The following is a 228,922-nucleotide window of genomic DNA, read 5'->3' on the forward strand; positions in this document are numbered from 1 at the left end:
AAAGAATGCCAAAATATAAAAAGAAATTGCTTAATCATGTATCAAACTGGACTTGAATACTTAAATCATTGGACTGTTTAACTTTTACAATCCTAAGTTTTTAATTGGATGTCACTTACAAAAATCCTTGTCTGGGAGGATGATATGGAAAGTATTGAATATCTAAATGAAAGGAATATTGCAGTTGACGATTCGAAGTGTGTAAATCAATATAGTTCTTTGAAAAATTATTTAAAGGCAAATTCTAATTTAAATGAAAAATCAGTAAGTAAAAAAACAGCTTGTTTTTTCAGGCAACAGACAATCCGGAATTACATTCTGAATTGCTTAAAATTTGCCAATACGTTTTCAACTCCCGCACACAATGCCACCACTGAAAAAGTATAAGTCTGGTGGAATCTCAGTGGACAGATGAACGAAACAGAATGGCAATTGAAACAGAAAAAGTCTGTTTATGGTAAAATTCAACTTTAACAATCGTAATTGTTTAGGATTTTATGATGAAATCTGAAGAAACAACTGCTTAACAGAGTCAGCACACCAGAAAAATATGATTTCGTGCAGCAACCTTAATTAAAATGTGAACAACTAAGTTTGTGTTTCAAAAGTACTTCTGAAAAAATGTTAGTATTCGTAAGGGTTTATATTTGAAAAGCATTCGTATTTGTAAAGGTTCAATAAAAAATCCTTTTTTTACAAAATTTTTTATCCTCCTATAGGTCCTATTGTTTACTTTTTCCTACAGGAATTGCATCTGGTTATTTGGTAACCCTAAATTACAACAGCGAATAAAATTAACTGTACTTTTTATTTTTTTAATCTTGCTATTTTACTTTAAGTTTTAAAGACATTAAAATTCAAGATCTTGTGAATCAAATAGGTTCATAAAATTCATAAATAAGAGATTTAATTTACAAAAGCACATTATATAAATTGTTATTTACTGTAAATAAATAATTAAATATTATAATAAAATTGAAATTTGTAAAATAACTTAAAAATGAGATAGGGACTAAAAGTAGTTAAGCATTAATAAAAATGTCTGGAGAGTTTTACAAGCATTAACAAAACTAAAGTTAGAATGTAGGCCTGTATCGGGCATTGCACCACTATTTTCTTTTCTCAATTTTACGCTTCGTAAAATATTAAGAAAAGCATTACATTATTATACGAACAATATCCGTATTTCTCGCTACTAAACCAACTGAATTTCAAAATATCAGAAAGGAAAACATGGTCTTTAAGTACATCCATACGCGTTAATTAAATCAAAGTCAAATTTATTATTTTATCATTAGAATAGAAACAAAAAAAACATTACTGTAAAAGTTATTATAATGTGAATATTTAAAAACATAACCTATGTAAACTTCTGTTATGGTGCATAAAGAAGTCTACGGGATTAATTTGACAGGTATAAGAAAACAGAATTAACAATAGATCTATATCGTAGCAAAAGATCCTTATAACACTCGAAAAATATTTATTTTAATGAGATTTTGCTATTTATAAATAATAATTAATTTATATAAACATTAATATTAAAATTAAATTACGATATATCCAGTGGCGCATTTAGAAACAAGGCGCACCCAGGCCCACGATATGTAGATGCTCCAAACTATGCAAACTATGTAAATTGCATTTTTACAGATTTTGAAATATTGAAAGGACAAAGGGCACTGCTATTGAAAATCCGTCATTAAAGCAAGAAAGTTTTACTTTTTTACGATGACTATTAAAATACTACGTATATTTAAATTTAAAACCATAGATTAAACAGAAAATAAAAGTTAATTTTCACAAACGAGTTTGATGTTATTGAAAACGAAACTGGAAGGTAGCATCACCTCATGATAGCTCGACATTTTTGTTGACCGGATGAAATGTAAGAAGGGCCATCGAAAAGTCTATATCGGTAGAGTGGACCCTTTTGCCCCCTTTTTGAACAAATTAAACACGTAGAGAATATTTCTTTATTAATAAATAACAATCTTAACATTAATTGAAGGGGATAGGAACCACTACCAGCCTCTGCCCAGGAAAAAATCCTCAGCCTCCCCCTTGATGGCCCAGTTTGAAGTTTGAACATTAAGTAACTAGATTTCACACACACAAAAAAAGAAGAAAAAAGAAAACAAAAAGTAATCTAGTTAATGCACTTCTTTACTAGAATTGTTTCTAATTAACCTACTAATGATGGGATTTCTAAGAGTAATAATAATATAATGTTTTCTTTTATTAAATATATTGAAGATTTTTAAAAATTAAACAATGTTAATGAATTATAAATATATATTTTTTCATCTTCTTTTATTCTCATCTTCTTATATTTTCTTATTAATTAAATATAGCCTATATATATTTGTATTTTTAAATACAATTAGCGATATTGCTGTAATTTAATAAAAAAAAGTATTTTAGAATATCATCTATAAAAATAAAATATTCATTATTATCCTACTACGTGAAATATTCAGACCAATGCTGATTGAGACAATGACGACTTAGTTAAGGAAGTTAATGTAGCTTCATTTAATTCATTATTTTCTATATAAATAATTATTTAAATATAGATTTATTAATTCTTTACTGGATTTCAAATAATTAATAAACGAAATAAATCTTTTAAATGAATATAAAATTTTTAATATATAACACAGTATTACATCTAAAAGAAGATAATTAACATCTTTGTCGTTTACATGAAGGCTATTCTTATATCTTACAGTCTTTTGATATAGAAAGTGAGTCATAGTCTCCTGAATATAATGCTCAGTCACTGGAATTAAGCATCGCAATCTGCTACTTCGTCAGCAGTTTTGTTTCTGCATCATCTATGATCACAAATATTAAGAGGAAAAAGGAGAAAAACAAACCAACCGTAGCCTGTTGCGTGCAAATAATTTACTTACGAAGACGTTTAATATGATTGTAAAGATTAGTTTGATACAATTGGAATTAATATAATAAAATTTATGATAAGTACTGTACTTATACGAATGTTATAATACCTTGCATTTGAAAATTTGTTTAAGCTAGTGTTATGTTTTTATCAGCAATGTTAATAGTATTGGAAAGATTTAAAGATACATTTATTTTAATATGCCATAAAACGCTTTTTCTCTTTAATTAAAAGACTTTTTTAAAGATGACCGAATGATTGGCATGAAAAAGGCCTTGCTTCCACTCTTCCAGGAGTTAAGAGGCCTTTTTCACGCGTATCATAAATTCGATCAAGCCCACAATGGGTCAGCTGAAAGTGAGGTATGGAGACCAGGATATTTAGATCAAATTTCCCACGAAAATTTTAAAAAATCCCACTCAGACTCGAACTTTTTAGAAGGTTTTTTTTTAACATATTTAGTAATCAAGTTAGTTTTGTATTATGTGTAAGATTTATTTGTAAGATTTTTCTTAAGCTTTTAATTCTGAGAATTATATAATATTTATTTAATTTGAATAAACCTTGTACGCTTGTTTTCTTGGTACGTAATTAACGCGAAAAGCGCAGTTGTTGTAAATAATTATTGGAATTTATAGAGAAGACAGATTGATTATAATATATTTAATAATCACATATACTTTTTATATCACTATCTACAAAATGAAAATCAAATTTAATCTGCAAGTATTCAAAAGTTCTCATTTTAATTATAAATTAATAAGGAGATGATTGAGAATAAATTTCTGAAAAATGGACCATTTTTAAATGCTACTAAATAATGTATAAAATTTATTAAAAATTAAATATTAATATTAATTTATTATTCATTTTGAAATTTCGTTTTTCTTCATATTCAATTAAATTAGGTTTTATGGTTAACGATTCATAGGATTTTACGTCTGGGATTCATTCTCCTTAATGATATATACGCTATAATTTTTAATTAATCCAAATTTAGTTTCAATTAAATCCAGAAATATAAATGGATTTAATAACAAATTAACTTATATGTGGCCTAGGGGAAAATCTCGAGTTCCCCCTCTCGAAGACCCTCGTTCTATTAAAAACTGAGTTGTTTGTTTTTTATTGTAACTAGTTCATAAAATTTAATTTAATCTGTTTTATCTTTATTAAAAAAAGATACAACAGGCTTACAAATTTATAAACAAGCTATTGTTTTAAAAATACTTCCTGATTTCAACTGGTTGCATCTTATTTCCTGAAACATTTCGCTTATTACAGACGTTATAATTTCCTGTGTGCATCCAGTTCTAAATTATAGCTTGGCCAACGAGTGTGAAATTTGTTTAAAATAAACTATAACCAAACTTTCAGTCACAAGAGAAGAATGGAATGTGTGGGGCGAAGTTTAAAGCGGTGCTAAGTACCATAAATCATTGAGAATTGGATCCGAGGCGTTTTCTTACTTTCTCAATCTATGCATTTCGTCATTCTATGACAAGTTAAGATAATGCTGAACGTGTTTACAAACTAAATCATATATTATCATTTTTTAAAAAAAAAAAAAAAAAAAAATAAGGAAGAAAGTAAATGTAACTTTGAAAATGAATCGCATTTTCTAACGTTAATATTCAAATATACAGAAATTATTATCCAAGAGACAGATATTTTAAGAATAAAATATAAAGTTTTTCGTATGTTTTTCGTGTAATCTCTCGAATTTCCTAAGAATTCAACGGAGCGTATAAAATTCAAGTTCAAGCACAAACACCAAGGTCGTTGGAAGGAAGGAAAAAGCGCGCGAACTGTAGCGAAAAAAATCACTCCATTTACGTGATATCAGGACATTTAGTTTTCTTCTAACGTGTAGTTTGTAAGGAACATATGCCAGAGCCACGGATAATAAGTGGGATTTAAGTATGGTTCACGAAGAAAACATGGAACCATCTTTTCAACGCAGACGTATAACAACTGCTATGTTAAATAGTTTACCCGAATCTCTCGTAGATCCAATATCTGAATTCAGCACGAATCAGCATCACTCGAATGATTTAAATATGTTTCCTTCAGAATTTTCTACTAAAACGAGCATTAACATGTTAAGTTTTCAAAACGGAGGTGAGTTAGAATTGTAATTATTTACACATTCCTTTTAACAGATTAAAAAATATATTGATTATATGTATTTGATTATTATCAGTATACATAAGTTTAAAAATTAATTTTAATTATTAAAAATTGTCATATCTTGAGGTGAACAGTAGCAAGAACGTGTATATATATATTTTTTTTAAATTACAAATTAAATTATAAAAATAAAACATTCAACAGTTAATTTAAATCAAATGAAATATTGTATTTCTGAAATGTAATTTCTCCATTTAATATATAAAATTTTAGTCCATTTTTATTTACAGAAATGCACTTAATTTGGACTTAAATTGATACAGATTAAACACGCACCAGTTTAATTCAGAAACCATTTTTGATAATTTTTATTAAACATAATATGGGTCAGTCTTTTACAAATGTTTTTATAGCTTCTGAGTATAGTATGTAAATTCATACAGAATTTTAAAATGCATAACAAAAAGTACACACGGTTAGATAGATTTATATTGTGTTATAAATTTTAATTTAATCTAGATTTACATTTGTTTAAATTCTTATAATTCTGGTTCACATTTTCTATTCGATCATCAGATTTTTATTAATTTTTGTAGTTTAAATTTATGAACTCTATTTTATTTACGGATGCGCTCTGATTCTCTCAGGACAGCATCAAAAAGAGAGAGAGAGAGAGAGAGAGAGAGAGAGAGAGAGAGAAAAAAAAAGGATTTTAGAACATCGAATATTTAACAACAATATTTGAATATTAAATTAACATTTTGCTGTCAAATTTTCACATTTTCAGTTCTTATAGTTGATTCTTTATCAGTTTTGTTCATCGATGAGATAAAATGTCGTAAGAATTAGAAACACGCGGAAGAGTAATGGAGTTACTGTGCTTTTTTTTCTGTGTTACTCACCTGTATATTTCTTTTGTGAAATGGGTGGCGATAGTCCACCTTTCATTTATCGTGTTGGTTGATATAACCGTTATACATAACCCCGACCCAACTAATTGAACCGAGAAGTTCGTCAGTGCGTACATGCAGCTGCAAAATTTCTATCATAAAGTGATAAACCTATGTATTTTAGCTCTTACTATGTTTCTTTGAAAATATTGGGACATTTATCTATCAGCAACAGACATGTATGCTACAGACAGTGGTAAGTTATATAATTTAAGAATTAATTCAAAATGTATAGGCCTATATTATTAGTAATTTAAAAAAAAATCTTTATAAAATTATATATTTTATGATTAAAATGCAGCCTAGTTCTATGCTATAGTTGTATGAAAGCAGCCCATAAAAGCATAATCACACGTTAAAATTATCATGCTGCATATTAATTTAGTCAGAGTTTCACCGAGTTAAGGAAAACTTATAACTTAAATAAGAACAGAATATTTAATTTTCTCCATAATGGTGACTTACAACGAAATTTCTTGTTCTGGATTTATGATGCGATACATAATTGAGGGCGTTATCTGTTACTGAACTTAAATTTAACACTTGAATTGAACAATGAGGGTTTTGCACGTTAACAATGCTTTTAAATGACAAGATATTAAATTCTATTTATATCATGATTCACTTATTTCCTCGTGAAAGACATTAGAAAATCTTCAAATTAAAGTTGATATTTAAAAGAATAATGCTTACAAGATTAATATTTCTAAATTTTTAAAATATTTTTATTAAATAATTTAAACACTAAAATTTCCAATTTATAAATATATTTATCCTAAATCACTGGTATTAGGGCTTAAGAAAACATATTTATCTAAATGAAGCTGTGGTATTGGCAGTATTTACACTGCCGAACCTTGAAAACTGACAGCGCGACTGGACAACATCGTTTCTCCACTTAGAATCTGCAAGGTGTCATGAGGATCCCTCGTGACATCTGCTGACAGTTGGTGGAAACTTTCACTGGTGGTCGTAATTTACAGTATTCATTAAGGGGTTCAGCCCTTCAACCTTTCTGAATTTTAGGAGCAGTGAGAGTTCAGATCGTATTACACAGATTGTGTGGTATCAGGTGGTGTTCTTCGAGGTTCTATTACTTTCTTTCTCGATCGGGCTCTAGTAAGGTAAGGTTTTTGCATTCCGTATCTTTCAAATCTAAATTATTTTTATCCTAATTAAAAACATAAGAGTATTATCAGTATTGTTTATCTTTCTTCTCTTTCTTTTATATTTAATATTTGCGAATTAACAGCTCGTTAACAGCGGATATATTTTTGTACGTACTGTACTGTACTTTAATTTAAAGATTAAGTACATTTAACATTTTAAATTTTTGTAAAAACAAATTGGCATAATTTTTTTTAATGATTTTAAAATATTTTATCTTAAACATTTTACTATAAATGGAATTTTGATAATAGAATATCTAAGTTACATAGTTTTTTATGCGCTAATACGCCCACTGTCAATAAAACACCTGCTGTATAATATTGTTACATATATCAACTTTAACCTAAAAATAGTTGATGTAATGAAGTTTATATTATTATTAGAAATTGAAAGTATTTAATTTCAGTTAAACTGAATTAGAATAAAGTAAAACTTGAGCAAATGCTAATTTTCTTTCCTTTCTTTTTATCACTAATAGAAATGATAACAAATTTCTCTGGGTAAAAGAGCTGTTAGAAAATTCCTAAAGTGAGCTGACATGAGTAAACAGGAAGGAACAATAAATGAGTTCCTGAACTTTCTTCTTAAATTACTAAATACTGTATATCTATATCTCTGTACATGTTTGTTTATTTTGTCATCTCTGTTGAAGAACATTCCTTTATGTTATTAAAACAGTTTCAAAACTTTACATAAAAGTTATTTAATAAGTTTTTTAAAAAATAATTTAATTATTTTTTCAGTAGGAGGAAAATTCTGTCAATTGGATCATTCGTTGCCAAACGAAAGCTGTGTCAAAAACCAAGCCATTTCCCAGTTTAATTTGTTTCCGAATAAACAATTTTTAAAGGAAAATACCGACGGAAGGTATTTATAATTAAAAATAAACAAATTTATAATGTTAAATATTAAATAAGCATTAAAATTACGTTATTCAATGTTTAGAATAATGTAATTTTCTAATTTCTAATAACGTATATACATACTTTTAAGTTAGATATATGCTTAATTTACATTTTCAATATAGAAAACATATCATATTTATTATAATTTATCAAAAATATACAAAATTTTAAACGTTAATTGTTTATTAAACTTTAGTATTTGTAAAAGTCATCAATTTTCGAAAGTTTTTAAATTAATTGGTGTTATTTTGAAATTGTTGTATCTATCGAAACTCTTAAAATAACATCAGCTGATTTCGGTAATATGGTTCATATCGGTACTTACGTTTATTGTTTTCTTATTACTTTAAGCTTATAACTTCGCAATATAGTTTAATTTTTGGACTGAAATTTGAAAAAAACTGTAGACTTATAAATTCCCACTGTCGTCCGTCTGCCTGTCTGTCTTTCCTTAATACCGAGAACGGAGTTAGATAGATAAAAGACGAGACCATGTATGAAAACCTGTAAAGTAGGAGACCCCGATTAACTATATATAAACTTCCGATGTAAACCGGAAGTCACGTTACTTCAATTCAAAATGTGTTAGATAGATGACCGGCACGACTCTATATTAAAGGAAAAGTATGAAATACAGGGGTAAGCCACTACTAATTTAAAAATGGAGAGCATATATTTTAAATTAAATAAATTAAAAATATGATTAAAAATTGAATTGCAGCTCGGCATTGTGACGATGTTACAATAAATAATTGCGCATTATTATCGTTTTGCCGTTGAATAGTACATTTCGAAAACAAATATAAGTCTATACAGAATGAAATATGCAAAAATAAAACAGTAATAATAATACATCTAATTAATATTGTAATAGTTTTTCAATTTGTTATTGTTCAATTTATTAACAGAGATGAACTAGCCACTGTAGTTACTCAGCTGAATTAATCAATGTCTCTTTAACAGTGGGTTTAGCGTTAAACTTCACCCACTGTTAAAGATGCCCATTGATTAGTTCATAATTAACTAATTTTCTATTACTTTAAAAAAAAATTATACATGTTAATACTACACTGTTAAATTTTATCTAAATTTGTTCACATACAAGAATATTGGGCAATCGAATATTGTGCGCTTCATGTAAATTTTGCATTTTAAAAATACATTTACTTATATAAGTTACTAGAAACAAATTTTCAACACATACTATGTATAGACCTATACACAAACAGTATTAATTCGAATTTAAAGGACATTTTTCTCACTTGTCTAAGAAGACTTGGGATGCGTTTTAAATGCGTTTCTTAAAGTTATTCGTTATCACTCATTAAAAGTCCAGATATAATATTATATTTCATTTATTCTTTAATAAATTCGTTTAAATTATATTTATTTCTAAATAAAAATATTCAAGATATTGAATAGTTACAAGATATATTTTCGGGTAATAGATTTTAATTAATACGATTCGTTTCGAGATAAGATTAAGTCAGTAAATAATACTTCAAAATTTAAACCTTATTTGTTTGTTTAATGATAGATATATTTTCCTACATCCACTATCGTAACTAGAACCGATATTAGGAGGGCTAATCAGAACGTGCAAAAACCTACATTCACTCTGTATCACTGTGGATGAATAACTTAATATTGTATAGTCTAAGTGAGTTAGTCACATTCAAATCTAATTTGAGTTTTTCTTGATTTATTTTACTTACAACGGTAATGGAGCCCAGCCCCTGAACTCCTCCTTGGTTACGCTCTGTATTATACGATATACGGATTTACTATACAGTTGACTTCGTTTTTACGATCTAATTAGGCCTAGTTCTTGGAGAGCTGTCCTATTTCTGATAAGCCTAGTGCCGTAAATTGGGATTACGTTCTAGAAAGTTTAGTTTTTAACGTATAATGCCATAAAAAGTTGCCGACAAAAAATACGGCACATAAATAAAGACATTTCGTACAATAATAATGTCAGTAGTAAAAGTGGGCGGTCCTAAAGCGGAATCTACAGTACATCCCGACATGTAGCAATGTGCGCGGCCGCACCCCGATTTCCTCTTAGAATCTTTAACGCACCACGTGTCCAAACATATTCCGATTCGTGGAATGCCAGCATGCGGTATTATCGAATAATTCTGAATTATTCACTCATTTTTTAAGTTTGCTTGATCACCAATCATTCTGGATGATCGATACCGGATTAACGAATTTCTACTGTATCTACATTGTATTAATAAGCATATATCACACAAAAATGCGATATTAGCAATTAGGCGTATTTTCCCTAACACTAATAAATGAACAAGATAGATAAAGGAAAGTGACACGTAAATAAAGTCACTTTTTGTTTCTGTCTCTCCGTCCTATGGACTTTACTCCTTCTAAATCAGTGGTTCTCAACCGACGTCCATGTAAGATTACTGGGGGTCTACAGAAAAAAAAATACCGAATTGGGGGTTCACGGTGATATTTTAGTGGTCTATAGGGTAATTCTACTTCAGAACAATTGTTTTACTGAGAATTAAATTTCTACAGTATAGGCTATATATTGTCAATTTCGTTATTACTCATTTCTTGCATAAGGGTTAAAATATAAATTATTTAAAATATTGAATACGTATACGATATATATAGCTCATTGACAAAGGTCAAAGAGAGATTATAAAGCCGGGGTTTGTTAGGAGAATCTTGTACCATCAGCGTTGAGACTTGACAGTGATATTTCTGAACGTTTTCCTTCCTTTTCTTTTTATTAGTGAAAAATATAAGGTTTTTTTTCTAGGCAAAGTCTATGGGAGGTCCACAAAAAAATAAGAGGAAAAGAGGTCCATGGATAAAAAAAAGGTTGAGAACCACTGTTTTAAATCATACTCACCGGCCAGCTGAATCGGATATATAGGGCCCCGTTCCTTACCACCCAGGACATCCCATTGTGGCTTTACTGAACCTGCGATGGGCCTGAAAAAGGCTCTCTTACTGCCCACAGTACGGAAACAGGCAAAATTGAAAAAAAAAAAAAACTATAAGAAAAGGATCATACTAAAATCCATACTAATTTTATTTTTAAAAATGCAATGATAAATGGTTGTGTTTATGATCATAGCTTATGATTATGTCAATGAAAAAATACAGTATATAATTAATATTTATCACTCATGTTTTCAAACTTTATTTCTTTTTAAGTACATACATATCAACAGCAAAAATTTAAGTGACGGTATTAGTTTCCATTTCTTGATAATCTAAAAGTATAACTTTAGAGAAAACAGAAAAGGAAAATTAAATAAAAAATTCACCAACATTTATTATGAAAAATATTAAATTATGATTATTTTTGAAATTAGTTTATGTTTAATTAAAAATGAAATAAACAAAATAATTTATTTTATATTTAAAAGATAGTTACTCATTAATTAAATATTATCAATTTAGGTACCAGTATCCCTGGCAAAGAGAATATAGTATTTTAAGGAAAAACATAAGTGGCTCTCGCTTTCGGTCATTTTGTAAATCAATGTTGTCTGAAACTGAAACACAAACTTCAATAGAATTTCCGAGAAAAGCAGATTCAGAGCCTACTCAAGCATTAAAGAGTCCTCCATTAGTCAAAGAAATGATGAAGAAGATGGCCAGTTATCCTAGTGGAAGTAATATGATTGAGAATGAAACGTATAATCAAAGTAACAAAAGTATTAAGAAACAGATTCCTGTGACTAGTGAAAACGTAAATCGCAACCAAAGATTTTTGTGGTATAATCAAAAACAATTTTCTCAATCTCCCCCTAAACCTCCAAGATGTCTTCAAGCAGGAAAATCTGGTAAAGAGACTAGAGATTTAGGTATTCAGAATGATAATCTAATTGAAGAAGTCCAGGAAGATAAAAGTGATCATAATTCTTCGATTTTGGATGGAGCCGTGGTTGCGGGAATTGGAAATGGTTCGGTTGATTCTGGTACCTCATCTCCACATCAGTCTTATTTAGTAGTGGTTGCTATAGATTTTGGTACCACATACAGTGGCTATGCGTTTAGTTTTACACATGATCCAGATAATATCCATATGATGAGAAAATGGGAAGGTAAAGAAATTATATTAATATTTTATCATTTTTAATTTAAAACAAAACTATATTTAGAACTATTTATGAATGCATAGAAATTAGACTTGATAAACTTTTTTAAAATATTTGAGTAGATCATAATGACTATAGCTTGTACTTCAAGGTAATTTTATATATATACAAAAATTTTCAAAATATTCCACATTTTTTATAGGAGGGGATCCAGGAATTATTACTCAAAAAACTCCTACTATTTTGCTTATGACTTCGGAAGGAGATTTTCATTCATTTGGATATACAGCTAGAGATTTTTATCATGACATGGACCCTCAAGAAGCTAGGAAGTGGCTTTATTTCGAAAAATTTAAGATGACTCTCCATAATATAGAGGTCTGAACATTTATTTTTAATGATCCAATTCATATAATTAAACAAGGTAAATGGTAATATTTTAAAATTTAGAATTTAAGCAGAGAAACTAGAATAACAGCAACAAATGGTAAATCGATGTCAGCTCTAACGATTTTCGCCCACGCTCTACGATACTTCAAAGAACATGCTTTACAAGAGCTATCTGATCAAGCGGCCACTCGACTCCTCGACGATGATATTCGTTGGGTTGTGACTGTTCCAGCAATATGGAGGCAACCAGCTAAACAATTCATGAGGGCAGCTGCTTATCAAGTAATTTCAAGTGCCATCCTTTCAATGACACACAATCAAAAGTTGTAAATCATTCAATTTTTTTCAGGCGGGAATAGCATCTCCGGATTTTCCAGAGCAATTACTAATTGCTCTAGAACCCGAAGCAGCATCTATCTATTGCCGAAAACTTCGTGTTTATCAGTTAGTCCCTAATGAACCTTCACCTCAAAAATTGATTCAAAAACCCAATAATGGAGCTATGGATCCTGTGGTAATAGAAACTAATGGTAATATTTTAAAATGTTTTTCCGTTATTGATATTTAATAAAATAAACTGTTAATACATCATCTATAAAAATCATTTATTTTTAAAGGTATACGCTATTCTGTTGTGGATTGTGGAGGAGGTACTGTAGATATAACTGTTCACGAATTACTTGATCAGCAAGGTACTTTAAAAGAATTGCACAAAGCCACTGGAGGTCCATTTGGATCCGTTGGGATAGATAAAGAGTTTTTAAAGCTTCTTGATAATATTTTTGGTGAAGAAATCATGCTTCAATATCGCACAAAGCGCCCAGCTGGTTTTGTCGATTTAATGATAGCTTTCGAAGCTAGAAAACGAAACGCAAGTCCTTATAAAAACAATCCACTAAACATTTCTTTGCCATTTTCGTTTATCGACTTTTACAAGAAAACTAAAGGCTATTCTGTACGTTTAAACAGTTAATTTTTCATTACGGACACAATATTTCTATTCTACAATTAAAAATCACTAACGTAAGATAATCTTCTTTTTAGGTTGAAGCAGCAATTCGCAAATTTAACGATCCTAATATCAAGTGGTCATCTCAAGGAATGCTCCGGTTAAGTCAAGAAGCCATGCTTGGATTATTCGAACCAACTATTAACGCCATCAAAGATCAAATTACAAAAGTATTGGAACGTATACCAAAAATAGCTTACTTATTTTTAGTTGGAGGATTTGCTGAATCTCAAGTTCTACAATATGCAATTCGTGGTGCGTTTTCTCATAAATTGAAAGTTGTTATTCCTCAAGGCGTAAGTTTAGCTATCCTTAGGGGTGCTGTGTTATTTGGTTTGGATCCAGGAATCGTCAACATACGCAGATCACGAATGACTTATGGCGTTGGAGTACTCAACAGATTTGTTCATGGTTATCACTTACCAGAAAAAATGATAGTGAAAGATGGTGTAGAATGGTGCACGGATGTTTTTGATAGATTTGTAGTTGCAGATCAATCGGTTGCCCAAGGTGACGTTGTTGTTAGAAGTTACGCTCCAGCTCGTTCTTCTCAGTCTAAAAGTGTTATTCACATATTTTCTAGTAGTTCTCATAACGTTCGTTATGTTACGGATGAAGGAGTGAAAAAATGTGGTACTTTAGTGTTAGATTTACCGCGTTCCACTGCAGAAATTCGAGGAGCAAAGAGAGAAATTCTAACAAGGATGATGTTTGGAGAAACGGAAATTAAAGTTACCGCTCTTGATGTTGCTACAGGAAAATGCGTTCGCGCCGAAATTGATTTCTTAAGTTGACTTTTTAAATAAGTTTATCAAATATATCTGTATTATAAAATATTTTAAATGCCAATAAACATTTTATCAATAACTGAAGTTAATACCAAATCGTAACAAATTTAAATAACATCAACTTGAAGATTCATTATAAAATGATTCCACAATAAAATAATTTAGGTTCCTTCTTTTTTCAAGGCTCAATAAATCAGTTAAAAGAAAAATGTAATATGAAAAATAACTAGATAAGAATCACAACTACAAACATGAGTTGGGAGTGACGGTGACGTATACAATACAAAACTAATGAGGTTTGTTCTTTTCCAATGCTCAATGAATCTCCAGGAAATAGAAATAAATTTTAAATATATTAAGTTAGATTTAAATATAACTGAATTTAATTCCATTTGCACACTATACACTCTATACCAAGGTAAAGGTGGATTTAGGGGATATGCAGGGTGCAGCCATTATGGTTTTTCCAAGTAAAGCAGGTTATGTCAGTTAGTAAAAACTTTTAAGTCATATTGTTTCCTTTCTTCATCCCCTCTAAAGACTTTTTGACCCACTAACTTTCATATAAAGGACTAGCCTTTATATGAAAGCTGCTTTTTTTTTATATGGCCATTACTATCTATCAATCAAGGAAAAATACAAAATTAAAATCTGATATAGTCAGGATTATAGAACGAGAGATAATCTCATTTCTTAAACGTTGATCAAGGTGTTCATCACTCAAAGCATTTCTTATTTTTGATTTTAAAATGATATCGGAAAATGCGAATTTGTAAAGCCCAAACAAGGTATTTTTTGTACCGTTTTGGTCAGAATCGGGTATTCTTTCGATTTCAAATACGAAAAAGTAAAGATAAAAATTCTTTTTCCAATCTAATCCAATCACGAACCACTGTGAACCACTGTGAAAATGTTTGAATGTTATTAACATATTTTAATTTTAACGAATAATTTTAATAATTCACTTTCTACGACTTTTTTACCTGGCTATACCTCTAGATTAATTTTTAAAATGTTTTTAGCAATATTATAGCGATGTTTATAAATTCCGATTTTAAAATTTCTATTACAGAAATAAATTAAAATCGATATTGATATTTTTGATATAATAAACAGCAACTTTTAAATTATATTATAATTTGACAAGATTTTTGATTCCCTGCTTCACTAATATGATGATTTTCAATTATATTCACGTTTATTGTTTTCAGTGCTTGCCTTGCTATTTTAGGGGTTTTATTTATTTATCGTTTTTATTTTATATCTTCTTTTAAGCCTTTTGCTATTGCACATTTAATAAATGATAATATAAATATCTTTTTAGACCTTTACATGGATTAAAAAGTGAAAAAAGGTTGTATTTTGTTTTAACGCCTATAATATTCATTTTACAGCTGTGGTCTAACCTAACCTGCCTTATTAGCAAGGCTATAATCAACACTTAATCTCAGTAGTGGCTGGTAGGAATTTGTAGTGATGGGGCTTCAGTAAGACAAAAATCAATATGGATTGAAAAAATTATATCATTAATGAAACTATTAATAAAATATATATACTATGTATGTAATTTACATATGATAAATAAATTAATAAAAATTTAAGAATGGCAATAATATAACAAACAGGAAATTTTATTTTATACAGAGAGGCTGCAAGCCCTTATAGACAAGCCACCACCGTCTCATTTGTGAAGTTAATCAAATTATGAGCAGATTAAATTAATATTTCAAATCAAATTCTTATACCTTAATTGATTTATTTACTTACATAATCAAAAATTTGACTGATTACATCCATTATTTCTGACTAAGCAAGTATTCTAATAAATGTGATAGGTTGAATATCTATTTGGAATATTTAATTATCTTAGTTAAATTTATTCATAATTAAATAATATTGAGATAAAAAATGTTTGCGTGATTCAATATTAAATAAAATACATCAATTAAAGCATTTTATTTACAATAAATAATATATACAACTGTTGTGATTATAAAGAATATGTTCTAAAATGATTTATTTGAAGAGTAATCAGTTATAAAGCATAAATTATAATTATTAAAGAATATATAATAGTAATAGATATAAATCTTTATGAAAATTAACTTCACACTATTTTTCAAAGTTCTCATTAGCTTCATCTTCAACAATGAAGGTAATGAAGTTGTTCTGTAACTTGTTCTATCATTTGTACACTGGAATTATTATTAAGAAAATATGAAATGTTAAATTTAAAAAGACTATAATATACAATACAATTATTATTACATTAATTATTAGATTAAAAGCAAAGACAATTAATTGTATAAGTAAATTTATATGATTTGAAAAACAAATTTATGTATTAAAAAAGAATTTAATCTTGAATGTTTCATAATCACATAAAAAACTAAGTCCAAATTATACTAATACAGTAATCAAATGATAGAGCCAGATAACCATCTGTATAAATAATAAGCCAAGTTATAGCCAGATAATTAATTTGACTCTATCATTTGATTATTACATAATCATTATCTCTGTTAAAATTATACATAAAACCAACAAAATAGAATCTAATACACAGATATACTCACATTATAAATTATATTAAGATTTAAAATTGTTACAGCAGATAACTTCTTATTTTAATAATTAGTCAAACATTAAGTAAAAATAAATTTGAAAAATCTTAAATTACATTATAAAAATTATTGGGATTATGACATCAAATTATCTTATCTTTTCTATTCCTTCCTACATTTAGAAATTACTTCTGAAACTTTTAGAAAATGACATTTATGAATGTTTTTGAACATATTTTATCTTCACATTCATATTGTTACTAATCAATTACTGTGTGTTGATACGTTGTATCATGAAAATTATATAGTTGGAAGGAAAATTAACATTTTAAAGAGGAAATTTCCTATATTGGTTTTGTTTACAATTTTCATCATGTTGGCATGCAAAACATAGATTATTAACACAATCCTAACATGAAAATGAAAAAGTTGTCTTTGTTTATTGTACTATATTTTTAATAACTTCAAAAAATAAATATTTAAATGAGTAAAGTCATTTAAAATTAAGTAGCTGAAATTTTATAATATATAACTAAAATAATTTGTAAAAAATCAAATATTTTATGGTAATGATAATGTAATGCTAATGCCAAGAATTTCATCTATTCTTAATATTTAAGGACAGATAAAATCATTGGTATTGATGTAAGTATAAATATAAAAGTCACAATAATTTAATTTTCACTCTCTTACATTCTACTCTTTAATAAGAATTAATAAAAATTATTTAGCTAAATTGTTGTTTTTTATTACTGGTATATTAAAAACTTATCACTTAAATTTAAAAAATGTATTTTAAATAAGTCAAATTCTAATTAAAAGATACAGTCTTTCAAACCTAATAATTTAAAGCAAAGTTATTTAACTGATTTTACTTAATGTTTTCTATACATTTTCTTTGTTATGAATTTTAAAAGTTTGGATTTTAAATTTCAAATTTTAAATCTATCATTAGGAGCTATAATTGTAGCATTTAATTTTTAAATATACTGCAGTTTTATGTCCCAAATAATATCAAAGTAGGCCCACCAGTGGCCAAGTGGTCTTTGTACCCTGAACACTGAGAATTTGGTCATGGGTTTGCACCTCACTCGGACGAGCTGGCCATGTGGAGTTTTCCGGTTTTCTCCATGTCTGTAACACCTAAATAGGAGCCAGTTTCCCTTAAAAAACTTCCCAAAAGGCATCCAGGCAGATTGCCCAAGTGTTGCATTGCCATAACTTAACAAACAAACAATATCAAAGCACGTATAAAAATTTTTAGTCTGTGTATGCATTTCAGGAAACTAAATACAAATCTCATAAATGATAAATTAGTTTGTCCAAATATAGTGCCAAAATATTTTTAAATTTTTCTTTGGAATTTTTGGTTTATTTTGTTAAAGCATAAAATGGTATCAACACTAACATAACAGAAATTGTTTTTTCTGAAAAACAAATATTGGAAATACAAAAACATTTGCTAAAATTCATTAACATCAAAACTGAAAATTGATTTAAAAGCCTTAAACTTGAAAATTGTAATAATTTTCCAAGATTTTAACTCAAATGTCATTTTTTCATTATCATCACTTAATCATTTTTAAAAATTGAAGAGCAATATGTATTTTTTTTGGAAAAATGGATATGACCTCATTACTACATAAAGTAAATACCACGTATTAGGTTGTTGAAAATGAAATGGCCATTTTTACTTCTGACTTTAAATGTTTATTAATTTAATTTAAAACTTACATATTCAATTGAAATTGTCTCAACCAACATTAATACACTTTTCCCAATGCATTAAAGTTGCAAAAGTTCATTTATTAAGATGTGAACCAATGATCTTATAAGTATGAGTAAGGCATGCTGCTGCTGAACCATGCTATCTTCAACAAAAAGACTTATGAGTTCTTAAAAAAAAATAAAATAAAATAAAAGTCTGAAGAAACTAAATAGTCTTCCTTCTGTCATGCCCAATCATCAGAAAACAATAACAGTGTTTCTTCACAGAGATTACCTTTTATTATAGGCTAAGCTTCTGCTGAATTATGCAAAACAGTTAAAAAACATTAACTGATGATAAGCCAATTACAAGATACACATTTTCAGTCATTTTAATTAAAATTCAATTTTCTTGAAAACATTTTCAAAACATACTTTCTCTCTTTGCTCAATAAAGGTTTATATCAAAGCTTATCCACATAAACTGTAATATTCAAATCCCCAAGGATCACATCATAACCTTAACCTTGTTAAACATTGTCTTTTTGCTATGTACAGTACATGTAATTCTTAGTCATAAAATGATATTTGACATTAAAATGATCAAGAAATACCAAACTAAATCTCCAAAACATATTTTGAAATTCTTAGTATTTCGTGAATTATAAATAATTTCTTATAAAAAAACTTATCTTGTAAAAGAAATATCAATACATAGCACATTCAATACATTATTTTATGTTAAGATATCAAGCAAATAAAAATATTTACTTAAAGAAAATCAGTGTAGTAAAATTTAAAATAAAATTCATAACATACCTCTTTTGAATTGAATCCAATCTGAAATATAAAATATTTAAAATGAGTACAATATAAATTAAATTTTAAAGTTTAAAGTATATTTAACATAATGCTTAGTAAGACACACTAAATAAGTTATAACCAATCTGAAACAAAGATTTCAGATGAATAACACTTATGAACAAGTAAAAACGGTTGTTTTAAATCTTGCTTATAAGATGAAAGGTTATGATGTAACTTGTAATAATTTTTACATTTTACAAACTGGGACAGATCTCTTGAAAAGAAATATGACAATGTTAAGTACAAAAAAAAAAAAAAAAAAAAAAAAAAGAAGCTAGAATTAGCAAAAGATCAAACCTACAAGAAAGACTTTTTGTGCATTTCTTCTGGAACCTGTTACCAGTGTACTTTGTGAAAATACAGACTTATCACATATGTGCATGCCCATTGCAACAGATTTCATAAAACAGGCATTCCATTGGATTTCACCTGAAGAAGAACTGTTCAAAAGTTTGAAAACGTTTTGTGATAAGTCTGTATTTTCATGCAGCACACCAGTAACAGGTTCCAGAAGTGCTGATTTCACACTGGTGTTTAGGTGATGTTGTTGAACTTTGTATTGAAGTTTTATTCTGTAAGTAATTCAACTATAGTTTCACATGTTCCAAAGAATAAAATTAATACTCATAAGCACATGCACTATGATGCTACAATAAGTAACAGTAATGACAACAACATTACCATAATCTTGGATTATAATAAATGCTTATAATATCTTTATGTTACGGCAAGAAATAAACCCAGAATTGCATAAAACAAAAATTACAAAAAAGAATAATTCTTGAAAACCTGGGTGAATCCTTGATTAAACTGCTTATACAAAAAAGTCAACATATGCTTCAATTCAAAAATGCTGCAAGAATTGTCAAGATATTACAAGAGACAAACAAAACAGAAGAAAAGGATACTACTGAAATATTAGAAAACAAAAAAATGTAGCTTCTATATCTGTTATCTAAAGATAACAAAGTAAATATTTGTAGTAAATACTCAAACATTTTTGTAAAACATGTCTTACTACTGTTAAGACTGTAAAAATAATTTTATTAAGAAAAGATATTGTCCAATATTCTTTAAAAAAATATTTTCTTTACATTTTAATATCTTTAAAGGAATCAAAATTACAAAATGATAATTTACTAATTGTTATTGTATTATATTGATCCAAACATAATAACTGCAACACAGAACAAAATGGAAAGATTAATAACAAAATATTATTATTATATATATTTGAAACTTATTTTATTGTTGAATTTTAACAGATAACAACATATTGATAATACTTAAATTATTATTTTTCTATTATCATAATAACAAGAGCAAAGTTTCAAAAAATGTACAGAAAATAAGAATCTGTGAAACTTCAAATTAGCTTAATTTAGATAATAAAAAATTTTTATTTTAAACATTTTCAGCAATGTATGATCATCTTCAAATTCATATTATTCTGTTATTTGTAAGCTCTGCAAGCCGAAAATGGCCAGATCATCATCAAAAACATGTATTAAAATTTTCTTTGATTGCCTGAATTAATCTATCAGCAAATTAATTGAAATACACATAATAAATTTTTGTGAATTATTAAAAATAGCATTTAACACTTACTGCAATTGAAGATGAGTTGTCATTAGTTGCATCCTTTTTAAATTCTGTCACAAAAAAAAAAAAAGAACATAGTGTTATCCATAAATAATAATAATAGTCATAAAAAGAAGATTGAAGAAAGCAAGCACTTACAGCTTCCGAATTTTCAATAGCATATTCTTGTAATGCAAAATTACGAGCTGTATGCATTAATGTCTAATAAAATGATATAATTTAATAATAAAATCATACAATAAATAATGTATAAAAAATGATTATAAGTTGAGAATTCTGTAAATTGAAAATCTGACTTCCCCTTTGGCTCACATCTTCTATTGTTTATGCCAAATGTAGACAATAATGTTGTGAGAGTTTAATCCACCATTCTTGAGTTTTGCAACATATATGCAACAGATAAGATGATAACAGGCTTGGGACATAACCTAGCCTATGTATATATACTATATACATATATACAGTTGTGGCTGCCAGGAGCAGCAACACTAAACAATGAAATAAACAAAATAACATGAGAGACTGGCAACATTCGCTGAACTCTGATGGGAAAGTAAATCCTTTTGTGTTGACTCTCCTAGTGAGCATGTGCATGTACAACACATTGCAAAAGTTTCTTTGTGTATCATGATCATTGTATATATTGTGCTTGGAGATTAAATGTATATATTTTGAATCAAACTCTGTGATCATTTGACTGATCAACTGTGCCAGAGAGAACAAGCAACATGCCTGACCAAGACTGTTGATAGTAAGGGTACAGTGTAATCTCTTTGTCGAGCCCACTACACAGTCAACTCTATTTAAGACAACTTATTCAGACTTGGTTCCATAACTAGCTTTTCATGTGCCCTGTGCATGATTTTCCAAAAGAAGAGAAGCCAAAAGTTCCTCTTTGTTTGGAAAAAAAATATATAAAAACTAGCAGATAAGCCCGGCATTGCTCGGACAAAAAGTAATGATAGTGAAGATTAAGATTATTACATTATAGCCAATCTTACCTGTTTTCATAGAATGCAAGAATTAGGTCCCCCTGATTCCAGACTAATTAGAGAATTTTTAGATGGGTCTAAAAATATGTTAGATTTCCCACAAAAATGCAAAAAACTGCATCTGCGTCTGTAAATCTTGCACATCGCTACCTTATCTAAAGTAACAAGAACACCCAAGGAAGTGTTAATGGTATTTGATTCTGTCCTTTGTACACATGTCTTAGGAATGCTGTACAACTTACAATACACATGGAAATGTTAAAATTCATCACATAATCTTTCCAATCATTTATTCAATTGTGTAAAATGCATTATAGTTGGCAAAATTTTTTTCTAGACATTTTCTAGTATGCTTAAATGAAACTGCATCTTTATGAAAAACAGATTTACTTGATTCACAAACAATTTTTGCCTCATATTTTTCCACTCGTTTTCTTTTAATCGTATTACTTATTTTAACAAATCTCAATAAAAACTGTAGTAGAACCCTGAACTGAGAATCCTGGGTGATGATGTACCTTATGATTAAAGATATATCCCTATAAATTTTCCTTAGAATAGTGCTACCTTAAATGGACTGCTGCTCTAAAAGAATCACTAACAGTGTATGCATTTAAATGGATTACTCTACCAATCAATGTTCTATTAACAGGAGTTCCACTATATGTAAAACCTACAGGAGAGAATTAGAAGTGTAGAAGAGCGATCTCTTAAGTCAGGGGTTCCCAACCTATATTTGTATTGACCCCTTTTAAGATAAGTTTTTTCCATTGACCCCTTCAATATTATATTATTGGTATATATAAGTAGGTTTATGAGACGTCTCGTTTAGACCGGGATTGTCCCGGTTATTTGGTAAAATTTTAAAGGTGCTGAATATACAAGAAGTAAAAATAGTGCAACCTTGAGTAAAATGGCGATTTGGCAATTACCCCTCTGTTACACTCACTGTCGCCAATCTAAATATTTCATATCTAGATGTAAGTACAGTCAAACCTGTTTTTATGCGGTGGATAGGGACCGCATAAAAAAAGTCTCACATAGAAAATAACTCAAAACCGTACGAAATAGAATTTATTGACAACAGATGTCAGCACTTGACTGCATCGTCTTGTCTATCGTCTGTTTTACATATTTTTGTCCAGGTGGTGTTTTGTTGACTTAAAAAATAAATTATTTCATTTTTCGCATATTCATGCAATAATATTACTATAATAAGTTTATTTATGCTATAATAAGTTTATTTAGCTATAATAAGTCAACGTGAGACATGACAAATCGCACGAGACAAGTCGCCAACTATACTGCACAAAAAAAAAAATCACATAAAAAAAATCGCACAAAAAAAGACCGCATAAAAACAGGTTTGACTGTACTTTTAATGTTGTCTAGATGTTTTCCCCAAAATTTATAGCATATGGCTTAATGAATTTAGATGTTTTATTTTTCACAGAATTTATAATAGCATGTAGCCTATGAGATCCAGATATTTTTATTTTATTTTTTTAGATATTTTGTTTCAATTAGAGTTGGCAATACTGAAACTTATACTGGCCACGTCATTGCTGAGCATGTCATATCTTAGTCAAGTTCAAATTTCTGGTCGGCATTTGCAATTATTTTGTACTGTACATTAAATTCATTTAATCTCTAAAATGCCAAAAAGAAACCATGTTTTTTACTGATGATTGAAAAAAAGGCTGTGATCATATTGACCAAGTGAAATATGAACTGTGCTTTTCAGAATTTTCAGTAACTCATGGTGGGCATTCAAACATTAAAAATCACTTGAAATATGCAAAACATAAGGCAAGCAATAGGAACTTCCTCAATGTATTGTCATATTTTAAATGTACCAATTTAAGTGACAAAAAATTTTTAAAAAAGTTCACACTAGTGATAAATATTAATAACTTATCATAGGTACTTATCCTAGTAGGCTTACTTTTCTGTTGCAAGTACAGTAGACCCCCGATAAAACGTGCATGTCGGGCGGGAAACAACACCCACGTTATACCGAGCGGCGCAGTATAATACGGTTCACCTCTTTACTTTAGCAATAATGTCGAGCTTTTCTTTCACACTGCAAGCTTTTCTTTTACTCATCATGCATACAATAATTAAACACTATTCAAAATACATGCTGGAACTCAATACATACACAATTACTCAATATGTAGTAACAATAAAATGCGCTACTCACTAACGCCGCACAAACCTGTATAAACGTGTTTGAGCTTATTGCCTGCGCTATAACCGAGTGTGCAGTATAGTGAGCAGCGCTATAACAAAGGTCCACTGTATTTTCTCAAAATTGTCCCGGTTTGAGAAAACAATATTATGGTAAGCCTATATATAAATATATACACCATAGCCTCTTACATAATTTTTAAAATCATCATCTTACACTTATTTAAAAACAAAAAAAAATGTGTAAAATTTTTAAATTTTTAAATAATTTTTTTAAAGTTGCAAAGTTGTATTGACCCTCAAACTTTCATCAATCCCATTTTGAAACCATCTTAAGTAAACTGTTCTCTTATCTGATGCTCTGTTAAGTGTGTTATATTGTTATAAAGGATAAATTAATTAGATCATAATCACGTGTCATCATCTCAAGTTGTGATTGTGCCAAATTGCAGTAAATATTAGATTCGGGTAGTGCTGGCAGACTGTAAAAGGGGAGACACAGCTATAAAAAAAGGGCAAGAAGGCACAAACTCCAAGATTTAATGTCAGATTGGCACTCCCACAAGGCGGCACCAGTCATACTCGAGGCTAATTCGGCTTTGAAAACAAAAAAACATGGTTTTGTTCAATATGCGACGAACATATTACATAAAAATAGCTGCACGAACAGGCAAATATTGTTCATTAGTTTCTTTATATTTGCAGAATATGCTAGAAGTCTTGAATTTTCTGTTGGCAAGCACCAAATCCGACAGAGGGCGCTCACAATGGCTGCCGAAACAGGTAAGGACGACAGAATTGTCTTGTAGAAGGTGGAACCGTTTTAGATGCTGGACACATCGTATTTTGTGGATTAAACTCTAACAACACCACTGAACATAGTTTTATTTATCATAATAGTTATGTTTTTATATTGGAACATGGTGTATACTGCTTAAAATATTTAAACACTGCTCACCTGTTAACATGTAACAGGTGAGAAGTGTTTTAATTGTGCAGACGATAATCTTTTATTTTATTTTTAAATAATAATTCTTATGTAGTCATGACGTAGCGGTAATATTCTAATTCAAGTTTGAAAATTATTCTTTTGAAAATCTGAAGCCGTTCACATAAAAAGAAAAAAAAATGTCTAATTTTTTTTGTAAATGGACATGCTTGTCGAAAAATTGTTTTTGTACGCAAATCAGAAAGAAAATAGGTAAATTTTCTATCTTCATATACATATGTCGAGATAACTTTCCAGTCAAATTTTTAAAAATATTCTTAATTGAAAATATAAGTTAATTTACATTTTTTGTTTTCATTTTAGTATTATGCTCGGCTATCACATGTTTACGAAAACCAGACAGCCCCGCTTTGCAAGTGCATTCTCCCCGTAATTGAGATGTATTAAAACGACAATATCTGAGATTGCAACACTAAAGCAACAACATGAACTTTCAGTGTTGTTGTTAGAGTTTAATCCACAAAATACGATGTGTCCAGCATCCAAAACAGCTTCACCTTCTACAAGACAATGTTTCCTGTCGCCGATACAGTCTAGAATTTGACATAAATTCAATGATTTGTTCTCCATTTGGTTATCGCAGTAGTCATCACCGAAGGAAATCTGAATCGGCTGAGGCATTGAACAAACACATGGTCGGTTCCTTACCTGTTTCGGCAGCCATCTTGAGCGCCCTCTGTTGGATTTGGTGCTTGCCAGTTGTTTGTTGATGATGAAGTGAGCATATCAAGCCCCCCTTGGGATTAGGAAAAGAGCAACCCAGACAAAAAAGTGATGGGGATACTATAGATTACCACTTATGGAATTTTGGGTCTTTGGGTATATATCTGAACTCAGGAGTCCGAGACGAGTTCAACGATAACCTACTTTTGGACTGGAGACGAAAAATAAAAAAGTTATTATACTTTTTTCCAGTGATCGCGCGATGATAGGGAGTCGTGTCGCTCTCTCCGCTAAGTTGGCCTCGCTATCGTGATCGAGAGTTGCGTTGCTTGCCGTTAAAATTGCCTTTAGTAGACGTTTCCCCCCTTTTTTTACTTTGTTCAAGAACTACCGTGAATCAATAACTAGTGACGTTTAGCACATGGCGGCCTGCCGGCGGCTCCCCTCCAGGAGGTCAGTCGGGAGCACGAACAGTGGGAACGGCCGCCACATTCGCTGCCATAAGTAACATTAACTGAAATGGCAATCGCACGATGATCGAAAGTCGTGTCGCTCTCTCCGCTCTCGTATCGCGTGTTTAACCCTCCTGGAGATGACCGTAGTCTGACATCATGGTTTGCAGACTTTACCGCAAGATGGCAGTACTAGCAACTATGGTGCCGTCTTCATGAGAGCATTAAAAATGTATGATAACTTAAAATATAATCAAAGTCCTGAAATTCCATAGGTGGTAATCTATAGTACACCCAAAGTGGTAACACGTGCCCCAATGTACGAACTCCAGATTAATGTTGCAGATATTCCTCCTAAAACGGGGGTTCAACCCTCTTGTGACGTGATAAATCTAAGTTGTGAGTGAAAGGGACGACAAACTCAATTTACAGACTTCTCCAACGTCACCCGTGTCACAACTTCGAATTAGAAGAACACCACTGTTCCCCTAATTCGAAGTGGTGTTGACACCACGTGTCGTGCTCTAATTCGAGAACGGGAGTCAGTCCACCTTGCAATATTGTTGTCTACATTTGGCATGAACAATAGAAGGGACGAATCGAAAGTTCAATTTACAGAATTCTCCATTCTTACCAAAAAAAAAAAATAATTAAATATGCTCACTTCATTAGTTTTAGATCCTCGAATGACTTGCCTCGTAAGGGATCCCGCGCTATTTACGTTAACTTGAATTCTTTCAGATAAACGTTGCTTAGATTCCGTAAATAAACCTCTAGCACTCGAAACTGTACTTCCCGTGGCCATAATTAAGTATAAAGAAGCTTATAACACTATTTTCTTCCTCTACTCTTCCATTCCTGTTTACATCTCTTCTCTTACGATTCCCGAGCGAGGAATAAAACGAAATGGTTAAAAATAAATCAATCAAAAAATATATAAATTTAATACAATTTTTAGATACAGAATTTGAAGAATAATTAATTTAAATGCGATTAATTAATTTAATATTACGTAATCATATTTTTTTTTATTTAAGAAATTCGTTTATATCGTATCTCATGTTAGTGATGTCGAGTGTTTGTAAACAGCTTAATCAATTTGTTTTTGATTTTTAATCATGAAAGGCATTTTAGTATTTGATGAGTTGAATGATGTAATTTTTATGAAAATGGACGAGAGTTTACAGCAGCATTTTTATTCGATTGGAGTTCAGAATGGCTTAATTAATCCTAAAGTAAATATTAATCATTTTATAATGCTTCTTCACTATATATATTTACAGCTCAAACATCTCAAGCTATATATAAGCTACATATAGTGGTGTGTTATCCTATGGGCAAAATGGACAATTGCCTGGGGCCTTCACCAATATGGGGCCCAAACCAATCTTTTAAAATTCATTACTGTAGTAAGAATGTAGAAATTTGAATTTGGCTATATCTAGGAATCTTAGATTGAATGTGTTCGGCAGACTCGACAGTTCCAGAGCCATCCAGTATTTTTCTGCTGAACGCCCTCTACAGTAGTGCTCTTTCAGAATGTGTTTGGTATTTTGACATCACATTTGATAGCATCTTTCGTTTATGCTACCTATCGCTACTGAAACTGACCAATGAGGCTTTTTGTTCCGACGCAACGTTGTTTGTTGTTTGGCAAATCCGGGTTGCTATGTAATGGCTACCGATTTGCTCAGTAGTGCAGGCGCAGGGTGCGCAGAACGTAACCTGCTGGAAATCACATTAAGAAAATGAACGAGGCAACCGGGAATTCTCCTCAAAAACTTCCCAAAAGAAGAAAGGCTGAAGTCAGAATTCTACATGGGGCCCTCTAACTCAAATTTACCTGAGTTTCGTCAAGCTATAATGCACCACTGGTTATTTAAGCTTATATATAGCTTACCTCGAGAAGTTATATGATGATTTAACAGTTTTGAGGGGCTTCTGCTTCTTCCATCAGTATCAACATGTAAATAAATAAAAAAAACTTCAGAAATCCTGTTGTCAAGGAGTTAACATTATTTTTTAATAATTTTTATATTCTTTTAGTTAACAAAAAATACTGGCTTGCCATACAAAGCTATAAAAAATAAAATAACGTTTGCATAAAAATATTAACTATCAATTACTACTATCTAATATTGTGTTTTCAGTTATAAAATAAATATTGAGTTTGATTGTTTGTATTTTAGATCATATTTCAGTAATATAACTTTGTGACAAGAATAAGTGTAAATTATGACAATATTTGTCATATTGTTATCATAGTTAAAGATTGTCACTGTCACCATCGCTGTTAGATAAGAATAAGTTTTTAAACTAAGAATTTTACAGTAATTTAAAATTTTGAATCTATAATTAGTTAATTTAATATTCCAGTATGCAAGTAAATCAAACAAAATCTTTATCATCCAATAAATAATTTTAATGTAAAATTTGACAAACATTTTTGATCTTACGCAATATCTGCATCAGGTCAAAAACATTATAAATTGGAATGTGCAAAACCAATTTCAAAATTTTTAATTGAAATAATGTTGACATGATGCAGATCTTGTGCAGATCTATATATAAATAAATAAATAAATATATATATAGAGTAGACTCTGCTTACTTTAATCACAGATAATGTTATCAATTGGTTAATGTTATTAAAATTAGCAGTATAATACAGCAGTACATTATGAAAACTTTGTTTAGTATAATTATAAATTGGTTATTGTTATCATTATTTTCAGATAAATATATTCTTTTATGCTTTCTTTTTATACAAGCAGTCACAACATATGGCTGATAACATGCAAACATTAACAGTTAGTTATTGGTCAGTTATTGGTATACTAGTGCTTTAAGTTAATTGTTTTAATTGTATTTGCTTGCAATACAATAATTTAAATCTCTAGCATTATTCTAGCTGCTGTTAAAGTTAGTAGCAGAGAAATAATAATGGCTGAATTATTTATTAATTATTTAATAATAATTATGATTATAATAAACTTTTCATATCATTTTTAAAATGTTTTCAGATGGCCATTTGATGTTAGAGTTGAGGAAACCAGTTTATTTTTTTAATAGTCTTATTACTTATTATGCTTAATGTTATCAATTTAGATGAGTCCTAAAGTGATTATAGTAAACAGAGCCTACTGTATATATGTAGATATTAATTGAAAAATGGAATTTATAAGTTATTTCACAGTCTGAAATATTCATTTGAAACCGTTCACTGTTAAATTTCACTTGACGATATTTTAAATGATAATGATTGAAATAATTTATCACCAATTCACATCATTTCAATCATCTCGATTGAGAACATTTAAATTTAAATGGTTCCAGCTGAGCTACTTTAAATGACATCAACTGATATTTTTACTAAGGAATTAATGGTAATGACATTTCTTTTGAATAATTTGATTTTAAATTTTGTCATCACTGAAATTTTTCTTCATTATATAAAAACTGGATAATTCTATTAAAAAGATTTGTTCAAAATTACATAAAGTTCATAAATTATATATTGTATCTAATTTATAAATTTTATCTGAATCAATCAAACTTTTTTTTTTCCAACAGTCTTAAAAACAGGAGTGATTATTATTTTTGTGATAACATTTTTATATTCATGAATATTTTAAAATTAATATATAATAATTCAATATTTTTGTTTAATATATTTTATTAATATAGGAAAATGATAAATTAACTAAACGTTCCATTAGTAAGGATGTAATAGTACAGTTATTTTCACCTCTTATTGCTTCTCAAAAAGTGATGCAAGCACAATTTTTTAATATGTATAGAACAGTGGAATGCAATGATGGAACTGTTATGGTTTTTACTGAGGTATGTGTGAAATTTAATATACATCTATTCCAGTATTTTTCTTTTTACTTTTTTAATTTTTGTTCTGTTTTCCACACATATTATGAGATTGGGCAAGCCCACAATAGGGTGCTGAACTCATGAGGGATGAGGCGTGATATATCTAGTACATTTCTTGAAGTTTCTGACTTGAACTCAAACCTGAGCTGCTCAGAGTAGCTGGTAACTCCTTTACCGTCTTGCTCATCTGTCATCCATTTATCTTAGTTTATGCAATGTTTGATTTATATAATTTTGATACAATATAAACTTTTATGTAATAATAATCATATCTTTAATAATATATTTTTTGACAATACTTATTTTATAGATTAAAAAGAATACAATAAATTTAATTTCTTTTAGTTTTTAAAATATTTATTTATTGGAATTGGTAATCTTGAAGAAGATACATTATGTTTGATTAAGCGAAGATTGGGTATTTTTCTATCCCTTGTGAAGATTCTTTATGGTCCAGCAATTCACTTGTGAGTAAAAGTTCTATTTCAATAGAAGGTATTCATAATAATTGATAATTAAGTTAAAGGTAATGGCACTGAAAGTTTTCATTGCACTTATCTTTTTATAACAGTTAGTTTTTATAAATATTAACTTTTTGATATGGGATCAATGTGACCTTGGGTATTTGCTTGGTGTAATCAGTTGCCAATTGCATAATCAATTATACTTTAATATCAATACAAATTTGAAAAAATTGTTTAAAAATATATTGAAAAACAGGAAGATATTTTTATTGCAATTTATAAAAACAATGAAGATAACTGTAAAAAGTGTTTATAAATTCATTATTAATTCATTTTTATAACCACTTAAAAGGGTTTTTTTTTTTTTAAATGATCTAATTGAAATGTACAGTACTTGATATCAAATTTTAATTTTCAATTGGTATCCTCCTCATTGTTTTCTGTCATGCAAATATCTGTGTGTTTAGAACACAGATATTCACATGCCAGAGAAACAATGAGGAGGATACCGATTGACAATTAAAATTTAATGTCAAGTATACAGTTTGAAAAAGACAAGGGTATGAGATAAAATCAATTGACAAAGGGTAATAATAGGCCTGAAATGTACATATTGGTCTAATAAATTCTCAGTGAACATTTCAATTGAAAACTGTGGGCTGATAAGTCATACAAATTGATAGCAGATTCAAGTGTAGCTATTAAGATTAATTTTTTTTTTATCAAACTTTAAATTTATAATAATGACATAATCATGTGACAATATGTTGCATAATCAGATTAGATAATATTAAGCCTTATTATTAAATTTAATTCAAATGAAATGATAATGATTGTGATAATGGAGGAAGGAGGAGCTGATAACTGATATGTCATATCAAATGAATGAGAGTGAAAAGGTTTTTGTTAAAACGTTTTGTTTTTTTTTTGATTTTGGCATAAAAATTTTTTTACAAGTTATTTTAAGTCTTTAGACTTTATAGTATACTATGTTTACAATTTTTTAATGTCTATGAATGGAAAAAAATTTATTGTAAGATGCTGCTCTGCAACTGTCATGAACTTAGAGAGTCTGAAATGCTTTTTGTAAACAAAAAGTACTCGGGCAAAACAATTTCTGTGTAATATATATTTTTTTATTTTTTTGAAGAAAATTTACTTCAGTGTAATAAATGAAATGATAATTGAAATTTAATTAGTTAAATAATTTTTAGCTTAACCACTCAGCAGTGAGGGACGTATATATACGTCGAGGGCGATCGTGTGGCAGTGGTGAGGGACGTATATATACGTTAAATTCTTTTGGGGGTATCACCAAAATCTAGCCAAAAACTTGGCCATGGTCTATAACAAAGTTTAGGGTATTTTACAAGGGTATTGTATATACCCTTGTAAAATACCCTAAACTTGATATTTTAAAAATATCTTGTAAAAATTTTTTTATGCTAGAATCAAAAAACAAAAAAGTTTTAACAAAAAACCTTTTCACTCTCATTCATTTGATATGACATATCAGTTATCAGCTCCTCCTTTCTCCATTATCACAATCATTATCAAATGATAATGATTGTGATATGAATCATTTGAATTAAATTTAATAATAAGGCTTAAGGTTATATTCATAAAATTCATCATGTGTGATTAACGGACAAAATGATGACTAATACATAAAAAAATCTAAGTATCTTAATGAACTGACTATACATGTGAAGGACACAGAGTTACCAGATATTATCAATTAGCTGTCACTAAAAGCACTTTGAAAGTAACCAAAAATTGCCAAATGTTTGTCAAAAATCACCAAAAATGTTCCCACATTTTTATTTTAAAACGTCTAACTGTATGAGATAAAGTTAAATATGCATATTCTGATCACATTTTGTTTCTCTGTGATATACTGGTTATAGTAATTTTAAAGCATTCCTGAAAATTGGCAAAAAAGACTATTAAAATGGTGTATAATTGATTCTTGTACATAATAAAGTGAGATTTATGTAAATAATGTTACTTCTGATGCTGTTCCTTTCCTATTGGTTTTATTCTGGAGTCATTCCCTAAAACTTGACTAAAGGCTGTAGTCTATGTATGAGAGTGTCTTATCCATGAAAAAGTTAACATTCCTTTACAGCTTTTTCTTTTGCAGCTTATACATAAAATTGGTAATAATTTTAATCCTCTAATCCTGATAATCCTTTTTTGTAGTTAGAAATAAGTATTAAAGAGTACACAGAATAATGTTTTTGAAATTGTGGCCATCTCTATTTTGCAACCAAATTTATGATTCCAAACTGTGACAATTTAAAAGTTTCAAATCAATATTTTATGTATTTTTATTCTCAAAAATGGAATGATAAATTGTGCTGAAAAATAAAATAGTTTTATTTTGATAAAGCAAGTGAAAACCTAAATTTAAGTTTTTGAACTCAAATATAGCAAATTTATTTATTGCAAATAATTTATTATCATTAATAATGTAACAACTGTTTAATCTACAATAGAAAATTAATAGTTATATTTAGTGGACTGACTTTTACATACAATATTAAACAATTCAATTTACAAATTAAAATTATGTGGAAAAATCTCATTTATCAAATAAAATTTTAGAAAACACTGAAAGATTGACAATGAAATTTTTATTTTAAGCTTATAAGAATTTTATTAAGGCATTATTGTTTGATGTATCCTCTAAACTAGTGGTTCTCAAAATATGGTTGGTGGACCACTGATGACCCATGAACATTCTCCAGATAGTCCACAAGATTGAAATAGTTATGTTCTAAATGCAATTTTGTGTTATTTAGCCAGAGGATTAAAATATCTTCACACAGTGGTTATTAAGTTATTAATCTGTGGATTAAATGGTCCACAGATTAATAACTTTAAGAACCATTGCCCTAAACAAAAAGTCCTTCATAGTGTCAGTTTCATATCAAAAATTGTTTTAAAATATTGTTACATTATTATTGTCAATACTTTGTAATCTAATCGTATCAAGTTTTATTTAAAAATGTATTTGCTCCAGTATATACTCAATCACACACAACCTTGAATAGCACCAAAAAGATTTATTCAACTTGAAAAACTAATAAAAACTCTTATTGTTTAAACTTAAATAGCATTTGATTTCTATTTACAATACTTACTATATTTACAATACTATTTCAATTAAGTCTTAGCAGCTTGTTTGTTAATTATATTTTGCCATTTACTTTTCTTCATTCTCAAACTAGAGCTTGCTTACTATTCACCAATAAAAGATAGATATTTCTATTCACTAAAAGATGTTTCATCAGTTAAATTTAATAAGGAGAGGAGCTATTAAGTTAGAATATTACTGTTAATTATATACTAATTATACTAGAATGAGATATCAAATATAACTTTCCAAATATGTGTGATATTCTATTCCATATTTTATTGCAAAAGTTATGTTTAAATATTTCATTTTTGTTTTTATTACTATTAATCGCTAAAAGTAAATTGTTAATTTTAAATCATTGAATTTTACAGAATGAAAGAAATTGAATTGTATGATAAAAGATGTCATTTCTTATCTAAACTTCTAGATACATGGGAATGTTTGAGAAAAAAAGAACAAACTTTTCTTGTTGAGGTACTGTACATATATACAATATTTTGTGTTCTTCAATGAAATGAAAATGCTATTATAAATTATAAGGAAATGTCTTTATTTGTAACATATAGAGCTAATCTTAAGTGAATGTAATAATTTTAGAGATTTTAGAATGGATAACTTAACCTTTCTACAGTGGGTTAGTCAGATATGGAGCTACCACGATGTAGTGGAGAATAAACGTGGGAAATTTTTTAAGAATTTTTCCATGCATTTCTCTCGTTTCCATTTCAAAAAAATTTTTTAAAACAGTTATGTCTAGTAAAGAAAAATCTTTTTTTATTGTCATATAATTCCTTTTTTATGTGAATTTTTTTCCTTGGTAATTTTCGGCTAGTTTTTGGCGATATCCACAAAATTTCTTTGCAGATATAGACGTTGTTCACCACTGCCATGTGATCGCCCTTGATGGATATATCCATCTATCACTGCAGAGTGGTTAAGATTATAATAATTTTATTACATGATTTTATCTTATAATACTTTACATAATCATGTTGAAACATTACATCACTCAACATTACAAAACATTGAACATAATTAAAATACTTTAGAATATTATGTTTAAGATAAACAGATTTTTATTAAATATTTTAGAATATTTTATAATGGAAATCAGAAATAATAGCAAAAATGCCAACTAAATGTTAGTCCATTGAGCTAATATTTAGTATGTAAATGATATTAGGACTGGAATGCATCTTATTTTGATAGCCACAAGTGATCTTTTTTAAAAATATAATGCTTACTCACCTCAAAAAGTCATGAGTTTTTTGAGGCTTTGCAACTGAAGAGAAAAATTAATATATATATTTTTTATGTACATAGTGTCCAAACTTTAATTGATATAAATTATCTAAAGATGCATTTAAAGGAAAATAGACCATATATATATTTTTTAAATGTATATTGTGATCAAGATGTCAGATAAGAAATTACAGATTTGGTAAATAAAGTCTTCTAGCAAAATATGTATTATTGAAGTCTCAGATTTATTTGAAATATGTTTATTTAGATAATAAAATTTTAAATAATAAAGAATAAAATTTGTGAGAAAAAATTTAAAATAGAGATTTTTGAAAAATCAAATGAGAATAGTTAATTTTAGTTTACTTTATTTTACATAACTGATATAAAGAAATTGTATGGTTTTTGCAATAAAATTTTTATTGATTTTCTTATAAATTGATTCTTTCTTGTAATATATAGTTAAAAAGTAGAATTCTCTTCTGTTTAACAAAAATCTTTCTTTAATTCAGGGCCAGATCATCGCATAGACAAATAAGACAAATGTCTAGGGCCCAGTTTTTTGAAGGGCCTGTTAAACTGTCTATTTTGAAAAGATTTGTAAATAAGATAGTTTACTTTTCTGAATTTTTAAATTAAGTTTATTCATTTTTATATACTTACTTTTTTAAAACTTCCTTGGGTTTTATTTAAATTAGCTTTTTCATTATTCAATTTACCTTTCATGGGTAAAATATTATATTAAATACTAATCAAAAAGGTTAAATTAAACAATTAATATTTTAAGGTAATATTGTTATTGTATAACAACTATTGTTAGACATTTAATAAAATAAACTTCAACTTTTTTAAATTTATAAACAAACTGTTCAAACTTTTCTAGAAAAACTAAAATTTATTGTTGTATATTAAATATTTTTATTAATAAAAATTTAAGATTTGTTTTAGTTTTCTTTTATTTATTGTTTTATATTTTTTGTGTACTCTATTTCTTGTGGGAGAGGGAGGAGGTCTGGTAAGAAGAAAATGTCTAGGACACCAAAGTGGGTTAATCTGGCCCTGTTTTAATTGCTAGTTTAGATATTTCCATGGTAATTCTATTTTTTAGAACAGTATTTCTGTTCATAAAAATTATGGTTTAAAGAAAACTTTATGGAAATTTTATTCCAGAAACTATCTAATATCATCGATAAATTAAATGATATATATTGCAAATTTTTCAATCATTTTGACAATCAAATCCTTCTTAGCATTGAAGAATGTGAATAATGTGAAGATATAGTTCTGATTGCTTAATTTTTAACTTAACTGTATCAGATTTTTAAAGTATATTTTTATTTTAATTTGCATATATTATTTATATAGAATTTTTGTTATATAAATTAAAATTAATTTGTTTTACATAATTTTTGTAATATTTTGTATTTTAAATTTATTCTAACAAGTTTTATTATGTTCTTTATATGTCTGAAGAAAGTTGAGTTGTTCAAGTAAAAATTTAGATTAATTATTAGTGAAATATTTATTTTCATTTTCTTGAAAAAGAATAAGGAACATAAAGCATTGACAATTTAGATTTAAGAAGCAATTTATAATGGATCTAGAATTCTGAAAATGATGAGCTAGTCTTATTCAAAATTCCAGATTCATGTAATAATAGCAGTCTTTAAAAACAGCTAAATAATAATTAATTATATTAACATTAATTTTGACAATAAATTAAAGTATTATAAATTTTTATACAGGCCATTGAAAGATTATTGGTAACAACTAGCTTGAGCACTGAATGCATAAATTTGTTGCAGAAGGTTTTAGAGAAAATGAGATCTGTTGATTCAAATCAAGACTCAATTTGTCACTCTTTTTTTTTGGTAGAAAGTAAATTATTAGCTTTTTATTCCAGGTATGAATAATATTAATACTGAAAATTAATGACAAATTAAAACTTAAGACAATAATTTTTAAAAAATTATATTCTTAAAAATAAATAACAACCATCACTAAATGATAAATAAGATAGATAGGATATGAATGAGTAGTCCTTTTATTTGTTTCACTTTACAAATTAAAAATACTTCATTTTCTTGATTCTAAGATGTACTTTTTACCAATTTTTTCTTCAGAAATGCTTCTTAAAATCAGTTTTTTATGTCCAAAATATTTCCAGTCCAAAACATTACCTCTCTTGTGACATTTGTTGTTTTTCTAACTTGTTACTTAAAACTAAATAAAATTGATTATTTAAAAATTTTTTTCCTTTGTAGAAAAAATCTTAAAATTCAATTTTAAACTCATGGCACATCTTAGAATTTATGGTGTCCTAGAATTAAGAAAATATGGTATTAGATTTTTTAGTTAAATCATTAATATTGTACTAAAAGAAATTATGCTTAGTGTAGGAAGTAGATAAATATGCTTATAGTGCATTTCTGATTATAATTTAATTAAAGCAATAAACTTACCAAACCAGAAATTGCTTTATATTCTCTTTTTTATTGCAGCTAAAAGTTTTCCAAACAATAATTTAATAGTGTTTCATATATTCAAAGAAAAGAATAAATGCAAAATATATATTATAACGCATTGTATTAATTATTTATTAGTTATAATTATTATACCATTAAATAATCAGTAATTATACAGTGAAGCATCAAAAATCCAGATCTAACTGATGCAAGAACTCCATCCAGATTTTCAAATATACTTTTAAATTAGCATTTTAAATACTGTAAATTCCAAATACACTTAATTCAAGACTAGGTGTTCTAAGTTCAAGTTATTATTTCACAAGGAATGTAGGAATACTTACAAAGATTCAGAATATAATTTACATAATACATAAAAGTAATCATAATTTCAAAAGTAAAAAATTCTGAATTCTGAATGAATGTTAGAACATCAACAATGCAAAGCCAAAAGAACATCAATAACCAAATTACCATTGAAGAGGTTACTTTCCATTTTTGGACAGTTGAATTCAGATTTTTGACATCCAGATTTTCAATGCTTCACTGTATTTAATAAATTATATGTTTTATTTTATAAATGCCTGTTTTTAGTAAACTTTTTGATATATTTTTTTTCTTTTTAAGTCGAAATGCTGTAGAACTTTCAAAATCGAGCTTACTAATGCTAATTTTATTAGCTTTGACTACCTGTTCTTCACTTGATGAATATAAAAATATTTTTAATAGTACAAAATTGAGTGATGGAGAATCTCTATCAAGTAAACAACAAAGTTCAAATTCTGAGGAAGTATGATTATTTCTGAAATTAAATATAAATGTTGTCATTGTTCTTAATTATATCGTAGTAGTTAAGTTTCAACTTTCTATATAATATGATATCTTATTTTATATATAAAAATCTAATTTTTGAAGATAATTTCATTCATTATAAAGTTACAAAAAATATATATAAGTGAAGAAAGACACACAAAAGAGTGTGTTTAACTTATTATTGAATTAAAGCTGTCAGTATAAAAAGAGCCATTGTTCAGCAAACCTAAATTTTATAAACTGCATTTGCAAAAAACTGAGTTGTATGAGCACACTGAAAGATACAGTCTTTGTGATTGAACTAAATGATAAATTACATTTAGTTTGTCTATTTATTGGCAGTGGAATCTGCATTTTTGGCAAGGTTTTCACAACAGTGAGGAACAAAGGCTTTGAACTTCAGCCTGTTTTGAATTGAACAAATAACAGATTATTTCTTACAAATAAAAAGTTATTTTTTATTAAATCTCCAGTGTATTTCCATTTCATTTTCTATGTAGACAACTTTCTAATATTTTTCTGAATACATGAAAAAATATTATATGCAACATTTATGAGGAAAGCTAGGTATCATATCCTTCTTTTCTTATTGTCATTCTGATGAGTCATAACTGGCAATTTCATCACTCAATACATTACTTAGGTACTCTTGTGCACTTTGAGAGAAATAGGTTAGAATTTTCTCATATCTTGAACTTTGGCAGCTTTAAGTGGTATTTGAGCATCACACAATGTAGGACCAGCTAAGTTTGGTGTTACATTATTCTACAGTATGAGAAGCTTGTTTCCATTCACCCAGCCATAAACTTCATGACTCAAATCTCATATTTATGATGTGCATTATATTGTAACATTCATGTCTTAATTTATTAGAAAAATAAATTACTTTAGGAAATATTGACATCTAGTAATTTGACACCAAAATATTGTAGCTCAGGTCTCTCTTATAAAGTTGTAATAATTATTAATAGATGATACTTGAAAAATTTTACTAAGCTACAGAATGACTAATTTTTGCAGAAATTTTTTTTATGACTCTGTTACTGTTACAAATAATGAGTGAGTGGCCAGGCAATTCAAAAAGGGCTAAAGTCCTGGACATCAGACATTATTGATTTGTCTCAGAATTTCAGCATGCTCCCATGTAGCACTGAAAGGGAATTTTAGCCTATCTTATGCACCACATGATGCAGCTTGCCTTAGAGACCCAATTTCACTCATAAAGTGATTATTGATAAAATATGGACTTTGGTCTTTTTGAATTGACATATTCCATTGTGTATATGGAACAATGTTAAAAACTTAGGTATTATTAATATCTAATACTTAGAATTAATGAATGAAATTTGCAATTTATTTAACTTGCTAATTGTCTTGGAGTACATTTAATGATATTGTTAAATTTATTCCAATAAATGAATTAATAAACTGAGAAATTTAATATTGGGAATTGATTTAAACAATAATACTATAGTATCTATACACCATAGAAATATTAATAAAGAAGCTATATTAGATTAAATGTATTTTTTGCAAAGTAGTTATTTTAAGTATTCATTATTTCAAGATTAAGATTATTTTAAAAAAAGGCCTTTTATATATTTTTTACTTTTAGTACTTTACTCCACAATCAAGTATTTCCTCAAGGATGCATATGTCAGAGAATGAGAATATTTATAGTAAGTAAATTATTTAATTAAAATTATATCAGATTCTGTACAATATATAACACTTTTAAAATTAAAAAGAAATTTATGTAAAATACAGATATGATAATTTAATTTTAAACAATACTACAGATTAAAAATGCATTATAACCTGATAATTCTAATCAGTTAGAACTAGATTAAAAAGTAAATATTCTGAAACCTCAGTAGAGACCTAGCAAATGAAACCTCTGTGAAAATATGCAATGTATTGTGTCATTCATTTACAGACATTTTTTTAAAATAATATAAACAAACTATTTAAAAATTTTATTCTAATGATTATTTTATAATACAATACTTTTATTGTTTTAATAGAAAACAACATATTGCAGATAAATAATAAATGATTACATATTAAGATACAATTTATTATAACTATTATTATAAACTTATCATTAATTAATGCAGTTTTTATTAAGAAAAAAAAATATTTTACTTTTAAGCTATTTTATGATTTTGTCATAATTCAAGTTCAAATAGGAATGTAGATATATTTCTTCTCTCTTCAGATATGTTTAAGTGAATGTGAAAAATTGAAGCTCTTTTAAAAATAATATACTATTATTATTATTTTTATAGTACAGGTACTCCTCACTTTATGACCTATCTGCTTAACGACCAATTGAGTTTTGACCTGCAGTTCGGGGAATCCCCTTTCTCAGCTTGAGTGTCAGTCAGTGATGAATGGTGACATGCGCACTGAGCGTACTACAGGCTTGCTATGCACTTTTTTAGTCAGTTTCATTCTGACAAGCAGTCACTGTGTAACCTCTTTTTTCTTACATATTTGTAACCCCAAAGTAGTACAGATGTCAACGAAAAGAAAAAGTATGGCATCATCTGGAGAAGTTGTTAAGAAATAAAGGAAAGCTATCAACCTTGAAATGAAAATAAAAATCACACAAGACTATGAAGCTGGTAAAATGGTTAAAGAAATAGCATGTGACTTGAAATTGGCACATTTGACAATTTCAACAATTTTAAAGGATAAAGTTAGAGTGAAGAAGTAGTGAAATCATCAACAGGATTTAAAGCCATAATAACTAGACAGCGAAAAGATCTTATTCATGAGATGGAGAAATTATTGGCGATCTGGTTTCACAACCAGATGAAAATTAATATGCCGATAAGCCTTTTAATAATTCAAGCTAAGGCATGCAGTATCTTTGAGACTTTGAAGGCACATGAAGGTGAAAAATTGACAGAATCATTTACAGCAAGCCATGGATGGCAACAGTTAGGCAGAGATTCAACCTGCATAATTGGAGAATCAGTGGTGAGGCGCAAGCACAGATGTAGAAGCAGCAGAAAAATTTGTTGACGAATTGAATGGAATAATTAAAAAAGGCCGCTACTATCTGGAACAGATATTCAATGTGGATGAAACAGGGCTTTGGTGGAAGAAAATGCCTGAAAAGTCCTATATGCACAAAGAAGCTAAGGCAATGCCTGGTTTCAAGGCTTTTAAAGACAGGATTATGTTGTCGTTGGAAGGGAAGGCCACTGGGTTCAAATTAAAGCCTTTCCTGATCTATTGCTCTGAAAACCCACGTGCGTTAAAGAACATTAGTAAAAACAGTCCACCTGTGTACTATCATGCAAATAAAAAGGCATGGATGACACGATCTTTATTTGAAGATTGGTTTTCATACCCTCACAGTCCAGCATTATTGTTTGAAAATGGGAGTTTCTTTTAAAATTATTCTCCTGCTTGATAATGCTTTAGGCCACCCCCAGCATCTTGATGATCTACACCCTGACCTAAAGGTAGTGTATCTTCCTAAAAACACAACTGCTGTCCTACAGCCAATGGATCAGGGCACTATAGCTACGTTCAAAGCATTTTATTTGCACACGACTTTTTCCAAGCTGTAGCAGAAACAGAAAATGATGTAGTAACCCTTTGTGATTTTTGGAAATCATACAGTATTTTAGATTGCATTAAAAACATTAAATCTGCTTGGGATGAAGTGACAGATAATTGTATGCAAGGCATATGGAAAAATGCATAAAAAGTTTCGTGAACAATATCGAATCATTTGACAATCTTGAACAAACTGATGTAATTCAAACAATTGCAGGCCTTGCCAATGCACTTAATTTAGATGTTGAAATGGAAGACATTGCTGAATTAGTGGATTATGCCGATGGAGAGCTAACAAATGAGGATTTAATAAAGTTAGAAGCGATGCAACATTTGGAAGAGGAAGAAGAGGAAAGAACTGAAGTGAAAAAGAAATTTACGGTACATGGGTTAACTGGTGTGTTCTCCAAAATTAATGCAGCTATGTTGGAACTTGAGCCTATGGATCCAAATACTGAATGTTTTAATAAAGTTGGATGTGGGATGAGTGAGCTTTTAGTGCTATAGAGAAATTTATCAAGAAAAAAAGATTACAAAGCAAACTGCACTTACAAGTTTCTTTTTTGACTGTTACATCCAGGACCCCACCCTTGAAGATACAACGTCTATTTCATTGTTGTCATCTCCCTTACCTGGACCCTCTACAGCTCCAGATAACCAAATAAACAAATGATAATACAGTAGAGACTCGTAAATTGGAACCCCGGTAATAGGAATCGTCGGTAATCGGCACGATTTTCAGTCGGACTGTATCGTGCTGAATTGAACGTTTTTGATACTAAATTTACTTCTAAAGTATAATTTTCATGTTTTTTATATTCTTCAATATATTTATTTTGTTTGTACAAAATGCAGAAATAATTTTTAACGATACGATAGCCTCGATTATTATTATAAAAATTTTCATTAGACTTAAAATCGACGAAAATTCAACACGAAGCGACACGCAACGGAGAAAAATTCAACAGGAAGCGACACGCAACGGAGAAAAATTTGAACATCGGACAGGTTAATATATTTTTTCGTACATAAACCGTAATCGGAACAAATCCCTAATCTGAACAACCCCAGTCCCCAATTGATTCCGATTTTTGGTTCACTACTGTATGTACATTTGCATATCTTCTTATGAATAAATTTGAAGTTTGTTGCATAATTTTATAATTTTACAACGATCCTATACTCCCGGTGTGAGCTCCTTTCTTATTGATCAATTCGCTTAATGATGAAGTCATCGGAATGGAACTCGGTTGTAAAGTGAGGAATATCTGTATATATTGAATAATTCTGTTTTAAAGTGAATTACTGCTATGTAAAGATAAAGTGTCTTCTTTCATGCATCTTGTAGAATATAGGATAGTAAATGTGTTGACTTACTGATTCTGCAATCAACAGCATTATAATGAAGTGATGAGGCTAACACCATTTTCTGGTTTCTTTTATCTTTATTTTCATCTCTTCAAAATTTTCATAGTCTATCAAAGTACCTAAAAATTATTCATTTACTAGTTTAATTTATGAATTTGCAATGGTTTAAAATAAACAATAATCCTATATTTTAACAAAATAAAGTAATATAATCAATTCTCATCTAAATTTTATATTCTTTTTATACTCTGATATCTCTAATTTCTAAAAGTAATTATTTATTGTGACATCATCACAAAACTGGGTTGCAATTTTTAATCATATTTTTCATTTATTTAATTTAAAATAGATGTTCTCCACTTCAAATTAGTACTGTAGTGCCTTGCCCCTGTACATCATACTTTTCCTTTAACAATAGATTCGTGCTGGTCATCCATTAACTGCTTTCAGGGAAAAGTTTTGAATTGAAATAACATGACTTCTTATTTGCATCGGAAGTTCATATATAGTTAATCGGAGCCCTCTGTACCTAAGATTTCCATATCAGGTCTCAGATTTCATCTAACTCCATTCTTGAGATTAAGGAAAGACAGATGGACAGACGACAGTGGAATTTATAGGTCTACAATTTTTTCAAATTGCAGCCCAATAATATTTTTAATTGATTATAATTATTCCTTTTAAATAGTTTTTAAAATTACTAATTATCATTATAAGAATTAAGAATATATTTAGTAGAATATAAGGTGCATTGCAAAAGTTTAGGTCCACTCCTTTCAGTTAAGCAAACACAACACAAACTCATCTAAAGAAACCAACACATACATTTATTTGTGAAAGTAGCAGAAACATGTAGAAATAATATGACATCATTAAACTAGCATATTATTAGACAACTATAAACGAATAAATATACAAAGTGAGATAATCTATGTGTTGCAAAAGTTTAGTTCCACCATTTAAAATTACATATTATCATTCAAAAACCCCTCTTTTTGCACCCTAATGTAAAAAACACAATGAGGCATTCTGTCTAAAAGTCTCTGGAGCACATCTTGACTTATCTCGTTCTGTACAGAGGTGATGGCTGTCTGCAGTTCTGCAACGGTGAAAACTGACGTTCATTGGTGTACACCTTCCTAGTGAGGATTCCCCAGAGATTCTCCATGGGGTTAAGGTCAAGGGAATTAGCAGGCCACTTCATTACATGCACACCATTGTCTAAGAATCACTCCCATGTAGTGTGTGCTACATGGATTAGTGCATTGTCCTGTTGGAATGTCCAGAATGGTCCTCCAACCCTCTCTCCAAATGCCATAAGATGCATATCCAACAGTTCCTGGTAGTCTCTAGCCTTCATACACCTCTCGGAAATGTGATGTTAGTCTTTCCGTTGTATCCGAAACCATTCCAGACCATTACTGATCCTCCTCCCATTTGGTATATGGAAAAATCTTCTTGTCCTCTCTGATGTCTTGCTATTAGTAGCTCCAGCCATCAGGACCATCTAAATTAAATTTTTTTTGTTGCTGAATACTACTCATTTCCATTCTGTATTCCAATTTGAATGTTCTCTAGCCCATTTTACCTGTGCTATCTTATGGTCTGATGTTAATCTGGGCTGACATTTCTTCTTGTTGTAAAGCAGTCATCCATTGAGCCTTACAGATCTTGATAGAGTTGACATGAACATTAACCATATGATCACGTGCCAACTATCTGAATGATGATCCTGATTGTTTTAGGGTGTTTATGACCTGTTGAAGATGACATTCACTGAATGCTTGTGGACGTCCTGAACAGGGTTTTTGGTTGTAATCCTCTTGGTTACATACATAATTGTTCACTACATTATGTGACTGATTAATCCATTTTGCTATAGCCCTGTTGAACAGCCCTTGCTGCTTTAATGCATTAATCTTGCCTCTCTCATAGGCAGACAACATCTTGCCACAGCCCATGTTTCCATAAACGTTATATCAAGCAAATCACACAACTCAAAGTTGAGCAGTATGATGATTTCACTCTTAACATGTATGAAATAGTTTGTAATGTTTAACTTGCAGGCTCAGATCATTATTTCTCTGGGGATGTGGTGGAACTAAACTTTTGCAACACACGGATTATCTCACTTTCTGTGTTTATGCATTTACAGTCGTCAAATAATATGCTAGTTTAATGATGTCATATTATTTTTACATGTTTCTGCTACCTACACAAATAAATGTGTGTGTTGGTTTCTTTAGATGTGTTTGTGTTATGTCTGCTTAACTGAATGGAGCAGACCTAAACTTTTGCAATGCACCTTATGTCTGTTAAAAATGTTGAATAAAAAGTGTAAACTGCTGATGCTAAACCATTAGAAAAATATATTATACCTATGGTGACCATATGTCCTTTATTTCAGAGGAAATCCTTCATTTAACTGCTGTCCTTTAGATTTATTTATTTTTTAAAATAACCATTTTGTCCCTTATTTTGTGAATTGAAATAGTAAATTGAATATTAGTACCTTCAGAAAACTTTGTTTAGGTGAAGATCAAGGAAAGTGTTTTGTTCATTTTCTATCACTGGAACTTAATTATATGAAAGCAAACTATTTAATGAAAATTTGTGTATTAAGTTATATTACCAGTGAAAACATTGAAGAATGGAAGGATGGCAACAAAATGATGAGTCGAGACAATGTAGATGGGCCAAAATTTTTAAATATTTCACAGATAAACATGTATCTTTTAAAATCATTTAATTTTGCTTATGCCTCCCTGGATCTAATGCCACCAATGACAAATATTTTCACTAGTGAACAATATGTGGACCAATAAAAAAACCCAATTAAAAATCGAAACATTGGAAGCATGCATTTATACTAAATGCAACTTTAACATGAATTGTATACAGTTCTATGAATTTCTAAAACATAAATCTGATTTATTAAAAAGTTCATTCTTGTAAAAAAGTGTCAAAATTCAAATTTTTTAAAGTAATAATATGATTGCTTAAAATGCTATGTATATATTTATATTTTATAATAAATGTTATAAAGCTTTTTAGTTTTAGTGAAACAAATAAATGCAACCTGCTTTTTTACTATAAAACAATTTCTGATCTCTCTTTTATTTTCTCCAAAAACACATGGTCACTGTAATTATACCTGTAATATTTACTAATAACTTTCAATAAAATGAAAACCAGGTAAATTGTGAAAAATAGAACAATATAGAAACTAAATGCATTTAAATTTTAGAAATATTGTCCAATTTTATATAAAATTATAATTTGCTTTTTAGTTTCAGTTCTTATAAAAACCTTTATACATTACTTTAAAAGTTAATTAATATCAATTTTTTACTAGAATACAAAAATTAAATTCTAATAAATTTGGCTTTTGCATTTATAAATCTCATTGCACTCATTTAGCAACAACTTTAATCACTAATTTTATATATTCTGTTCATCCAAATTAATTACTATTATATATTAAATAGAAAGATACATAAAAAAAGAAATAAGATAATGTTAATAAATGAACTTTTATGCAAGAATAAAAATTTTTTTATTTTAACTAAAGTACCTGTCTGTTTTTATAATACTGGCATTTTGATTTATTCAAGTATTGGTTTTCTATTCAGACCATATTGTGCCTGAATAATGCCTCTTGATTGACTATTTTTGGATTTCAATTTTCTAATTTTTGTTTATTTCATAAATTTCAGAAAAATTTTTAGATGGTTGATCTGCAATGTTAACTAGCTGTTTCTGCAAATTTCCTTATAATCCTGAGTTAATGATAACAAAACAATGCTGATAATATAACATAAAACAGTTCAATTATCTTTAAAAAAATAAACTAAAATAAAAAATATTCTTATTATTTAATTAATTTTATTATTTAGCTAGTTGATTGACCAGTTAAAATGGCTTGGGGAGAAAACTGTAATAAATATATTTTTATATCAGATAGTATACAAAATAATTATCTAGAATACAGATTTTTATTGCTGAAATTCAAATGTTGTTTGTTCCAGTTTTGGGCCTAGGTAATTGAAATTAATATAAATATTAAAAGCAAAAACCTATTTCTGTAAATGATTTATACAGGGTGGGCCAGCGAAAACGAAACGGCAGAGTGTTCGTGTTCGTCCAAGCAAAGCGCTCGGACAGGTCGATTTTACTCTCGAGGGGACATCTTTTGCAATAAAGTTTTTGCGATTTTTAATACAACAGACAACAAAAAATTTTAAAAACTCATTTATTTTGTATTAACTAAAAAAGCATTTATTTCGAAAAAAATGATTGTTTAGTTAATATTCAGAATCGCAAAAACTTTATTGCAAAAGATGTCCCCTCGAGAGTAAAATCGACCTGTCTGAGTGCTTTGCTTGGACGAACACGAACACTCTGCCGTTTCGTTTTCGCTGGCCCACCCTGTATATTATGACAAGCTATTTATTAAGGTGATGAGTGAGTTTATAATCTGGTGAAACAAAATGGGTGGTCAACATTTGACTGATCACCATACTTTCCTTACATTATAACAGCTGGGAAAGTAAAAATGAAAGTTTCATCAATAAAATTTATTGTTTTTTAATTAAAATGATAGCTTTATGATGTTTAAATGTAATAAGATGACATTTTTACAGCCACATCTAATGGGATTTAAAATATTTTCTTAGATCTTAATAATGTTTCTAAAATGTATGAAATATTGAATAATTTATGATTATGTTTTTAATAAAAGAATTCAAAAATCTTTAATAATTTAAGCATGTATCTTAATATTTTATAATTCAGTATTTTAAATTTGTAAGTTAATATTTTGACAAATAATTTAATTTTTTAAATTTTAGATAAAGATATTCAAACTGATTTAAAAGTTGTAAGTTTTTTTATATTAACTTAATTTTAAAAGATTCAATCAGTAAGTAACAAATAAATAAAATATTTTATTACTATTATTTTACAGTCTGAAGAAAATTTATCTCTTATTACCTGTCTGGATATAACAAACATTTATCAAGTTCTTGTATTTTTAAGTTCTGAAAATGATTCTGCTGTACCTTACATGGTGTATATAGTTCGTGTATTACCCAAAATGATATTAATTATAGTTAGTGAAGTAAGGATTTCTAATATTTTGATAATTTATCTACATATATTAATGTAATTTAGTAATTTTTTGAGAAATAATTTTTATTTAAAGTTTTTTTTTTATTTTAATTTTTTTTAAGTTTAATTTTTATTTAAAATTTTAAATATAAATCATTGACATATATTTTTAATGTATTTTAATATTTTAAAAATATTTATATTATTAAAAATGTATGTGAAATGAATAAATTTAAGAATATAAAGTAATATATTCTAAACATTTCTGAATTAAGAAAATTTAAAGGATTTAATTATGCATCTATATTAGAAATAACAGTCATATCAAAAGATTGAATATCAGTTAAGATTAAGAAAGAACTGAATATGATTTTAATCAAATTCAATATGTGTATAACAAAAGTGTAAGAGTTGAATCAAATGAAAAAGAAATAAAAGTTAAAAATAATATATAAATACAATAGGTCCTTGATTTAATGGACTAATTGGGAAAGGGTGTCTGCTATTGCTGAAAGATTAAGTTGAACATATTTTAAAAATATACTTACAGGATGTATTAAAATATTGTTATAAAGTATAAATATGAATAAAATTTTATTGTAACATTGAGTAATTTACATTCATTGACTCCAACCCTTTAAAATATTCTATTCACAGATTTAAAAAAAAGGTTCTAAATTTAGGTTCTTCTAGGGTAGGAATTTTTTATCCATTAAATCCATTTTTTTCTGTTTTTACTTTTTTATGCCCTCTGGACACTGAAAGAATCTTTATTTCATGCCCATGATGGATTTAGCCATGCCCACAATATGGGTAGCTGAGCACTGAGAGATAGGACTCAACATATCTGGGACAGACTGCTCATGAAAAATTCCTAGACTGGTAGGCTGATGCCTTAATTGCCTTGGTCATCTGGGTTGTCAGTCACATTACTACAAAACATTTAAAATTTACAGAAACATTAGATTTTAAAAAATGACCTGGAAAAGTGTAACCAATCTTTTGTGATAGCTTCTTAGATTACCAAAATTGTTTTAAAAAATATTTTATTCATCCGACAAAAATGAAAACGACAATATTATTTAAATTCAAAAATATTGTATTTCAGTTTATTTTTAATTATTCATGTTGTTAACCAGTACAAAAACATAAAAGTTACTAACAATAAAATGAATAACTTTATTGTTTTACATTTTATAGGTTAGTGTTAAAGTTGGAATTTCCTCATCACTGGTAAATGTTTTGGATATTTTACATAATGTTATTGTATCACCTATAGAAAAAACAAGTGAAAATATAGCAAATACATTAGAAATTAACATGAAGAAATTTTTTGAAAATACTAAAAAAATTAAAGTGAGATTTTTTTTATGAAATTGAATTTAAATTGATTTTCATAAATTATAAAATTAATTGTTATTTATTTTCAGCTAGAACAGTTGCTTGAACGCAGAGTAAAAAATCTTATGAGTAAGTGGGAACAATTAAAAAGAAATAACTTCTTGGAATTTCTTCATAATAGTAATGAATTATTGATGCCAGCTAGGTAATTGTAAAATTTTGATAATTTACAATTATAATAAATTTTATGGATCATTTAGTAGTGATTTAAGTTAAAATATTGAAATTTTGAAAGTTTCTTAATATGAAAATTTTATTCTTTAAAATCAAATATCTTTTGTTTAGATTAGAAACTGCTATTACTGCTATCTGTGAAGATATACAAACAATGTTTGAATTAATTGTGTTTGAACCAGAAATATTGCATCAAATAAAACCAGATAATGCAATTATTTGTGCCTTACTCCAAGTTCAAGAAATATCATCAAGCAAATTAATGGATTATATTGATTATTTAGTTGTAAAAGCAGAACAAAATATATCCATGACTTCGTATCCTTTTATCAATTTAAATAAGATATGGTTGCTTCAAACACAATTGAGTGTTACAAATTAAGACAGGCAGTTTTTTCATCTTTTATTCAGTTGATAAAGATGAAAAACCACCAAGTGTCTTAATTTGTAACACTCAATTGTGTTTGAAGCAATAAAGTATGAAGCATGGTTTCAGATTATAAAGATAAAGATTTATGTGATTTATCATAGTTACTCATACATGAATTCTTACCAATTGATTAATTTATGATATATGATTATGCATTTCTATCCATCTTTTGATCCTCTTTAGCTAAAGAATTTTATATTCTGTCAAAAATAATTAAAATTAAAGTCATAAAATAGTAATTATCAGAAAATATCTTGACAATGGATTAGATATATTCAAGACTTTCCTGGATTAATTCATTTCATATATGTTGACAGAACAAGAAATTATATAGTTACTCCATCAGTTCGTATAAGTGAGCATTATACGGAAGGAAATAATATGACTAACATAACAAAAAGATTGGTAATAATTTAAAATTTTAAAAGTTTTTATAAAATAACTAAATATAAGTTTAATATAAAATATATTATGAAATGAAATTTTTTGTAATAATTATATTATTATTGTAATGAATTATAAACTACAATGAATTTAAACCATATTTAAAGATACAGATTAAGAAATATTTTTGTTTTCTAAAAAGATTACTTGCTTTTCTTTACAATGATTTATGTATGAAATAGAATAAGTGCTTCCTATAAAATTCTTCTGTTTTATTTAAAAAGTATACCAAATTTATATTAATGAATTAATTGTTTTTGAATATAATAATTTATAAAGCTAACAGATTTTCTTTAAATTACATGCTGTTTCTTATTTTGGATACTGAATTATTTGTTATAGTTGATACATCAGCTATAAATTCTTATTAAATTTAATGTCAGATAATAATTCTATCAATGTCTAGTGATAAATTTATTCAATTATTAATACTGTAATTAATATAAAAATATAACTTTTTGTTTAGATAAATGACTTAATCAGGTTCCTTTTTAAAGTAAAGCATAAAGTTGTGTATGATGGAATGTACTGTACCTTGCCAACTGTTCTTAGGGTAGTAGAGGGTCAAAATTCTTACAGAAGGAAAAGTACATTTCTTTTACTATTGTATGAGCAGTTGGCCAAGGTACTGTACATTCCATCATGCATAACTCTATGCTCTATTTTAATCAGGCTTTGACAAGCTTGATTTAGTCATTAAAATCATATACTCCTAACTGAGAAATTTTATTTATTTTGAATTAACTGATATTGAATTAATAAAATTTGTTGTATTACAAAATAATGAAAATAATTGAATATTTATTTATAATAAATATTCAAATTAAATATTAATCTTGCATAAGATATAATAAAAGAAATTTCATAGTCAATAAATTAGATATTAGGCAAAAAATAAATAAAAACTTAAAAAATAAAAAAAATTATTGTTTTTATAAAACTCTCTTACCATTATTTTTTATGGTAAAAAGTTTTATTGCAACCATAAAATCACGCAATATTCAGTTTAAATTAACAACTGTGCTATTTGAAATAACAATAAACTAAAGAATATTTATTCCCAATAAAAAAATATGCATAGACACATGAGAAATTCTGAATTTAATAATTGTTCAAACTATTGCATGATTAAAATATAAATTGTTTCAGATCTGGAAAATGGTTGATTTTAGTTATGAATATCTTGAATCAAATCATCTATCAGCAATGTGGAGAGAAGAAAATTATTGTTTTTCTTATTTTTTATGGTTTGAAGATGCAAATGTAAGTAATTTAATATAATATAACTTTGTATTAATAATGTATGATTAAAATATATCATTCTTAAAGAAGTTTGATTCTGTTTAAGCTTCCTTAATATTTTCTAATTAAATATATTGCAATGCATAAAATACTGTGGCATATAAAAAGATTGAAATAATTATTATTTATCTGTTGTTTTGTCAGAAATTGTTTAGAAAGAATAAAAATATTTTCATATATACTTGTAAAATAACAGTTTTAAATTGTTAAGATAACTGTTCAAAAAATAATGTAGTGACAGATTTAAGCATCAGATGGAAATAATTAAAGTAAAATAAAATACCTGTTAAAGATTAATGGCCAAATGGTCACTCAGAAGATCTGGACTGAATCCAGGTGAGTAACATCCTAGGAATTTTTTATGGACTGTCCATCCTGTGTGTTGGACCCTATAACTCACCACCTGACCACCCCTATTGTGGCCAGCTGATGAGGAAACCCCTATTGTGAATCCAATTGTGAGTTCAGCTAGGCCCACTATAGGTTCAGCCATTGTGGGAAAAATGCCCTTTTAGTGCCCACAGGGCAGAAAGAGTGAAAAAAAATCTGTTAAAGATTTTCTAGCTTATCCTATTCATTTGCAAAATCTTCTCAAAGTCATTCCAATCATAATGAAAGTTTTAAAAAACATTTTTGTTTTAATCAAACTATTTGCTAATTATTTTTTAAAATGTTATGTTTTATATGAACTTTTTATGTCTGATATAAATAAATTTATTAAAAACACTTAAAATATCAATGTTTTGATTGAAAATTGTTTTATTATTTTATTTAAATAAAATTTAATTCTTTTTTTTTTTTGAAGAAAAAATTGAACTTTTGCCATTTATACTGTTTATTTGGAATAATCTATCATGATAATTATCAATATTGTGTGCTATTCTTGACTTTTATTATAAATTTATAACTTTTATATATTAAAAGTTTAACAATACTCATTATTCAATATTCTTAATGATATTCATGTCTTACATAAAATTCATCTACTATATTTTTTTAATTGGAATTTTATCTAGGGAAAAATCTTAAAACCAGCAGAAACCAAAAGCAAATATCAATTACTTCCTGGAATTTTGTGTGGAGATTTTTATGAGTATGCCATTATTTTTAAATCTTAATTTCATAATTAAAAAATAATAATTTACTTTACACTTTTAATGTTTTTTTTTGTATATTTAACATAGAAATTTTATGTAAATATATTTTATAAATAGTATAAAAGATAATTCTTGTTTGTTTTTCTACAAGGAAAATTTTTGAAACAAAAATTTCTTTCTTTATTAAAAGTCTTTTATTTTTCAAAATTTAGATGAATCTTTCATTATCTTAACTTTCATGATTTAAAAATCTGTAGATTATTATAAAATGTTATAAATTAAATTATGTGCGCCTTGTACCGGTACATTTGTTTTATTAGTAACAATTAAAAATATTGGAAACATCAATATCTGAAAAACAAGCCTATTTGAAGATTGGCAAACTTTTTTCATTAACTTCATTAATATAAAAGAAAAATCAAACAGTTATTTTTATATTAATTCAACAATAGTAATTTTAGGGCATAGAATAAATTAATAATTATTAGATATTTACAACTTGCATTTTATAGCATTCAATTGACAAGTGTTAAAACTAGAATTTTACTGCAGTAAAAAATACAGAATGTATATGAAGCATACAATGCCATTACAGCTTTTATTTACATCATTTTGATATTCCAAAGAATTTGTAACTTAGTGAGTTTTTTACCATTTTATTGTAAAATTGAAATGAATTCATTGACTAGAAAAAGTTTTTTTTACCTCTCCTGAAAAGTTTTTTGGCATTTACATTATGGCATTGCATGCTTCACACGAACCTTTCCAAACATGAAAACAAGCTTTTGATGAATAGTAATAACAACTTAGTTAAAAGTTCAAGGTTTTCAAAGAGCCTATTTAACTTATTTTTTTATAGAAGTGACAGATTAAATGTTTAAATATTATAAAAACATTAATGCAGAATTGGCAGCAATAGATGTTTAGCAATTTATACATTTGTCAGGTCTGTTGAGGAGTAAGCATCCAGGTACAAACTACCTGGCTAAGAACTCATAAAAAGTAATAAATTATCATAATCCTTACAAATATCTCTAGATTTTCATAATTCTGAAAAGTTCTAAATGAACCTAAATTTTGCTATCTGAAGATTTATAAACTATAGAAATAATTTTCCATAGAAAAGGGATCTGATAGAAAGCTGAACTGAGACTGTCTCTTGGCAACCTTACACATTATTTATTATCTACCGTGCATAGTTCATTCCGAAAAGTTGTTCAGACTCTTTACTGGAGTTAGCCTCTGAATGCTGAATGACAGAAAATATGATCATATCATGTAAAGGATATGAGAAATAAATAATTAAAGAAAAAAATATCTATTAATATTTTAATGCCAAGATATAACTTTCCAGAAACTTACTTTCTGTTGTTGATGTTACATTAGCTGATTAATACACACACAAACAAACAATGTATACATATACGTTTAAATAAAATAATTTGAAAAATATAATAAAGATGTATTATTTAATGAAATCACTTTATCAGTGGGTTTGGTTTCATAATCACTGTTCAATAGAGATCAATGAAATATTTTTGTAATTAAATCATCAAAGTATCTTGTTTATTGATATCCAGAATTTCAATTTTTTACAGTTTTGGTTTGGTGTTTTTTTAAAAGAATATATTTTTAAATAGAATAAATGTTTTATATTGTTTGATATCTAACTTTTATTTGATGAATTTGTTGAACAAGTTCCATTTCTGTGTGTACAGAAAAAAGTACAAAATTACTGAATATTAATGTTTGAAAGATTCTATTAAATGATTAATAACTTGAATTTTATTAAAATATGTTTTATTTTAACAGGCTGCTGATTAAAAACTTTTTTCCAAATATGTCTCCAAAGAACATTAATTGTTACGAATTATATTCAATGCATCTGGCTCAAGTACCAATGGCGACAATATCGGATCAGGCCCGCCGATTATCATTGTCGGCATGGGAAATGTCTGGAATAGCACACATTCCAATAGACTTATTATAAAATTATATTTCAATACAATATGTACAGTAAATATTTTTATATATGTACAGTGTTGTGCAACAATAATTAAAATTAAACAGACTACTTAGTTTAGAAAGCCAAGTAATATTTTTATAAAAACGTTTTTTGTTATTATTTTGGCATAAAGAATTCAATAATACAAAAAAGAAAAAATTTTTAAATAAACATTATTCATCAGTGACAATGTTGCAGAAGCAGTTTGATTTCCGCAATTTTCCAACATAGTTATAATCAAGTATAAAGAAAGCTTCATATTAGTAAGATATGCTGACATTCTCTTTATTATTTGGAAGGGCTATAATTTTATTAAGGATTTTACAGATTACATTAATGGTAACTCAGAGACAATTACAATAGGTTTAATTTATATCACATGAGCAAAGATTCTATTAACTATTTAGATATTATTTGCCTCCGTTTTGAAAACAGAATTGCTTTCAGATTTTAGTTATACTGTAGATTTTTTTACATTCATTTGAAATATAATGATAATCACTAGCTTATATGAAATATTGTTTCTAGATTTGATCAAGCAAGCCTTTTTACCCACTCTTTATTAATGAACCAAAGTATTGAATTATGCAGACTAGCTATCATTACTTCAGAATTGGTTTTAAGAACCCAGAAATGTTAGGATTTTATTAAGCCATTTATAAATTTAAATACAAATGATACTTTTATTTAAATTTGCATTAATCTTACATAAACTTCACTCTTTCAGTTCTACTGATTCCAGCAAGTTCCTTACAAAACTTCCTATCACAACCATTGTAGTTAATTAGCTCAAAGAACTTTTGTAAATAATTCAAACAGCTCTTTGCAACACTTGAATGTCTGAATTGGTGATGATTTTCTAATCAGTTTTCCTAGGCAATATTTTGGTGCATATTTTGGGCAATCTGTTCTGGATATGTCGAGCCTTGTCTTTACCATCTGATCAAACCCGCCATAGGCCTGAAAAAAAGGCTCTCTTAGTACTCACAGGGTAGAAAAAGTAAAAAAACAAGAACACAAATAGTGATAGTAACTTATTATAGATGAATGTTAGGGAATAACAAAAAATTTTTTGGTTATTCCTTGTTCATTTTTTTGGTTATTTTTCAGGCAAGTGCACCACCTAGGTAATTGCCTACAATGCCTAGTGGTAAAACTGGAACAGCTTTTAATATACAATCATACTAAAACAGAATTGAGAATAGCAATAAAAAGCAGATGTTCATCTCATCAAACTAGTGCAGTTTTTGTTTGTATCCATTTATAGAAACAATATTGAAAAGTTAGAGAACATTTCTTGCATGCTTCTGGGAATTGGAACCTCATCTGTTTATGTTTAGCATATAAGACCCACTCAGTTATTGAATGTCTTTGAATTGGTGATGATTTTCTAATCAGTTTTCCTAGGCAAAAAATTGAAATACACCTATTATAAGTAGGAAGTTATAAGGATCTGAAGGGAAATGATTTTGTAACAATTGTACAGTACATTCTAATCTTAAGCAGATGACAGCCAGTAAATGTGCCAGCATGCTGCTCATGGGATTTGGTTAGAAATGTCAGAAATTTTTTGTATCGTTATCATGGATATGTTAGATTCTATTCTTCACCACCAGCCTTTATTGAGAAACTGGTCACCCCCATAATGAACATGGGTAGAGGGCCTAAGAATGGAGAGGGAGGGAAAAAAAATCTTAAGCATGTTAATAAAAACACTCATGACACACATGTCATTGTAATGTTTAGTTGTAACTATTAGATTGATCTCTCTTTGCAACTTAGATTTTGAAAAATCCAGCAATGAGTTAAAACCTGCATGTGACATCATGTGTTACGATATTTTATTTAAAAATATAAAAAGATGCTTTTATTACTATAAAAGGGGAAAAATCTTAATTTAGAGGATAGGAATGAGTTTTATAAAAAAAAAATTGTAAATACTAATGAGTAAAATTGTCATTAAGTCAACCCTATTCAAGATATGACATGACCCCCTTTTAACTTCCTCCTTGACCTTAAATCACTAAAATTTAATAGCATTAATTCCCCTAATACACAAACCTTCCTGCAAAATTTCAGAAATTTTCAACAAAAAGCACAGGAGTTATGAAGCCTCAAAGAGGGTGAATGAAATCATGTTCCCCCCACAGAAAAATTCCAGAATTTTTTGCATTTCTTGACATTTCAAGATTCCCCATGTCCAAAAATGTAAAAATCTGGGGTGTTCTTTTTGACCAATTGTCATACTTTCCTCCCTCTGTTATATATAACAGAGCCAGAAAAGTAAAAATTTGTAAATTTATTAGTTATAAAAAGTACATTTATTCCATTTTAAATTATAATGCTTAAGATTATTAAATATACTTTTATTCTAGATGATATATATTTGAGCTGAAGATGGCCAGAATAACTCAAAAATATTTTTTAATCGTGATTCTTGCTTTCTTAAAAATATTTGGCTTCTTGAGTAGTTTGTTTACTTTTAATTTTTAATACATCAAGTTTTGTGTGTTATGTAAAGATTTTGTATAATATAAAAAATAAAAAACACTAACTTTATACATGTCAAACTTTAATTATAAATTTGTCATTTTCAGTTACACGTATGTGTAAACAAATATATACGACTAGACATTATACAATTCTTCCATACCGAATTTCACAAACATTGATATTTGTCTCCTGGCAAGGAAAAGAAGCTTGGTAAAAAAAATGTAAGTTTGTATTATTGCAATTAAAATTACAAAAAAAATTTGGGAAGCGCACACTTTAACAAAGTTTTTTCTTAGGAGTTTAAATTGCAATAACAGTTTAAGTACACTTTATTCAGTTATCAATTGTAATATAATAAAGTAATATAATAATGTAATTGTAATATAATAAATGTAATATTAGAGGTAGTGAGGTAACAGCCATAAATAAAATCTTAAACTTGTTTTCATAGAAACACTGAAAATTCTTAATTCATTACTTACAATCTTCAAATTAAGCAACAACAATCCTGAGGGCTTCGAAATGATATATATATGTGAAAAAAATTTGGTTCAACTGTATGTTATTCGCTTACAATCATCATACTAATTACTACTTTACCAAGATACACGATTTCATACTATATAGAAAAAAGTAACAAAAATTATTATATATTCTGACTTTTTATATGTATATGTATATGTATATATATATATAGTTTTTATTTTTTACAATGTAAAAAACACAATTTTGTAGAAAATGATGAAAAACTGTATAAAACCTTTTAACAATGAACTACAATGACGAAAAAAATTTGATGCAAACTTTAATATTTAGTTTGCAATATTAAGTATATATATTGTAAATTAAGTAATTTGATGTTTTGAGTGAGTTAATTTGTAATACAGTATTCATTTGTATGAGTCTAGCAAATATACTTTTGTCATTAGTAAGTTAATTATACATTGAATCGACTCCACGGTGGCATTCTTAATTAAAACCTTCGAAATGAACAACAATTCCGAGACAGTTTTGTTTGCAATTTCTTTTTTAAATAATGTAAAAGGTTAATTAAAAACTATATGCACAAAAAAATTCTCTCTAGGAAGCATTATAAATTATAAAGCTGAAGAAGCAAACAAAAATTTCAGCTGAAAGACAGAAACAACAACAGAACAGCAAATGGAATGTTAAAATTATAACTAATAATATATAAGAATTTTAAACTCTAACAAAAAAAAAGACAAGACAACAAATTTAAATAATTTACAAATAGGCACAATTCACAAACATTTTGAAAAAGTCTCTGTTTTTGATATTTTTCTTTACGATGCATTATAATTTCCAAAATTTATTTATCAAGTTAAACTAATTATCTATACTTTATAACATTTCGGTCATCATTAATGACAGCAATGCAAAATTATCCTTTGCTGGGAGAGGTCTTTGACAACAAAAATTGCCTTCCCTTTTAGGACTTTGCATGAAAAATAAATGCTATTTTTATCTTTATTATTTACAGTACGGTACGAAACAGAAGCAATATTTGCAAAAATACGTATTTGCATTAGAAAATGATTTCAACACATAGTATGCACATTCACTTTATTGTTAAAGATAATTTAGCAATAATTTAAAACGTTTTCTTTCATTAAATTAAAAACAAAATTAAAATATAGCACCAATTTCTTCAATTATAAGATATATTCAAATTCAACTCATTGATACCATTAATGATGGCTTACCTATAATAATTAGTAGAAATATATTTAAATGTTCATAAATTTATAGTTTATTGTATATGATTTGATATTTTTGATTTAAAATGTTATATAATTCTTAAAATTAGATGTTAAAATTTTAATTTTATACATGATAAATATTTTTGTTTTTCAAATAAATTTTTATATAGGTTTATATATTCACAACATTGGAAGAGTGAATATTGTTATTGCTAAAAGAAAATTATAAAACACGAATAAACTATTTTTACTTCTTAATGAGCTATGAAAATATTTAAAATGAGGAATTTTGTCTCGATAGCAAAGAAGGGAAAATCTGCTGATTTAACTTCTTTGCCAGTCAACCTTAAACATTCTTAACAATATCTAATCTTTTAACAATTTTTCTCTTCAATATCAATACTTTTATAACTCTTATTTTAACAAATACAAGCAAACTACTGCACAGAATAATAATTAACAGTGCATTAAGTATTACAGATTATTTTGTCTTCAGTCGAGAAGTTCAACGTAATTAGCAGGAAATAAACCATACGAGCCGTCTGGAGCCATTCCTTGCCACCAACCTTCGTCAATTTGTTCAATCTGAGATATTATGTCATCCGGATCAAAAGATATTTCAGTTTCGTCAGCTTAACAGAAGAGAAAAAATAAGTTTTATAATTAATAAGAAAATACAATTTATAATGTAAGGTCTGATTTTAGTAAAAACACTTAGATTTTTGTATTAAAAAAAAATTGAACCAAGAAACAGACTAAGGATTTATATAAATAATAATATTACAGGATTTATTTAACATAGTTTCTTACAATTTCTAGTGGAAAAGTAGCAGTAATTTTTTAAGTCATTAGATAATTATCTTTAGTAACTGAATAATTGGATTGATATAATTACTTATTCTATATTTTAAACATTAGCAGAGTAACATATTCATAAAATTAACAAAATACAGGAAATCCTTGTTAGTTCGAAATTCGAGAGACGAAATAATTGCAACTTCGAATTATCCAATTAGAAATATTTACATATTTCTGTACAAAATGCCAAATCTCATGTAATTGATGTAATTTATTAGCAAATGGAATACAGCTAAGTACAGAGAATGCTATTTTCATTAATTAATAACAACTTAAGAATATATAAACTAAAAGTAAACAGCATGTCTGGGTTACCAGATAGGTTTCATAAAAAGTAAAGAGTTCCTCAAAATTAAGCCCAAATTATTTTTATAGTGGTACAAAAAGTAAGTTTTCCAAACATAGCAGCCTCAAGCTTACACATCTCAATATGCTACTCGTCCAATCTTGCAATCCTGAAACCTAGTCATATTTTATGATATAAGAGAAAAAAGGGTAATCTGTGTATAAGATGACACCCAAAAACATGTTTCTGTAAGAGCAAAGCCATATTAACCAGATTAGAGTTGTTCTTGGTCTGTTGTTCTCTTATAGCATGGAGGCACTTCAATCTAAATGAACGAGTTAACATACACATCACAGTTTGGACAGAATTTTCACTTCAAACTTTGAAGTAGCCATATTTCGAACTAATTGAATTCCTGAACATTTAAATCTCTGTATCCCCAGCCGGAACAAAAGTACAGTTACAAAATAACAGGATTTTGAATTATCAGAGTTTAAATTAATGAGGATTTTCTGTACTACTAATCAAGAATGAATATACAGTAGAGCATCAATTATCTGAACACCAATCAACTGAAACATCGGTTAACTGAAAGCGTTCCAGTCGGACTGTGTCAGGATGTGTGTCGTGCTGAATCGAACATTTTTGATACTAGATTAACTTCCAAAGTATAATTTTTCAATATATTTATTTTGTTTGTACAAAATGAAGAAATAATTTTTAATGATACAACAGCCATGATTATTATTATTATTATTATAAAAATTTTTGTTAGGCTTAACATTGACGAAAATTCAATGCAAAGTGACATGCAACGGAGAAAAATTTCAACACGGGATATATTAATATACTATTATTGGACTATACTAATATACTGTATTAATAATGTATTTTTTTTGTACATAAACGGTTATCTGAAAAATCGATTTTCCGAACAACCCAGTCCCCAATTGATTCAGAATAAATCTACTAATGCAGAATAATCTAAAATCTACTAAAATCTAAATTTTAATGCAGAATAAATCTACTTCTTTTCCAAGATATTTTAGAATAAAGAGATTTTCTGACTGATTTAAGCTATACTTTCTGATCTTTATTCAAATCTCTAAAACTTAATCTCTCACAATGAATTTATTAGATGAAAAACAGTTTTATGATCCATTACTAAGTTATTCAAAGTAAAATAATTTACTTTATTCTAAAAATTATAAGAAGAAATATAGGAAATTTATTGTCATCATAAAGTGTATTATCATAATTTTATATTTTGCATAATATAAGATTTCTCAAGATGGCAATGAAAGTCAAGAATTAATGACTGAACAGCATTTTTTGTGGAATATATGTGAAAAGGATGGGTTTTACCCAAAATAGACAGATGAAAACTATTAATTATTTTCTTTATGATTAGATTTTTAATTGGATAATTATAGTTACTTTGGACAAAATGAGGGTTTGAATCATCTCAAATTTCAAAAATACATATGATATAAAAATTTCATCTTACCAGCTTGATAATCATATAAAGCCCTTGCTCTTAAATCTACCCATGTCCTTTCTTCATTATTTGCCATTATAACTTGAGGAGGATCTTTAACTTGCTGCTGTTGTGAAACATTTATGCCATGTTCGACCATCATTTCTGTTAATGGATCTCTAACATCTGGTGGTGCTTCCAAAGTTGGTTCTATTAATTAAAATCATATATTTCTTTTATACATCAATTTTAAAAATACTTTTAAAAAACAATTTACCATCCCAATTTTGTTCTTCTTCAAGATTATTATCTAATTCAGAATCTTGACGAGGAGGTAAACCTTCTTTCAAAAGATTTCTTGTATAATTGAAATGTTCAGGTGGTATTTGAGAAGTTAAAGTTTTTTCTTGATTTTCCCTTTCAAGAGTTTCTTGTTCAACTATGTCAGTTTCTTGTAGTGAATAAAATGTTTGAGGTTCTGTAGGTGAGGACATTGATGAGGATTGTGTTACTTCTTCTGTTAATGTAGGCTATAAATAATGATAAATTATACATTAGATTAATAAAGATGGCATATTTTTTTCTCTATTTCAAGAATTTTATAAAAGGAAGAAAAAATTAATCTAGTAGATCTTATGATTAAGCTAAATTCTAAGAAAGAAAGAAAAATTTTATTTAAATATATTTGCTATTAAATACTCAACAGTATTTTACAAAAAGTGCTGAAAGCTAAGAAGAATATTTCTTGCCTTCTATTAATTCAAAGACAATTTCTGAATCATTTTTGACAATAGATATGTATACTGATAGACATTATAAGATTATTATTACTCAAAGTTTATAACCATTAATTCATTTGCTGTAATACTTCTGGAAATAATTTGACTATGAATATTTGAGTTTAGTTGGAAATTAACACAATATTCTTTTAACTTATAATTAACAATTACTTGAATTGCAGGATATGTTGCTCTTCTTCCTGCACTAATGGCACTCATTTGTCCAGCACAGGTATTTTGTTCAAATATTGCCCTTGCATTTATTGTTCTCTTTGAAATAAGTGCTTGTGCTTCCTATAAATATAGTTGAATTGGGTTATATTAATAAATATTTTTGAATAAATGGAAAATCTGAAATCATTTTTATACAAAGATAGTAATGTTCAAGAGAAGTTTTACATGTACTTTGAATTAAAGATTTTTAACAGTAAAATAAAAGAAACACAAACTAAATTAAGATTATACTTTTTTCTACCTTTTATTCTGAATACTATAGATATTAATTCATATTTTAGCTAAATATTTATTGTCTTTGAAGATAGATCAAAGAAATTATTAACACATTTAATTAGTAATGTAAATTATGATTAAAAATTCTCCCAGAATTTTAACTTTAAAAATGAAAAACAAAGAAGTTTATTAATCAAATAATGATATTTTGAGAAACAAAGTAAAACTTTATACATAAACAGGATAGAAATTAAAAATATCTGTTAGTTGTCCAGTGGGCAACCAATTCTAGACTTCTAATAGTCCTGTAATGAAATCAGTTGTACAAACTGCAAGGTGCATATTTTTTAAAAATAAACTACCAGCTAAAATTACCATACTTACAGCTTTTTATTGTTTACACATTATACAGTCATTCATTAGGTCTACACAAAAAGAAATGCTGAACATCTTGGGCAACTTACAGGGTGTTTGTTAAACACCTTGCCAACTTAGAAACATTGAATAGGTGTATAAATTCTTATTGGATGTGTTCAAAATTTGTCAAAAAAATTTTTTAATGAAATAAAATTATATTTAAAAACTCAAAGAAAACAGAATTCTGTGATTGAAAAACATATAAGTTATAATTGGTTACTATATTAAAAATCACAGTAAGAATCACATGCTAAAGTTCTTTTTAATATGTACAGAAAACTAATGATTAATTGGATATTGAATAAAATTTATTATTCAATACTACTTGTAAGTAAAATGAAAAAATGAATTAAAAAATTCATTTTAATCAGGTATTAGCATCTATCAATAATTAAAGCAAAACTGTTATTTAAAAAGCCTATGATTTTTCTGTATTTAAAACACAGTACAACTTATTCAATTCAGAATATGAAAAAAAAATGAGCACATCTATTTTAGAAAAGTTATTAATCCTGGTAAAAATGAGCCTTTTCTTATATATTTTATTTTGTATAATACCAAAAATAAAAATTTAACACTACAAAGTTAAAAGACAAAGAATTAAAAAAAAAATTATTATTATTATTAAGTTTTGTTCTAATTAAGGAATTTTCTGACAGAAAACAGTAATAAAAATTTTGAGTTAAAATGACTTATAAATCACTACTCCAAAAAATCTTGTGATGAATATATCACTAGGAATAAATTTATCATACATCATATTCAATTTCATTTATCTTATCACTTTTTCTTTTTCATGTTACTTAAAATAATAAAATAATCACTTTATGAATATTTTTATTTCTATGTTATTTTAACTGGCTCAAAGTATTTTGCTATAATTTTATATTCATTATGTAACTTATATTAAAATGATAACTATTTATTTCAATTGTGGTTTATGGTATTGAGCATTTAAATAAAACATTGTTATAATTTGTGATAAAGAATGAATGTATTAAATGTGTAACTCTCTCACAAAAGCTAGAGAGAAAATTTATATAATGTAATACTTGATTTCTTTCTCGGCGAAGACTTTCACTTCGTGACATTCGTTCTTTTTCTTCTTTGACATTGTCTTCTTGTTGTTTTTCCTATTCAAGAAATATTTTTTTTTAAGTTTTTGTTTTATCACAAATTTTCTACATATATCAAATATAAGAATTCAAAGAATTAATCATTAGAAACATAAAATAAACTTAATACTTCTAAATCAAGAATCAAAATGTAAGTATTTTTACCGAAAGATAATTTTTATTGTATCTGCTAACAGAGATAGTGATAAACACATAATAAATAATTTCACAAATGTCAATATAGTCTATATTTATAATTATTGGGTTGTTCGTAAAGTAATTTCGTTTTTTTCCATGCAAAAAAAAACAATTTTTTTATAATATATAAATATTTTATTGAATTATATATTGACCATTTTGGTCAAATACCTGTTGCCATCTTTCAGGTAGTAGCATGATTCCACATTCATAAAAGTTTTGATCTTTGCTTACAAAAAACTGATCCAAGTGATTTTTGAAATCCTCATTTGAAGAAAATGTTTTACTATTTAAAAGATTTCGTAAAGACTGGAACAAGTAATAATTTGAGGGTTCCAGATCTGGCAAATATGGTGGGTGTGGTAGTACATCCCATCCAAGCTGTAACAGTTTCTGACCAGTTACAAAACTTGTGTGAAATTTCTCATCATCATGGTAAAATACTACACCTTTTTTGTTTATCAATTCTGGCCTTTTCTGTTTGATGATATTACTGAATTTGTTTACTTGATTGCAGTACACTTTCGAATCAATTGTTAAATTGTCTGGTAAAAGCTAACAAAAAAAAAAAAATTCTTAATTCTTTTGAGATCTTTTCAGACATGCAATTTTATGTTGATTTGAAACTGGAAGAGAATCTATAAAGAAAAAAACCCCCACCAAAAAGAGCATCTCTCTTTAATAACACGTGAAACCCATATATTGAGCTTTGAAACGAAACCAATTTGTTTCAAGTAATCATAAATGGTTCAATTCAACAAATTTAATCTTAATGATTTCACGTGTTGTTATTTGGCAATTTGCTTCAATCAGTACCTTCATTTTTTTTTCATTGGCTTCAACTGGCCATCCAGAACATGGTGCATCTTTAATATTGAAATTGCCAGAATGAAATTTTGTGAACCAGTTTTGGCACTGTCTTTCTCTCAACACATCTTCTCCAAACATGTACAGTACCACAATTTTTTTCTTGCTTCAACAGCATTTTGATTTTTGGTAATAAAAAAGCAAAATATGCCAAAAATGATGGTTTTGATTTTCCATATTTGATGGGACACTGAAAAAAAAATAAAAATAAAAACAATTGTACAGAATCAAACAAAATTTTTTACAAATAAGCCTTAAAATGTCAGCTGTCAAAATATATAATAAAAATGTGGTTTAAAATGAAATTGGCTGGTAAAAACACAACTAATTCCTCTAGTAATAAAAAAACAAAATTACTTTCCAAACAACCCAATATATAATATATAATTTGTTTAAAATTGATTTCATTACTGATAATTATGGTTTACAAGATTTCTGTAATCTTGTAAATAAGTTATATGTTTCTATAATCATAATGAATTGTTTAAATTTATGCAATCATTTTAGAAAATGACTACATTGTATTTGTTAAAAAACAAAAGTGGAATGTATCATTATAATTTATATTCTTTCTCTATCCCTACTGGATGTTATCTGTTACATGAAGTTCTTTATATTAAGTAACATTTGTCTTCTTTTTTTTGTGTACATAAAGCTTTCTATAGTACACATGCAGTAAAGATGTTATGTCTTTGTGTTTATTTCAAATAATAAGTTCTATCATACACAGATTCACTTCTAAAAAGTTCAACAGTATTTATATATTATTCTGCAGGATATTAGCAAACTGAAAATTACTTAATAAATAATTTTCAATTTGCTAATTCAGAACTTCATTTTTTGATTAAAAAACTTGACTCTGCATTCATCCTCCTGAGAGGCTCATTGCTGGACTTCGGAGTGACTCTTACCCTTGTGCCTTAACTATTTGTTGTTTTTTTTTTGGTCTAAATCTGAGGTGTGTCTGACATAACACACCTGGTGGCAGGACCCTACCCTAAACTTGAGTAATATAATTTTTGACAGCCCCAAACTTCCACATTAATATTTTAAAATTATTCTTTTGGTTTTTAGGTGTACATTGATCATGTAAATTAATAATTATAGTTTTTGAAAACACAGACCATAACAACAAAAATTTCTTTGAAAATTAAAAGAAAGGTATTTTTCTAACAGATTTTATTACCTAAAGAATTTCATATTAATTATTTATGACTAATAAATACCCATTTCTTTTTTTCCACCCAAGCATTTCGAGCAGAATTTTCTGCATTTCTTTCAGCTTCTCTCATTTTACATATTGAACGACTTCTTTCTTTAATTACTTCATCTCTAGCATGAGCTTCTTTCAACTAAAAAAATATTTTAAAAATAATTATTTAATATGTTAATACGAAACAATTGAACAGACTAAAAAATATTTTATTTAAAATATTTGCAAAATATATTTTGTCTAATAAAAATAAAATGCTTAGTGTCAGAGAAATGCTGGCTAGTAAAAATGGCAATATGCATACGATTCAGAAGTTGCCAATAGATTTTTGAATACCATTCATACTTTGTATATAGCTTTAAATTAAAGATTTATCCTTTTTTAATTCTTTTGAGATCTTTTCAGACATGCGATTTTATATTGATTTGAAACTGGAAGAGAATCTATAAATTCCTTCCTTTCCTATTTACTTCAGACTAGAAGTTTTGATAATTTATAAAACCAAAAATTTTTAGATTTAATTTTATAAATTGTCAAAATGTTCCAGTCTATAGTGAATTGGAAAGAATTATAAAATAAACATCGGTCCATTATTATATTTTAATTTTGAAAATTTTTTACCATTTTTTAACCAAGTTTGCTAGGGACAATATAAAGCAAGTCCTCACTTATCATTATAATGAAACAATGTCATCGAGGAAAGATATAAGTACATTTATAGTCATTTTCAATTATTATTGTTGAATTTTCTTTACACAGTACAAAATTGATTCCATGAAGTGGGAAACAATTGCTGGAGGTTGCAAACATGATCCTATAATATTATTATTAATCAAATTATTGGGCTGCAATTTGAAAAATTATAGACCTATAAATTTCCACTGTCATCCATCTGTCCTTCCTTAATCTTGAGAATGGAGCTAGATAGAGAAAAGATGAGACCAGATATGGAAACCTTAGGGGCAGGAAGCCCTGATTAACTACATAAAAACTTTTGATATAAAACTAGAAGTCATGTTATTTCAACTCAAAACTTCCACTGAAAGCAATTAATAGATGATTGGACTGACTCTATTGTTGAAGAAAAAGTATGATGCATAGGGGTAAGCCACTACTAATTACAGATGGAGAGCATGTATTTTAAATTAAATAAATTTAAAAATATGATTAAAAATTACAGCCCAGCATTGTGATGTCACAATAAATAATTGCTTGTATCTTATTTATATCATTTAGTCTATGGTAAATTTATTTTGTTATGTCATGTCACTTAAATTAATGTCAAAGTTTCCAATAACCTATCAACAATACTAAAGAAGACTTGGAGTGTTTTGGTTTTATTAATATTTACTGAATAAATTCTCTAAAGTTCTGTCTTGACAAATACATTTTAGCCTATAGAATAAAGAAAATTATCTTCTAATACAGTATTCTGGTGTTACAGTGTAGACAATTATTACTATTAATACCTTAACCATATGTTTAATGATTACAATGGATATATCCATATGGATGGTTACAAGTTTTGTAACTTGTAACCATCATTTAAAAAGAATTTAGCTTAATTTTCATCATAATTTTTATTTTATAGTTACAGTCAAACTTTGGGTTTTGAACTTAATTCGTTCATAAAAGTTGTTCTCAAACTGAAACAAATTTTCCCATAAGAAACAACATAGATTAATCCATTCCTGATCCCCAAAATATGTATCAATGTGCAAGGGGAGTACTTTGAAGGCAATGCTAGCCAAATATAAATAAAGTAATTACATTTTTGTACCGTTTTAAGATTAAACCTTTGATTTTCATTTTTATTGGATTAATTCCAATAAAAATATAAATATTTCAAAATTACAATAAAATAATTTTAAAAAATTTGACTTCTACTTAATATTACTATAATTACAAATACTAATTTTATCAAAATTAATTTAAATGAGATATATTAACCCTTAGCTTGCCGTTTGCCATGCCCCCTTATTTTGTAAAATGGCCAAGGGCAAAATAGGTGAATCAGGCAATATTATTTTAAAAATTCATCAAAAATTAAATTATTATTTTATTCATATGAAAAAAATCACATATATTTATCAATATAGTTAGTTTTAAATAGGACATTTTTCAATAAAGTTTGTTTGAAAAATTTATGAGAAAAAAAATAATATATGATAACTGACATTCAGACTTGAAAATTTGTTACTTTTTGTCAAAATTAACATTGTCTGGTTACTTCATTCTTATTGTCACTGAGCCAGAACTACTTAGAATATTGTTCTGTACAATTTGATGTAACATTTATGCATGTAGGTTTATTCGTTGTGAAATTATCGCACATTATATCAAACATTTGTTTGAAATCTGAACTTTATTCTGCTTTCAACTAATATATTGAACTAAAATACTTTATTCATTTCATGTCAAACAAGATTATATATTTTCGTAATAAACATATGATTACCAGTAGCAATAGATGTAACATTTGCTGATATTTTAAATTAAAAAAAATTAAAAATTAAAAATTAAAAAAATATATAAAATATCAGAACTGAAGGTCATAACTTGAATATTTATGATGCATTAACATATTATAGCTGAATAAACTTATTATAGCATTAATGAACTTATTATAGTAATATTATTGCATGAATATGCTAAAAATGAAAAAAAATTATCAGAAAATGAAAAATAAAGGGAAAAAAAACCAATAATTAAAATTTTTTAAGTAAACAAAACACCACCTAGACAAAAATATGTGAAACAGACGATAAACGAGAGGATGCCGTCAAGTGCTGACCTCTGTTGTAGATAAATTTTATAAAAATCAATTGTTAACAGGGTAATGATCAATCGGTACCCTGGCTGTTTTGCCAAACAATTAGGGTAACGATAGATCGGTAGATCGGTACCCTGGCTGGGAAAGGGTTTATAATTTTAAATCAAATACAACTCAACAAACTTACTTCTCTATCCTTTCTTTCTTGTTCTAACTTCCTTTTTTCATATTCTAAACGTTTTCTTTCTTCATCCACTCTTCTCTTCTCTTCTTCCTAAAGTTAAGTTTTCAAAATATAATTAATTAATGTTTTAAATTTCATAAAATTTACAGCTGAATAATAAAATTATTATAACTACATTAAAAATATTTCTATCTAACATTCTCTTTCTTAGTATAATGGATTTCAAATTAAATCTATTTCTTTTTAATTTTGTGAATGATATCTCATTTATTGAAGTTGTATTTAAATGAAATGTTCTTTCAATTTCACAAAATCACAATTATGAAATTTAAATACTATAATAATAAAATCTGAATTCTTAAAATATAATTATAAAAAAGCAATTTTGAACTGTTAAGTAACAAATTAGTTTTTTTTAAAACTCAATCACCTTAACTAATTCAATTATAAAAAAAAAAATTTTAATGTTTTTCATACTTGTTCCTTCATCCAAAATTTCTCTCTCTCAATAGGATCAATTTCTCGTGTTGGTTGAATTCGCTTATACACACTTCCCTGAAAACATATATGAATTATTTAAACAAGAAAAAACATTATGAATTGAATTATTAACTCAGTTTATCAAAAATATTTACTAAGTCATTTAAATATTCTACTAAACTCTGCTGGTTGCAGATAATACTAATTATTTTGTTTAAAAAATTCTTCTCATAATTGCTAAAATACATTTTTATTTGTCTTAGATCAAATACATTCTATTTAAAATGAAATGTTTCGTAAAATAAAAATTTCAACTAATATAATCTATTATTTTTTAATTAATAGAACTGTAAATCCAAAAATGCTGACTGGATAAGTAAATAAAGATTTCATAAATTTAAATATAGTCCAAAAATAATTAAGTTATACAAACATCATTGTAAAATATAACTTGAAAATAATCCAGTGATTTAAATTTATAATTGACTACTATAATTGAATATTATTTTGTATATTGATAAGATTTCTCTTATTGCATTAAAAGATTTGGATTCAAATTCAATCCAACTTTTTATAATTTTCATAAGGAATTTGAACTGAATCTTCACTTCAAATCTTTTATGTTAACTAAGGTGGTGATTATTCCTTATACTCACTTTTAATGGAAAAAACTTGTAATGGTCATTAATCAGAATAGTTAAGTTCATTCTGATGATTCATTTACAATTCAAAACATACAATTAAATCCAGTATCATAACAACATTCTGTGTGAGAGTCAATGTAAAATTGTTGGGAATGGCATTATGTGACTCAGGACAAATTATTCTGTATGCTTTCATTTATGCTTGCATATTCATGTTGTAAAAGAAAAATATGTTTTGTTATGGCAGCTTTCAAGTTTTACTTTTAAAAAATGAAGTATTATATATATTAAAACTTTGTTAATCCAGTCTCTATGGGACCACACAATGCCAAATTATCAAAAATGCTGGATTACTGTTTTTTTTTTAATTTTTTGCAAAGTTCAATATGTTATATACAATCTGAACATTGCACACATTGCTGTACATTTTGTACCAGTGCACAGTGTTGTGTGCTTTCAGTTTGTATATCTTACAGTCAAAACCCGTTTTTAGTTAGAACGCATTTTAACTAGTTGAAACTAGTTTATACTGGATGTCTTTGTTAAAACCTGTTTTGTCTAGTTAAAACTAGTTTTAACTCAAATTCATTTTTGACTAGCAGTAAATTCTAGTTTTAACTAGACAAAACGGGTTTTAACAAAGACATCCAGTATAAACTAGTTTCAACTAGTTAAAATGCAGCCTAACTAAAAACTGGTTTTGACTGCAACATATAGAGTGATTCGGAGTAAGATGGTAAGTGGGAGAAGATGCCTACTTTTTGATATTTTCAAACGGTGACGTCAGATATTGTCATGTATTTGTATGATGAATCGTTGGGCCAATATTGAGTCCGGAAAGCTATAGTTGGCTACCGTTACCTCATTTTCTACATCTGAGAAGAATAAAAGCAAGACAAGAACAAAGATTTTGTTGTGAAATGTTTCTAGAATCATTTTAAAACTAAAAGTTAAAATAGAATTTATTAAAAATTGCGAAAAACAATTAATGTGTGATGTAGTTAAGGTTCTAAAGTTTCCATTGTGAGCTACCGCCGATCCTGATCGGACATGCTAGAACACCTGACTCCGCTAGGCATCTTACCACAACAAATGGGAAAGATGCCACATTTTTATTGGAGTAACATGCCTATTTTAAATAAATTTTTGTTTTCTCGTTTTATTGCAGGATTTTAGTGCATAGAAATTATATAAGGACATCTCAAAAAGGTTTTTGGACTGAAAAGAGCTTTCAGCTAGCTATAGAGCACGTTAGAACGGGCGGAAACTTAACAATACTTATACTGTGCTGTTATACTTACTATGAAGTACTTTGTACTACATATGCAATAAATTAAATTTGGTTAAGATATTCGAAAATTAATTTTATGCAATTATATTTGTTATCTTATCCTAATGGCATTTGGCATTTCACCCGGATACTTGGGGTGAGATGTCTAAAATGTCAGACAGTAAAAAAGTCATCATTACAAACACAATATACAATTATTTTTCATATACTCCAAAGTTTTATTTGAAAAACATGCTCAAGAATATGATATTTTCGTTAGAGGCCTCCAAAACCCAAATTATCATTATAATTTCCTTCATAAGCAAAATGTTAGGCATCTTCCCCGAATCACTATACATAACTTTATTTATTTCCCCCAAACATATTTATGTAGCTAAAATTAGTTTTAACTAATGTTAAAAGTTAAAACTAGTTTTAGCTAAAATCAAAACATGTACAGCAGTAAATTAACTAGACAAAACCAGTTTTGTCTAGGTAAAACTAGAATTTACTGCTAGTCAAAAATGAATTTGAGTTAAAACTAGTTTTAACTAAACAAAACGGGTTTTAACAAAGACGTCCAGTATAAACTAGTTTCAACTAGTTGAAACGTGTTCTAACTAAAAACAGGTTTTGACTGTAACATATATATACTCTTCAGTGTAAAGATGACTATATTATGCTAAAATTGATTGAAAGACCTGCAAAAATATTAACTAACACATTATACATTATTATTGCACAAAATCAACATTCACAATGATTTGTGTGCACATATTGTAATATTTACTTTCCAGATATGTACTGTATACATATGATTCGTTGAAGTTATACATGCTCCAAATGTACAAAACCTGTTTTAAGTGTACTTACTAGACCTCTCATTGATCTACAGGAAAGAAAATGCATGTTACTAAGCACAAAAGGCATGTGTCAGCTCTAACAAAGTAATATTTGTTCAACACAATGCAATGTAGACTACGTTTATTTACCAAATTACATTGCCAGTGAGTGGCAGATTACAGGAAATTCTGGATTATTGGATGTCTGATTAACAAACTTCTACTGTATACTCTTTTTGTTTATTTTATAAAACTGAATGATAAAGATAATTTCAGTTATACTATAATCATTAATATTAATTTGAAAATGCATTTTTTTTACCTGTTTTTACTTGTTCAAAATAGAGATACATCTTAGAATCGATGGCATCTTACAATCTTAGGCCAAAATAATAATTAAATGCCTTATGAACATATCATATGATACATATCATATATAACAGATGTTCTTGGCTGTAGTTTTCAACAGTTATATAAATTCAAATGAGTTTTTGCTGATAACAATCATTTATTAATAATTTAAACTCCTTTTTAACATTTAAAATGCCTTACAGATAACATTATAATGCAGCTTAAAAAAATTATTGTATAAAACAGAAGAGCATAGAAATAGATCTGTCAAAAATTACTGGTTTCATGGCATTTCTAACTTCTTGTTACTTAGCAAAATTTAATAAAATTGATCATTTAAAAATGTTTTCCCGCATAAAGGCTTAAAATTCAGTTTTAAACTCATGATACATCTTAGAATTGAGGAAATATGGTAGTATTTTCTTGAATAATAAAATTATTTACTATGCAATGACATTTAATTGATAATTAAAGTTTTAATACCATTACAGAAATTTTTAAAAAAATTATATTTATTTATGTCAATAAAAGAACAAAAAAGATAAAACTAAACAAAAAATTTCATATGATAACTTTCAATAAATTTTATTTCAATGTTAAAATTAAAATCTTATTTACCACTGGTGTTATATTTTCTACAGGATCTGATCTTTCTTTGAAATTGAATTTTGAAGCAGTTGATTTTGCAACTTTTTCCATTATTAACGACGGTTCTACATCATCTTCTGTACGGGCATTAATTGTTACATGAGCTCCCTTAAAAAAAAAACATTTTTCTTTATTACATTATAAATTTGAAGTGATTCATTTAAGATATCCATTCTAAATCCAGATGAATGAATTAGGAGAGCATCCAATCATAAAATTTCCACCAAATCATAATGAAAAGCCAAAAGGTATATATTATAAAAATGCTTAAGTATATTCTGTAACATAACAGCAATATCTAATTGCCTTTTACATTTTTAAATTGTTTTTACTAAATTTATAGATGAATAAAATAACAGATTAAATAGATTTATTCAGTCCTAAAGATATAGAAACAAAATTACTGCATTAAATTATTTACCATCTCTTGATATTAGAGTCAACAGAACAGCTGTGTGACTATTTAGTCTTTTTGTGATGAAGTTTCTTCCAATAGAATTATTATTACTATCTTAATAATTTTTTAAATTTTATCAAAAGACAAAATTAAGTTCCAAAAGACACGTGTTTCACTATCATATACTCATAAATTTATTTTCTTACTGAAAATTTGATTCAATGAATTGACAAATTTTGTAACTTTTCCTGAGATCATAACAGTATTCTATAGATGTGATTCAAGGCAAGAAAAATTATCAATACGACTCTTTCAATAAAATGTGTTAATTTGTTATTTATACTGATAAGGTTAGACAATTAGAAAGTGATTTTACTCTAGCATTTTGATTATAAAATCAACTTCTAAATCAAATTCATAGAAAACTGTCTCATAATATATTGCCTTTAAACCACCAGATTTTAATTCAAATAATTAAATGGTATCATCAATATGGTTAACCTTGTCTAAACAGTATTTTTCAATTTAACTGCTACACAAATTACAATTTATATTTCCATTCAGAATTTACGAATTAATAAAAATATAAATGTTCCTGAATAAAAAACAAATTTTTTAATCTTAAAACTTTAAAAATTCAATGATTTTACTCTTTTGTTATTCTCAGAATTTTCTTGTATTTATCAAATTTCAATTAACCAAACATTGTTAGCTTCTGGGCTATTTACAAACTATAAATAAAATACATGAGTATTAATTTTCAATAATTATAATATAGTGCTGTTTGTTATTTGTAACATTTTGATTAGGTCTTCTAATTAGGCAACTAATTATACATAATAGTTAATATTACATAATCAATAATAAATTTTAATTGATTTAAATATTCTCTAATTGGAAAAACTGATTAATAAAGTCATTTTACAAGGCTATACAACCACTCTTCACTATATGATCTTCCCATTTAACAGCTGCTTGGACTTACAACCAGCTCTCTCACCCATTCTTAATCTTAGTCTAGTTCTTATAGTTGGTCAGTATTCACTGCACAAAGCAAATGCTTCATGTAGTGAATACTGACCAAGACCACATCTCATTTATAAATTTGTACATTATTGTGCATTCTATTTGAAGAATTCAATGACTAAAATATTAACCTGAATATCTCTTTTATGAGTGAGCTTTAATTTTTTTTGGTACTTCATTTTTATAATTTTTGTTGATTGTCCTTTAATCCTTTCTGTAACTATACTATCACAACAACAAACATGGAACCATTAATAAATATTTACTAATCTAATGTTTTTTGGTCCTTTTCATTGACCTTCATCAGGAAACATATATAATTTAAAATTTCATAAGAAAGAACAAAGCTGCCCATATTGTAACAACAGTTTATACTAGATTCCATTTTTGGTATAATACAAATTTAAAAATGCACATGTAGGTTATTTTTATGTATTTTATAATATCATATAATACATGACAAAATCAATAAATATATAAAATGTCTATTACCCATAGTTAAAAAAACCCATACATAGAAACACTGTAAATTATACTTTTCATAAAAATACATAAAAAATGAAAAGGACTGAAAACATTAAATTAGTAATTATTTTTTTACTGCATAATTAATGGATCCATGTTTGTTGTTTTTATTGATTATATTTTTATGTTCTGTAATATGTAAGAGATGTAAATTATCAAGTTGACATTTCCTTTAGATCTTTCTTTACCTAGAATAAATAAAAATGATTAAGTTCCTTGTTTAACAACCAATTTGCTTAGTGACCTAATTATAGAAACAGAACTTGGTCATTAAGTGAAAATGGTTGTATTCCATAAAAATTGAAAAATCTTTTTATGTAAAAAAGGCTTAAAAATTTTTTTAGGAAATTTGAAATAACAACAAATTTTTTTTTACCTTAAAGAAGTTTACAACATCAACAACATGATTGGCACAACTTCCTTTTCTGGATAAAGGTGCACCTTCACCTTGCTAGAAACAAAAACTCTAAATTTTAATAAATTTTATTCAATAAAATCAAACCATAAAACAAAAAATACTTATTTTAATGTAATTTGATATATAAATTCAAAGCAACATAAACAAAGTAAGTAAATATTATCAGATTTCTTCTGAATGGTTATAATTTATCAGTTATAAAAAAATTCATTTATCTAAAAATTTGATTTAGAAGTAAGTAGTCATCCTATCATAAACATTTTAAAATTAACTTTTAGAATAGCTAGAAGAAAAGGTCAACCCAAAATGATAAACTCAATTTTGCAAAGCAAACAGTTACCATTACCAAGTTACACAACAATGGTTCCAAACCAATCTTCACTTATAAATGTTATTACAATAAATAAAAACTTGATTTGAAATTATCAGAATTTTACACTAAATTTACATACGGCAGATTTCAATGGTTGAATAGGGACCAAAATGTGTCCACTTTAAATGAATTCACTTAAAGCAGGGACATAAAATCCAATAAAAATAAGATGCAATTGAACTCTTACATACATATTAAATATTTATTTTATTGTGACAAGTATTTATATGCAATGTATGTTATACAGTAAAATATAAAATAACTTATTTATATTAGTTTATTCTTGTATTTATATAAAGCACACTCAAATATCTATGTTAAATAAAATTTGTTTTATATTATATTCAAAAGTCAAACATTTAGGTTTATTGGGATTAATGCTAATGAAAGATGTTCAAAGGAGAAAGGGAAAAGGACAGGAAAGTAGTGAAATCATCCTCTTCAATGTCTTCATCTTTAATCTTGAAACTTGTCTAAACAACCTGGCTGAGACTCAATCTTTCTTGACTGATGATTCCTTTAAAAAGGAATGGAGTGTCTTCTTTCCCCACACGTAATTTTCCTGACAGCATGATAAATATTTTATTTCACATTCCACTGTTTCATTAAAAAGGATCTACTTCATTATAATCTAATCAAGTCAAAAGTTTTGTATAGGCCTTGTACTATTAGCTCTCTCTTTCTTTCTCCCTGTTTTGATTTATTCTGTCACTCTCAGCTCCTTTGCTTCCTACTGTATGTTAAGTATTATAGACTTTTTTTCTCAAATTCATAATACTACATAATTAATAAAGGTGTTTTAAAATTTACAAATGATAATTGATATTGCTGTAAATTATATTTGGGACTTAGTTTGATCCCCTGGCATATTACAATGTCCTATTGCATTTTGTAATTCTTCACCTAAACAATCAATATTAATTTTAAAAATTAATCTGCACTATCAGTAAAAGAAGTAAAAGTCTGTAATAATTGTCTAAACATTAAACAAGATATTTAAACTTTAATGTGTATTTTAATAAAGGTAAATATTACCAGAAACATTTATTAATTTGCACAATATAATATACTTCTTTTTCTTCTATAAACTCAAGGATTCCAGTCACATAATTGCACACCCACACAGATCCATGAACTACACATTGCTGAGAAATCTGCAATCCAAATGATCTCAAATACCTGGATATGAAAATTTCTAATGATCAGCATTACACACTGTGCAAAAATTCAGTGTTTTCGGATAAGGAAAGCAGATAAATATATCAAAATGAGTGATATACCATTTAAACAATCTGCCTAGGAAGTATGCTCTAGGAAGGCTTTATTTAGGAAACTGACCCTGTTTAGGTATTAGATACACAAGGGAAACCTGGAAAACTATGTGGCCAGCCCATTGGTGAGATGCAAACCTTGACCAACACCAGTGTTTTATCCACTCAGTCATTGATGGGCTAAGCACATAACAAAGCCAGTATTAATTACCAGGACCCAAACCCAGCTTGTGTTGTTTTAAAATTTAAAATAATTTTAAAAAAAAATTATAATGTTTTACTGAAATTATTTAAATTGTAAATGTATGTCATTTTTCCTAGTAACTTTTTTAACTATTAACTTTAGTTAAAATAATTTAACTTCAATAATGTAAGTGTGTTTTAAAAGGTGGACAAATGGCCATGGTGGTAAAATAATTTCAAAAATACAAAAATTTTCTAGCCAAATTTGAAATTTTCATTTTTAAATTATTTTTTGGTGTTCATTTTTTGAAGTTCATCTTTAACCAAAATTTTTGAGACACAAAAATCATTTTGCAGTCATCATCATAAAGAAATTTTGCATTTTTAAATGTCAAAAAGTCTGTTAATTACTGCCTGTGCTAAAAATAAAAATAATCATTCATGGATGGCATTGAATTCAATTTTACAGTTGTATATGCCATCCTATGATGACGACAACACCTGCTTAAAATAAAACATTCTTTCAATCTAAAATATTTTTATGTTAACTTATCAAATTAATATTGCAGGGCAAATTGTATAGCAGGCCTATTTAATTATATATTTGATTTAATTTGAATTTTCCAAACTTTATAATAATAATTATTATTAGTTGGTTCATAAATTATTATTTTATTTTGTGTGAAATAATTTTTGGGAAATGGGTATGTATGAGAGAAATTTTGGGTCCTGAAAATATTCTGCATCCCTTTCCTTAAGTTGCATTGCACAACATTACTTCTTGCTGCCTGCAGACAGCTGTACTTGGTCAACCATACTGAGAGCAAAAAATGAACAAAGCAGCCAAGGGAGTAAATTCCCTGACTTTTCCTAAACACTAATGAAAATTCCCAACTTTCTTCATGGTGAAACCCTGTAAATAACAACCTGAAACAAAAATATAATACCTTCTTCTAACTTTATTGCTAGAGCAATGTATTGTGATAAATAGCTGATATAATACCAAGAGAAGCATTTTCCAAACCCAGCATTGATTATGGAACTCGAACACTGTATACTCTAAGATCTTTTTCTATTGCTCTAGAGTCCAAGAACAATGGGTGCAGAATCACTAAAAATAATATATTCACTTTCGGTTATGATGTACGAGTTTGTGAATTGAAGTTTTGTTATAAAGAACTACAATTCTTTATACAGTGGGTGATTGGTTAAATGAATATAATCCGTTCCAAGACTATGTTTGCTATCCGAATTGTTTGTTAACCAATTATCGATTTACCATAGATTTTTGTGAGAATTTGATTAATTTGTTCTAAAGACCCCAAAAAATAAATAAAAAATATACTTTCTTACTATGTTTATTTACACGTAATAACAAACTAAAAGCAATCTCTCCATTTTTTTCATGGATGGCACATCTTTGTTTCTCAGATGCAATTTTTATAACTCATTTATCTGCTTGAGTCTTTTTGATTATATCTTTCTTAGCTAAGATTGTATCTATTGTAGACCTGTTGAAGTCATTTGCATATAATATCAGACATCTTCTGCTCACTCTCTATCTTGGCTATTATCTCTTGCTCAGTTTCTATGGCAAACACAGTTCTTGACACCACTCTTGTTAGGCCCCATATTATTATAAATTTTTTAAATAAAAAGTCCAGAAAAGTACTTACAAAAATTTAAAGAACAGAAATTAACTAGTGCCAAAAAGGTTATGCATACAACTGTGAAAGTCTGATTCCATAAACCATGTATATATGCCATTAAAATATCGTTTTACAAATCTTAAATGCAGCATCTTTCCCGTGTTTATTCTGTCAGGTGTTCATTATCCAAATATGTGTTTGTTGTCTGAACATAAAAAACTTTCGCAAAAGTGTTTGTTGTCTGATTTGTTCGCAGTCTGAACTGTTTGTTAACTGATCATCCACTGTATATGTACTTTTTGAATATTCTTGTACGCTTATTATTTACATCTGATAAGCTTTTATCATTAATTTCCTCCTAACAGAAATTCAAATACTCTCAAAAGGGAGGGAACATTTATTATTAGTGATGTAACGAATAGTATATTCGGCCTCAGCCGAATACCGAATATTCAGCTAGGAGCGTGGCCGAATACCGAATATTCGGCCAGGAGCGTTGCCGAATGGCCGAATATTCGGCCTAACTATTCGGCTTGATTAACGCACGTACGAAAATTGGCGTGCAAACCGCATTATGGCAAAGATCGCGCACCGTGCTCTCTATTGGCCCGCTGTCACTATGATTTTTTCTTCCATTAGGTCTAAATTATTTAAATTAATTAAATTATAATTATTAAAGTTAATATGAGACGGAGCCTAACATCTACCTCTAGTGCCAAATTGGTTTATAATTTATGTAATAGCCGTAAATAGCCCGCTATGATTCGGCAGTTGTTGGTATTTAGATGTAAGTTATAACTTATAAGTTATTTTATTTGCAATCGATCATTTTAACTCTTTAATTAAACACTAAAATTTTGTTTTTACTACGTATTTGTAGACTGAATAGTACCCTAAGGATATACTTTTGTGGTGACATAATATGGTCTGGTTTCTCTCCAGTTGTGGAACAGTTCAAATATATCGTATAAATATTAAAATGTACGCGAATACGAATATAACATAATTAACTAAACAATAACATTAATGCCCGATACATTCTAACCTACACGCCATCAATGCCATAAGATATCGAGCTAGATAAAGGTTATATTATTATTTAATTACGAAATAATTTAATACTAAAGTTAGATGCTATTTCTTATTAACTTTAATAATTATAGTTTAATGTTCAGCATTAATAAAAGTTACAAAAATGATTAATTTACTGTGTTTTTGTTATTTCTTACTCCTGTTTTTAGGTATTCGTTATTCGGCCGAATAGTGATTAAATATTCGGTATTCGGCCGAATAGTGATTTAAATATTCGGTATTCGGCCGAATACCGAATATAGCCGGGTAGTAACCGAATATTCGTTACATCACTATTTATTATAGTTTGTTTAAAATTATGCTACAATAAATCTGATTTCTTGCTTGTACATAATTTTGATTTCAAATCATTGAACTCTGTTACAGAATTTTGTACATGTAATCTTTAATAAATGTCTACAGACAAAAGAAAACAAGATAAGGTTTGGTGACTAGTGATCTACATGGTTAAAGTATGAAACCTTATAACTAATCCATTGATCTGGAAAATGCCTAATGAAAGACTTGTGCATAACTGAACTAGTATGGCAGAATACTGTATCTCAAAATACATCGTATCTCAAGTTCTTGGATTGTAGAAAGAAAAATCTTTTTCAGAATGTCTAGGTAAATGTAAAAAAATAAAATTTGATACAAAAATTATACTTTTTACTCTGAGTATTAAAATTCAACAGATTACTACATCATGATAAAGAATAACTACTAGATTAGTAGTTATTCTTTATCATGATGTAGAATAATTAATAATCTGTTAAATTCTAATATTCTGAGAATATCCCTTTTATACTTTGAAATAAAGTTATAAATAATGGATTAATAAAAAATATTTTCTTTAGTTGTCATCAATTTTTCTGTCATTTCAAAATGTAAAAATATTAAATAACTTTCTTAAATAATGTTACTTACCCAATTAATCAAAACAAATTTTGGTAAACTCGTATTCTGATCTATTACTTTGCAAAAAGCATACATAACTTTTCCACTGTTAAGCTCATCAATGAGTTCTTCTAAACCACCATCTAAATAAATGATTAAATTTTGTGTAAACAATATAAACAATCATCATCAATATAATAAATCTAATCATAAAAATTTGACATGATAGATAAGTAATTTTTAAAATTAAAATTCTAATTTTTAGAAATATCACCTGGAAATATATAAAATAAATACTATGTATTAATAAATATATAAAAACAGCAAATAATATTTTTAGATATAAATATCATAAATAATCTTCCATATTTCTATCTTATATGACTGCTCAAAAGTTTAGCTAACCAGAAATACATAAATTTAATATTTTGTAGTTTCTTCATATTGTCTTTAATTATAAAGTGAATTTTTGCACAATAAAAGCATGAACTATGTGTGTGTAATATATGTAAAGTGTTGTTTGAAGATATGAATGTCATTTTTAAATGATTATAAAAAAAGTTTAATACTTATTAAAAAAAACTAAAAGTATGCAAAAACATAGCAGCTCTTACATAGCATAAGCCCATAATTTTGGCTGATCAGATTCTCTGCAGAAACAGCTACATATTTTATCAAGTTTAAAAAATACCATATCTACAAAAACAAAAAAAAAATAAATTGTTCCACAGACAACACTTTTGGATTATGCAATTTTGCAATAAGTATATGAATTGTAGATTTAAATTACTTTTACTTTCATTGCTATTTCAAAAACTTGGAAATTTCCTTTTTTTTTTTTTTTTGGTCAGGGTTGCTAAAACCTTTGAGCAGTGATGCAGTCACATTATTATAAGAACATATAATGCATTAAATTCTTTATTATATCACTGTCTATGTTGGACATTGTATATTAATAGAATTTATTATATTGATGTTATTTCCATTTTTGCAAATAGAGATGATCTTATTCAGAAAAACAATCTTCATTTTTCACCTGGTGAAAAAGATTGTTTTTATTAACATACAAAGTCCAACATAGACAATGATATAATAAAGAATTTAAAAAAGTAAGGACATAGAGAAAAAGAATTAACATATAATGTGATTTATTATAATTTAGCTTTCTTAATATTCTATTATTGATACAGAAAAATATTTTAACTAACTAAACATTATTAATCAATATAAAACATTTAAATTCAATTTAACATAATGTATTTAAATTCTCATAATTAATAAACACATCACATTATATGCAATATAATGTGATGTGTTTGTATTTGACATGATGGTTCATCAAGGCTTGGTACAGTGCAGCAAGACTCGATTATGAAATGCATGTGCTCTGCACAGGAGACCTTGAGAGAGTGCGCTGCATGCAAGTAGCTTTGTTTACTTCTTACTGAAACATAACACAGCACATACACATGCAGTAGAGATTATTATAGTGTATTATTGTTGCAATGAATAAAATGTTTCTTTTATTTACAATATTTTTTCCTTCAATTTATTTGTGTCCTCCTCCTCATTGTAAAAAAGTTGGTCATATTACTATTAGTCAAGTCAAAGTAACTAACTAAAAATATTTACATAGCTTTTCCAGATGTCAACAATTTTAACATATCAGTCAGTTGTTTGGTTAAGTAATGTTTTCCATATTTTTAACAGTTTGGTTTTTTATATATGCAATTCTATTTCTAGATTCAAAATTTTAAATATTATTGACATTATAACTAGACAATTCTAACAGATACCATAGATGTTTAGAAACATTATACAATGGCAACATTAATGGCATATTGACATAACTATTTCATACTCATCAACAATATTGGTTTGGATTAGTTGATAAAATATTGGAAAGGTTTCCCAAAAAGCACTCAATAAGTGCCTTTTACATATGTTATACGAGTCTATGCTGCGCATTACAGCATCCCAGCAAAGACTCATAGATATCAAGGACATGTCCATATTAACATGTAAAAAAATACAGTGGGTGATCAATTAATTAACGAACATAATCCATTCCAAGACCATGTTCGCTACCCAGACTGTTCGTTAACCAATTATTGACTTACCATAGATTTTTATGAGAATTTGATTAATTTGTTCTGGAAACCCCAAAAATAAATAAAAAATTATATATTTTCTTACTATGTTTATTTATATGTAATAATTATAATACATACACAGTCTTGCATTTTTATCAGTCATTTTTTTTCCATTTGTGGGGATGTTAAAGAATCTGTCCAATGTAAACTGCTTTTCTCTCTTCTTCAGATTTTTTGGAAGTAATTAATAGAATTGTCATTGTAGAGATCCATGAGCCTATTAACCTCAACCTGGTTTGGATGCCATTCTAAGATCATTGTTCTGACATCCTCCCACTTCAAAAGATCTTTAATAGCTGATGTCAGCATTGGTTTTTTTCTGAAAAATAGGAAGACAAAAGAGGACATCTCACCAAATTTCTTGTTCTTCATTCAAGTTTTTCTGTCGTCAGATCAGTTTCCATTATATGCTCTTCAATGTCATCTTCATTCACCTCCAATTCAAGATCTCTAGCAGTTGTCACAATTTCATCCATAATTTCAGGGAAATCATCTCAGTCTCCCTGAATGCAGGAAGGACACAGCTTTCACCAAGCGGAATTCAACTGTCATTAAGTGACTTCTGACAATACCTTTTGAATGAGCCGGATAGCTTCAAGAATATCAAATTTTTCTTTTCAGAGTGTTTTTAATGTCATCATTGGAAACTGGAATGCTCCAAAACACCAACAAAACAGTGTTTAAATGTACAATTTCTTGAAACCTGCAATAGCCTCCTGATCCATTGGCTGAATCAACAAAGTGGTAATCAGAGGCAAAAACTGAACTGTCAGCCAGGAAAAGTCTTCCAGCAAATTATCTTCAAGGTCTTTTGGGTGTCCTGGGTGCATTGTCCAATAGCAACAGTGCTTTCAATGGTAATTCATTGGTCTGAAGGTAATCTTTGATGCTTAGAGCGCAAACTTCAAACAGCCATTCTTTGAAAAGAGCCTGTGTGACCTATGCTCTTTTATTCGATTTTCACATCATTGGCAGTCTTTCTTCAATTATGGAATTTTTTTTGAATGCTCTAGGGTTCTCAGAGTGATAGACAAGATGCAGGATAAGCTTCATATCACTAGCATTAGCTCCCAAAAGTAACATCAATCATTATTTCATAGGTTTATGCCCAGGAATATTTTTCTCAACTTTCATGATGTAGGTATGAATCGGCATGCACTTCAGAAATTTCTCTAGCTTACTTTTGAATGATAGTCATACTAATTACATCTCTTTTCATTTCCCTTTCTTTTAACCAACTAAAAGCAATCTCTTCATTTTTTCATGGATGGCACATCTTTGTTTCTCAGATGTGATTTTTGTTACTCCTTCAGCTGCTTGAGTCTTCTTGATTCTATCTTTCTTAGCTAAGTGCCTACTGTAGACCTATTCAAGCCATACTCCCTAGCAACATCAGACATCTTCTGCCCAATCTCTACCTTAGCTATTATCTCTTGCTTGATTTCCATGGTGAGCATAGTCCTTGACACTCAACTCTTTTAGGGTTATATAATATTATCAATTTCTTTTTGAAATAAAAAGTTCCGTACTGAAAGCATTTACAAAATTCAGAGAACAGAAATCAACTAGCACACAAAAAAATTATGTAAATGTGAGGCCTGGAAGGAATTCAAAAATTGGTGTTAAAACATTAACCAATATCTGATGGGACAGTTAAACTCTCATCTTTCAAAAATAAAAACAAATGCAAAATTTAATGAGTGCCCAACAGTCTCAGGAAGACTATAAAAAATTCTGTCAGAAAGGTAAACAAAAGGCTGAAATTACAAAAAAGAGTTTCAAAGTTCAAAGGAATAATATTCAATCAGTATCAGGTTGAGCATTGTTGTTGATGTTTTCCCATGCTCTGAAAGGTTTTGAATTGTCACCTGGAGACAAGGGAAGACCAATTGGTATTCATTATTTTACATTGCTTCTTCTTGTGTTTGTTTTGTGAGGTATTTGTTATTTGAACATGTGTTTGTTGTTCAAACATAAAAAATCTTTTGTGAAAGTGTTCATTGTTCAATTTGTTTGTAGTCCAAACTGTTCATTAACTGATCACCCACTGTAGAGATTACATGAATTTAACAGATTTTGAAGCATATCTCAGCATATCATAGACTGTAAATATTCCAGATGTTTTTAGATAGTATGCAGTCCTTGCTAAAATTTATAGAACAATCTATACCATCTTTAAATATTTGATAATTTAATTTGAATTAAATTAAATTATTTGCTAAATCTTTTTCCATTGTAAAAAATAGATTTCTAATGTTAATTAGGGTAAATTTCTGAATGACATTTTCACTGATTTTTCTGTTCTAGTTATTTAGTATAATATACAATCAAAATTAGAATTATTGTATGTTAAATTTAAAATATACTAAATAAAATTCAACATACTCGAGCCTCTAACCGGTGTAAAAAATAAATAAATAAAACAAAACAAACGTTTTCGAACACCTTCCATGTTCTTCATCAGGTAAATGGCTGGATTTCTTATAAGAAATCCAGCCATTTACCTGTTTGTCAAATTTTGTTTCGTTGTATTTATTTATTTTTCACACCAATTAGAGGCTCGAGTATGTTGAATTTTATTTAGTATACACACCCGTGCATGTAGAAGCTAAATTTAAAATATTTTAATTGTAACAGAAATTTCCATTACCTCCTTTTTCAATTAACATTAAATCATTACTCTGCTTTTCATATCCAAATAATGCCCTGAAAAACAAATACAAATCAACAATAAGCATTAAACATGTAATATAATTTGAAGCAGGCTAAAACAGATTTTTAAAAAAAAATTGTCTTAATTTTAGCTTGTAATATTTATAAAAAGTTATTTTATGTAATTAATATCTAAAATTTGTATACATATTGGTACAAAATTTTATAATAAATTATAATTAACATTAACTTTTAATGAAAACTTGAAATACTTCTCAAACAGTTCAAACAAATTAGTAACAATATATAATTAACAGTAAAAGCTGAACAAATTTTTTCCATGTATAACCATGTAAAAAATTTTTAATTTAATACTATCAAATTGTGTTTTACATTATTATTGTTTTTCAGAATTAATAAATAAAAAAATAATAATTTTAATGAGACAAAGAATTCTTATTTGAGATTAAATATAGAACCATAAATAAATAAAAAGATACATTGAAAATATGTGGATTGCAATTGTAATGTTATATAGTTGTAAAAACCTACTTTCAAACTATCAATAGAATAAAACAATGATATAATCAATTCTAATTTAGAGAAAATTATTTTATTTCTAATAATTATCTTCAAAATGTAATCATAATGTCTATAGTATATTGTCTACCTCTATAAAATTCACATACAATAAAATACTGAAAAAGTTTCAGAGTCAGAAAATATTTAATACACAGGTTTCCCAAAAAATGTACACACTTTAAATAATTATAAATTCAGTGTTTATTAAAATACATTTCATTTTCAAAATGTAATATAATCTACAGACATTAATTGTTTTGTCAATGAGTGTTTTCAAACTGACATTCTGTTCTGATCCAGGCACTGCTGACAACATAAAGCAATGGAATCGCAAATATCATGAAACATTTTGTTTGGTATTGTGCGCATTCTCATTCAATGGCTGTTCTCAATTCAACAACTGTTGCAGGTTTCATAGAGTAGACTGTCTTTTAAGTATTCCCCATAAAAAAGTCTAGGTGGTGTGAGGTCTGGTGAACATGGAAGTATTCTACGAAATCCCTTTGTCCATCACCAGCTTCTTTAATCACATATGAAATTGCACTGTGAGCAGAATCGCCTTCATATTGTCTATGATTAGTGGTAAAGAAATGACGACTCACTTCATCAAGTGTTTCAACTGCAAAACAATGTATATGAGAGCTCCTGCCACGATGGAATTCCAATTTTGTCCAGCACAACCATTGGCAAATAAACTGGCAGTGCAGACCTTCCTTTCAGCAATGTTTGATCTGTTTGACCAATAGATGACCTGTTTAAGATCAAAACATAAACAAAGCAAGCTAGGATCATTTTTAGTGGCAAGCTTACAAGAGATTTTAAGGATCTCACACACAGCATTTTTGGAAGCAATATGCTTGCCATAAACATCTTGTGTTTTTAGTTTTGTTTCTTAGATCCCTGGAAATACGCTTTGCATAAACCACAGTGATCCTTTATGGGCCTGTAAAATGAAAGATTCATGGATTTAAAAACTGTGTAGTATGATGTGAAACATGATTTTCCAATGTTGGGATTCAGTTCTTCTAAACACATAGTATGTATTTTATTCAAAGTCAAGTCACTGTGAAGATATTCCCAAGCACTGTCTTTTTGGCAGTAATGTGACTTCACCCTTTGGAATCAATTAATGTGATGTTCAATCAGCTTTCAATTAGCCTGATCTCTCAATGCAGCTGTAGCACATCTACCACCACAACAATCTCTTTGGATCATACTGGTAGTTTCAAGTTTTTCAAGTACTGTTGTTTTCTCACTGATACTTAATGTGTTCATGAATAATTTACAACATACTTTGACTGTGTTGTAAATTATTCATGTAAAACACATAATGAAAACTATTTTTCTAAGTAATAATTTTCTTGATATAAAATACATAATAGCATACAAAAGTACAAAGTAACATTAGAATACTGCATATTAGTTTTTTGTAAGTAATTTCTATATATTAAAAGGTTTAATAATATAGGTTAGGACAACTTGATTATATTATGCATGTTTTGTTCACCTCTCCTACTCCCTATAGTTAGCTAGTTTTCAGTAGTGCTGGATTAGTGAGATTCTACTGTAATTACTAAACTAATAAATAATGTTGTATCAGTCAAACTATTACTGACACTTTATAAGAAACATTACATTTAGCACATGACTAACTACATATCTCCAAAAATACAATTTCAAATGTTAAATTTTGCAATTAATTACATTATTTCTTACGTGAAAAATAAATAATTTATTAAAGATATTTTTTATATCAAATTTAATTTTTTTAATTTTTTAACACAGATAAAGTAAAAAATTTTTAATAAAAATTTGAATAAATGAAGAAATTCACAAAATAATATTTCAATAAAATGCAAATGACTTAACATATCTTTAGAACATAATACTTCAATATTGTTAACATTCTTTAATACAAAAAATATATATATTTTTTTAAAATAAGACCTTTGAATGTTGAAATATAACATTTCAAAATTTTTTTATTTTTTTTAAATCTGAATTCTGAATTATGGTAATAAAATTTTAAAATTTTATTATACATTTTATTTTTAAATCATATATTTTAATATATGATCACTTATTTCATTCTATTCAAATTATTTAAAATGAGTATTTTAGACAGTTATATCAAAAATATTCAAATGAATCATATTTTTCATTTGTTTTTAATTTAGATTTTATCAGTAAAAACCTTAGTCATTCATTCATGATGATTCAGAGTTTGCTTGAAAAATTCAATTATTAATAATCATTAGCACTGTATAATGACCAACTTCATAATATCCAAATATAATTGAAATTGCTTTAATTCACTTAGTTGTGAACAGTATTTATCTGAATTAATGGTCTGATTTTCAGGTAACAGCAAATAATAAATGATTCCCTTCCAGTCCCACCAAATGCATAGCATAACCTTCTTCGGATGTAAACTGGCTTTTGCACTGGTTGAAGGGGGATCTCTGTGCTTACACCATGATCTTTTACGCTTAACATTATTATACACAATCCATTTTTCATCACCTGTAATCATTCGCTTTAAAAATGGATCAATTTCATTGCGCTTCAATAGAAAATCACAAGCAGAAATTCGGTCTATCAAATTTTTTTCTGTTAACTCATGTGGTACCCATACATCGGCCTTGCTAACCATTCCAAGTTGATGTAATCACCTTGACACTGTTGACTGATTGATTCCAAGAATTTCTCCAATCTCTCGAGTTGTTTTATGTCAATCACTTTCAATTAGTGCCAATATTTTGTCGTCATCAGCCTCGGCTGGTCGTCCAGAACGTGGTGCATCGATAAGATTAAAATTGTTTTCATGAAACTTTCTGAACCACTTCCAGCACGTGGAATCATCAATGGCTCTCTCACCATACACAGAACATATCTTTTTTTGTGTCTGCGAAGCATTCTTGTCTTTTCGGAAATAAAAAAACATAATATGTCAAAAATGCTCCTTATTTTCTGCCATTTTTAATGCTTAACAAAATTTAAAAAACAAGTAAGTAACACAACTTTATTCTCAAATACTAGCTGAGATCCCTTTTGTCAAACAACATCAAAATTTTACACATGTGAAGGAAATAACACTTCAGCATTGCGATGCAAAGCCAGCTGGTGCTAAAAACAGGACAAACTTTTGCATCAACACATACTTTTCCATTAGCAATAGTCATGCCAGTCATCTAACTCCTTTCAGGGAAAAATTTTTGAATTGAAATGACATGGCTTCCGGTTTGTACTGTAACTTTGTATATATCGTATATCTCGGCAGATAAAACAACCTTCACATAAGATGAGGTATAAATTTTCGTCGAAGTTTTATAGTTTTAGCTTATATCTGTCCTATAAGACGACCCCAAACTATCAACAACCTATGAATTTAGTTAGATCAGCGATCATCATCTGAATAACAATACTGTATAGCATATACGGAATAATGTCCTATTTATAATTTTTCAAATAACAAATTTATTTTCTTGCATCTGGCAGCACTGCCTTGCGATTGTAATGACCTTGAATATTCACCAAAACATCATATGGGCTATTTTATTTTGTGCACATACCCTACTCTCTATTAGTAAATAATTACAGTTTGTCAGTTTTTTTATAATGGTTTTAATTTATATAAATTTCAATCTAATTTTTTGTATCTGTCCTATAAGACGACCCTGGATTTTCGGGACCTTTTTTTATGATTCAACTATCGTCTTATCCGCTGAGATATACGGTAGTTAATCGGGGCCTCCTACCTGTAATCTTTCCATATCTGGTCTTGGCTTTCATCTATCTAACTCATTCTTGAAATTAAGAAAAGAAAGACATATAGACGACAGTGGGAATTTATAGATCTGCAATTTTTCAAATTACAGCCCAAAAAGTATGCTCTAAATGGCATTGATTGATTTCAATAGCAAAGATAGTACTTTAGTGCAAAAACTCTCTAAAAAACCACATTAATTTAACAGCAGAATTAATTTTTCATCAAATGTTTTTGGATTAATGTTACCCTTGGTGCCAAGATGGCAGCTCATCTCTGATTCCAGCAAGGAAACAGTGGGACGCACGTTCTAACCTAACCTAACGTATTTTAATAATTTGGTTGCTAATTATTATGGTAATTTATTAGAATAGGTTAGGTTAGAACGTGCATCCCACTGTTTCCTTGCTGGAATCAGAGACGAGCCGCCACGTTGGCACCAAGGGTAACATTAACCTGTTTTTGTTCTACTTCATAAACAAACTTCAGGATTATTTATTTTTCAGAGGAAATTTGAAATAGCAAGTGTTTGAAATTGAATGTACAAAAAATAATTTGAAAAGAATCATATACATATATTATAGATATAACAAATAACTCCCCAATTGTTTACTTTTATTGTATTTCTATTCAATATAACCTCATAAGCCTTTTAAGTTTCCAGTACCCAAGATGAAAAATTAACAACCAACTAATGTTTTCGATTCTCCTCCGAGATCTTCGTCAGGTTCTTTGACGGTTTTGAAATAGAATGCAATGAAGATAGAATGCTTTTGAAATAGACGTATCCTGTATATAGACATGGGATACACGTTATTCCTCTTGCATTCCAGAAGAAAATTCAGTTTAGCCCTTGCCCTCGTTAGGGCTAACGTTAATTTCTTGTATGTTCTAGCTGGCATATCTATTTATAGAAAACAATCCTCATACCTGTACATCTAAATCCAATATAACCTCATAAGCCTTTTAAGTTTCCGGTACCCAAGTTTGTATTGGATTTAGATGTACCGGTATGAGGATTGTTTTTTTGTATTTCTATTGTTCTTATTGTATAGTCTATAATCCTAAACTATTAAAGTTAAGTGTTTCATCCAGCAATTCAATTAAAATTGTTTTGTCATTTTTAACCATTGGATATTAGAATTGCTGGACAAAACACACAACCCTAATAGTATAGAATAAGAACAATAAAATCCTGGAATTTTTCTCTCATTAAAAACATGTTTTAAAAAGGAATTGTTTTTATAAGTGTAGGTTAGCCTATATTAACCAACCTACTGATAAAATAAAACAGGAAACAGGCTTTATTATGTAAAATGAAGAAAACAGGATGCCTACTTATATATTTGCCTAGAAGTTTTATTAAAAACAACTTTTAATATTAATGTAAAAATTGGTACAATTCAATGAATCATTCTTTCTATTTTTAATCTACCAAACTCAATCTTACCAATTCGTACACGTTCTGTCGTCTACGACATCTTTCCATGCTTCTAATAAATTATCCTTATATTTAGAAAAACTAATCGACATGACTGATGTTAAATTAAACAGAACCGATCAAATTATCAAAATAATTTTGACAAGACAAGTTTGAAGACCCCTTGTTGATATGTCAATCGTTGATGTCGGGAACAGGATCGCGTAAAACCAGAAAATGGCATCTTATTTGTCGAAATTTAAAGATTTAATAATAAAAATTTTTAAAATATAATTAATAAATAATAAAATTTACGTTATAACTATTATTAATTTAATAAAATTTTCATTTCTATAAGATAAAAATTTTTGTGTAGCAGATGGTTGCTAATGTGTGACGTCATCATCGGGATGATTACCTTCGATGGTCTTACCTTTCGATTTTGACAAGTCAAACAGATATGTTATTAAATGTTTATAGACAATCAGTTTCGTTAGATTTATGCGGTTAATATTATTTTAAATCTTTGTAAATTAAAATGTATTATCCAAAATCGTATGAAACTTTATTCATTTTTGATGACTGAAGGTTTATGATAGAAGAGCATGCAAAAAATTTCTTTTGCTTACATCATATAGTCTAAAAGCTTCAGTTTATTGCCTCATGTATAAATATCATATAGAATATAAAAGTTTGTTTGTTCCTTTACAGATCAAGTGAGTATTTTGTTTTTAACAAGTAATGTAGTGTATCTATATGTATACTGTGTGTGAAGTAGAATGTGTATTTATATTTAAAATATGATAAATTTATCAACAATTTCAACAGTAAAATAAAAGTATTGCATAAATGTAAATAATTTTTTGTGATAAACATTAAAAAAAAAAAATTCATTTCTTTTTAAAAATTTTTTATTTATAAAAATCAATAATGATAAATTTAGCTTTGTCTAAATACAATACATATACATATATATGATGTAAAAACAGATTGAAGAACAAATGGTATTAAAAGAAAAAATTTTAGAATGAAACTGTTTTTATACATTTGTTTAAAATGATATTTATTAGCTCAATACTCATTTAACTAAAATTTTCATTTATTTTCTATGTTCTAACCTTGGTTGAGAAGTTTATTTGTAGAGTATGGTATGTTTAGCATAATTAAATGCAATACCACTTACGTATCAGTCTGCAGCCTCTTGTAAATAATAACCTCCATTAAAAACTGAGAGAACGACATTCGTGTCTGAATGGAATTCGAATTATAAAGTCTAGCACGGGAGTGGCAACCTTTTTAAGCTGTGTCAAATCTATGGTGGAAAATTTTCTCACATGCCAGCCAAAATTTTTGGGAGCATATTATTTGATGTTTTTTAAGTATTGAGAGAATCTGTTCAAGTATCAAAAATCCACATATGTACAGTATAGTACATGCTTTAGAAACTTGATAACTTCTTTACAAAACATTAAAAAAATATATAAAAAAGATGTTGGATATTTATTTTTTAATGTGAGCCCTGGGTTGCATGCTGGAAAAATGTTGTTTATATGCAATGTTCAGCATGTGTGCTAAGGGTTATCTCTGGTCTAGCAGAATAATGTGATGTTAAACTCTTCTGCATATCATCAAATTAATACAAAACAAAAATGTTTTAAATATTTAACATTCAATATTTTTTAAATTTGTCATGTCTTAGTTAACAATTTTAAACCAATTTATTTGGAAATAGTTTGTTTTTACATGTAATTATTTTTCTTTTACATTTTTTTTAATGTTTGTGCTTGGGATTTGTATAATTATAATCTCTATACAAATCCACTTTGTGTAATTCTTCTAATAATAATAATTTTCATAAAACAAAATGTGCACATACAAACATTTTTCAGCTCTGATGATAAATCATCTCAAAGTAATTTGACATTGTCTAACAAAAAATTATTTATAAGAAAATTAGATGATAATTATTACTTTTACAATGTAGTTATTATCAATTTTTGAAATAGCAGAATAAAATTTTATTTTTAATTACACTTATTGATATCTGATTATATTTAATTATTTACATTTTTTCTATTTCCATTAGTTTTCATTTTAAAAACTCATAAAATTCATAAAAACTAATTTGTTAACTATTATTCAATACTTCCAATCTTAGTTACTAATTTACATAATTAAAGAGCTGTAAATTAAATGTGTGATTGTAATCAATATGCGAGAGTAACAATTTAAAAACAGTGATTATTAGTTTTTATAAAAAGAAATTAAGTTTATATTATGTAAATGAATTTTTATGCTATTCATGTGTAAAAGACATTTGTGAAACTAAGGGGCTGTCCATAAATGATGTCTGCACTGGGAGGGAAGGGGTTACAACCAGTTGGACGAGGGGAGGAGACAGGGCCTAATTTAGACCTCTGCAGGCCCTACGCAAAATAATATTTACGGGCCCCTTTACAAATTTTGTATTACTACAAATATAAATAAAATTGTAATATTTAAAATTAAAGTATTTTTATTTCAAAACAATTACAAACATAAAATAATCAATATATTAATTAACCCTTGAATATGGCGCTAATAATATAGTAATTTGCAATACTAATAAAACAATGGCACGTTTAGAACCTATTACAGGCCCCGGGCAAGTGCCTTGCCTGCCTTATGTCAAATTAGGCCCTGGGAGGGGAGGATTAATTTTCAGTGGACATCCATTTATTTTATTAAATTTTATACAGATTATGCATTTTATTACATTTATTTCATAATTTCTTGTATGTTTTGTTTTTACTTACGGTGTATATTATTCATAAAGTCATAAAGGTTTTAAGCGGAGTCGAGTTTTGTTGGACGTCTTAAGCTGGGAGGGGGTTACAGAAACTTGACAAACTGGGATGAGAAGGAAGTACAAATTTCAAGAAAAATGCAGATGTAATTCATGGATGGCCCTAATCAGCTCTGCTTGGCTGATTTAATCAGAGATGATGGCGACTTTTCTTCTGCAGTTTTAGTGTATGAATCAGAAATCTTTATACTTTTCTTTTGTCGTATGCATGGAAGTTTTCTAAACTCTGATTTTCATCAAGATATAACTCAATATTTTGGAATAGCCTTAGTATCCTTTGTTTATTTGAAAACATTGCTAGAATACACACTCATAACGGTTTTTAAATGAAACTTACTGTGCTTTAATTGTTTGTGCTCATTGACTGCAAGCTATATAGTAATTTGGCCAAATATATCTAAAAATCAGGTTATGTTTTGGTTAGAATTTAGCACATTTTGAATTAAATTTACAGTATTTGATATAAAGATTTATGGCTAAGTTGCTACCTTGTGCTTAGATCAATAATTAAAAATTATTTAATTAAATTCAAAATTGTTTTCAAAGTAAGTAAAGTTGCAAATTTAAGTCCTTGCACTGGATTTCAACTTTTTTTTCTGAATCTGATTATTAATCCTAGTACAAAATGACAGCTTAAAACCTGTCTTGAGACCACATTCTATAATTTAATTAAAAATAAACTTTATTTTCCTCCCAAAATAATTTGGCTTTTTAATTAATAGAATATAGCTTATTATTGGTTTAATAATTTGGATTTAATTACAAATTATGGAAGAAATTAATAATTTGAAATAATTTTTTTCCTCATCTTTCTAATCAAGTTAATGTTAGCTATGTTTTATATCTGTTTGAGTAATTATTATTGTAAATTTTGTAATTACAAGTATTTAATAATTATACAGTTAGGTAGCAGGGCCAGATTTTAGGTGATTGGAGTGATTGATGCCAATTGGGCCCCGCACTTGAAGGGGCCTCGCATCACGTCATAATTTATATATTTAAAAATAGTACATGTTACAAAAATAAATATCTATATTATTATTAAAAATAAAACAACATATTTCAATATTTTGTTTTATTTTTTATATTTTGTAAATTAACAGTTAATTAATTTTGTTACTTAAAGTTTGAGGGGACCCGCAAAAAAAAATTCAATTGGGCCTCGCACCTATTGGATCCGGCGCTGTTAGGTAGTGTAGTATTAGTACTACACTACCTAAGACGGGGTAGGTACGCCCTTGTCTTATTTCAAATTCCATTAAGTAGCATGCCATGAGATGTGACAAAAAATACTCCAACCGGCTTGTCGCAGAGTCTGTCATTGGAGACCAGAGCCATCATTATCAAGGTTTTCAGGCCTTGTTACCAGTGGGCACCACAAGGAGGTCGATGATTGGATTTTGCCCACCTCAAGCTTTATTTCTATAGTTTGTTTTTTTTTATATCAAAGACAGATAGATACTAAATTAAGTATTAAATTTAATTAATATGGAATTATCTTCATCTAGTTTAAGTATTCATTCTTGATAATATTATGGAATAGCTACTATACTCTAACTTTTATATGTCGTTATTATATTATATTTTCACAATTTATATTTGATATTTTTTTACAAAATAAAAGATAATTGTTTATCAAATAAAATCATAAAATATAAAATGGAATTTAAAATACAAGCAAAAGAATAATTTTCTGATTTTAAAATTGTGAAATAAATTTATAAAAAAATGTAATTTTAAAAAAATTTTTAATTCTTTGAATGTTTGTTTTATTTTTGCTCTCTATCAGTTTATTATAACATAATTGCAATATATTTTTGTGTCAGAAGTACACAGCTCTGATGCAAGCTGGTTCTCTGCAAATGTCTTTGCAAGTAAGCCCAATTAACTTTTATGAAAAATACTAATAAACCCACTTGCATCCATCTGTTTGCTATCTTTCCTTAATCTTGAGAATGGAGTTAGTTAGATGAAAGTTGAGACCAGATATGGAAAGCATAAGGGCAGGAAGCCCTGATTAACTACAAAGGTGTTTCAATAACTAATGCCTTTTATTTTTTAAACAAACAAACATTTTAATGTGTATGCAAAAACGTGAATATAGTAAATGAAGTTTGAATTTCTGGCAACACTATTGCACGATAGGAACACTTGTATTGCCTGTTATACATTTCTGACAAATGGAAAAAAAAGAGCAGGAAAGTGTTATTAATTTTCTATGGGCAGGGGGCAAGAAATGTGAACAAATTCATGCAGGAATGCAGAAAGTGTACACTGATGATTGCGTGGACAATTCAAACATCCATTGATGGTGTGAAATGTTTTAAAATGGTTGTCAGTGTGTGATTGATAAGCACTGGTCAGGTCATCCGGTAAGTGCAACTTTGCCTCAAACAGTTGCTGCTATTAATTAATTAATCAAACGATTCAAAGTAACCACTGCATTCGCTTAAAGATGCTGTCGGAAAAATTGCTCAGTGTCCCATTTGGTCTCTTTGAAGAAATTTCTGACTAGAGAGAAGTTCCATGCTGACGAGGAGGTTAAGTCGGCTGTTCACAGATGGTTGTGTGGTCAAGAAATGGCATTCTACAATGCAGGCATCTTCAAGCAGGGGCACTGCTGAAACAAGTGCTTGAACCTGAATGGTTCCTATGTCAAGAAGTAGCCTAATCTACATATTTCATTTTGTATATTCTGTATTTTACATATGCATTAACACTTTTGCTTAAAAAAATAAAAAGCATTACTTATTGAAACCCTCTCATATATATACACATTTCCAGTTCCGTATAGTTTCAACTGGAAGTCATGTTATTTCAGTTCAAAAATTTTCTCCAGAACAGTTAGATGACTGGCATGACTGTGTTGTTAACAGGAAAAGTATGATGTACTGTACATGGACAAGACACTACTAAAATAAAGAGTATATTTTTAAAATTATATGCATTATATATAATATGATTTATATATAATATAGCATTAGAAAATAAAATTGTTCTCATTAGCTCATTTTACTGCTAATATCAGTTTTATCTAACATTAATAATACTCTCACTGTTTGATTTACTGAAGTAAAAATATTTATTATATGGAATAACCAATACTAATAGATTTGGACATTTATATAATGAAACCTATTCATTCTTTAGTAGCAGGTTGTATATACAAGGTGTTCACTTAAACATCTATCCAGAGACAAGTGAAATTTTTCCAGCATTGCACAAGTGTATGCTTGTGATGCAATGCTTGTTCCAATATTAAAATAACTGATGCTTAAATGTCTGTTCAGGTGCAAAAGATCAATTTATTTAAAAAGTGTCATGGTGATGATAAATTAATGCATTTAGTAAATCTTTCAATGAAAGGGACTTATGACAATTGCATAATAATTCAGCAACAATATCTAAATATTTCAAACATTAGTCCAGGATGCAAATTCTTCATGGTTCTGCCATTGGCACAACTACAGCGGGTTTGGTACCAGCACAGTGATGTCCTACCTCATTCCCAGACAGATCTGTATCAGAGACCCAGAGTGGTTTTACAACTGCTGGATTGGACAGACAATAGTGCCTGTTCTATGGCCACCATTTTCCCCAGACTTGACCCCTCTGGATTGTTTTTCTTTAGGGGTCACCTAAAGACATTGATATATGATGTGTATCCAACAGTGCCCATATGATGGCGAACTGGAGATATGTAAAATGGTGATGTCAGGAATGCTACCTAACCACCCATAATACGACATTTGAATGTCTACATATTTCTATTGTTGTTGAAGACAGTTATTTTGAACATATTTTTTAACAAATTAATGCTCACTTTTTCATATCAATCTCTGTAATGTTGTCTTTGCACTAATCTCTGACTGTAAAGGATAATGTTGGAAAGATCTCTTTTGCTCTTTTATAATATCAAAATAATGGTATAACAGAATATATAAGACCAGTATCAAGATCTGATTTCACAGGAATACAGACCCCTGGAAAACAACTTGTTCTATTTATTAATTACATAGCTGCATTACTTACAAGGGAGTGTTTTCTCATGTCAGTTTTACATTTTAATAAAATATATGTCATTTGATTGAAGAACAAAAATAAGAAGATCCGTAATTTTTTTTTATCTGTCAGGTTAGCCATTTTTAAGAAACAGGATTTTAAAATGTTCTAAGGTATAGCAATTTACATTGAAATATAGTACTGGTGGTGCAGTGGTAGCAATATAGCTGGACTAGGCATGTTGAGGGACTGATTCCTGTCATGTTACATATTTATTCTGCTTGTGGTTTTTACTTTTTATGGTTTAATGAAAATGTAAAGGAAAAATACAGTGTTTAAGACAAATTAATAATTTACAAAAAGCACATAAAATGAAGGCATTTCTATCACACTCTTCTAATAAACACTTTGTTTTGGGAAATGTAAAATTTCCATCAGTAAAATTGGAAAAATTTATAATGTTCTCTTCTGTAACATATTCTGATTTCTGCCAAGCATATATTTACATGTGTTTAAAAATAGAAGCATATAATTGGTTATATCTAAGTGATAAGAGCTTTAAGATAAATTTTCTGTTATTTAATTTAAAAATGGCCATATCATCGACTTCCACTCCAATCATTTCCTCTATTCTTCCTATCATAATCTTAAATTGTCTAAAGAAATAAACTTCTAGAAGCTGTATGTACTTTGTTGCTTTTGCAGGGATGGTGGAAAAAAAAGCTCTTTCATCAGGTAAATTTTTATTTGTTTAATGCACAATTCTTTTCTCTAGTCCAATGGTTCTTAACCGGTGTTCTGAAACCTACCTCAAGTGTTCCATGAAAGAAAAGATTTTAAAGTATTTATTCAAATTTATTTCCATGTTTTTATTTTATTCAGCATATTAAAGTTTATTAGTTTATTGCTTCATTGTTTTCTGAGAATAGTAAACATGGAATTGCTTATCAAGTTTTGAATACACTTTACATTAGCATCAATATTATATTGATGCTAATACTTTGTGTAATAAAAAGTATATGAATGGTGTTCTGTGGCCACAGAAAGGTTGAGAACCACTGGTTTAGTCCATGAATCTTGTAAGAGAATTATCTTAACATCAATAACTCCAGTTTTTTTATCTAGTTAACAACATTCATTGGGCTGCAATTTGAAAAAAATTGTAGACCTATAAATTTCCACTGTTGTCTGTCCATCCATCTATCTTTCTTTTACCTTGAGAGTGGAATCAGATAGATGAAAGATGAGACCAGATATGGAAAAGAATATGGGCAGAAGGTCCCGATTTAACTACATATGAACTTCCGGTGCAAACCAGAAGTCACATTATTTCAATTCAAAAATCTTCCCCCAAAAAGAGTTAATGATCATCATGACACTGTTATTAGGAAAAGTATGATATACAGGGGCAAGATGCTACAGTACTAATTTGAGGTGGAGAGCACATATTAAATTAAATAAATTAAAAATATGATAAAAAATTGCAGCCTGACATTGTGACAATGTCACAATAAATAATTGCTTGTATTTCTATATGAATTACATTAGAACATTTTAGAACCATATTTCTGGCAAATGACTGATCTGATAGATAGATAAGAAAAAATATAGGTAGTCTTATTTTTTCCCTTTATCAAATGATGTATATTTATTAAAATGTAAGACTGACATGAAAAAACCTTTCTTGTTAGTATAATACTAACTTCTATAGTTATTTTATATATAAAATAGTTACAAAACTCTTCATCTTTGCTATAAATTTTTCTGGCAAAAACTAATAATGTTTGACTATATTTGGATATCATCTTTAGACAGTTATTATTGAGAGGTTGTGTCTGTTCTTTTCTGTTTTATATTCAAGATAAAAAGCTTTCAGTGTGTGTAATATTGAATTATTTTTCCAAATTTTGACTATGAATGATGATTTCAGATACTGTGTTCACTGATTCATACTTGTTTTATAATGATACAGGATTTTCTGTGCTTAAGTTTTTTTTTGTAACAATGATTGGTAAGATTAATAAAAATTTGCCTGAAAGAGAAATATAACTGGCCAATCAACTTAATGAATTTTAATATTAATAATAATAATAATATCTGTGATATATTACTGAAAACCATTAAGCAAAATAATTGTTAAAAATTTTACTTAATCCACCATCAATCTTCTATCAACGAAAGTGGAAGAATTAGAATCTTTGTCTTATAAAAATATTGTCTCTTGTCTGTCAAGGATTATCTAAGAAGAAATCTAATAAAAATTTCTACTAAATTTTGTTAATTACTTCATTGTATTATGTACATTAATTGTACTGTACATTAACATACATTGTTTACAATGTATATTAATGTAAATTGTTTATCCAAATAAAAGAATCTATACAGTTCTCCAATAGTGAGATATTTTAGTTTAGGATTTATTAAGAAAGATGCTATAACCACAATGGTAGTGCTATGAATTTAAAATTTAACTCAATATATTCCTTCAATACCTTCCTGTTCCTGTTGCTTTAACTTAATCTGATTTGTCTTCTAAATTCTAGTTTTTGCAGACTAAACCTTAGAAGGCAATCTTTATCATATTTCAATTAAGAAATGTCAGTTAGTTCATCATGCTAGATCAGCTAAGATGCAGAGGTGTAGAATATGTCAGATTGCGCAAATGAGATTCAGGGAAAATTAAAGCAATTCCAGGGAAATTTGTGGTAGAAAAAATATTACAACAACAATAATTAGCCAAGATGTTACTCCATTTTTTTCTTAAGCCTATAGACATTAATTAGGGAAATTTACCAAATGTAGGATCCAATATGTTGTTTTTTGTGTTTGTGCTTTAAAAGTAAAATTGAAACGTTGTTTACTTTGTTTCTAATCAGTTCAGTCACTTATTACATTGCTGCCTACTTACATTGATTTTGCACTTGCAGTAAGAACATGTTGGTCTCAGTTATGGAACTATACTTTCAATTTTTAATTAAAAACTGAATCAGAGCTTTAAGAAGAATCGAAAAGCTGATTTTATTTAAATACTCTTTAAGACACTATTTAGTGGATGAAATTTGATGTTAGCTTGAATTAAAACAAAATATTCACTTGTTTCCATATGAAAAATTTTAACTTAATAAACTGCATGTAAAAACTTTTTCTGAATTGTCTTAATAAAACTTCAAGCCATTCTCAAGTGTTATATTACATTCTGTAATTAGAATATAACATTCTAACAGAATTTCAAATATAATAAATTTAAATATGAATAAATGAACACAAAACTTTCTAAAAAGATTAAAAAGTTTGTGTTTAATAATAGCAATAATATTAATAATAGCAAAACAATAGCCTGATTATTTATGGCAATCATTTGGTTTACTCCATTAATGTCAACAAGTTTTGAAGAATGCTGATAATTCAGACACACACAGGATTTAAGTTTGGGGGAACAGAGTTGAACAGATTAAAAAAAATTAATACAAATTTAATAAAATTCCCATCATATGTAGCCACTAATTCAGTAGTATAGAAATAAAAGATATGACACAATATAAACACAAAAATGAATTTTAATTAGGAAAAGATTTTTGGAAAATCTTGTAGTGTTTTTTTTTTCTTTCTTTGGAGGGAACCAGGGCCCCTGTTTGGGTGTGCTGCTGATTTCATTGCTCTGAAATAGAGAATGAATTTCTGGATTACCTCCTTTAAAAACAAAATCCAAAAATAAAATATTTGGTGATTTGATCTGAGAATAAATTGTTTAACTTGTTTAACTAAATTATGAGAATAGATTTGGCATGATACTCATGAAACTTATTTTATATGTTTGTTTGATATTCTTACTACTTGACATAACCCTTTTTTACTACTAAAACACTTTCACTAGTAATTCTATCTTTGTTATTGTATTATTGAAATTGTTTTTCGGAATTCAATGCAATACAGAATTATATGCAAGTGTAATTTTTTAAAATCTCTTTTGAATTATTTAGAGTAGATGAACAAAGTTTTACATAATTATATAACATCTTCTAATGACTTACACCAAATATTATCCTAATTTATTAATCCAAACATTAATTACACAAAAACAACCATTTTAAGGTGGTGCAAAATTGTATGCCATCTCAATCTTCCTTACACACGGGTGATTCAATCAAAAAATACACTTACGTAAAACCAGATAACCGGAGTGATTAGTATTCGGGTCGCAAACGTCCTAGCTTTTGGACCGTCATACGCTCCGCCACCTTCGGAAAAAACGGCTACAAGATCTTACATTCCGGATATGGAGATCATCTTAAAAGGACTTCTGGAGAAACAAAGGGAATATTATAGATGGATGGCAACCTTTAAGTTGAGACAGACCAAAGAATCAGCCGAAGTTTATTCCCTCCGCGATAAATTACGGAGAACGTCTAGATGGTTACGTCACAATCGTATCACATTGGTCAGAGCAGACAAGGACAAAAGATTAGTATTGATGAAACGTGATACCTATGAGAGGCACTTGAATGAATACATCAGAGAGACCCAATGTACAGAGGTCCAAGAGGATTATATTGATAAGCTACAATCCAGGGTGAAACGGTTAGCCAACTCGAAGCTCGCCAGCAAGCTAAATTTAAAGAATATTATCGTGGATGCCCCCTACGCTCCTAAATTGTTCGCCTTTGCTAAGACACACAAACAGGAGCAGAAGCTAAGACCGGTAGTAGACAAGGCCAGGGCCCCAACTCGAATATTAGAGAAAGCCACACACAACTTGCTCACCACGCACCTAGAGGATTACGAGTTTACCATATCCAACTCCATTGAACTGATACAACAGCTTAAAACTCTCTCCTCCCCAGTCTACGCTACAGTATTGGACTTCAGATCATTATATCCCTCCATTGAGCTACCTCCGTGCTTCTGCGCACTAAGAGACTTCCTGTTCTCTAAGGTCAACGATACATCACTACACCGAGAGGTTCTGGAGCTGGCACACTTGATTTGTTATAGCTCGGTTTTTCAATTCAATGGGATTAGTTACATGCAAAATAAGGGTGTTCCTATGGGGAGCCCGGTGTCGGGGGATCTGTGCGAAATGGTGGTCAGACGTTTGGAAAACATCACTCTTCCTACCTTCCTACCCGACATACTGCTCTATAAACGATACATTGATGACGTCATCATCCTGTGGAAGACGGAACCGAATATAGATCAATTTATTAAAGCGATGAACAAAAATCCGTACGGTCTGGTAATTGAGGTGGAGCAGCATAGTAACTCTAAAATCCATTTCTTAGATATAGATATCGCTTTGGAAGGGCCAAACATACACACTTCGGTGTATCGCAAAACTGATACTGCCTCCATGTATATTCCGATAGGGATCATGTGACCCATTTCAGTATAAAATAGCAGCCTTTAGAGCATTGGTTAGGAGGGCCTTTACGCACTCCTCCTCTCACCAGGCACTAAATCAGGAGATCAAACGTATAAACGAAATAGCGGTAGAACACGGATACACCAACCTGATAAGGGGACTATGTAGAAAGTACAGAAAGAGCCAGAAACAGTGTAACAATCAGACAGAAAGGCACTTAAATATTCAAGAAAACAATACTGAAAGGATCCCTATCACTTTTAACCCACGATTAAAATCGATATATGCTACGATATCCAAAAAATGTCAAGTCCGTATAGCCTACAGAAGATGCCAGACCATTTTCCAAATACTCCGTAACGGAAAAGATCCTCCGAACCCAATCAGACTACCGGGAATATACACCATCCCCCTCAGAGACCACAGATTTGACAGAGATATGGTCTACATTGGCTCCACCAAACGTACAATGGGGATAAGGATTAAAGAACATAAGGCGGACATAGCACACAAAAGGCTCACAACAGCTCTCTCAACATATGCCACCGATCAAGAAGTCACGGCGGACTTTACCGCAGCTCGCATTATCCTCACCACTAACCACCCGGAACATCTCAAATTATTGGAAGCTATGGAAATATACAGAGCAGGATGTAACACCACATGCATCAATTTTAAAGACGAGTTGGCCCTTTCAGCAGCGTGGCAGTTCCTGCTGGAAGATAATTTGTAAACATTAACATCTTCGCCGCTTCGAAGCGCATGCGCGCTACACAGAACGGCGATCGTTTCGTTTAAAAAATATGTTGGAACGTTTTCACGTGACGGAATTCGAAACTCGTTTCTTTCAAAAAGGAATATATTCGAATTTATTACTACTAAGCCTGAAGAAGAGCCTAGAAGAGGCTACGAAAACGTTTGCGACCCGAATACTAATCACTCCGGTTATCTGGTTTTACGTAAGTGTATGTTTTGTATGCCATCTATTTATTCACCGAATTGCAAATAAAAAAAAACAGTCATACATCAGTTGATTTTCTGTGTTTGGAAATAATTGCAAATATACCTTTTGACATTGAAATAATTAAATTTGCAGTCCTTTAATGCTGATTTCAATTCCCTAACTGTTTAGAACTGTCTTCCATTTTGATGCCCCATAGATTTTTGATAGGGTTAAGGTCAGGAGAGAGTGCTGCCCAGTTAATTATGTCTAATGATCGATGCAAATCACTTTGCTTCAGCCATCACTTACAGCAGTATGTATGGAAGCATCATCATGTTGGAATTTCTATTTTGCTCTTATGATTTTTTCCAATGAGGAGGATATGTTCTAGCACTTTCTGATATGCTGTTGTATTCATCATCTGATTTAGAAAGACAGTTTCAGATTTTCCAAGCTTCCTAAATCATGCTGACTAAGACCTTGAATATACTTAAACTTGCTCTTCTTTTTTGATGTCACCGCCAATAATGTTGATACCCATGGGACTATTCAAGTTGAACATTTTTCTTCACTGAAAATGATTTCTTGTCACTCAGTTATCCATCTCATCTTTATCTTTGCCCGTTCGACTCTTGCTATCTTATGGTGATCTTTCAGACTCTTTTTTGAGTATTTTAGATGAGAAGATGAGTGAAGCACTCTTCCAATGGTCCATGTTGAAGCAGAATTTGGTTTGCTGTAATATTTCTATTACTAGCAGCTCATCAAATTGTTTTTTTTGTCAAGGTTGGAGAGTGAAGATGGCTTTTTACTTCATATCTTACTATGATGACCATCAAGATTGTTGTTGTATTTTCTAATGACATTTCTAGAGCATCAATTGGCAGTAGATATTTTCTTATTTATTGAGTGTAAACCAACAATTTGACCTTTAAGTCAGTTAGCACTTTTTTTTGAGTCATAGTTAAAAATGTGCTCAAAGTTTAAGCTGCAACTTACACTTTGTTTTTTAAATAAAGAAAAATGCAATATCTACTTACCTACAGCATTACGCATCAGAAATTTGTATATTCTAGCCATAGTAATCTACTTATACATATCTGGCATATAATTTTGGTATCACTATGAAATGACTATTTTTGCATAACTCATGTTTGGAATAATTGATCAGGATGATATTTGGTGTGTGGACTAGAAGGTAATGATAAGAAAAAAATTATGTAAAATTTTGTCCTACTCTAAACAATTCAAAAGATTTTTTAAAAATTACACTAGTGTATAATTATGCATTGCACTATTTTTTTAAAATAAAAGATTGGTTTAGTATTTTATGTTGGTAGGATCCCAGGCAATTGCCTTTTTTTGTCCATAGGATAATGTATGCAGTAAAATAACAACCTTTTTTCGTTCCAGCAGTATTTTGATTATGTAAAAACGTTTTCAACTGCTTTAAGCAGTCTTCATCAAGCAGCCTGATGAAGGCTGCTTAAAGCAGTTGAAAACATTTTTATGTAATTAAAATACTGCTGGAATGAAAAAAAGGTTGTTATTTTACTGTATAGAAACAATTCCTGTAAGCTTTGTTTATTTATTTATTGCATTAATGGCTTTGCCGGCCAAGACTTATAGAAGAGTAGTTATTAAGCTCTGCAGAGTAAGAACAAAATTCGAATTCCTTATGGAATGCTGTCTAAATGGGGTTTTCCCAATGACAATTTTTCGTATCAAGCTACCTGTAGGATATAACGCGTTGTTACCCAAACTCAAACATCTTTGTCTTAATAAGGCTATCAGAAATGCAAGACGGAAGTTTTATTCGTTACTACACAGGCTTACGTGACTAGAAGATGACCTCTATAAAGAAGACCAAATGCTCTTAAGAGAAGTCAATGCCAGGGTAGTTGCTCTATCTTGCTCTGTTGAAAATAATTTGAAAAGAAAATATATCAAAAAGCTGAAATGGTTATTCAAATCCCAGAACGTTAAACCCCGTAAAAGAAAGAATGTTGTAATAACAGCATGGGATAATATCAATCCACCGCAGTGCCTTATACCATCTTTGGAATACGGTCCCCTCTACGCTCCTAGACTGGCAGTGCAACCAGAAACAATTATACCTAATATCGAATTGCTTGTATATGGTTTGAGCTCTACTAGCCAAGATTACTTGAGGTGGAAGGCAAGATTCCATGCAGAAAAAGTGAAACGGGAGGGCGTGTACTCAAGACATTTCCAGAACTGCATCAAAGAAACGAGGGTTTGGCTGCAAACTAATGATATAGTTCTCTTAAAAGCAGATAAGTCTAAAGGTGTGGTGCTCATGAAGTGTAATTCCTATAACCAGAAGTTACAGGAATATATTGAAAGCACAGAATGCATTATTGCTCCTGACAAATTTTTGGAAACATTACAGCAAAGAGTCAAGAGATTTGTCGCAACTCCATTGGCACGTATTTTAAAGATGAGAAATGCTACTATCCAAGCACCAAGAACACCAAGAATTTTCGCATTTGGCAAAACCCATAAACCTGGCTGCCAATTACGCCCAGTAGTGGAGAAGTGCAAGGCACCCACTTTCGGCCTGGAAAATCAGCTGGTCGCATTTATACATGACAAAATTCAGGGGTACCTCTTTCATATAAAGAGTTCATTGCAATTGGTGCACAAACTGGAAAGAATTACACTTAAAGACGAAGAATATATGACAATAATGGATTATAAAGCCTTGTATCCCTCCATAAAATTACCACCTTGCTTATGTGCTTTGAGAGATTTTTTATTTGCTAACATTAATAATGCTTTTAAGTAACATAAACACATCCTGGAGTTAGCAGATTTAATCTGCTACACGTCTTTCTTTGAGTTTGAAGGGAGGACATACCTTCAAAGTAGAGGCGTCCCGATGGGAAGCCCAATGTCGACAGTACTTTGTGAGTTAGTACTCCGTAAAGTTGAGTGCAAAGTCTTAACCACGTTCCAGAAGGATATAGTAGCATACACCAGATATGTCAATGATATTTTCATCTTGTGGAATAATAACCGCAATGTGCACCAGTTTATGAACAGAATCAACAACAACCCATATGGATTGACCTTGGAATTGGATCAGGAAAGTGGGGTTAGTGTTAACTTCCTGGATGTAACGATAATATGTAAAGAAGGTGAAATCAAGACAAGTATATATCATAAACCTGTTTATTAGCCGATTTTTATACTGAGCACTTCTATAGACCCTGAGCACTTTAAACGGGCAGCGTTTCGATCCTTGATAAAACGTGTGCACACGCATTGCACGAATGTCTGTGATACTTATAATGAGTTAGAATACATAAGAAGAGTAGCGGATCAACATGGGTACTGGAGGAAAGTAATCAACGACCTGATTATGAGAATGCATAAACGTAAACACGACCAGCAACAACTGAGCAAAGAAGAAATTTAGTTATGGATTATATACTGTTTCTAAGTAAAGTAGTTAAGAAAGTAGCGAGGCATAGGAATCTGCACATAATACAGGCGTAACCCAACGGTGTACGGTATCTTGAGAAAAGATAAGAGAAAAGAAAAGCACAATGACAGAACAGGAGTATATTCCATCCCAATTAGAGATCGTTGATTTAACACTGATCTAGTATATGTCGGCACTACGATGAGGAGCCTAAAACAGAGAGTATATGAGCGTAAGCAGTTGGTGAACAAGCATGTTGATTCTACAGTACTGGCAGCATTTGCAAAAGAGCAAGGGATAACGGTATTTTGGGATAAAGCCTCGATTGTGAGGGCCGCAAGATCAAGACAAACTGTTAAACACATTAAAAAAATGGAAATACACAGAGCTCATTTAACCACAAACTGCATCAACCATAGAGATGTGGACACGTTAGCTTCAGCCTGGAAATCCTTCTTTGATAACATAAATTAACAGAGCGTTGTTAAAGAGACAGAACATCATTAAAATGCCACTTTTAGTTTATCGTTATATTTAATGTAAATATTTTTACGATGCCTGGGTAGATATGTTACTACCTTTTGTGTTACATTTGGATTAACGCGCAAGCATGTTACCGACAATTTGCGCGAGCGCAATAGAAGTTCGTTTAATTTTTCATAAATTTAGAACTCTTCGTTCTTATTTTTATAATTTTATAATTCTACATTCTTTTTTACTGTATGTTTAAATGATGAAGGCTGCTTAAAGCAGTTGGAAACGTTTTTACATAATTAAAATACTGCTGGAACGAAAAAAAAGGTTGTTATTTTACTGTATAGAAACAATTCCAGTAAGCTTTGTTTGTTTATTTATTGGATAATGCATGACCGCTTTATCTCACAATTGAAGCAGTCAGAAAAATTTAATTTGAAGTTTGACAATTTGTTTGTATGATAGCATTTCTTGGCAACTGATATGTCTTGTATTGCAAGTGGATAGATAATACCTGTAAATACTGATGGTTGGCCTCACAAATAGGCTAGCCATATGAAGTTTTTTAGGTTTTCTTCACATACTAACACATAAATAGTGATTAGTTTCCTGTAGAAAATCCTCCTGAAGGCACCCCTCCTTGTCAGATTGCCTATTGCCTTTTCCCATCAATCTAATCTAGTTTAATCTTTTCAATATGGAGTAGTTTTTTTATGCTATTTTGGTATTTAATTGAAAAAGTCAAAAACATATTATTTAAATAAAATTTATTTTAATAATATGAATGTGTTAAATTTTACAGATAAGTAATTACAATTGTTATATGTTAAATTTTACAGATAAGTAATTACAATACAATATAATTATATTATTCCTTTCTGATTTATTAACTAAAATAGAAATATTTTTATAAGTATTAGACATTAATGGTGCGGTTTTTTGTATATATTGCTTAAGTATCAATTTCCCTTGAAAAAATTTTCTTTTTTTCAATAAATTAATTGATTTAACTTCACAGTTGGTTTAACCGTAGTTATTTCGTCTGTACCGCATTTCATCAGAGACAAAGACTATTGGGTTTTATTCACATTATTCTTTATTTCACTATGCATTTCGGGTGCAATCTTTTCCGTTTATTTTGCACCCTTCATCAGGTGTTACAATATTTTTGTTGAAACACATTCTATTATATTAATTTGTTTATCTTATTATTATTATTGGTTTTTAACCATATGAAAAAATGGAAGATTGGTGCAATATTTTGATACACTTGCACCCCTCTTCATGTGATAATATCTACATAGATAAACATACAGATGTCACAAAAACTATTACAAAATTACATTATTCAAATGATTTACATTATAACAATATAAACATCAAAACTGCCATATATGAATTATTCATTTCACATTTCCTAATATCCCACCTACGTTTTGAAATAATCTGAAAAAGAGAGGAAAAAGATAAATTAATGATAACCCTTATTTAAGAACTATTTTCAAGCATTTGATTAGCAACTCAGTCTGCCATTAATTACTTTACCTCTCAAAGTGCATTTATCTATGCATTTTCTTCAACCATAAGTTATTTAAAGGTTCGACTTCTGTACTGGTGTGAGCAAATAATTCGCATTCAACCTTTTAAAAACCAGTAATAAAAATTTGAAAACAAACGTTTTCGACCGTTAACTCTGTCTTCATCAGGTTCTAACTATTGAGATTCAAAACTGTTCCAGAAGTCTGAACAGTTTTGAATCTGGAACAGTTTTGAATCTCAATAGTTAGAACCTGATGAAGACCGAGTTAACGGTCGAAAACGTTTGTTTTCAAATTTTTATTACTGGTTTTTAAAAGGTTGAATGCGAATCATAAGTTATTTTTAGTAAGACCCTGCTTAATGTGGGGATACATTCCTAGACTACAAAGTGCTAAATGAAACAGTGTTAAACGAGGCTATTTATAGGGAAAGGGAAACATGCAACAAAAAATAAGCAGATTTTATTTTAACTTTAAGTTATTTTTATATTAATTTGCATAATAATATATGTTAAATAACACAAACATATGCACATAGAAATGTAAAGTTATTTTTTGTGATGAAGGCCCTGGCTCTTCTGAAATTCTTGTTTTTGTGATAAAGTCATGTAGTTTCATTTGTCACTTTCTTTTTCTTTCCTTAAGCAATTGTCGGTAGCAAGAGATTGAATCCAAATTGCCTCATCTTGCTTTTGCACTTCTTTCAAAATCTGGATCATTCACTACAGTTTGATCAACAATTTCGGTTATCGTTACCAAACTTTTACTAAGGAAATCTTTAGAGAAATTCTTTGGGTTCTTTGTTTTCAAAATCACTATTTTCCAGTTTTACATGAATTTCTTGTTCTGCCAGTTCTCGAAGATCGTCATTGGTAAGGCTCTCACCAGAAACCTGCAGTAACTCCTCAATATTCTGCTCATCTACATCTCCTAGTCCTGCTGTATCAATTAGGTTGACAATTTGGTCAACGATAGGCTCTTCTTGTTAAGAATTCTTGGATACCTTCAGCCATACCTTCTTTCACACTCCATTCATGCATTTGTAAATTCCCAGTAGTCCTAGACTAAGGGAAATCTGATTTAATTTTATAACGAAAAACGACCAGACTACAATATTAAGTGCGTGAAGGTAGTATTACAAAGTTTTTCCGATGTAATTTGTACAACAAAATGGCTAGACTACAATAATGAGCACTCGAATTTACTATTACAAAATTTTACCAATCTTCTGGTTTTGGCACAAAACTAATTACTTCACCCGGTACAATCCAACTAATATAACAGACCTGATGTAGTTCATACAGAAGAGTCGTCTCCAAAACGCCGATGCAAACAGATGAAAAAAAAATATAAAGTTCTACACACTTCCCTTTCGTAGTTCTGACTTGCTTGTCCACTTCTATCTCTCCTGACGAATCGCACAACCGAAAGTGCTAAGAACAAAAGGGGGACACCTTAAATCCCCTCCACAGTGGCTCCCCCTACCGTGGAACACAACTGTTACAAACAAAAAAAACAATGATAATACTAATCAACATGGTGTTGTAACACCACACATTTATCAGTTAATTCTTGCCAAGCGAGGTCAATATTGCCTATGGCATTCGTGTTGTTATATTTTTCCAAAATTGCACCAAACAAACATAGATTTAAGGAAAGTACTATGCTAAGATGAATTGCCACCTTTTGCTGATTGGTTTGTTTTTGTGAATAATCGTATTATATACAAATCAATGAAATGCCATGATAATTTGAATCAGTGTAAATTTTGAGCTTAAGGAAAACAACTGGACATCATCAAAAAAGAACAAGTGGTGAATCTGGCATGGCCTTGAGCAAACAGATCCATGCAGAGAATCCTTAGTTTTTCCCATTCATTCTCTGACTGTGTCCAGTTGCTTTCCCTTTGAGCATTTTAACCAGAAAAAAACATTTTGTACTGATCTTGAGATATGAAATGAGATATGACTTTGAAATTTAAACTGTGCTACTATTTTTCATAGGAGTTGAGACAGAATCTAGCCTTATGAGAAGAGAGTTGAGGATATATGGGGAATTTCCTATCCTCTCATGCTCTTGTATTTAGCTTATAAACTTATATAGCAGTAACTAGGTATAGCCTTGTTCCATATTTTTGTCTATTCAAATTTATGTATATTATTATTATATTTAGTTAAATGTTGGTTACCTTAAGAAGCAGTTTTTATTTTTGCATATAATATGATGCCAAGTTTTGTGAACTTTAACTTCTTTAGCTATCTTCTTATACTATACTATACACAGACAATTTTTTTTGTGTGTATATATATGTATATATATAAATAAACAAACATTTACAAAAAATAAAAACTGCTTCGTAAGCTAACCAACTTACTTATCATAAAAATGTTTTGGCTCTTTTTGAACCATCATTAATTACAAGAATTACTTCTAGAATAGCCTTTTAAACCTTTATTCAATTTCACAATGTTCAATTTTTAATCATTTTTAAATTTTTTGTTCAAAATTAGTTATAAGGGATTATGATGGTTCAAAAAGAGCCAAAAACATTTTTATGATAAATAAGCTGGTTACTTTAAAAATTAATTTTATTTTTTGCATTTAAATTAATCTAATAAATAAATACATTTTTCTTTAGAACAGTCTACTTAAAGTTTTATTTACTTATTGTCAGTGTACTGTATTTATTCTAATAAACAGTGCAGTTGCATGCAAACTGAAAAAAGTTATAGCTATCATGCTGTTTATTAGAGTAAATACAGTATTTACTTTTTTCAAGGTGAATTATATAGTGCTCTGTAGTTCATAATACAAATAAAAAGTAAGTGGTTATTTGAAATAAGATAAGAAAAAAGTAAAGAATAAATTTTCAGAATTTTCTTTAGTTCTAGAAAAACATGTGTAAAGTTTTTTGTTTATATTGTGGAAATTGATAGATTGATATCCAATATAGTTTTTTTTTTATAAATGATGATATAAATGTTTGAATATAGAATATTTTACATAATGAAAGATAAAGAAACAATTTATATTTATTGTTTACATCTATACCACAATAAATTATGATGTATAGTATCTAAATATGTAGTAAGTGCATAGATACAAATCAGAATAGTCTAGTTATTTTGGGTGCCATGTGAATCTGTCATAGAGGAGAAGTAATTTTTTATCAGTATATAAAAAATGAGATATTTTGAATTCTTAAATAAATAACAATAAAGTAGGCCAATTTTCTATCAGGATTGGGCTGAATGCAGCCTGCATGCTGTCAATTTGAAATACCTTGATATAATTTTGAAAGAATAATAATGATTTCAATAATTCAATTTATTATCAGATTTTAGAGGCCACCCTTGAATAATATAATGGGATTATTAAAGATTAAAGATAAATTTTATTAATTTAAACCTTTTTGAAGTTCTTTGAAGTATTATATTCAACTTATACATGTTATATAAAACACTTGTGAATACAGAAAAATAGAGACATTCACTAAGGAAAATTTCATTGTAGTATAAAAAGTTTTGTATTGTGTATAAAATAAGGATTTATAATTTTTTTTTTTTTTATTTAGTCATTTTATTCTTGGATTTAGCAACAAACACTGGACCAAAGACTTTGTTCACTTATCTCAGACATTATTTAAAATGTTGCTGTATATTTTAAATATCCAGCAGTTTTTTAAATAATCAATATACAGCTTTTGTAAAAGAAAAGTGTAATGAGTATGGTAATTAGAAATAATCAAAGAATCACTGAAATTATAGGGCTATTTTTACCCAACAATTAACAGTTTGGCTAGAAATATTAAGTGCCATTTTGTATTGAATTTAATAATTAATTTATAAAAATGTAAAAAAAAAAAATCATAAAATGGATTGGTGCTCAAAACTGTAACTAATGCAAACTTGCAAGTAACATTATTGATTATACTATTTGGGCTTTTGAGCTAAGATATTTGCCTATTTTTTCCATCAAACAACTCATTTGATTTCTTCTTCCAGTATCTCTTCCATTTTGCAAAGGCGAAATGCCTATCAATCTACCAATGTTAGATTTGACTTGTTAGCAACATTTTATGCTAACAAGTAAGAGGATCAAAAAGTTGTCTAAAAATGGAACTAAACTTCACTTGACAAGTTTAATTAAGGTTGCAGATGAATTCTATTAAATGACAGCACCAAAGAATAAGCATGAATGATAATTATCAACTGATATTCATGATAAGCATGTAACTCATTCTGCTGTGTTTAGCAGAATTTTGGAGAATAGGAAGAATAAGAAATTTTTTCTATTGTCTAATTAAGATGATAATACATTAATTGTTACATCAGGACCAGATATTATTTTTCTGCTAAATCTAGTCACTTGTATATTACAAACATTTTAAACCTGATATATTTGTCTCTTAAATAATAAGAACTGTAGGAATCTCAAATTTACACCGTATATTATTATTATTATATATATAACATTATTGCTTAATTTGTACTATTTGGTAAGAACAATAAAAAATTGTTCTTACCGAATAGTACAAATTATACAAATAATATAAATTGATAGATTTTTGAAATCAATATACTGAATTAAAACTGTGTTAAAAATAAAAAATAAAAACATTCTTAAGAGCGATGGAATGCCACGCCATTTGGCATTCCACCTTTTTACGAAATCTGTCAATTAAACATCTTCACTTTATAAGTTTCTACAGACAGTATAAATATTAGTGACCAGACTCCCGAATTAATCAGGACAGTCCCAATTTTGGACTATTTTATAATTATTCAAAAATTTGTAAGTTTGTAAGTCAAAGATGAATCATACACAAATTATGGCGTAAAAATTTTAATATCCAGTTGTGCTGATCGGTTATAAAAGAGAGTTGATAATTTTTGCTAATTAAATGAGTTAAAATTTAAGTAATTACAATTCTCATGTTGACTCTGGATATTTTCTTCATAATTTAGTTTAGACTATTCACAAAAATAAAATATTTTTGAGTCTATCTTTAAATCCTTTAATCCGACCACAGAAGTAACAGCAATAATAGTTTAGAAGAATAAACTTCTTAAAACAAGGTAAAAGTAGGTAAAAATCCACAAAGTTAAAAATGATCCAGTGTCAGTCTTTTATTGGTGGATCTGACATTTTTCTATTAAAGGATTTAAAGATAGACTCAAAAATATTTTATTTTTTGTGAATAGTCTAAACTTCAAAATTATGAAAAAAATTTAAGTACAGTAGAGACTCGTTAATCGGAACCCCGGTAATCTGAATCGCCGGTAATCGGAACGATTTTCAGTCGGACTGTGTCGTGCTGAATCGAACGTTTTTGATACTAAATTTACTTCTAAAGTATAATTTTCATGTTTTTATATTCTTCAATATATTTTGTTTGTACAAAATGCAGAAATAATTTTTAACGATACGATAGCCTCAATTATTATTATAAAAATTTTCGTTAGGCTTAAAATCGACGAAAATTCAACGCGAAGCGACACGCAACGGAGAAAAATTTGAACATCGGACAGGTTAATGTATTTTTTCGTACAGTACATAATCGGTAGTCGGAACAAATCACTAATCTGAACAACCCCAGTCCCCAATTGATTCCGATTTTCGGTTCTCTACTGTAATTGTTTATTATTGTTATCGTTGTAGGTCATTATTTCGTAAACAAAAATCTGTGGATAAGTAAAATGTTCATTGGTTGTTTGTAGCATCTGTCATCCTTGATGCCAGAAAACTAGAAAACACGGTCGTCGATCGGAATCTATCACCACCAGGATTTCTCATTTCCCGGTCTTTTGCTTGTCCCGGGATTCGGGAAAAATGTGAACTGTTTCCCGGGATAGAATTAATTATTTTTAAGATATACAAAATATCTTGAAATTAAATGATATACAGTGGTGCCTCGAATAACGGACGGTGCGAACAACGGACTTTCTGTTTGGCCGTTATGTAACTCGAGCAACGGACTGGCTGCGAACAACGGACTTTCCGGCATAATTGGCGACTGCTCCATGGGTGCGTTCTTTAATAGCGGTCGCTCTGCGTCTCCGCTAATACGGGAGTGCGCTGCTGTTTGTAGGCGTTTAGGAACGACGGTGAAAGAACGATGGCAGCGTTCGCACTATCGATAGTATCGTGATGGAGGAATCTATAATTCTAAAATATGAGCTTTTAAAGGCAAAAGAAGAGTCCCAATTGCAAACTTTAACCATAAAATGGATTATTTGTTGAAAGAGCATTCAAAATAGCCACGAAAAAAATTAGAATGCCGGCTATCATTCGAAAAAAATTCGTAAAGACACTTACATCACCGCGTGCACTAACTCGCGCTTTCACAATTTTTATATTTTCATTCATACAACCACATAATGGACCCGGAAACGAAACTATCTGAGCCACGGAAGACGCATGTTGCTTTTTACCGTAAACTACTGCTACAAGCGGCCGTTTTTGCCGTTCGACGGCGCGCACTCATACCAGAATTTAGGAACGCGTTCCGCAGGAATTTTTAATCGGATGTCGCTCGCGAAGAGTTACACGGAGGAATAAAAGAACGCACCCCATGTTCATTTTTTTTATGATACAGTACGGTTATTTTATGCTGCGGGACGAATTAGATGTTTTAACATGTATTTCTATGGGAAAATGCGTTTCGTATAACGGACGTTTCACTTAACGGACGTGCACCTGGAACGGATTAAGTACGTTATATGAGGCACCACTGTAATTATTTTTCATTTTTTAAAGTACTTTAATACGTTCTGCAACCTCCAAAATCATACTACTATTGCTATGTAAGATATACTGTATATTAAAAATTATCTTTGAATTACGTAGAAATTTTCACAAATAGAAAAAATTTATTAAAGTTTGCTGGAAACTACATACAACAACAATAAAAATGCTTTGAATTGAGTTGAAAATTTACAGAATAAAATGAACTTGGACCAAACTTCTAAGTTAGAAGATAATTTTCAATATTTAAATAAAACATAATACAAAATATTATTGCAAATTTTTATAAGATTTTAAAAAGCAAAGATGGTCAATACTCCGATCACTCAATCTAATTCTTATTTTAATAATGAAAAGTCCTGCTACCGAGATTGCCCTTTCTGATTAATTGATGCGAATGGAATCTTGTTTAATGCATTTAAGAGAAGACAGATGTTATTTCACCTGTAGCCTGGAAGATTTCTAGTTCGTTTTCGCGATTGTAACATTTGTTTGCTCTCTAGTGTTCCTTATTTGTCTACCTCTGCTGCTTTAATAGAAACATCAAGCTTATAGCCCAATCATTCGGCAGCTCGTTTGTCTTTAATAATTAGGTTTATGAAGAAAAACTTCATATTTGCATACTTCGTACTCGTTTGTATCCTTGCCCAATTTGCACAACCTGGCGTTACGCAGTTATTCAAGCTACTAGACATGGCTAAAAATTAAGACAGCATAAGCACAGATATTACAGGTAAAGAATTTTCAGACAAGTAAAAAATCTTCAGAGTTCTGCCACAAATAAGCTATGTATTGATTATTGACCATTCATGAGATGCCATAACGAGCAAAAGTTTAAACTAATAAGTAAGTTTAAAATCAATAAATGCAATGTATTCTGACAGTTTGAGTTAATTATACTTTCTATTTGCAAAATTTCCTCAATCTTAACACAAAATAAGAAAGAAGTGAATTTTTAAGAAATTTGCGAGAATTCCCGGGATGAGAAGAATTTTCCGGAATATTTCTCGGGTTAAAAAAACAACCGGGATTCCGTTTGAGAAACCCCAATCCACCACTCATCAGACATCACACATTGAAACGCCCAGCCTAACGCCCCACTTTTTACATTTCAGGATCTGGTCACTTTATGGTGACGAAGCTTTGTTCTTAACTAATCACAATCCATATTGTCCGACTCCCGTAATTAGAGTAAAATAAATTAAAAACAAATATCTTTTAACTCTAAAAATAATTTAATTAATGCGTGTCATTTTCTGTTTAAAACCAGATTATATCTGTAATAGTTTGGATTACTTTTTTGTTTACTGAATTAACACAAAAATTTTCCCAGAACGAAAATTGAATCGCATAATAAATATAAAAACACTAAAATAGGTTAAATTTTTATTGCTTTAAAACAAAACATGTTTATCGTAATTTGATAAACCGTATAGTTGTCTCAGGATGTACAGTTAAAGCATTAGGCTATATTCTCTATTAAAATATTAAAAAATAAACTTAAACTTGAAACAAAATGAAGTACTGTATTTAGTTTTTATTTCATTTGTTATCGTGTACAGATAGGAATGACCCTAAAAAAAGTTATTTATTGACAAGTGAGAGGACATATCATTAATCTTAATTCGTTTATATTTTATGAATTCCAGAAATCATTTCACAATACATGCAAATAAATCTTGTAGTCATCGTTTTGATAAAAACAATAGGACTACATATTCCTTTGATATTAGGTGTGTACTGTACTGTACTGTACATTTGCAATGCATAAGTTACTATCGATAATTACACGTTTGGAAGTTTAAAAGTTTACTGTACATCGTATTAAACAGAATTTTACATCATATATATTACTTTGTTAAACTGAAATTGTGTAAATCGAGTATTGACTATAATAAACGACATCGATCTGTAGCCTTGAAAGTAAAACCCCGCTTTCTATTATCTGTTCCAGATATCCATTGTGACGTAAAAAATATCGTAACGCAAGCTCAAAAATATATTTTTTTACTAATTCGTTCTAAGGGCCTTGAAAGTTGAAATATGCTTAATTTTCCTTCTATATAAGGTGATTTTTAGAATAGAAATTTAATATTTTATATGAAATTATAAGCAGATATTAAAACGTGGTAAAAGTATAAAGTAAAATAAAAAGGTTGAAGGTAATTTCATTATTTATTTACTTCTTAAACACAACAGAGTATATATATAAAAAAAAAAAAAAAAATTAATGCATAGTCTATTATCCAAAAACTACTTCACTAACATTCTGATTGTTTTTTTGGGGGGGTAGGATGAATGGGTAGTAAAACTCATTCATGTTTACCTACATGGTTCGATTTGGTAAGATAATGCCTAAGTTGTTATTTACGGTGCACTGAAACCGTATTTTATTATCTACATTTCTGTGTAATAAAGTCTTTATGACTAGTTAAACATACAATCGAGTTTACAATTGTTAAGAAGAATGTTTGTAAATATATTTTGCATTAAAATCATCAATACTGATGATTTTATAATAATACTGATAATTCATCAAAATGAATTAGAAGTAAGAAATGGGAGCATGTTTGGTGTTAGCGTATCAGGCCATATTTTTTAATGCTCTCTTTTACGCATTAAATTGGACATATATTTAACTTATTATTTGACTTCAGGGTGATTTATTGATCTCACGAATCTGATTGCTGTTTTCTGTACATGGATGTACCATTTCCTGTTATTTTTTAATGCTGATTTTTTTTTTTCAGAAAATGCTTTAATATGTTAAATTTTAAAAGCCTGGCGTTAAAATTGTGTAAATATATTGAAGTTAAATTGATAAAACTTAAACAGTCCATTGAAAATTTTATGTTGAAGTGAAATATTTAGCTTAACAATTCATTACAAAAATGTCTGTTTTAAATTTAAATAGTTTTTAATTAATATTCTTGAAGATATCCAGCAACATGAATACAGTACGTTCCCAATTGAAAAGCTGTTAGCATTATAACTTTGCTAGTATTTAATAAGTTTACAAAGAATATGTAAAATGCTATTCAGTATCTTATAGTATAGAATGTTGTGTAATATTTATAAACATTTTTGTAAAAATAATTGAATTTGCTTTACGCTCTTTTAATGTGGACAAGCATGGAGTTTTAAATTCATTTTTCACGTATTTAATTAATTAATTATAATTATAGAAAGTAAGTTTAAAAATTAAGAGAGTTATGCACCCTTCTCTGGTTCACATTATTTTTTTTACAAAATTATTTTGCAAATAACTTAGAATAATTAAATTAGTTATTCTACTTGAGTGGTTTATGAAGATACAGATTTTCTAATTCATTTTGTAATCGTGTTCGAATGAGCAAAAAAAACTAGCATTGTAGGATTAAATAAAAATGTATTTACTTTTTAATTCTGGTAATCGAAAATCAATTTACGTTGTTGATAAGCGCAAATTGCGATAGTCACTCAGAAGTTAGTGACATTTTAAATCCTATATAAATTTGGTTGTAATTTTTACAGTACATTATAAGCCAATCGTATTTATATAGGATGACCCTCATTAATATAACAGTGAAATAAATACTTTTGACAGCTTTGCTTTAATTGTAGATCTTTATTTATTGAGAATTAATATTTTACATATGCAGTATAAAAGTTAGTTAAATTTAGTTTCCTTTAATAACTTTGAAACAGCAAATGATTTTATCACTTTTTTATTATTACTAGTATGATTTATTATTAATCATACTGAAATAAATAGAATTATATAGGTGTATGTCTTTACATCACAAAACTTGAAACTCATTAGTAACTTAAAAACTTAAGAATTAAATATAACTTGTATCAAAACCAGATGTAAGGTAAATAAATAACTAATACTTATATTGTATTAGTTATTTATTTACCTTACATCTGGTTTTGATACAAGTTATATTTAATTCTTAAGTTTTTAAGTTACTAATGAGTTTCAAGTTTTGTGATGTAAAGACATACACCTAATATAATTCTATTTATTTTCAGATTTATAAATACACCTACATTCTACACACACTATATTTCTTCTTGTTAAATATGGAACTAATGTGATATATCGTAATTTTTTATTTAGTATCAAGTAATTAGTGTTACAATTTATTTTACATTCTAAATACATTCATCAACTGCAGAATAATTTTCTAAATTTTTATAAAATGAAATTGTAGGAAAAAAACAAACCAGATGCAGTGCTTACAAATAGATTATCTCACTCTAGTGCATATAAAAAGACAATATATTAATTGAAATTTATATTCAAACGATTAGTAAATAAGTAATTTTTTTTTGTTTTAATAATTTTGATTACCGTGTAAAAGTTTTTCCTTGTAAAAACAATATGAAGAGGGAAAATGCACCAACGTATTTGTCCTTCAACGTTATTACTGCAATTTACAGTATATAAAAACAATTTAGTGAGTCGATTACAGATTAGTTACTGTATCAGAAATGATTTTCACTTGAGAAGTAAAATAGCTGATTAAATCTAATTTTTTTCTTCCAAATCACATCAGGAATTAATAAGTAGATTAGTAATAAATTTTAAAATCATATAACAATTTCATTGACTTCATATAAATCAGTGCTTTTTATGCATGCGCATATTCACATTTAAAATGTAAGTAACATTAAATTATTAGAATATTTAAATACGTTGGTTCACTGAATTGTCTACGGATATTTGATTATGTAGTAATACCTCACTAAGTCGAACTCCGTTAACTGGAATATGTCTACAGGTTCCGGGCAGTGTGTAGGGTGTTTTGTATATTATTGTCTCGTTAAGTCAAATTGTCGGTACTTTTAATTCGAGCTTATGTACCCTCTACCCTTTGATAGATCCGTGATCGTCATATTCTCTTACATTCCGTGTGAAAACAGACGATTAAGATAAACAAACCCTATGGTTTTATGCCGGACACAATACTACTCCATTACAACTTCACGTCGACATCCTTTTACTGATGCTGTATGTCACTGGCGTTCAAAGGTGGAGTTTTGACAACGCACTCAAAGGTGCCATAAACTATGCAATTGAGGGGTTGGTGAAAAAATGGTGTATTTGACATTAGGAAGTTTTCGAGTAAAAGGAAGATTTAATTCACTAACACTAAAATGAAACGTTTTATTAATGTGAATGCAACCGATGGAACATACAACTAAACTGTGAAAATTTCTTAGAAGACGGATTAATGATGCACAAATCCAAATTTGTTATCAGCCTTTTTCTTTCTTTTGTTATTTATTTATTTTTGCAGTTTTGCAGGATATTCCGTTTTTTCTCCAAGCCCTTCAATTTTGTAATCATTCTGTGAACAGACTGTTGAGAAACTTCTTGATAACAAAAATTTGAGAAAATTGGGTATTAAACTCATTGACACTAGCTCGAAGTCGGGAAAAGAAATTAAAAATAGGAAAAAAGATATTGACAATAATATTTGTATGTTATATATTTTAACTTTCCGCCCTGTGGGCACTAAGAGGGCCTCTATTAGAAGGCCCATTATGGGTTCGGCCAGGCTTACAATGGGGCGACCGGGTGGTGAGGGACGGGGCCCAACATATCCGAACGGACCATCCCCGAAAAATTCCTGGGGATCATTCGATCCGTTCGGATTCGATCCCGGGTCCCACAGAGCGGTAGGCTGCCACCTTGACCGCTCGGCCATCCGGCCTAATATTTATATATTTGAAGATGTCTATGTTACAGTCAAAACCCGTTTTTAGTTAGAACGCGTTTTAACTAGTTCAGGGATGGCGAACCTTTTTGAATCCGCGTGCCATATTGTAAGCATACTTAGCTTTAAAGATGTTAATGCGTGCCAATATCTTAGACTTCGAATAATGATATCTAAAGAAATTAAACGAATACGCTTTAATTCGAATAAATGCAAAAAAAAAATCTGATTGAAAAAAAGATGATCAAATGATAAACGGAAAGGATGATTGAAAAGGACAGAAATCATTTGATACATTACGTGCCAGATGATTTCTCTTACGTGCCATAGGTTCGCCATCCCTGAACTAGTTGAAACTAGTTTATACTGGATGTCTTTGTTAAAACCCGTTTTGTCTAGTTAAAACTAGAATTTACTGCTAGTCAAAAATGAATTTGAGTTAAAACTAGTTTCAACTAGACAAAACGGGTTTTAACAAAGATATCCAGTAGTTTCAACTAGTTAAAACGCAGCCTAACTAAAAAATGGTTTTGACTGAACATACAGAGTGATTCTGGGTAAGATGGTAAGCGGGAAAAGATGCCAAATTTTAGATATTTTCAAACGGTGACGTCAGATATTGTCATGTATTTGTATGATGAATCGTTGGGCCAATATTGAGTCCGGAAAGCTATAGTTGGCTACCGTTACCTCATTTTCTACATCTGAGAAGAATAAAAGCAAGATAAGAACGAAGATTTTGTTGTGAAATGTTTCTAGAATCATTTTAAAACTAAAAGTTAAAATAGAATTTATTAAAATTGCGAAAAACAATTAATGTGTGATGTAGTTAAGGTTCTAAAGTTTCCATTGTGAGCTACCGCCGATCCCGATCGGACATGCTAGAACACGTGACTCCGCTAGGCATCTTACCCCGACAAATGGGAAAGATGCCACATTTTTATTGGAGTAACATGCCCATTTTAAATAAATTTTTTGTTTTCTCGTTTTATTGTAGGATATGCATAGAAATTATATAAGGACATCTCAAAAAGGTTTTTGGACTGAAAAAAGCTTTCAGCTAGCTATAGAGCACGTTAGAACGGGCGGAAACTTAACAATACTTATACTGTGCTGTACTTACTATAAAGTACTTTGTACTACATATGCAATAAATTAAATTTGGTTAAGATATTCGAAAATTAATTTAATGCAATTATATTTATCATCTTACCCTAATGGCATTTGTCATCTCACCTGGATACTTGGGGTGAGATGCCTAAAATGCCAGACAGTAAAAAAGTCGTCATTGCAAACATAATATACCAGTGGCGTGCCATGACATTTGATGATAGGGAAGCTGTGTTTCTGTAAGAAGCCGACTTACAGGGGCAATCAATCAATTGCGCGTCAGGGCCTGTTCGTATTAGTTTGTTCAATAACTCAGTAAAAACCGTATACTTCTTTAAATGTATTTTTAATAGATTATCTGACGTACTTAATAAATAAGAAAGTTCAATATAATTACCTCTGTTATTAGATTCAATAAATTTCCATGCCCTCTAAATGCCAATTCTCGCTTTGAGAAAAAACATAAAACATCTATTAATTTAGATATATTTATTAATCGTAATTATCTTGTTATAATTTTCAATATTTATTTTATATTGTCTACCAATGTTAAATTCTATTCCTCTTTGATTTCCAAATTGCTTCAATTTTATGAAAGAATCGTCATTCGTCATAAATTTTATCGTCAAAATGTCGAAATTTTTTTGTTGACGTATTTATATTTAATTTAGGCATTGGTCTTTCTCTTTTAATAATGTTTTCTTTTTCATTATATGGTCTCGAGCCAAAACTTTTTTAAAATAAATTTTTGAATCACTAGCCACGATATAAGGGCTAAAATTAAAATTATCAGAAAAACTTACTTGGTAAAACAAAATGTGTGACGAATATACATGCCTAGTACAAAAAATTCTTCAATTGTATGAATATACTTTTAAAGAAACTTATAATTAAATATAACTTTGTGAAAAAACGTACATAAAAATAACAAAATATTCTTTACTTTTTAAATCTTAAAACAATCCACTTAGTGAAATACTGTAGCTCCCTACGAGTTGCTAATGAATGGAATCAGAGACGGTCCAGGTAGGTGTGTGCGTGCCAAATCCCGAGGGTGCCGATACCGGTCAATGTCAAATGCCTCTTTTGTCGCATCACTAGTATATATCAAAGGACGCCACAGGGCTGTTGTAGATTTTAAACATTTCTCACCATAGCTGTAAAAATCTAAATATGTCAAACTTAACAGATTGTCCGTCGTTCGTTTTCTAACTAATTCGTTTTAGGGCCAAGTGTCCACGGAAATTTCCAAAATTTACAACTTTTCGGTCACTCTCATTGAACTGGAAAAATTTCTGTCTTTATTACATCTAATATTATGAAGAGATCAGTCCTCACTGTACTCGCAAGAGATTGGTTCGGTTAAGCTTCTGTTTAAGTAAAATTTCGGCTCTTTCATCGGGGTTTTATTTATGTTTCTAATTCCCTAATCGCTTAATTATTTAACTACTTCTTAAATAGAAATAAGTCGAAACCGGTTACTTTGTACTCGAATATCTGTAGTCTTGGGAAAGAAGTGGAAAGAAATTTTTATGACAACGGATACATAAATCGTAAATTTAAGGAATATAAATTCTAGAGCTTTTTCTGTACCATTGTACGTCTCATTCATTAAATTTGGTTGTAAATGATGCTGCTAAAGTAACAATTAATTTTTTAACACTGTACTAGAATTGTACACGTTTTTTCTGCATCCCCTTACAGATGGGACATACTAAATCGTAATATCACCGGTTTAACATTGAAATCCGTAAGTAATATAAGATGGGAGAGCAGAATAAACGCAGAATAAATATATCAAATATTTTAATGGATTTTTTTAAACTTCTGTCAACTATACAGAACTATCATAAAAACATGCCAGTAAATTCCTATCGGTTGGGTTAAGTTATAAATCTAGACTAGGGTGGGCAACCGTTTTTATAACATGGGCCAGAATAAATTTTACGTTATTTCCGCGGGCCGTAGTAGTTAATTGACGCCTTCTTATGACTCGTAATTTTTTTAGTCTGCAAATATGACATAAATAAATAAAGAGTTAATTACTACATTTATTTCTCTTATCGTTTTTGAAAATTACAAAGAATTGGAAAAATAACTATTAATTAGTTATTTTTCCAATTTAATAATCTATTAAAGATCTCGAGGGGCGGATAGAAACTTTTCGCGAGCCGTAGCTGGCCCGCGGGTCGGGGGTTGCCCGCCGTTGATCTAGTCTACTCGTGATTCACATGATCGGGCGAGGGCGGCCGAATATCTAGCGGGCGGGCGGCTAACAGCCCACAACCGGTCCGGGATATAAAATTAGAAGCTTTATGTTTGAAGCATCCACCAGCTAAACCGGATGACGTTGGTGCTCTGTAAAGCGCATGCGCCAATGCCTATAATCTGGCTGCTTGGAAGTTGACGGGCAGGCGGCTCAGAATCCGGTCCGGGATATAAAATTAGATGCTTTATGCGTGCGTTGCTTCTACCAGCTAAACCGGGTGAGGTTGGTGCTCTGTAAACCGCATGTGCCAATGCCTATATAATCTGGCTGATTGGAAACTGACCCGGTTTCGACACTCCTTCCGCCACCGAATTATTCGAATATACAATAGCAATCTTATCGTTTTTTTCACATGTAGTATAGAAATTTGTAAAAGATACATAATGCAGTTATAATAAAATATTAATTTTAATTAATGCAAAGTACGTTAAAATATGAAAATTTATATTTTATAAAATACAAGGGAAGGTCATTGGAAGGTGGAATCGGCGCTTCCATCGCTTCCAATGATGGCACGCCACTGTAATATACAATTATTTTTCATGTACTGCAAAGTTTTGTTTGAAAAACATGCTCAAGAATATGATATTTTCGTTAGAGGCCTCCAAAACCCAAATTATCGTTATGATTTCCTTCATAAGCAAAATGTTAGGCATTTTTCCCCGAATCACTATACATAACTATTTATTTCCCCCAAACATATTTATGTAGCTAAAATTAGTTTTAACTAATGTTAAAACTTAAAACTAGTTTTATCTAAAATCAAAACATGTACAGCAGTAAATTAACTAGACAAAACGGGTTTTAACAAAGACGTCCAGTATAAACTAGTTTCAACTAGTTAAAACGCGTTCTAACTAAAAACGGGTTTTGACTGTAACATATATATCACTAAACGTATATTTGAGATTTAAAATGTTTGGACAGTTGTAAGAAAATCTTTTTTATATATTATTAAAATATTTTGTAGCATTTAACATTATTTAGACTAATTAAATAAATAAATAATTTAACTATAAAGATAAATTTTTAATTTGAATGTGCCATACAAGGAAAATTGTACGGCTAAAATAGATTTTTCTCATATTTCAGAAGCGGAATTTTTAGAAATTATTGATCTAATTCCATTTTACAAAACTCTTTTCGTTTAATGTAATTAAACGAATTAATAAGTTACGCAAGTAAAAATATTCACTTTAAAATAAAGTTTCTTTATTCTTTCGCCATCTGAAAGACAATATATTTCTTCTGCATTAATAGATTGCTTATAAAATTTATAATTTGTTACATAAATTTATACATGACGCATAAATCATTACTAAAGAAAAATCAATTCGATCGAAACTTAACATGATAGGATGTTCTCAATTTCTCGCGTCGGACATTTTAATTTAGCATAAACAATGTGTCCTTTAACTTTATCTAGTAAATAAACTTAACGGTATAAATATAAGAAAAGTTATGAATTTCCCATAAAATATTTTTCCAAAAAATATTGAGAGTTGAATGGAATCTGTTATAAACTTTTTAAACCTAAAATAAATTTTGAAGAATCTTTTAGGGTGAGTTTTTAAAATAATAAACTCGAAAACAAAATGAAGTAAAAAATCGTGTTATAGGTCTATTAAAAAACTTACTTTCTTATATGTGTGACAAAAATATAATAGCAAAATACTGTAAAATTACGGTAATTCCGTGTTTCTGACTTATTTGAAGTAATCGATTCTCGATATTTACAATAATTTTGAATTCTTGAAGTTAATGTGCAAGCTTTTTTTCTTTCAAATACAGGTATGCGTAATTAGTACTAGTTTAATCATAATTTTAACGTAATTTTTGTCATTTAAAAACTAAAAACGTAGAATTATCTTCTTTTAACTTGTTAGCACCATTATTCAAAGAGGAAACAGTAAATTTCATTGATAGATACATCAGAGATATTGTCAATGCGATAGTTTTATTTTTACGTTATATTATATAAATTTAGATCACCTTTCAATTTTTTAACTTGTAGTATCTGATATGCAGGATCCGGATAATTTTGTCGCCTGATGTAAGCCTAAAAACAGCAACGATTCAGTTATATTTCTATAAACATTAGGCAATATTGCTTTTTTAGTATCACTTTTAATTTAGTGCCAGAGACAGATGCCTCTTTGTTTCATCTATCAGCACGACCCTATTTAACGTATATGAAAATGTTTACTAATTTTTAAAGTAGATATATCATACTCCTTACTGCAAATCTTAAAGTTATCTATACAACGCAAATGTAGCAACGTTCTAAATTTATTTGTGATATAATTTCTTATCCATTAAAATGTATAATCATAACTGGCAAAACTAAAATCGAAGTATATTTTTCACAGTTTCTCGTTATTTCAATAATACAAAAGTTTAAATTCATTATTAACCTTTCCGTGTATTAATTGACTGTTGATGTTTTCGCTACGAACAGATGAACATAGTCTACTGTTCTACTTCAGTATCAATCATGAGAAATAAGAGATGAACTATCGATCTGAAAATCCCGATTGAATCTCTGGATGATCTCAGGCACGAATCGTTACCGCGCGAAATTTGAAGGACGAACAATATATTTCAAATGGCCTGATTATATAACAAATGAACGAATAATAATAATAATGTCTGTTAGTAGTTTGGATTAGAAGTGGGATATGTCTACCCGTTCTTTACACGTTCTTACAGTATACATTCTTTCATTCTCATACTGTATATGCCGCAAGGCCGTAAAATATAAAGAGAAATGTAACATTGAACAGTGAAACGCATGAAGATAAAGCGGTAAAGCATAAATGCGAAGATAAAGCGGCCTGAATAAATTATATATATATATATATATATATATATATATTATTATTATGTTGAGTTTTTACTATTAAATATTTCTACAGATACTTCTCTCCATTTTCCCTAGAATGATTAGATAAGTTTAAACTTTCTAATTTTTTTGTGGGTGATTGTTTTATACGCAGTTCTGGTTAATATACTTGAGCATCTCCAATTTTAGAATCTTAAAGTTGAAAATCGTTTCGCGCTATTTTTGATCGAGTACTAAAACTGGCTGGCAGTTCATCACCGTTATTGATGTACAGCATATAAAAAGTAACGGAGCGTCATAGTAGACCGAGCGAACAACACCGAGGACAAATCGACCGACTAAAACGATTGTAACGACTCGTACATAGCTTACGAAAGCAGTTTGCCATTTAGCTGAAATGGGTTTGTTTTGAATGTTTCTGAACAATGGGGAGAAATAATTTGGCATTTGCTTTGACGATAATGATTTATGCATTTTTCATTGTATTAAATAATGCAAAACTTTATACTCATTATGTTTATGTGAGTTAAAGTAAAAAAATGTTTTTTGATAGTTGCGTGAAAAAGAGAACGAATTCGATCCTTCAAAAAAATCTGCATCGTTCAGTTATCATTGAGACAGTTTTCAATAGTTTCCGTTAAAAATTATAAAATGATCGAAAATTCCTTTTATGTCTAATCATTTCGAATAGAAATGATAACCCTTTTTTTTTTATTTTGTAACTCTTTCCGCCCAGTGGGCACTAAGAGGGCCTCTTATAGCAAGCCCATTATGGGTTCGGCCAGGCCCACAATGGGGCGGCCGGGTGGTGAGGGACGGGGACCGACATATCCGGACGGACAATCCCCCGAAAAATTCCTGGGGATTTTTCGACTCGTCCGGATTCGATCCCGGGTCCCCCAGGGCGGCAGGCTGCTAACCTTGACCGCTCGGCCATCTGGCCTGAAATGATAACCCTATGCTGAACAACTTTGTTTACTTAAACAAAATATATATGTTTGAATATTTTGTCACTAAATTTCATTTTTAACCCTAAATGAAATTTAGCCTATTGTAATGCAATATATTGTCATGTGATTTTGTCATTTGATGTTGTTGTCATTTTCTACTTTCAGCATATAATTGTGTTTATGTATATGTGTACAAACAAAATGTTTGAAGTAATGAACAAATAAGGTGGCATCAAGCCTTAGTGCATTTGTTAAAACTAAAATATTAACACAATTACAAGCAGTATTTAATTTTTAGCTAAGAGATTTTTTAATCTTTAAACTTCTTAAATTCTACGTATTGTTTTCCTTTAATCGTCTGGTCAAAATTCTGTGGTAATAATTATTCTTTATTTCGTGTAATTGAAAATAATCCTGTACTTCTACCATAAATTCCGTTTCGATAGGAACATAGAATAACACCTCGGCCATCCCACAAAACTGTCAGTATGTTGCTATTCAGTTCAGGTCAGGAATTTTCAGGGGCAGTCTGTTTTATATATATGGATCCGTATTCCTCACCACCTGGCTTATCTCCTTTGTGGACGTTGCTAAACGCATGGTAGAAATGATTAAAAAGGGGGGGTTTTCTTAGTGCCCTCAGAACGAAGAATCAAAAGTGAAGTAGAAGAAAAATAATATATACAGCCATTACAGGAGTTAGAATTGCCTTGACAGTTCTAATTCGTGTAATGGCTGAAAGTGAGTTACATAGACTTGCTTTATTGCACAAACCAACTCGTGCAATAAAGAGTAGAGCGAATCACATAGAACTGCCTTGGTTAGTTCTGTATGGCTCTCTCTCTGTTACTTATTACTGCAAACAATAAAATTAAAACATCTCTAATAACGTTACTCGAGTTTTTATTGTTACCGCTACCGTGTGACGCTGTTAAATAGCGAAAGTTTGAATGAATCTTTACTATTGATAGTAATGAAATTCAAGCCCAAAACACCTATTGAAATTTTGAATCTGAATTAAATTCAACATATATTATTTAAAACAAGCGATTTTTTATTGCGATTTCATTAGACACTATTTTTACCTTTTTAAATAGACAAATGTAGGTTGGTTAAATTGTTAATGGATTCGACGTTAATTTGAAGATTGTATCTGTTTTTAATAATTTGCGGTGAAATATATTTTTCTATGCATATAATTTATACATTGCATGTAAGTTCTGTTTGTTTCGAAAATCATTATTGGATTTTTTCGCGTGAATTAAGCTGCTGGTGTTAGTTTATTCGAGTTTATTTGGTCTGCCATGTACTTTTTTTTTTAACCCTTTCCGCCCTGTGGGCACTAAGAGGGCCTCTTTTAGTAGGCCCATTATGGGTTCGGCCAGGCCCACAATGGGGCGACCGGGTGGTGAGGGACGGGGCCCGACATATCCGAACGGACCACCCCCCGAAAAATTCCTGGGGATTATTCGACCCGTTCGGATTCGATCCCGGGTCCCCCAGAGCGGTAGGATGCCACCTTTACCGCTCGGCCATCCGGCCGGTCTGCCATGTACTGTACAGTACATAGTCTTAAAATATCAGCCTTTATTTATGATAAATTTAAGTTTGAATCGAACTGTATTTATAAAATGGCTAGTTAAGTGGGAAGCCTTTCCTCATGTTTCACTTTTACTGGATTTGCGGATCTAGCTTAATCGAATGAACTAAAATTGAGTCCAACCAGAAAACCCATAATACAGGGTGTTTATGGGTTTTCTGGTCTTCTGGTCCTCCTCATGTGCTAAGAGCTACTGTTGAGAACACAGTAATGCGATTTAACTTGCTTTCAGAAAATAGTGGATGCCACATTGAACATGCTTTGTAACATGTTTTAGAAACGATTAAAAACATTTTCAATTGATGTCTTTCTTCATGTCTTATTTCGTTTAACAATATTGCATACAGCGCCATTCCCCGCTGGTGGTGAATTTTTAAACTTTTTTTCCGCGGGAAATAAAACCCCATGACGTCCTGTACAGTATTACCAATAGCATTCTGTCCAGTAGTTTTCATTTTATGGCCATTTCAAAGTGAAACTAATTATAAACACCCTGTATGTTAGGAACTACGCGTTAAACATTTTAATCTATTATCTATTACTATGTGTATGACTATTCAGTCAACACGAGAGATAGAAAACATTGCGGTCTAGATTACTTTTGAAAATCACGAGGATTTGATAGAATTTGAAACCTGATAGACTGCACGTTAATCTGATGGACACAATTTCATAATTAAAATGTCGGATGAAAACAAAGGTTTAACAAATTCATTCTAGAATTGAGCAAACCAATAAAGAAATAAACACATAAAGTGAATTCTTTAACCGTAATAATAATATTTGTTGTTAGAATATAAATAACATAGCATCCCAAATAAAAATGAAAATTGATGTGTTTTTAAGTATTAAACTTCTGAAACCATAGTTCATTTAACGTGAATACCAAAGATGTCAATTAAAATTGAGAATATGATTATTTTCTTAGATAATTTGATTCTGATAACTTAATATTTTTAAGAGCTTTACAAAAAAATAAGCATTATTTATCCATTAAAAAGCGTTTATGTAAGTGGATTCAGAAAACTAAAAAAATATCCTCTCCACCAGTGGACACTAAGAGGACTTTTATACTCTTCGTAGGTCGGCTATGCCCACATTTGTCCACTTGGATTCGATCCCAGGTCCTCCAGAAAGGCAGGCCGCCGACCCCTTTACTCTCCGACCATCCGGTAGTCGCTAATTTTATTACTTTCAAACTTGATATACGGAATTTTGTATGTTATACACTGCACGCGTGCGTTATATAACTTGAATATTAATCTGTATCTGTAATCTGCATATTGCATGTAATCTGTACATTAATCAAATAATAAAAACATTTAGAATTATTCTCTCTCAAATCTTTTTGCAGTTAAGATTTGTAATGAATCTTAACTGTCCTTGGGCATTAAGAGGGCCTTTTTTTCCCCATGCCTGCCATGGATTCGACCAGACAGCCCGTATATGAAAAAAATATTTGGGATGTCGACCCAGATTAGAGTCCAGGGTTCGTAGAACGGTAGGCTTCCTTACCGCCTCGGTAAAGATTTCAGTTGTCGAATTTATTTTGTATTATTAAATTTGATGGTATTTGAGATATATACAGGTATATTGTTATATATAAAATTGTATGTTGTATAAAAAGTAAAATTATTGTATATGTATACGCAATGAAATCTCTCTTAATGGACTCTTCTCTAAAGCAGACACACTTCATAACAATTTTCGCGGTCTGGCGTAAAAAGTTCTATGTAATAAAATTTATTGTAATGTAAAATAAAGTTATATATAACGAAGTTCTAGGAACTTCATTACAATTGACCTTTCTTAAGCGGACACTTCTAATAGACACTTGAAATGCATTACGGCTAATATCGCGAGTTCTCTTAACGGTCACAATATATTCTTATTAAACCGACTTCCTTGTTTGGAGTTTCTGCGATGCATTAGAATCGATTTCAAAAACTTAATACTGTATTCTCTGTTGAGTTCTTAAAATCGATTTCCCTGCACAATTTTATAGTATTATGACTATTATACGGTTTCGATGTTGGCTAACTTGGCAACCATGTGCAACTTGTGACTATAATTAACATAGTCTAAACAACGTTTTTTAATACTCTAATTACATTGATGAGATTGGCCAAAAACGGTTCTGTGGACAGTCATATCTGTCGTCTTGCGCCCTTTTCATATTTCTCTTTTTCACATTCTCTCGTCGCTTATGACGGATTGAAATTTTCCTAAATTGCTAAACAGCGATAAAGATGGTTGCATTTATCGGTCGGACACGTCACTAGCAAGGAATCGGACTTTCGTGTAAAGTAATGGCTCTACTCTGGATTGGTCCGCCAAACGGGCCCGTTCGCCTTTAAACAGCTAATGTAACTCAATGTCTCAAGCCATTTCACAATTTCCAAGCGCTTGGAGACAGATGCTTCCATTATCAAAACAAGAGTTTTTTCTTTAAAACTTTTGGATTTCCTTCCAGCAACAAGAAGGGAATGCTTATAATTTCGCAGTATCGGACATAACAGTCTCGTGGATACTGTAAGGATTTATCATCACTGCGTCGATATATTTTCTGACATCCCAATCCTTCAATTACTTTCTGAGATTCAAGAAAGGAAGGATAAAGATGCCGACGACGATTGCGAGGCTTTACAACCGAAATTACATCTGCTATAGAGTCATACGACAGTCCGAGAACTACGTGAACGAATTCAATCAGAATTACATAACAGAAAAGATGCAGACTGAACAGAACTAGCACAAGATTATGCAGAGTGCTACAACCAGTTGTAAAAACACAAGCATAACTGAATTTTATAAAAAAAAAATACTAACCCTATTATGATAATACATCACTGTAATGTGTCCTATTACTAATTTTTTGCATTGGGTGTATTATAAATTCGCAAATAAAAATAATACAGGCTATACTCAAATAGTACCTTTAAAGGTAATTTTCATAAAATTTTTAAAGGTTTCTTGAGCAGACACCTCTCTAAAACGGACAGTTTTTACGGGCCTGTAAGTGTTCATTATAGAGAGGTTTCATTTTATGTAGTAATAGTAATATATAACATAAAAATGTTGTGTGGTAATTATTACATATTATGTATTACATTACACAAAACAGCAAAAAATAATGAAATTCAGATATATTTGAATTTTATATACATATTTATTTTGTAGTAAAATATTTGTTTTTACTACAAATAAAATAATTTTTTAAATAACAAGTGTCAATTAGGATCAATATTACCTTATACAGTACACTACTGTAAATTCGTCAGGAATTTCATATAGCAAGTGTAGTGAATTGAAGTTTTCAGAATGTAAATTATTTTTATTTCCTCAAATATACATACACCAAATAAGGGACTGCCATTAATTACGTGTACAGTTTAATGGAGAGAGGAGTCGCGGTCGTCATTATATATTATGAGGCGGAAACCGGAGGTTGAGGCATTGTCTGCGTGGACTTTTTTTACTGGTGTTAGTGACATACGAATTCGTTCCTGTAAGCCTACTAGTCATGTGAATAAACTATCAGGAAATATTTACAAAACTTTTTAAAGTCATTTTTTAATATCAGGTGTCCATGAACTATTGTATACGTAATTAAAAGGCAGAAGGAAGTCAAAAGTGGCTCAAAAACGCAGCACATTATCAATGGACTGCCTCTAATTTAAGAAAACCTTCCTTTTTTCATTAAATCATCGATAGAATTTCGGTAATTTATAAAGAAATGTTTTAATTTATGAAATATTTTCAGATAAATTTAATTTTTAAATACAAATGTAAAATGATTTTCCAGATTATCTATTCCACTAGTATAAGTATACATTGTACGGTACAGTAAATAGAACCTTACTAAAATATCTGTTATTGAATTTCATATAATCTAGTGTTGTGTTGTAAAATTTCGAAATAACAATTTAAATGTAAATATGTATGAAATATAAAATAATTTTACGAAGCAAAATATATTTTTGGAAAGACATAACGGGAGAAGAGTATATACTCCAGGCCTAAAGCAGAAAGGGTTCCCTCTTTTAAAAGACATTAGATATTTAAAAACGAAAAAATTGCCAAAAAAGTTAAATGTTATGCTAATATTAATATTGAAAATGTTAAAAATCTGCAGTTTTATTTATCATCAGTGCATGAATTTTAAAACATACATAAATTATATAAATTTACATTGCTCTAGGCACCGCAAACCACGGTGTGCCTTCTGTATTTGTGAGTTGTTTTTAGGGAAAAATATATGCTGTTGTAATAATATATATATTATACATATAAACAATATCGTGTTTTAAATAGATTCGGAGTTGCATATTGAATTTTGAATACTAATAAATGTCTTGTTTACCATATTTTTGCTATGTTCAGTTTCGACCGACAAGGTCGATCGAGGTCAGAGGCATTTCTTTGTTAGCTATCTCGACATTCATATTGTCAGTTTCGGTTGATGAACTATCAAGGTCCAGAGTAGCTGGGAAACAAAACAAAGTTTATAATTCATTATCACATATCCTGTCAATCAGGGTAATTATAGATATCATTAGTTACACTAGCATGTGGCGAGACGGAGGTGAGTAGCATGTGTCAAATAATATTTGCCCTATTTTTGATAAATATAAACGAAAGTGCATAAAGTTTAAACAATGCTTTAAATTTTATTTGTTGCTACAAATAATAATAATAATAATACTTTACTCTTTACTTATTATAATAAGAGCTCAACATTAATTTGTCGTGCATTGACGTTTTAAATTCTGATTTATTATTATTATTATTATTTTGACTAAATGATAATCGCAAACAGAAGAAAGAAAATGGAATAAAATCGTTAAAAAGGTTATCTAATCAAAAATATATTAAAACTGTAATAAGATTTTCTGGAATAATTACATATTTGGCGTACATAAACGAAATTGTGTATGTATTGTTATATTAAAAATACACACACACACACACACACACATATATATATATATATATATATATATATACAGTAGAGCGTCGATAAGTGGAACGTCGGTAAGTGGAATGACCGGAAAGTGGAACGATTTTCAGTCGGACTGTGTCGTGCTGAATCGAATGTTTTTGATACTAAATTTACTTCTAAAGTATAATTTTCATGTTTTTTATATTCTTTAATATATTTATTTTGTTTGTACAAAATGCAGAAATAATTTTTAACGATACGATAGCCTCGATGATTATTATAAAAATTTTCGTTAGGCTTAAAATCGACGAAAATTCAACACGAAGCGACACGCAACGGAGAAAAATTCAACAGGAAGCGATACGCAACGGAGAAAAATTTGAACATCGGACAGGTTAATGTATTTTTTCGTACAAAGTCGGAAACTGGAACAAATCATTAACTGGAAGGACCCCAGTCCCCAATTGGTTCCACTTATCGACGCTCTACTGTATATATATATATATAATGCAATATATAAACGTGTATAAATTGATGTTAAAAAATTATTCTGGTAATTTAAAAAACTCATATTTGTTCGTGTTTTATTATTTTGATAAAATAGGAATATGCTTTAAAATCAAGGGTTTAGTTGAAATTTGCCTAGGTGAATTTAATGGGTTTTTTTTTGTAAAAGATTTATTCTTATTATACCTCCTAAATTGTATTTTATCGACTCATTGCCATGACAACGGCATGCTATTTATTCAACGTCATCTAAATTCATAATCGATCGAAAAATTACTAAAATCTGTTAATTTTGTTCAATTACATTCATGAATAACATACCGATATCAATAATGATGACAAAAAGATAGGTATATTTTAAACATCTTCATTCTTAATAATACAAGTATTTTTCCTTACATTTAAGGATAAAACTTCTATAAAAAGTTTTTTAAACAAGTTTGAAACTTCTAATGATGATATTTCGTATTATTTTTAAACGAGAATGGTATTTTGCAATCAGTTGTTTATACAAAGAAAATGTCGTGGTTGGCATAAAGCAGGATTTTTCTTTAAACGTTTATTTCACAATACAAAATCGATTTTTAAATGTAATCACAATAAAAAATATTATTTTATATTCATACAGGGAAATATTTCAAAATTTATGTAGGGATTTTCTAGGTATGCACGTTTATCGTTTTGGGATTTTTTTAAAATGTAATTTTCCTTTAATTATATATTTTCAAGTTTGTTAAAGGAAATTTTATTATAGAAAAATTTAATCCGTTCCTTTTTTTATGCACTCTCGCTCGATACATGAAAAAAATCTGAAGTTATCAAAGTAAATTGTAAGTATCATTCTTGCACGCAATTAATTTAAAACGGAGTAAGTACAGTTTTGAATCGTTTAAAATAAGTTCTACAACTGTTTACGCCAAGTTTAGAATTTAATGTCTGCCAAAACTTTTTATAAAATAATAATAATAAAGAATAGAACATTATGATAAATTTATTTTCTGCTCACGTTTTAAATATAAACAGAGTATTTAAGGTGGTCCGTTTATGTACTCGTAGTTGTTTGTTATGCTAATGACTACGTAGAGATATATCGAATATATATTTTTAAAAACAACAGAACCGTATTAAATTTTAATTCAACATACAACTTAATTATTGAAATATGAAGTTATTTTTAATACATGATATTTTTAAATTTTACAATAAGTATAAAAACAATTATAAATATTATCTGCGTTATACGAACTTGTTTTTATTGATCCTGCAAATTTAATACTTTTTTCGAAAGATTTTACATATTTTCAAACATTTCTAAATCATTGTTTCTTAAGAAATTAATTAATGTATAAGCCTAATTTATACAGAAAAACGATTTTTATCTCGCGATTTTATTTCTGTTATCTTCGAAAATTGGGTGATTTTTATTACACTTTTACATGATTTCTTCAGACAATTTTTTAAAGTTGTAAATTATTTCTAAAATAGATCAGCTTATTATTTTTTGAATCAATTGTAACACTAAAATTATCGTAAATTAATAATTGCAAATTTTTTCCTCATTGATTTAGCATTAAAAATTTTTGCTATAATAATTTTTTAATTTAGGATCATAGAAAGATTAAATGAATTCTGAATAAATAAGACGGTTTAAATATATATATATAATATCGATATATTTTGTTCGATATCGTTCAATACGTTTAGATATATTTTTTCTTTCTTTTTTTTTTTTTTTAGCTTTGACTAATGGGATTCGGATACGACGTTAAGTATCACTAATGATTGAACTTATGCACGACTTCGTTTTCCTTGTAAATTTAGAGATTATTAAAAGTATAATCTATTGTTTGTTTTAATCATTTTAAAAATGTGTAGAGTATATTATATTGTTAAAGGTTTATTTTGAAAACTTTTAAAATACTCTTGAAACTTTTAAATTACAATTTAATTACACTATAAAAATCAATATAATTATTTCCTGAATTACATGATAAATTTTCTGGATTTGTTTCAAATCATTGTTTTATCGCTTGGCTGCTAGTAGCAAAATTAATTTGGGGAGAATTTCATTTTAAATATGCACCAGCTTCCGTTTAATGAAGACGTACTGTACATTGCGGAATTTCGATATAATGCATAATACTAATTTGTACCCCAACTTTTAGTAGTAGGAAGTTTCGCAATAACGGATAAATGTGTGTATAATGTCATATTTATTTCATATTTTAGAGATTTCAGATAGACACGATACTACAAATTTCCCGTAAGAAATCATTAATACAACTAATAAAAATGCATTTATTATTAAATTTTACGCATCGATTTATCAATGCGTAAAAATTTTATATGCGTAATCAATGTTTCTATTTATATTATTTTTGTGATTGATTTTAACATTTATGGGCTAGTTTGATGAAGATTTGTGTCTGAGAATACGTTATTATTTTCAAAATTCCTGAAAATACAGGTTTTGTTTTACCAAGTTTCATCTAGGGAAAAGATTACGTTACTGTAGGGGATTAGTATATCCGAACTGTGAATTTAGAATATACAAATTTTAAGTTAAATCTCATTTATTACCGTAATTTTTTTCCAAGAAATTTCTGCAAAACTTAATAAAGTTTTTATTAGAGCTTTTCAGACGTTAAATGTATCTCGGGCCACTTACCGTTAAAAGCCCCCGATGTATTCAAAACAAAACAGTTTTAAGAAATTGTCATACTTTTTAAACAAAATTTAATAAAGAATAGAATTTTTTTTTTTTTAAATTTATTGCCAATTATTTATTCCGTTATTTCCCCGTAAATATGAAGCCTAATCCAAATGATCCCTACTGACTTCCCGTAAGAGGCTTGATCTTTCTTGATTTAGTTACAATCTTCTGTATTGTGTAAACCTAGATTCCTATTCATTTATTTGTAATATCATTTATAATTAATTAAATTTTAGAATTAGTATCTTAAATTTTTAACATGATAAAGCTTTAATCAAAATTTATTTATTTATTTAGTGAACTCTAATTTTAAATGTTTTCTTCATAAATTCATTCAAATTTGCAACATTATTGTTTGTTATTTAATAATTTTAGAATTAAGTGCCTAGTGAAATATTTAATTCAAAAGATTAGGTCAAATGGATTTAACTTTTTAAAATATTTATAATTTAAAAATTTTAGATTATTTTAGTAATTTGTTAATAAAATATTCATTCATAAAGATGGTTTAATATCATTTCTGAATAAGCATGAATAAAATATAACAATTAATAATTAATTTTTTTAATAATGATTATAAAAATTAAATATAATCGAACCTTAATAACGGCTATCTCCAAAGGGCGCCATTTTTTCAGAATTTTTTTGAACAAAAATGCATACAAAATAACCCTCAAATAAACAAACTAATTTTTAAGTTCCGGTCAGTGGTCGTTGTTTATTGGTTTGACTATATTTTTAAATATTTGTTTTACATAACAAAATATGAAGATGACGTAATTTTTTTTTAAATCTCAAAATAATATAATTTATAATGAAACTCTATATTGTATGACAAGAATGAAATTCTATTAAGATGCTGTTTTAAATGCGTAATTATAGGAAAGTAATTGTTCGATACTTGTATTAAAATCGTCCTTGAAATAATAATATCTACATTAATGAGATTTTTTTTTGCAGTTGATAAATTGTTATTACATTGTTAATACCAATTTTCATAATTTCCTTTATTATTTGACAAGACGAAAGTTTTATTAATATTTATCCGTTTCTTCTGTTTTAGATCGAAGCAATTGAGAAAGATCAGTAAATCTTTGAAAAATTGCCATATTAACTGCATAATATAAATAATATATACTTTATTGCAACGATGATCAACTTCTTCGAACTCAAGGGCCGCAATACACAATTTTTGAAGTGGTGAGGGGAGGACCGTAATTTGACATACTGTGTGTGTAACTCTCATCTGCATTCTTTACAAAAATTACTAAATAAAGCTCTTTCCTGTAACCCTACGTTATAAGAAAACAAAATGTTGGGAAATTAATTTTAAAAAAAATTATTAATGATGATAAAATACATTTTATCTTAAACTGCTAATGTGAACATTGGGCACCCACGAGAACTAATCAGTTCTTGGAACTGGTTGTTCAATTTTTGTAACTGGTGCCAAGGCATTTGAGCAGCGCAATTATTGGAAAAAATGTGCTGAAAGATGTCAGTATTGTCTGTCTTGTGAGGGGATCGCAAGGGATGCCTGTTGGCCGTATTGTATACAAGTGATAATTTTAAGAATATTTTTCTTATTTTCACGTTAACTTCATATTTCAAATATTGCAATAAAACATAATATAGGCCAATTTTTAATTGAAGATGACAAGAAATTAGTTTATTCCAAAATTGCATTTTATCCACATTTATAAAGTTGTGATTTAAAATTAAAATTACTGTTCTCTAGTGAAAGATGTCGATTTTTATATAGCCTACTTACGCTGTCTAATTTTATTTCTTATAACGTATAGTATATTCGTGTACTGTTTATTTTGATAATTATAGATTTTACAAATATCCTAACGAAATAATTTTCTTCACAATTGATCATTAATTTTCTCTAAGTTCTATTAATGAAGCTCGAATTCTTTTATAAGTTTGAAATTTAATTATACGAAATATTATAGAAAATATTCTTATTAATAAATACAAGTACGTAAAATTTCATGTTTAATCAAGCGCAATATCAATTTTTTACTATTGCCGTTTTAATTGCATTAAATTCCGTGTATAAGGCAAGAGAATTTCCCTATATAAAATGATACTGTTTTTAAAATTTTTATTTTGTTCTTTGCGTCAACATATCTGTATATATATATTTTTATATAATTTAGAAAAATGTTTTCTTTTATGATTAGCAGCACCTTTTGTGTGAGTAATTCATAAAATGATCTAAAAATAGTTGTTGCTACACATGTTCTATGAAGAGAAAAAACTTAAATCAATTTTTAGAATTTTTTTATCGTTAATGATAAAACGAAATTCGGTCTTATTATTAGAAATTGAATCATTGATACAATAGCATATTCTAATTATAGCCACATTGATATTCTGATAGAAGTTGCACAATATAATTACTGTATTATATAAATACGTGATATATAAATAAAAATGTCCTTCGTTTATTGCGTATTCTATACAAATTCAGATACACGATTTAATGTAATACTTAATAAATAAGATACAAATTTCTATAATATACTACTAATGTAGTTGCAGTGATCAATGAAGTATTGTATGAATTGGTTTATTTGGTAGCGCGCCTGCCACAGGACTGATAAAACTGCTACATCATTTCTAATACATCAAATGGATTTCAGCCAAAAATAAAAAGTAAAATAAGTAAAGTTTACTTTTTATCATATAAAAATAAAAATAGAAAATTTTATAGCTCCTTTGTTTTTTTTTAAATTAGATTTATGTAATAAATTGTTATTGGCAATAATGCTAAAATTTTAATCTTGCACAATGTTTATCAGTTAGATATAAGTTATTACGAACCTTATTCTATTAATATTTATTTTTTATGAATAATTTGAAACGATTGTGATTTGTGGAGCATTTTTATTACAGATTTCATTCGTTTTTTGATTTTTATAATTAAATTATTTAAGAATAAACTTCTTTTTTCTTTATAATCAATATCTTTTATTATGTACTGTTGCTAAATTGATCCTTTATTTGTAAGAAAATATTGATTTTTGAGTTCTTATTTTAAACTCTCCAGTTTCTCTTCTCAAATTGTATAAATTATACCTTATTCTAGCAATTACTAAGCTTTATATTAAAAAATAGGAAAAAAATATATAAAAATGCTTTGATATTTCTTATTATAATATTTAAAATTTATATTCTTAAATTTTTCAGAAAAGTAAACAAAGTATGTTTGTTTTTTAATAAATTATTCTACATTTATTGTGAAATTTTAATTACATTTATTTATAATTTTTTTTATAAATTGTTAATTAAAATGAGTTAGTTATTGTAATCTTCTTTAAAACATTTTAAATATTTACATTAGATAATATGTATTGTGTAATATATTGATTATCAAACATTTTGACAGGTACAAATTAATTTTGCAAACTCATGTCTTATTTATGTATTTTTAACAATATGCATTTCGTGTTATTTATTTATTAAAAGTCTATGACATTTTACCAGGACATCTGATTCATCTGGATAAGATTTCAATAAGCAACGAGAGATTATTTATTGTGAGATCGTAAAAAAGGCGGTGATGCAATTTTTAATCATATTTTAAATTTATTTCCTTTAAAATATGTGCTCTCCTCCACAAATTAGTAATATCTTGACCCTGTACTTTTCCTTTAACAATAGTTGTGTATATCATCTATTAATTGCTTTCAGGAGAGAATTTTTGAATTGAAATAACGTGACTTTTGTTGCAAACCAGAAGTTCATCTACAGACAATCGGGGTCTCCTGTGTCTAAGGTTTTTATATCTGGTCTCGAATTTCATCTATCTAATTCCGTTCTCGAGATTAAGAAAAGACAAACGGACGGACGACAGTGGGAATTTATAGGTCTACAATTTTTTTCAAATTGCAGCCCATTAAGTTATTAAATTTAAGCGTAAAGCGTTACAGCTTAAGTAGTTTTATCCCCTCAGAAACTAGTAACACTGGTAGTTGATCGCGGGTTCACGCCGTAACAATGGGTTGGCCACGTGCAACTTTCCGGGTTTTCTTCGTATGTCTAATACCTAAATAGAGACCAGGGCCGTGTTCAGTAACATAGAACACCTAAGTTAGAATTTTGAGTGGCTTAGTGGGTGGAGCTAAGAATGTTCTAAGCATCATTGAACGATTATTCTTAGACAACTAGGCAAAATGGTGGACGAAGTTAAAATTATGACCAGTTCGTTTGCCACTAAAATTAGTGGCAAACGAACTGGTCAAAGGGATAAAGTAACCAATACAATTATTTAAATGGTAGCTGCGTCAGATCGTGATGAAATTAATGAAGCAGTTATTAATTGTGATCAACGAAATGGATCATTATCTTCCGTTAAAATGTATTCGGAATCTTGTTATACCGATGTATGATAATTTTACATTTCGAAGTCATTTTAGAATGATTTAGTAGTTTATAACGAGAGAATAACTTTGATTATTATAATAAAATACATTTAGTCCAACACAGGCAGCCATCTTGTAAATCGTACGACGAGACAAAAACAATGACGTCAGTAGTAGAAGTTAGTATAGATAAAAGTGGACTGAACTATTGATAGCTAGAAATCTAGCGGTGGGAGGAGTCAAGCAGTAGTTAGAAACGAATTCAACATTGCAGCATAACTAGACTTATTGAACACGGCCAGTTTCCCATAGAAGTCCTTCCGGAATGCACTTCTCCTTACCAGATCGCCCATTGTTGCGTTGCCTTATTCCATCAATTCAATCCATGAAACGTTATAATGAATATTATCAAAAACTGCTTAAATTTTACACTGAAATTAGGTATTGACTGTGAATAATTCCAAAAATGTTTAAGCCCTATATTTTAAATATTTATCTAATTAGGCCTAATTATAAAAGTGTTTTCAGAAAAGGGAAATGAATACATAATTACAAAAGAAAAAAAGCATTTGAATATTTATACTGAATTTTTAACTGAACTTTGAAATTAAAATTATTTCTGATGGTAATAGTTCTACGAATAAATATAAGATTAATGAATTTTGATATAATAATCATATGTTCTGAATTTTTAAAAATATATTTGCATCATTATAATTTTATAGCAATACACTTTTTATCGAAAGCTAAATAAAATGTTACTCTTTATTATTTATTATATATTTCATCATTGGAAGATTAAGAGAGGAAATTATTTCTGTAAAATTCAAATACAATATACAAATTAATATATCTAAACATTTAATTTTATTGTGGAATTTTCAATTAGATATTAATTAATAAATTGTATATTGATTAACATCTAATTAATGGTTATTAAATTATTATTATAATAATAAATATTAATTATGTTTTACTGAAAATTATTCAATAATCTATTAAATTTCTAAAATATTTTTGAAAATTTATGTAAATTTAAAGCAGTTTATTTATAAATTATGCCAAAATTGCCAGTTTAGCAATAGCAATTGCAATATTTCATTATTTTCTTACAAGTAATGAAATATTATAATATATAATCATTGAAAAGAGTGTTAAATTCTTTATTTTTAATTTTTATCCTTATAAAGTCGGGGTAAGATGACTTACAAATTTTCTTTTGGGAATATTCCATTGAACAAAGAAAGAAAATCTTAATTCTTTTATTTGAACGAATCTTGTTTATTAAATCATAGTTATTACTATATGGTTAGTGTATCTACTAAATGTATCAGTAATAAGTCTTATGGTACGTATTATTTATTCAGTACATAATTATGAAAGACTTGATTACAAATATTGAATTTATGTATTATTATAATATACAAGAAAATAGAATAATAATACAAAGAATTACGTATTCACTATCGTTAACAAGGTGTAACTGTCCATTAATGGCCGAGTGGATAAAACCACTAAATCCTTCGTAATTGGTATTGGGCCTCTCTGACGGATGGTTTGTCCATGTGGAGTTTCCCGATTTTTTTTTTTTTTTTTTTTTTTTTACATAATACCATAAGTAGGGACCAGTTTCCTATAGAAAGTCATCCCTCTTGGCAAATCGTTTATGTGTTGCGTTTCCTTATCCCATCAATCCAATTCAATTCAGACGTAACTCATTTTTAAAATGAATGTTTTAAATATATAAAAGCATATAACAAAAATTTAATCCGTATTAATTAGAAAAATATCTTTTCTTGTAAATTATTTTGGTACTATTATTTTTGTCTGAATAGTAAAAACTCCTGTTTTCCAAAAAAAAGTTTGTTTAAAAGTTTTTGTAAAAGTTTACGAAAAATAAAAGTAAAATTTTCTTAAATAAAATAGGTCTACATGAGGAAAACTTTATAGAATGCCTGTTTCAAAATTTTATAATAATTCCGGGACTTATCCGTGAATGATGCTTCATTTTTTCTAACTTCTGTATATTAATTAATCGCGAATAGTAGAGTTTTCTAGAGATTGTCATGAAAACTATTGAAACGTTTATGTCATGAGAAAAATCTATACAATATCACACAATTATGTCATTAATTGTATTCACATCTTGTCATATCTGTTTGAGAACAAAGAAACTTCTAGTAATGACATAATCAATCTGAACTTTGATCATATATATATACTTTTTCATTATAAAGTTTATTAATTTTTACAATATAGGAATATATAGTAACATAATACAGCCACTAAGGAGGAACTGAATAGCTAAAAAATAAATATGTTATATACTACATATTGTTTTATTAACGTTTTCTTTCCAGATGGCGGTTAAATCCTAAAGTCCTTTCTTTGTGGATCGCATGGCTTTGTTCAGAAATCATTTTTATTCTAATAGAATATTAATATAATAGTATCGGATGGAGATTTAAAAAAGTGAGAATTAGTTTTGTTTCCTGAAGAAACTGTATTTGGACACATTAAGTTATGTGGACCACTTCAATTTTACATTAAGATTGGACTTTTCTATCAGCAGGTCTGCGAGAATGAATTCGGATTTCTCACGAGATTCTATAGCCATGGTTATTATATGAAAACTATGCAAGTTTTTCAAATAACATACAAATTTAATAGGAATGATCATATATAATATACATAAACTAAGTTATTTATAAAGAGACAAAATGTTAGAAAACATTAAAGGATTTTTTGAATTTGTTATTTTATTTTTCATCTTTATTTATTAGAATATGCTACAGTATATATATATTCATATTCTGTAGCATATATATATATATATATTTATAACATCCTAGAAACGACAAAGTATATCGCATGAAAAGAATTATCTTCCAAACTGTATCGATTCTCTTGGATATAATCTTATTTGATTGTAAATGAATTCAATAAATGACAACCTTAAGATGTATCGTAAAAAAAAATGATCGAATTTCGCTTTCAAGTATAGCTTAGAATATGTTGTTAATTATTCATTACGGTTTAATATCCTTTCTTTAAAAGTTCTTTATAAAAAAAAAAAAAAAGATATTAATGAATTTCCATGAGCTTTGAAAATAAAGTACCGATATTAAATAGGTTATTTCATGTAGAAACAGAACTATTATGAAGCATAGTTCCATAATAGTTTTCAGTGTGTATTCTTTATTTCTTCAGTAGACTTGAAGTTTCAGAAAATCTGACAGTAATAATAACGAAAGAATTACTAGAAGTTTTTTTTATGAATTATTTTATCTAATATCCATCATTTATAGTCTGAATAGCTGCAAATTTTTCTATATTACTGAATAATTCAAAAGTGAAATGATTTCGTGAATAATTGTTCGTAATATAAATAACTTAGATTAATATAATAATTATTTTGCAAGTTGAATTATTCTGATCAATGCTTTGGACATATAATTAATTAAAATTGAATATTTGACAAGACTAAATCGTACTGCCGGCCTGTGTTACCAGCTTAGAGGTATGAAGGAGTACATGTCAGGAGTTGCAATTTGGCACAGAGTATTAGGTGCCCAAATCATTTGCGCATAAAAAAATCCAGACTTGTAGGTAGTCAGGGGACCGAGAATCGAGTCAAAATAAAATACAAAATGGCTACACTCTTTCTACAAACAGGCAAAACAGGCACCTCACCCCACCGAAGTCAGATGGTGAGAGTACCAACCACAGTCGTTCTAGAAGCGAACTCTGACCTTAGGACTGAACACGTAGTATTTTCTTTGTTAAATAAAATTTGTAATCTAATTTTGTAAATTTGGGAGTGCTTCAAATATGATGTTAAAACAGGGTTTTATGTCGTTACAAGTGGGATTTTTAACATTATCTAGTATAGTAAAATTGTGGGACCGATAAAAATTTGACATATAGGGCAGAGAGCGCCACCGCGTGACCTTCGCCCTCTGACCTCCCTTTGCTCCCGAACTCCAACAAGGAGAGACAGCTTTTCACTTCACGTTAGTTAACCTTTCGAGTCGACAGTCGTGCCGATGTTGGATTTGTATTGTATCCCGACACTATTGTAAATGTAACGTAGCCGATCCAAATAAAGTAAATTATTTGCCTGGATCAGTTTCTCAGTTAATTTTTACCGCAGAACACGTGGTTGAGGTCAACGTGGACATCACGGACAAGGTAGGACGCAATCCAGACCAATTCCGCCTCGCAGCGAAACTTGCCGCGTACAGATTTTAGCCACGCCGCAAAAGACGTTATATTAGGGTTGTCGTTACATCCGATGACGTTATAATCGGGTTAAACTGTATATTGTTTGTGCAAAATAAACAAAATAATAATTTCGGACGGTACAATAGCCACAATTATTTTTTTCAAAAATGGGAAATTTTCGTTAGGCATCGACAAAAATTCAACCCGGGCCGACACGCAACTGAAAGAAATTTCGACATTGGATAGGTTAATTTCACCGAAAATGCATCGTGGACGACCTCGTGGGCATTGGCGTAGCCAGGGTTTTGTTATGAAGGGCCTAATAGAGGCTATAATTTTCTGGGAGGGGCACCAGGTTAAGTGGGGGGCCGTGCCATTCATGCCCCTTCCTGGCTACGCCCATGCTCGTGGGCCGTGGCAGGCGAAGTTTGAACGATCGCGCTCAAAACCAGCGATACCAAAGATTGGAGAATGAGAACTAGACCCACTTGAGCGTCAGTGATTCCGCTTAGTAATGAGTCTCCGAGACATAGTCTTCTTCCAAATACGGCTTTGCCGTTTTACTTGTTATAGATGTTAATCGGGATATGTTGAATTTATTACAAACGACGATGTAATATGCTTTTTTAACGTACGGTACGTGAAGGTTAGATTATGAATCAATCAGCAGATATATTATTTACATTATTTTTTACGTAACCATTACTTTTGAACTTGTATGTCGTATCTACTTTCAAGAGTTTTAAATTTACTATATGAGGATAAACGTAATATTAATACATTATTATAATAATAACTATTTATTTATATTCATAGTGTAGATTATAAATTTATCATTTTTATTTCTCTTGGGGTAAAAACACATCTAAAATTCCTGCCTCTAAATATATTCGCTGTGGGAGACCAGTGAGTTAGTAGCTCTGCGTAACTTACTTCGGTATTGCGTGACATGTGAAGTAAACACTTTTCATTGGCAAATGTTCAGAGTAAGATATTTTTAAACTTTTTATCGATTTGTATTGTATCAGGTTTGATTCAGCTAAGTACATTCATCGAAAAATTCTGTAAATCGAATTGATTTAAAGACGATAGTAGTAATGTAATGTTTGTTATTTTATTTAATCTATTTGAGATTAAATAAAATAACAATAAAGCTATTTTAGAATATAGTTTCTAATGACAGTTCTTTAATGTATTCGATGTGTTGTTTGTACTTTTTTTTGCGGGTGCGAAAAACTGACACTCGTAAACACGTGATTGTTTTGTTTTGAAACTTCACGACGCAGTAGACACAGGTGAGTAACTTTAAAAACAACTCCATTCTTATCGCGAAAAAAACACAACTCTTAAGTTGATTGTACTTAGTATTATATTTCAGTGCTGTCTTACTGTTATTTTTTATTCTTTAAGGTATTCTGAAATTTTATTTTTCGATATTTTCATTATAGTAAACAATGTATAAGTCAGCATAAAATTTATTATTGTATATTTTTACCAAAAATTTCTGATAAAATAATTTAAACAATTTTTATCGTTAGTACTATAATTTTAAAATTTGAATTTTATTCGAATGATATATATAGGAGGTATGAAATTTTTGAAAATTGCAATATTATAATGCTTTTATATAAACTAGATCTGTATATTTTGTTTTTTAGATTCTTAATGATATATTGACTTCGTTTCGTGAAAAGTTAATGATTTTTATTTTAGTATAACTTTTGCGTGTATGTCATTAACACAAATGCCACCCTGGCCATGTGTTGATTCAGTGCACGTCGTTCTTCGTTATGTTAATTTCACACTGTAGTGAATATTTTCAAGTTTAAATTTTAAACTGATACTATTGTTGTTTTATAAATCTTAAAATTGTAAATGAAAATGTTGAACATTATTTTGTATAAATTGCAGCATTCTTCTAATAATAATTTTAAAATCATTATATTTTTGAAGGTTTATGATTAATTATTACATGTTGTTTCATATGTTAATGAATTTCTATTATGAAGGCTTTGAAAGATTGTGAGATTTATGAGATTTTCTATTATACAAAAAAAAAAATAACAAACATGTCTTAACCTAGAAATACTCATATTCAGAGATTGAAATGTTTTATTTTGTTCTGACTCAAAAATTAAATGATAATTAAAATACATTAAATAATAATATTTTTTATTATGCATTTGTATAGTGTTACAAGTTTCAAGATATGATGGTTTTTGTTCTCTCTCCTGAAATTGTGAAACAATAACAGATAAAACTGAAAGCTAAAAAGTAACTTTGCTATTGATTATGACTGTGTTTTACTTACATAGGATCAAAGTACAATTTTTCAGTCTGTCATTTTGCTATGTGTAAGAGTGACTATAGTTTCATCATCATTTTTGTCATTATTATTGTTATTACTATTAGTCTTAGCATTAGCATATTAAAAAAACAGCTGTCACAATTGTTTTGTAACATCCCTATTCAGTTGATAATGTCTTGATGATATTGACATCTAAAGAGCTACTTGAGTTTTTATTTTCAGTCAATAGCCAGTCACTAATAATTACTAGCACTAATTTTTCATTACCAGAGAATTGTATTCAATGCTTTTGTATAGAATGGCATAAGAAATAAAATAATAACTACAATATATAATTTAACAAAAAATTTCTTAAATAGGAAAAAATACTCTAAAAAATCCTAAATACCCAAAATATAATTTAGGAATATAAAATTTATGTATCAAGTATTTAAATGTTTTTAAAATCTGATTCCATGTATTTGTACAGGGTAATCCATTTGGATAGAGACAATTTGAAAGCTGTGTCATAATAAACACATTAGTTATATGAAGTTCAAATTCTGCCACAATTGCAAGATAAAATAGGAGTTTCATTGGATAGTTTTGTCACACGACAAAAATGAAACTGGAGCAACACACAAAGTATATCCTTTGGTATGCAAAGTTTGAGTTTGTATGGTTATTAAATATGAGTTTTGTCATGTTTGATTTTAGGAAGGTACCTAAGTATGATTGTGTAATATGTCCGTATTACACACTTGAAGAAATGAGGTGAATCATGAAGTAACACTTTAATAATCATAAGCATGATCATGAGAAAGAAAGCCCTTGTTTCTGCTTCATTACTACATAGCCTAGGAAAAGACTGTGATGGTTGATGCAACAGAATCAACACCAAAATCAATGCCATTTTCATTTTTTTCTCTTTATAAAACTACTCAATGTCTTACCTCACCATTGTGGCAGAATTTGAACTTCATACAACTAATGTGTTTATTATGACAGCTTTCAAATTTCTCCTCTCAAATGGATTGCCTTGTATATACTTAAAAAAAAATAGAAATAGAGGGAGAAATTGTAGGTAAATTTCAGTATTTATGTAGTTATTAAAATTTATTAAAAGCCAAAGCTTGAATTATAAAATATGCAGTACTAAATTGGTTAAATAGAATTTATGCAATGAATTCTTCATTTAATTTCAGTACATATATAAGATAGAGATAAGAATTAACAAAACAGTCACAATATTTCAATTTTTAAACATTTAGAACAAATCTAACTCTCTAAATATTAAATAAATAAAAAGAACTCTTTTTCTTTTTATTTTATTATATATGAAAATATGAAATTATTAACATATATCTAATAGGAATACTACTATAGTTATAAATCTAATAGTTACAGTTTTATTAGGTTTTTCATTATTAGTAATGTTCATTTTTTACTTTATTAACTAGTATTTCTAAGTGTTCATGAATTTAAATGTGATTAATTGTCTCTAATATTGTCTATATCGTTACTCAATAAATATAAATTTGAAAGTTTTAGTCATTTTATAATTACCTATTAGAATGCATCTATTTTAAAATTATTGGTTTTCAATCACTATATAGCTATCTCTTTAAAACTTCTTCTGTTAGGATGATGATTTCCTTTGTGTGTTTTTCATTGCTTTATTATTATACACTTATCACATTTGTATTCATTGCCTTTATGATTAGTTTTATAATAATCTTACTTATTAGTTTTATATTATGTAATTTATATGCATCATCCCACTAGAAATACTTTAGTTTATGTAGGGTGCTTCATATCCCTTTGTTGGGCATGAATCAACTCTTTGTATTTCTTATAATATATTCTTTAGAGTTGTTAAAGATTGGACTACCTCCAATCATTCTAAACAGGGGTGGCCCTAGGGCAGTGCGAACGATGTGACTGCACCAGGCACCATCATGGGGGCTCAGAAAATGCAATGATAGGATCATCTGCACAAAAAAAAAACTCAATCACCTTATTACTACTTAACCCTACCTGCCAAAATAAATTCTATACAACTGTGAGCTGGGTTGAGCACATTTCAAAGGTATACACATATAGCGTAAAATTTACACTTAATGTTGTAGACTGTTAACCTTTCAAATAAATATCAAAAATCTTTCAGAGGTCTGAGTTATTAATAATGTAAAAAATGTATGTTATCTTTAGTCTCTATGTACAGTTTAGTCTCTACAGTAGGGGGCACCTCAATGAGATCTCACACCACTTGAAAACCTTGCTAGGGCCTCCTCTGATTCTAAGTAGTGGAGGTTAATTCCCGGTTCAAAGCAGAGTAAGATTTTTTTGCATAGCCTGCTCTCTGAATAAAATACAGATGTTTTGTGTTTTGACTGTTAATCAGAATCTGGTTTACTTTTTGGTCAGTGTTGTGATTAGTTTTGATCACTTTTATAAACATCTGAGCTGACAGAAACTTTCTTCCTCAGCCTCTTACTGCTTTTATGGATCTACTGAAGAGACTCCTCTGCATCTCATTTGAGTGTGCAGCTCTTTACTCAGATAGACTTGTGTGACCGGGGGGTCAGCACCTCTTTGGTGTGACATCAGGACTGACACCACCGTGTCTCAGCTGACACGGAAGCTGCAGCGGTTCCACGAACGGACGCGCGAGCGGTCGCGTTTAGGGCGATTGGATTCGGGATGGAGGACGGGATAATGCTCCGGAGATAACAGAGGCCATTTTAACAAAAACATAACGTATACTTATTTCGAGCATGATTTATGTACACCAGTGGGGTCTAGCAACGCGATTTAGAGAGAGAGAGCTTACAAGAGAGTTCGCGTGGCGATAAATACCTTGTTGAAAGGATGTTCGGTGAATCTGTCGGGCGGAGAGCGACGTTCCTGGACCTAACGACGAGAGTCTCAGTCCTGGCGTTCTGGCACTAACGACGATTTCGGTAACGGCGTAAGCCACAGTATTAATCCCGGCGTCGATATCGATAGTCCACAGGACCCGGCACAAATACAAGGGAAGATAGCGCACCAAGTAAAAGTTGTTACTGGGTGATAGGCGATCCGAGCGGAAACTGTTCGAATTCTCGTAGTGTTGTTGTTCTTTTTGAGGCACTTTAGGGCAAAGGTGATGAGAATGGCGTCTGAGAACTAAACAGAGAATACGTTCTCATGTGGAAAGTTGACAGTTAGGAGTTAGGCAAGTGACAAGACGACAACTATGACGACGTGGAAAATATACTGTAGGTCCATAATTCAGACACTTTGATGGCTCAGATTCTATCTGGACTACACTTTGATGAGCCTTAATAAATTCCCTCAGAAGTTTGCTGTCTTGTTTGTTAGAGATCAGAGTTCTAAAATAACCTCTCATGGGGTACACAATGGATTTTTTAAGTTGAGGTGTGTTCCCTACTGGCCCATTTTACAATAATGATAACCTATGTTTCATTAACATGTATACAAAGTTGAACTAGACATAGTATAGTTAATCTAATGAAGTAAGCAATATACCTTTAATTAACATTGGGTAAGGTTGGAGAAACACTAATGTTTTCAACCTGGTTAATAAATAAAAGAATAGGAACTAGAACTAGAATAGATTTCAAATTAGAAATATAAAAAAATTGAAAAGAATGTAAATACAAAATGTCTTTGATAACACTTTAATTGAAAGACCATGGTTGAATATATAGTAATCTATGTAGTGATGAAATAATCAAAAGACATAAAATAATATTTTGCAAAAGAAGTGAAATTTAACATTCTAAATAAAGTTCTCAAGAAATGAAGAGTAGACAGTATTGGATGAGAAGTGTGGGTGGTTATTTCTTTGGATGGAATTCTGAAGAGAGAGAAGTATGGTGAATTTGATAATTTTTTGAAATTGTCAAATATATTTAAAATATAATTGTAAATTATAATAAATTTACTAAAACAAATGCATTCAAAAGAGATAAGGCTGAAAATTAAAAAGTGTACAAAGATTAATTAACAACAGTCAATATTAGTTTTAATAGAAATAAATTTACTAATGATTTTCCCATTTATATTGCTAAAGAAGAGTAATATGGTCTAATTGAATATAACAATATTTAATTAGAAAATCAATATATGTTACTTATTTCTCTTTAGTGGATATATTGATATATTCTGGAATTACATTTATGTATATAATGATATCATAATGTTAAGACATTTTTTCTTATTTTTCATATGCTTATAAAGCCCAATGAATCAAATTTCTATTGTTTTAAATTGGCAGTTCAGTGCAATACTATTGTACTGTGAAAATGGTCAAAAACGAATTTATAATACTCGGGAACACAGAAGATGACAGATGACATTCATTTGGGAAAATAAGATTATATCTGCTACATTGTATAAAAAGCCTAGGGAAATTAAAACCCTATCATTATAACTGCAAATTTTAAGATTCGTATGTGCTAGCTGAGCATAGGTCATGTTACAGTATGGTGGCAGAAAAACTATATTGTTAGCTTGTCCTTAAATATTATAACTACACTTATGATCCTAGTTAAACAAATTGTGTTTACTTCTAGTTGAATTTGGGCTAGGAATGCAAGTTTGTTATGATCAGTTTGGTCTTGATGAAAAATTTTATAAGTAAAAACAATTTTTATTTTTAAATTTTTGTTGCTATTATATATTTATTAAATAATAAAATCAGTAAAAATTGATGTTCTCCTATTATGAAAGAATAATTCATTTATATCACATACTATAATTATAATATAATTGTAATTTAATTTAATTTGTATTCATAGCTGCCAAAAGATGTATAGGTTTTATGTTGAAAAATGTAAGAAATTCTAGGCCCTCAACAGCCTGGAATTATGAAAAACTGTTTAATGAGGAATATAACCTAGTCATTTATTGCCAAAATTGCATAAAACAAATTTAAGTATCCTGGAGAGAATAAAAAAACTCATATTACTGTATAATCAGGTATTTTATATGTATACATTATGATTTATAGTAACAATCAGAAGTGTTGTTTTATCTTCCTGCAAAATTTCACAAATTATAATTAACTTAGTATTGCACTGAACCATTGAAATCATAATATAACAAAATTGTTTATTCTTATTTTTTGCTGTTTATGTCCTCCTGCAGATGATTTAACATGATATTTATATCATAGATGTTTTTGGCTTCATATAAACCAGGGATGGGCAACCCGCAGCCCTCGGGCCGCATGCGGCCCACAGTAATATTTTTTGTGGCCCACGTGGCATAAAATATGAATAAATATAACAATTTCCCAGCTTAATGAGATATTCGACAAAAATTCAAACGTTATTTTCTACAACTTATATTTGTGAAAAGTTTTTTCACAATGAATTTAGTAAAAATTAAAACAATAAACCGGCTAACAGACACATGGAAACTAATTTAAAACTAGCGGTGACTAATATTTAACCAAATATTTCCGATATATTATGTTTAAATCGGTGCCAGAAGCTACATTAAGTATACATATGCTAATTTATAATTATATATGAATAAAGAATTGTGATTTACCGATAGTTCCCCCCTCTTTTCTCGTGTGCGGCCCGCATCAATTCAAAAGTTTTGAAATGCGACCCTTACGTAGAAAAAGGTTGCCCATCCCTGATATAAACCATCATCATTCTTACAGGCTATGTTAGTTGTATCCTTAGAATGTTTTTAAACATTTAGTTTAAATAGAGCTAAATTTATCACTTGTAATGGAAATATATCTTATAATTATTTTACTATATAATTTTCAATATAAAAATTTTTCTTCCATATTTTCTCTATTATAGATCTAGCTGCATTTTAAGTGGATGACAACATATGCTTGATGGCCATGGATAATGAACAACCTCATCAGGAACTTGTCAAATGTGTGGTGGTGGGTGATACTGCTGTTGGGAAGACAAGGTTAATTTGTGCTCGAGCATGTGACACCCGGTTTACTCTCAGTCAATTAATGACAACTCACATACCAACAGTATGGGCTATTGATCAATATAGAATATACAAAGATGTAAGTTATATTTTTGTTAATTATCAAATTAAAACGAGACTTTATGATCAATGTAACCAAGTTACAACAATTTTAATGTCATTATTTCCATAATAAATGTAAACTAACAGATTTATAAAACCAAGGAGTATTTTTTAAACTTTCTTCTGTGTATTTACTAAAATTTTTTTCATTTTTAAAAATACTTCTTAATATTTTTTTCTATATGCATAAGTGGTTTGGAAAGTTCTCGGAATCAGACATAATAAAACACAAAATCTGGTTTTTTTTTAAATTTTTGATATACTCTTCTCTTAGAATAATGCACTTATTTCTGTGACAATCCAATGCTTTCACTCACAAGGAGAGGGCCAGAAGTTCGGATCTCCAATTCAAACAAAACTTAGTGAGCACATAGACCTAAACACAAACAGATCCTTGTCCAAATAATAGACTCACTTCTCAAGCTTTTCTTAAAAACAGGCCTCTGAAAATTGAGTGATTGAATGTTTATTTTGCATGACATAATATACTTTGAGCTAATTTATTCATTCAAACATTGTTTTATGCTATATATATCATTTTGCATAAAATATAATGTAATCAGTAAGTGGTCATTATATATAATTATCAGAATATTTTAAATCATCACAAACTTTCTGGACAGTTTATTTTAATATTATATAATCACTTCAATAAGGTAGAAATTGATATAAAGTTTATGAAAGATTGAAGATTAATATTATTTCAATATACTATTTTACTTGATATTATAAATCATTTATTTGCAAATAAAACCTCTACAGAATTTAAATTACAATAAAAAATTTTGTTATAATAATGATCTAAGTGATAAAATGATTATATATAACAAATTAAAATTATAAAAATACAGTATATTATTCATTGCTTCTTGTTAGCATAAATATTTGCTGGCTATTAACACTTAGATAAAAACAATCAAATTAATTTCTGAATCAAAAATGTGGTGTTGGCAAGAAGGTGAAACTGTATTTTTCTGTTTTTTTTTTTTTCATTACTTGTACTAGCAAAGTTATCATAAAATTTGCAATGTTTTATGAAATCAACTTACATAAAAATATTATATTAATTGATTCTTGTCAAATTATCATAGAAGGGTATAAAGCAAATATTTAAGATGTGGAAGAAATTTCCTTTCTAGTAGATGTTTGTTGCCAAGTAGATCAAAGATTTATGCTTGTGATATAATTTATGCAAATATAAATACTGAAACTTTTGATACAAATAAGAATTGTTTATCTCTGTTAGGAAATTTAAATATAAAAGAATAATTTTTATTTGTTTAGGTACTTGAAAGATCTTGGGAAGTTGTAGATAATGTGAATGTTTCTCTTCGTTTATGGGATACATTTGGAGATCATGAAAAAGATAGAAGATTTGCCTATGGCAGGTAAGAAGTATAACTTTTGAATTTAATTGTTTTGTGTCTTTATAAATTTTTTTTTTCTGTAGTTATCCTTAAAATACTGGTAATAAAAATTTTATATTTAAAGTATAACATACTAAATTATTAAACATTATAATTTTTTTTTAATATGAATCATTATATTTTGCTAATTGTTATTAGTAAAAAACTAAACAAATATTTTGTTAATTATGTATATATTTCTGTTATTGTTTGTGAAAAATTATAAATTTTATTATTATAATAATTTTTTTACACACTTAACTGATAAACAATGTTATAACAAGCATAAGCAATTGCAGTGCAGTGTATCTGCATGCAGGAGGCAACCACACACTATATTAATCATGTTCTGTGCAAAAAGATTTAAGAAAAAGTACTAAACCTTGTTGTATTGTTTTTGATTTAATAATTTAGATTAAACTTTGTTATTTGACTAAAATTTGTTTTTACTTGTTTTGTTTCATAAAGAATAAAGTATTCTGTTTATACTGTATGTTAAGTTTTACACTTTTCTGAACAATAGTTTCTGAAATAAAGCATAGTCATTAATATAGCCATTTTTTGTACATGAGTGTATGAAAATGCTAATGTAATCAATTAAAATTTTATGTCCTTAATTTACAATGTAATATAAAAAGAACATTTAGATTGCTTCTTCTGAAAACAATGCTATTCATAAAAAAATACATAATTTTTGTATTTACTTGAATTTTAATAAACTTTATTGAAATGATTATAACTAGGCTAATTCTGGCCTGAAAATTTTCAGCATTCATTTAGTAATAATCATATTAGAACAACATTTCTCAATCTGTGATGGTGGGACAGGTGGTCCACAGGCAGATTTAAATTACTAAATATTAAAATTTTATTTAATGATGATTCACATTTAATAGTTTACTTCCAGTTTAATTATGTTCAAATTATGTATTCAAAACATGATTTTAGATTTATTATGTTATAAATGATACAGTATGTTCCAAATGTTCGTAATACTCACACAGGTTTAAAAAAATTAGGCCTATATAAATTAGTGGTCCATACAATTTTTTTCAGACATTTTACTGGTCCTTGGACTTTAAAAGATTGATAAATGCTATATTAGAACAAATGATTAAAAAAAAACACACTTCATAAGAAAAAATTATTTTACAATTTTACATATAAAGTAACTGTAACTAATTATTCCATTCATTTTATATAAATTAGTAAAAGATAATTTTTATATTAATATTCAAAAAAATATAATTTACAGATCAGATGTGGTACTGTTGTGTTTTTCAATTGCAAATCCTACTTCATTACGAAATTGTAAGGTTGTTTGGTATCCTGAAATACGAAGATTTTGTCCCAATACTCCAATTGTTCTTGTAGGCTGTAAAAATGATCTACGTTATATGTATCGAGATGAACAGTTCCTTAGTCTTTGTCGGGATAGGAGTCCATTTTTCAGGTTTGTAAAAATATTATTAAAAAAATAAAATATGAATAATTTCCAAACAATAATTTAAATATAATGAAATTTTATTTTTACCATATTGGCTGCCACAAGTAATTTTTTGCATTTCCTCAATTCTGAGATGCACCATGACTAGATTTTTAGATTCTTTTACATATACAGAGAGAATTTTTAAATAATCGATTTTATTAAATTTTGTTAAATAAGACCAAGTTAAAAAACAATATAAATTCCATGAAACAAATAATGTTAGACAGCTCCACTTTTATACTCCTCTGCATCATAATGCCATTTTAAAGTCATTTTTAACATTAGAAAGAGTAAATTAGCTGAATTATATAGAAATATTGTTTGGTCCAGGCAGGGCCGGATTATCGAATAGGCAAAGTAAGCAAATGTCTAGGGCCCGTAAGTCGGAGGGGCCCGGCTTCAGTGCAGAAGATTTCTCTGTTTCAAAACGAGTTAAAAATTATCTAAGAAATTAGATAGGACAGAAAAGGCTGTATTTAACAATTTCTACTAAGCTCCGCTCGACTAGCCATTATCTAAAAAAAAAAAAATCAACAGCCATCCGTGCGTCAGAAGTAATCTGCGCCACGAGATCTTTCTTACCATCTAGAAATATTCCTAGGGCTGCCTCTCGTGGTAGTACTAATATATGGTTATGATTTATTTTCTAAATCTAAACTTATACGTCGTGACATCGCATATTCGATATAGCGTTCGTGTTACTTGAGTGCGAAGATATTACAATTCAATAGTGTTTTATAAAAGAGTTAAAAAGGGTGACACTACAGTGCAAGGGCGTCGCCAGAGGGAGGGGCAGAGGGGTAGTTGCCCTCCCCTAGAAATTCGAAAAAGTTATTTAAATGCTAAGTTTTAATTAAAATAATCTTCTTAGGCTTCTTTTTAAGTTAAAGAAAATGTTTTATTTGAGATATTTCTTTTCCGGTACATAGTAAATGATTAAAACTTTATGAATCGTTTCTATTTTACCTACATACAATTCATATCCTCTATCAGTTTACATCATCTTGCCCCCCCTTACCCATTGGCTGGCGTCGTCCTTGCTACAGTGTGACTTGGGGTGACACCACGATATCTGCACTGGGTGTCACCGATGCTAGCTACGCTAATGTCACATTATATAAGATTTGTTTAGAAGCAACTTATTTAAATGGGGCCCCAATTTAAATTTTGTCTAGAGGCTTAATCCGGCGCTGGGTCCAGGTGTAGCAAGATTTCAGTTTTAAAATTGTGTCTTTGATGCACGAAAAAGAAAAGATGTTATTGCAGAAACAAGCATTCTTTTTCTTACAGCCTCACCTTGTTTAGTAGAATTAGAGGTAAATTTTTTTAATCATTGTAGAGAGAATAAACAGATTCATTATTAATGTTATGATATTCTGGAGAAAGAAAGCATATATTTTCTAGTTTTACTAGAAAATTTCAGCATGAAATTCCAAATTAGAAGTGGATTATAGAAAAAGAACTTAATTATCTATCAATATTTTGATTGTATAATTGAGAATTTAAAAAAAAAATATTGTGTAGTTTCTGGCAGGCTTTGTAAACATATTTTAATGTAATATGATAGAAGACAATTAGCACCCTTAGTCTATTACACTTACAGCAACACCAATAGCATCTGATGTGATTTCTGAGTCTTTCTTGAATGCTACTAAACCATAGTTATGAATTAAGAGTGATTTGATAAAGGGATAGGAATGACTGAATGCAGGATGAAAAAATACTTTTTCTGTTTTTTTTTTTTTTTTTTGAGGCTACAAGTTAAACCTTTAATTGCAGGAATATAAACATGCAATAAAAAATATGCTCCATTCATTCATTTCTAATCTAGAACAGAAATGATATTAACCTGTGTTTTGGTAACTAGTTCAAGAGAGAGAAAGAAGAGCATACATACAAGATAATTGGAAGGTATACTATTAATATGAATAATGCAAATGCTTTATTTATCTCTAACCTAGATTTATCATCATGTTTTGGTACTAAAACCAAATTGTAGTGCTAAATCTAAAAAGCTATGACAGCAAGTAAAAAATCAGCGGTTTTCAACTGGGAATCATAGCACACTAGTGTGCCATGATATAATGCCAAGCAGCACCATAGCAGTTTGTACTTTTAGTAATATATGTAGCTCTATATCAGGGGCATATCTAGGGAAGGTGCTTTTGGTGCTGCATCACCCCTTTGATACTAAAGCAATCAGTTTAGTTACTTTAAAAAAAATAAATATCACAACACCTAATTGAAGTCAACTATTATGCAAGATTAAGCAACTAAAGTGATTCTGAGGTAATTCTCCAAAAAACATGGAATACATGCCTTGGTTCCCTGCCTTAAAATCTGCTTTGAGCAACACTCGTATTCTCAAAATCCTAGATATATCACTACTCTACATTGATAAAGAAGTAGAGATGCTGTAAAAATATTATCAAGTTGGGGATGCTATTGTTAGAAAAAAGTTGAAAAATCTACATCAAATTTTATCCTGTAGTAAAGGATAAAACTTTATATAGATTTTAAAAATAATAAGATTTATATATATATATACAGTGGCACTTCTCAATATTCAAACTATAGTGGAACCTCGCTTAACAAGCATAATTCTTCCCAGAATCTTACTTGTAATGCAAAACACTCATTAAGCAAAACAATTTTTGTTATATAAATTAATGTAAAATATAGTAATGCATTCCATGCCAAAAAAAAAAAACTCAAATATTTTATGTATAATGTTTATTCAAAGAAAATTATACAATATACAATGTTAAGGAGCATGAATCTTCTTCTTCATTTCTTCTAGTGCAGAATGAACCTACCTGAATGTGAATTTGATTTGCAGAAAATAAAAACAAATCACAGATAATATGTCTGATAAACATGCCAAATGATATGCCAAATTCTTGGGCTATGTAAAGGCTATAATTAAATATTAGAAATTAATTAATTTGACTAGAGGTAGGCAGTTATGCTACCATCTCATATTAAATTTAACAATTATAAATAATTAGTTTTTAATTTAGACATTTTTGGAACTTAATTTGGAATTGGTCATTAAATGTTTATACGTAATATGTCTGAACACAAGTTTCGAAAAATGTGTGATCACAAGCAACACTAAGATGCTAGTAGAATGAGTGCTAAACACTAACTGATGGAGCATGTGCATAATCTGGGACTTCTCTTCTTCTCATCACATATTATGCAAAACATCACTCATTAAGTGAGTCATTTTTTGCAATTTGTTTTGCTTGTTATGCGAGGTTCTACTGTACTCGGAACCCAAACAATTCAGTATTCAAACACATTTTCAGAGAACACAAATGCTCAGTTCTTGACTATTTGCTTGGTACTTGACCAAATAATCACAACCAACTGGAACAAATTTTCAATTAATAACAAATATATTATTTTTATTTTGTCATCCATGAAAAAAGTTTTCTGTGATAAAAACTAGTAAAAAATTTAAAAATAAAATGAAACCTTAGAGCTGCCTACTTCATCAGATGAAATTATACTTAATTCAGTTCATTTTTCACTTAATACATGTGAAACACAATCACCATATTTTGTAACCATTTTAAATCGATGAAGTGTTTCAACAATATATGTCAGGGACTCATTAAGATTTGTTGCAAGTTTGTGAGTTGTTATTCATCAATTTTTAACAATTTCTTCTTGTAGTTTTTCTTCATTGACTGCTTTTGTTGGTACCTTTTCATTGTTTATCCTTTAGTTTCAAAATTTCCCAAATGGAACTTTTAAAACCATAATTGAAACATTTGAAGTTTAGGAGCATCTTCCCCATACACATTATGAGTATTTTTCACTGTTTATGTAGCATTATATTCTTTACAAAAATCTAAAAGCACAAAATGCCTTATATGCATCTTGACATTTCAACTTGATTTTACACAAACAAAATATGAAGTAAAACGTTTTAAAATGAGATTCTAAAAAGGAATACAATCTCACATTAGCAATAACATGTTAAATTTTACAACTGTTATAAGTAAATCACATATCCAAGTAAAGTAATGACAGCTGCTAAAAATATGCAAAAACTTTGTTTAACCCAATAAAATTAATAGGCATATTTTGGCTACTCTGTATTGCTAGGAGTATTTTTGGTTTTTTTTATGATTTATGCACCTTAGTCTTGTAAACTTCTTGTTAAATTTGTGTTAAATACTTATAAAAGTATTTTAACTAGTATGCTCTTAGGAGTCTGGAGATTAATCTAATTTACATTATTCCTTTTGGGAAAGATTCATTCAGTACTCAGACTTCTGAAATGAATTAAATTCAAGTACTGAAGTAACACTACATATACTGCATATGAGCACAGCTGATTAGACTGAAGGGATTAACCACCTCATAGTACCCATATCTATGGGTATGTGGTAAACTACTACATTAGGATATATCTGTTAAACCTAAATTAAAATCTCTACAGCAAAGGAGCATGATGTTTTTAATTAAATGTTTATGATTTTTAAACTGTTCAAAAATGGTCAGATGTTGAAGCTGAAGGGCATTATTGCTTACAATTATTAACTTTAATTTAATAAGACCAATTACTGAATTGGAATCATTAAATTTAAATGCTACAAAAGCATTTGCCTTTCTCAGCAAAAGCTTATGTTAGAGTATAAAAAAAATGCAAGAATGATTACTAATATAACTAAAAAGTATGGCTTCAATACTTCATCTTGCAGAAAAGTTGTTCTTACATGAACTTCTATCATAACTCCTTCACCATGTTTTCAGGATTTGAAAGAAGAATGAACAGTAAAGCTGTACATCGCAAATATTTGATAGATATGAAGAAAAGGGAGTTTTCTAAGATTCAACAAATATTGTAAAGATTGTATAAGACTGGATAGATGTAAGAGCATTTCATTTTTAACTGGCTGACTAGTTTGGAAAAAGTTTAAAGATTGACAATTTGTATTATTGTAATTATTCAAATGAGTACAGCCTTCATGTGACAAGTCAGCCTCTCTAATTCTTTTATAAGGACATAATCCTTATAAAAGAATTGCATCTTCACATAATGAAGATGCAATAGTAATTAAAAGGTTCAGAGAAGTTGTATTATAAAATTGATTTGAATGTAAAATGAGTTATATTTAAAATCTAATTTATTGCATTTCTGTTAATGGTTCTGCATGATAAAAATTTGATTTTGTTGTATATCAGTTTTATTTATTTTTTAATAATAATAATAGTTTCTTTTGTTTTTTAATAACAACATAATTAATGTGACTCAATTCCACTCAAATTATAGTTCTTGATATCACAAAAAATGGACAGAGTATCATCACTGTCATTGTCTTGACCCATAATAATTAATACATCAACTTATTCTTCCAAAAGTCCATCTTTATCCCAATCATGTTTCTCTATGTTTTCTAAGTGATCACAATATTTTTCCGAGAATCAGAAGTTACAATGTTGATGGCCTCATTATATAACTGATAGAAATGCTCAATTAATAAATCTCCACAACAGTAATTATTGTTTCTAATGTAAGATTTGATTTTAGCCCAAACATTTTCTATGGAATTCAGATTATAATGATATCTAGTAATCTTAAAATTTCGTCAAATCTGTTGCTTTTATGCTGTGGTTTGTTTGCTTGACTTAAAGTTCAAATTTTCTGAGTTTTGAATCAGATGGAGTTTTTGGGCATATTTGTGAGCCTTTATCAGGTAAGAGAGTCAATCTATAAATTGAATAAGTTACAAAATGTTCAGAAATGGGAATTCCATACGTGTTTTGATGCTGATCCAATTTGCCTCTGAGTCTGGGATGTCTCCTATTGGGAGAAAGCTAGACTATTGTATCAGATTTTTTGATCAAAATAAGCTAAGAACTGTTGAAGCCATAAAAATTTATAAGATCCTTCTCAAAGGACATTGTTTTAATAATGACAGCATTTATCTACCACAAGCATGGCATTCTTGTTTATGTTCAGTTTATATTTTGTGAACTATAACACTCAATCTATGTTTGCTCACTTCCCATCTAATTTTATTTATGTTTAATTTGTAATATTTTGATGTATGTATGTATCTTCATATTGTGAAGCCCGAGCGATACTCGAGCTCATGTGTTTTTGATATCATAAAAATGTCAAATCAAGGGAACAAGCTTTTGATTCTGATGCTCGTAGAAATTGGAAGGATACTTTAAATCGGGAAATATTAAAGCTATTAATCGAGAGAAAAATGTTCTTTTTTTAACCTTAAAAGGAGATGCAGCGCTGATATTATGTATCAGACTTATAAGAATTCGAAACAATTGAATACGAGCAGAGGTTTCAAGTTGCGATTAAATTCCCTTGATTGGAATAAAACACAGTGTCGAATTTAAACCTTTGATAGCTCGAAATGGTCGGTCGTCTGCCTAGAGACAGGAAACCGACCAATCAGGAGCTGGAGATCCAGGGGAGAAAGATCTTATAAAAACCTGGATCTCAAGGGCAAAGCAGACTTTTCTCTGCCTCCCCTTGTGAAGACTTCTCCCAGCTTCTGTCCGTGTCAACCACTGTTCAGACTTTCCCCAGCTAACAACTATAATCAACTGTCCAGACTTTTCCCTGCCTCTACAAGTGGACACCATCCGATTGAACTTCGGGCTTTCACCATTCGTCACAACCTCCCACGGTCGAGCATCAACTGTCTGCCCCGGGGCCAACAACCGAACCATCAAGAGCCACCAGAAGACAAGACACGCAAGACACACTAGATTGTAAGACTTAGTGTAAATAAACGGGTTTGTTTGTCACTGCAGCTATTTGCCTCACTTTCCTTCACCCCACATACGATAAGTCCTGACATTTGGAAATCTCGAATTCGGCAACCTCACACTGGTGTCAGAAGTGGGATTGTTATGCAATTTGGCAGTCCTACCAAATCGTAGAGGTGGCCGACATCCAAATTTTGCTTCTCGATTGGTTTAGTAGAACGAAAAGTGGGACTGAACGATGGATACTGAGGCAAGTACTGCAGCGCGATCTCGCGATGCAGGTGGCAGCTCACTCGGTGCTTTTTCGGCTTTTGGGGGAATGATACCGACTTTCTCAGGAGAAAGTGGACGCGTCTCAGATTTCTTCGATACTTTGGAAGAAATTTCGAGTTTGGCAGGTTGGACCTCACGACAATGTTTAAGTATTGCAAAATGCAAGCTCTCAGGAATAGCTAGAGAATTTGCTTGGCAAGATCTTAGGATGAAAGCAGTCTTAGATTATGCAAATTTTAAACGCGCCATGATTGAAAGGTTCGATCGAGAACCGTATTCTATCCGAGTACAGAAGTTCCATGCATGCACTCAAAAACGCGATGAGTCAGTGCAGGAATTTGCGGTTCGCCTTCAGACGCTGGCAGACGCGACTAAGATTGAACAGACGGGTGCTACAGAACAGGAAAGTGCGATTATAAGGAGGTATCAACAAAAAGAATTGGACGAGAAACTTAGAGTTCAGTTCTTGCATGGCCTAAATGAACGCATAAAACGAAATGTAATGTCTCATGACCCTGCTACATTTTCGGAAGCACTACAGATTGCTATTAGGGAAGAGACAATAGAGCAGTTAACAGGAAAGACACGCAACGTTATTGCAAGCATAGGAGAAACAGAGGAGTCTCATTCAACTAGGTTCAATAAGGAAAAGTCTCACCAAAACCACACACTAGATGCGAAAATAAATAAAATTACCCAGCAGTTAGAGATGCTACACAAAAATTTAGGAAGTAAAACCACCCCTGGATTAGCAAATAGTCCTAGAAAAAGTGAAAGGTCTCAATTTAAGCATACACCTCAGAGGGTAGAAAGAGCAAGTCTCAGCATAGGGAATTACCGTCCCTATCAGAATTCACAGCACTCCTTACCCCCTCCAAATCACCCGCAAATACCACCAGCTGTTAGGCAAAGACAACCCCTCTCAAGATATTCCTATGATAGATATGTTCAGTTTCCCTCTTGGTTGGGAAATGGAGGTGAGCTGACAAGGTATTCCCCAACAGATCCAGCTTGGATAGGAAGTAGCTATTACGCTGGACCATTAACGGAGTGGCAGGGGAGAAATGTTCCTCCACAATTTAGAGTGGAAGGAGGCTTAAGAACGAATGCCCCTGAATGGCAGGTCCCAATTGTAGGTTCGACAGTTTCACCACGATATAATTGTATAGAACAGATACCATTTTATCAAGCACGTTATGGTCCTTGTGGACGAGGAGTTGATCAGAATAGCGAACAGTTGACATTTTCTCAAGCGCGTTATGGTCAATTCGGTCCAGAAAGTAGTTTTAATAGTGAACGAACCCCAGTTAACATGTCCTCTCCTAGACATTTAGCGTTACCAGCTCCTGAAGATTTTAGGCAAACAGAAAGCCAATCGCAGGGAAAGAATGGTAATGATGTTGATGTTAAGAGAAATAGAAATAAGATAACATCAGTAAAAACAAATGAACGACCTGACCTAAGATGTGATGAAAATAGTATGCGCAAAGAAACGCGCTTAAACAGTATAAGTAAATCGAAAGGTGGAGAATTACCTCCATGTACCATAATTTGCGAAGTAGAAAATAAAACAGCAAGATTGACGATCGACACAGGTGCTGCTGTGTCCTTGTTATCAAGGTCCTTTTTCCAAAACTTAGATGAGTTAACTAAAGTGGAAATTGGGACTTTGGATTTAGTCGGTGTCACTGGACACACAATAGAGACAATAGGAAAGTATAGGGTCAAGTTTAGACTAGGTCGATTGACATTTTATCATGACTGTTATCTTGTAGACTCCAAGATTACGGAGCCAAATGATGGAATTATGGGTATCGATATCATTGCAAAATATGATCTAACTATCTCTATTAAAAACGCAAAAATGATTTTCCCCACGGGTGACGAAATAACTTTCAGGGAACTAGCAGAGATATGCCATAACACCAATCTTCCTGCTGAGAGAGAAGCAGCACAAGCAAACAATACCCAAAATAGTGACAATAGTAAAAATAATGAGCAGAAGAAAAGAACAGATAATCGAGCACGAACGAGGAAACAAAGTAAATCTCGGAAATGTGTAAAACGAAACGTAACGAAATTCGAACAGCTAGAAAACACTATCCCTAAAGGAAGTGACACTTCAGATGATGTCACACTTGTTGATGACTGCGTCATACCCCCTCGATCAGAGGTAATTCTAGAAGGGCGAGTAAGAGGAAGTAGATATAGAAAAGTAGGTGTTGTTGAACCTTTACCTCTGAAGACCAAGGGTTTATATAGTGCAAGTGTGTTAGTAACAACTCAAAAACGTGGGAATATACCCGTTAGAATAGTGAATACAAATACGCAACCAATTAAATTAAATAAGGGAACAAAGATAGGAGCATTTTTCAAGGCAGAAGAAGAAACTAAAGAAGAAGCAAATCAATACAAAATACCACACTTTGATAACAATGATCTGACTAGAGCCCAATTAGCGAATTTGTTTGATCTGAGCGAAGTGGAAAAGGATAAACTGATCCCTTTGTTAGACCTATTATACAAATATAGAAGTGTGTTTGCAAAAAACGACTTTGACTTGGGATATTGCGATTTGATACAACATAGGATAGATACAGGGAACAGTTCCCCGATCCGTCGTGCTCCTTATCGCATCCCTTATGCCCAACGCGAAAAAATGGATAAGTTAGTAGATGACTTGGTACAACACGGTATAGTTGAGCCTTCAAGCAGTCCATGGGCTTCGCCTGCACTTTTGGTAAAGAAGAAAGATGAAAATTATCGATTTGTTGTGGATTATAGGCAATTAAATAGGGTTACAAAATTTGACCCTTATCCTTTGCCATTGGTTCAGGAGTCGTTGAGCCTGTTGGGAAAGGCAAAGTATTTCTCTACGATGGATACGTTGAGCGGATTTTGGCAACTGGGTTTAGAGCCAGATTCAAAGGAAAAAACTGGATTTAGCACTCCATCAGGACATTATCATTTCAATCGCATGGCAATGGGTTTAGTAAATGCACCTGCAACATTTTCTCGCTGCGCAGATTTAATTTTGAGCGGATTAAAGACCAAAATCTGCCTAGTCTATATGGATGACATTTTAGTTTTCAGTTCCGACTTTGAAACGCACCTGGAACGTTTGGAGCTTGTCTTCCAGAGACTAGCTGCAGCCGGACTAAAGTTAAAGCCAAAAAAATGTCACTTCTTAAGACAAGAAATAAAATTTTTAGGGCATGAAATATCAGATGAAGGCATTAAACCAGATTCGGAAAAGGTCAAAGCTGTCCGAGATTTCCCAAGACCTCAAAATGAACGTGATGTCAGAGCATTTCTGGGTTTAACGGGATATTATCGCAGACATATTCCCCAATATGCAAAAATTTCAAGACCTCTTTCAGATTTATTAAAGCAAGATGTAAAGTTTCAATGGACTGAGGAACATGAAGCCGTCTTTACTAGGCTGAAGGAGATATTAATAACTGCTCCTCTATTGCGATCCCCAGATTTTAGCAAGCCCTTTATTTTGGCAACCGATGCATCAAATTTTGCAATTGGTGCAGTGTTGTCTCAGGAGGACGAACATGGAGAAAGGCCAATAGCCTATGCTAGCCGCTTATTAAAAAAAGCAGAACAGAATTATAGCACCACAGAAAAAGAATGCCTAGCCCTAATTTGGGGGACAAAGCATTTTAGGCCTTATCTGTATGGAAGACCCTTTAAAATTATCACGGATCACAGGCCACTTAGATGGCTTATAAATGTTAAAGATGAAAGTTCAAGATTGAGTCGTTGGAACTTAGCACTGCAGGAGTATCAGTTTGAAATAGTGCACAAACCAGGAAAGATCCATTCTAATGCAGATGCATTAAGTCGTGCACCAGTAGCACCCATCCGTGAGATTCATCCAATATTTAGTAAAACGCAGATTAGAGAGCAACAACAAAAAGACCACTTTTGCAATCAGATTAGAAAACAGTTGTTAGATGACACACCCTTGCAGGAATTAAATACAAACTCTAACACAAATTATTATTTAGATGCAGATCAGACACTTTATCACAGGAAATTAATCCCTGAACGAAATGAGATTTGGGATAGATTAGTAATCCCTAAAATAATGGTAGATTATATCCTTAAATTATTTCATGACATTCCAAGTTCGGGACATTTGGGCGCAAAGAAAATGAAGAAAAAATTACGCATGCAATTTTATTGGCCTGACATGAACAAAGACATAGCCCATTACTGCGACAGTTGTCAGGAATGTGCTGTTAGACGACGTCCACTTCCTGGACATCAAGCGCCATTACAGATATTTCCTAAGGTATCAAAATTATTCGAACGAACAGCCATGGATATACAGGGCCCATTACCAACAACGCAAAATGGAAATAAATATTTATTAGTCTTCATAGACCACTTTTCTAGATGGGCTGAAGCCATCCCAATACCTGATGTAACTACTAAAACAGTTGCAAAGGCTTTTGTTACACAAATTATCTTACGGCACTCGGTTCCTAAACAACTACTTACGGACCGAGGTACAAACTTTACTTCAAAAATGATGACCGAAGTATGTAAATTATTGCGCATAGAAAGACTTCTCACTACGGCTTATCACCCTGAATGTAACGGAGTTGTTGAAAGGCTCAATAAAACACTAACTGATATCTTGACATGTTATGTCGATAGGGATCAAAGAAATTGGGACATTATGGTCCCTTACGCACTTTTTGCCTACAACACAACGGTACACGTCAGTACTAACGAAACTCCGTTTTTTCTATTATATGGGAGAGATCCTGTTTATCCTTTTGATATAGCTACCGAACCGAATACAATCAGATACGATGCCGATGAAAATTACGTAAGTGAATTACGGTTACGACTCTCATCAGCTCACAGATTAGCCCAAGAATACTCGGAAAAAGCTGCTAATGACAGAAAAACGTATCATCAACGCAAAAATAAACCATATGCTTTTTCCATAGGCGATAGGGTATTTGTTAACGCGACCACTGTTACGCCAGGCCTAAAACGAAAATTAGCGCCAAGATGGTCTGGTCCATATCGCATTATAGCCGAAACCAGCCCAGTAGATTTTAAGGTGCAACATATACATTCAGGAAAACAATTACATGTACACTCTAATAGATTAAAACACGCAATCGCACGGATGGAATTTGGAACCTCTACTTTGGGAAGTGACGTTCCCGAAGGAAGAGATCTAAATAACCAAGCAACTCACGTAGAACAATTGACAGAACTTTTAGACCCCTGGGATGAAATTATACTGACTTCTATTCCTTCTGGTCAAGTAGATGATCCGGAAGAGGAAATTGGAATTCCACAAGTAACCAATCAATCGCAAACCTCGTCTAGGTATGCTCTTAGGAGTCAGGGTCCCGTGGAAGAATACCCTTGGGTCCTTCCAACGCCTACGTGGTCCAGGTCACTGGACACGGAAACAAATTCAAGGGCGGAAGTAGATCAAGGTTCTTCAGTTCAGGGCCAAGACCCCGAGCAAGAGCAACCACCTGTGCCCATCGGTCTCTTTGGAGCTTGTAAATGGTGACCTTTCCCTCTTTTACAACAGAAAGGACACCATCACAAAAAAAAGAGAGAGAGAGAGAGACGAATGGTATAGAATTCGCGTATTAGTTAAATATTAGATTATCGGAAATCGAAAATTATATTAATGTGAACTCTTTTGTAGATCACAATGGGAAACCTCGTACTACTTTACTTTTATATGATAATTATGACCTTTAATTACAAGGCATATACGATTGCACCGGCACTGACAAAAGGGATTATCTTCCTACCGCAAGGAAATTTCTTGATGACTACAAGTCAATGGACAATAGCAATAGAAATTTCATTTAACGACTATGATAGATATCTCAACGATCTACGCTATCACCTAAGTTCATTAGTTCCTGTTATTAAAAGAGCTAAGCAAAACAAGGACGATCCTATGGGATCTTTATGGTCACTGGCAGATACCGAACTGGCTACGATAAAACAAGAATTAGCTGACTATGAATTAGAGTATAAAGAACTAAAGTCCACGGTTACGACTGGTAAAACTACAAGAACCAAACGAGGCCTTATAAATGTGGGAGGAAAAATATTAAAATTTTTGTTCGGGACAGCAACCTCGGATGAGATCGAAGCCACTAATAACGAGATTGACAAACTGAACAAAAACAATCAACGAATAATACACATCTTAGAAGCCCAAACGACGGTATTAAACCAAACACTTCGAGCCGTCAACGACAACCGGAAGTACATCGACATGTTATTACGTAGACAAGAATATTTGGATAAAGTCCTACAAACGTTTAGCTACACATTTTTCATAAGTACTGTCTTACGATACGCCGAGAGCGCTATCGCCGAATTCCGATCAAGTATCACCGACCTACGACAAGCAATTGAAATGTTGGAGCGCAACCGACTTAGCTCTTATTTCTTATCAAAATCCCAGTTATTGAAGATGCTAGCAGAAATAAACGGATACTTACCTAGTGGAGTGTCCTTAATAGAACCAGTATCAGAAGATAACGTATTTAAGTACTACCAATGGATCACGACGACGGCAGTCGCGCTTCCTGGTATACTTCGGATTTTCGCTAAGTTTCCGTTAATCACTCCGGAAGGGTATTTCGACCTCTTTGAAATAATAAAATTCCCCGCTTATTTTTCGCACACGAAAGTATTCGCTTTTTATCAAGTTGAATATCCATACATTGCTCTGTCGCGAGATCGGCAGTTATATATGTTATTGGAGGCCCACGACCTTCAGAAGTGCAGAGCGAGTGTAGTAACCGTATGCGCACCGGAAGTAGCAGTATGGAAATTACCTTATCATTCGTGTGAATATGCATTATTTATGGCCGACGAACCATCGGTTAATAGAATGTGCAAACGGAGGGTTACAAGTTATCCAAAACCGATGTTCCGCCGAATAGATGAGGAAGGAACTTGGATCTATTCGACTCCTTCCCCCACTGAATTTGGTGGTCGAATGTCGTCAGTTAAGCAACTTACCAAAACCCGAAATTAAAATGATAAAATTAAATAATACCGGCATTTTTAAATTACCAATGACATGTACTGGACATGTGCCGGGAGTTCGTCTGACATCACACTTTCAATCGAGAGCAACCTTCACACTCGCAGCTCGCAGTCATTACGTCATACCAGCAATATCCGATATACTTAATACTACGGAAACCAAAATTCTCCAAGAGTACATCCACGGAAACTCGTCCCCGAGTTTTCTCCGAGAACGAAAGGATGACTGGTCTTTAGAGATCGCTGGACGTGCATTACGCGATATTTCTAGGGATATCGAGACAGTGAAAACCGATGTCTTTCAAAATTCGTTGGAGGCTTACAATCATCCGTTATTAAATTGGAATATAGTCGTTATCGTTACTATAATAGCAGTTATTATAGGTCTCGTAACCGTTTGGCGTTGTCGAAATCGCATACGCCGAATAAAGAGATGGAAAGAGAGAAAAGCGACCTCTTTTTCCAGACCGAGAGAACGTCAAGAAGCAACGCCAACTGAGTTGGTAGAATTGACTTTGATTCCGAGCAGAACCGATCAATTACAGGTAAACAACACATCAGTGGAAAAGATCTTCGTTCCGGCCGTACGAGAGGGAAATATGATACCCCTCCCCGGAATAGAAACTTTGCCGATACAAACGAGACGATTATAATCAAGAAGCTGAGAGATATCTGTGTCACCCAGCAAAATAAGGGACTTAATCTCCTCAAACTTTACACTATCCAGAATATTATATTAATAACTTATTCCCTTTCTTTTCTGTTTTTTTTTAGAAAAATAAATAAATAAAAGAATGGAGGGACAGGAATCAACCGAATGTCGGGAGGTGTCTGGAGTCACTCAGGCTATTCCTCCATCTTCGTCAACAGATCCGGCGTTGATGACCCTCTTCCAATGCCCGGTTTGTTATGAATACATTAGACCTCCGGTCTATCAATGCTCCACGGGACACGTTGTATGTGCAGAATGCAGGACACGGGTTCAAAGATGCCCCACCTGCAGGGGATGGATGAGGGACAACAGGAATTTCCTACTGGATCAGGTGGCGGAGATGCTGGCGCTCCCTTGTAAATTTAGAGACAATGGTTGTCAAGAGATTTTGGCTCTCAGGGATAGACGAAAGCATGAGAGACGGTGCGCTTTTCGAACTTGCGCCTGTCCGTCGCTCAGCTCAGGCTGCCATTGGGAGGGAACCCATCACCAGGTTATCCCTCACGTAGTAGACAAGCACCCCCGAGTGATCCATTTGAACAATCATACCGTTTACATGGCATTACTCGGTCTGGACTTGCCTCAACGTTTGGCTTGGACTACCAGAACGACCTGCTACCGACATCATTTTATAATCCAAATCATCAAAACCGAAACAGAGGATGATTTTTACCTACTTCATCTCCTCGTCCGATTGGTAGGACACCGGGATGAAGCAACTCATTTCAAAGGACGGATAGAGGTGAATGGAAGAGGAAAGACATCGATTTGGGAGTCTATTCCCAGAGACGTCGCAGGAGACATTAACCAAATCACAAAAAACGGGGATTGTATGACTATCCGCGCACCCACAGTTAAACAGCTTTTAGTGAATCGCATCTTGTCGATGGCAGTATTTATACGCCCAACACAGACGGAAAGGAACAGTTTGACTGTGAATCAGGAGGAAGAAGATATTTAATGATACCGATCGGTCCACTATAAAACAAAAACAAAAGGGAGGAAAAAGGTTTCCTATGAGAAAATGATTATGGTCATAGTCCTTGAAATGTATATGTATATATCGGTAATCATGATTCCCTCAAGTTTATTTTGACTGTCTCTTTCTGTATTTTACCCAGACCGAATGGCGACGGGACCAATCCAGATCCATAGTTCAATCGGAGAAGGAGACGGCCCCGATAATTGGGATGATGAGTGGGAGCCGTTTGTTTCTACTTCGACATCCCATGAATCGGTGAAAAGAGAAGTAGATACAGAAACGGTCCGATATGCGATCGAAAGAACCCGCAGAAAATTGAACTCTCCGAGAGCTGAAATTCTCGTCCTACCGGAGGGAGTCGTGTTAACTGAGGAACTTCAAAGGGATTTGGATAGGGTAAACTCACTCGTCCAGGTTAAAGCGGACGAGAGGGGCGCTACGATACAGGAAGAAAAGAGCACAAAAGAAAGAAAAACTTCGACGGATCTAACCGAAGAAATTACACAGAAATCTCCATTATCCGAATCCCAAGGTCAAGGTCGGAGAGCGGCATTTTACCTGGCTTGCCTAGAGCGAGCGGGTGCGATAGGATCTACTGATGTAGGAGGAAGAGGAAGAACACTAGAGCGATGTAATTCCAACGTCACCAATCCACAAGGAGGTAGATCAGTAAGAGGAGCGTCCGTTTCAAATACTTCCAATTTTAGAGGAAGAGGAAAAGGACGAAGAGCTTCCGCTTTAAATACCACTAACGTTGGAGGAAGAGGAAGAGGGCATGGACAACCGATCTTAGACTCCCAGTAGAAAGGAAAGAAAAACAAAAGGAAAAAAAATAGGGAGAGAAAAAAAACCCTCCTATTGTATACACTGTTTCTATAGAAAAAAAAACATTTAAGATAATCCACCAAATAAATATATACTACGTATATGTATATGCAATATATGCTTTGTTGTAAGAAAATATATTCTTAAGATATAATTATTATTACTATTGAAAAATTTAATAAAGCCAAATACAGTAAGATGCTATTATGTCACCTATTTTAGAAAAATCATTTGTCAAAAACAGAATTTATGTTATTGACATTTTATTTCGATAAACGCGATTGTTAAGACATAAATACGACGTTACTCTGTCATATTAATTATTGTACCTACCCTGTTTTTGTTATCCGTGTGATTATACCTTGAAAAACTGTTAAGTATCATAAACTTTATATGTATCCCAAGCACTGAAGAACGTTATTCTGGGTGCGACCGGAAACACCTGATATTCATGATTGTAACGCGAAACCAATCTCGCGCGCGCGCAAAGTAAACTTCGTCTCCTTGTCGCGTATCGCAAGGTGTGTAATAACCGATTTAAAGAAAAATGTTTTTTCCGCGCGGTCGTACCTATGGAAAAATGTTGCATTCCATTTTGTAGCAACATTTTCAAAAGCGCCGGAGCCCTGTGAAGCCCGAGCGATACTCGAGCTCATGTGTTTTTGATATCATAAAAATGTCAAATCAGGGGAACAAGCTTTTGATTCTGATGCTCGTAGAAATTGGAAGGATACTTTAAATCGGGAAATATTAAAGCTATTAATCGAGAGAAAAATGTTCTTTTTTTAACCTTAAAAGGAGATGCAGCGCTGATATTATGTATCAGACTTATAAGAATTCGAAACAATTGAATACGAGCAGAGGTTTCAAGTTGCGATTAAATTCCCTTGATCGGAATAAAACACAGTGTCGAATTTAAACCTTTGATAGCTCGAAATGGTCGGTCGTCTGCCTAGAGACAGGAAACCGACCAATCAGGAGCTGGAGATCCAGGGGAGAAAGATCTTATAAAAACCTGGATCTCAAGGGCAAAGCAGACTTTTCTCTGCCTCCCCTTGTGAAGACTTCTCCCAGCTTCTGTCCGTGTCAACCACTGTTCAGACTTTCCCCAGCTAACAACTATAATCAACTGTCCAGACTTTTCCCTGCCTCTACAAGTGGACACCATCCGATTGAACTTCGGGCTTTCACCATTCGTCACAACCTCCCACGGTCGAGCATCAACTGTCTGCCCCGGGGCCAACAACCGAACCATCAAGAGCCACCAGAAGACAAGACACGCAAGACACACTAGATTGTAAGACTTAGTGTAAATAAACGGGTTTGTTTGTCACTGCAGCTATTTGCCTCACTTTCCTTCACCCCACATACGATAAGTCCTGACATTTGGAAATCTCGAATTCGGCAACCTCACAATATTTTAATCATTTATGATTTATAATTTATAACCTCTCAATGTACTTAACTGATGTAGTTTTTAAATATAATATATTATATTTAAAAACTACATCAGTTAAGTACAGAATACTTTAAAATTTTTTAATTTAACCTGCATCAGAGCGCACATGGAATTTTCTATTTTTAAAAGTTTTGTAACTTATTTGATTTAGAGAACAGCTGTCTTATTTGATTGAAGGCTCATAAATATTGCTAAAAACATTTACTTAAATTACTATCCAGCCATATTTTATCTAATACAGTATATAATATTTGTATTTTTTCAAAATTTGAAATGCTTTTTAAGTACTTATCATGCTATACCACAATGTTAAGTTTTTTATTATTTCTCTCGCTCTTACACTGTTCCATCCACTTTTCCAATATGATGAAGCACTTTTCTCAAGGATTTTCCCCCCATGAAAAATTTGTTGTTTTAACAATTAGTAATAATTTAGTTACTGTATGAAGTTTTTGTTCTTTAATGCAATAAACATGAACAAGACATCTAATAACACAAAAATCAAAATCATCCAGTGATGATAAAACATTTCTGGAGAAAGATTTGTTTTTTTTTTCTTACCTGGTGTATACCTCGGACAATTATAAGCTTTTTATTTTTATAAATACTTTATATTCAAATTATTAGGGAAAACAAACAAATTTAATGTATACATGTAGGAATAGTAATAGAAAAGACAATAATATTCTAGTGTTTGTAACTGTCTTCAAATTCAGGGATAGGATAATAATGTTCTAGCATCCGTAACCATCTTCAGTCCTCCTAGCATCCTCCAACTATCATCTCCCCTTACTCGTCTTCCTCTCCTTTTCTCTCTCATCTCTTCCACAACCCCTCATTTATTTTCTTAACAGTTTTGGAATTTGACTCATCTTCTAACCCCCACATATATAAGGCAGGAAGTAACAACTACTAGAATGAAGGATGGTTGGAAATGAGTGATAGGTGTAAAATACCAAGTCACATGTGTAGGGATTAATCCATTGTTCTTAGGGCTTGGTAAGACAAAGACAAGAACCACAGACTTGACAAAATAACTGTAATATGCTGATTAATGTTATGGATACAAATGGAATCAAGTAATAACTGAAGGATTTTTTTTATATAACTATGATAATAATGTGTAGCACTGACAAAATAGAGATCTTATTTACCAATAGTACAATCAATGATGGAGCTGTGAGTCTATTGAGAAAAGTCCCTAGAAAAAATGTTACAGAATTGCTGAATCTTACATTGATTGTGGAATCTAATAATTTTCTGGCAGCCTTTGTGATCCATTTCTTGTTCACCACACAATCCCAGTGCTGCTTAAGTTTCACCTTTTCTTCTTGTTTTTGATGCAGTTTCGATTCCAGTCCACAACATTACCTTTTTCTCTCCATATGGACTCCTTAAAAACCTCCTAAAACACCCAATCCTCTACATTAGGGGTTGGCAACCTACTGCATGCAGGATGATTTTCTGTGGCACTTTGATTGAATAGAAATGTAGTAAAAATTATTTTTTAATTATTAATTACACATTTAAATGAAAGTCATAGTTCAGAAAAGGCCATGGTACATTAAAAAACAATCTCTTTTAAAATTAAAACAATCTCTTGTTTGTATATTTCTATTACAGTGCATGCATTTATGCTCTGTGTCACCATCTGTGTTATGCAAGTGCTTCACATGTAAGAACATAATTCAATTAACAACTTAACTTAAAAATTATGCATTTTTGAAGCTCATTGTAATTGGACTAATTTTGATAACATATACAGTGGAACCTCACTTAATGAGCACCTCGCACAACAAGTATTTCGCATAACGAGCAAAATAAATTGTGGAAAAATGGCTCGCTTAATGAGTGACATTTCGCATAACAAGTGGCCAGGAGAGGGGGAAGTCCCGGATTTTGCGCATGCTCCATCAGTCCATGTTTAACACTCATTCAGCTAGCATCTTAGTGTCGCTTGTTATCACACATTTTTCCAAATTTGTATTCACACATATTATGTATAAACATCGACAACCATAACCTGTTATATAATAAACACACCAAACGATATGCCAAATTCTTAGGCATCGTAAAGGCTATAATTACATATTAGAAATTAATTAATTTGACTAGAGGTAGGCAGTTATGATCCTATCTCGTATTAAATTTAATGTCCAATTCCAAATTAAATTCCAAAAATGTCTAAATTAAAAATTTATAATTTATAATTATTAAATTTAATACAAGATGGAAGCATAACTGCCTACCTCTAGTCAAATTAATTAATTTCTAATATGTAATTATAGCCTTTACATAGCCCAGAATTTGGCATATTGTTTGGTGTGTTTATCAGACAAATTATCTGATTTTTTTTTGTTTTTTGTTTTCTGCAAATCAAATTTGCATTTCAAGTTAGTTCATTCTGTGCTAGAAGAAAAGATGAAGATGATTCATGCTCCTTAACAATGTTTATTGTATAACTTTCTTTGAATAAACATTATACATAAAATATTTGAGTATTTTTTTTGGCGTGGAATGCATTATTGTATTTTACATTAATTTATATGAGAGAAATTGTTTTGCTTAACAAGTGTTTCGCATTACAAGTAAGACTCTGGGATGAATGATACTTGTTAAATAAGGTTCCACTGTATAATAAACTTGATAGAATCATGTCAGCACTCAGAATAACACTACAACTTACGTTTAGCACAACACCGCTGAAAGGTTGCCAACCCCTGCTCTACACAATTTCTTTCACGCTCATATCCCCAGGGGAGTTTTTGACGCCACAAATTCTTCCAATTAGAATGGACAGGGGAGGTGTCGCCAATATTAAAGGCATAAAACACACACATAATGAGATATCAAAATAATTTCATAGTAGATAATTTCATTTATTTTCGATATACTCAAATGTGTTTTCATATTAAATTAAAATACTTGTTTGAAGATAAATTTTATCATCATAGATATCTGCATTTATATTGCAGCCAATATGTTAAAATAAAATTATTTTTTAAATTGTGCATTAATTTCAGTTTTATTTTTAAGTAAAATATTTATCCAAATTAAGATGATTATTTTTGCCTATGTAAAATTATGAATTATTTATTTATTTATTTATATATAAATTCAATGCATATTTTTCATAATAAAATTATATACATAATGAATAATTACATTTATGTTTTAGCTACTAAATTCTCTAATAAATCAAATAACAATAGTTCTTATGAATAAATATCAAAATTTATATTAAAGAGATTTGAAATTTTAATTTTCAACTCTAGAAATTTTATAACAGTTTGTATAAAATTATTGTTTTTAAAACAAAAAATAATATATTTCTAAAGCCTTAAAACATGATGATAATGAAATTATTACTTAAAAATAAAAGAATTTTTTAAAATTCGTATTAAGATTTTTTCAATGGTTTTTAAAAATTATTTTAAAATTTAAGAAATTTTTTTTTCTAACAGTATGAACATTTTTATTACGGATTGTTATTCATAAAACATAAATTTTAAAAAGTTTTAAATTCATATTAAGGACAAAACTTAATTAAAATTTGAATATTCATTAAAATTTTAATTTTATTTTATTCAATTGTTGATTATAGTTTTATATGTTAAAGATATAGATGAGACTTAACAATGACAAAGGATTCTTTTTATTTAAATTTTTACGTTTTTTGTTGCTTTATTTTTATTTTACAATTTTATATTTTAATTTTTCTCTTATCTGTACATGATTAATGTTAAGTTATAGTGTGAATATATACCGAGCATGCAATTAATAAAACTTTACTTGCAAAAAGCTTGAGGATAAAAGTACTGAAAATTAAAAGGAGAGCAAAAAATCATGTAAAATAGATCAAGTTTCAATCTTATATTCTATAACCAACATGTAAATGCTCATTTTCAATTTTATCATTAACAACTAAAATTTTATTTAATTTCTTCTAAAATATTGATGATAAATAATATTTGATTTCAGATTTAATCAAAAAAATGTTTAAATTGTTCTATGATTAGAAGAATTTTAAAATTAAGAAAAATAGAAAAATCCATTTATAAGAAAAATATTCTCTTTTATGATGACATTAAAAATAATTTCTTTTCAGGATCACTTTTTTATGTTTTATGATTTAATGTTTCAATTAATTATAACTATATTATATCTTAAAGTTATCATATATAAAATAAATTTATAATTTCCATTTATATAATCATTTTTCTATCAGACAAATTTATCATATATATTTCTTCCGTTTCATCATATTTTTACTTCATTTATTGTATCTTGAAATTGAGTAAATATGATTCCTTCTCTCATCTTTTTGCTTTTTCTTTGTAGTTTCTATCAAACATGAAAGCTTGTCATGGCATTTGGTTCAACGAATCAAGATCATCATTCAATTATTATACTTACTATCTCTTTATCACTCATTAAATATAATTAGCAGTTTAATAGCATAAAACATTTTAAGTTGTTATAAAACTTATTTTGCAGAAATTTTTAAATTTAATATATAATTGTAAAAACTATAATATATCCTTGAATATTTATGTTACTTTTATTTATTTATATTTCTGAAATCATTTTCATTCATGCAACATAAATTTTATTTTTTAGTATTTTCTGCTTATTTAAAAATTTTATGCATTATTTTTTGTTTTAAATATAATTGTATTTCGTTTTATATGATAAAAATTTAAAGTAAGTTTATATGAGGATTATTTATCATATGAATTAATTAATTTAATACTGTTACCATAAAAATTTATTGAAATTATTATAATCTATTAATAAATGAAGTAGATTCTTATAAATGTTCATTTCTCAAAAGTTATGTTTTTGGTATGCTCTTTCATCATCATTTTTCTATTCCTTGTTCCAACATATTGTTGAGCCAGATGAGTCAGATTCCTCCACTTCTTTCTATCATTCCACACATCATGTTTCTCAATGTCTCTTTAATTTATTTTAATCTAGTCTTTTGATGTTTTCCCTAATAACCCGATTTTTCCATCTCTTTCATCTTTGTTTCATCCATAGGTCTCTTGTCAGTAAATGTCGAATCAAACAACTTTCTTGATACTATTTCTTTATTCATTCTTTTTAAATATTTATTTTATACCATTTCAGTCTAGACTGAGTAATTCTGGTGTTTATGTTTATTCACCCTGATCTCTAATCATTTTATTTCTGTTACTATACTCTTCAAACATTTTATTTTCATAGACTTTATACTACTTTTATCTTTCCCAGTTAATGTCCAAGTTTCTCAGGCATAAGTAAGAATAAGAATAAAGAGTCTCTTGTAAGTCTTGTATAAGAGTCTCTTGCATTTAAGAAAAATGTCTTTGGCCCACAACACTGTTATAAAATTCTTGGCTTTGTTTTTCTTGTTATTTCTTTTTATCAATTATTCCATTTCTGGTCAGAACACTGCCAAGATATTTAAAATGGGCTGCATCTTTTTAATTTTATGTTTTTTAAAATTACTTTATCAGTTTTTCCTCATGGCTAAATACTAGTGATGTAACGAATATTCGGTTACTACCCGGTATTCGGCCTATTCGGCCTATTTTTCGCTATTCGGCCGAATACCGAATATTTAAATAACTATTCGGCCAAATACCGAATATTTAGTCACTATTTGGCCGAATACCGAATACCTAAAAACAGGAGTAAGAAATAACAAAAACACAGTAAATTAATCATTCTGGTAACTTTTATTAATGCTGAAAATTAAACTATAATTATTAAAGTTAATAAGAAATAGCATCTAACTCTAGTATTAAATTATTTCGTAATTAAATAATATTATAGCATTTATCTAGCCCATATCTTATGGCATTGATGGCGTGTAGGTTAGAATGTATCGGGCATCAATGTTATTGTTTTGTTAATTATGTTATATTCGTATTCGCGTATATTTTAATATTTTTTACGATATTTTAAAATGATTTACGAAACGTTTTATTGAAACTTATCGTATTTAAAGAAAGGATTATTTATCTATTTCCAGAAGATGAGTAACTAATATATAATTTATTTTATATATAAAGCAAAGAATGAGCATTTTTCATTATATGCAAAAGATAGCATTTGAAATCATGTTAATTTTAAAAATATTGACAAAAACAATAACAACAAAATATCACAAAGCTTCGCAAATAGAAACACCCCAATAATATATTTGAACTGTTCCACAACTGGGGAGAAACTAGACCATAAATCTCCCCACTAAAGTATATCCTTAGGGTACTATTCAGTCTACAAATACGTAGTAAAAACAAAATTCTATTGCTTAATTAAAGAGTTAAAAAGATCGATTGCAAATAAAATAACTTATAAGTTATAACTTACATCTAAATAACAACTGCCGAATCGTATCGGGCTGTTTAAGGCTATTACATAAATTATAAACCAATTTAACACTAGAGGTAGACGTTAGGCTCTATCTCATATTAACTTTAATAATTATAATTTAATTAACTAATTTAAATAATTTAGACCTACTGGAAGAAAAAATCATAGTGACAGCGGGCCAATAGAGAGCAGGGTGCGCGATCCTTACCTTAATTTTTGCGCGCCAATTTTTGTACGTGCGTTAATCAAGCCGAATAGTTTGGCCGAATATTCGGCCATTCAGCCATGCTTCTGGCCGAATATTCGGTATTCGGCTGAGGTTGAATTTACTATTCGTTACATCACTACTAAATACCATTATTTCCTCTTTTCCACATTAACTTTTAGTTTTTAATTTTCAGATATTGATGACTATTTATTCAATTTCACTTGGTTGTAGCCTGGGAAAAAACACAGTTACATCATTATCTTCAAACATTATGGTTACCTCTCTGTACTTACCTATCTCTTCTAGGGTATTGTCCATTTCCACTTTAAAGATTAAAAGAGATAGGATGCTTTCTTGGGATATTCCATTACTGACTGATTTTAAACTGTTCTGATTTACTACATTTGGTTCTTATACAGCTTTCACACTTTTTGTAAATGCCTTTGACTATTTTAATTTCCTGTTTTTTTTTTTTTTTTTTTTTTTTTTAATCTCTCCAGACTCTCAGACTTTTCTGTTTACACTATTGAAGACCTTTCTTAAATACAGGAATAAAAGAGAAAGATTTTTATCCAAATTCTCAGCACTTTTTGAATAGTTCATGTAATGAGATTAAACCTATTATTGATCATTTTATTCGAAATTTATGTTGCTGTTCTCTTAGGTTCAGCTCTTTATCCTAATTTAAATACTTGATGTTTATTTAAATAAACAATTGATAAATTCAAAGAGTGAATTTAATAAAATTTTGTTAATTATGTAAAATAACAGAGTAAAGTGATTCCTGGGTAATTTTGGCACTTTCTTCTTCAGCCCTTTTTATATGTATGAATATTATTATGGCTTTGGTCCAATGTTGTAGTATAGTTTTATTTTTCTACATTTGGTTCATATTTCTTTTATTAGTCATCCTTTCATATATATCCATTTCATAATTCCACAGTTCCTCTCTAATTACAAATTTTCATTTTAATTCAATTATTATAACATTTTTGTTTAATTCGTCTTGTCTAATAGTTTCTCTCATAATGAATTTATATTGTTTGATTGTATATTTATTCTTTTTAAAATAAAAGCAGTTTCAAAATTTCTGCTTTTATCTTGTCTTCAACATTTTTTAAAAATGGAAGAACTGAGCTCTTTCCTTTCTAAATGTTCTCATTCTCTGTTAATTTCTGTATTTGTTTGTGTATGTCTGTGATTTTGTTATTAAAAATGTTCAATATCCATTTCAAACATGTTTCTATATGAGCAACTTTGCTATATAACCTTCTTTTATCCACATCTTATCAACTTACTGAATATTCTTATTTAATACCATAATCTTTTGTCTTTTTCTAACTAGCAATGGCATCAAATATGATATAACAGATTTTTCCTCGGAAATAAAAGAGAATTTATATTCTTTTATTCATTCATTGACGTAACTACTTGCTTAAATATTTCCATAAAATTTCATTTCTAAAATTTGATATTCCATGAAACTTTTTCAGTAATAAACAACCAAACAAACTGGATGTGTGTGTCAAAAATCACCACCATAACCAAAGATTCAGCAAAAGAATAAACTCTTTAATTAATAATCTAATATTTTCAACTGATTTTATTGGCCATCATCAGGTTTACAATGAAGTTAACAATGAACATAAAATAGAATTTACAAAATTTGAACTAAATGGAGCATTTATTTGATTGGATGTTGCCATGCACATTGTAGTAGTCATTTGTGTGTAAAGAACCTCTTATGTTACTTCAAAGATAGATTTTCATGCATGTGATATTGTGTCTGCATCTTTATAAATTACAGCTTTTGCACTTTTACTGGCTTTGTAAATTTCAGTTCTTTCCAAATGTTTTAGATGGGCTTTTTCTTGGGTGAAATGAAGTAATTGTGCTTGTGTAGGTGGACTTGCACCTGATTGTTGACAGCAAATGCCATTTTGAAAAGACTCTTTTTAATTGACTGTTCATTGACTCTTTACTCAAAGAGTATGTCATGACCTATAGATACTCTAACTTGTTTTCAACTCTGTTACTCAGTAAAGGAATGGAACAGACTCCAGGGAGATGTTTTTAGTCATTTGGATCTTTAGCATTTTTGAGTAATGAACAAATTGAACAGTTTCTTTTGAATGCTATTCTGCAGTTATTAGCTTTAATTATTTACTTGTTCATTAATCAAAAATGCTAAATATCCAAATGACTAAAAACATTTTTCTGGAGTCTATTCCATTCCTTTAATGGATAATAGAATTGGGAACAAGTTAGAGTACATACTCTTTGAATGAAGAGTCAATTAAAAAGGGTTTTTCCAAGATGGCATTTGCTATCAATAGTGTTGCCACTCATCTGGTTTTTAATCTGTTATCCGGTTTTTAATTCATTGTAACTATTAATGTTGTCCAGGATTTCGTAGAAATTGTGAAATTATGATGAAACAAAATACTAGCAAATATTTTTATAAATTTACTTTATTTTAACAGTGAAAAACTTCACTCTCACCAAGATTTAATTTGCCATCTTATGCCGACGTATGTTGTAGCTGTCGATCAACTTGTTTTTTTTTTTAATTTCGCTTCTTAATTTAGATTGTTCCTAACCTACCGTCCAGGTCAGCAATTTTCAAAAGGTGGCAACACTAGCTATCAGAAATCAAGTGCAGGTCCACCTACACAACATACAACTACTTCATCACACCCAAAAGAAAGCCCATCTAAAACATTTGGAAAGAACTGAAATTTACAAAGCCAGTAAAAGTGCAAGAGCTGTAATTTATAAAGACGCAGACACAATATTACATACATGAAAATCTATCTTTGAAGTAACATAAGAGGTTTTTTGATACACAAATGACAACTACTATGTGCATGGCAACATCCAATCAAATAAATGCTCCATTTAGTTCAAATTTTATAAATTCTATTTTATGTTCATAGTTAATTTCATTGTAAACCTGATGATGGCCAATAAAATCAGTTGAAAATGTTAGCTTATTGGTTAAAGAGTTTATTTTTTGCTGGATCTTGGTTATTGTAGTGGTTTTTTTTTTTTGTAAAGAGTATGTAGAGACATAATTATGTATATTGCTTTTAATAAATGTTATTTATTGAAAGCATTATTTATGATTTTATTTATCTATCAAAAAATATTATTTGTACCTAATTATTTTGAATAAGAAACATCTGTTCTAGAGAATGGCTGCTTGTTTTTACTTTGGTTTATTAAATTAAAATCTAATAGCCAACTAAAAACAATATTATAGAAAAGAATAAGTTATAATAATTTTGTCATAAATTAGTAATATAGTAGAACCCTGATAAACTGAGATTTTTCATTATCTGAGGCCAACCTGTAAGTGAATATGCTACTTGTAAAGTAATTTAAATACATATGGTGGATGTCATGCCAACAATTGTTCTAACTCAAGTGAAAAATTCACACAAAAGACATTAAGGATCATTTCATTTCCCTGCAAGCGCTTTCAATATAGTAATGCATGTCATCCTCAGGCAGTAATAGAATCAAACCGATTTTGAATGGATTTTTAAAATTGAAGCGATAACATATTAGCTGTTTGGAACATAACATAACAACTTTAAGAATAAGAAATTTTAAAACATTAATTTGATGCTGACTGCATGTCTGGCATTGAATTTGGATACAGCATTTGAATGTACAATAGAACCTCAATTATCTGAAGTAAATGGCTCTGTTATATATTGTAGCATAGAGCCTGACACCTTTACATGTATTGTCATTTAGAGAAAAGAAAGGACCTTTTTTTATGTTAACATTTGGGATGCTGTTTCAATTCTGGAAAAATTGGTTGTATATTTTATTCCCTTGGAAAACTCAATGTCAGAGCTATACACCTGTAAGATTTATTTTCTCAACAGGAAAATAAGTTAACATCTGGCTCAATAAGTACTACAATAACTTCTCGGTTTTCGCGACAATTAATTTCTCCCAACACGCATAAGTTACACACAAATTATGCATATATATAGTATAAATTTTATACATGGGTGAAACTGTCTAGAAGCTCTCTTCCTGCTATTTGTTGGCTTCCAGTTCGATCATCGATCACCTTTTCTCGCTGCTTACCTTGATGTCCGTCCTGCTCATTTCCGAGGTCATCTGTCCAAAATGTCCCTTTCGGTCGACCTTATCACTCTTTTATACACCTCTGCCTCCCCCTTGCTGTTTCATCATCCCTTCTGGGTCTAATGGATGATGTAACGTGAGAAAGCAACAAACAAAGGGTATTGTCTGATAACGGAAAAACATGGCAATCGATCGTCACACACCTGTTATATAAGTGTGACCACCAGAATGCTGGCCAACTGCATATCTGAGCACCAGCATTCTGTTGCGGTGGGGAATTGTGATACTGAACTGTCCAAGTTGGTTGTGCGGCACCACCAAATCCCACTTTGAAATCAGGTAGCGCTGTGAGGAAGGGGGTCTGGTGTACATTTGAGAGGCCCTCTTCACCACACTGCTGTCTCCTTGCAACTCCCCCACCCTCAAATTGCCCAGAATTTGGATTAGTTTGTACAAACAGTTAAAATATCAACATTAGCTCTGTATCTATCTCCCCCTGCTTTTTCTGTGAATTAAGGTGCATGCGTGTTGATGTTACATGATTTTCAAATTAATGTTTTAAGTTTTCTTATTCTTAAAGTTGTTATGTTCCAAATAGCTAATGTCGTTATAGTTTTAATTTTATAAATCCGTTTGAAATCTGTTTGGATCTATTACTGTCTGAGGATGACATGCGTTACTACATCAAAAGTTGCAGGAAAATAAAATGTTTCTTAACACCTTTTGCATGAATTTTTCCCTTGAGTTAGAATATGCTACTTATTCATACTGTAAAAGAAAGTTTAAAATGATAACATGTATTACAAAATTATTTGTTTGTGTTAACTTTTTATCATTTAACTTTAAGTAAGACAAACCATTCATATTAAAAATGTAATTACAATAATGTGCATTTTTTATTCTTAAAACTTTAATTTTTCAATTTTATAATATTTTATTCAGTTTCGTTGAAAATTCCCATGAAAAATATTGTTTGGTGAAATTGACTTAAAAATTTAAGAAGTATTGTTTTATAGTGCAAATAAATATATATATATGTATATATATACACAGACACAAACAGAACTGTTGCTTGTATGAGACCCAGAGATAGATAGGACCCCTGTAGCAATTTTCTTTTCTTTTGAAGAAATGAAATACATAGAATGTTTGTTTTTTGTTAATGAAAAGCAGTCTTAAAGATTTTATTTTCTGTTAGTAAGAATAACATTAATTTTATAGGGGTAGGAATCTATAGAGTACCGAAGTTTTCTCCAGACCTGGAGAAAATCACCAGTTGCCCCACTCAGCAATCCTGTATGTGTGTATATAATATAAATATATATATATATACAGGGTGGGCCAAAAGTAGGTGTCCTCCCTTGTGTATATCTACATGGTACATAAACAAAGACTAAACACAATTGTCTGTATCTTTGTATATGTACTGTCTACATATTACAGTAGAGCGTCGATTATCCGACTCAATTGGGGACTGGGGTTGGTCGGATAACTGAAAAGTCGGATAACCGAAAAGTATGAAAAAATACATTATTAGTATAGTGTATTAGGCCTGGTTTAAATACTAGCCTCCCTTTTATGGTCGAGCCAGTGCTGCCAGCTAAAACATGCAAAAATTTGACAAAAATAATATTAAAGTAGCCGAGACATAACCAAATATTGTAGCGCCACATCACTAGCGGACATTTGAATTTGCCGACTAGAACGCGGTCGGTTAACCGATAAGTCGGTTAATCGGGGGTCAGATAATCGATGCTCTACTGTATATGGAAAAATATAGACAGACAAGTACAGTACATACTGACTGACTTCTAACTGTAAACTTGTTTTTGGTCCACTCTGTACATACTGTACAGTGTATATTAATATATATGATTCCAATAATTAAAATTTGTGATTAATTTATTAATCCATTGATAAATATGGATATTAATGTAATTTTTTTTTTGTTTTGACTTATGAAAGAAATATATGGTAATAACTTAGAGAAAGATAAAAATAATTTTTATAAATGTAAAAATTATATTATTATATATACAGGGTGAGTTTTTATCTTGAGACAATGAAATATCTTAATTGGATCTCATTATTTCGGAAAAAGGTTTAGACAAAAGTTGTAGGGTTTTGAAGGGGCAATCAATTGGTGACTTTGGATGACATTTGAAGGTCAAATCTGTTTTTTTTCAACAGCAATACAAATTTTTGATGCCGGCAATGGAAAGAGCAGGAAATTTCACAATTGGATATACCCTTGACCTTAAGGTCTAGGTCAAAGGTCAAGATTATTTTAAGGTTAAAATTAAAAACTTTTTCTGATGGGAAACCATACTTTTTATTACTGGAATAGACAGAGAGGTAAAATTTACATTTTTTCATGATCTTATTACTTTGGCCTTTAAAAGCATTCACTACTTTTAGCGCTACCCAGAAGCAACAATGTGGACGTAGTAGTTTTCTGCTCCCTTTGAAGTGCTTATTTTCAGTGAGTCCCCTTGCCTCTCACTATTGGGGTGCTTGTTTTCAGTGAGTCACTTTACTTCTCACCATTGCTTGAGATATTGATTTTGGGAAAAATTTTATAACAAATGTTCAAAATGATGCCCTTCCATTTTGATGTATTTGTTGAGCCGCTCTTCAAATAATTGCGCTTGAGGTGACCTTCAGAAGTCAAATTCGGGGTACTCAAGGTCAGAGCTGATTGTGAAATTTCCCACTCTTTCCAATTGCCCCTTCGAAACCCTATTTTGTCTACACCTTTTTCCAAAATAATGAGATCCAATTAAGATATTTCGTTGTCTCAAGATAAAAAACTTACCCTGTATAAACATAAACTCACAAACCTGATTTATATTTGACCAAAGACTGCCAAATTATTAGGTTATAGGGTAAAGTTGGGCAATGACAGTGGGTAATCCTGCTCACTTAGGTATCTCAAAACAGAATGGAATTGTGAATGTGTGATTGATGTGGCCAGCTAGCAAATGTCATTGTAAGTCTATAGTTATGTAGTGGACCTCATCAGAAAGTTTCTTTTCTTTCATTTGTGTTGTTTTTTGAAGTGAATTCTTAGAAAATTTTGCAAATTTCAACTGAAGATAAGCACATCTTTATTTTAAATTGTTAGTTATAATCATTGTGTGTATAATCTACATATATTTATCTTTTCATTCCTGCTTTTTGTTTGATTTATAATATACTGTTAGGCAAATAAAAAAAGCACCAGATCCAATACGGCAGTGAAGGGTAAAGACACTCATTTAAGTCAAGTACAACTACAGTGCCTTTAGATAATATTTCTCGTGTTTCTTGCATTTTATACAATACTAAATAACAAAAATTGAGAAGACAATAAAAAACATTTACAAATTCTAATAGTTACTCCAGAAAATTGCAAACTAGAGGCATTAGAAAGTAAAAATCTGAGACAAGACAGAAATGCAAGAAAAATAGTCACAAAGATGTAGAGGTGCAGAAAGTCCAAATAATTATAAATGTGACTATTTTCTATGCAAATCTTCAAGTAAAATTAAGAGAATCATTGAACAGTAATACTTGACATAGTCAGATATTCCTACTTGATGGATAGCATTGGAAATTGATTAATAAAATTTTTTAAAATGACCTAAAGTAAATAACATCAAGTTGTAAAGTACACTTTACATTTACACTTAATTAATATGTTTGTATAAATTGTGTGTTGTTTTAGTTTTCTCTTAGAGGCACAACATTACCCTAATATGGTTATATAATTAATTAAAAATTAAATAATTTGTTTAGAGGTAGGCTTTTATACTACCACTTTGTACTAGATTTAATAATTATAATAAATTTAATTTAATTTACATTTTCTGGAAGAAAAAATCTGCCTGAAGTGGGACTCGGAATTGCAGGTTCAAGTCCCACTCTGAGCCAATTCTTTTCTATCAGAAAATTCTAAATTAAATTAAATTAGTTGTAATTATTAAATCTAATATGAGATAGCAGCATAACTGCCTATCTCTAGACAAATTAATTTAGTATTTAATTAATTACATAGCCATTACTCCCAATAATTTGGCAGTTGCTTGGCTGTAAAAATATTTTGCCATAGGAATTTAAAATATTTTATTTATTTCTAATTTCTCTGATGATATTAATCACATAAACTTCAAAATCATTCAGATAAATTAGTTAAGATATTCTTAACATATGAGTAATTTATTATACAATAGACCCGGTAATTTATTATACAGTAGTATAACACGGAACTTATCTACTGTGTTATAGGGGGGGTCTACTGTATTTTACTGATATAATAATAATCTCTAAATTGATATGAAAAATCCTCAGTGCCAATGTCTTTGACAATTATAGTTAAATTTATAGTTGTTAAACAACTGAAAAACCAAACCTTTCCTTAAATAAATTTGCATAAATACTTATTTCTAATATTGCCTTGAACTGCTCGTCAGGGTATTTAATTATACATCATTGTACTAACAAGTTTTATAATGTTGTATAAATGGTGTAGCCAGCCATTAACTCTAAACTTTATACTTTATATTTTTTTCAGGGGAAACCATCCATGTGTGTCCAGCAGGTTTCCTGAATTTGGAAGGTATTGGTTGGCTATTACAAATTTATCTCTGTCAGACTTTTTTTTCTTTGATGTTAGTACAATAATGTACTGTTATGTTTGCATGTTAAATCTTATAAAAAAATTTTGATGCAACTTATATAGTTTATGTATTTATAGACCACTTCGTGAAAATGATATATTGTCACCTGAGCAAGGTAGAAGTGTTGCCAAAGAAATTGGTGCTCCCTATTATGAAACAAGTGTTTTGACTCATTTTGGTGTTGGAGAAGTTTTTGAAAATGTTGTTAGAGCTGCTCTTCTTGCTCGAAGACAACAGCGATTTTGGATGACTAATCTGAAACATGTGCAACGTCCACTAATTCAGGTCTCTCATTTTTTATAAATAATAGTGAAAAATTTATATTAACTAATTCCTTCTATTTTGATTTATGTTAAGTTTGATTATTGATTTAATGATAATAAAGTTAATCTAAATCAGATATCTTGTTTTTAATTTACAAATTTCCATTAAAATGGTAGAAATATAATTAAACATTATATTTCTACTGTTTTTGTCATTTAATTTTATTCTATTATTATTAAATTTAATAATAAAAATAATAAAAGAGCCTATTAGGTGATATATTTGAATTTCTGACCATTAAGATATTAATTATAAATTAAACTTTGCCAATATTTACAATAACAACATTTATTTTAATACTATTGAGTGTTGGTGAAATAAAATTTAATCATATTTTCTCTCTTGTCCTCTTCTGTTTTTAATAGATTGGAAAAATTTCATATATTAAGGACACTCTTCTTTTTTCAATTATCTATATCTATATTTCTAAAGTTTGTCTTTTTTTACTATTTCTGTTCATTTTTTTGTTGACCAAGTTGGTTTGCTGTTTCAAAATCAAACACCGTTAATCAATAAGTTAATAAATGTTATTTGTATTAAAGTATTCAAATATTTAAAATAAATGAAAACACTTTTTAATTATGATACTTATATTTTCACTGTTTTATAAAATAATTGCAAAGATTTTCAACATATCATTTTGTGAATATGAATTATAACAAGATTGTTGACATTTCAGTGAATAAAATACATTCATAAATTTAATTACTTTTATCTTAAAATAATTTTATAAAAATGAAACAAGCAATTATTTATTGTAACATCACAATGCTGGCAATTTTTTTATCATATTTTTAATTTATTTAAATTATATGCTCTCCACCTTAAATTAGTGGTTTTGCCCCTGTACATCAAACTTTTCCAGCTAGCAATAGAGTTGTGCCAGTCATTTATCTAACTCCTTTCAGGGAAAATTTTTGAATTGAAATAATGTGATTTCCAGTGCAAACCAGAAATTCATATATAGTTAATCAGGGCCTCCTGCCCCAAAGCTTCACTGTAGCCAAGTTGTAAAGTCTTTGAAAGTATATTTAGTCTCGACTTTCATCTATCTAACTGTCCTCAAGATTAAGGAAGGACAGACAGACAAACAACAGACTGATGACAGTAGAAATTTATAGGTTTACAATTTTTTTCAAATTGCAGGCAATAATTGTTTTGAATAAAGTTATGATAAATATCATGTAAAGTACTATTTTTAGTATCTTAGGAAACCGACACTAAATGCGGTCGGTAAAACTTCCGTTAACCTAACGGGTACTTTACGCGGATTCGAGATTAGTTTGCCAGGCCTGGGCTTTTAAGCGTGCACCGAAAATTTAGTAAGAATAACGATAAATATCAAGTCAAATCAAAAGTTCAAATATATTTAATTAGTAACTAGAATTTACTATGTACAATTGTCAATAATCCAAACAAAATTTATTAACGAAATTCAACAAGTCAACCCAACAATAAACTCAGCTACTTAGCTTAACTTAATATTAATTCCCCTTTGAAAATTCGACAAATCAAATACTTAGAAACTATGAACAAAATCTCTGACTAATTAAACGTCTATCCGTCACCTCACTATACGAAGAACCTATTTCCTCAATCCTTTCGATATCGTCAAATCAAACTCCTCTTTAACACCTTGGATCGTTCAATTATCAATCTGGACTTCTATCAGAATATCACCTCACTTTCAAATTCCCCTCGCTCTGGATATCACCTCGATTTGGAATTCATCTCTCTCTTCCTTCGGTTAACGTACGGGTTTTATACTGTGAGGTGACGTCACACTTCAGCTGGGTTACTCCTCTTATTTACATACTTAGTTGGCTAACATTAATTTTTTTTCCTGGCAGCTTTAATTTTCTGACAAAAGCTTATAAACCGTTTACAAAGTATTTATCATAGTTTTCTGGGATGTTAAGACGGTTTAGTAAGTATTTCTTTACTAGTGAGTGTGGGGACTCCCCCCTCCATTTTTTTTTCTGCAGACCGTTTACTTCCGCTGGGCAGCGCAAGTGCGCAAGATTTTTCCTACGGCACTTATTTTTTTCGTGAGTTGTTTTTTCTTCTTTTTTCGTTACTAACAAGAGAGTGGTGGGGAACCTTCGTCCTAAATAAACATAAGCCCCAAACAAAATATAATAAAACGAAAAAATAATAATAAAATAAAAATAACGCTCGGGCTCAGTTCCTTACAATCACTATTAGTAAAATTTTCAATATCTTTGCCAAAAAAGAACAAGATAGTTCATAATGTCTCCATATTTGATTTTCAACAAGAAAGTTATCAACAAATTCACTTACATCATTCTAGATTATTGAAAGATATTCTTCAATTTAACTATATGTAGAAAATAATAATTATTATTAATTTTTGTCAAAATAAATATAACTAGAAACATACATTACAATTTTGGAAATTTAAACTTTTTGTAAATCATTTTTTATACTGAAAATAAAATTATTATACATCATATTCTATTGGTTCTTTATCATACATATATATAATTAAAAGTTCTTAAAAATTAAAATATAAGAAAAGTAAATTAAATTTTAGGTACCTTTTTGTCCACCACAACCACCACCACCAGAATTATCTGTGCCACCTTCACAGTTTGAAGAAGATATGTTTGCCTTGTTTCAAAGTCAAATCTATACAGATGTCATTTTCTTAGCTGGTAAAGTTGGTTTCTCTGCTCATAAGGCAGTGCTGGCTGCTGTCTGTAATACTTTCTATAAATTGTTTACTATGGATCTGTCATCTGAAATACTTTCTGGATGTCGAAGTACCAGTGATTCTAGTATGGTAAGTTAGTTGTTTGAATATAATATACCTCTATTATATTTTAATAAATTCTTTTTAATTTGTTTCTCTCTGATATCTGTAAATTTAAATTAAGAATAAATATAACTTAATAAAATTTTGGCAGAGTACCATCATTTAGTATAATGATATATCATTGAAATGATTTGAAACAAAGAAATGCAGGTGATCCAAAAGTCTCCATACATAAGCCTAGACACGTATTTCTGATTGTATATACAGAACAGGTACTAATTCAAAGGATATGCTCAATATGGCCACTGTCAATGCACAGTTGAATGCAGGTTGCCCAGCCAAGTTGTAAAGCCTTTGAAAACATTTGATCAGATGTCTCATAAGGATATTATGCTTCAATGATGCATAGCTTCAAATGAGAGATGCTCACAATCTTTCCCTGATACACCATGGCTTTCAAATAGTCCCACAAGTAAAAGTCCAATAACTGGGAACTGTACTAGTCATTTCACTAGATCATGGCACCTGATCCATATGCCAGGATACTGGGAGTTGGCCACTTGTGGACACAGTTTGCATAGTGAGGTGGTGCACCATCTCCATCATGACTGTGGTGTTGAGTTATACTCAGGTAAGATTTATCATCCAAGGTTCTCTTGATGAAGATCAGCTCAATGATTTTGGTGTACCATAGTCTGCACCACACCATCACCTCTGACTCCTTAGATCAAAACAATGGAGATTGGTTTCACTCCGATAACAAATGTTCTGCCAGTTCACTTCCCCGTGAAAATAAAAGTTTGTCTCATCAGAGAAGAAAACGCACATCGTAAAGTTTGGATTAGTTGGCCTTGTACCGATTTCAAAGAATTGCAGCTGGCAGAGTCCACTCATGGACAACATGTACTGTATAACACTTGATCAACTGACATTGTATTCCACAGACAAGCATTGTGTGCTTTTTTGAGAATTCTTTGTAATTGTCAATATTGCATTTGCCTCTGTTTTTCCAGTATAGGGTAGTCACTGTGTTTCTTATCCTGTATGTTCCCTGTCTTCTGGAATTTGGCTATCAGTTTGGTGATGGTGTCATGTGTCCCTCAGTGGCATTGTATTATGTATGGCCACAATATTGTGACTGCTGCCAGATCCTGCATAGAGAATGATCTCAATCTGTTCTTCCTTAGAGAGAGCCATCATCACTAGTTATCTGCAAAGAAAGAAAAGATTCACAATATTGCCTACGTATGGATACTAGTTTTTGCTAAATGAACATGGGGAAGAAAAATTAATTTACATTGTATTGTTAAATTTATTATTATTGTTGTTATATAATGAAATTTACAATATTTTAAAGATAGTAACAAAATATTTTAATTTGTAGACAAATTTTAAAAATCATTGAAAAAGAATTTTAACTATATTTTATTTAAACTAAATAAGCTTTAATTGTACTAAAGATGAAAGCATTTTACATCATTAAAAGGCTATTTAATTAAATTTAATAATTAATTAGAAAAGTATAAGGACTCTTTTCTGTGCATAACAAACACAGTTTGCAAAAGGCTGCATCATTAGCCTGAAGAAAGCAAGGTGACTGTTTTGCCAAATTACCTGCCATGTGGTTATTCTAATCTGACTGTTGGGACAGTGGATTTGTCAAGGCACAAATACACAGGAAGCAAGCTTTGTATATTCTAGACAGATCATCAGGAAAAATGATTATCTGATTGTGAGACAAGCTCAAACAGTATATTTATTTTCTATCCAGAGACAGGTGAATGCCACCTGTCTCTGGATGGTGAATAAAGATGCTGTTACAAACTCTGGATGAAGATACTTTTGCAGAGGAGAATTTGCATGTATAATGACCTTTATATAACCTGCCATTAGCATGTATAGTCACCATTATATAACCTGCCATTAGCACTCCAACATTATTGGTTTTGTTTTCAGTGGTTATGGACTGACAGCATATCATTAGTAATGAATCTGAAGTTTTGTTTGGGAACAGATGGCCATTTCAATCCTGCCTTTGCTGTTGAATGGCACATTGCCCTCACATGCAGTCTGGGAGAACTATCTCATATGACAGTCAATTATCTCTAGTAATGGTACAAGGGACATTGATAACACAGTGGTACATTCAGGAAATCCTGCACTGTGTTGCTTGGGATGGCAGACCTACAAACAGAGACAATTCTGGGAAATCCTAGCTGTTATGTTGCTGCACTTCCTTGGGTTGCCTGGTCTCCAGAGGGTCTGAGTTCTCATTCATTGAGCATTTGTAGAACCAGGTGGGATGCCATCTTTAGCAGTCATAAGTATGAAGGATTTGGAGTCCATGGGCAAATCTATCGCAGGATAGCATATTGTGCTTGTATGCATCAATGCCTGATTATATCACATATATCCAGGCAAGAGGGAGGTCCTATGAAGTACTAAAGGTTCCTTTTAATTTGTAATGTTGTTACACAGAAAATTGTGATAAAGATGGTAATAAGTGATTACAATATCAAATAGTTTTTGTTAACTCCAATGCCTTCTTCTTGGTATATAATTTTGTTTTTCAATGAGTGTATATTATAGTATTTGCATATATGATCTGCTATAAATGTTTTCAGAAATACAATTCTTCTATTTTTAATAATTTTTTAAAATTCTTATTATTTTAGATTAGCACACTAGAAGCATCAGTAGGAAGCTTCAATGCTGATACAGAACAATTAATATGTGAAAGTACGCCAACAACCACCCGTGCCTCTTTTCGTTTACCACGCAATCATCATCATACAAGTAATACCACAAATAACAATAGCAATTCAACTGGCAGTGCGATGGCTGCTAGTATTGTTCGTCGTCGTTCTAGTTGCCAGATACACCCTGAAACAACCACTGCCGCAGCTATGGGTGCCACTCTTGGCAGAGCTGGCATTCAGCGCAATCTTAATCATCTAGCATTCCAGTCTATTAGTTTAGAACAATGTGAAGGTATAGATCATCGTGGAAAAATGACGTCATCTGCACAGACAGTTGTTACAGTTTCTAAATTAATCATACCAGCTGCTCTCCAACAAACTCTAAGGTAATTTAAAATTTAAATTTTTTATTTTTATAGGATACAATTAAAATTTTATTAAGAAAACTATGATTGTTATAGTCTTTGAATCTTTGTGCCATCATCAATATATGTTTCTGTTACTGCTTGTTGTGAAAGCCAAATCTTGTTAATCTTCTTAACTGGGAATGTCAACTGTTCTATTAGTTTACAATCATTTTTGGCTGAAGCTGACCTAAAGAAGGTTGAAAACAAGCAGTAACAGAAACATACAAAAATATATGAAATTCAATTCAATTTATTTTATGTATTTTACAAAAGAAGGAAGTATTTTAAAAATGTGAGAAAAACTTACAACTAAAAAATTTCATAAATCTTTCAAATCAAAATTACAATAATTAAATATTCGATAAAATATTCAAATATCTTTATTCACAAAAAGGGGATTATCCCTGTTGCAGGGGGTAATAGCAAAATTCTCTTGGAATTTCAGCAAATATTTCTCTTTTCTGTTCTTGGAACATTGGACAGTACAAAAAAAAAGATTAATAGAGTTTTGAAGTTCTCCACAAAATACACAAATTTGGATGCAAAAGAATGATTTGATTTTATATTTAATATGAAATTTATTCAGTCTAATTTGTAGTGATATAATTGTAGCTTCATAGTGAAGATGATAATCAAATATATCTTATTCAATAAACATGTACTAACATTCTGAATACCAATGGTGAAGTATTTACCTCTTGTGGTCTAACTGATTAGATATAAACAATCAGAGTTTGAGACCAATAATCCTGATAATTCCCATTATTCGCAAGAATTAAATTAGGATTAAAGGATCTTTTATAATAACATCAGACAGTGAACTGATCCAGGGAGTAAGTCTATTGTAAAGACATAGTTCTGAATAGATCTTTTGCAGAAGTTGATATTCTAATGATTGAAAATTTTATAAAATACTACAAATAAAATTTTGAATAATATTAAAAACATGAATTTTGAATGGATATTTACCAGACTCTAGTCTAATTGCATAGTCTGGGCAGAATGATTGAACTTGAACATACTTCACAAGAACTGAAGTTAGATTATGTTAATGACCAAATTGGTGCTGCATGTAAACATTTACCCAAAAATATTGAGTAAAATAACTCTTGTGCTATTTTTATTGAACTAACTTTCATATTAGCACATGAAGAAATAAACCATTATTTTTATTTACATGAATAGTTTGTTAGATGATATAAAAGTTTTTTGTAACAATATTTAATTAATACAAAATATTCTTATTTTTCTAAATTAAAAAAAAATTTGAAAAGTCTGCTAGTTTAATATTATAAAGATTGATATAACAAATAATAATAATTTATGCAAAGTATTTTTTTAAATGTTTTTATAAATTATAATAATTATGAAAATATACAACTCTAAAATTAGATATGTTCCAAGAAAACTGTGTTCTAAAATTTTATTATTACATATTGATAATGCTACCATTTTATTCAAGGAATGAAATGAAATGAAATTTAACAATTTTATAATAAATATGTACGGTGGAACCTCAGTATATGTCTGCTTTAGAATACGTCCAATTCGGAATACGTCTGCTTTAGAATATGTCCAATTTGGAATACGTCCTGTTTGGACGAAACAAATTTTGCTCGGTATACAACTTTTGTTCGATATACTACTTAATTCAATTATACGGGCCATCTATGAACAAGTAGCACTATCGGTGTACTAGACCAGACTAGACGTTCGCAGTCCCACGGTTTATAACTTTGTTAAATTTCTTCTGATTTTAATTTGTAAGTAAAATTTTATTATTTTTATTAATCATGAATTGCAAAAAGGAAAAAGAAAAGCGACAGAAAACTAAAAAAATGACTAGAATCACAATGGAACTGAAAAAAAGATTGTTGAGAAATATGAAGGTGGCATGGGTGTTCGAGATTTAACTGTTGCATACCGTATTCCAAGAACGACGATATCGACAATCATGAAAAATAAAGACATTATTAAATCTGCTAATGTTGCAAAAGGGGTTTAATCAATTTCTGAACAGATTATTAGTATTAAGGAGAGTTTGATTTGATTTAATGATTTAAATAATATAATACAATATACTGTAATAACTTTAAAAATCTATAATAAAATTTATTTTTTTATTAATGTGCTCAAACAGTGTTTAAATTATTTTACAACCCCATTAATATATCATATCAAGAGGGTGTTGTTTACATGAGAACGGATTAATCATTTTTACATTACTTCTTATGGGAAAGGTTGGTTTGGTATACGTCCTATTCGGTATAAGTCCAAACATCAGGAACAGATTAAGGTCGTATACCGAGGTTCCACTGTATTATTATATAAATTAATCAAATTCAATTATTTTTGTAAACAAATGCGTTGAAAGTGTAAAAAAAGTTTATTCACTAGCAGTAAAACATTTGTGTTTTTTCTGCTAGATTTTTATGATGTAGTATGCTAGTGAATTTAGAACTAGCCAGTTTATATTAGATGGAAAAAAAATCATTCAGTTGATTGAAAATCAAGGAATTATTTGTATTATTCTCTTATAATAGAATTAAAGATTTTAACTTAAATGATGGTTTTAGGCTTTCTATTGTCCAAAATTTTTGAATCCCTAAACCTATTTTCCAAACTAATTACTAAACTTATTTTGAGATCTTGTTTGAGGCTTGAACATTTCATTGCACAAATTCTGTCACTGACATGTTTGAATTTGGTTTATAAATCATATTTACATTCTAAATTATTTAATAATAAAAGTTAGAATTAAAGTTGTCAACATTAAAATCTTTCTAAATTTTCAGTATATTATTATTCCTTACCTTAATCAGAACGTAAAAATTGCATATACTTTCATCAAGTTAATCATATACCATTTAAAACATAGAGAAATTTCAATCATTCTACCATTTTTATACAACAGATGCATTTCAACACATTGTCCTCTTCAGCTAAAAAAATGAACACGACAAAAATCTTTACTTCACAACTGGGTGCATCGGTAGACACTGGGCATCTTTAACATCACTCTTTATTTAGGAATATCTTACACACTGATACATGTTTTTGGCATATGTCCCTCTTCCGTCGGCTTTTTCTTTAAGACATTTAGTAAAGAGGTGCTAACAATACACATCTTTTTTTAAAATACATATATTTACAGTTAAAATTTCCTGACAGTACACTGAACAGCACTTTAACCTTTTAGTGTATTAGTTAGCACCTCTTTACTAAATGTCTTAAAGAAAAAGCTGGCGGAAGAGGGGTGTATGCTCGAAACATGTGTAGGGCAGAGGGCACCACCATGATTTTGGCGTGCTGACCGGACTTGGCTCTTGGACACTGTCAAGGAGAGACTTTTTCTTTTTGTTCCATGCCGACCTAACCTACTGTAAATACCTGTGAATAGTGAATGATACTAATGTATATATCTAGTAAATGTGACGAATAAAGTAAGATACTTCACGAGGATCAGTGTCTCCATTAATCCTCACAGACGAGCAAAGGACGCGCCGTCAAGATCGAAGCGATCATCATCCAAGGTAGGACCAAACTCGAACCAATTCTACTGAAACACGCCGATGGATTTTAGTCACATCGCTAAACATGTATTGGTGTGTAAGATATTCCTGAATAAAGAGTGATGTGACCAGTGTCTACCTATGCATGCAGTTGTGAATAAAGAATAATTAAAAGAAGACTCAGTTTTAGAATAAGTCATGACAAAAATTTTTATAAAATTAATTATACATTGTTACATAAAACATAACTTACACAAAAAAAACCCTTACTGTGGGTAGATTGCACATGATAACTGTGTTCTAGAAATAGCTTTAGAATATAAATGGCACAGTAGTAATAATAGAGGTTACAATTAATGTACAATTATTCCTTGTGTTTTAGTTGGTTGATGGTTAACTTGATAAAAGTATATGCAGTTTGAAATTCTGATTAATAATATATCAGTTCCTAAGAAACTGTTTATATTCTTTACTTGTTAAGCTTTAATTTGAATTCTACATCAGTAACTGTGGGATATAAGAGAATAAATCATTTGTAACATATGTTTTCATTATTCATAAAATTAAGCTAATTAAAATCAAGAAATAATATAAATTTTCATCTTTACATTATTCATCTATACTTGGATTAAAACAGCATCCTTATTAATTTCTGTTTACCTACATAGAAATAATTTATTTAATTTGCTTAAGAAATAGGTATTACTGATATGATAATAAATATAAGTTCAAAATTCTAAAATATTAATCATGTTTTACTTACAGAAGTGAAAAATATTTCAGAATTTAATAAATATGTTGTTTTAGTTTATGCAAAAGAAAATAAATTAATATTAATTCAATTTATCAATCAAATCCATCAAAAATTATTTTAAAAATAGTTTTGTGTTTTTATAGATATCTATACACAGGTATCTTAGATACAAAGTCTTTAGTAAATTTGCCTGAATTGGTGGTAGCTGCAGAATACATGGATATACCAGAATTACAAGTAAGTAAAATTTTCTATATACAGTAAAACTTGCATAAACCAGAATTGCATGGTACCAAATACTTTTTCCAGTTTGGCAGGTTTCTGTTTTGAACAATTTTTTTTAACAGAAAATCACTCTGTTCTGAAGAATTTTTCCTGCTTAGGTGGGTTTCTGTTTTATTCAGATTGTGAGGATGCATAAGGATATCGACCTTACTTGCCTTTGGGTCGACCTTAGGTGAAAAGGTTATGACACAAGAAAGCCTTTTTACATATGGGAGTAGGGGTTTGCTGGACACAAAAATGACTCAGAGACCAAATTTACAAATTATACTGCATTTATTCAAACAAAGACATGCTTACAGGTGATCTTACAGCCCTCTTGTCTTAGGGCATCCCAAGAAGAAGGAAGGCACACTAAATAGTTCTTTTCAATGCTGTAGGTCGTCACACACACAAAAATATATGTAGAGAAAGTTCATTTACTGATGTAGTCTTGGAGGGTGGAGGGTGAAGAGTTGTCGCTGGGAAGTCAAGTCCCAAGTCCCTTCTGTCCTAGGTTTCAGAGATGTGGGTTCTTTCTGATAGTCCTGGTCTCTGGGACTGGCACTCTCGATCTCAACTTCCTTGTGTCCTTGGGATTTCGGGTTTTTATAACATTTTACCCAAAATCCCGAGGTTTTGGTTGGTTCAAATGGTGGTCCCTGAAACTTCATTGGTTCCTGGTCTGTTGCCAGGGACACGATTCGGGCCACAAGGTCACCAAACATCCTCGTTTAGGCCATTTCCCTTCGGAGTCAGGTCACGCCCTTCCCTGGATGATGGTCCTGTAAATTTGGGTCTAATGTGTTTTTCTGACTTGGAGAAGGTGCAGCTGGGTCCAATCGGTCCCAACCGCTGCCCCCTCCGAAGGAGATCCAGACAAATTCTGCTTTGAATTCAATGTAAGATGACTGACCAAAACTACCCCGGCAGACAATCCCTCAGTTGTTCTCACGATGTACGATCAGGGATCTGTCAATTAGGTCGGGATGCGACAATTAAATTGTCTCACACCCTGTTCCTCACTGGCTCTAACTCACCCGATTCACTGGCTCTAACTCAACAGCCAGTTCCCTGTCGGGGTGTGTGAAGTCCCAGCCTCACAAGATTCTATTTTGTACAGGCTTAGCTGTAAAGGTTATTTCTACAAATTAATAAACACACAAGTTGGTTGATAAATAAGTGTTTATTTTTATAAAATTAGTTTGGGAAAACTTAGAGTAGTTTGATCATATTATTCTAGTTTCAAAAATTACACATACCCATTTATTACCATATGTATAATTAAAACGTTTATTTTAATTATACATATTCATTTTTAACATATCAACGTTTAGAGTAATACATGTTTCCAAACATTCGATCCATTTTTATATTCTATGCTTGAAAAAACTTTTTTGATTTTCTTTGATCCATTTCCAAATACCAACTTGAACTTTGATATCTGATGAAAAACATTGTTCTTTCAACACTCCCTTTAATTTTGCAAACTAAGGTATATGCAGAACAACCTATATAAGTTCAGATTCCTAAATGTCTTTGTTATTTCCTTACTGCTAATAATGCTATTCCATATCTGCGTCTTTCCTACAATCCAGATCCGACACTCAGATTTCTGATTGTTTCCAAAATTGAAGTTATTTTGGTAACCACTAAAAAGAGGTTTATAGACAGATAAACAAATTTGTATGTCCTAATCCAACATTCACCAGAGGTCAAGAACTACTCAGAAAACAATTTTAATTCACAGAGCTTTTATTTATATGCATTTCAAGATCAGAATTTTCACTGATTTCTCTATAGTGAATGTCGGATTAGAATAACATAATAAATTTATTTATTTGTCTATAAATCTTTTTTAGTGGTTACCAAAATAATTGATTATATTTGGCAAATATTGATAATTTTAGCTTTATATCATAATTGAAGTTGTTTTTGAAAGATCAATGTTTTTTGTTGAATTATGAAGTTTAGTCTGCTTACAGAAATGATTTAAAGTTTTGTCATGCATGGAATGAAAAAATATAGCAATTATTTAAAAAGTGAAAAAATAATAAATGATTTTTCAAAGGTTGCAGAATATTTTCAGTGCCAAAAATTTCCTCAAAAATTATTGCACATTAGAACACAAAATAAAACATTTTATGAATGAATTAATAATTATTATGTGTCATCATTATAGGATAGGATATACAATTATAAACTTGATGTAATATGTTGATTAGTGGAAGTAAAATTGAACCCAATGAATTAATTATCTATTTTTAGTGCAGGAAGCTAATTAATGGACTTTTCCAAAAATGCAAAATTTATGACTATGACAATCTTGCAATTTTTTATGAAATTCACCAATTTTTTGCAAAAGATGATGATAAACATTTTTAGAGTTTTTGACTATTATTATTATTTTATTCTTTGAAAAAATGACTATATTTTTGATTTAAAATTTATTATAAAATAAAAAATATTAACAACAAAATATGAAAATATGTTTATAAAACAATGATAACGTCATTAGGTTATTTAATTCATACAATTCAGAAAAAATGTTTAAATGCAGATTATTAATTTGCAAATTTTCCATGTAGGGAATGAATGAATATTTTATTTTAATTCAAGCTGATATGAAATTTCATCCATTAAATAGTGTAAAAAAGTTTTGAAATAAAATCGGATTTTATTTTTCAGTTTTTTATAAAAATTAAAACCACAGTTCTGTAAACTAACACATAAACCTGACTTGTCCCTGTTGCAAGCACATTATTGTGTAAGTAGGCAGTGATGTTAAAATGACTGAACTATTCAGAAACAAAGTAAACATTGTTCCAATTTCACTTTTAACTTAAAACACAAGATCCTCATTTTGGCATATTTTCCCAATTAATGTTTATAGGTATAGCTGAGATGCTACTCAATTTTATTATAACATTTTGCAAATATTGCCATATTATATTAATTTACTACAACAATTTTCCCTGAAACTGCTTTAATTTCCTAAACCTGGTTCATGTGACCAGACATATTCTGCACCTAATTTTTATTTCTTTTTTTAAAACTGGCTACATTATTTTACCTCTTCCCAAATTAACTTTCTAGAAATTGAAATCTTATATATGAATTAGTCCTCATATTTAAAATAAAACCATATACCAATTACAAAAATCCCACATTTCATAATGAAAGACTTTGAGATTTTTAGTCTCGTCAGTTCTTCTATAAGTAATTAATGATTTTTAGATAGCTTTAGAATATAGTTGATATAGAATTTTTAAAAAATTTAAATAAAGTATTGTCAATCGTACAATTAAAAAATTGAAAACTTTATATAAGGTTTTAAATTATCCCATAACACAGTTACCCAAATTATGAATTTTTTAAATTTTAAAATTGCTGGAATAATTAAATATTTGAACAAGTATAAAAATCGCGTCTATTTTAATGTTATTGTTAATGTTAACACATAGATGTGGTTTTTATATTTGTTCAAATATTTAATCATTCCAGCGAATTTAAAATTGCTCTTTTAGCATTCTAATTTTTTATTGAACATTTTGACCTGAAGCAGATCCCAATTAGGATTGAAAGTGCTTGTCACAGCTTATTTATATTAAAATGTATTTGCTAGTTTAATTTTGAAGGTTTTGTTGGTGTTATTTACTAATATATAATCAACTGTGTAAAGATTTAGAATTATGAGTCTTTAATTCTTTTCAGCCAACCTGTACTTGATCTCAACTTACCCATAGACTCTGTTGTAGTAGGTTGCCTTCTCATTCATGATGATGATGCTTCTATTATATCATTCTGCCAGTTTCCATGCAGATTTAGTGTTAAAGGCTTTTTCAACTGTATGTGTATGGTGTTTTGTTGTTTCATTGATAAATTGATTTTAGAAGCTACAGAATATCATGCAGATGTGATTGTAAAAGTCATTAACACTAAATTTCCATGAAAACTGATAAAGTGATATAATATTGACATCATCACCACCAATGAGAAGGTGCTCACAGATTCCATTGTGGTAGGTTAAGTTGAGACTACATATAGAAATTATGATTTTAATATAAAATACAAACATTTATTTTGTCACTTAATTTTAATTCCTTTGGTTTCAATTTATTCAAGATTTCAATTCAATATTTACACTGTAGAACGAACATAAGACCACAAAAAATGTTCGTTCTACCGTGTAAATATTGAACTTTACTGCTGGAGTATGGGTGTATTATGTAAGTTTAAATTTATTTACTTATATTTTTAAATTTAAATTGGTTTTTCTTACTTTTAAAATTGTTTTATGTATGACACTAGTTCAGTTCATTTCAGACTTCAAAAATTTGTATAATACAGTTTATATATTACATACAGTATCTCATAGAATTCTTATGAAACAAATTAATTAAATATTTAATCAAAATCTTAAATATAAAAACAATAAATACTTTTAAATATTTCTTAGATCTCTGTATTGTTGTTATTTTACTATTTAATACAGCATATGAATTATTCTGTAATTAATAAATTAATATAAATATCACTTAATAATTAATGTAATTTAACAAAAGAATAAATTTACTATAAAATTATTACCAATTAGAAAGTTGTTTTTGTAACTGATGTTTTTGATAACAATTTTTCAGACCTTTTTAACTAATCTACAGCGAAGGGAAGAATTTCTGAATGTGGAGTTACAAAAAAAGTTCCTATTGAAAGCTCAGACACATTTACGATTGTTTTGCTTAGAACAATCGTTGTTTTCAGGTATTAAAAATATTGATTTGGTATTTTTCATGTAAGATTAATGTATTCAATGCTAGCATTAAAATTATAAAAATAAATTTCAAATTTTATTTTTTACAGAGTCAAGTGTTTAGTTTTTTCTCTTACTGAACATTTTAAATAAGAATGTTTAAATTATATTTAATTATAGAAAAATTACATTCATGTTTTAAAATGTTAGTGATTGCATGAAAATATTGCATGAAAAAAATTATGATTGCATTTAAATGTGGTGTTTTTTTTTTATACAAATAATTTTACATTTTTAATGGATTCCTTGCATTGTTTTGCAAGGATATTGTGCTATCGCAGTATTGTTTAATGTGTAAAATTAATTGCGGCAGTCCCTTTATACAGTATATTTGGTATAAAGGTATGAATTTAATGTTTGTTTAAACCATTTATGTTTTTTGTTTTACCTTGTAACCCAAACCTACTTTCAAATTATCTTTCAAACACAGATAATTTACACTGTCTGCACAAATTTACAGTGTTTATTTTTTGAAATAATTGACTAATTGTCCTGTGAATTAAATGCATAAAGTATAGTTAAAATTGAGTTAAACCTGGCATAATTTTAATATTAAAACAAGAATTTTTATTTTATAATTATTTTATAAGTAAAAATGTTTTGAATTGTTAAAATTTTCAGAAATTTTTTATATTGCTCAATTAAATTGAATTAAAATGAAAAAGATTGGGTTTAATATATAAAAAGAAGAAGTATTCATTTGTTTTTAGATGTTGTATTCCAGTTGGATGATGGTTTATGTTCAGCTCATAGGCCACTTCTAATGGCTCGTTGTGATATGATGGCTGCCATGTTTCGTGGTGATTTTCGAGAAAGTTCAGCTAAAGTGGTAATTAATATTTTAGTTATAAATCATATTAATTAATTAATTTTATATTTTTCACACAGTTACTAATTTTCTATTCAGGTACACTTCCCAGGTGTTGCTAAAGACTGCTTTTATCAGCTGCTGGTTTATCTCTATACTGATAACATTGATGCATCTGTCACACCAAATAACTGTTTAGATTTATTAGAATTAGCAAATCGGCTCTGTTTACCACGATTAGTAGCATTGGTCGAAAAACATATTGTATTTGAATTGATGAAAATGACTGAAACAGGAATTGATACCACTGAACATACCTTGAGATTACTCGAGCCATGTCAGGTACTTGTTCCTCATATAACTTTTGATTCAAAATTATTGAAAACCTCTAAACCTAAGTAAAAATTTCATTTTTACTTAGGTTTAGAGTAGTGGTGGCAAACCTGTGACCCATGGGTCAGACACTGACCCACGCATCTATTTTTATAAACTTATTTTTTATATCATAAAACAGACAATCAAAACTATTAAAAAAATAAAGTATATATATCTAATGTCGAATTTATTTAAAAAAACAGTCTAAAGGCTCAATGCAGGCATCGGGGCATGTGCAAAAAAAAGGTAGTTTTTGACCTCCCCTTTCCAAATGTGACCCACGAGCTAGTACTAAAAAAATTAATGAACATAATTTCTTAACTTCTCAAAAAGGTTTGCCATCACTGGTTTAGAGTGTGCAAATTGTAACAGATGCAATAATTTAAACTGAAAATATAAACTTTCTTTTTTTTTCTAAACAGTAACATTAAAATAAATAATATGATTACACCCTACATTATTTTAGCTACAAATGGTAAATTATTAATTTTTACTTTCAGATTTTATTAATTATGTTTGTTTATTTATTACAATGTGGTAATTAGTTTTAACATTTGTTTTATTTATCTTTGTGATAACTAAAAAATTTACAATTTTTATCTCTGCAAAAAAACAGATGAAAACACAAAAGTTAATTACATATGTAATTTTTCAACATAAAAGTATTGAAATTCTAGAGATTTATTAATTATAAAAAAGTCAAAATATTAATGTATTATAAATAAGAAACTATCAGTAAAATACTTTAATTTTTATACCAAATACTAATAAAAGAGATTCAGTATAATTTAATATAATAATAACTTTCTTTCTATAAATGACATAATTTCTTAACATAGCATTTCTTCCATTTGATATATATTACTGAAATAGATTACTTGTTAATATAAGTGAAGAACTTGCTTTATTATGCAATACATTATCCTTTTTTATGTAAATCATTAATGAAAAGTCAGTTGAAAAAACTTTTATTAATCAACAAAATCTGTCTTTAAATTACCAGTTTTAAAGATTGAAACAAGAGCAATACATGACACAATGGCAAAGTATATCCTTATGCATTCAGCTTTCTTCAGTTCTTATGATAAATACAATATTAATAAAACTTCTAAAAAATGGTAACCTTTAAAATTTGTTTAGCTTTTTAAATTTAAAAAATTTAAAATAGGTATTGGTAAAATATTGTAAATACTAATCTGTTTTTAGTATTTCATAAATTCTTACCAGATACATCAACTTTAATTGTATAGTTGCTTGATTTTTTTTTTTTTTATATCTGTTAAAATAATTATTAATATCCTTTTTTTCAGTATCCCAAATAGAAAATAGATTTTAAGATTCTTTAACGATAATTGACAATAGATTTAAAAGAGATATTTAATGAAACTTTAAAATGTATGTATCACTTGGAGTCAATATCTTGGAAGAAATTGAGCATATGTATATAGAATATTTTAATATTGCATTGTTAACTTATTGAAATTAGTAATGCATATATTGTAATACAGGTCAAACTGATGACGGACTTGTGTCCAAAATGCATCTTTGACCAAGCATCAAAAATAAAATAAGAAAAAGGAAATTCAAACTGGAAAATAATCAGACAATATCATGCAAGCAACCTTTTCACTTTCCAGCACACTTATTTAATGATTGGACAAATGTTTTAGAACTGCTTTACAGATTAACTTCAGATCTACTTATACATTAACATATTTTTGTTAATATTTCTGGAACATTAGTCTAATTTGTTTCTTAGGTCATCTGTACATTATTGTATATTGTGAGAACCGAGGGGATTTGGTGGCGAGCCTTATCCCCACTTACCAGCAACAGGATGGTAAATCCCATTCACGGTTGTCAATGAATGGCTAGGAGGGCTAAAAGCGAGTGGGAGAGTTAGCTAGGTCGTTGATAAGGTGTCGGCAATACACGAAGGATGACACGTAGTTAACTATAAGCATAACATATTTAATATAACTAGAGCGTACAAAATGAAAAATGATTAAACAAGACATTCAATAGATACTAAACAATTCTACTTGATTATGGTAGACCAACATTAAATAGTCTGCTAATAATCGCAAGTAGGTAAGCTGATCAGCATGATTCACATGTCCTTATTTAGTTCGATAATACTAGTTTAACTTATAAACTAACTTTACCTGAAGAGAGAGAGCTTACACCCGTTTAGCTAAAATACTTCTGAGAAAGGATTAATGTCTAGGGATCCTGTTCATTCGATTGTGGATCTTTGTGGAGTTAGTATCGGCTATCATCGGATTTCATGGGGATAGTTGGGCAGCAGGAGCTTCTCAACATGTATGGCAGGACGAGTCCTTCTATGACCACTGTTGTCTGTCATTGTCTTCCCATATAATCAGGTGCGACCCCTTTTTCTACACATTTTGTGTGAGAACTGTCTGAGGTCATTTTTGATGTAATGAGTTCTAAGTTTGATTTAAGTCTGGGTGTTGTTTATATGGGATGTCAGGAATCGAATGTTTCGATAAATTATTGACACACTATCCAGTATTATTACGCATTTTACCTCATAAATTTGTTTGTTTGACAGTTTGTTATCATGACTAATTGCCTACACTAACATCAGGTCTACACTGGCTAAGCCTACATGCCTACACTGACTAAGATCAGGACTTAGGTTACAACCTGAGTAGTAATTGTTAAATTGGAGGGCTATCTGATTGGTTTTATCTGTTAAGAAATCGGGAGTAATAGGATGTGTGTGGGTTTTTCCCATTTTGTCATACTTTCCCCATTTGACCTTTTGTTCATCCTTTCCTTGGGAATTGGATTAAAATATTACTTTAAATATTTAATTTAATTATTACTTAAAATACTCCCTTAATTGGTCGAATTCTCACAATATTTTCCAGTTTGAATTTTGATTGATACATTAATGTATAGGTAGACCTGAAGTTGATCTGTAAAGCAGTTCAAAAACATTTGTCTGATCATTAAATAAGTGTGCTGGAAAGTGAAAACAATAAAGTACTTTTAAAATAGTGATTAACTTTGTCTGTCATATGATTAGTTCCTAGCAGCAGATCTACTATAGTAAAAGAAGCATCTTGTTTTTTATAGTATTAATTGGAACACAACACTTATTGAATAACCATTTTATATAAGGAAAGGCTGGATGTACAATTTGGGCATTCATTATTGTAATACAGATAAAGGGTATGTTTACATGGACAGAAAATATTGCCAAGCAGGGCAGTGAAGAAATTGCAAGCATATTAATAAACATTTTAAATACTCTGGTCATTTCCAATGAAAACTCTTTTCACCAACAACTGCCGGAGTCAAAACATAAATTGGACTATTATGTCAGTCTAGTTCAAACTTGTGTGCAAAAAATTTCCAGCCATTGAACATAGATTTTGTTAGCAGTCACACACACCGAGATAAAAGCAGGATCATCAGATCATGCTTTTATCTTGGTGTGTGTGACTGCTAACTATCTCAGTAGAAGAAGAGAAAGTGTTTAAAGCAGATCGACCACACAGTTCAATGGTGTAATGCTATAAAGGATTCAAGAAAGTGTAAGTAATTTTTTGTAACTAAGAGGAAACAATCAGACTTTTTGTCAACAATCAAACAATCAGACACAAGTTACTGATGATATGGTATCACTAAGTTTTAGTCAAGTAAGATGTTTCAGGTTTGAAACCAAACATCCAAATAACACTTTTGTGAAACATTTTCTTAATGAAGATTTCAGCACTGTAAATATAGGCAAAAGAGGAACTAAACACGCTAAAACCTCAAATTTTGAGAGACTGATAAATCTGAAGTCAAAATATAATGAACCAATTGGACTTAACACAAACAAGTTGGAAAATCTTAAGCACTTCTTCTTTATTCCAACCATGTATCATCAGTTATACATTGATTTGAGTGTTTTGTTATTAAGTGTTGCCAATGCAAGTGCTGAACCTCCTGAACCTGAGATCAAAAATATAGATGAAGAAATGAATCAACCAGAGGATGCTTAAATTTTTATTTTGGTGATTTTTTATAAGAAAAAAATATATATTTTTTATTTTTAACAAAAAGGAACAAGTCTCATTTTTTTTCAAAAAAAGGATATTTTGAATGAGTATTCCACTGTAGCATTTTTGTAAGGTATTTAACCTGTTTGTAAATCTCCTTCTCAGCACCGGAAATTAGTAACAACCACTCTTCTAATCTGTTACCAGTGTGTATTCCCTCTTCTTCACTCGTAATTAACCCAAAAAGTAGGTCTTTACAAACGTTTTCAAACCCCAAATGTCGGTTCTTCTTCAGGTAATACTAATTTTGTTGGAACTGCTGTTTGAATCACTTCAAATTGCACGTTAAATGTGCATTACCTGAGGAAGAACCGACGTTTGGGGTTTGAAAACGTTTGTAAAGACTTATTTTTTGGGTTAATTACAAGTGTGAAGAGGGAATACACACCAGTAACAGGTTAGAAGAGTGGTTGTTAACCTGTTTGTTTCAAAATAAAAAGTGTTTATAGCAAAACTGACTTTTTATTCTCAAATACAGTTGAACCTCCTGTCCATCTTAAACATATTTATCTCAAAAAGCTCCTTATCTCAAAATTTATTTTTCCCCTGCATTTTCAGCATAAATTCAACATATTTTCCATGTTTCTTTCAAATAATTTTCTTTTAAAACCTCTATATCTCAAATTATGGTCTGAACTGTCAATTACAATTTCAAAGCCCAGTAACTACAGTTTGATAGCATAAACTGTAGTTGAGAAACATCTCTTACAATACAGGTGTAATTAATGCTGCTTTTCTCTAATTGACTATGAGTTTGGTTTTGTTTATGGTAACATGATACATGGCCAATTTGTTGAGGGGAGATGCCACCCAAGAGGAATCTAAATGGGAAACTGTCCCCTATTTAGGTATTACAAATGTGAAAAAAACTCCATTTGACCAACATGTTGGTGAGGCATGAACCGCAATCAGTGTTCAGTGGTTTTATCCATTCTGCCACTGGTACAAATTTGGCTTGTGGCTTATTGGCTGAAGAAAAAGGCATCAGAAACTATTGACAAGTTATTTCTTTTAAAGTATGTCAAAAATATTTTATTTATACCTAATACAGGTATGCCCTGTATTTGCTATTGTATTAATAAAATACTGTACCTCCAATCAAACTTATTACTATTTACTGTGTAGGAACCAATATACCTTAAAATCTGCCTATCTCAAATTTTTTCTTGTTTTTGTGAGATTTGAGATATATAGGTTTAACTGTATATCAATTTTAAGATTTATTTAAAAGATTTAGATGTGATATTTCTTAAATTATTGTTGCTTTATCACCTTTTGCATCCAAGCCATGCACGCATGCACTTTAGCACGAGTAGAAAATGGCTTCTCATATCTTTCATCTACCGTACATATAATAACATTTTTGTTTTTTGTTTTTTAAACTATAGATATACATAAAGTCCTGTAAATTCTGTTTCATTAATAAATTATAATAAAGTTCTTTATCCTTTCACTGTTTCCAGAGAGGAGGAACACCGTATTTTTGTTTTCTTTTTGTGTGTTCATCATGAAGTAATCCTAATAACAAAAGTTTTTTTTTCATTAGTAGTAAGCATCATAGTTGAATTATTTTAATTTTTACTTCCAAATAGTGTAATAATTCACACCTCCCTGTAATGAGTTCAACATGAACACATGATGTCATCATCTCCATACCACTTTCTCCCATTTGCTCATGTCAGTATAGTTGTACTGTACTTAACTGAGAGCACGAAACATCATCACCTGTTCTCGCCAACTATTCGTGCTCACTTACACATCACTTAGCAAATTCACTTGCTCGCATCTGCATAGTCACACCCTAACTTGGACTTACAGAAAGGAGGTTATATTATGGAACAAAGTGAAATTATAAAATAGACTTGAATATAAATTCACTTCTATTCAATTGTAATATAAATTTTTTAATTTTCTGGACTTTAATTATTAAATACAAAACTAGATATTTTAGAGATGGGTGAATATTATGAATATCGCCAATATTTTGCCATACATATAGACAGCAGCTTTGGTTTCATTTATGACAAGAAAAGAAGCAGACCAGATCCAAACAAGTTTGATTGCTTGTTTTCTTAAATAAAAATCTGCAGTAGTTGAGAATGAGGTAATTATTAATTAAGTATGCTTTATCATACTTAATTAATAATGCTACAATAAAGAAAAGCTACTGTAAAACTCAAAGTGAAAATAAAAAGTTTCTAAGAAATGAAACTTTAAATTGTTTATCTTTTATATAACTTATTTAATATATTGAAATAAATAAAATAATCATATTAAGTTTGCTAAGTATCTTATCTTGAATAATTAATAAGACTTTGAACATTCAAATTTGAGAAAACTGTTATTCACTCATCCCTAATAGTACAGAATCAAAACTTTACACAGAAATAAACTCATTGCAATGCACCAAGAAGGAGCTGTATTGCTACAAAACTTGGCATGCAGATAAGTCTCAAGCAGATATGAAATGATTACACAATGAACCATCACACTATAACTCTAATGCCAGCAGAGGGCTTTTAACTATTTTAACTATAACTCTAATGCCAGCAGAGGGCTATTAAGTGCCCTTGGCCTGTAAAAATAAAGAACACAAACGTATCCTGTCTGTAGTTTACCTGTTGCAGAGGTTATGCTGTATCACTAGAGATATCTTTATGTCGTAATTGAAGACTATATGAACAATGGCGTGCCATTCATGGAAGCTGTGGAAGTGCTGCTTCCCTTATTTTCTAAAATATAAATACATATTGTGCGATTATTTTCATATTTTAACATACTTTGAATACGTATATGTATTTTAATGTATTTTCAGACATAAAATCTTTAGAATTTTTATCATTTTTAGATGTTAAGAATTTTTAAATATTATGAAAAACAATTTTCCAAAATGAGTTTTAATTCTTTAAGTAAATTTTATGGAAAATTATTTGATTTATCTAAATTATGTAGTGAATTGTAATATTTATATTCATGTCCAGACTATATTGGCAAGTGACTCTTAGACATAAAAAATATTGTAATTAATGATGATCTGAACAAAGATGTACTAAAAGAACTATATGATTTAATATCATTAATTTTTATGGTACAATCTACCAGTGCATCTGTTGAGTGCAGTTTTTCAACCATGCAGCAAATTGATACATTTGCAAGGAACACTCAGTCAGAGGAAAGATTGTCATCACTAGTGGTGCTTTCAATAGAAGAAGAGCTTTTAAATACTTTGATTCAATCAACAACAAGCAATTTTTATGATAAAGTAATTAATGACTATGTGGAAAAAATTGCTAAATAGAGTTAGTTTATAAAAAGTAATAAAAAGAAGTTTTTATATCTTTGTTTCATGTCAATTATCTATTTTAGAATTAAAATAAATATACTGTTTATTTTTGTCATTTCCAGTATTTGTTTAAAATTTTTATGGAAACAGTTTCCCTATCATCAAATGTCATGGCACACCACTGCATATGAACAATTAACCAAGTTTGAGAGGGAAAAGATTATTGGGTTGAGAGAAGCTGGGATGGTCATCTCACTGAACAGCTGATCTAGGTCATTCTGACAACACTGTGAGGTGTTTGGACCAGTGGACGAGAGAGAGCTCTCATACACGATGCCCAAGCTTTGGACGTCCACAGCAAACCACGAATCTGAGAGGACTACCGGTCCTCCAACAAGCATGCAGACAGTTCAACCATATCGTCCACTATCCAGACACAGGTGGCACCATCATTACAGCCCCCTGTATCTATCTGTACAATTTCGAGGCACCTGGGTGAGGAACATTTGGTATTGCAGTGGCCATTACATGTGCTGCCTTTGACCACCACCCATCATCACTTATATTTGGAGTGATGTCGCTCCAATGGGATTGGACTGCAATGTAATGGAACTAGCTCATTTACAGTGATGAATCCAGATTCAGATTGAGTGCTGACAATGGCTGTATTCATGTCTGGGGACCTTGTGGTGAATGTTTCAATCCTGCCTACACTTTGGAGTGGCTGGCACACCACACACAGCTTGTGTGATGGTCTGGGATGCCATCCCACATGACAGCCAGTCACCTCTAGTAATGATCCAAGGGATCATGGCAGCCCAGTGACATCCTGCAGCCTTGTGTTGCCTCTCATGGCAGAGCTCCCAAAAACCACTTTCCAACAGGACAATGCTTGACCACACACAACAGATGTGTCACAGGAGTGTCTCTGCCATATTGCCACACTTTCCTGGCCTGCCTGGTTTCCTGATTTGTCACCAATCAAGCATGACTGGGATCATCTGGGACACCAAGTTGGACAGTCTAGGAGTTTGGCTGAACTAGAGGACCACTTGCAGCAATTGTAGACTGAGATGCCGCAGGATACCATACAGCATCTGTATGCCTCTATGCCCACTTGTATCACATCATGTTTTCATGCTAGAGGTGGCCCAATGAGGTACTAAAACCTCCTTTCGTTTGTAGTTTTTCCTGCAATAAATGATCATTTTGCTTTCATTTTGTAATTACTTATTTATATCACCATTGCACTTACATGCACAATTTCATTTAATTCAGACAACACTTTCTTGGTACACTAATTTTTATGGCAATGAGTGTATAAACTATATATTTAATGTAAAAAGATAACAATTAAAATATCTTTTGTTGACTTAAAAAAATTAAAAACTACAAAAAAATATAACATGGAACTTTCTTATTTTGAATAAAAGTTAATTCTTTAGTTGTCTAAGAAAGTCTAAGAAATTTTAGTTTTAAGATATTAGAGTTATAAAAAAAAATTGTAAAATATATTTAAAGTTCCATGAAATATGTTAAATATAGCTTTATTATTTTAAACACATCATTTTCTATTTTCTTTAGATGCATAATGCTGATCAGTTGGCAGATTGGTGTCTCTACCATATTGCCGTTAATTACAACGATATTTGTCGAAAAACACCAAAACTCTTAAGAAACCTCCATCCTGAGAATCAAGCATATTTGAACAGAAATCGCTGGCCTCCTATTTGGTGAATATTAAACAAAATATAATAGTATTTAAGAAATTTAATAATAAAATGATAACTAACAATAAGTTATACAGAAAATGGTTTTTAACATACATTAAATAAAAAAACAAACATAATGAAATACTTTATGCAATGAAAAGCAATTATTAAAAAGAAATAAGTTTTGAATTAAGGTATGTTCTTTAGATTCTACTTTCTGTAATTTTTATAATTAGTAGTCAAAGTCTGTATTAAGTTTACTTTGTATATCATGAGTGAACAGTATGGTTATTAATTGGCCTGAAGCAAAAATCGGTTGGAGGTGTGAGTAATGTAATTGGCAACATATTTGTAAGCAAGAGTTACAAGCTCAAGTTTTTCTCTGAGTTAATCATTTCTTTCAGAATATTCTAAATGAAGTTTAATATCAATACAAAACAACACAGTCTACCTGTAGCCAAATTACTTAAGGCTGATTAATTATTAAGGAATTACAGTAGCCTAATAAATATTCAAAAAATAGCTGGATTCTTTAAGTTTACTTTTTCTGCATATACTGATTTTCATCCTTTATCTTTTACTATTGTATTTTGATGACATTATAATAATCTTTAATAAAAATCCTTTGTGTTATCAATTGACCTTTAATTTTAGAAATATTTATTATATTTTATTCATTTTGCACTATTTGTTTTTTATTTTTATCTTTTAGTAAAATATATTCATAATGAAAAAGTAGTGTCAACAAATAAGCTAAAATAATCAGATGATGCAAAATAGCTGGGACAGTTCTATTTTTTAACATACTGTCCTGAAAAATATTTCAATTTTTAAAGCTGTATGAAAATTGTCCCATTTTTGGACTGTTTCATAATTACATTCAAAAATAATTTTATGAAACTTACAAAACTCAGAGTTTCAGCATCAATATACAGTACTTACTTAGGCCTTATTTTATTTTCCTTTTCATATTTATTTTATTTAGTGTAAGTGCCAGGATAAATTAATTATATTAAAATATTTCTTTTTAAGTTTGGTTGTTTTTAGATATGGTTTCTCTTCAGTTTTTATACATCATAATACAGATAATTATTTTTGGCTACTCACTGTTTTAGACAATATGATTCAACAATTTTTGCTGGTTTTTAGCTTTTGTCTTTTGTGTTATTAATACAGAAATTACATAATCATTTATTATTCTTATCAAAATATTAAAGTTATCAATAACTGAAAAATAGTAAAACTTAAAATGCTAAGTGCTTTGTTATGTGTTATTTGTGTTATGTCAAAAATGTCTTTTATATAAATGCATTATTGTTATAATGTGTGAATAAAGTAAATAAACACAAATATTTTTTTATCTTTCAAATAAAACAATTTTTAAAAAATTATTATGTATTTAATAAATTCAAAGTTTATACAACAGTAAAATCTGAGTAGTCACATTTTTATCTCTCTCTCTTTTTTTAGGTATTTGAAAGAATATGATTATTATGAAAGATGTGTAAGAGAAAGACTGTGGATGGAAAAGCCACCCAAAGTGTTAAAACGTCATAGAAATAATAGTACTAGTGGATGTCTCTGTTTCTCTGGAAGGAGTCGACGTAATGGTTCAAAGCGTGCTTATCGCACAGTTTAACACATTTTTTCCAAGCCATTGTCTGTCCATTTATAATATATCTACATAAATACATTAAGGAGAGAGGGAAAAATATCAGAAGTATGTTTTTTGTATTAAAAAGATGCTGAACTAAAAAACATAATTTCATTAGAAATGCCAAAATTTATGCCTGAATTATTCAACAGTCAGTTAACTTATTTATGAAATTCAAATAATAGAAGTTATCAAAGAAGCTGCCTAAATGATTGTTATATGTATATATTTGGCATCTGCAGTTTTTGGGAACAATAATCAAGTATTTCCAAGTTTGTTGTGATTAAAAAAGTTTCAATCTGTTTATGAAACATATTTCAAAAATTCTTAATGAATTAATAAGAGCAGTCCTATATATCTTAGATATATAATTGTAGTTTCCTATTTCTAATCAATTTTCTTCTCACCTGTCTTGCTCAAAATGTGCTCAGCAGCTTTAAAAAAGCAACAAACACCTTTACAGATTTATTCTGTAAACTGCTACATAATTGAAAATTCAAGTCATGTATATTATGCTTTTAAAATAAATGTTAATTTTTATATGTATGTGTGTAGAACACTGAACTATATTCTGTGAGCTGCCAAAATTATTCTCACAGCAGAATTATAAAAATATTAATTATTATTTTATAAGTAGAATTGACCTATAAATAAAATTAGAAGTTTAAATTCTCTTTGAGAAGTGATTTTATGCATTAATATTTAAAATTATTATTCAAGAATTTTAATAAATAATTTAGGCTTGCTTTTATTTTTTCAAGTAGATAAAATATTCTAGTAGAAATTTTTTAGTGTTATGCTGTATGAGCACACAAGAACAGATAGGAAATTTTTATACAAATGTTTTATATATATATAAAAAAGTATATATATATTTAAAATATAAAGATAATCTTTAAAATTATAATTTTTTAATATTATATTATCAATTTTAAAGATTATCTATTATACAGTTATTATTTCTTTGCACTTTCTCTATTAGAATATAGCATTAAATAGCACTAGTTTTAACTAATTGTGCTTGTCCATAAATAAACATCCTTCCTTTATATTTTTAAAACTTTTATTTAATAAAGTTTAACCTGAGAAATGAAATTTCTTTCTCATATATTTTTATTGGAAGAAATTACTTTTTACATAGCAATAAATTAAATTAAGTTCCTTATGTAAATTATAATGAAAATAATTAATACGTGTTAAAAATTGTTTTCAAAAATATTTTAGATAAAATGTTTTAATTAAATTGATCTGAGGAAATTTTAAAAATAATGATTTAAAAAAATATTAACAATCTGCTTTTCGGAAAATAACTGTATAAATTGTGATATATTATTGTATATAATACGTGCTGAATGTTTTGATGATATAAACTGCTGAAAGCAATATCAAGTAATATTATTATTCTTTATCTAATCTTAATTCTTTGACAGATAAAATTAATATAAATATTTTATAAAAATATATATTCCAAGCATATTGGAAGTAGTTTCTGGCTAATATATATATATATATATATATACATATATATTGAAAAAGCACAATACACTCCCTTTTGTGCCCTTTTTATGATGTATCTTAGAAAGAAAACTTTAGTACATTCCAGGATAAAATTAAAAAAAGGAAAAAAAAAACAATTTTAAACATTTTGTTTAAATATGTATTATAATTTAGATTGTTTTTAAGGTTTTATAAGTTGTATATATGTATTTTATATTTTTAAGTTTTATGTTAAGTCATATGCTTATAAATATTTTTAATTTATTTTAAATAATTTTGTAGATACCTTGTGTTACGAATGTTTTGACTTGTTTATATAAATATATACACACAAATGGTTTTATTATTTGCAAATTATCAATGTTTACTTTATTTTTGCCTTAATATTAGAAAACATTGTTTCATTTTGTTTTGTATGATAATGTAATGATTCTATTCATTTTACCTTCATAGAAGAGCAGGATTCAAGAGCAGGATAAACTGAATGATTATTATTTGTATTAAAAATTTCAATTGAGGATTGAGATTGTTCTTTTCATTACATATTGTATATATTTATAATGGTTATGTTATATTTCATTCATGGATTGATATTTTGTAAACTAAATTACGAAACATAATACTATCATGATACATACTAATCCCAAATATAGCTCTCTGTTGATCAGCCAACTGTACATTGTGTACATATCAGCAAATGAAAGTGTACTAATTGAACAGAATTTTAAAAATTCACAAAATTAAACATTAAATGAAAAACCGTTATCATTATATAGATTATATATTCTCTCTTGATCAGTTCTGTTATTATTTGATAAAATATATATTTTAAATTCTGAATTATTTTATTTTATCTTAGTAATATATATATTTTATATAAATAAATATTGTAATGTTGATTATATATTAAATGATAATTAGTTGTAAAAATCTTGGAAGTTTGATTCCAATTTTGTAAATCATCCATTCAACAGCTTACATTATTAAGAATTATACTATTTTAATGATGAAATAGTTTTAAATTTTCTTTACTAGAATTATTCAAAATGATTATTAGAATATAATTTTTTATATTGAATAACTTAAATATATATTTACTAAATTATAGAATGAGAAGATTAAATTTTAAATTATTTACATCACTACATCAAATTGACTTTTTATTTAAACTTATTATACAACTTATCTTTCCCTCTTTTTCTTAACTGTTTTAATGTTACTGTTATTTTCATGTTTTTCAGAAATTGAGTATTAAATTTTCTTAATCTTTTCTTTATTCCTGTATTTACAATTTTTTTTACACATTTTGCTAGATAGAATTTCTCTTTCTTATTGCTGTATATAGATTTTCCTTCTGGTAATCATATCAGATAATTTTGATATGACCATTAGATATATAATTTGTTGTAATAATAATCTTATGATATTTGATATGATATAAAAATTTTATTATTATTAAGAGATTTATATACTTTGAAATTGTAAATAAATAGCTAATTTTTTTTTATTAAACATATATATCCATTCTTATTAAATGTTATATCATTTATAAAATAAATTTGAAACAAATCTACAAATAAACTTTTATATTTATCTGTAGATAAAGTTTATCAATTGAGTCATACATTAAATATTTGTAATTATATTAATTTGTAAAAGAGGAAAAATAAATCTTCTAAGAAAAACTTACTAAAGAGCTTCTATCATATCATAAGTATTCATAAATATAATATTTAATAAATTTAAATGAACTTGTATTACAATATATCATAATTTTATATAAAAAATTCTGATAAGTTATATTTCTTCAACATGTGTAACAAGAGTCCATTTTCAATATCTTGCTCAAATAAATAATAATGAAATTAGATAATTTTTAAAATTTATCATTAAGAAAACTGATTTAGACAAATACAGTTGAATCTGCCTATCTCAAACATGTTTATCTTGAAAAGCTCTTTATCTCAAAATTTATTTTTTCCCCTTGCATTTTAGCATACTTCCAATTGTATTAATACAATACCATATATCTAAAAACAACCACTGCACAGGTAACTGAAACTATACATGAACAGAATAACATCTAAACACAAATTTCCAGCAAATAAATTTAATGTTTGATCATTAAATATTTGTGTATTTATTTGCTGGAAATTTGTGTTTAGATGTTATTCTTGTTCATTATATATCTCTAATAATTGAACCTATTACTATTTACTGTTAGGAATTGCTATATTTTTAGTTTTTTCTCATTTCTGTGAGATTTGAGATAGGCAGATTCAACTGTATCTAATTCTGTTCAAAGTTTGTTTCACTAGACGAAGTCAATATTTTTAAAAAATTAACTTTATAATGATAAAATCTTCCACTTTGATCACAGAAAATTTCAATGTTAGTTAGTAGGATGTGGTGTTCAAAAATATGGAATTCTACACAACTTAACTTGATAAGTTAATTACATATGCATGATTAAAAAGAGAAACTGTTCATAGAACTGCTTGAAAGGTTTTTTTTACAATTCAATACGGCTTTGATGTCCTAACTTCAGCAATTAACAGAGACCAGGAATCACTCAGAAGGTGTATGTTAACAAATTCTTTTTACTATATGCATATATGAGAAGATTCTTAGAAGTTAAGCTCAAAAAAATATTAGATATTGAATTTTGTAGAAATACAATTGCTTTGTTTAACAGATAATGTCTTAATTCCTTCCAATTTTATTGCAAACAAGATATGTCTTTTTGAGATTATTGAAGAATTTATCTCAGAATAAATATTTCAAAATGAGTTAATTTATAAGACAGCCTAAAGAGAAAGACAATTAAAATGCCAGATAAATGTGTAATTAGTGAAAGATAAACATTTTGGAACTTTTTACACTTTTATCATCAATTTTCTCTACTGGAAAGTCAGGTTTAAATTTGAATAGTTTTCAAAATTGAATATTTCTTTTAAACTTTAAGAATGTTTACTATAGAATATTAATTCTTTCAGTAGAGGCTTTGATGTCCTAACTTCAGCAATTAACAGAGACCAGGAATACTGTATTTACAGATGGAACTGTAAAAAACAATTTTCAAAACATTAGATTTTTCTATAATTACACAGTTTTTCTGACTTCTTAATTGTATGTCTGTTTGGACTGTAATAAAGAATTTGACAATGGTAAACAAATAAAATAACTTGATTGTGAATGAAGTAGTTTTTTCTTCTCACCTAAGGCTAATAATATATGAATAGTAATTCTAATGAACTTTTATTCTATGCAAGATATCTTTATTATAGGACTTAAAAATCTGTAACTTTGATATATTTTAAGACTGGTCAAAGATGGTCTGGAACAGCTGCTGATGTTAATTGTGATTCAGCTACTTTGATTGATCTTGTATTTTCTGAATATTATTCCGATGATTTAATGATGGAATAATTACTAAAATAATGCAAAAAGTTTTGTTTATTTCAAAAAAATCTAATTTAATATTTATTTTAAGGAGTTTTAATTTGTTTCAAAGAATAAGAATAAATTTAATTTGGATGAAATTTTTTAATAATGAAACCTTTTTTAGTTATTATAATGTTTAAAAACTATAGTTTTGTTAAGTTATAAGGAATATGTCTTTGACAGATTTATATTTGTGACTTTTGTTTGATTCATGTTGTTCATTTGTAAATTCTAAAGACAGAAATAATAATTTCTTAAATTGTTTAATGATTAGTTATTTCCATACCATAAAAAATAATTATATGTTATTGTTACATGAATAAGTCACTTGACAATGTCAATGTCAATAAAGCATTCACAGAAGATAATTAGTTGATGTCATTCATTATAAAAAAAATAGTTAACTAAAGTATTTATGAATATTTACACAAAGAAAAAGAGGATGCAATTTAAATAGAATTCATTAAAAAATAGGAAATAAAAAAACTAAGAGGAAGTAAAGAAATAGCAGATATAATTTGAACAGATAATAAAATAAAATTTTTAGATCCGTTTAAAATAATTAAATGAAATTTTAACGTGTTATAACTGGGAAATATTAAGCAAAATCTTAAGAAATAAAGGGAGTAAACAAAAATTAATGATAGTCAAAGATATCAAATCAAGTTTTAGTTAAAAAATGTCACTTATAGTTTATAGAAATCAAAGCTATTTCTGGATTAAATGTTTTTTCAGTTTCTCTATTCCATCATTCCATCTTCAGATTATTTTTGCATTGGACATTTTTCAAAGTTTTGACTCTTATAAACTGTAAGTGGACTTTTTAAATTTAAACATGCTAATGTAGTGAAATATGTTTTGTTTCTGTTGTTGTTATAAGACCAAAGAAATGAATGAGATGCATTCTACTGTCTTTTCAAATACATTTGTCAAAACTCACTTGGTCCAATTATGAATACAATAAATACAAGTTCAAAAATATCACACAAACAACTTTTTCACTTTCCAGCACAATTATTTAATGTTTGGACAAATGTTTTGAAACTGTTTTTCAGATCGATTTCTAGTATATGATCTTGAAGTTGATCTGTAAAGCATAGTTTATCATAGCATATTATAGCATAGTTAAATCAGTTTATCATAATCAATTAAATTTTTAATTGATTATGATAAACTGCTCAAAATACATAGGGATAATTTGACAGAAAGTTAACATTATAATATAACATTAGATTGTTAAATAATTTCAAAATAACTCATTTTTTTTTCATGCTAATGTACAACTTTGCAGTCCTAGGAATCAATATAGATATTAATTAATTACTAGACTGCATTTAAAGTTTAATATACTGCTTAAAATTAAGTTTAGTAAGATTTTTTCATTATTGTTTGTTAGTTTTAGGACAGAGTTTACAGTCTTGTTTTATGTAATGATATTTTTAAATTTTATTTAGAGCAGTAATTGATTAGCATAAAAATAATCTAAAATTTAATATTCTCATATTTATAATTTAATTTTGTATTTTAAAAATATGTTTGAATTCAAAACTTTTAACACTGAAGATATGTTTGATATAAGATCAAGTGCACATTATGTATACGAAATATTTTGGTTTTAATTTAAACTGTTGAATGAATGAGTTTAACTATAACTGAACTATTATATTTATAAATGGTTAGTGAGTACAAATATAATTTTATGGTTATTTTTTTTTTAGGATTAAAGTAACAGCATAACCATTTACTTTTTTATAAATGTAAAAAGTATATGCTGTTATTTCAGTTATCGAAATTATAAATATAAATTAAGCATAAACTTTTGAAAGAAATATATTATTATTATATAGAATAAAGATATTGTGATATTTGCTGCAATTGTAATTATGGGCTGGAATATGTAAATATTTTATAACTTATTAGGCCTATAAAACTTTAAAATCAAAATATAAAAATGAAGTATATTAAAATAAATATGTTATTTTGATTATTACTCAAAACTAATACAGAAAATAAAAAATGAATATCAGTAATTTGTTTAAAGAATAAATTTTTTTTATTATTATTATTACTTCAAATTGTGTGGATTTTTGACTGGGGACAACTGACATCCATTTAGAAATTTTAGTTTTTTGTTATATTTGGATTTCCTTTTAAATATACCAATAAGGAACTGTTACAATCATATGATTTTTTCTAAAATAAATGTGATTGCTACACATACATTTATTACAATCACAATATGAAAAGTCAATGCTTAGTTTTTGATGGTAAAACATGGATACTGATAAAAGAAAATATATTTACATAGTCCATATATCATTAGTATAAATTTATAAATTAAGAACTTATAATTTGTTAAAGAAAAAAAATTTTGATGTTATAAAACATTGAAAATATTTGAACATTTTTTAATTGAAAATGAATGTAAAACAATTGAAAGATGTTTAGCATATTATTTTATTTTAAAATGTCTCTTATTTATATTATCAAATTTCTTTTAATCTCATTTTGTTTTATTAAATTTTATAAAGATCTGTTGCTGGGAAAAGTAGTAGTA

General features: G+C 29.4%; 6 protein-coding genes across 11 annotated transcripts; 4 read left to right on the plus strand and 2 right to left on the minus strand.

Moving 5' to 3' along the window:
* Positions 1–4,751: 4,751 nt before the first annotated feature.
* LOC136988918 (heat shock 70 kDa protein 12A-like) lies at positions 4,752–14,417 on the plus strand. The gene is made up of 8 exons (XM_067286931.1): positions 4,752–5,026; positions 7,899–8,022; positions 11,496–12,142; positions 12,339–12,514; positions 12,587–12,808; positions 12,876–13,056; positions 13,144–13,481; positions 13,571–14,417. Exons 1-8 carry the CDS (start codon positions 4,828–4,830, stop codon positions 14,327–14,329), a joined length of 2,646 nt encoding a protein of 881 aa, XP_067143032.1. The 5' UTR covers positions 4,752–4,827; the 3' UTR covers positions 14,330–14,417.
* Positions 14,418–16,435: 2,018 nt separating this feature from the next.
* BORCS7 (BLOC-1 related complex subunit 7) lies at positions 16,436–27,247 on the minus strand. Its single transcript, XM_067286951.1, has 5 exons — positions 27,031–27,247; positions 21,199–21,261; positions 21,067–21,110; positions 19,414–19,434; positions 16,436–16,518 (listed from the first exon to the last, which is right to left on the minus strand). The coding sequence occupies exons 1-5, from the start codon at positions 27,169–27,171 to the stop codon at positions 16,467–16,469; spliced, it is 321 nt and encodes a 106-aa protein (XP_067143052.1). The 5' UTR covers positions 27,172–27,247; the 3' UTR covers positions 16,436–16,466.
* Positions 27,248–27,445: 198 nt separating this feature from the next.
* On the plus strand, positions 27,446–55,936 carry HPS1 (Hermansky-Pudlak syndrome 1 protein). The gene is made up of 16 exons (XM_067286725.1): positions 27,446–27,601; positions 30,054–30,209; positions 30,594–30,715; positions 34,226–34,328; positions 36,842–36,999; positions 38,189–38,351; positions 39,990–40,053; positions 48,166–48,194; positions 48,282–48,434; positions 49,625–49,780; positions 49,855–49,970; positions 50,111–50,317; positions 50,699–50,834; positions 52,023–52,136; positions 53,192–53,268; positions 55,085–55,936. The coding sequence occupies exons 1-16, from the start codon at positions 27,485–27,487 to the stop codon at positions 55,260–55,262; spliced, it is 2,049 nt and encodes a 682-aa protein (XP_067142826.1). The 5' UTR covers positions 27,446–27,484; the 3' UTR covers positions 55,263–55,936.
* A 3,144-nt stretch (positions 55,937–59,080) lies between these two features.
* Positions 59,081–92,951, minus strand: Abp1 (Actin binding protein 1). The gene is made up of 13 exons (XM_067286939.1): positions 92,757–92,951; positions 86,957–87,012; positions 82,184–82,296; positions 76,668–76,742; positions 74,314–74,451; positions 70,586–70,663; positions 70,112–70,198; positions 67,165–67,290; positions 64,811–64,891; positions 63,063–63,185; positions 62,390–62,642; positions 62,143–62,322; positions 59,081–60,123 (listed from the first exon to the last, which is right to left on the minus strand). The coding sequence occupies exons 1-13, from the start codon at positions 92,837–92,839 to the stop codon at positions 59,984–59,986; spliced, it is 1,533 nt and encodes a 510-aa protein (XP_067143040.1). The 5' UTR covers positions 92,840–92,951; the 3' UTR covers positions 59,081–59,983.
* A 161-nt stretch (positions 92,952–93,112) lies between these two features.
* Positions 93,113–221,750, plus strand: LOC136988919 (rho-related BTB domain-containing protein 1-like). 6 transcript variants are annotated; one of them, XM_067286933.1, is made up of 14 exons: positions 93,113–93,442; positions 157,433–157,656; positions 158,964–159,067; positions 160,341–160,538; positions 193,868–193,912; positions 194,051–194,258; positions 196,852–197,100; positions 199,749–200,158; positions 204,589–204,682; positions 209,347–209,467; positions 210,227–210,345; positions 210,424–210,666; positions 219,643–219,791; positions 221,241–221,750. In XM_067286933.1, exons 2-14 carry the CDS (start codon positions 157,471–157,473, stop codon positions 221,407–221,409), a joined length of 2,295 nt encoding a protein of 764 aa, XP_067143034.1. In that variant the 5' UTR covers positions 93,113–93,442; positions 157,433–157,470; the 3' UTR covers positions 221,410–221,750. The 6 variants fall into 6 exon arrangements, with proteins under 6 accessions (XP_067143034.1, XP_067143037.1, XP_067143033.1 ...); XM_067286936.1 differs by lacking the exon at positions 93,113–93,442 and adding an exon at positions 136,959–137,143; XM_067286932.1 differs by lacking the exon at positions 93,113–93,442 and adding an exon at positions 150,186–150,303.
* Positions 103,850–104,947, plus strand: LOC136988774 (uncharacterized). The gene has a single exon (XM_067286737.1). The coding sequence runs from the start codon at positions 103,850–103,852 to the stop codon at positions 104,945–104,947; it is 1,098 nt and encodes a 365-aa protein (XP_067142838.1).
* Positions 221,751–228,922: the final 7,172 nt, after the last annotated feature.

This window comes from Centruroides vittatus, unplaced genomic scaffold (genome assembly GCF_030686945.1).
Source record: "Centruroides vittatus isolate TY-2023 unplaced genomic scaffold, ASM3068694v2 scaffold_386, whole genome shotgun sequence".
Lineage (NCBI taxonomy): Eukaryota > Metazoa > Arthropoda > Arachnida > Scorpiones > Buthidae > Centruroides > Centruroides vittatus.

Bases quoted from the DNA above. Each gene is read 5' to 3' on its own strand.
- LOC136988774 (XM_067286737.1), top strand. From the start codon at position 103,850: ATGGAGATCATCTTAAAAGGACTTCTGGAGAAACAAAGGGAATATTAT.
- HPS1 (XM_067286725.1), top strand. From the start codon at position 27,485: ATGAAAGGCATTTTAGTATTTGATGAGTTGAATGATGTAATTTTTATG. The intron at 27,602-30,053 runs GTAAATATTAAT...TTATTAATATAG, and splicing joins ATGGCTTAATTAATCCTAAA to GAAAATGATAAATTAACTAA. The intron at 52,137-53,191 runs GTAAGTAATTTA...AATTTTATCTAG, and splicing joins TATGGTTTGAAGATGCAAAT to GGAAAAATCTTAAAACCAGC.
- BORCS7 (XM_067286951.1), bottom strand. From the start codon at position 27,171: ATGGCCACGGGAAGTACAGTTTCGAGTGCTAGAGGTTTATTTACGGAA. The intron at 21,262-27,030 runs GTGAGCATATTT...TCATTTTATTAG, and splicing joins GAGGATCTAAAACTAATGAA to ACATTAATGCATACAGCTCG. The intron at 21,111-21,198 runs GTAAGTGCTTGC...TTTTTGTGACAG, and splicing joins CTATTGAAAATTCGGAAGCT to AATTTAAAAAGGATGCAACT.
- LOC136988919 (XM_067286933.1), top strand. From the start codon at position 157,471: ATGGCCATGGATAATGAACAACCTCATCAGGAACTTGTCAAATGTGTG. The intron at 159,068-160,340 runs GTAAGAAGTATA...TATAATTTACAG, and splicing joins AGAAGATTTGCCTATGGCAG to ATCAGATGTGGTACTGTTGT. The intron at 193,913-194,050 runs GTATTGGTTGGC...ATGTATTTATAG, and splicing joins AGGTTTCCTGAATTTGGAAG to ACCACTTCGTGAAAATGATA.
- Abp1 (XM_067286939.1), bottom strand. From the start codon at position 92,839: ATGTCGATTAGTTTTTCTAAATATAAGGATAATTTATTAGAAGCATGG. The intron at 67,291-70,111 runs GTAAGTTTGTTG...ATATTTTTTTAG, and splicing joins AAGAAAGAAAGGATAGAGAA to TTGAAAGAAGCTCATGCTAG. The intron at 63,186-64,810 runs GTATTACATTAT...CTATATTTATAG, and splicing joins TTCGCCGAGAAAGAAATCAA to GAAGCACAAGCACTTATTTC.
- LOC136988918 (XM_067286931.1), top strand. From the start codon at position 4,828: ATGGTTCACGAAGAAAACATGGAACCATCTTTTCAACGCAGACGTATA. The intron at 5,027-7,898 runs GTGAGTTAGAAT...TTATTTTTTCAG, and splicing joins GTTAAGTTTTCAAAACGGAG to TAGGAGGAAAATTCTGTCAA. The intron at 12,143-12,338 runs GTAAAGAAATTA...CATTTTTTATAG, and splicing joins TATGATGAGAAAATGGGAAG to GAGGGGATCCAGGAATTATT.